General features: G+C 40.4%; 3 protein-coding genes and 1 pseudogene across 6 annotated transcripts; 2 read left to right on the plus strand and 2 right to left on the minus strand.

The window, feature by feature from the left end:
• Positions 1–732: 732 nt before the first annotated feature.
• Positions 733–118423, minus strand: STXBP4 (syntaxin binding protein 4). Of its 2 annotated transcripts, XM_081116050.1 has the most exons (15): positions 118309–118406; positions 102542–102752; positions 101476–101554; positions 97218–97312; positions 91233–91329; positions 89401–89492; positions 85740–85829; positions 82592–82657; positions 61308–61484; positions 58433–58549; positions 57888–57937; positions 55847–55980; positions 51171–51252; positions 20970–21027; positions 733–4890 (listed from the first exon to the last, which is right to left on the minus strand). In XM_081116050.1, the coding sequence occupies exons 3-15, from the start codon at positions 101492–101494 to the stop codon at positions 4669–4671; spliced, it is 1299 nt and encodes a 432-aa protein (XP_080972176.1). In that variant the 5' UTR covers positions 101495–101554; positions 102542–102752; positions 118309–118406; the 3' UTR covers positions 733–4668. The 2 variants fall into 2 exon arrangements, with proteins under 2 accessions (XP_080972176.1, XP_080972177.1); XM_081116051.1 differs by lacking the exon at positions 51171–51252 and having other exon boundaries at positions 118309–118423.
• Positions 118366–124650, plus strand: COX11 (cytochrome c oxidase copper chaperone COX11). Its single transcript, XM_081116054.1, has 4 exons — positions 118366–118834; positions 121791–121946; positions 123224–123349; positions 123752–124650. The coding sequence occupies exons 1-4, from the start codon at positions 118472–118474 to the stop codon at positions 123932–123934; spliced, it is 828 nt and encodes a 275-aa protein (XP_080972180.1). The 5' UTR covers positions 118366–118471; the 3' UTR covers positions 123935–124650.
• Positions 124577–163260, minus strand: TOM1L1 (target of myb1 like 1 membrane trafficking protein). Of its 2 annotated transcripts, XM_081116053.1 has the most exons (16): positions 163102–163260; positions 160843–160927; positions 158446–158524; positions 155599–155748; positions 154885–155007; positions 153293–153397; positions 152059–152175; positions 141687–141820; positions 137679–137736; positions 137166–137283; positions 135799–135895; positions 130920–130971; positions 128199–128304; positions 127675–127756; positions 126121–126183; positions 124577–125522 (listed from the first exon to the last, which is right to left on the minus strand). In XM_081116053.1, exons 1-15 carry the CDS (start codon positions 163157–163159, stop codon positions 126129–126131), a joined length of 1419 nt encoding a protein of 472 aa, XP_080972179.1. In that variant the 5' UTR covers positions 163160–163260; the 3' UTR covers positions 124577–125522; positions 126121–126128. The 2 variants fall into 2 exon arrangements, with proteins under 2 accessions (XP_080972179.1, XP_080972178.1); XM_081116052.1 differs by lacking the exon at positions 155599–155748 and having other exon boundaries at positions 163102–163240.
• A 41717-nt stretch (positions 163261–204977) lies between these two features.
• On the plus strand, positions 204978–215103 carry LOC308568787 (large ribosomal subunit protein uL23 pseudogene; annotated as a pseudogene). The gene is made up of 2 exons: positions 204978–205084; positions 214605–215103. The product of its transcript is annotated as a large ribosomal subunit protein uL23 pseudogene (transcript).
• Positions 215104–288358: the final 73255 nt, after the last annotated feature.

The following is a 288358-nucleotide window of genomic DNA, read 5'->3' on the forward strand; positions in this document are numbered from 1 at the left end:
TTTCTAGAGAGGGAGTAGGAAAGCCTTGCGCGTCTTCCTACGTGTGCTCTCGAATCTTTGATCCAAATCATGAAGCCTTTCCAGTACCCCAAGGAGCCTGGCGTTTAAAACTCAAAGAGCACATGTTCCTCTGATTGCTAAGGTCACACCTCTTTCTGGAGGCAATGAACATTAAAGGGCTGGGAAGTTCAAATACAGGAGAAGAAGGGATAGAAAGAAAATAAATGGAAAAGCTTTGGTTAATTTAAGTTGAATGCTCTTTCCCTAAAATACAAATCACACAGGGGCTAGGATCATATCCCTGGTACACAGCAAAGTGTCTGGCATCTGCAGCACTTCAGTAAGTGTTTAAGAAGGCAGGAGAGTTAAGCTGGGAACTAAGTCTTAGTTGTGCACAGTACATTCCACATTCAATTTGACGAGTACGCACCGAACACCTACTATGTGACAGGCACGTGATAGGTCCTGAGGATATAATGGGGAACAACACAGATGAATTCCCACCTTCATGGACCTTACTCCCATTATTGCTCCTATTACTAAGGGAGACAATAAACAGACAAGAAAATTTATAAGGTGATAAATCATGTAAAAAATAAACAGGGTGAAATGGTAAAAAAAATATCTGGTGACGGGGGAATGAGAATGGGGGATCCAAACTATTAATCTGATTGCACTTTCCCTCAGAACCCCAACCCAACCCAAGAGTAAAACTCAAACAAACAACAAAAAAACAGTTAACAAAAGTAGTATTATTGAAATATAAAAGTCATATGAAGAGAGCAGTTACAGAACCACATTTGGTATCTACACAATCATCATGCGGGCGACGACATTACACATGGACAGCTGTGGTTAAAATATCTTGGGCGTTTTATTTCCAAAGTGAAGCTCCACAGGCCTATTCTGTGTAAAGTTCTTTCCACCTTCTCAAAAGTTACACGTGACAGAGCAAGTCAGCTGTTTTCATGCAAGTTCAGTTCTTTCTGTTCTATACCTTGTAAAATTCAAAGTTGCCTTTCATGTAGCAGAGAAAATCCAATGCCCCCCTTCACCCTAGATAAAGAATAATATTTTCTAGTCTTGCAAGCAGTTTATGAAAGTGTCATTCGACCCTGTATTTTTACAGCTGCTCTGCATTCATTATCAGAGAGGCCCTTCATACAGTATGTTTCTTTCATTTCTACTCAAGGGGTGCTATTATTTTGGAATTATTCAAATTTAAGAGTGATAAAGGGCCTCTCTTCGGGGGTTCTTACTAAACAGACCCCTAGCGTCTTACTCCTTTAAGGAAAAAGGAAAGGTTTTGGAGAAAAAAGCAAAGAAAGGAAAAAGGTGTTAGGTTACGAGCCTCTTGATTTGGGAATCAGTACTGTCCACCATGGTGGCTTGGAGACGTTACACCTTGTCTGGCATTTAGCAGGTGCTCCGGAGGTGGCTGCTGAGTTGAATTGGTTTGGGAAGAAGCAGGGGATTACGATCCTCCTTATACAGATGGGGAAACTGAGGCTCAAAGAACTTATAGGTGTGTTTCTACTTTACCAAGGGCTCTCACCTAAGTGAGCTCACTTAAAAGCTAGTCCTCATAACCATTATGTGTAACGCAGGGAAGGGAAATATTTTCGGGTAAGAAGCTAAAAGTAATGACGTGCTCGACATCCAGTGAATGAGTCACTGCTGACTCCCCTCTACAAAGCTTATGGGTCTCTGCTGCTAAAGAACTAAACCTACTGATGGCAAAGTTCAGGCCCTCAGGCAACGATGAAAAGAAAGTTGCTCTTCTAAGCACAAAAACAATCAGAAAGTTATTGGCCTTCTTAGGAGCTGAAAAAGTCCAGCAATATAGAGAAAAGCGGCTCTACCGCCAATACACTATTGGTGGTAGTGTAAACTGATCCTATTTTATGCGGTAAAATTTATTAATACCTACCCAAATCAGAAGGAATCTATCTCTGACATAGCAACTTACTTCATCAGTATATTCCCACTACAGACTTACTGGCACACAGATATATATGTAGAGTACAGAGATATATGAGGAAAAGGAAATAATAAATGTAAGAATACGAATATAAGAATGTTCACTGTGACATTTGTTAGTAACAGAAAACTGAAGACGGCCTAAGTGCTCATCAATAGCTTGCTGGCTACACAAGTTTTCTGGGTGGTAACACTTTACGCAGACATTTGAAATATACCATTAACCTATGTATTGCCATGAAACAAACAAACCACGACATAGTAAGTCAACAGAAAGCTGCTTAACAGTATGATTTCCTTTGAGTAAAAACACTCATCAAATATTAGTGATGGCTCCCTCTGGAAAGTGAGATGGGCTATGCTGCTGTTTTTTGTTTGTTTTACTTTGTTCAATTCCATACTCCTTGATTTTTCATGGAAATATATTTTTAAAATTCTAAAATCTGAGAGAAGCTGTCCGATTCTGGCTGCCTGAGGAGCTTTTTACGCTTTGCCCACCAGTAAGCAGAGCCCAAGGCATGGCTGGCTGGCTGGCTAGGGCCCTCCTGCACCACAGGGGCCTCACGCAGGGCTTGCCTGGCTCACCGCTGGTGCTCAGGAAACATTTTGAGAATAAATAAGGATGGCTCACCCTGGTCACTCTTTTTTGTTGTTGTTAATCCTCACCTAAGGGTATTTTTCCCATTGATTTTCAGAGAGAGAGTGGAAGGGAGGAGGTGAGGAGACAGAAAGAAACATCGATGTGAGAGAGATACATCAACTGGTCAACCCTCCTGTGTGTGGGCTGACACTCTGACCACTGAGCCACACAGGCCAGGACTATCCTGGTCACTCTTTAGTGAAGTGAGATGGAAGGACATCAGAACACAGAGATGGCGTCACCCTAAAAAATCTGTCAGTGGGTTAATGGAGAATAGTTCATAATGACCACATGGATAGGGTTGACTTACATGGAAGAAAGACTGGCTATGTGTCAACTCACCAAAAAATAATTTGGGGGCTCTATTTGCAATGGATAAAGATTTTTAATGAGTTCTGACCATATGTTACTTTGAGCATCCCTGAGGGCATTTGTCTGTTGGTTTAGAGGTCAGAGCAGCATCAAGTGGGGGGAATCTTGGACAATGCTCAAGGATCCGGCCAATTCAGTCCCTGAACCTTCTCAGCATGTCCCTGTAGTAGGGAGTTTGGGCTACTTGTATTCCAGAGGTGGGGAGGCAGAGAGGCAGAGTGGGAGGAGGGAGGGGAGAGAAGAGCAGGAGAGGACTGGAAGCGGGGGGGGGGGGGGGGAGATGAAGAGAGAAGAGGCCAGTGATGAATAGTAGCTTCTCTGTATTATCAGGTGTGATTTGGGGACAAGTATTCTGATTAATGAATGATTCTCACTCACTTTCTAAGTATATTACCTAAAAACACAACACTAGGTAAGAATAAATGCCTTTTTCTTATTTAGTTGGTACCTAACATGGCCAGGACACTGAAAACGACTTCCTCCTCCCACCCCCCCGCCCCCATTTTCTAGCCCAGGGTTTAAATCATTAGACTGAGAGAAAATCTTTAGGTCTCCAAGTCAGTGGCTCACTCCGACCAGAAATTGTCTAGCATCCTTTACAATAAGATAAAATAAGATCAGAAGCATAATTAGTTGGTGGGTGACATCGGTAATAATGAGGTCAGTCTTGAACTTGGAGCAGGAGAGTTCAAGGATAGCTCTCCTAATAGCGGACGGGATTCTGGACGCCCCTCTTCTCATCAACGCCCCTCACATGCTCCCTGTGGCGAGGGCAGCCTAAGCAGAGCAAATCCTGGACAGGAGCCCGCCCCTTTACTTTGGAAAAATGCGAGCTGCTGCAAAAAGCCTGACAAAACCATGCTCCTACCTGGTGAGGGGGTGAGGGTGGAGATGGGGGAAGGATTATGTGGGAGCCATGCTTAACTGAAGAGGCGCCTCCTGAACCTCAGTGGCCACCCAAGTGCACAGTGTGGAGCTCAGCTGTATCAACACAACCACGGTGCCCTGTGTGCTGGGCTGTGGCCTCCCTCTGCTGGGACAGTAGGGGGCAGAGGAAAGGGCTGGACAGAGCATCAGAAGACTCAGGTGTGAGTCTTACTTAGCTCCAGGACAAGGTGCCTCATTTCTTTGAACTGCTGTTTCCATAACTGAAAAACAAGAATAAAAATTACCCACTGGATCTGCCTCACAGGCGTGCTGGAGGGTTTAAAGAAAACAGGGTCAGGAAAGCATTATGTAAATTGGAAATCCCCATAAAATGCAGGCTGTATTCAGTAGCCTGTGAGAGAGTTGTCTAACTGTGATCTTTAAAAAAACACACAACAACCCAAAAGCTTGCCTAAGTCGCATTCCTAAGATACAAATACAAAAGGTTAGTGAATTACCAAGTAAATGAAGTATTTCACTACGTTCATATCACTGTCTAACCTACGTCTTAATTCTATAACTCACGGTACCAGATACTCCATAAAGAGCAGTATGTGAGATTACAAAGGTCTCGTTAGATATAAAAAAGGATACATAATAGAAAAATCTAATTGTGTATGATTTTAAAAAAATCGGACTAGGTTATTCTTAAAAGAACTACCATAGTGGCAACTGACCTTGTAAATGTGTAGAGTTATAGCAAAGAGTTTAAAAAAATAGCCTGAGTCCAGATTCCCTATTTCACAACTTCAACACGCAGTGTGTGTGTTCACTCCTATTTTAGACGGCTGCGGCTCGGGCCGGCCCGGAGCCTGAGCTGGGGAGGCCACGGCGCTCGGCTTCCTGCAGAGGACGGTCAGCTCTTCGGGTCGGGGCCGTCCCTGGCGCAGTCCTCCGCGGTCTCCTCGGAGCAGGACAGGCTCAGCGCGCTCGCCACGGGATGCATCCAGGACGTGGTCTGTGTCACGTGACTTGAGAACAAGGAAGGCAGTTACAGTCAGGAGGCGGGCCCACCCCGCATGCAAGCGCTCGTCCTAGCCACACTGTCTGCCCTGCCCGGCTGTGGTCCCCTGGGACAGAAGCACTTGGAACCGGACCCAACCTTTTTAATAAGTCTTAGATGTGTTTTAAGGTTCAACAAAACTGTTTCTGCTTTTTTTCTTTGGTAACAAGAAATGCAGGGAGTGATTCATCTTGGATTCCTCGCCTTTCCTGACCTGACCTTCATTCAGCCAGCAGTTCTGCGACTGTCTTGCGCTAGCATCCCTGGACTCTCTTCCTTCCTCTCCTTTACAATGCTCTTGCCTAGGTCACTGCAACTGCTTGTCTCTCTGCCTCTGTCTTAGTTTGTTTTTAATTCATGCTCCATTCCAGCCAAGAGGTCTTTCTAATGACAAACGGACACTGACGCTAATGTGCTAAAAATCCAGTGCCAACCAATGCCTTTGGGCTCAGATACACACTCCAGAGTAAGAAAGTTTTGTTTTTTACCTTCTTCAACATTGCTGTCCTCTCTGCTACACTCTTCCTCGCCCACTGTGTTAACCTAGTTTACTGATTCCAAGCCTTCCTATGATTCCTCTGATCTGTGCCCATGGTCTTATCTCTTATTATGCTATATCATAAATGCTTATTTTTAGGCCTTCTTATGACATGTGAAGCTCCTTGAGGGCAGGAACTGATTCTTTTCTCTGAGTTTACGGTGCCTAACATGTGCTCAGAATAAATGAGTAAGCTTTTCAGGGAAGGTCACAAGCAGAGGCAGGGAAGGGCATACACAAGGCGTAGGGCATGTTCGGGTAGTGATGAAACAACAGAGCATGCCCCTACCTGGTAGACGGCATTTCTCAGCACTAGTATCAACACCCACCTGGAGCTGGATGGGTCTCCTAAATCCACTGCCATCCGCCCAGTGCCTAGTGCTGGACAGACAGCTTCTGGAATTAGGGTGATCTGTTTTTTTTCCTTGGATGTTCTTTCTGGCCCTAGTTTACTCCACTGCCCTCATCCATCTCAGCTTAGTTTCCCCCACCCCATCCTCTCCAAACTCAACCTCAGAAGCAGCATCAGATCTTAGAGCAAATCTTTCTGGGGGCTGGCACTCCTGAGGCTCAAATAAGATTGTGGATCTAAAAGTATCTCCTAAATTACAGGATAATTTCCAAAGTGTGTTCCAAGGATCTTTAATAAATGCTATGTAAAGAAGATAATTTTATGGTCAAATCAGTATGAGATACACTAGGTTAAACACAGTTAGGCAGGTTTCTTTACTCTTGGATTTCCCAGGACCTTAAATATATGACGGTGTTTTCTGACTCTCCAAGAGTACGCGACGTTTCTCACACTAGCGTGCCCCCATGAGCATACACACGGGACTCGTGTTCTATAGGACACAAGGTAGGAATTATCACAAAATGCACTAGCTTTACTGGCTGCTGCTGCTGCTAACTACGAATGCTGGACTTAGTACAAAGGGTTACGTTCACTGTTGTTACTGCATTTGGTTTGCTTTCAATCCTAAACTCTAAATTCTATCCATATCGCCCTACTCAAATCATTCGACCTGTCTGTTTAAACATTACAAGTGCATCTTTCCATGGAAGAAGATCTTGGATAGGTTCATGATTGATTGGGTAAAAGGGTTAAGTTGTTTAAGAGTCAAGGTGAGGGTGGTAGGGCCCAGACATCATCATAGTTTCACAACCTTGGAGTGTGGTTAAGTGGTACAAAGAATCGTTATTCTCTGGACAGTGAGTCACGTGGCTATTACCTCTAATGGTTTAATGGAATTTCTCATTACGGAGGCTGAACTTACTAATGCAGATGGTTCTGCACAGGTTAGCTTCATTGCAAGGCCTTTATAAAGCTGGAAAGCTGCCTAAATTGAAAGCGTTTTGAATAAATACTGAGTGTAACATAAGGGGACTGGAATGCCACTGCAAGGTGGAATGAGGGCACATCATCCTGTACAAAGTACGTGTTTAGAACTAAAAGGAGCTAAAGTATATACACTTTAATATTTACATTTACAATATGTTAGAAGAGACTTTCAATTACCTGAGGGGTAAGTCCAGGTGCATGCTTTCCTATTTGACTTTTTAAAAAATTATATTCTCATGCTTGAAATATTATAATTGCCCATATACAAACATTCCATTAAACTGATCATTTAAATTAATCAAAAGCAAAATGTCTAAGAAAAAATTGTAGCTGTAGACTCTGAACAATGAATATTAGAAGGTTCCACTAGAAAGTCACCCTTGCCAGTGACCTTCATTAAGCACTTTTTATCAATGAAGCAACACCTCATATTACTCCAAATACAAAAATAATGCCATAAAATATTTACTGATCAATCTTATGTTCATAATATGCTTTTCTGTACATTTAAAAAACACACATACTTAAACACCAAAAGTGCAATTATAACAGCTGCTCACTAGAAAACAATAAAACTTTAGCAGCAGAGAGAGAGTGTTCTAGGCTGCAAGCACTCATTTCACCCCTGGGTCGTTTGTGAAAACATCCAGAGCCAACGCTTCTGAAACTCAGGTGAGGCATGCACAGTGCCTGGCAATGAGTACACATTCAATGATGATAGTGGCCAGTTTTATGGATAACTAGGGCTTTCTGATTGTTGTAAGAAAAACTTGGGATTCTTCCTGTGAGGTTGGGCTGGGCATTTGTGTGTGTACTGTTCACTTTTATGTCCTGGTGACCACTGCAACTAAAGAGCTTTGACATAACCAGTATGATGAGATCATCCCAGACTGACCGGCTTGGAGAACATTCTAGCACTAGAACTATTTCCTCTGTAATTTATATGCTTGGTAATTCAACTGAGAAGAGAGAAAATACATCAGCCCTGTTGATGCTGTTTAATTAATAAAGACCCCATGGTTCACAGAGTGAGGTGCTGCTACTGAGCATGAGAAATGTAGTGGTCCGGAAAATGGATGGGGCTGATGTGAAACACAAGCACCTTCCATTGGAACATGCAGCACCTCTGGCAAATGTTCCTGCAGAGCATGTATCTGACCTGATTTGGGGGGTGATCCACAGCAGTTCAGCTATATATGAAAATCTAAAAAGCATAATGCCACTTGCCTCTGAATGATCGCCAGATCTGTTGTTGGAAAACGTTAATATTTGATTTGGGAAGATGACTGTGTTGAGTTTTTTTCTTTTATAATAATAGTAAACTGAAAGACATAATTTAGAGCTTATTAAAAAAACCAAACCTAATAGAACATGCTTTATTTTATTGGCAAAGAAATGTAAGTGAATTATTTAAATTTCATTATAATTACCCTCCATATGTTTCTTACCTCCTAGTATGCAAAATGCTTTCTTTCAAAATAAAAATTTAGGACAGCATGTTAAGAGAAAAGTGGTTTAAAGATAAAAAGTGCACTAGTTTTGTAGAAATTCATTCTTATTACCATCTGTGATGATGAAAGAGGCCGTTTTGTTAATCTCCCATTGAGGACGGCACTAGTTACATAACATTGTGAATTCAGCAAGATTGCAAATATTTAACCACATTTAAGATAAAGCTGCAGAATAACGCGCTGAAGTAATTAACTTCCAATGCTCTTTTATTGGGGGTGGGGCTATCCTCTTTTTAATCCTCAACACCCAAAGACAGGATTCTACTGATTTTAGAGAGGGAGGGAGTGAGGGAGGAAGAGAGAGAGAAATATCGATGAGAGACAGAAACGTCGATCGGTTGCCTCCTGAACGTGCCCTGGCCGGGGATCAAACTCGCAACCTAAGTATGTGCCTTGACTGGGAATCGAACCTGCAACCTTTTGGTGTAATGGGACGACGCTCCAAGCAACTGAGCCATCCAGCCAGCGTAGGGTGGTGGGCTATCTTAAGTATATAACATTCATATGAACTAGAAAACAAGCACAAATAAGTAAATATATGTTAATTCAACCTGTTTCTGCCACCAGTAACTCAGAAACACTAGAAAATTTTACAACTGGCCATAAACTGCAAGTACTAATTATAACAGAAGATTTATACTTAAAAAAAAAAAAAATCCAAATTTAAAACAAATTAGCTAATAAGAACAAAAAGTGAATCATGACAATAAAATTATAAAAAAATCAGCATGTAATCTTGTCAGATACTGGTTATGAGAATCACTATAGATTAGTGATAGGAAGTATCCATAACAAACATGTGAGAGAAAATTACAGGCGGTTTGGAGTTCCCACTGACATATTAAGACCTCTCTCTTACATAATTTCGGAAATATACAGCTAAAATCGAACTGGTATTTCTCGGAACACTTTGAGCATTCTGTAATTAGGAATTTGACAATCCAGTGAGGCTCTGATGAAGTATTAGCAGGATCCCATCCAAATCTTTACAGTTTTGAAAACAAATTTTATTTTTATTATATACGTATGGCACTTTCTATAAAAAATACATAAGATATCTTTTGAAATTTTAAAAATCCAATTACAGTCGTGCACTGCCTAACCACGGGGATATGTTCCGAGAAGCGCACCACTAGGCGATTTTGTTGATGTGGGAACTCATGGAGCGCACTAACACAAACCTAGGTGGTCCAGCCGACTACACACCCAGGCCGTACGGTCTCGCCCACTGCTCCCAGGCTACAAGCCTGCGCAGCATGTTACTGCACAAAACAACACGAAGACAAACCCAGCAATCAAGAGACATGGAAACGAGAGGCAGGAGGCTGCTACAGGAGTAACGCTGCTTTGTTTTACAGCAAACTTACTTTTTTGGAAGTACAAAGAGTAAACTCTAAAATAATGATAAAAAGTACCCTACAGTAAGTACACACCCCAGTGGCATTTTTCACACAGCACCATGGCAAACGCAGGAGCAGTGTGCTGAGCTGCGACACGACAACGGCTGCATCACTAGGCAACAGGAAGCCTCTGGCTCCATTATAATCTTACGGGACCACCGTCATGTATGTGGTTCATCACTGACCAAAATGTTGTTGTGCGGCACATGATCTTAATTTAAAAATCTTCAGATCTCAGATATTATAGTACAAGAATCTAAAGCTCCAGTAAAATATTACTTATGCATAATAAAAAGTGCTATCTCACTAGACTTGCAAAACTAGAAAAAGAAAATTCCTGAAAAAATTTAGAAGTATCAATTATATTTTTTCAAATAATATACAGAGAAGTAGATTGTTGGCAATTTTGTATAAAGTCAAAACATCCCAGGTCCAAAGCTGATGCAATTAATTTTTCAAAGAAAAAAAGTGTACTATAGTCACAGATGACAGTTCTGGGTAACTGTTAAGAATTGCTATTGTTTCCGATCATGATAGGGTAAAAAAATACAGAAGAACTGAAAGAACTCGTCCTACTAACACCGATACTGACACACCGGACTATTATATGCTAATACACAACTATGTAGAATTTTGTAGTTGGTATATTTGTTACACACTGTAGAGCGGAGGCAGCTGCCCCGGCAAAGACTACATTTCCCAGCTCCCACTACACCCTTATGTGAGCATATGACTAGTTTCCACCAGTGCAAGGCGAGAGAACTGATGTTTGTGTCTTTGGGCCAGCGGTTTTTAAGAAGTCGAGTCCACTACCTGAATGCAGAGGACACTGAGGAGCTGGGGAATGGCAGAGCCATGAGCTAGAAGGTGCTGAGATCTCAGAAGAACAATCCACAGCAAAAACAAGCCACCCGCCCACCAGGAATCCCTGCACAGCTGGTACGTGAGCTGTGAGGGGCTGAAAGGCGGCCATCTGTCACAGCGGGTAACGCCACTCAGGCCACTGAAAGCAAGAGTACTTCGAGACGAAGCCAAGGCTATTACTTTCCCAGTCAGGATACGTACAACTTCTACCAACCAGAGATCTGTCTAAAATACAGAAAACAGGCAATAAATGTATATTTTCATGCTACTTTAAATACATGTCAGTAATCAAAATGCTCTGCCAGAACATAGATTCATGAAACTGAATTTAATTAGAAACAAGTTTGGCAAGACCATTGCCCAAGTTTCCACATTAAATTTCCACTTACAAGTGGAAGTGCATGAAATACAGAAGTTACTTTAATTTTTAATGTTCTTATTAAAATAGTAAGAATTATAATACAAACCATAGGGCTTTTACTTAATTTATCCAATAAAATACATTAATAAACATCTGACTAATTAAATGACAGAATTAGAAATCTTAAAAAAACTTAAAATTATTTGAAACATAAAATTTCAACTAATTTTATACTTATTCTATCTTTTTCTACCAAAGTTAAATCAACTACCCTGAAAATATAAAAATATAAATATACATACTGTATTAGAGAAGAACTGTATGGCCTAAAAATCACAAAGCTGGAAGGGACCTTGAGGAGTTCCTTACGAGACCATCTCTAAAGTCTTGAGGTGTTTCCTCAGTATTATATACTCCATCACAGTTAAGTGCAAAAGCCACTTGATAGCGAGTGTTATAAATTAGTTAAAAATTATGGGATAAAAACCAAACGTGCCATCAAGTTTGACAGTTCTCTCATGAGCTTTAAGTGCTGACTGTCTCCAATGGTGCTACCCTGGACTTGTGGAGAGGTGGACTTAACTGTCTTCTGTAACCTTAGTGTATGTTAAAGCAACGAAAGCATGACGCTCACTATCTTCATTTTCTACATGAGGAAACTAATACTGAGAGAGATGAATGAACTTACTCCAGGCCACACAACTAGTAAGCATCAGAGCCGGGATCTGGATCCCAATCTGACTTCTGAAGATGTAACCGTTGTTACCCTCCTCTCCTAGGCTCTGTTGGTTTCAACCATGTGTGTGGAGGTTCTGGGATGGATTAAATCACCATGTGAAAAGGGGTCTTCAGCTTTACAAGATGAAATAGTTAAAAGATATACTGACTAATTCAATGATCATAGATTATATGTCTAAAGCATTTTAAAACACTTGCCAAGAAATTCATAAAAATTTGATTAAGCATGAATAAGAAGTACTTGTGTGAAGCCTGCTTCCTCAGCAGTCTTGTATTACTCACATCACGTGGCAATGAATTCTTAATGTCTTGCTCTGTCTACTAGGCTGTTAGCTTCTGGAGCCCAGGCCAGCCTATACATTTTTACAGCCCAGTGTCAGGCTCACAGAAAGTGGGGGTCAATAAATGTTTGATGCATGGATTCCTTAGATATTCCACTGATATAGTACCACTGTTACAATACTGAGTAAAAAATGCTCAAAACTGATAGACTTTATAATCTATAATAATTTACTTATTTACAACGAAGGCTCAGATAAAACAATCTTTAAATGTGATAACACAGTCGACTTGCCCTGAATGGCTTAAAAAATATGAGTATAGAAACTCAACTAGACCAGGAAAAATGCTTCATCTATTTAAATAGTCTAAATGTCACCAAATAGGCAGGATTACTAGCCCTCTCCCCACCAATATTTTCATATCCAAGTAACTTGAAAAGCTCTATTCATACATTTGATGGTAATAACTGAATCACTGATAACAAACAATTCAGACCAGAGTTTATTTGCTAAATAGCTGGAGATATATGTACACTTACTCAAATCCCAGGCTTTAAAACTATTTCCATCAAATAAATACTTGTGTTAGCTAAACAAAACTTTTGTTAACTACTGGAGCATAAAATGCTACCAAAGACAAATAACTCCATGGCAAGTGGTCTGGCTAAGTGCTCACCTTCCCCTAATTCCCTGTTACGGGGGTGATTTGACCATGCTGGAATTTTCAGCCTCTGAAATGACTGAGAATGCAGCCAGAGCCATGTTTATAAACACCTGCCGCCCAACAGAAGGATGGAGATTTTCAGAGAGGTATGTACCTGGTTAATGCTGAGGCTAAGTCACCAAGTCAGGTATGATCCAAGAAGATTTCCAGCCTCTCAAAACCCTAGATCATTCATTCATTTGATGTGGGTGTCCAGGGAGGTGGCAGCTGGAGAAGACTTTACAGCAGACACACATTTTGTACTTTAGAATGCCCTTTGATTCCGATATCCCTATTTGCTTTGTATACCGATCTCATGAACCTTATTTCTCTCCACAATTTCTCCAATTGAAGAAACAGGCTAAGAGAGTTCAGTGCCCTGTCCTCCCTCGGTAGCAGAGCCAGAGCTTGGATGCAGACTAGACCCTTGCTCTTTTGTACAGACTACGCAGACGTGGTCTGAAATTCCAGATGGCCCATGTACTCACTGACTTGCTTACCTGTGTGTCTCTGGGAAAGCTACTTGAACTCTGAGTCTCAGTTTCCTAATGTAGCAAATATATATCTGCCTCAACAGTGCGTGAAAAAACAACATGTATAAATCCCCTAGTTCCATACCTGACACATTCGCGGTCTGCCGTAACCATCACCCTCTCCCCTACACCTCTAACTCCCTGTGTTAGTTTTCTATTGGTGTAGTTACAAATTATCACAAACTTAGTGGGTTAAAACAACACAAATTTACTGGCTTACAGTTCTGCAGCTCAGAAGTCCGACATGAATCTTAACTGGGCTAAAATGAAGGTACTGGCCAGGAAACATTCTTATCTGGCGGGGAGGTGTTCATCATGTTTCCTTGCTCTTCCAGCTTTTCAAAGACACCCACATTCCACGGCTTGTGGCCCCATCTTCAAAGCCAGCAACGTAGCATATCTCTGACCCTGCCACATCTCTCACTATCACATCTCTTTCTCTGACTCTTCTTTTGCCTCCCTCTTCCACTCTTAAGGAAGCATGTGATTAGATTGGGTCCCTCTGGGTTATCTAGGAGAGGCTCCCTATTTTATTTAAAAATATATATATTATTGATTTCAGAGAGAAGGGAGAGGGAGAGAGAGAGAAACATCAATGTTGAGAGTCATTGATCGGCTGCCTCCTCCACATCCCCTGCTGGGGATTGAGTCCGAAACCCGGGTATGTGCCCTGACCAGGAATGGAACCTCGATCTCCTGGATCCTAGGTTGATGCTCAACAGCTGAGCAACACCAGCTGCGCAAAGCTCCCTATTTTAAAGTCAGCTGATTAGCAACCTTAATTCCACCTGCAACCTTTACACCCCTTTACCATGTAACAATGTATTCAAAGGTTGTAGGGATCAGCATGTGGATGTCATTTGGGAGCCATTATTCTGTTTACCACACTCTCCTTCTCTTCAGCTGTTTCTTCCACTAAAGACTAGGTCCTAAGGGAAAAGGTACTGGTTTGGATTCATTCTTGCAATCTGCTTAAACTTGATAAATGTATAGGAATAAAGAATATATGCTGCACTGTAATGGAGATCATTGGATGAAGAAAGGGAGGTGCTAAGGATCTTATGGAAAGTAACTGCGATGGACTGAATTGTGCCCCCACTCCCTTCAATTCATGTTGAAGCACTAACTTCTAATGTGGTTATATTTGGAAACAGGGCCTTTGCGTAAGTAATTAGGGTTACACGAGGTCGTGGAGGTGACCCTGGTACAATGGGGTAGTGTCCTTGTAAGAAGAGGAAGAGACAAGAGTCACTAGAGATATCTCTCTCCCTCTCCCTCTCTCTCTCCTTAAACTCCCAGAGAAGAGGCCATGTGAGGACACAGTGAGAAGGAGCTGTCTACATCCCAGGAAGAGATGCCTCAACAGAAGCCAATCCTGATGGCATCCTGATGTTGGAATTCTGGCCTCCAGAACGGTGAGAAAATAAACTTCTGTGGTGTAAGCTACCCAGTTTGGGGTACTTTGTTATAGCGGCCCTAACAGACTCATACAGCAACCACATTTTTAAGTGAAGGTGTTTGACAAAAAACTTACTATCTGTTCATAAATTTAAATAAAGGATCCTGAAGGCAGAGAGAATTTTGCATCTGGCTAAATAAAATGTATAACCCAGAAAGGTGATGAATTTCCAAAGTATTTTACCCAGCCCCAGAAGACTGGCTACAAATGTACTTCCTGCTTCAGTTACACCTCCCATCGGTGAGGGGGAGAGCTTGGTGCTGGCTGTCGGGGTTGGATGTTTTTTCATTTCATTGGGCTTTGCTGTTCCGAATAACCTCAGCCAGCTGGCCGGCCTTTCGTTTAAATGACAGTTGCTCACACAGCGCTTCATATTGCTACCCGCTTCCTCGGTATTTATAGAAAACCCAGAGCAAGCTGTCTCGGGCTCCTGAGCAATGCAACCTCTCTGCTCCTGTCACAGGGCTTTGGACTGGCTAAAAAGTGGCATAAGTGTAGGCTGTGGCTACTGGTTTCTACGAGTAGCTGCGCACAAGTTGTCACTTAAAACTCCTTCATTGGCAAATAGCCATAGTATAAAATAAGAAAGGGAGAGGAACTAACATCTGTTAATCACTCACCAGGAGCAGCGTATTTTGCCGCGGTTTTATACCCCTTGTTTTATTTAATTTTCAAAACAGTCCTGAGAGATATAAACCACTGTCGTGGCTTTTGGATGAGAAAGGAGGTACAGACAATTGAATTAATACCAGTTACACCAAGGTCACACTCAAAAGTGGTGGCGTAAACATTAGGATCTAGTCTGTCAGAGACTAAAGCCTGTAGTTTTTTCTCACCAATTGCTTCTTCAAATTGCCAAGGACAGCAGCCATTCATTAATGAATATTTATTCAGTCCCTACACATACCAGGCACTGTACAAGTTACTGGATAGTCTAGGCCAGTGGTCACATAGATGGTTCCATCCAAACTAGTGATTTCAATACCTTCCAATTTATTCATAGCTAAGAAGTATTTGGGGACAAAATATTAAAAAGGTCCAGATTTCTTCCTTCATTATAGTCTCGTTAACAAAATGTTCAGGATTCTTATACATGCAAAACATAGTGATGGGCCTACATGCCTTCTGCTCGTCTAGGCTCAGATTAGGTGACTACGGATCATCGAATGAGCCTGACTTAAGCAGTATGCCAGTGGGTATTTCTTAACTCCTCAAAAGTCAAAGCAGAGGAATTAATGAGATCTTCAGTAGGAGAGCTCCTGACAATGTCCACTAAAGTAGAGTTAAAGTAACCTGCCATGGATTTACAAGTCAAAACTAGTAGCTTTTTATTTCCAGTCTGGAAACTATCCCTTCTTCTCCTCCCTTCTCACATCTCCTTAATTTCTAATTACATTAGAATTACCTATAATAGGCTCTGCTTGCAAAATAAAGCTAGTGGGTAAGAAAATATAACCTCCAATTTTTCTCCTGTTTTTAATTTTTTAAAAATGTTTTTATTGACTTTAGAAAGAGAGGAGGGGAGAGGGAGAGAAACACCAGTGTGAGAATGATACATTGATCGGCTGCCTCCTGCATGCCCCCTGCTGGGGATCGAGCCCGAAACCCGGGCCTGTGCCCTGACTGGGAATTGAACCGGCAACCTCTTGGTGCATGGGATGATGCTCGACCAACTGAGCCACACTGGCCAGGCACATTTATTTTTTAAATGAGATAACACACTAACTTAGCCCTTAATTAATATAGCAGGCTGATGACGACAATTTTATTCATCCACATTCTTTCCTACCTGGGAACAACCCAAAGGGCTGTCCTACCCCAGTTCAGACCATCATTTAAGAGGCATTAATGGACTCTGACTGGAGAGAAATGAGAATAGCTCTGCCTACTGGAAACCAGTTATCCTCCAGGGTCATAAAAACAAAGCTTTAAATACCGAACATCTCCTAAGGACTATGGGGAGGGAGGATGCTGCCATTGTTTCTGTTACTCCAGCCTACTGTTTGCGTTATTACTGCCCACCCTGGCACAGTTCCTGTGTTAGTAATGTGCTCTAGAAGACCGACAACTGCAAAGCCATGGCACACATCCTATGTGCCTGTTCCCCGCCCCACTGCACAGCGGGCACCTCTGGTCAGTCAAGGCACATGTCAGCGAAGGTGAACAGGGCCTCGGAAACCTTAACAACTACACCTGAGAGAGTGAGCTGGGACCCGCTGGCCTTCCCCGCTCTAGACAGAAACTCATTTTATTGAGAAATCACAGATTCCCCACATTCTACTGACACGCATCTCTGATGTCGTAAGTACAACACTTCCTCTGTAACAGAGAACAGGATTTATAACGTGAGAGGCCATGTCTCAGATTTTAGGATCTGATATAAAGGCATGTAAACACAATGAGTGATGGAGGATTATAAACCAAGTTTAAGGAACTTTTAAAAACAAATGATTATATCTACTTGAAAAATCACCCAAGTATAATTTAATGTTTGAAGCATCTGATATTGAGAAATTTGTAATGTTTATATAGATGTGTAGATGATATATAAAAATAATATGTTGTATACCCATTACATTATGAAACAGCACAGTGGTGGGCATCCTCTAAGATAGTTCCCCGGGATCTCACTCATGCCCTGGGCAGTTGCAGCCTACACTGTCACTGTACCAGGGCTGGTCTATGTGACCCATGGCACATGGCAGAAGTGATGGATGTCACACTTCTGAGATTGGTTAAAGAAGGCACTGCAGCATTGGTCTTGATGTCTCTTGCTCTCCTTTTTTCTCTTGTCCTTCGCTTTGGGGGAAGCAAGTGTTGTGCTGTGAGCAGCCCAGTGGCCCCATGGAGAAAGGTCCACGTTGTGGCGAGGAAATGAAGCTTCCTGCCAATAGCCATGTGTGTGAGCTTGGCACACATGCTCCAGCCACACTAAGCCACTCTGCAACCCCCAGCCCTGGCTAACAGCTTGACTGCAACTTCAGAAGAAACCCAGAGAGAGCCACACTGACTCAGCAAAACCATACCTGGATTGTCCACCTTCTGAAACTGGGTGAGAAAATGAGTATTTACTGTTTTAAGCTGCAAAATTTGTGGGAATTTTATTATGCAGCAATAGAGAATCAATATAATCATGATCACTGATCATAGTAAATCTGAATCTTCCAATAAAAAGTAAAAGAGTACAATGAAACCAATGTAGCAGCTAATTTGTAATATTTAAAATCACTTTTACTATCAAACATAACTCACATAATGATTTTGTTAACTCATATACGTATAAAGGATATGAATTTGTAAAGTGGAATCACATAAATCCAGAACGGTCTACAACTTCAAAGGGAAGATGAGAACTTAAGCAGGAAAATGGTCAAGATGATCAGATAACTTCATTACAAAGCCATCAAGATAACTGACACTTGTCATCAAATTTAAGAATGTTGCAACTATCTCTCTAAGGATAAAATAAGAACATTTTCCCTTGAGTGCTCATATGTATCAAGTGAGCAAGCCCTGTCTATATGCATATTGGTTTACACACATCCATGTATACAGACATACATGATTTTAGTTCTATGAAACACTCCAGCAAGGCCAACTGTGTGGTATGTGAGAACACGGGCCCTTCCCAAGCTCCTTCTCTCCCTCCCACCCTGTGGGAACATGGTGAAGCCATCTGTAGGAGGACTGTGAGACCTTGGGAGCCTGGCCAGCTCCTTGGTCAAGGGAAAAACTGCTTCTAGATGTGGGCCTGGGCTATCTATAAACAACTGCAGAGAAACAGCTTGCATTTTGGTTTCACACATCCACCCCGTGCCCCATGCCCCGTGCTTTGTTTTCTGTACTCTATATAACCCTGTACTCAGAAAGGTTGGGTGGCGGAAACTTCACCAGCTGGCCTCCACCGGTGCGCACGTAAGTCCTAGTAAACCCACGTCTTTCACAGCCAGTTCTCCAGATTATTTCTTTGGAATCGATAAACAAAACACTGAAGTTTTCTCAGACCTCGGCTCTTTGCATAACACCAATACTTTGAATAAATTTGTTTACACTAGGTAAAATGTCTTCTCCTGTGTGAGAACTTATGTAGATGACTACAGGGTATTAATAGCTGTGTGATGGACACATGGATGGAGGGAATATTCAGTGGGGACTATATTTGTCTGGGCACTCTTGGGACAGCACTGACAGGTAATCCTTTGCCTGAGGCTCAGCTTCCCTCCTGTGTAACAATTCCATTTCTGGGAAATCCATGACAGGTGTCAATCTCGGGGAGAAGACTACATGTATACAGACCGTCTCCTCCGGTGCTCTAGAGGGATGAATTCAGTCACTGTTCTTTTTGCGTAAAGGTGAGTGAGGCAGTAACCTGAATTCATTGATTGTTATTTCTTGCCTCCGAAGTACATTTACCTGGTAAGTGAACCACCTCTAAAACTAACGCAGGCGATCAAGGGTCAGTTTTTGGTTGGTGTAGTGGGAGGGTGAAGATTAAAAAGCAAAACTAAAAAAAACAAAAAAAAACGAAGTTCCAGGAAAGACACAGAGTGGACATGTGCCCATGCAGACAATGCTTCTCTGGTGATATCACCTATCCGAACTCAGCTAAGAGCCAAGAAGAGTCCCCATCAAATGTTACGAGTGAGGGGAGGGAGGGAGGAGGGCTCACCTTTGCTAGAAGGGTCTATTTTGGGCCAGGTGCTATGATAGACTCTTTTCATACATGAGCTCATTCATTTGGAATAGGAACCCTAGCCTGGGAAGCACTAACATTCTTTCCACTCTACAAATGTGGAAATTAAAGCTTGGAGAGGTTGAGTCCACAAGTCCAAGATCATTCAACTGTTCTATGGAGACATCAGCATTTGAACCCAATTTCTCCAACTCCAGGGCCCATGTTTTTCTTTCCCCTCAACCATACGACCTTCCTGATCAGGCGCACCTGCACCAGAACTAACACACCTGACTACCCCTGCAGACACGCACTCAGGGGCTCTTCACAAGCAATTCAAATTAGTCTGATTGTCTGGTGTCCTGTCCTCTCAAATAAGAAACCCTGGGGAAGAGAGTGAAGTGTGTAGAGAATAAAGGACAGGGGTGAGGGGTGGACAGGCACGTTGAGAGCAGAGAGATGATAGCCCTGTCTGTATTTCAGCTTATACAGCTTAATATCCCCCTGCAGAACTCACTGTATTATGTGTAAGATGGATGCTCATAATAATTTGTTTTTGTTCAGTGGTCTCAGTGTAAGATGGCGGGGAAGTATGTAACACTTATTAAGACTTTTATCAAGGATAGTTAAGCTAAAATTAGGGCAGGTGCTTGAACAGGGTTAACTTCCAGCATCCTGCTCCTCTGTGAGGCTGGGTAAAGGACGCTCTGGTATAGTGTGGGATTTTCTTATCTTTACCATTTGACCTTTCTGATCTCCAGGAGATAACGGATTATTTTTAAAACTAAGTTTCTAATCTGCTGTTTTAAAATGGATAAAGTATAGAGCTCTTTCTCAATGAGGATCTGTTTAAAATGTTTTTTGTCTCGTGACCATATTAAAACGAGGAGCTGGAGCTGGTGCAGTGTGTGCGTTTGTGTGTGTGTGTGCACCCGTGTGGTAGGGGCGGCGGCTGGAGGCCCAGACAACTCTGGGTCTGTGTAATTCTACTACTATGTGGCCTCAGCAGGTTCAGCCTCTTTTCCACAACCTATCAAATGAAGAAAGTATGGGACACATACCTAAAAGGGTGTCCTGAGGATCCACCAGGATAAGGTTTGTTCACACACGGTCTCGTTTATCTCTTCAGTTACTTATTTCCTGTCCTTCCTCACGATTATGTAAATTTCATGACATCAGGGAACTAGTGGGTATGTTTCACTACGGAATCTGCGAGGCATGGGCACTGCCTGGCACACAGCAAATGTTCAAAAAGTATTTGCAGACATATGAACTGTGTACATTGTCAAGCATCAAGTATTATTAAGAATCTTTAAGTGGAGTTTTCACTAGATTAACTTTCATACATATTAATACCTTAAGCCAGAAGTGAATCCAGGAAGTCACTATTTAAGTTCCAGTGATGATCCTGTTGCAATTTTTGGATGGTCCCCTTGAAATTGTTACTAGGGTTGTTTTTTTCTTTCCCCAAATGATACTTGATATTAGCATTTAAATCATGTGAAGTGAAAATGGCGAGCCTTCACTTCTTGTTTCTAATTTTTGTAACCTCCAAGAGGGTGTCTTGGTTTTGCTGATGATTCTGCAACTTCCAGGTTCCCTCCAGATGTGAAAGAATTGCTTACTTGGTTGAGATGCTTGTACTTACTTGATGAAGTACTTGATTCCATCTGCTGTGTAAGCTTCCTCCCATCCGTAAGGTAGACCTGGAGTGAAAGAAAACCAAAAATACACTTAATAAGACGATAAAGATAACTTCATGTCCTAGACACAGACTTCCTACATCTCTACAAGGATTTGAGTCTCTCTCTCATACAAAGTAATTTTCTACGAAGGAGGAATTAAAACAATTTTGATGAGCTTTCCCACTTAGCATCTTTAGGGCTTCCTAAATAAGTCCTGAACAGATAAGCTGCGTTAGCCCCGTTAACTGGGTTATAACCTGTCATTTCCATGTGGTGAACATGTTTGTCGCTGGATTCAAGTACAAATTTTTGGTGCAGGGGACAGTTTTTGCCTGGAGGCAGCCTCTGCTCGTCTATTCCAGTTCAGTTTCTTTAACTGGCTCCCTTTTACATCCTTGCACTCAGCTCCACGGGGAATGGTGCCTGAGTGCCAGATCAGCGCGGGTTTGAAAGCAGCTTTTGGACATGTCACAGTTCCTTATGAAGTTTAAGAGTTTAGCAAAGTGATTTACAATGGAGTGTGGTATTATATTTTGGTAATTAAGAATTTTGTGCACATAACATAAACGGCCAAACAATGTGCTAAACTTAACTTCCGTTTCTGTAACGGGACTGAGAACAGTCAGTCAGCTATAAAGAGATGCAGATTGAAGAGGGCAAGCAATTTTCTGGCCCTGTTTTTGTCAATGAGTACGTTTTTGTCCCCATTACACCAGGAGAACAGGCCCATACTGAGGCAGCCACCTTCTCTGATACTGCAATTAGAACCTTCTAGAACACAATGGTTTCCACCCCTCCACTCCATCCCTGAGTACCGCTCAGGATTTTAATTGACCTTTTGGATTCCGTCCTTGATACTGACTTATCACGGCTCCTTTGACAGGCATAAGACAGATTAACGCACTAAAGAACGGACTCCGAGCTCAGGCAGCCTTCTTTAGAAAGTTACTTGGCTGTAACCACAAACCACTGACTTACATTTACCCAAGTCTCAGCAGGAGGCAGGGCAAAAATGCAGGAACTGTGACTATTTGAATGAAATAAAACCTTAGTCTATCACCACTGCTTTGTAGAGAATGGTCTTTGAGAACGGCTCTAAGGATGTTTTTATAATGAAGGAAAACAAAACAAGCTTTATTTTATATTCATCTCCAGTCTTTTAACACAAGTTGTATGAAATACAAGACCCTGGCCAAAAATTCATAACTATTTCCTTCCACCTAGGAGTTTCTCTTCTCTCTCAATGACCAAATGTTCCTATATTAAGTAGAAAAGGAGCACTTCTGGGAACTGAGCATAAGCAGTTGACTGGCTTCTTAAAAGCCCCAGAAGTGACACCACAGGGCTCCTCCAGGGTCCACGGCCAGCACGTGCTCAGCCAGCCAGACCGTGATACTGCTGCTGCTGCAGCCGTTCGAGCAGACTTATTGTCTTCACGTTGTCTGTGCCTTTGCTACAGATCACTTCATTCATCACTGACAAGCCCCTCATCGGCAGCGAAGGATCTGATGACTGTACATAAAAGCCCTGTTTTCACGGCAAAAATGCCCAGAAATACCAGGGCTTCTGATCAATAAGCCAAAGACAGCTAGACGTTCAGTCAAAAGCCATCCTAACGTGACTGACTTCTGTCTACATGATTTATTTGTCTGTCCAGCACAATTATATCCATACTTCTCATTTCTCAACTCACAGATTTTAATGAAAAGGAGAAAAAATGTATACTTTAAAGATAGCATTTTTTAATCCACAGGCTCATTTGAAAATCGAGATTGACATTGAGATACCACATTCCCTATGCCATCAGAATAGAATTCCTGCCCAGGTGATTTTCTTACAATTATTGAACAGGGTCTACAACTTCACAATAGACTTATTAAAGGTAACAATTCAGATCTATTTAAGTCAAATGGTTATTTGGTGACTATAGCCATCAAGATATTCCTGTGTACTAAGTAATATGTATAGCTTATTTTAGAACAAATTTTCTGTTCTGGAAAAAAAAAAAAAAAAAAAAAGCATTTCTTTTTGAAAGACTGAATGGGTTCTTCTTTTAAATGCAGTTAATATAATTTGTAAAAAACAGACCTGGAGACTAAATTGAAAGTAACTATCTGTTGGTGACATTTTGGTAATAGAAAACACAATAAATGTCCAATTTTAAACTGAAAAACAGAATATACTGATAAACCAAGTAGTCTACGTTATACAAAAAAAAGCACTTTTGATTTCCACAAGCTTATGTGATTATGATGAGCTCAGTTTTCCATTAATAAAGGTTTCTTTTCTTCACAATAAGTAATTGGGGCATAATTACGACATATTAGCTAATTACTTTTCAACAATCATTATTGTTCCAAGGCATTAAATTTTTTCTACATTCCCCATATCTTTATACTTGCACATAGGTAATGCTTCTATTTTCCTTTTATTTTCAGATTTGTTTTAAAGTTGTTGTAACAACTATAACCACTTGAAATTGTTTCTGATTGGAAGTGTTTGTGAACATTCTCTCCATCTGAGATCATCTGTTTCCAATCAAACACTTTAGGGTGATGAATCCAAAACCTTTGTGAGTCTCTTGCCAAGTAAGAGTATTGTACGTATTCAACTTAGAACACTGGCTGTTGCTTAAATGTCAAATATCCCAAAACAAACTCATCACATTTCCATACAAAATTGCTCCCTTCCAATTTCCAATTCTACTTATGGACTGAGATTCTCTTTGTCACTTTTGGTCCATTCATTAAATATTTATTGATCATTTATTATGTGTTCAGCTTTGTGTATTGGTGTTCAATATACAATGAGGAACAAAAAAACATGGGCCTTGATCTTATGGAGCTTTAAAAATAATAATAAATGAAGAAATAATTAAAAATAGGAATAAGTATTATGAAGAAAAAGTATCAAATACTATGAAAGACTAAATCAGCACAGATGAAGGCACATCTCCCTCATACATAAAGAACTCCTACATCAGCAAGAAAAAGGTCAGTGACCAACAGGAGTCTGTGAAACATGTGGAACAGTTAGGACTCAGGGTACAAATGCACTTAAACTAATATGAACATATGCTTAGCTTCACTCTTTTTTTTAAAAAAAAAGTGTTTATTGATTTCAGAGAGAGGAATTGAGAGGGAGGGGGAGAGAGATGGAAACATCAACGATGAGAGAGTCATTGATCGGCTGCCTCCTGCACACCCCCTACTGGGGATCGAGCCTGCAACCCTTGGGCATGTGCCCTGACCAGGAATCAAATCGTGACCTCCTGGTTCATCGGTCGACGCTCAACCACTGAGTCACGCCAGCTGGACTTAATTTTATTTTTAATAAGCGAAATACTAATTAAACTATTAGGAGAGTTCAGGTTCATCATGTTAGCAAAGATTAAAAAGTAGTTTAGTGAGACACTGTGCTGAGGGTATGAAGAGGCAGTCATTCTCATGCTGACAGAGGTTTAAACTGATAACACATTTACGGGCAGAAACTCTAAAATCTTAAATACTAATAATAACAATTGATGTTTATTGAGAGGTTATGTGCTAGGCACTGTTCTAAGCTCTATATGACAATACTAAGAGAGGTACTGGTATTATGTTCATTTTACAAGTATGGGGAAAGGTTAAATCACATGCTGGCAGAGGTACAGCCCGGACTCTTAACCACAACATTGAACTGTCTCTATGTACCGTTTAATCCAGAAATCCTCCAGGAATTTATCCTCTGGATATGCTTTATATAAAAGATTATTATTTATAAAAACAAAAGATGAAAATTAATCTAAATAACCATCAAGAGGACTGATTAAATTAAAACAATAGATCCAGATAATGGGCTCTTGTCCAGCTGTGGAAAAAAAATGAGGAGGTAATTTATGCACCAAGTTGGATAGGGGGTATAGTATCAAGGAAGGGTCTTTGGGGGAGCTGGAGTTATCCGGGTACAGACGGGAAGGACTCTGCAGGTGGAGCCAACTACACGTGCACAGGCTCTGGGCTGGGGAAGAGCCTGGCACACTGCGGATTTGTGATCATTGTTTGGGGAGCGCAGTGAGGGTGGGGGGAGAGCGATACGAGATTTGGATGGAGAGGCAGGCAAATCAGACTGCATGGTTTTGCAGGCCATGCCAAACTTGTTTGAAAGTTTCTGAAAAAGGAAGCAGTAGATCTGTTCCTGTTTCCGATGAAGAAAACTGCGAGAGAAAGTTGCTTCCAGCATAGGTGGGGAAAAGCTGCACTACTTAACGTTTTTTTGAGTTCCTCAGAGCCTGAGTTCCTCGCCTGAGCTGACCTCAGGTGAACGGAATTCCAAAGAGTGCCAAGCCCCTCTGAGGAAAGATGGGGCACATGAACTCAATAATTTCAGTGTCCTAAGGACTATGAGGTTCATCACATGGTGTCATTTTCATTTTATCTGCAGTCAGAAAATCTAATTCTATATGTCATGTTCCTCGATTACAAGTTGGACAGCCATGGGAAAGTAACCTCGGGGAGTCTCAACTTTCTCCTCTGCACAGTCGCCGCACCAGCAGTCATCTTGCCTCGCTCATAGGGCTCCCACGAGACTCTCCGGAGAGAGCACATCACTATACACTGATACACAAAAGGGGGCCATCATTCAGAGTCCCAAAAGAATGGCTACTTCTTTGCAGCCTGTGATTCTACAGACAGAGAGTAATCTGGATGCTCAATATAGGAAAACAGCCTCTATTTCACCCATGACAACACTCAGCAAAACAACAACAGAAACTAACAGGACACTCTGGCCCTGGCTGAGTGGCCCGATGGTTAATGTTTAACAACCAGCTCTTGGCAGGGGGAGCCCTAATGTGTATCATTTGCTGATTTCATGGTGTAAATACTCCTACCATGACCAATTTTAAGCTACTAATGTGACACCACTGGCTGCAGGGTTGGGAAGAAATGCACAGTCGTACACCATGATATAGTATTCCCAGATATAACAGATGTAAATAAGCTCAGGAGCGAAGATAACAGGAAAATAAATAGCAAGTGGTGAGTCTTGAGTATTTATTACTATTTATTTTAACATAATTTCACTTTCACCTTAAACATTTTAATTTTTAATAACGACTACGTTTGACAATCAGCTCACAAAAATCTTGCAAGCCAGTTCCAACGTAACCACTGTGGAGCCCGCCTTTAGCTTCTTGGTCCTAAGAGACAGAATGTTCCAAACATCAAAGGATAAGATTCTATTTTGTCCATTGGGTGATTACATGAAGCTGATAACCGCTCTCAATGATGTGGAGAATCACTGCCCTAACAATAACGTATGTATTTGTCAAATCTTTACATAGAGTTTTCTATGCACCTGACATTTTTCTAGGTATTTGATACATATTAACTCACTGCATTCTCTCAACAACTATTTGGAATACGTGCTATTAACCTCATTTTATAGAGAGGAAACTGAGGAGTAAAGAGGTTTATGAAACTTGCCCCCCCGGCCAGGTAGCTCAGTTGTTCAGAGGGTCGTCCTGCTACTCCAAGATTGCAGGTTCGATCCCTGGCCAGGGCACATATAAGAAGCAACCAATGAATGCACCAGTAAGTGGAACAAAAAGAAACTTGTCCATCATCACCCTGCTAAATCAATGGTGCCGTCACAGTCTGAACCGGAGCAACCTTGTGTACAGCGCATGCTTTTAGCCACTGTCACGCTGTTTCCATTTCCCTAGCTCCAGCTTGCGTTGCCAACAATCAGTATTTTAAAATGGTCAAATAATACTTTCGCCTAATTGTTTGAAGAACATCAAAAAAAGAAAACAAAACTCCCAACATCCCAATTTCTGCACTATTACCCAGGGAAACTCTCCTTTGAAAGGAACAGAAATGATTTTTAGCCGTGAACACAAAGCAGTCTATTTTTGAGACACTGTGTGTCAGATTTACAACTGTACAAGTTAATTTGTAGGTCTGAACTGTAGTGCTGATTTTAAAACTGGCTGTCACCTATAAATAACCAAATAATGCAGTATTTTAAATATGAAAAATAATTTCTAAGGAAATAATTTCTTTAAAAACTATACAGGTTTCCTGAACTGTGCTTTAAATACTCATTAAAATTAGACTTGTGTAAACACTGTATTAACAGACATAATTTTAGATCCCTGACTTGATTTTTTTACCACACGGTTACATACATCATGTGAACAAGCAAAAAAAAAAACAAAACCAAATGTAGGGAGATTTTTTTTTAATATTTATATGTCTCAAATTCAGAAGTTAAAATGTTAACATAATTAGATATCTTATTTCTAGTTAGAAGTCACTCACTGAGGAAGTTAAAAGCTGTAATATATTCAAGGAATGATCTGGTTAAAAATATTGCTAGAGATCATTTGGTGGTTCATAGTCTTCTTTATCTTGTCACTGTTTGGGGGCAAATAAATACTACACTGATACCCCCTCAAGCAGAGGCAAAAAGCTAACATTCCTTTTCTACAGTTCTCTTCCCAACAGATGTAAAACTCAGTGATTTTACAGTTGGAGTTCTTTTACTCCTAGTTAAAATCATGGGGTCATTTCCTTGAACTTTAACGTCCAGATATTCGAGATGCCAGCTTAAATGTTCTTTCTTACACACCACTTACTCTCATCTCGTGACCCAGACTGAAGACGAGAACGTAGGATTTCATTGGCAGTTGTCTCTGGGCACTTATGCAATGCTGGGGGGTGGGGTGGGGTGGTGATCTGTTGAGGTTTGTTTTGTTTAAAATCAATAACATACAATGGACTTCATTCCGTGCACTAATGTAACTGCATAAAACTGCTGGAGCTTTCCTCACCAGAGTGAGATTTCTCTCTGCAGGCTCAGCCTAAAGAGAGGATGGTGTGTGCATGCTTCCTAACTCCTTTTAGTGTACAAAGATAAACAGGATTTCTTTAAAGCGCTGCTGTTATTACAGTAACAAAGATATTAAAGGGTCAGTGGTTGCTGAACATGAATTAAAGGACCTATCAGAAGGGAAAAAAATGAACTGCACCTTCTCTCTTCTACTCCATTCAGAACTGATTCAGTGATCAGCGGTGGTAAAGTTGCTGCCAGGCAAGCTTGATTTCCACTGGTTAGACTTGGAGGAACAGCGATATGCTGGGTAGTCCAAAATGAACACCACTATTTGTCAGCAACTAACAGGTTGCCTGAGCATAATAGATCAGACTTAAATAGGTACAGCAGCTCGTTAACTAGGCCAAAATGCTTGATTCACACTGATAGAGAAATCAGTATGTCTTAAGGTGTCTTCATGAGTATCTCTACAGAATGTCATTAGCTCTCTCAGGCTTCCAATCTGACTTCTCTGTCTGATTTCTAGACTCAGATTTGAAGGTCTTATGTGGATAATCTCCATCTGAAGGTCAGTTAAATACATATGCAAAATCTCTTCACAGTAGCACCTCAATTGGTATCTGGTTGAATAACTGGCAATACGCAGGGGCCTGGAGCTTGGGGGGCCATCTTAGAATTCTGCCTTCCACAAGGCTCATATTATTTATCTCATGTATTGTCACAGGTGGGGCACTTTTTTTTTGTCCCTGGGAAGGGAAATGTCACTGATGAAAATACGTCAAAGGCCACATACAAATAAAAAGAACTTCATAACTAATTTCAGTGTTTTTAAAGGAGACATATAAAATATCAACATAATCTACAATTTAAATTAGTCGTAGAACTCTAAACTTTTCCCCCCAATAAAAAAACAGCTTTGTGTTTGATCCTGTGGTGAGGGAAAGTAATGAAGAGGAGGAAGGGGGACGGAAAAGAGAAGGGAGGAAGCAAGCGAATCAGAGGCTGGGAGGCAGGGAAAGATGATAAAGGGATTTAAAAATGCTTACTGCTCCTAACTAAACTGGCTATGAAATCTTACAGTTGTATGTATAATTATAAGCCTCATAAAAAAAAAACACTAGAGAGAGAGAATACATGAAAAGGATTATAGCAAATAAAATTCAGGCACCATGAAGTTGGGCAGGTAAAGTGGGGTTGGAGATAGTGGACTCCCATCTCCAGATCCCATCTCTCAATCTGATTTGGCATCTCATCCAAGCTATCCCTGATACAGCTGGTCAAAATCTCCCTCCCCCTTGCCCAGCATGGTGGGAGACCTTCTCATCAGTGCCTCTGGCTCCTTACCTGCCCAGACCCTGGGTGTCAGAAACTCTACTCTACACTTTCTCTGCTCACATTTGTTGACTGCCTACTGTCTAAGGCCTAGCAGAGTGGCCACCAGATCCAGAACAGTGCTTCACATACACATGTGCGCACTCAGGAAACACTCGTTGACTGACTGCAGAAATCTGCCTCCCTTGAAGGCCGATGGTTCAGTGAATCCGGCACATATTTGAAATTTTCTTGTTGTTTTAAGTTTTTTGTACTCATCAGGGGAACCTTCTTACAAATATTTGTACAACTGTTATTTGTGGATTTTGACAACAGGGTAGTGGAGGGGCAACAGACATGCAACTTCAGAAATGCCGTCACACAGACCAGATGAAATTAAATCAAGATCACTTATGTTTCCTACCCCGAGGGTAAATAATGCAGTTCTAAACATCGCTAGTTCCTGATCATGTACTATTTTGCTGTTAACAGTCTTGTCTTAATTTTTTTTTATTTTTTAAGAAAACTGTGGTAATCTGAAAGTCTGTTAAGGATCTCACATTATTTTCAGGTAAAATTTGAAAAATATCATAAAAATTAAACTTCTTTTGGATAGTTGTCTTTAAGATTTGTTCAAATTTTTATTAAATGCATTTCAAAAAAAATTAATAAAGGCAATAAAAACACCTTACAGAGCAGGCAAAATTTTCTAATAACAGCTTTCATGCAGATAAACTCAATACTGATTACATCAAGGAGTTACAAACACAAATACAAATGATTGGAACTTTGTTTTTTTCCCTCTGCATAGAATATTAGTTCTCACAGTATAGTTGATTACCATTTAAAAATTAAAAAAAAAATTCAGAGCGTGGTATTCAAGGCCCTTTCAAAATACACATCTACAGAAAGACACATACTTGGATGTTCACAGAAGCTCTGTTCATAATAACCTACTTATTGCCTAGTCGCCGAGCTATTTCCTGAACATACTCCTGACTTCTTTCCCTCTATCCTTTTTCAGGTGCTGTTCTTTCTACCTGTAATGCATATCACTATGGAATATGTTCACTTAATAACCACTTTCAAATGAATTTCAAAGACAGCAACCATGTGCCAGACTCTCTTTGTCCAACTGTAGGCAGGTCTCTTATTTAGAGATTTCTTCATTTGGAAGCCTATCCAGAATTTTTTCCTTTGATGTCAAATTTACATCACAAATCTTAAATGCACATTCACTGAATTCTGACAAATGTCTACATCTGTGTAACTTCAAACACTATCAAGATATAAAACATTACCATCCTCCCTTTCTAGTTTATTCCTACTACCATTCCCTCAGAGGCCATCACTATTCTAATTTTAAAAAATATTATAATTTATACTTTTAGAATTTCCATTTAGTTTTAAAAAATGATTTCTATTTCTCTGTTTAGATATTCTAGCTTTGCATTCACTGGGAATATATTTTCCTTTACTTCATTGTACACAGTTATAAAAAGCACTTTAAAGTCCTTGGTCCAACATCTGGGCCTTTGAGGAATGGTCTCTGCTCATTGCCTTTTCTTTTGAGAATGGTCATATTTTCCTTTTTACACTGAGTAATGTTGGTTTATATTCTGGAAATTATGTTTATTGTAGACATTCTGGATTCTCTTATATCACTCTGAAGAGTTGGAATTTTTCTTTTAGCAGGAAATTTATTTGGTTGGACTCAAGCTATAAGCTTCATCTCTTGGGCAGTGGTTCAAACCTCAGTTTGGCTCCCCGACACCCCACCCTTGACTGAGCTGTTACAATTTTCCCTGCACATGTGTAGTTTGGGGTCAGCAGGACACTTGGGTCAAGTTCAGACACAGAATTTGGGGGGACTCTGTATCCGGCTATTCTCCTCTCTGGGCTTTCCAGCAGTGAGTGGTTGCCTCAAACTTCATCTTCTAGTTCTACAGGTTACCAGTTTTTTACCACCCCATGGGTCCTAACAGGCCTTGGAGTGAGGTGAGTCAAATGAGGTGTCCACGGTGCAAAATTTTGAGGAGGCGCTAACCCTCAGGCTCATGCAAGTGCAGAGTCAGCACTAAAGAGTGAGTGCCTCCTTTAGAGTGAGGCACCTTGGGGGCCTTGTTTGCCTTACCCTAGCCCCAGCCCCAGCCCCAAATGCATATCCCATGTTAGTCCCTTTTTCCAAGGTTTGACTAATGTCCAAAACCTGTCTTATTTTATTCACTCTCCAGAGGCTTTAGGTTGTTGTTTTTATATTTTGCCCAGGGTTTATAATTGGACTTTTGCAGATGGTTAGTCTGTCAGCCATACTGGAATCACAGAATTTTTTAGCGGAAAGAGATTTTAGGAATCTATTCAATTGTCTGATGTTACATATTAGAGACTGACGCCATAAAAAGTTAAAAAGTTTCGTCACAGAGTTAATTATAGGGAAAGAGTAATGCCACTTGTAATCTAGTGATCACCCATAACGCTACTCTGCAAAAATGCTCAAAGAACAACTTCTGTGCAGACTGTAAAACGGGGTACTCAGACCTCTCTTTCAACTGTAGATAGTGTTTTAAATCTCAATTACTAATTACTGCCTGCTTAACAGTTTGCTAATTTTTATGGACTGAATGTTTGTATGCCCACAAAATTCATATGTTTAAGGCCTAACCCTCAGTGTGGCTGTATTTGGAGATGGGGACATCTAAGAAAGTAATTGAGGTTAAATCAGGTCATAAGGGTGGGGCCCTGATCTGACAGGATTACTGTCCTTATAAGAAGAGACACCAGAGAGCACCCCACTCTCCTCTCTCTCCCTTCCCATGCCTGCACAAAGAAGAGGTCCTGTGAGCGCACAGAGATGGTGGCTGGCTACAAGCCAAAAGGCCTCAGCATAAAACCTACCTTGCTGTTACTTTAATCTTGGACCTTTCAGCTTCCAGAATTGTGAGAAATAAATTTCTGCTGTTTAAGCCACCAAATCTGTGCTATTTTGTTGTGGCAGCCCAAGATGACTAATATAGCCATAAAAATGGACTCAAACGTGTACACTGGTATATCAGGTTACTTGATGGAATTCCTTTATCTTGACTACACAAAGATGAATTCATACTCTTTATAAAACATCTTAAACTCAGAAAATAAAATCTGCCAATCAGTACAATAAAAACATTTGTTTCGAGGGCTAAACTCAGCACATTGGGTAAATCTGTTGTGAGGTTGGTGGGCAAACAATGTTTCTAAAACAATTTTAGCCTATTGTTTTTATGTTATTTTAAAAATGTTCACACACACAGACACACACACAGACACACACACCCGGGAGCCTGTCTCTCACACACACACACACACACACACCCACCCACCCACCCACCCCCTTGGTAGCCTGTCCTATCATTTAGACTTCCATCTTACCCCCCAGGTTCCCCATATAATGCTTTTACTTTCTTCTCACTTCCCTTTTCACCCAAATACCCTTGATAAATACCCTTGATAATATCTGTACAAGGTGACCTGGCCTTGGATCTTGTTATTTGTTTAGATTGGTTTAGCTTGACCCAACCCAGCACAGTCTAGGCTTGGAGTAGTAACTAATCATTATCAAATAATAGGTATTTTACTTAACACAAATTAGGGAGCACTGAGTACAGTTAGGAGTATATAATCCACTAGAATTTTAAGTCATATTTCTCATTTTACCCTATTCTTCTCTCGCTCTCGTTTATTGCTGCCTGCTGTTGTGATCAGTTGGTCTGTTCTGGTAACAATAGGTCACAATATTTCATTTCTGCATACCAGCTCTCTTTTATCCCTTCTCTCCATCTGGCAGCACGTAGTAAAGATCACCTCTATCATTAAAAGCTAAGATGTATGAGAACTGTCATTTGACCAGTGATGATAATGATTTCTAATATTCAGGATGAAGCCTTTCATGCCATCATGAACAGTCATTTTTATTTCTATATATTGATTTGGTTTGATGGATATACACAGCCATTCCAAGTAAGGTAGGTGCCAATTCTGCCAGCTCTCCCTTTAACTGTATACTGTCGTCTTTAGCTCTAGGAAGGCCCCAGAGTGATTATTTTCCCTTTCATTTAATTATCTTAACAGGTTACTGAACAAAAAGAAAAGCTTCCAAAGTACTACGTTGGAAATTGGGGTCCCTGAGCAATGCAAGTTTTGGGGCTGGAGATGGAGCAAACTTTTCAAAATTGTGTCTCTGCTTTAACAACAACAACAAAGAGGGATAACAAATAAACACAAGAAATATAAACTCATAAACCTGAATAAAACAGTAGCACGAAGAAGAGAAATTGGTGAATTCTTGAGATTTTTGAATTTAAAAAATTTAGTTTCCTACTTTCAAGTACACTTTAAGATAATGATCATTAAGGATATATCTTAGCGATGGGATAAAATATCTGTAACTAAAAACTTTATTTATAGTGAAATAAATGCTTCATAGGTGCTTATAAGTTTATTTTACTTTAAGCATTCCCCTTCTAACTCTAATGTTTTAATTTGCTTAAGAAATCATACATAAATATACAATCGAAATAGTAAGTTTACAATCCAGAGATAAGCTTCTGATTGGCTCACGTTAATATTTTTATAAATTCAAACTGGATAGAATTTAAATGAACTACCTTCTATGAATTGTACAACTAGCTGTATGGAGTAAAACATATCTTAATTTTTAAAATATAGTCATACCTGAATAAAAAAAGAAAACTTAAAATGTTCCGACTACTCTCAAGCTTTTCCCCAACATAGACCATGCCCCTTGGCTCATCGCCGCGTTTCACAGGCTGCTCCCTCTGCCCAGAGTCCCTGTTCCCTTCTCTGCCGCATGGAACTCCTGCTCCAAACCCAGCGCCAGCTTAAACGGTGCTTCCTCTGTGCATCCTGCCCCAGCTTCCTTGGCAGAGTTCATCTTCCCCTGCCCTGTGGTGCTTCTGTGGTTTGTACCAGTTTCTATCACGGCACTTACACTCTTTCATGTAAAACATGAGTTCCTTGAGGGCGATGACTCTATCTCATTTATCTCTGTATCACTTTCCGGTACACAACACAGTCTTTGGTGCATAATAAATGTTCAGCAATGGTTTGTTAACTATTCATATCCCACGAAGTAAGACCCAGTTACAGATTTTTTTAAAAAGCAATATTGCCTGGACAAATTTAGAAAAAAATGAGGCATATTAGGACTGCTTCCAGGTGAAAGTGACAGACTACCCAGCTGGAGGGGGGTGGTGGTGGTGGCAAACAAACACTGGTTTATTTTCAAGGAGCCTGGAGCTTGCTCACCAGTAACATCAAGGCCCCAGGTTCTCTCTCTCTCTTTCTACTGCATCCTTAGTGTAACCTTGTATTTGCAGAAAGGCCTCCAGAGCTGCAGACATCTATCCATACTGAAGGCAAGCAGGAAGGAAAAAGAGCTGGTCCCAGCTCCATGCGTTCCTATCCATACTTAAAAGTTTGCTGAGAAGTTTCTAAGCAGACTTTCCTTCATATCTCATTGACCAGAAATGTGCTGTGTGTATACCCCCAGATGCAGGAGGTGCAAAAAAAGAAATGTCTGACTTCACAGTTTTGAATGTGACAACCTGGTAGGGCAAACACTGAGTCTGCCACAGATGACAAACGCAGTAAGACAGACAATAGGAGGGTGGATTAGGTTAATTAATATATTAAGGTACCAGGTTTGTCAGGATGAGTGTGTCTGAGATCTTGGGGACCCTTGGGCATCAGTGCAAATGGATAGAGAGTTAATAATTCATGTTGAGATATTTTCTCAAGACTGTGGCTGCTTATAGTCAGATAAATAATGAGATGTCTGTTTCAATCTTGCATCTCATAATTCTTTGAGTGCTTTTAAAATTATGACAGTCTACCTTTATCTCCCATGCAGCCCAACTTCCTTTTGGTTCCATCACTGCCATTCAAAATTTCTCAGAGCCAAATCCTAAGTGATTTATTCTCTATAAACGCTTTCCTGATTTTAAAACAATTTCCCTCTATTAGTATCATTCATAAAATATTTAACATCTTTGACTTCACTTTGTGAGAATTTGCACAGTTATTTTACTCTCTCTTCCCGAAGGCTGCTAACTCCTTGAGGGTGCTGCGTCTTCCTCAAAGTTGGTTTCCAATTTTCTGAATTGAATATTTAATTCGTGTCCTTTCATTTGCTCACTCAGAGTCCTAGTGTTGGAAGGAAGGAAACAGAAGGGAAGCCTAACATGTATGAAAACAGAGCCACTGCTTGCTGTGGTGGCGGCAAAAACTAGATAAAAAGTTTCCATTCTGGGATGAGAATGGCCTTCCCCCCGTGTGCAAGGGCTAGAAAACAGTGCCTCCTCTTAGCTGATGCAACCCTGAGGGCATGGAGCTTACAAGGCTAGTGGTCCTTACTCTAGGAAAAATGGTCCTGTACTTGATGTATGCTAGAACTGGATACAGAGATACTTGGCTATAGTAGAATATTAACCGTCAGGAAGGTAGCATATATATATATAGGGAGTATAAGATAGCGGATATATTTTTATTTCATATACTTGTATTTATCCATTTTACTTTAAGTCAAAACATAAATATATATTCATTTGTCAGTTTTTATTAGGCCAAAGTCTTTTCTTCGTTGATTAGTCCTCTGATTAGGAGTCTGTATTGTTCTTGCACAAACCACACACAGAATGCATCAGCTATCATTTCCAGTTTTGGTTTCTTTAAAGTAGACTGAGAATTAAGAACAGTTATGAAACAATCTAAGATCTGAATTCTTGTAGGCTTTTATAACTTCCCCAGAATCCTTTACACATGATTCCCTCCCATCGAGTTAGCAGCATTACTAGCTCACCTTTATGAAATCTCTCTAGAGCACTCAACTTAGTTTTTCTAAAAACACCTTCCCCCCCGACATTCATATTTCATCACATTACAAATTATACAATTAATTTATACTAACAAGTACATCTGGCATTAATCATTTTGCAAACAAAAACGACCGACTCTCTGGTAATACACTTTAACTGGTACCAGTTAAGTGCAGGGCAGCAGAGGAGGCCTGTGAGGGGCAGACACCACCCCTGCAGAGCAGCTTGCTTTAGAGAGAGGCTGGAGTGACTTAGTTAACATAATTAAGGTAGTTTCTACTTTTTGGAGAAAGTGGTTCTAAAAAATAAAGATACGGAGTCTTTCATAATTTACTGAGAATTATGTTTAATAATTTTACTATCTACTATGACAATCACTTAACTATTCAAAAGCATGCTTTCAAAACCATTCGGTTTTTCTTGGTTTCCACAATCCTACACTAGCCCTATTTCCCATGTATCTTTCTGGCCACTCCTTTTAGTCCACTTTCTTCTTTCTCTATGGACCTCTAAGTGTTCTCAGGGTACAGTCTTGGATCGCTTCATTTCTCTACTTACATTCGTATCCTAGGGGATGTCAGGACTCTCAGCGTTAGAAACCCTACATGTGCCAATGGCTCTCAAATCTGGCCAGCCCAGCCCTTTCTTCTGACTCCAGACTAGTCTAAGCAACTTCCCGGTAACAGCTCTTCTTAGATGTTTCACAGACAAATTATACTTAATTTTTCCAAAAGTAGGTCCGATTTCTCAAAAGCTGACCCTCCCTGAAATCTTCCCCTCTCACTAAACGCATCAATTCTGGCCCCTTTTTGTTTCTCGGAGCAGGCAGCCCTCTGCCTCAGCCTGCAGTGCACTCTCCCTGCTCCACGGGTGGCTGGCTGGCTCCCAGTCACCTTTCAAGTCTTGAAGGTGACCGTGCAGAGCAACAACCCTGACCCTTCCTCTGTTGCTACCGGAGCAACACGTGCACGACGGCCACAGAGAGCACATGCTAAGCTTGAAATTACATATCTAATTGTTTTCCTGTTTATTGTTTGTTTCCCCAACTAAACCATAAGCTCTCTGAGAATGGAACCAGGCTGTCTCGTCCATCCCTGTCTACTGTGAACCTAGCAAAATGCCTGACACACAGTAGACCCTCAAAACTGATGGCTGAATAAATAACACTTTATTCCTGTTCTTTAGAACACTCACTATAATTTGTAAGCATATAATTAAACTTTTTGAGAAGTCCAATTACTCCCCACCAAGTGTACCCGCCCCCCCCCCCGGAACGCCGCCTGTTCACTCCCCCACTCAATACACAGTGCCTGACACAGAGTCCGAACTAATCAGTACTTGCTGAAAAAAGGAAGGGAGGGGAGGGCGGAAGGGAAGTGACATGATTAAGAGGGAGAGTAGACCCTAAAGATGAATGCTTAGAGGTAATACTCTGAGACTATGGTAACAACTCCAATACATTCAATCAATCATTCAGTTGTTTTGCCCACAAAATGTAAACATCTGTACTTCTGGAAACAAACTGTTCAGTAGATGAGTCAGTATTTCACTTGTAAGACAGATGTCTGATGCTATTTAGATACAGCTGATAGGATCATTTTATTTTCTGACTATCAGTGCAGCCAATTTGGATAGACCTGTTTCTCTAAGATGCATAATTCTTAAATGAGGGCTGTGCTGTTTAGTCAAAGCCAGAGTGTTGGCTGGGAAGCCTTGACCACGTGCTGTAAGTTCAGTGAAGTAACCTGAGATCTGTCCAGTTTCCTGAGTCATGTTATAGCATAGTGGTCACCTTAAGACCTTTGGTCACCATCAAATATAAATGGGCTACAGAGGAAAAATTTCATAATTAGTCTTTTTCATAGTAAGGGTTGAGCCAAGAGAAAAGGCTATAGTATGGCTGAAATCTTCCATATCATTTATTATATGACAGAACTGGACAGCTGTTTGCTTTCCAGAGTGTAAATACTTATTTTTTTTTTAAAAAGTGAGATTATAATAGATGTACTCACAGAAATGATTCTTTGAAGAGAACAGATTAAAAATATTTGTTTAGTACAGTATCAAATTAGAGAGTCAAGGTTTCTGCCTACCAAGAGTTCTAACATTACATCAGGCATAGAAATAAATTTCTGTATGTATATAAAAAAGCATAGTAAAAAAAGCACACCTTAAGAGTGAATCTTTAAATATTTACCTCCTGAGAAATTTCCCTCTAGAAAGATTCATAATTATAGTTAGCTTATTAGCTCATCTGCGTTATAATAGCACTATGTACTTGTTTTTCATTAACAAAAGGTTTTGATTAAAAACTTTACACAGCGCCTCTATGTAGCTGACTCATATATGGTGATGAGCGGTAGGTGTGCAGAAAGGGAATACATTGGTTTTATACAGGAAACACTACGGGGACCTGAAATCTAGGTCACATAACACAGCACTGCTATAACCAGAGAGCACAAAGGCCCAATGTTTGTTTGCCTTCTACTCAAATAAGAAAATCATGCTTAAGAGAAAGTTAACAATTAACTGCTTCGTAACTACACTTGGTTAACGTACATTATAACCAGTTATAACCATAATCGTGCTTTTTGACCTCTCCCCAGTCTTAATATGTTACCTTCACATTCGAGGAAGTTTATACTCAGTGTGCACTAAGAGCAGCCACTAGACAGAAAGTCAGATAATGAAATTTGTGCTCGTGTGAAATCTTTTATCTGGAAATCTCAAAACTGCTTTAAATACCAATTAAGTTTCTGAAGCATCCTAGGCAGTGGAGTTGAGATGGGGAAATCTGACATGTCATGTGTAAGTCAACAACTAAACAGAAGAGAGAGCCTGCTTGCTGCTGGGCCTAGGCCAACAGATTTTCATGCCTTCATGCTTTGAATGTGTTTTATGGTAAACATATTATCTGTGTGCTGTGATCTAGGCACTGATGGACTTTGGAAATAACACAAACACCACGAAATGCTTTGCCAATAAAATATTTAAGCTGTGTTCTCAGATGCAATTATACTCCCCAGCAGTGTTTGGAGAACATTTATCAGTCTTTGGAAAATGGTAATATTTCCTTTGAGCATTTTAAAAATTGTGTTTACAAATGTGTATGTTTCATGAAACGTTTAGTCCTTGAGACATAAAGTAGCTCAGATGTTTTCATTTAAATATAAACAATTGAACAAGGCATTATTTCCTGGAATCTGTCTTTACTTCTATATTAAAGTACCCAGACTAAGGTAGGAGACCCAAACTAAAGTAAAACCTTCATTAACAATTCAGAATAGAATTGAAGAAGTCTTACTCTGTCATTTCTCACTGTGGTTAAACCTAGGACATAAATCATTTCTGATTAGTTCAGATTTGACTCCTGAGTTGTAAATTTAAAAAATAATCTTCAGTGCTGGAAGATGACATCTGTACATCCTAACAGATGTTCTCATTATGTAGGTCTGCTTCCCTCTGCAACTGCTTTAGAACTGAGCTCAAATTCACTTATTACTGGCAGAACCCTGCTGAGGAATTAACTATTTCAAACTGTGATCGATTGGGGGTATCACTTCCTAAGTTATATAAATGTCTAACCACAATGCTGTACATCTGAAACTAATAGAACACTGAATGTCAACTGTAATTGAAAAAAAGAAAAATTTAAAAATAAAATAAAGGTAATTAGATAAATATTTTTTAAAAACTATGACTGCAGTAGAGTCAACTAGTCTAGTGAACAGCTTATTTTAATATAATTGTGTCATTGCCTTTCATTAAATAGAAAACAAACAGTGGTTTCTACTCCCAAGAATAAAAAGAGTGTGTAGTTAAAAACTCAGAAAATACACAAACAACATTTTCGCTTCTACTTGTGAAGGAATACATAATTAGTCATTCTTCAAGATGAGGAGCTGGGTCAAGCTGCCGCACAAATGCAACCTTCCTCTAAGTCAACTCCTAACAAAGGAAAACACAGAGAACATGAAACTGGCAGCCAGTGGATGAAGAGCATCCCGGCTCTGTCGTGTAGATCTCTAGGAAGTCGTATTACATACTGACAACTGATATCTTTTCCTTATCTTTGGATTAGAAAAGAGAGCTAGATGATTTAAGAACTATGTTTAATGAGTTGCATTTATATTTTTAAAAAGAGCCAATGTGTTTCCTAGGGAAGTCTTTGAAGGTTGATTTACTGCAAGATACTTAGAAAACCCTGTGGCAGTCTGTTTCCTTACGTTAATGTCAATTCACCGTCCTCTCGAGCAATAAAACAACAGCATTTGGATGTTTATAAAAACTGTCCAACCCAAAGCATAGTGATGCACTTCACAGAACCTTGTCGGTAGGTACCTTATGGGTAAAGGCAGATCCACCTATACTGCAGCCCCAGGACAGAGCTAAGATGCTTTCAATAAAGGCTAAGGTTGACCAAAACCTTGCTCAGAAAGAAAGGATATTATAGATACTTCACCTATTTTTTTTCTGAGCCCCAAATAGACAGTGTAATTAAGAGGGTGCCAAAACACTCAAAATCAAGATTGGCTCTAGGAAATGAGAATTATGACTGCCATACCAAAGGGACCCAATGAGTTCAATGGGGAGAGCTCAGAGCTTACATTTGTTTTCAGTAATGGATCCAAGAGAGAGGGGCTACATCTTTTATGACCATGTTCTGTCTTGATGCTATTGGACCAATTATTTTCACCAAGAGGCTAACAAGGCTATCTTTCTTAATCTCCCTTTCTTTAAAGATACTGAAAATAAATGCTAATCGTTTTCCGAGGTAAACCAAAGGAGACTGTTTTCCCTTGGGTCCTCTATTACTTAAGCAGTTCCCATTTAGCCTAGTCTTAGAAATGTTTCTGTCCCAACAGTCTGCACACAGACACATGGTTGTAATGTGGCTACCCTAAGGGGCATGTTAGTGCTAACAGCCCACCCAGTGATTTGATTGTAGTTGCATGGTTAATGGCTTTTCAGGATAATAACGCTAATTCAGATGAGCAAATGCTTTAGTTAGTTTATTACCCTTTTTTGTTTCAGAACAGACCCAGGCCATATCTGACTTAAATGTGGGCGCGCGGTGCAATGCAACTTTAAGGCCACGATAGGTAAGTATAAGCCTTAACTGGGCTCCTCGGTTGCTCATATTAGCCCAGTCTCTGGGAGTAGAGGTGGCTCCCAACCTAGATGACCTCTGTAAACAGTCTCAGCGTATCAGACAAATGGAGAAAGCACAGAATATCAGGAAAAATGAGAGATAAAATAACACAGGAATGCAAAGTCTTCCAGGGAGGGGCCGGGGCAGGGGGGAAACAGAACAGGTAAGCTCGGAAAGGTGGAAAGAGTATGGGATAAACCCTGTTTTGTAGACCAGATGTTAGGACAAACAAGCTTATAAAAGAATTAGTGGCTCCTACATTTTACAGGTGAGGAGACTGAGGCATGGAGGTTACGAAACTTATCAAGTTCGTGTTGCTCACAAGAGGCAGAGGTGGGATTTGAATCCAGGCAAAATGATTCTTGAGCCCGTGCTGCGGGCCCTATACTCTTCCCATTATATAAAAAGTAACACAAAAGTTTTAAAAAACAGAAATAAAGGCTGAAAGTAAATAAGTCAAAATGCAGACAATGATTGTCTCAGTGGCGAAGTATAAGCAGTTTTTCCTGCTTATTTATTCCCTTTTCGGATCTTCTCACAATAACGAAAATAAAGTTTAGCACATTTTTATGCCGGCAGACAACAAAATAAACACATTGCCGGCCTAAGTGACATGCTCCCTTTTATCTCAGCACTTCTCAGTTCAGAAAGAACTGTGCACACGCTTAGATGACACTTTGCTGATAGTTATCAGAGCACACCGCGGCCCTCGCTAGCAGGTCACAGGACCCTGGGCACAGGCAGGGATTTGTTCAAGCTAAGTAACTTCTACATATGTTGTAGGATCAGTATAGACGCCGTTCAACTTCCTCCGACACCTTTCCCCTTAATCCTACACCTTTTAAACTAGAGTTAGGTAACTGATAATTACAAAATGACCAGAAGGGCCTAAGAGATGCTGAAATGCCTTACGAATCATGGGAGAAACATTAAGCTAGCATTCAAGACAGGGCTGGTGTAAATGTATTTCTGCCCTCACCCCTCTACGGGAGCACCTCTCTTGAAGGTCACAAATGCTTACGACCGCAGCCAGTGTTTCTCACATGCTGTGCTCTTGTTATCAGCACTTAGCCTGCTTACCACCCACTCCGTGAAATTCTCTTCTCCCTGGGCTTTTTTTTTTTTTTATCTCCCAATAATCTATCTTCATTTCTACTCCTAGCATACTGACCGCTCTCCACCTGGCACATCTTCCTCTGAGCTGTCCCCAAAGGGCTTCCTTCTTTCCCTGTCACATCTTCTCTCTGTAATATCTGGGCTTCGACTGCCAGAACAGCAGAAATCATCCCCTAAACACCTCCGGTCCCGGCCCTCTCCCAATCTCCCTCCAAATGTCTAAGAGCATAGCTTTAGAACTTGTCTGTCTTCTCTCCTAAATCTGTCTTTCTTTCTGAGTTACTTGTGACTTCTGAGGGTTCTACCACCGTTCAATTATCCAGGCTGGAAAATTCAGCATCATTTTTACTTCTTTGTCTCCTTTAACTGTTGTCCTCTGCAGTCTACCCCCGAGACCTCCCTCACTCAGTTACTCGGTGGACAGGTTCTGGGTAACTGCTGCAGTGGCACCCGGGGAGGCCGTGGTGGCCCAGGCAGGCGGGCACCTTGCCTTCCTGTATTTTACGTTCCAGTGGTGCAGACAGTCTCAGGGAGCAATCGGTACGATCAGGAAAAACAAATTAGAGTAGGGGAATCAGGAGTGATACCTACTGCTGATGGGGCTAGCGGCTTAGAGAGGCCGGAAAAGCCTCTCAAAAGATGCCATCAGAGCACAGGCCGAATGAAGTGAGAGGGTCTTAGGAAGGTCTGAAGGAGGACTGTTCCAGGGGGTGAGGGCACGTGCAAAGGCGGTGGGTGAGAATGAGCCTGGTGTGTCTGAGCAGCTACAGAAAGACCAAGGTGGCTGGTGTAGAGTCAGCAGGAAGAGTGGCAGACAATGAGGTCAGACGGCTGGTCAGGGCCTGAAGCGAAGGCCTCCCTGTGCGTGGTAAAGAGCCTGCCTCTTACTCTAAGTGTGACGGGGAGTGAATGGGGAGGTCTGACGTGGGGAGTGATCGGGTCTGGTCTATGTATTAAAGACCACAAGAGAATGGGCCATAGGGGAGGAAGAAGTAACATGGTACTTGTTAACTTTTCCAACATTAACCATGTTCTCAGGCAATGCACAGGGCCGTTGAGCATCCCTTCACTCTTTGCCCATTCCCTTTTTTAAGATGGAGGTTTCAATTCAACGGGTACTTAATTTCCTAACTCACAAGTAAGGACATCGGGAGCTAAAATACTTTCCCCTTTGCTTAGTTTAGATTAAAACAATACCATGTTTCTGAAATGAACAGTAAAAGCAACAGAGCATATATTTTCACCCATCTTCTACTTATATGTTATAAATGAAACCAAATCTTTTGGGCATTTTGCCATCAGTATGTCCAACAAGGCAATGAGGAATCAATGACCAAAAGCATTAATAGAGAATTCACAAATTGCTAGTAATGAACTACAATGTACCAGGCATTCAATGTACCAAACAGGAATGAATAACATTGAGACTGTTCCACTAGAAGTCTACCAAGAAGGAAGTTAAAAATTAAATGAATAAAAGATAAAGGCATTTCCATTACTATCGGGTTACAAAAGGTTTGTGCTTTTATGTGACATGAAGATAAAGAGTGGAGACATAATGGATGAGTCCCTTAGGTCAGTGTCATTCGGAATCAGACAATTAAGCTTTTAGCATTTGCCAACACTGAGTGTGTCTCATAAAACTAGAGTCCTGCAGATTAAGAAGAAAACAAGCCCGGCCGGGTGTGGCTCAGAGGTTGAGCGTTGACCTACGATCAAGGTGATCCGGGGTTCAATTCCTGGTCAGGGCACACGCCCCGGTTGCGGGCTTGATCCCCAGTCAGGGGCGTGCAGGAGGCAGCCGATCAATGATCCTCTCATCATTGATGTTTCTGTCTCTCTGTCTCCCTCTCCTTTCCTCTCTCTGAAATCAATAAAGATATATTTAAAAAACAAACAAAAAAACCCCAAGAGGAAAACAAGAGAATTATGAAATAATCAGTATTCATATTAGGTTAAGGTTTTTTTTATTTACAAGATATAACTCACTCATCTCTGTACTCTCAGGAGTCATTCGTTTGCTTTCCTGTACACCAGTAAGTGTCCTGTTCGTTTTATCATTCCCAAAAGTCTAAGAAGGAAAAGCACCCCAGAAGGGAAGGGTGGCTTTCCTTTCTTCTTCCTGAATTTGTGGGTGAGGCAGCTTAACAACAAACTCACTCATCAGTCGGTTGCTGAACATTAACTATGTGACAGGCACTGGGAATGTTAGGCTGAATGAGGCAAGGTCACGTGGTGAGGAGGGACAGCTGCTTCTCTCAGGAAGATTCGGGACAGTGTTTCCAACACAATCTTAATTTAGCTTGTAAAGGAATCTCCTTCAATTTCCCCCAAAACTTCCTCTGATTGGACAGAAAAGAGTCAGAGATGGGCGAGACAGAAGGGAGTCATCTCCTGCAGAGCCGATTCACAAAGCTCATCAAAGCTCTAAGAATGTAATTTGTAGCTCTTACTCTAACAGAAGGAAATTTTTTCCCCCCGGGAAAATTCTAGCCTTTTGCCACCCTGAACGTCAGTTTCTCAACTGGGAAGACAGCGGCAAATGGCAGTTTGTTTTCCACAAACATACTAGACACTCTCCTGCCTCAGGGCCTTTGCCCTTGCTGCTGGAGCTTTCTTCTACCGGGCATCTATATGACTTACTCCCTCCTCATTGGGCGGAATGCCTGTGAAAGTCTAGTTTAAAGGTTTGCGATGAACTGGTGGCTACTTGAACCCATTCCTGGGCAATTTCAGTATTTCTACCTTCTATACAAGTTCAGCAAGGCCTCCCTCTCCATATACAAGACTGAAACATGGAGAGCCCTTGAGGCTGCTGGTTAGACATAAGCTTCTTTATTATTATTTCAAGCTTTATGTCCATGAAATAAATTGGAGTTGAAGCTAGGTTTCCTTGCAAATTTTACTGCGACTTAAAGAGCGAAATGTTTCTTGGCAATTGTTTTTGAGGTTTTAGCACATGGTTTCCTATGAGTTTTGGGTGGAGTAATTTAATAATGATACAGTATATAAATCTACATTAGTAGAGCCTTTCACCACCTTCCAAGGTTTCTGGCTCTCCCTCTACTCCTCCAATAAAGAGGGGGGAGGGAGAAAATATCGGACTAGGTTGCAAGGACAAAATACTCCTTTTACGTAATGACAATGAACGACGAACATTGTAATGACGATACATAATGAGTGCCTACAAGATGCGAGTCACTTCATAAACATTATCTTTACTAAGCTGGCCCCTGCAGACACATCCTATTTAACTCCTGCAACAGCCCTGTGAGTTGGTGACTTCTCCATCTTCACAGGTGAAGAAAGGAGACTGGGCGAGCTTAGAGACCCCAACACAAAGCGATTAGGTGGCAGAGCGTCTTTGAACTGGTCTTGCACTGCGCCACTCTGCCTCCCTACGAGTAAAAAGTGAATCTGTCTTTTTGATAAGGATAGCATTTAGGCTACAAACAACTCATTTTTATCTGAAAACTGAAGATGATTTCTCAAATGTTCCTTCATTTTATCCTGTAATGTAATGAGCCACTATAATGCCCATTCTTTCCATTGTTATAAATGGAGCAAAAGTGAGGCTGAGAAATTAACTCAAGGTTTAAAAGATCTCGTGCAAGAGGCAGGTTCTCTCACTCCCAACGCTCTATCTATTTGACTTTAGCTTTCATTAGCGTTTGGGAGGAGAAACGAGAAACACCAACAGCATCGTGTAGTCCCCAGACTGAATCATCTTTAATCTGACTGGTAATGTTGGCTGGATAAGTTCATACATTTTTGAAAAATATTATTAAAGGTTCAGTTCTTGAGTCTATATCCTGGGTTTTAAGGCCTTTGACCTTGGCACATCTGTTGTTCCGTCTTTATGCACCTTTTTGTAAATGATTCCAGAGAGAGCTTTTATTTCTTACTGTGAAGTTTCCATGATGTTTATTATTATTATTATTATTTTACTTTCAAAAGATGGTTTAAATTTCAGAAGTAACAAATGCTCCTTCTAAAAGAAATATTCAAACAATACAGAGGTTTCTAATAAAAAACAAACAAACAGGTACTCTCCCAATCTGACTTCCTGGGAAACTAATGCACCAAAGCATTAGGTACCCTCTATAATTGATGGAAAACTGGGGGAACTTCGAGAACCAGCGCAAGCTGTTGCTTTATTCTGAAGATTTGTAAGTCATGAAAGTTAGTTAAGATGAGGTAAATTTTGGTCCATGATTCTAATTAAAACAAAAAATGAACTCTAAACATAATCTTCTATTTGCATAGTGCTTTATATTTTACAAAGCACTTTAATACTAGTTCCCTTTGTTCTTGAAACATGTCATGGAGATTGTATTCCCACATTAGAGACAGTAACGAAGACTGAGAGGTCACTGTATCAAATCTAAGATCCCACTGAGTATAGGACAGCCCTCCCCCCATTTTATATATTCCAAGGAGGAAAAAAATCCAATTCAGTTGTGACGTAATGACAGCTATACCCCTGAGGGACCCATAGGGCTCATCAGAAGATCTGAGTTAGGGTTCTGGCATTGTCCTCTCCAAGCCTGTGACTGAAGGTACACCACTCAAGTTCTCTGAGCCTTCATCTTTTTGTATCTTTTAAATTAGAAATAATGCCTACCTCACGGGATTGCTGTGCAGAGACATACTGATGTAAAATAGTCCTTTTAAGCTTTATGTAAAACTGATAAAATTTAAAACTGTTCTATCTCTATGGTATTATTATTTTAAAATACATTATCTGTCATAGTAATAGTCACAGTCTGTTGTTGAAGGCAGGAAGTTCTGGATTGAAACTGAACTAGTTTATCATATTAAATTATTACTCGAGCTGTTACTGGTAGCACACCACTGCTGCTGCTGTCTTTTCTGAGATGAGCTGTTGATACTTTGTCCCCATATGACCTCTGGAGAACACCCACCCCATTAACCCCCAAAATTCACTCCATTTGGACAAGGACAGTCTCAGGCCTGAAGGGGAAAATATTTCATTTCTGGCCTCATTTGCATTTTGCTTGTCCAGTTAGTTATAGGACTAAAGCATGAACTACACTGCAGACATCCTATTATCACAGTCAGCTCTTATTGTGGAAGGAATTGGAGTTCCATTTTTTGGGAGACAGGTAATTTACTATACTTTACCACCAATGCCCTTCTGTGGTTTTTGAAGCAGTCCTTGTATTTTTTTCTGCTTTTGTCTCAGAAATCATTTCATGTTACGATCTGTTCACCACGTTAGTCCTCAGGTGTATCGGCTTTTACTTGATTAAATCCTAGATATTGGACATCCTGCAATCCCCTTGACAACTATATCCCTGCCTCATGGGGGAAATTAAGGACTGCTCATCTAGCCCTGCCTTCATATATTATGGCTGCTGGCAGGATATGTGATTAAAGTCTATATCAGAAATACTTTCCTGGTAATGATCTTCTGTGAAAATGTATACCACTTGGTAGCTCTGGGATCGATTCACAGTAGAAATTTGTTTGTGTATATTAAGCACTGGAAGCGTGGTGGCTTTCTAATTTTATGACTGACAAACTGTATTATGCTTGCTTCTTATATACCAACAGAGAATGGTAGAAGGTTACTGCAGATTTGGTATTATTAAATAATTTCAGCACTTTAATTCTCAGGAATTTGTTTCATGAAAAAGGCACACACCCAACAGTTGATTAATGTGCTGAAGGAGCAATAGGGAAACATGAGGTAGTCTCAGATCTGCGATGATGACAGGTAACTGCTTTATGAATCTGGACTCATGGACCCAATATGCACGTGAATATCAAGTCTAAACATGAGCATTGAATTTCAGGTGTCCCATTACCCACCCTGATATACCACTAGTCTCTTTTATAAAAAATGAGTATTTGTTCCTTGCTACTCCAAACCGAGCCCAAGTATTACCATCTCCCACGCCAACCACTGCAGCAGCCAAGCAGCCTTCCAGCTTTCTTCCCTCTTGCTGCTCTTACAGTCCAGTTTCAGAGAAATGCCTGAATGATCTTTTAAAATGTAGATCAGGTCATATCACTGCTCCTGCTTAAGGCCATCAATGGCTCCTATGACACAAAACAAAGTCCAAACTCCCAAGGATGGTGTTCGAAGCCTATGATCTGGCTCCTTTCTACACCTCTACCCTACCGCATGTTACTCTCCTGCTTGCTCAGATGTATCAGCTACCCCGGGCTCTTTTCTGTCCCTCGAATATGTTAAGATTGCTCTTTTCTCAGAGGTTTTATACTTGGCCTGAAAATCTCCTCCCACAGATGTTCTCCAGCTTGGATCTTGGCTCAAATGTCACCTTTTTATTTATTTTTTTGTTTAAATATATCTTTATTGATCTCAGAGAGAGGAAGGGAGAGGGGGAGAGAGAGGGAGAAACATCAATGACGAAAGAGTCATTGATCGGCCGCCTGCTGCAGGTCCCCGACTGGGGATCCAGCCCTAAACCCGGGCATGTGCCCTGAACAGGAATCGAACCTTCATCTCCTGGATCCTAGGTCGATGCTCAACTGCTGAGCCACGCCCAGCGGGGCTCAAATGTCACACCTTTAAAGCGGAGTAACATCCCCAATTACATTCCCTCACACATCATCTGGTTTTATTATGTTTATAACAGTCATTGTTTTCTGGAATAGTAATTCACTTATTTGCTAACTTGCTTGTCCATCTCTGCCCTTAAGCAACTTGATGGCAAGAATTTTGTTTATGCTGTTATCTCAGTGCCTAGGTTAGGGTCTGGCCTACTGTAGACAGTAGTTCAGGGGAGAATAGTCATGAATCTAAATAATTACATTTTCTAAACTGACATATTTTTCTGGAAATAAAATTGTACCAGGAAAGAAATTACTTACTTTTCTTGAAGCTAATAATAATTTGCCCATTTAAAACAAAATTAAATAACCCAGCATTGTTTCTTTTCCAGAAATCACCCAAGATTGAATCTGATATATTTTCTTAATGGAACATTACAGCAGTGACCTACTTTTTATTTGCAACGGTACAATACATAAGCTTGCCATTTCCCTCAAACGGTAAGACACCACAAATACTTACAGTCATTACTACCTGGCTCTCAATAATTGAGCCACTAGAGAACAGGTCTGCCTTTAAACACAGGTGAACTTGTCTCTCTGAAGGCACCAGACTCACAAAAGCTATTCCTTTACCCTTGGAACATTCTCCCAGAGTCCAGGAGAAGACAGACAGAGCAATTGGCATGGATACTTTATGGAGAAGTGAGCTCCATAATGCCCATTCTAAACGGTACAGCTGACGCTCACCAAAGATATATGGCTCTTCCTTTGATAAATTCATGTTAATAAAAATATGCTCTGGAGGAAATAAGAAAAGCAATAATGATAGTTTGAGACCCAGAATAAGTACAACGTTGGAGGAGGTGCTATATCAAGTCTGAGTTTTGGATCTAAACGAAAAATTATGAAGGCCTTCGAATGCATTTCCCCCTCTTCTCATAAAACCTACCCTCCATCTGCCTAAATAACTTCAAATTAGCTATTACGGACAGTCCAATTTTAGAAGTTAAAACACTGCTAACTTCAGACGGGAACACCTGAACTGATGCCGGAAGCTGGCACAGACGGACGCATGTAATCAGATGGTCACTGCTGGGTAGGAGGAAAGCACATCCTCTTTCAAACGGTTGTGAAAGAATTACAGAATGATGCAACTAATTCCTAACAGCTGAACATCCACCTTTCTATTATAAGAAATGCTGTGATGAAAAGACTTACATATACATTTTTATGCACATCTCTCATTATTTTCCTTGCAAGAAATACCAACAAGTGGGATTATGAAGTTAAAATATATGATCATTACAATATTTTTTTTAACTGTCAAAGAAACTTTTCAAACAGATATTTTATTTTTTTTATATTTTTATTTATTTATTTAAATATTTATTTATTTATGTATGTATGTATGTATGTATGTATGTTTGTTTGTTCAAAATATTACAGGTGTCCCTTTTTCTCCCCAATGACCCCTTCCACCCCTTCCACCCCCTCCCCAGTCCCTCTCCCCACCACTGTCCGTGTCCTTGGGCTGTGCATATATGCATATAAGTTCTTTGGTCAATCTCTCCCCCTCCACCCACCCGCCCCCTCCATCCCTCTGACATTCTTCAGTCTGATCCATGCTTCCATGTCATCGAATCATTCCTGTTCATCAGTTTATTAAGTTCTTTACATTCCACGTATAAGTGAGATCATGTGATGTTTGTCTTTCTCTGCCTGGCTTATTTCACTCAGCATAATTTTCTCCAGGTCCTTCCATACTGTCGCTGATAAAGGGCTAATTTCTAAAGTGTACAAAGAACTCATACTACTCAGCAAGAGGAAGACAAACAACCCAATTAAGAAATGGGCAAAGGACCTAAATAGACACTTCTCCAAAGAGGACATTCAGATGGCCAAGAGACACATGAGAAAATGCTCAACATTGCTCATCATCAGAGAGATGCAAATTAAAACCACAATGAGGTATCACTTCGCACCTGTCAGAATGGCTCCATCAACAAATCAATGAGCCACAAGTGCTGGCGGGGGTGTGGAGAAAGGGGAACCCTAGTACACTGCTGGTGGGAATGCAGACTGGGCAGCCACTATGGAAAGCAGTATGGAGGTTCCTCAAAAAATTAAAAATGGAACTGCTGTTTGACCCAGTGATTCCACTCCTAGGAATGTATCCTAAGAATCCTGAAACATTCATCAGAAAGAATCTATGCACCCCTATGTTCATAGCAGCACAGTTTACAATAGCTAAGACTTGGAAACAGTCCAAGTGCCCATCAGCAGATGAGTGGATAAAAAGCTGTGGGACATTTATACCATGGAATACTACGCAGCTGTAAAGAAGAATAATCTCATACCATTCAAGCAGATATTTCAAAAGCTCCTGATGTGTACTGCAAAACTGACTCCCAAGGATGTTGTACCAAGTTCCAGTCCCACCTGCAGTGGACAAGAATATTTACTTTCAACTGTAATTAGGGGCCAGGCCCAGATGGCTCTAAATCGGAGGGATTTTTTTTTTTTTTTTTTAGTGTCCAATATATGAATAACTTAAGAAAAGACAAACTTGGGCCCTGTGGGTGTAGAAGCCTTTGCTCCAGCTGCTCATCTAAATTCCATGAACCTCTGAAGCTTAAGAGCACACTTATCACTACAGTTTTACCTCCTGCTTTGGTGAAGGAGACACTCCTTTCTTGGTTTTCATCTTTTAAACACACAATCACATTTTTAAAGGTCACTTCTAAGTATAAGAGCAGAATGAGGAGGTTTTGGCATGAGATCATCAGCATCATTCCCAAAGTCTATTCTGAATCCTGACAGCTATATTTTCTAGCTTTTATACTGAGACTTTTTCATAATCACATATTGGTGTATTCAGGTATACAAGGTAGGGCAAAAGTGGGTTTATGGCTGTTGGTTTGGAAAATAACTAATAAATAATAACACAAGAATAAACTCTGTTTCATGTATTCAAAACTGTAAACCTACTTTTGCCACACCCCATATATTTGTTTATAAGAGCTTGGGTGAAATGTGTGTGTGTATATATGTGTTATATTTCTCTTTATAAAAGCTTGACTGTAGAGAGCTCTCTACTAAGAACCGGTTTTTGACCTCCGGAAGGGGGTGTGGACCCCCTGGTTGTCCCGACATTCACCAAGCTGTTGGAGTCACCCCCTCAAAGCTCAGGCTGGGGGATGGACAATGTGAATTTGCGTTGCGTGTACAAGGACATGCAGCAGTCTGAGGGGCGTGAGAAGCAAGCCAGGAGCAGAGGTGGTGTGCAGAGCAATGTGACACTTGGTGCAGAAGCCACTGTGTGGGACTCCCTTTACAGGTAAAGCTTCCTGTATGCCCCAGTGCGTGTTAGATCTAAAGTGTGTCTAAGCTGCCCCAAGGACCAAGCTCCAGGGGGCCTTCTGCTTGACACAGAATCTGTGTGAACCTGAGAATTTAAAAAAATGCCACTGGCTCACCAAGATAAAAGAGTGAAAAGAGTTTATGCCCCAGGCAGTCTCTGACTTTATTTATTACCCCTTTGAATTCGAATGCAGTAAGGGCTGCCCTCCTGCCAGGTTCCTCATCATTGCAACAGTGGTTCAGAAGGGGGAGGAACGAGTTGGCTCTCTGTGTTTTCCTTCTGTGAGGGCCTACTTGCCCAGTACTGAAAAGTTTGGGGGGGGGGGGGTCTGCCTGTAACTGCTAGTGCTTTTGAAAATTTTACCCTATTTTTAATATTGCATTAATCATTTCCATGGGAATCTTGAAGGAAGGTAGAGGCCTGTGTTTGTGCTATCAATTAATCAGGAAGTCGGTAAGTTATACTTTTATTAAAGACCTCCTAAGGGACTCTAGCTAGATTCTTTTATGATGCATTTTTAAAACAGAGCTAACAGCCTCTTCCTACTTTTGATACAGGATTAGTTTGTCAATCTAGATGTCAATCAAAGGATTACAGTTCAAAAGTAGTTATTATAAATAAAGATTATACTAAAGGATTACAATACTGACCATGTACATATTGATGAAGAGCAATAAAAGTGCCTCCAAGGATTCCAAAAATGATTGAAAGTGCCGATTCTGTCTGTATACTGTTTCAGTGGAAGTAATGTAACAGGACAGACCAAAGTTTTCTTACAGTTAGCAATAAACAAATGAAAGACATGGACTCAGACATTTAGCCACAGTTTCCTGTGATGATAATCTTCTGACTCAAAATCCACAATAACATTAAATGTTATACATTAAGAAAAGCTCTCGTCTATTGTATTTTCAAAAGTATCCAAATTGAAAGAAACTTTAGACAATAATTATCTAGCACTTAGCACAGAGAAAAAGTGCATTTAAATTAATTACTTTAAGTAATGACAATGTGGTGCCAGCTTAGCAGCTGTGGTGATGTCCATTTATGGAACCTCTTACATTACCAAGTGTTCTGTTAGCTACTTTACATGAATCTCATTTATTTGTCTAGTCCTACCACTTCCAATACGATCTCCACCTTTTTATATGAAGGAACAGGCCCAGAGGTTAAGTAATTTGCCCAAGAAAGTTGGAGCATCTATCTCTAGGGAACATCAAAGGTTCTGAGGAGCATCTTTTACATGGATTTGCGCTGCTGCTCCGGGCTGCCTCTATGGTCTCCCCTGCTAACGGTATTCTGCTGAGGGCTGGATGGCCATGTTTGCAATGCACTCAGATTCCCTGATAGTTTACATCAGGGTTCTTACGTTGGGGTTCATAAACACCTGAAAACAAATGCAAAAACCACACAACTGCACAATTCTGAGAGGAGGACTTTCTCCAGATTTTAGTGTAGTCTATGGTCCAGAAAAGGTCCACAACTGTCTTGTGGATATTCCTCTGAGGCTTGTTTTTAAGCTCTAAGACCTAAGAAATCTTACTCTCATTCCCAAGGAAATCCCACAATAGAACATCTTACAGTGTCCTTATATTAAGAAGAAAGTGGAGGCAATTACCTAAGAGAAAATTTCAGATTGTACCTTGAAATAACCAGATGGCCACGGCCAAGGACATGAGGTGAAGGCTGCCACTGAATTATCTACCTCATGGCAGTAATTTTCTGTTTTTCATCAAACATGCAGAAAAACACTACTGCGTAAAGAGAAAGAAAAGCGTGCTGGGTCGATCCGATTATTAAACTTAAAAAGATATGTCATATAAAATTATAAAAGTACTGGGAAAAACATGCCAACATTGGCAACTACATTTCCAAATAAAAAGAAAACACAGAAGCTATTTGCCAGTTTTAAACAACAAAGTATTTATAACCTTGCAATGCATAAAAAGTGCAGAGGGAATTTCTCACTTTTCTTCCAAAGAAGTTCTGCTGAATTTTAAATATTTTCTTTGAATAATCACGTTTGACAAACAAAAAGGTTAATGCTAGCAAGGTAATTGAAATTAATGATGGCAGTGTCCACTGGGCTATGTCTGTGAAGCTGTTCCTCTCCCATTCCCACTCTAACTTAAAGATGTCTGACATGTAAAATTCTGCACTTACACATAATACAGTAGGTGTGGCTATTTTTCAATCCCCCTTAAAACCTACAGGTTTTTTTCCTGGTTTTTGGTTTTTTTTACAGGATCCTTACAGTGTTTTTGAAATGTAATTTGAGTTTTTAAAAAGGTACTAAGTTATACAAAACATAAAAAAGCCCCATTGCATAAATTAAGCAGCTACTATTAGAGGCATGGTTTCCAATCCTCTATAACTGAAGTACAAAGTTACCCCAAAGGATTTCTGAATATTACTCTACACCAAGTAAGCCATTTACTACCCAGGACTTGACTTGAAATTTAGTATTTTTATACTTATTCAACACAGAATTTCATCTATATCTCTATATATTTATATCTACACATAGTTGATATCAGGTCCCAAGCACAGAAAAATTAAGAATGCGAAACTAGAGAAACAGTGAAATGTTAGAGGCCAGCACAAAAACAATCAGCAGACCAACTGACATCAAGGGAAGAGACAGAAAAACAAATGAGAAGGGAGTCCAAGTCCACGAGGAGGCAGAAGAGCCTGGGACGGCGGGAGGAAAGGATGGAAATGTCGGGTCATTTAAGCTTCTCCCCAAGGACCTCCTGCCCACTGAGATGCAGGAAGTTGCTTAGGGCACTGCCCGCTTCTCCTAGCTCAGCGGTGACTGGGCGGCGGCAGATCACGCATTTCCTGAAGAGCGGTGTTCTCTTGGCCCAGCTTAGGAGCAAATGCCTGAGCGAGCAGCTCTGAAGAGCGAGGAACTGCCCCACTATTCCACAGCCCTTTAATTAACTACCATGCTCACTGCCCCAGGGCCTCTTCCTGGTTTTCCCTCCTGTGATCCTGGGGATTTTTCCACAGTTCTGCTGAACTCCCTGACTCAGCATCTTGTCTTTAACATTTATTGTGTTTTGAGGTCTTTTGCTCAGCTGGGCTGTACCTTCAACACTACTCCATCTGTTATGTACATATATTTTTTAATTGATTTTATTTTCAGAGAGAGAGAGAGAGGGAGGGGGAGGAGAGAGAAACATCGATCGGCTGCCTCCCAAAGGCACCCCGAATGGGGATAGAACCCGCAGCCCGGGCACATGCGGTGACCGGCGGTTGAACCTGCCACCTTCCGGTGTACGGGATGACGCTCCAACCAACCGAGCCACCCCGCCAGGGGTCCATCTGTTGTCTAACATTTAAAATTTCCTCTGTGTTGATTCCACCTTTCCAGGTTTCCTATGCTGCTGTGCACTTATTTTTACGTTTATTCTTCCATTTCAAAGAAACTTTGGACATAAGCAAAGGCATGTCTTAATCGGCCACCTTCTACTGGAAGCCATTCTGGGCACCTCAGATAGAACAGACAGTTCCCCCACAATGCGTGCACTAAGATTGTTTTTGCTTAGCCATCCGTTTTATGGCAGTCAAACCAACACTTCAACATGGTTAAGCTGTCAAATTTGAAATTTTCTTTGGTTCTGTTAAATCAATTATTTTTAGAAAGTGAAAAAAACTCCAAAAACTTACAGTCCATATCAAGTATGGCACGAACAGACTTAACAAGTTCCTTAGACTCCAGGGCCAAGGTCGCTGGGGTGTTCCGGCCGCTCCTCCCGGGCAGCGTGAGGGATGTCTGAGAGGCCAACAAAGCTCTTCTGTCACTATGAGGGCCGTAAAAACAAAGCCAGACTTACTACACAATAAATAGCACCTATCTTTGCTAAAACTGAATTCTTATTAGTTATGAATTTGTACAGAAATATTTCTATATCTGGGAACACTGTATTCTTATTGCCATAAGTAAAGTAAGTCACACAAAACATTATTTCTGTTTTCAGTTCTTGACTGTGTAATAAACAGGCATATTTAAAAACTTAGGTTGAGCTTATTTACTGAGTGCCTGTATTACGTTAACACAGGGTAGCCTTTTATTTCGTTTTGTGAAAATTCAAGTGAAGTTCAAAAACATAAATTTATTAAACACACATTAACTATGACTCCTGGTGATACTAAGTTTAACTTCATTATGTATATTTACTCATGAAATTATCTCTAAGCACTTCCATTTGTTTCCCCTAAACCTAACAGCCTAGAGCACTTATACTACTATTAAAAATGCAAATGTCCCCTGAAATAAATGCATTCAGATATAATAAAAAATGCAAGGTTTTCCTGCAAAAGGTCATTACACTAAAACTTTTACTTGAAAAGAGACCATTTTAAACTGATGACAAAACCATTGTTACTTGCTTGTCCATCTTCTTAAGCATGATGGGATTAATTAACAAGGAGAAATTAAAGAATCAGTTCTTCAATTCAAATACAGAGCCTTTATTCTGTGTTGAATGACCAAGACAAATATCCACCACAGAAGATACAGTGTACTAAAAAGACTGAACCAAATTTTGCTAGTGTTTAACTTTCCAAGACATGGTGAAAATTTGCTTAATGTCACTTCTTAAATTTGTCTTTTTTCCATGAACTAGTTTAAGGCAAGAGCAGACTCTGGCCTTTAAGTAGTCATTTTACCTTTCATTTTTAATACCAAAGCCTTTGAATTATTATTCAGGGTCACAATGAGACCTTGAAGTCAGGGGTAGGAGACACACCTAATTCATACGAGGCAAATCTGATTGCTGAGTATTTTAACATCTTTACTAAAAATAATCATCATGGAATTCACCAACTATCTTACATCATAAGCAGCATGGAAAACAATTAAAAATGCCAAATTCCTTCATTAGAGGAAATAAAACATTACATAAAATGAAGTTAAAAGTGTACTACTATAGGAACTCTTCTGAATTCAAAAAAATGCTGTATAAACCTAAAATATAATAAGAATACAATGAATCATCTTCACTTTTTAAACTGCTGTTTTCATAGCAAACGGTAGAATTTGCCTATATTTCTGCAAGCACACACTACTGGAAGTCAAATGCTAGTGTCAGCTATTGTAAGATAAGAAAAAACAATTGCTTTGAAAAATGTATAGAAAACCTTTCTTTTGTATCACGTATCAAAATGACCATACACTTGCAGTTTGAAATAAATAAATGTTATTACTATGATTGTAGCTCCTAATAAGAAAGTTTAAATTGGAAACAAACTGTGAATAATAACAAAATCAAGGTGTATTCTCCAAATATATTTTTTAACTGATGTCTACTGAATGCTGAAAATGCAAGAAATTGATGGCATGAGCATGTTTCATAAACTTCCGTTTGCCACAACAACTAATATGTTAGGTTGAGATTTACCTTTAGCAGTGAACCCAGGACTAGTACAGTAACTTTTACTCATGCACAGGATGCTTAGAGAACTTCAAGTGAATCTCTACAGAATTCAGTTTTAGAGTACTAGGTTACAATGATTTGCTAAACGTCTCCAGGAATTCCTTTCACAGAGATGGGGTAAAAACAACGTCCTTGTATCTACTTCCACAAGGCATTAAAGACTGGATAGGAGTTATGTAGCATCTTAAGAGATTTTATTATTTTAGTTCCAATTACTAGATGCAATTATAATCAGTGGCCAAAGTCTGTAGAAAGCACTCAAACATTCTTACCTTAAAGTTGATAAAGGAGTAGAATTATCAGAAAATACTTCTTGAATAGCCTAGAAACAAACAAAATAAATAGTGAAGGAGATTTGTAAGTTTGATAGTTTTTAAAAAAATGTCATTTCTTGCTTAATATTTATAACCTCCTCCTTCATGCTCCCTCAAATGATTAAAAAGGTATTTCTGTTATGTGGTGGGAGGGGGGATCAATTACGTTAACATGCAATTCTACTCAGAAATATAACTACAGAAACACTTCTTTACAACTGGTAAATATTTATCAAATAATATTTCTGGATTATGAAGAGCTTTATTAAGAGAGTGTTCACTAAAAAACATAGTATGTATCTGGGGTCATGTTACTTTGTCTCACTCAATCATTTCTTAACAATCTATATTGGTCTTTCATTACCTAGGTAATTTTAAATCTGACTCTTAGTACTGCTGTTTTGACCCCAGAGAATGTTTCACTAGCTACCAAACACGTTTATCTATATGTTAGTTGCCTATCCATTTCTTAAAAAGAGACATAATGTAACAGGAAAATTTACCTCTACAAAATGAAGAAGCTTCTCAGTGGATGCCTCGAAAGTCTTGCGAGCCATTTCTGATTTTCGCAGTTGGCAGTCAAGTACGGTGATTCTCTTTCTTAACTCCTGGATACTTTCCTGCACCGAGATAGCAGAAAAGATCGTCTTACACCCTTCTCCTATTTCATATGAGAGGCTCCTATTTTCAGTTTTTGTTAACTAGGATCCAACATTGCCATATCATTTATTTTCCCTTTGTTGCGTACATTTTAGGACTTGGGACAGCACTTACAAATAATGGTCCATTTAACAGTTAAACTGCACTGGGGAGCTGAAAATTTTATGAGATAAGCCTCATATGACTTTATTGGTTCCTATAATAAATTACATTTAAATTAGTTCACAGTGTTTGTTTTTTGCAACATAGCTTACCAGTTGCATACAGAAACCCCTACCAGTGTGACAAAACCAAAAATGCTGAAGATATACATCTTTATTTAATATGATGCAATGCAATGTGAAGCTGAGCTGGCGGGGAAGTAAGGGGTTCCATGAAGCCCAGCACAGCAATGTGGAGTGGACACTGGAGTCAGAGCGCACAACAGCGTAATTTACTCTGCGGGTACATGCTGGGATCCTGTGGCCTACAGTGTGGGGTTTCGTCAGGCACAGGTGGCAAATGAGAGAACTTTAACGAATGAACTAGGAAAAAACAAACTCACAAGGTGAATAGGGTTTGACTTTGGCTCTGGTGAGCAGATTTTAAACAGCATCCCCTGAAAAAGTGTTAACCAGGTTTAAGGTTTACAATCTTTAAATTTGTAAGATGAAAATTTAGCTTAAATTGGTCCCAGGCTGGCAGAAGAAAACACAAAACTTTTCTGGAGGAATACTTTCTACACTCAGATCTTAAGTAATTCTCACATATACTGTATTCAAAGAACATGACCTCAGGAAATAAGCTACCATAAGTGAAAGTCCACCGAAGGAAACAAATTACAGGGTCAGTCCTATAAAGATAGACAGTGATCAGATACAGAATATAAAGTAATAGTGGATATGTTTTAAAAATTAAGAAGGAATAGGAAGCATAATAAAGGGTTAAGAAACTATCAAAGTAGATCTGATGACATAAAAAAATCAATCTTAAAAATAAAAACGCAACCATAATTAAATTAGCAATCCAATTTATGGGCTTCCTATCCAGTTAGACACAGTTGAAAAGAGAATGGGTCAGCTGGAAGACAGAGATAAAGAAGCTCACCATAATGAAGCAGAAAGATAAAAACGGAAATATAAAAGGAAGAGAGGAGGTAAGGAGGAAAGAATTAGAAGATCATGTATACATCCAATCTGAATCACACAAGAAAGACCAAAAAGAATGACAGAAAAATACCTGAGGATAACAGCTTAGTTTAAAAATAAAAAATAAAAAAATTGGCAAAGTACATTTCTCCTCAGGAAAGGCGTGAAAAAGCTCAATTAATCTAAATAATTAAGTCAACATATGACTCTTTATAGTCAAACTGCTGAACACTGAGGATAAGGAGATCTTAAAATCATCTACAAAGAAGCAATGGAGTGCAAACAAATGACTGACTGATGACTACTGTAACCATGGAGTAACAATACTGAAAAAAATTAAATGCTAACTCAACAATTCTAAATGCAGCAAAAACATATTTCAAGGACATGAGTTTAATAAAGACGTCTTCAGACAGACAAAAAAGGAGCAAGTTTATGAGCCAGAGATCCTCACTGAACAAATTTCTAAAAGCTGTACTTCAGAAAGAAAGAAAATAATTCAGGTGAGAAGGTCTGAGAAACGAGAAAATGTTGAACACAGAGAAAGGTCAACATGGCCGTCTATCTAAACAAAGGTTGACTGCACAAAGTAAACTGTAACAGTGTCTAGGTTATGGTGTCAAAAGTCAAGAAAGAACTAAAATAGTGACAACATTAGAAATTAAGTAGAAAGAGATGATTGGATTTATGTTCTAAAGTGCTTTTAGAAGAGGGAAAGCTAGTGGTTAGTTTTATATAATGTAAGTTAAAATAGAATGTTAAAATCTCCTAGCTAATCATTTAAAATTAGAAAAAGAGTATATAACTTAGGAACCAGGAGAGGGACATATGGAATGGGACCCGGAGAACACAGGAGAAATGTGAACCAATTCAAAAGGAAGAAGGGGAGAAAGAACATGGAAAGTTCCTTTCCATGAACCATCTCGGGCCTTGGGCAGAATTATTTAAACTTTCACACTTCCTTGCCCAGCTGGGTGTGGCTCAGCGGTTGAGCATCCACCTACCATTCAGGAGATCCCTGTTGGATTCTGGTCAGGCACCTGCCCAGGCTCAATCCCCAGTAGGGGGCGTGCAGGAGGCAGCTGATCAATGACTCTCTCATCATCGACGTTTCTCTCTCTCCCTCTCCCTTCCTCTCTCTGAAATCAATAAATATTTATTAAAAAAATAAAAAATAAATAAACTTTCACAGTTCCTTGAGTGTTTTAGTCAAAAAGCAACCCATCCCTAGACTCTCTTCCTCCCATCCCCACAAGACAAATTAGTTAAGTTTAGAAACAAAGGAGAAAAAGACAACGTAACAGGCTAAATGCTAAATGACTCCAGGATTTAATGCCTGAGCTGTATGTACAATGTTGACCAAGGATCCAAGTCAATGTGGGGCTCATGCTTTTCCATCCCGAAGCTGTCTGAATAAAGGGAGGCTGACAACCTCCACGGGGCCCCCGATGGACGCATCGCCCGATGGCTGAGCAAGGAGCAGACAAACGCTGACCTAGTTTGCAAGCGCAGATGAGAGAGAAATGAGAACAGGATACAGGAGGACGGCAGGGAAACCATGGTAACTGGCAGAGGGGACTGTGCTGCTTACTTTATTTTGGTCAGAATAATCAGCAAGCTGAGCCTTCAGCTCGGTGATCTCGCCCTCCAGCAGACGGATCACTTCTTCGTAGTCCATCTCCATCCCATGGGCCTGCCTCTGTGCGGCTTCAGCAAGATGGATCCGACTTCGCAGGGCTCTGGTTTCTTCCATGACTGCTTTGGCTTCCTAAAGATTTCAAAATGGGTGTCACTGAGAAAAAACACATGCTCCTCACATGTCGATTTGAAAATGAACAGTCATGTCATTCTACTGTATACGGTGGCTGCCTGATCTGGCTTTCCCTTTGTTGATTTCTGAGATGACATTTGGTACAGAAGCTCCAACTTCACACACCTAGCATAACGTTTTGAAAATAAGGGGAATACAAGAGAGCGGAACATGGGAAACAGAAGAATAGGAATTGGTTCAAAAGACAAAAAGAGCAAGTGGACTTCCACAAAACTCACGGAGGTGGTAAGGCTCATGTTCTGGGAAGGCTCTTAAAGCTTTATCAGGTGCTGAGAGATTTATAGTGTGGTGGTGGCTCTTCCAGGGTCCATGCCCCAGGAGCCAGAGCTTACTCCTAGACATCGTCTAACTGCTACTTCTCTGCTTTCAATTTAAGCCAAAAGGTAGAATCCAGTAGCAAAATATATAGCTATTAGGATGCAATGCTCACAAGACCTTTATTAAACATATGTTACAACTCAGGTGATTCATGTGTCTTCTCTCAGTTAACTTTTTTAACAAACTGAGAGAAAGGACTTAAAAATCATTTTATACGCAATCAAACGGAGGCTCAGGGAGGTTACAAAATCCAAGGACACAGAATAATGCCATAATTTAAACCTGACTCCAACCTTAATGCTCGGTTCACCATTTTGCTCTGCCACTAGGTGATAAACACAAAAACCCGAAACAAACAACACTATATATTAGCTCCGTTCTCCAGCTTAGCGAGAGGATGGGGAGGCCAACCACTTGCCCTCTCAAAATGCGCTGGGTGCTGGGCCAGCAACAGTCCCCCTGGGACACCAATGTAATTTAACATGGCAGTTTTATACTGTAAAGCATTTCTTTTTCTATACTTGATGCAGAAATCTCTTGTCTGCAACAGAATTTTCTGCTCCAATTGCCATAGTTAATATTCAACTATGGCTATTTTAATATTCTTGGAGCTATTATATTATAGGATGTGTTATTTTGTGTGAGCCTAAATATGACTGATGTTAGGGGAGGGTTGGGAACATGGACATACTCCTAAGGACCAAATTTTCATTCATACACTCAAGAACTATTGATTAAGTACCTATTTTGTGTCAAGTTCTGTTTTAGGTACTGAGGATAGAACACTGAAAAGAGACAAAAAAAATCCTCCCTTCTGCACCCCCCCCAGAATTTACACTCGAGTTTGAGGAGATAGTAAATTAGAGATTATCAGTGAAGATTTCATTGAGAAGACATCTGACGAGAGAGCTGCAGAAAGGATGGAGCCATGAAGATTTCCCAAGGATATCTGGGCTTTCTGGGCAGAAGGAACAGTGTGTGCAAAGGCCCGGAGATAGCACTGTGTCCTGCATCTTCAGAGAACAGCAGGGAAGCCAGTGTCGCAGGAGTAGAGAGTAGCAGGGGACAGGAAGTGAGTAGCAGGACAAGAGGGCACAGTGGTAACAGGAGGGAGAGCAAGGATGGAGTTGGGGTGGAGGGGCCAATCTTAAGGGCCTTTGTAGGCCTTTGCATGGACTTTGGTTCTACTCCAGGTGAGATGGGAAGGGAGTGGAGGGTTTTGAGCAGAGAAGTGATAGGATCTGACTTAAATTTTAAGCGGATCTATTTTGCTGCTGTGTTGAGAGTAGATGGTAGGGGGTGGGAAAGGGTGGAGCAGGGAGAAGGGGAAAGGGACAGAGAAAAAGTAATTGTGGCTGGGACAAGGGTGACAGTGGCAGACATAGTTTTTAGTGGTTAGGTTACAAATGCAGTTTGAAAGTAGAGCTAACTGGAGAGTTCACCGTCAATAACAAACTTAACTTAGCAGATACTGTATCCAGACAATCATGTTTTATTTGGGTCCTTTCTTTTATTCTTCATGAGCCTAGTTAAAGGTTTGTCACTCTTATCTTTCCAAAGAACCAGCTATTGGTTTCATTAAATTTTTGTATTTTTTTTAAGACTCTCATTTATTTCTGCTCTGATTATTTCATTTTTTCTCCTCACTTGGGTTTTGTTTGTTGTTCATTTTCTAGTTCCTTTAAGTGTAAAATTAGATATTTCATATAATACTGGTTTGGTGGTAATGAACTCCTTTAGCTTTTTGTCTGGGAAGCTCTTTATTTCTCCTTCAATTTTAAATGATAGCCTTGCTGGGTATAGTAATCTTGGTTGTAGGTCTTTACTTTTCATCACTTTGAATACTTCATGCCATTCCCTTCTGGCCTGTAGTGTTTCTGTTGAGAAATCAGCTGACAGTCTCATGGGAGCTCCCTTGTAGATAAGTATCTGTCTTTCTCTTGCTGCTTTTAAGATTCTGTCTTTGTCTTCAACCTTTGGCATTTTAATTATGATGTGTCTTGGCATGGGCCTCTTTGGGTTCATCTTGTTTGGGACTCTGCACTTCCTGGAGTTGTGTGTCTTTTCCTTCACCACATGAGGGAAGTTTTCTGTCATTATTTCTTCAAACAGGTTCTCCATCCCTTGCTCTCTCTCTTCTCCTCTGGTACCCCTATGATGCACACAACTCAGTCACTGGCACCCCCTGAGTCTGCCCAGACAGCTATACCCCGGCCCAGGCAGCTGACTCCTAAGCAAGGTGCAAGTTCCATAGGGAGTCCAAAGGGTGGGGCTATTGCTTTCCACCAGGCTGATGCTGAGGAGAGGGGATTGCTCCACCCAAGAAAGATGGTGTGGGAGAGGAACTCAGCTCAGGGAACCTGGCGGCTGTCCCTTCAGCTCTCTCCCCAGAGTCACGAGCCCCCGTCTCTCCTCACACAACTCTAGCCCACTCCTTCCTCCCTCTGCAGGAGTCCAGGGTGAGTGTCATCAAATGAGATTTTGTGCATTGGCCCTTTAAGAGGGCGCCTGTGTCTCTAGTAGACACCCGCCTCTCCCTGACAGACAGAATCCCTGCTGATTTTCACAGTCAGATGTTTTGTGGGTGCCTCTTTCTGGCTCTGGTCCTCTGGGCTAGAGAGCTCAGCTTGGGGTTCAGACTCCACACTCCTTGGGGGGGAAACCTCTGCAGCTGAGATAGCCCTCTGGAATCTCAGCAACCATGAGTGAGAATGGGGCCAGCCCTTTTTGTGTCTCTACCCTTCCTACAAGTCTTGATGTGACTTCTATAAATCCTTGGTTATAAGACTTCTCTTCAGCTAGTCTTCAGTTATTCAGGCTGATTGCCTTATATTTTAGTTGTAATTCCAGTTTGGCCCTGGGAGGAGGTGAGTGTAACATCCACCTACTCTGCTGCCATCTTGGCTCTCTCCAAAAGAACTTCTATCTGGGGAAGTCTTGACGCCTTCTGAGCAGAAACTGAGATAAGAACACAGTGCTTTGGAAAGCTAAATCTGGCAGTAGGGTACAGGATGGAGAGATGTGGCCAACCAACCGCCTACTATACCCTTGATTCACAGAACTTTATTTTCCTATTTTGTAAAGTAATTCTCTTATAATAAAAGGGTACTTTAAAAAAGAAATATCTGGGGAAATAATAGGACATTTTTCTAGCCACGTCAGTCACATCTAGTTAGTTCAGCACAGGTGATCAGGAGTCACCAGTGTCACAGCTGAGTCAACTCGTTGCCGTGCATACAGGAAATAATAGCTAAGTGTGCTGGCCCAACTCTAAGGGTTTTCCATGGATCAACGCAGTTCATCTAAATACTGCATGTGAGGTATGCCAATTATTACCTTCATTTAATGGACAGGAAACTGAAGCACAGAAAGGTTAAGTAACTTGCTCAGAATCACAAATCTAATAAGTGGATGAGCTAGGATCTGAACCCAGGCAGTTTATTTACAAAGTTCATGCTCTTGGCTATTAGGCTATGCTACCTCTCCAACTATAGAAAGTGCTAAAAAATAAAATAAAATCACCTGTAGATGACAATATCATTGGTGCCCCACCCTACACGAGCTTAGGATGTGGTCATTACAATCTACTCAGAAACATCCGAGGCAGCTATATGGTTCCCCATTTTATATTCAGTCAAGCTAGAAAAAAATATGCTGTCACTAAGAGGAAGAGGAGGGGCAGAGCATCCTCCGTAGCTGCGGGGAAATGTACCTAATTTGATGATTTGTCTCCTTCACACTCACTTCATACAGCTTTTATTCCCCTAAAAAAACAGCACTTTTATTCTTGCTCAAAGGATGCTAGTTAATTAAATGAAGAATCTGGATGGAATTTATATAGCCATTATAGTGCGCTGATGGTAATACGGTGTGAAATGCAGTTGGGTGGTAAAAGATGCAGAGGTTCTAATGCTGAATAAATTCATGCTAGTTCTTTTGTGAAGGTATAACTGTCAGGTTGGTAGATGTGACCCCTTAGCAAAGTTCTAGCCCAGCTCCCACTGAATGGCTGTTGAAAAGATTAGTGCATTGAAATGATGAATCTCAGAGGGAGTGGTAAAGAAAAGATAGCAGCACTGTGCTGTATTGAGCAATACAGGGTCGCATAAATCCATTTTTTCTTTTCCTCCTGGGCCTTCTTTTAATAATTAACTAACTGTGAAGCCTTCTCTGTCAGTAACAACTGATCCAGAATTTTCCCAGTACCTCACCAAGGAGCCTGAAATCCCACCAAGGTAAACACTGCAGCCAGCTCACTGGTTCACTTTGTATTAGGTAAAGAGTCATTCAGTTTACAAAGTTAGAAAATAAGAGAGAAACTAAGATGTAACAGTAAAGCAGAAAATTAATCTAAGTAGTATTTTTTTAATATGATGCAGCATGAGCAAATATACTAAAAGGGACTTGAATTCTGAAGTCAAATCTCTGACTTAAATTTTTTTTTTTTTTTTTTTGGTGACACCGAGGAACTGCTTTCCACCTCTATAGTCCCATTGTAAAATGAGGATTTTTCTACCCCACAATTTCACAATGAGTCTTCAGGGAAGATCAGACCAACTTCTTCTTGGAAAATACAATTCACGAATGAAAATCTTTGTGGGCCACAAATGCTTTGACCTTAGCTATGTGATTGTGTTGAGACAAAGGGCATTATAAACTCACAGGAAGGGCAGTAGGGGCTCGGAAGGAAGACAATATGCTGTGTGTTTCCACATGCAGCTCTTCTTCCCCATAGGGTGACATGATATAGAATAAAAAACCATGGGCATTAGATGAGCTATGTTTAGGTCAGAACCTTACTTAGATCTGAGATATTTTTTTCACTTTCTGGCAGTGCAATTCTCTAAGACCCCGTCGGTTCATTTGTATCATGGGAAATAACATTACCTACTTTATAAGATCAAAACAACTCTCACAAGAGGGTTAAAGAAACTATTATGGTTCTTGTTAACAGTTTTTCTCCTGTTCCTCTTTACTGCTTTTGAAAAATATGCATAATCACCTATGCAATTAGAGAGCTGGACTAGATGATTTATTAAGGACCTTCCTGAGGCGTTCAATTAGTGGTATCAGTTACTGAAATTTAGAGAAGTTGTTTGCAAACATAACGCATACGTCGTCTTTAACGTTCGCAACAATCACGTGAAATCTTCTCTTCTCTAGGTACGGTCGAGATGGCTCCCAAAGGAAGCAGAAACAGCCCTAACAGCAGTTGCAGGTTTGTAATTAGGCTGGCACATCCGCATCGCTAACCTTAGAAGTTCTGTAATTTTTAAACTAATCAGTAAATCTTTCAAAATGTCAATGGCTGACAGGAGAAAAAAGAGACTTCAGAGAGATATATGTTTTAGTGGAATGTAAGTTACGCTACCAAGCCCAAAAGAATGGCTTCTCTTATCAGCTTCCTACATTCACGCGCTGGAAACCCCTGCTTGGTCTAGGTCCCATTACGGCTTGTGAAAAAGATTAGGGTTACTACAGGAAGAGGGCTGTAGAAGGGAAAGGGTTTAAAAGCAAGTTATATCTGGTTTCCTTGTGCATAGGATTTAGTAAAATACGTATTATAGTCTTCTCAATGGATGAAGCTCAAAGTAATTTGCAGATATGCATAAACGAATCTACAATTCATCCCTCAGGCATGGACACCCTTGGGGGAGGAAATTAATCCACAGAACTTTATATGTGCCTCTGCTATGAGCTCTCTTCATTCGCTTTCCTGACTCCATCTCCACGCATGCATCAGGCCCATGGCTCCACCTCCCGACCTAACCAGTTATCAAGAAGCACTGTGTGGTCTTCATTTATGGTGTGTCTGCAGCCCTTCCTTAATGTCCCTTCTCACCACCACACTACTGATTTCTGTCTTTATTAGCTCACACGGAGATACTGTGAAAATCACTTAAGTGATCACCCGGTCTACTGTCTTCTTCCGCACACACCCGAAGGGCCAGTTTTCCCAAAACACTGCTCAAGTGCACCTTAGGTAATAAGCCTAAGTACCAGGGGACAAGATAAAATACTTCTTCAATCTCCACACTTCAAGCTTCTCCACTACTTGTTCCAAACCGATCTTTCCAGCCTTAGCAATTCAACCCTCCGACATGGTTACCACACCCAAGTACATTAGTTTACAATCTTCCCAGATAAAACTCTCCTACCCCCGCAATGCTTTTGAGCACATTTCTCCTTCCACTAGCTATACACACTTTTCCCCTTTTTTCTTTATCCAGTTCTCACCTATCTTTCAAAATCGACTCCATTGTACCTTCTCTAATCTTTCCAGGCAACTTCAGCTTACGATTTTTCCCTGTTTGTCTTTTATAATATCTGTAGTCTGTAATTAACCACATACTATTTAATATCTCCTACTGCTATCTTGAACTGACATTAAAATATAAATACTTTGCTACCTAACTTTGCAAAGTGAAAGGGTCTTGACTGCCCAAATTAGAACGCAGGCTGTCTGAGATTAAAAACCCTACCTAATAATATGAACAGGTGCTCCACTTAGCATAACTATGAGCTATACCTGAGTTGACAACAATGAAAATGACCGTTTTGTTTTTCCTATACTATAATAACTGCCCTAGAGAACTTCGTTAGGTAAGAAGCTTTCATAGGACAGTTATTCATGAAAGGTTGCAACTTTATGGGAGTATTAGTATAACAGTATTTCATTTAAATAATTATAATAACAATCATAAAACATGCTATGAAAAAACCACATAATAAAAAGCAAATTATTTCTTTAAATCCTCTTAATATCTAAACAAAAATCCTCCTGAATTCATCAAGCAAATGAGATGATGTCAAAACCAAGCAAAATGAAGAAAACACCAAGGTTGAAAAAAGAAGTTACACTTTATTGTGTTTGACAGTTTTACTTTTTGGTTTTTTAAAAAAATTGAAAAGATTTAAAAATTATGCACACTAGTGTGTATTTCCCTAAAAGTTACATTTCCCATCGTAAGTTAATAGAGTACATCCTCTCGGAAGAATTCTATGATCTTGGAGGTCCTTTCCGACTCCACCCACGTCCCTGACTCAATGATTTATGTGGTGACACTTCTTTGTAAACTGTGTAAAAATAATAGATATTTGCAAATCCAAGAAACAAGGATCTTCTTTAGTTTGCATGAAAAAGCAAAGTGCTCACTTTGCAAAGGAAGATTTGGTTAAGCTTTCTGGAGTAAGAGGTCAATCAAATTATAATTAGCTCTAATTAACCCTGCCAAGAGCTGCCTCCTAATCAAAGGCAGACACACAAGTGCATCTATCTGGTAAATTCTGCCACATGAACTCATTCACAATATTAATATTAACTCGTTAAAACCCTGTTTTGACAGTATGTTTAACCCTGAACATGTATTTTCCGATTTACTGAAGGATGGCATAAAGAAAACCCTATTCTCCGACTTCTCTAATTCTGGTAACAAATGTACCAAAAGGGAACGTTTATGGTATTGGAAACTTCCTTTCATGATAAGAGTTTAAACCCTGCTCATCAGAACCTGGTACAGCACAAAGGTTTTTTTTTTGTTTTTCACCTATTAAACATTTAGAATTAATCTGGAGTTCGGGGTTTAAGGGAGATCTCATTTCAAGACAGAAATGTATTTTCTAAATTAATTTTTAAAGGTTTAATCCCATTGGAATCAAAATTTTATGACATTTTGTTTTTTTTGGAGGAACTTGACCAAGAGTTCTAAATTTGAATCTAGATATACTAAGACCTAAATAATAAATAAGACTCTTAAGTTGATTTGTAAGAAAAAAAATCAGTGAGAACTGGTAAAAAAAACTTTGAAAACCATCACCACCACCACCACCAAGAAAGAAAGGGGGAAGGTGGGACATGGCCCAAGGATTTAAATCATATATAAGCCTACAATAGCTGGTACTTGCCAAAGAAGAGTTAGATAAAACATCATTCACCCAGTAAATATCTATTGACAAAGCAACTGGAAAGACCAGATGCCCCAAGCAGACCCTAGATTATATAAGAATTTAATCTACGACAACGGAGATACCATAAAACAGTAAGTGGTTGCCACAATGAACTATTTGGGGGGGGAAAAAAGTGTTAGGTGTAGGCCTTCATCTCATACCAACACACTAGATGAAGTAGTTTCTCAGATGGGTAAAATACAGACAGACATGGAAGGATGATTAGCTAAATATGTATGTGCAATCTAGCTAAGTATGAACCTTAAAGAAATTTTTAAAAAGAAATCACAGAAAAAGGTAGATTTGATAACACAAAAACACCTCTGTTTAAAAACTTAATTGCATATAGACGAAAATACTTATGAAAGATTTGGTAGGAACAATGTTAATAACTACATTAAAGAGATCTTTTAAAATGATGTGGGGAAAACAGGAAAGCAGTTATTAGTTAATACAAGAGAAGGGGTGAAGGAAAAGCAGGAGAGGTAAGGGGATATAGGTAATGTAAGGGGCACGTGGGTGAGGTCGGAGAAGGTCATTAGCAATCGCACTGGGAAAGCGGCTGCCTTCGATAGTGAAGAATTGTGGAATTCGCAATTTAATGTGAAACCCGTGGTCATAATCTTGGGCAACTAATGTGGATGACAGCGAATCAAAGTGTCATGTTTTCAAACACGGTGACTTATTCATGTAGGGTGAGGTAGGATTGGAGAAGTCTTGTTTTTAATTCTAAAATACTTTGTGAATATAAATCATGGAACACGATGTCATGAGTCCCAAACTGAGGTAAGAATACCAAAAGTGTTTCTCACATAGTAAGCTGCCAAGATAAGAACTTTACAGTATCAACTGCCTTATCACTACTTCCTCCTCTGGGTAAAATTTACTAGTTTGTCAGCCAAATTAATATATATTGCTCTAACACAGAGATGTTTGAAATACGCCCTGAAAGGTGCTCTCTTGGCAACTGACGAATGGAATCGGAATCAGAGAGATTTGTGTTTGTTTGCCTTTAGTTACATAAGGAACATTAGAGGGAGCAATGCCTACTTAGGAATACAAGCGTGCCTAGGAAGACTCGCCAGCTCTAGGGCACCTCTTCTGAAAAGCTCTGTCGAAAGTGAAGGATTTGTTCTCATTTTTTCTTACTAGAGTGAGAGCTCCTTGGAGAAAGTATGTCTAGCTTTCAGTGCATCCATACAAAGCAAGCATTAAATATTTCTTTTTATTTTTATTTTTTATTGTTGAGAGTATTACAGATGTCCCCCTTTTCCTCCCCTTACCCCGCCCCCCCACCTCCCAGCCCTCCCCAGCCGCCCCCCACTGTCTGTCCATGGGCTGTTCCTATATGCTTGTAAGTTCTTTGGTTAATCTCTTCCTGCCCTCCTTCCCGCTTTCCCTCTGAGATTAAATTCTCTTGACAAGTCCCGCCCTTAAAAGTTACTACAGGCACGTGTGAAACAATTGATTCAAGAATGATGAGTGTGGTCCCTGAACGGCCAGAAGACAGTGGCTCGTGGTATGGAACCCAGAACCCTGACATCAGTTCTAACTAAGCCAACCAACTACAGAAAATACTGTAAATCAACGCACTGCACAGTTCCTACAGCGAATGAGACCACTTCCCTTCCAGATTCTCCCAAAACTGAAAATTCTGTGACTCTAATTAATCTAACACAATTAAAATGGGCTTCGTGGGATGAATGGGATAATAAAATTTCTCTCAGAATTCTTAAGATGGCAAAACATTTTCCTACATGAAAAAGAAAGAACCAGGTGGAAATAGGGGTTCTGAAGCAGACGTGTCTGCCAGGGCTCGCTCAGAACGCCACCTCCACGTGGCTCCACTGAGTCACCAGGTGTGGCCGGTGTCTGCGCAAACAGGAATGCCGCTGGCGGTCCTCGTGTTCCACTTCCCAGCGTGCTGTCTTTAACTTGGGCAGTTTCTTGGGCAAAGTCTAATGGTGGAGAACACACTGGTCATTCTTTGAGTCACATAAAGGGAATTAATATTGAAAAATAAATCCAACCAAGTTTGTTTAATGTTTCTCCACTCAGATTGCTGTCTATCATTATAAGAGCTTTATAATTACTTTTCTCAGAGAGTTTTTTCCCCTTTTCTAAAATCATTTTAAGATAATTGCAGATTAAACAGAGTTGTAAGAAATAATACAGAGGCTCCCTGTACTCCACTCAGTCCCCTGCAACGGTTGTATCTTGCACGACTAGAGTAGGATATCACAACCAGGAGACTTCATGGATACAGTCCACTGACCTTAATCAGATTTCACCACTTTATATGCACTAGGCAATAAAAAGAAAATGTACGGATATATGCGGCAGCCCGGATGGGTCCCAAGGGAATTATGTGCCAATTATGTAACCCAAAAGTTACATACTGTCTGAAAACATTTATAAAACATGCTTGCAAAGACAAAATTAGAGAGATAGAGAAAAGATTAGTGCTGCTGGTGTTAGGGAAGGGGGATAGAAGGAGGTGGCTGTGGCTATAAAATAGTAAGGGACCTTTGTAAAGAGGGTTTTTAATAGAACGTAAAAGTTGATATCCTGAGGTCACACATGACCATCTGAAATGGAAACATAGGGACATTTTAGTATAGTAACCTTTTAGAACAGAAAAGACTGACAAATCAAATATATGTATTTCTCTTCCTTTCCCCCTCTAAAGATGAGACTGGCATCCTAGAATATTCACTCTACTAAAAAATTATAAAAAGTTCAGCTTACTAAAGAAGAATAAAAAGGGTGTGGGGACTCACGTCTACTCTGAAAGTTAGAGACGTTACTGTTTCTTTAATAAATGCAAAAAGAAACACAATCTCTGAAAGTGTAAAAACATGAATACTTCTTTAGTAATTACATATTATTGGTCCTTTCAGAGACAGTGTATTTACTCTGTCCTTATAGTTTCCTTTGTTGCTTAATCCATAAACCAAGACAGCTCGCATGCCAGCTGTGCCAGCTGCAGCTAAGTTCATGTTCAACCTCGACTATCCAGAGAACCCTGTGTGGATTTGACCTCACATTTCTGCCTCAGGACTTCCCAACCTCTGCACAGGTGAGGCCAAATACAACTGGCCTCATTTGAATCTAGAGAAGTTGCCAAATGAACAATTTCCCGTGTTTCTTTAGGGCAAAGGCTGGTTCAGACAAGCTAACTATTTTGGCTTTAGACTGTTCACCAATTCATTGCCGCCTTAGGTCAGAACACTGAGCTGAAAGGAACTTTAAAAACAGCCTAAGTGTAAGAGCAGGATTGAGAGAGTTGTTCATCAAAGGAAGTTGCTAGAAGATGGCCTACGCCTGTTAAAAGCTGTTAAAACTTGAAGAAAAAATAACAGAAGTGTAATTTCATGGGAAACTGTGCTCATGGTTTTAAAACAGTCAAGTTGGGTTATGCTGTGAGGCATCAAAACCCGTCAAAAATACTAAGATTTTAGAGAACAGTGCAGCCAATTATTGACAAAACAGTCAGTGAAGTGTTCTGGTAGCCATGCCAGGTTGAAGACAGTAATGCACCTTGTACTTCCGGTGAAAAGGGATCCCTTCACAGTTTGTTCTTTCATTTTATATTTCTTTCTTCCCTTCGTCTCCCTTATTTCTTCTAATTCCCCCTTCCTCCCTCTCTTTCTGTTCTTCACTGCTTTCTTTTGGGTCACTACACTAAATAAAGGTAAATGAATTTCCATGACTTAAAATAGCTAATGTACCTTTAAAAGAGATTATTCTGTTCTTAGGATCAGGCCACTGTCTCAGAATTATTCAATTAAAAGTTTCCAAGTGAGTGAACAAAGGATATAAAATTGTGTTCTCTTCCCCATTTGAAAGTAACTGGTAACCACTGTTATAAAATAAGTTGACAATCAGTCTAGTAGTATTGTAATAATTATGCATTTAAAGGAGTTACATGTATATGGTATGATTATTAGTATTGTACTGATTTCATGTCAAGATCTTCAAAAGGATACCAAAAAAGGGGGAAGAAACTTTGCCAAATTTCATACAACTCAAGTTTCCGGTTTTAAAAGTTTTTAAGAGAAAAGGTATATACACACTCTACTTGTAATTTTTAAAGATTCTTTTGCTAATTGTGAAAAAAGATATTAATCCTTTAAAAAATGCGAAGGTAGTTACTCTAACACATAGGAGCTCTTTCATTATCTCTGAAATGATGGTACTTACATACATAAGAGGAGCTGACGGCCTGCATGGTAAGTATGTTTAAAATGGACAGTTTTAAGGTTGACTTCGGGCAGCATATTTTTTATTTCAAGTGTGGGTTTCTGAAATGAGTAGTTGTATTAATATATATGCATGTGGGTTTGTAAACAGACGAATACATATATTTTAATTACTTTTGCTAAAACTGGAAAGTAAGTATACATTAAATAATACTATTGACTAAAACTTCTTTACTCTCAATCTCATTTCTGCTATTTTGTTAATGGCATCCTTACAGCCTCTCAATCACTGAATTACAGGGCCTTCGCTGCTCTCTCTCTGTTACTGTAGATTCTGTTGCTGCTAAGTCTGGTCATCTTTACCCTGAGAGTATCTTTCATCAGACCCCTTTAATACATATAATTCCACTGCCACTACCCAGTCAAATCCTCCACTGCCTATTGTCTGGACAAGCGCTTCTCAAATTTTAAGGTCTATGTAAATCCCTGGAGCACTGGTCAAATGCAGATTCTGACTCAGTAGGTCTGGGGTCAGAACTGAGACTGCATTTCTAACTAAGTTCCAGGTGCTGCTGACACTGCCGGTCCTGAACCACAACTTGATGAGCAAGGAGGGAGAGCACAAATCTGTACTTTCCTAGGTTTCAGCCACACTGTACAGCTCACTGCACAGCTCTGTGTGGCTACTGAGTACTTGAAACAGTTGACTAAAGAATTGAATTTTTAATTTTAATTAGTTTGCATTTAAATGAAAAGACTAAAGAAGTATAAAATATTTTTCCATTACACAGAACTTTATTGTTTTGGTATAATTATATTTCATTTAATCACTGTATCATCTAAGATACAACTGTTGAACTGTAGTGTTTGGGTCAGGCACGCAAGTCATTGGAGTACACACAAACACATAACTGATCTGGCTACTGGTAATGAATTAATTTCAAAATTTTTATATACCAGTGTAACAGTGTGCTTATCTGAATATTTTATGCAGATAGCGGGCGGTACAGTAATACATAAGCCATAACTGGTAATTAAATTAGAATATCATTAAATATTTTGTATTTTAAAAAGTAGGCATGGAAAATTGTTTTTAATTTAAGGTGAAGGAATATTGCTGATGTTCCTGGACCTCTAATAATGATGATAAAAGGAATACAAATCAAAACTATCACTTTTAGGAACCTACTATATTCCTGTCTTAGGTCTATGAACAAATGACAAGACAGATACTATCACATTTTAGAAATGAAGATACAAACATATTAACAAATAATAGTAAAAGTTAGCAACAAAGAGAGCCTATTTTGACTCTGAGGATAAGACCTTTCCTTTCACAGCAGAATTTTCCTGCTGTGCCCTCTGCCTGGGATGCCCTTCCCTTTCTAGGTCTGGACCACTTCATTTGCTGCCATCTCAATAAAAAGTCTCCTTACCCCTCAGCCAGAATTAGGCTTTCTTCCTCTAAATACATGGTTAAAACAAATCACTTCCACCTCTTTCTCAGCACCTAGTATTTCTTTTTCTGTTATTCATAAAAATGACCATAATAGTTAATATTTGTTGAGTGCCTACTGGGTGCTATATACACTTATAATACGCGTATAACCTTCCTTTCTTAATACTTCTTACACTCTTGTGAGCAACCCTACTGTCAAACTCATTTTACAGATGAAAAGAGTGAGGCTTAGAAAGGTGAATTCGTCTGCCCAAGGTCAAAAGCAAGCAAAGTGCAGGGTCAGAGCACAAATTTACATGGTCTGACCCAAAGCTCATTATTTACTACCCTACTCCTTATGCCAATTCACCTTTCATCAAGTAAGGTTCTTTCTCCTGTTTATATTTTTATCTATGTCCCATCTTCTCCTACCGAATCTTATTAAATTCTGATATAGAATTTAGATTATTTATTTATGCAGACCTGGACTACCTTAATAACAGAAACTAATCCATTTAGAGAAATAAATACAGAAGGGCCTCATGTGGAAAAAGCAGGTGTTGCTGAAAAAAGATTTAAAAACTGCTATTTTTCTTTAGATTCATGTCTTAAATAGCCCATAATATAATTATTATTTTATGAAATATGCTTATGTCAAGTATATTTTAAAGCTTTTCGGTTCTGAGCATTAAGGAGAAAAAAATAAATTAATTTTTAATTAGAGGGTAGGAAAAAGCACCACCCTCTAATTTATTCTACATGTAAAAATTAACAAAGATTTGTAAGTGTCCACTTTCAGGAGGCAAAGAAACACTAAAATGTAAAAAGGCCTGGCCATAGAAACTGATGAAAGTATTGAGGATACAGAATTCAAAGAACTAAAAAGGCATATCAACCAAAGTACAAAAATACTTCATAAAATGGGGATTTGAAAACTGGCCAAAAAACAGAGGGCTTTTGAAAACGCGTTTTATTTGAAAAGAATTTCAAATGTCCAGAAGAGCTGCACAAATAGAAACAGTACAAAGAACACCCTTACACCCTTCGACCAGATCTATTAATTCACCAGGTTCACCCTTTGCCAACATGTTCATGAGTGAGAAATAAAGTATTCCCGTAAGCCATTGACACTTCGAGGCTGTTGTTGCTGAGATTTTGCATATTTTCAGTCTCTCTCATATATATATATATACATATATACGTATGTATATATTGTGTGTATATCTCTCTACACACAAGCACATGCATACATATGCATATATGTGTGTATTATATGTATAATGCACATAATTATACACACCTAATTTTTTTCTTAACCATGAGGGTAAGTTACATACATCATGGCTCTTTACCCCTAAACACTTTAGTACTTCCTAAGTGGAAGGATATTCTTTTACATGCCACGCTACAATGACCAAATTTAGGAAATTTAACATTGATTCAATAATCAACCATTTCATTCCAATTTTGTCTACTGACGTGGTTATATCCTTTATAGCTTTTTCCCCATTTCAGTGCAGGATACTGTGTAAGGTCAGGATTGTATTAAGTTTTCACAGCTGTTTATCACCTTTTAATTTGGAACTTTTTATCACTTCTATTTTTTTCACAGCAATGACATTTCTGAAGAATACAATTACACACACACACACCCCTCTTTTAAAAGAAAACTGTCCCTCCTTTTAGGTTTGTCTAACATTACCCATGGCCACACTCAGGTTATACATTCTCAGCCATAACACTACAAGGTGCTGTTTTGTCCTTTTGAAGGTATCACATTTGGAGTCACAAGGTCCATCTGATATCAATTCTTAGCACCAGTGGAGTTGTTTGATTTCACTACTGTGTAACTACTATTTTCCCCTTGCAATTAATAAGCGGTTTCAGGAGAACAACTTTAAAACCATGTCAATATGTAAATATTCTGCTCTTCATCAAAATTTTCCTCTAGATTTAGCATTTGATGATTCTAGTCTGATCTGGTCTTTACTAAAACAGATGCAAAATGCTGATTTCCCAAATCTGGCAGCCACTCTGCAGTTAGTCTCTCAGTTAAGCACTCAACCGACTCTAACAAGCTAAGAGCCCTCCTTTCTTCTGATTAAAAATGGTATAGACTCATGAATTACTTATTTTTCGATGGTTTGTAATTCATTACTGTATTTAATTATCTTGGCCTCAAGTACTTCCAGATCTGGCCAATGGGAGCCCCTTCAAGTTGGTTTCTTATGATGTGCTCCCTTCCTTTTGAACACTTCCTTATTTTCTGGTATAACATGTTCCAGGCTCATCTTGAACTTACCCTACTCCAGTCCTGAAATTAGTCATTTCTTAAAGGATCCTGGGTTCCTTTTAGTGGGGAGCAGTATATGGGCACTTAGATATGCTACTGGGGTGTCTGCTTCTTGGCTCTTTCAGTTGACAGAGCTATGGATACACACATGCAAACACACACACACACACAGCCTCACACAAATAATATCTACATACATACATATATACATGTGCACATATACCTTCATATACACATATACATATATTTTAGAAATGATGCATTCACAATACCTCCACCCCACAAAATCTTTCTTGGCTTCATTCTATTTTCTACGTCTCTGCTTTTTCATTGAGATTCTGAACCTCAACAACAGTCAACAACAATACATCTTAAAATTGTTTCAGAATTGTTTTGACTATACCCCTGAAACAATCAAACATCCTTTTAAAAGTTCAAGATTTGTTTGCAATTCTTTCCCAACCCAACTCCAACCTGCCAAACACTGAACACAAATAACTGTAGTCATAAGTTACTTGAATTGGTACTTTCTTTTCTTTTCCTTCAGCATGGATATATTCATGTGAACTACAAATACATTCATTTACTTCAGTTTGCTTGTAGTTTTAAGTTCTTTTTGCTTTCCCTATCTACTGATTTCTTTATATATTTTTTGAATGTGCAGACTATTAACATGCACCCAAAAGTAAAAATTACATTAAATGGTATGCTTAGAGCGCTGTCTGCCCCTCCCACCCTTTCCACCCAAATTTAGATAATGAAGTTCACTGATGTGTCCTTTATCTTTCCTTTGACTTCTGTAAAGATAAAGACATATATTTTAATTTCTCTTGTTTATACAGGACAGCATCCTATACATACTCCTGTGCACTCTGCTTTTTAAACACGATCCTATCTCCTAGAAATCACTCCACATTACCTAAGAGAGACATTTCTCATTCTTTCTGGCAGCAGCACAGTACGCCTTTGCATGTATGTACTGCAGTTTATTCAGTTGCCTGTGCTTAGAGATTAAGGTAGCTTCCAATACTTTCTAACTACAAGTAATACTACAATAAATACTGTGCATGTGCATTTTAATATTATTGGAGGTATATTTTATTGCCAGGTTCAAGAGTAAGTGCTTATGTAGAAATGCCAACTTTTTCCTCATATAGGTGTACCATTTTGCATAACCACCAGCAAATGTGTGAGAATGTGTTTTGAAACAGCAACAGTGTAATATCAAGCCTGAATTTTTGCTAATCTGGTGGGTGAAAAATTGTGTAGGCATAGTTGGTTTTATTTATTTATTTATTTTAAATAGCGTTGAGGTAGAATTTACATAGAGTAAAATGTACTTATCTTAGGTATATAGTTTGATAACTTTGCTTCACTCAAAGCCATAAAAGCTTCTTTTAGAATTTAACAGTTTTAGTTCTTATGTTTAGATCTATGATCCATTCAGAGTTAGCTTTTGAGTATGAGGTAGTTGAGATTTATTTTTATCTCACATAAATATTCCCCTGTAATATCATGTATTGTAACAAGCATCTTTCCCCACTGAAATGTCTGTGAACTTCTTTCAAATATCAAGTGACCCAAAGTGTGAGTCAATTTCCACCAATACAGATTGCTCTTAGCTCTAGGTTATTATACATGTAATTGAGTTTTGCATATTAATTTTATATCTTGCTAGTTTGTGAATTTTTCATTGAGTTAGTTTTATCATTGATTCTCTAAGGTTTTCTATTTCTTTTGTAATTCATATGGCCCTACTTGTTTTTCTAGTATAATTGCATTTGTGTGTGTGTGTGTACTATTTTTATCAGGTTTAGGCATAGCTTGCTTCATAAAAAGAATTTGGAAATTTCCTTTCATTATTATAGACGTACTTTGGGGATTGACTGCCAAAGGTTGGGTTAAATTCTCCTGTGAAACCATCTGGAATGCTCCTTTTCTTTAGGCTAGTTTCTTGATAACTTTATTTATTGTATGGATATAGGTCTGTTGAGCTTTCTATTTCTACTGAGGTGAGTTTTGGTAAACTATGTTTTCCTAAGAAAACTCTTTTCATTTAATAAGTGCATTAATCCCATTCATGTTAATTAGGACAATTATTATGTTTAGTCCCGACTCTGTGATATTGTTTTTTGTTGAAATTATTGAGTACTTACTGCATTTTATTCCATATGTCCTTGTTGCTTTAAAATATATTCTTTGGCCATTTAGGAGGGTTTGCATTTTCATTCTCTAGGTTACCTTTGTATTATTACTTTTTATAGTGCCTGAAATCCTCTCTATTTTTACCTTATCTTTTACTATTTGATGTCAGTTTTACACGGTACCCTATTACCCTTTACTTAAGAAGACAAGGATCATATTCTATTCCCCCCCTTTTTCCCTCCCTTATCCTCTTATTTTTTAAATAAATTGCATCTTTTTATTTTTGCCAGACATGTAATATTTTCACATTATCCTATTACCCATCAACTCTTATTTTAGTCTAAGCTATAACATATATAAAATGCTTACTGTTTGGAAATTCTTGACAAAGTTGCTGCAGTTATTTTTTAGTCGGGTGAAACCCTATGTCGCTGGACTCCTCAGGAATACTGCGTGTATGTGTACAGTACAAGCTGTTCTTCGATGGCCTGGACATCTGAATGTCAGCTTGGCCGTACACCGTATTTTTAGTTTACACTTTCTTGCCTTTAGTTTCTTGAAAACGTTGCTCTGCTACTGTCTTACTTTACATGTTCTGCTGAGAAGGCTGATGCTGGCCTGTGTAAGTTATTCGATCTTTCCACTTGGAGGCATGTGCACTTTTTTCTCTCTTTCTAAAGTCTAAGAGTTTTACTGGATATGTCCTAGAGTTGATCTCTTCAGGTCCACTCTTCCCAGTACCCAATAATAGATTCAGGTCTTCTTTCATTTCTGGAAAGTTTTCTTGGATTATAGTTCTAAATATTAGTGCTGTTCAGTTGCTTTCCTTACTTTAAGAAACTCCTTTATTTAATTCATTCTTATTTCTCTGGTTTTCAATGCCTTTTCATTTTAATACATTCTTCCTCAGGCAACTTGTAATCTAATATTTTTGTCTTTTCCTTTTCTTTCTTTCCTAAGTTTTATCAACTCTCATTTCATTTCTTCTAGGGTTTTGTGTGTGTGTTTTTGTCAAATTCTAGTCTTGGTATTTAAATTTCTGATTCTTAATGCCAAATGCTTTCTTGAGGATTATTTAATTGTTTGGGGTGCTATGGTTCAGTTTTTGTCAGCTTTGTGGTTGAAGTGTTTTGAAGAGGAACATACTTAATTCATATTGTCTGAGGAAAGCTTTATTTCATATTGTTTGATTTTTACAGTTGTTTTGTAATGATGGGGACAGATTGTTTTCCTATTCCTTTTTCTTTCGTAGAAAGAGTTCTCAGTTCAACAGCACCCTCTTCTGTGCAATTTCTCTTATGGATCATGTTGTTGATGGTTGTGGAGGGGGTAGATGGAGGAGGTCTGGTAAGTCTTGTTTCTCTTCATTTATGCCAGGTCCTTAATTTTCCCATCTTATGCCCTCCTTTCTCTCTCCTCTCTCTCTAAATTTTCATAAAAGTTTATGAGCCAAACTGATGACATTGCTGGGAAGAGATCTTAAATGCTCTGGAGAATCTCACACACACACACACGCACACACGCACGCACGCTCGCTCGCTCGCTCACTCACTCACTCACTCACTCACTCACTCACTCACATACACACACAAATATAAATGTTTTTTAAAGATTTCTTTACTTTCTATGTTTCAAGTCATTTTTTCTTTTTTCCGCTCTTGGTGCAACCGACCAGTCTTTCCGTTGAACGTGTTCACACAGGCCAGGGCTGGTGAGGGGTGTCCAATGTCCTCCTCTCTCTTCATTTCCTAGTCTCCCAGGGATATCACTCCTTCTGTTCTCCTGATTCTCCCCCACAAGCAACGTCTCTCCAGGTTGCCACTTCTGGTTGCACATACTTCCTCAGGTCCTGAGAACCACCAAGTCATCACATTGCTCAGTATATTGGCATCAATTGTTCCATTTTCTCTTTCTGGGGGTGACTTTATCTGTATTTCATCTGTTGCTCTGTTTTTCCCAGTTCTTTTTCAGCATTTTGAGACCTCACCTCCTCTGCTCTTTCTGTTCCAGGTTCCAGTGGCAGACAAGCTGTAGGACTTTGTTGGATTTTTAAAAAAACATTTTTATACATTTTTATATGTACTCTGAAGGCTGTGGTGATCTGTCACAGTCATATTGAAGGTATGGGTCCTGTGTGACTTTATTTCCACTATAGGTTTTATGTTTTCTGAGAGGAAAATGTTGGAAAGATTCATAACCAGGTGACTGCCACTGATCCCTAGGAATGTTCTCTTAACTTTCTACTCATCATTATTTTGTTTGTTATCTGTATATCTAGTTTATGATAACGTCATTGCAATTGTTTTGTAAGCTACCTAAAGTTCTTTGAAGGATGATGCAAATTGAAAATTTATTTTTACTTTTTATTATTAAAAAATAAAAGTAAAAAATGCTCTGCCTTGCAGGGTTATTTAATTTATTGTTTGTTTTGTTTTATGTTTAATAATATTAGGTATGAATAACAGAAGAAAAACGAAGAGAGAATGTAAAGAAGAGAAAAGAAATGAGAATGATTGTTTCCGTCTGTGGATTTGTAAGAGGAGTTCTACCATTTCTTAGAGCAGTGGAAGTGGTACTTCAGGACAGGTGCAGCCTCTGTTACATCCATACACTCTAGGATATTACACAGCATCTTTGCCTTGTAACTACACCTCCTATGTTTATGCACACACACAATACACATATATAATACATCACTTACTTGTTTCACATTCTGGAGTTCTTCTGTCAACTGTTTCCTTTTCCTTTCCGATTCAAATAATTTTTCCTATATTAAAAAACCACTGAATTAATAACTTATTATGAAGGTATCAATGAGTATCATTTTTAGGGCTCTGTTTCAAAGCTTATAAATTCCCCAGATATCCAACTGCTAAAATCTGAAATGTAGTTCCACCACATTTCTGGCTTTATCTATACCATTTTAAAGTAATTAGTGATTCACAGTAGAATTATGATGAAAATGTATTTTCTGTTCCTTTAATTAGCCATTTTTGTAAAGCTCCAAAATCTGTGGTCCAGAGTAAGTTAATCGGGTTCAAAATGTATGAATATTAACTAAATTTTGGGTAATAGCTATCATTGCCAGAGCTTCCAAATTGAGTATTATTACAACTTAGAAGTCTCTCATGCTATATTGAGTTGAATACTCAGTTGAAACAGTTGAATATCATTTTCCTAATTTAGCTTATTCTTGGAAGATCATCCATAAAAATGAAGACATTACTGGTGTAACCAAAATATGAAATGACAGTTCTTAAGACAGAACAATATTACGCATGCCAATCAAATATTATCATCTTTGAACTTAAAATTAAGTGAAGCATATACCCTAAAATGTTCACTTTTACCTATATCATAAATAAATCTACATGTTATTGATCAAATCAGAAACACTAAGAATAATTTAAGAGCCATTTTACTCTGAACTTGAACAGAAGAACTGCTTGAAAATTAAACTGAGTAGAAAATTCTCATGGCAACACAATAATGTTTGTAAGAAGCAATGTGCTTTCTGGTGTATTTCAGCTCATTCTTGTCTAAGAGAGAAAATGCAGGTATATGGAGATGAATATACTACAGCAATCTAATGAATCTGCCACAGACCAGGAACCAAGAAACTGCTGGCTGCCATGCTTTTATGCTCTGGCAAGTCACCTTCATTCTTTGTGTGCTAGTTTTTTGCATCTGTAAATGGAAAATACATCTATTTCCATTCATCTTTGCAAAGCGGTAGCAATGTGAAGGCCGTAGAAAGGCTTTAAGGTAAATAAAGCCCATGAAAATTTTAAAATATTTCTCACAAAATAAAATTAGACTATAGCATCAGATTACCTTGGTTTCATTTTTACTTGTTCCTTAAATCAGACATAAAGATATCACAGGGTAATGAGAAGCAGTGAGAGACCATTTACACACTCTATGAACTTCATTTAACAACTTCTATTTTTGTGTATGTGTATAAATCAAGTAGAAAAACTGAAAGTACAAACATTATCTCAAATAAAATATTTATTGCTTTGTATACTCTTTTATATAGCTAAACAAGAGGGTTCTCTGACAATAGATAGGTTTTGAGGTAAAGAAAATTTCAGATTATGTCACAGTGAAATATGTTCAGTTACATTTCATAGACTTTAAATATGAATTTTGATTTATTAAATAGCTCCTCAGGGGAGCTTGTTTAAATGTTACATGAATACAGTTTTAAATTACAATTTTAATAATCAATGCTGATATTCAAATAAACTGGAATATAGCACTAAATTCAGCAATGATAAACATTAAGGGAATGGAAAAGATCTGAGAGCCTCTGGAAATTCTGATGAACCATACAACTTAATGGTTTATGCAGAGACAAATATATAAAAATGCTGTCTTACTAAGGTCACCAGGAGTGGAGGTGTTTTCTAAGAGGATATGAGGAAACTATTGTCAATAGATGTTTAAAACTGACTTTATTTTTAAAACTAAATTTATAACTCTTAATTGTTACACCACAAAATGTGGATAGTGGTTTCAAAGTTGTAATAAGAAGTGTATAAAATACTCTTTTAGTAATGGAATGATGCTCATAAAAATTTGGAAGAAACATGAATTGGTAAAGCCTTTTGAAAGGGAATTTGTTATTAGTCTATATTTTTGAGAAAACAATTCCACTTTTAGAAATTTATTCAATTTGTATTTTTACAACCATGCACAGATACTACAAAACTATTTATGATGGAATTATTTTTAATAATGTAAAACTGAAAATAGCCTAACTGTTCATCATTAAAAAACTGGCTAACTAACTTAGAACAGAACCATGTGATGATAAGAGAGCCAAGAAAAAGGATTTGGCCTATTTGTATATATTAACTGGAAAAGTAGCCCAAGATATAATGCTGACAAGGAGAAAAAAGAAGGGAAGTTGTAAAAAAGTGTACAATGTATTAAATGACTTTGCAAAAGTTAAAAAATATATAGTTCATATATATTTACATTCATTTTAAAAAAATATAATTGGTTATGTATAAAAAGTCTACAAAAAGATAAAATACATTTAACAATGGCTTCCTCTAGAGGCTGGAATTTAAAACTAAGGTAGCATGGAAATTTCTTTTTATGGGTGCAATAATTTTGCTTTAATAAAAATTAAATAAATAATAGAATTTCACATTTAAGAAAATAATTAAAATATATTCCTATTTTGAATTAATGGTAAATCAAGTGGTTATGCTGCTTTTCTTGAAGATTTGAGAAATATAATGGCTTTCTATAAAAATTTGTATATAATTTAAATTTAATATTCTTCTAAACACTGAATGAAAACATGAAGAGAATCAAAATCTTAAAGTATATTTGGGATATATTGTGTGTTTTTTCTTCCCTCAGATCATATTGCCTTAATTCCAAATTATGTTAGCATAACAAGATGGCCCTGAAGATGCCCATGAACGCGGTAGAAAATGTATTTTCCAATGAACGTCTGAGGACCCAGACTGTCATGGCCTTGCTCTGTTGGCTTCTCACCCTTGCCACCAATGTGAGAAAGAAAAGGGGGTGAGCAGGAGCCAAACTAGAAGGTACGAGTAAAAACCACTGTTCACACTGAATCTTACAGGGATATTGTGAAATATAAATAAAAAGCATGTGAACTAAAACATTAACTCGCTAAAGATCAACTGAAGAAATACATATAAAATTCTTTGATGTTAATATCCCATATCAAATTAATATTAAGCTATTTGAAATTAATATTCTTTAAATAATAATAAAACTAAGTCCCAATACTTCAGAATTCAACACAAGATCATTTTCTTTTCTTTTTTCTAAAGAAAATGTAAGAAAGCTAAGTTGGACATTACCTTCAGTGCATTCACTTGTTCCAAGGCATCATTTCTTTCACGCTTAAGCCTTTCCACGTCAGCTGCTTCTAAGGACTCACAGGCAATAAGCTGTTGACATTAAAATAGAAGAGAAAATGATGCTAATTATGAGAATTATCACAGAGATGCTTTTACACAAGGCTTAGGAGCCATCTGATCAGGTGAAAGACAACGTTAAAATAACCTGGGGAAACTCCACTCACGCTCACTCACTCTTACACTGTTGTTACTTACAACAGAATTTAGATGATTATCAGGTATATATACTGTTGTCATCTTTGTGATTCTTAACAATATAATTTTCCTTAAAAGTCCAAATCCCAAGACTGTGTTTGTAATGTTAAGAAAACGTTATGAGCTATTAACATAAACTATTCCCTAAAGACATCCACTCCAAGCACATGGTTTCCAAGGCTAACAAAATGCTGGGCATTATAAACCGAGACTGTTTACGTAAACCCAGTGAAGTACATTAACTGACCATGTGTCTTGTTTTAATTAAACACAATGTAATATAACAGTCAAGTGGCTTAAAGAGATTCCTGCACAGAAACTGTGTCTTGAAAATAATATTATTAATTCATGCACAAGTGAGTAACAACAAGAAATAGCCAAGCTGACAATCTCTCTTACTTTTGACAGTTAACTGCAAGGTAGATAACAAGGACAATCTTATCAAAGACAAAAATCCAGGTCTAATTACAGCTATCTTCTATGCAGAAGTTATAACAGAACTAACATTAACATGTAGAAAATATGATTTAAAGGATTAAGTAGAGAGGGCAATTGAGTGCAGAGTAGAAAAAGATCATACAAGTAATATCAACCATGCACTGGGAAGTTACTATGTGCAGATACCTTGCTAAGGACTATATGTATTCAATATTAAATCCTTACTATAACCTTGTTTCCATTTATAGGTTAGGAAATGGGCTCAAAAGGTTAGTAACTTACCTAAGGTTTCACGGCCCTCCCAAGATTCTCACAGAGGTCTGATGTTAGTTTGTGATTTTTACTAACTACTCAACAAAAGGCATGGTGGATATTAATAAAACTCAGATTTGCTTTCCAAATCCTAGAACAGCAGAGGTAGGGACCATTCTTCATATATGGGGGGAGAAACAGTTTTCCTAAACATTAGTGGTTCCTTTTACCCTGACATGTTTGCTTTTGTGTATTTATACGGCTATTGTCCATAGTTGACACCATCTCACGTTCCTCACCTGTCTGTTAGTCTACTCTTTTGTAAGTACTCAAACACATGCTCATAGAATTCATAAGTGCTCTTATCACTTGATGCTCACCTCTTGAGCAGAAAAAATCCTATTTATAATTCAAAACTCACTCAAATGCCAACTCTGTCATAAATGTTTAAGCTCTTTTATTATCATGGCCTTATCACACAAAAGGCACTTTTAAACTGCGATTATTTGTGTACATAACTTTCCTTACACTAAACTCTAAATTCCTTGAGGGGCAGGCTGGAGTTTTACTTATCTTTTTCTTTCAATTACAGTGTGCATTCAAAATGATTTTGTATTAGTTTCATGTGTACAGTATATTGGTTAGAGTTTTATTTATCTTAGTAACATGTACTGAAGCACCTAACACAACGCTATGTACATGGTCGTTGCTCGATATATATTTAATATTCTACAGATGAGTATATAGTGAAGTGGCTGTAGATTATTTACCACTACACACAGTGAGAATATCATTTATTTCATGACCCCAGCATAAGTGAAACATTGCTCACTCTTATCACACACGGTTCACTTTGGTATTTTCCATTCTATTCTGTTTCACTTGTTGAAAGTGGTTGCGATCCACTAACTTGATTTAGCAAGAACCCAAGTCATGAAAAGTCTATGTTAGGGAATTTAGAGTGTTCTCTCTGTAATTTTAAGATAATCCATTTATGGATTAATGTGGTAAGCCCATCATATTAAGGTGAACTTGAGTCTGCTGTTCTAAGTTTACAATACTGCTAAATGTAGGTTCCAACCTTGCCTTTTCTGTGTGTAACCTTGGACCAGCAGCAGGTATAGCAATATGTAAATTTTTCACATACCAATGATGATTAGAATCACAGTAATATAATTTTATCTTTGGTTCTAAATGCCATATTATTCCAAAACCAAACTTTTTTTGTCAACTGAACAAAAGTAGGACTGACTTATAATGACTCAGCAATTCTCCCTTCCTTCCTAAAAGATGGTATCTCAAGAAATCTTATGAGTCAGACGAAATGATAAGCAAAAGAAGCTAGTTACAAAAGAGTACATATTGCGTGATTCTATTTATTATGAAGTTCAAGAATAGGCAAAACTAACCTACGCTGATAAAAATCAGTATAGTGGCCAACTAGAAAATTGGCACGAAGCCGCCTTTTAAGTGATTACACGAGACATTAACAGAAATTCATCAAGCTGTACATTTGAAATTTTTGTACTTTATGCATGTACTTTTACTTTATGCATGTACATTTTGTACTTTATGCATGTACTTTTTGTACTTTATGTGTGTTCATTATGCATTAAGTGAAAATATTAAAAAAAATAAATTATGGAAAAGACCACCCTAAAAATGGAAACATATGAGTAAAATAAGCATCCCTAACAGACGGATTGTAAAATCTGACTCTTGCTTATGACAAAATGGTTGAGGAGGTAACCATAGTGGAATTTCCCCACCTTCACAGACTGTCAGCATCCTCAACCACAGATCAATCGATAAACTTCAGATGAGGTATACTGTTTTTTAACTCAAAAAAACAATTGGGAATTATACTACAAAATAATAAAATATTTTTTGTTTCTGGTGACCTGCTTGACAAGCAATGATTTTTATAGTATTTTCCCAATTGTGGTGCATGACCCATTATTGAACTGTAGGATCAAATATTTACTGACATAGAATTGAATATTAAATAAGAATGCCATGATGTAGAAAAGGTAAGTGATGCTTTGAGACTTTTGCTCCAAGTCTACATGTGAGTGTGGTGAAGTAAAATGTATTCTTATTGTGGATTCCTGTGGGAATAAATAGGAAAGCCAACATTTTGTGGGGATATCTTCTGTGTGCTGAAAGGTACAATACAACAAAGGAAATCTTATAAATTAATACAATGACTGTTGCCCAACATTTTGATCTGAAGCTACAAACAGCAAATTACTGGCATGCAGAAGACCTTGCACAATTACCATCAGCACTTTGCTTTTGCTGTTAAAGTATCACAGACTGAACACAATCTTATCTGCCCTAAAATCATCTTGGTGAGAAGGAAGTAAATTGCTAATATGGAGCATGAGTATTTCTTTGCAGCTGCTATGAAAGCTTCGCATGCTCATACAAAATACTCTGAATGCCCTACTTCACTTGCATGCCTTCCCTGAGCAAGCGTGGGTACAGTAGCTTTGAGGACTGTGTGGCAGTAAGAAAGCAATGGAGGAGATCAAGGCAAAATTTTACTTTTGATTTTAAATTAATCTACATTTTATATATTTATCCAAGAAGCATGTTTTATTTGCATAATTTATAAAACCAGTGAAAAATGAAAAAAAGCACACATACATGACACATGACATTGCAGACTTATGATTTAAGTACAATCAAGACAATTCTGTAGGGTATACTCTACCTGTGAATCTAATATTTTGGAAATTTCACATGCACCAACGTTTACTTCATCCAACTGCAAGCAAAACAAATTTCGGGCAACCTGGACAAAATCTAAAATGAAACACATTTCAGTAAGAACATACTTCGCCTCATCTAAATAAATCTCATCTTTTTCTATATGAAGTTGAAACTGTACTAAAACTAATGCTTAAAATTTAACTTAATAAATTGCCTTAAGATAGTATTAAGTGAAGTGACAGAAAGATATAAGTTCAAATAAAAAGTAAGATATAAGTTCAAATAAAAGTAAGATTAACTTCACTTCACTTTGCTGAAGTTAATAAATCAGTTAAGAAAATCAGAAAGCAAATATACACCTATTCCTCCAACTCCTAAATTGTAAGTAGGACTTTTTCTGAAACATGACAATATTATGATTTACAGTTTTTCTAGCTGGAACTGAAGATTTAATAATAACAATAGCAGCAGCTAATGTTTATTGTAAAGCCTCCATGTAGCTGGATTGCCTGAGAGGGGGCAGGGAACAGCATATATAATTGCTCCTTCTACAGGTGTCCAACAATCCTGTTTTAAATGCCCTGTCTACCCCCAGCCTTCAGAAGTACCTGGTGATTTGGGTCCTTTTCAGGGAAAAATCAGCTGTTCCTCACTGGATTCCCCTATCTCTTCAGACTCTTGGGTTCTTCCACCTGCCTCTGCTCACTAATTCATTTACTTTCTGTCCTTATATATTGTGGGTTAGTATACATGCACTTCTGTTTCTTGGCTCTTATTATTTTGAAGTGATTTTCAAGAGGAGAGGGGAGCAAATGTATCTTTTTTTCCATCACTTCAAAACCAAGAACTGAATTTCTGTTTTTGGCAATGCAGATACTTTTTAAAATGATGCAATGCTGCATCTGCTGCATAAGAGAAAAAATTAAATATGAAATGCTGTCAAAGGTACAAAACACTGACATGTAAAAAAAATCTCTGGAGAACAACTACTGATACATATCCAAAGTTCAAACCACTTGTGGGCATTTACCCTAAGTAAAAAAACCAAATGCTACGATATTAAATATAGATTTATTTATAATGTCACCTCCTGAGAAACCATCAAAATTCCCAATAGTGGAAAGGCTTAATATTACAGTATGTCAACTAAGTATGTCAACATCATGCTACCTTTAGTCAGAATAATTACATAGCATCATAAAAACATTTACCGTATCACATTAGCAAAACAGGATTAAAATTTCACCGTAGTGGAATCAGCACTTCTATATTTTGTACTTTCTTGTTATTACTAACGCAATCTTTAGGCAATAAATAAAAAATGAAAAAGAATATGATAGAACGACAATATTTTAGAGCCAAAAGATTCTAAGAAAGTTCTTTCTGCTGACTAGCAGTAATTCTAGCAGAGCTTTTAGAGTACCGACCTGGGAATTTGAAACAGATGCGGTCTTTTTTCTCTCCTAAAGAGGAACTCTTTATGAAAATAAGTCACAATAACTCTTCAAATAAGTTTCTGTGAAGATATAACTCAGTGATTTTCAACCTTTTTCATCTCGTGGCACACAAACTAACTAAAATTCTGCGGCACACCAAAAAATATATTTTTTGCCAATCTGACAAAAAAATAGGTATAATTTTGATTCATTCACACTGGGGGCTATTGTTGTGCTGGCTGCTGCCATTTTCTACTTTGACAGTCTAAGGGAAAAGAGGCCAGTGCCCTGATTAAGCAGTCGGGTGCTGCGTGTTTTACAGATTCCTGTGGCGCACCAACATGCCAGAGAACACAGGCTGAAAATCGCTGAGATAACACACCATATCTAATGTTACCTCCAAAAGACACTGTCCCCTTCGGGTCTACTGGCACTTGCTGTCTCAGGGCTTGGTGTTGCTCCTTTGTGGGCTCAATACCGAGATAATTTAGAGCCTGGAAGGAAAAGGACTCACATGAAGCAATTTTTCAAATCTCCAAAGAACAAAACTTCTCATTAGTACTTTATTCTACAACCCAGTGAAAAGATCAATATTGGGAACAGTGACCAGAATTAGATGCCCAAAGAAAGTCTGCTGACTATTTATGGATTAATTTTCTATAAAATACTAACTTTCTGATTCTACCACCACCTCAGTTCCCCCCCAAGGCTAGCACTTCAGCTGATCCTAACTCTATAAGCACAGCCTTAGAACCAAAACTCAAATTCTTTCCTAGTTTAAAATACGTGGTATGGAAGAAGAAAACCAGCAAGTAAATCCTAATAAATCTAATTCAACATTAATTTCTAGAAGCAGCACTCGAAAGAATATTTTGTTAATATCTTGTACTTGAGACCCAAAATAAAGTGGATGAAAACTGAATTAAATACAAAATACTCTAATTTTTTGGCTCGTTTGTGAGCAGGCTCACAGAAACAGTGAACTAAAAGCTTTCTCTAGAAAGCTGCTCTCCACCGTCTCCATTTAGCAACCATAGCTGGTCAACAATTCAGGGGCTGCGAGCTGAATCCCAACGCCCACTCTCTCCTTGGTCTTGACTAGCAGAACGGCAGTACCCAGCTAGAAACACTGTCACCCAGCCAACAGGTGTTCACCCATTCCCCCTTTGCTACTCGACGAGGCCCTGTGACCGCGCACTGGCCAGGAAGATACAGGCAGAGTGCTGTCAGGGACGCCTGGGGAGTCTCCCAAAGGCAGTGGGGAGCACTTCCTGTCCCCTTTCCTCCTCCCTTTGGGCTTAATTAAAAGAAAAGGAAAGGAAGCCGAATGGGAGGAAGGGAGGGAGGGAGGGAGGGAGGTGGATGGACTGCTGGAATTCAAGTAGTCATCCTGGTTCATGAGTGACCTTAGTAACGATGGTGGAACAGAAAGAAGACAGTTGGAAAGAAATAAATTTATAGCAAAACCTAATCATAGCCAATGCACAGGGCCTGACTGGATGCCCTATTGCTGAATTCTGGCAAGAACATATTCTGTGTCAATCATATCAAGACTAAAACACAGGCAAAGTTTAACACTGGTAATTGTCCTTTATAAATTTCTTCCTCCTTTGGAATCTGTTCAGCCATTCATCATTTCACTTACCAAATATTTACTTAGTGCTTACTATTTATCAGGCAAAGGGACCCCCAAACAAGATACAGTTGCTGCTACTGTCTTCAGTGTGAGGATAACATGTAAATAAATGTAATTAGGGTAATATGCAATTTAACAGAAGTGTATACAGGATACACTATGGCCAAAACAGACTGGTTAATGTACAGGTGGCTGGGCACAGTGAGGGAAGGAGACCAGAGGAAGGGGGAACATCAGGAAAGATTCCTTCAAATGTGACTCCAGGGATTCACTTAGCATTATCTATCTTGTCTAAAGAGTCATAAATATTTGCCTTGAATAACAAGGAATAAATGATTCTTAACTTTTGGTGTTCTTTGCCTTCAGTCATAAAAATTTTCCAAATTTTCCAAAAAATAAAAATAAAGAGAATAATACAAAGAACACCATGTACTCGCTATCATTAAATACTCACTGATATTTGTTTGAAATTTACATGAATTTTAATTTATTTATTTTTAAATTATGTATGTGTATTGATTTCAGAGAGAGGAAGGAAGAGGAGGAGAGAGAGAGGAATATCAGTGATGAGAGAGTCACTGATTGGCTGCCTCCTGCACGCCCCCTACTGGGGATCAAGCCCGAAACCTGGGCATGTGCCCTGACCGGGAATCAGACCACCATCTCCTGGATCCTAGGTCGATGCTCAACCGCTGAGCCACGCCGGCAAAGCAAAATTTATATATATTTAAAATAAATTTATTGGGGGTGACACTGGTTAATAGGATCAAATAAGTTTCAAGTGTACATTTCTATGATATATATATTTTTAAGAATAAACATTAATAACTTAGTTGAAAGCTTTCTCCATTGTTCCTCAACAAGACAGAACGAAGGTTAGTGTATCCCTCCTGTCCATGCTTTGATTCGATTACATGTATCCCCTAATAATATGTGCTCTTGTGCAACTAAAATTGTACATGAGTAGTACTGTACAATAAGATGATCTTGCAAATTATTTTAATTTTTACCTCAATGTTATGATTTCACAATTGCTCAATACTGTTTGCAAAACTAGTTCAATTATTTTAACTTGAAATGGTATCCAACTGTCTAAAGAAATTATAATTTGTTACCCATTCCTTGATTGATGGGTTTTTACAATTACTCCAATTTGGGTTTTATTACAAGACATTATATATGTCTCCTTGTATATATGTGTGAAAATTTCTCTACAGTATATCCCTAGAAGAAGAAATGTGGAGTCACAGGGTTTATAAAGTCAACTTTATTAGCTATTGTGAAACACCTCCCCAGGCTAGTTGGACCGAGCAAGTTATACACAGCACTAGTGCACAATAAGCACTCCTATTTTCTACAGTCTTAACAGCATTTTATGCTTTCACACTTTAATTTTTGTCAATATGTTGTATATGAAACAGAATATTTTGTATTAATTTGAAGTCCCCTAATTACAAGTGAGATTCAATTTCTTGTCCATGTTGATCAGCAATATTTTTGACTCACAAAATTACTTAGCAATATTTTAAAAATTTTCATACACAGAGTTTTAACAAGTAATTTTTATTAGTGATTTCTAATTTTGTGAAAACCAAAAATATCTCCAGACATTGCCAAATATCCCCTGAGGCAAAACTCCACATCCCTGTCCTTGAGAACTACTGTTCCAGGGACAAACACTATTAACAGCTTTGTTTATGATTTTTCTGATATTTTTCCTATGAATATAGCACCTATATATAAAACAATATATAAATTATGGGTTTTTTTTTGAAAAATTAAATTATACTATACAGAGTGTTCTATGTTTTTAAAAACTATCAATATATCACAGCTTTCTATTCTGTAGATTTTAAATCTTTTGTATGCTTTAAAAATTTTTTATAATAGTATATTAAAGTTTAGCATTTAAGTATATTTATATCATATTTTGAATGTAATAAAACATTGCAAAAGGCCCTTCTGAACTTCTCCCAGAGGTAACAACTGTCATCTATTTGGTTTAATATTCCCAAACATTTTATTATATAACATTTGATGTATACTAAAACAAGCTGGAGAAGAAAAATAAAATACAAACTAACCAAATAAATATAATCAAACCAAAGAATACAATCAAGAGGGGAGAAAAGAAGTGATAAAAATAGCAAAAACATTTTAAATAAGATGATAAAAATACATCGAAATGCATTATAATGAGACTGTAAAATATGAGGAGCAACGGGCACTCTTACATAACAGTAGTGAGGATGAAATTGATAAAACTACTTCAGAAAACAATTTAGCAATCCAACAACTACTTTCTGAGCATATATTATGAGCCAACCATTTTTCTGGGACCGGGAGAAACAAGTAAAAATTTGGCAACACCTCAAATAAAGCTGCAGGTAAACAAACTCCTTGACTTCATAATATTTTCATAATTAAATTTGAAAAAGCATGTAAATGGTAAACTCAAGGTGTAGAATACAGTTACCTCTTAGGGAGAGGGAAGGTATATATGATCAAGAAGAAACACAGGCAATTTCAAAAGTTCTCATTCTTAGCTGGGTGGTAGGTACATGTATTTTTCACTCTTTAAACTGCACAAGTAAAATATAATCATTTTGTGTATAATTGGTAAAGATATAAAAACAATTTTATAAAAGTAATGCAAATAAAATACCTATCACAGAAGGTACTCAGTATGTGGTGATTCTTATTATATCAGGTAATAATAAAGTTGCAAAATGCAATTAACTACAGTGTAAATTGATCTAGTGCTAAACTTCGTAATAGGTGAAAGTTTTGTTGCATGTGAAATTTATTCTAGATGAATACAGCATGTCAGTGAGGCAAGCTTATGAATTTAAATCGGAAGTAATTTATTTTTGATCAAAAGGTAGATTCTAATAATTTATTGAATAATGTCATCTTTTAGCCTTAAAATGCAAATGTATTAATTGGACAATACCTGTCCTTAATTTTTTCTGGTGTCTGAATGATGAATTTAAAAAATGTCACTTGTATAATGTTAGTCACATACTTCCCAGCCTAATAACAAAGAATATCTCATTAACTATCATCAGACATTGAGTGTGCATTGCTCACTACAGCTTTCTTCAAATGTTACAGAAATGGTAAGAGGTAAAAGTAAATACCAGTGAAATGGCATCTGTATCCCAAAGCATCTTTCCCAGGTACAAAAATATAGATAGTATAGAGGTGTTGTCAAACCAACTAATACATTGTGTATCTATTTGCTATGTTTACCATACTTACTTCTAAGTTTAACTTTTTAGGATCAAATGAGACACATAGTACTTATAAAAATACTTTGAAAAAATACGTCACTAAATAACTATGGTGAAATTATTTTAAAATATCTGCATATAAAAACCATTCTCAGAGTATTCATGAGAGGCAATCATTTTTTCAGACAATGAGTTAAAAAATAACTAGTTCAGTGTTAGAAATCACTTTTCAAGAGATTCTGATATAAAACTGTCTAGGCAGACAAGAAAAACAAAAAGGATTTCATGAGGACAATGCCATTCATGTATACGCCTTGACAGGTACTGCCCTTCATCAAATTGTAACCTCTCTGCCTTTCTTCAAAATTGGACTGAGTAGGGCAATTAATTAATACCCACATAATCGGTCAATACCTTTTCCTTGTGAAATCTCATTACAGCATCAATTTTCTAGATACTATATGCAATATATTTATAGAAGATAAAGATATACTTTTACTACATTTTAACTTTTTTACATTTTAAATTTGTGATCACATTGTCCTTGTTTATTACTGGATAGGAAATATGTTAAAAGTATAATAGATGATAAAGTTGAATTTGTCTACAAAGCAGCAATTAAAATAGGACCCATTTTAAGTTAAAATGATTCAGATATTACTATAGCAATAGCTAACTATACAAAAAAGGAAGAGCAGCTTAGGAAATATTTGGGCTCAGTGGCTGAGCGTCGACCCATGAACCAGGAGATCATGGTTGGATTCCCCATCAGGGCACATACCCAGTTGCAGCCTAGATCCCCAGTATGGGCATGCAGGAGGCAGCCCATCAATGACTCTCTCTCATCATTGTTTCTCTCTCTCTTCCTCTCCCTCTCTCTGAAATCAATAAAAACATTAAAATAATAATAATAATAAGACATTGCATATTTTTGCTGTCAGCTCCCAAGTAACCTTACAAGAACCAGTTTTAAAATGCATCTTAAGTTTCTTTTACATACAAAAGCTCTCAATGTTTTACTCTCCCCAGGGCAAGTTTTTTGTGCCTTAGTACATTGCTACCATCTTCTTAGTAGTTAGTATCTCACTACTTTGTATTTTAAGGTTAGTTTCCCTTTACTTTTTAAAAAAAGTTGAACAAATGTAGTATTACTTGCACTCATTGCTCTTACACATGAAGTATAAGTGTAAACCTTGTCATAATTGATTCCATGCTTCCTTGGATTCTACATTGTAAAACATCACATTTGTCTTATTTGTCACAGGAGGAAACAGATTAATTTGAATGTCATTTTAGTGACAAAAGTTTTCATTTCTATTCTGTACTAGTGAACAATATGAACTGCCCAACTCAAACATGAGTAAGTTCATTTAAATCCAAACTGCCATTCATTTAATTGCATAAAAATAACTCTTCAAGAAACTAATGGCTCCAGTCCTTTACCCTCTCCAAAAACCAGACTCCTCCCTTGCTGTTGTTTCATGGAAGAAAAACAGACATGTGAAGTATTTACCATTTCCAGTTTCTCTGCCTTAAGGCGAACGGAGGGATTTAGGGAAATCTTCTTTCCTTGTGGTCCATAATTATCAGTCCAGACAGGGGCAGTTTCTAAGAGACAACAGGGTGCACATTAATTGGAAATTTAATTGGAATAGAAATTTTCATTTGACAGGATGTGTCCTGAACTCCTGCTGTTCAAAAATTACTCTGGTTAATCAGTTGGCAGTTTTCAGTTTTGTTTTCATGTTTTTTTCCTTTAAATCTAAAAGGTATCATACAAACCAGCTTCACCTGAGCCCTAAAATATATGCTATAAAAGAGTGGTCGATTATGCATTAAGTCCCAGGGAATACTAATTTAAAACACAAACATACATCCTACCACCACTACCCTGTCATCGCAATACCTTACTAATTGTAAAACAAAAAGTCTTTTTCCCCCTTCCCAAATAAGTAAAATCATATGAGAAATTCAAAAAGATCATGCTGTTTCTTTGGCTGGCAAAAGTGGTTTTGTTATGTGAGTTCTGGAAAGACTTCAGAAAAACAAAAAAATGAAAGTTGTTTCAAGTTTACACATAGACTATATTAGACTTGTAACTTCCTGAACTAAAACTCCTATTTCTTATTTTACAGAAGGGTTGTTTCAAGCAGCATAAATGGACTTTCAAGAGTTGAGTTTATATGCCATTCTTTGGCTCTCTCTCAATCGACCCTGATTATTTAGACAAGCCTTTGTCCTTGTACAAGAATAAGGTGCCAACCAGGACTAAAACTTGAAAACAATTATTTGTTTTAATATAAAACAAATTCCTGTAAAAACAATCCTTATATCTAAGTTGTCACTATTCTAAATACACTTTTAAATGATATTTTACAAGTTCTACATAGAGACAAGAGGAAGAGAAAAAACTTTTTAAAATGTCACATCTTTATGCAGTGTTTTAATTTTTTTTACTTTCTCAGAGCATCTGTCTCTTAAGTACAAAATGATTTGCATTCTCTTAAGAACATAAGCGCCTATGAAAATAAATAGTCTTCCTCCAAACCTTTAACACATCGTTCGTTAACATTCTATGTAAAATCTTGAATATAGCTTATATGTGTCAAGATCATAAAAAAAAAAGGCTACTGACTTTTAGCTGCAAATGGAATCAAATGTTGAGAAAGACTGATTTTAGTACAGAAGAATTTTTACAATTCTGATAAAAGCAACAAAGTTTCCTTTGTTGATGTGATACCTAACTGTTGGTCATGGGATAAAAAATACCATATGCATATTTTTTTCTCTTAATGTAACTGCAGAGCAGCTTCCCATTCTTGGCTTGATGCCCTGCCAATAAAATGGCTTTATTTTCTCCACTGCAAACCTTGATATTCAGTGCTCCGCTTTGCTGTGCATGGAGCGAGCAGATCCTTGTTCGATCTGGTTCAGTTCGGTTCGGTAACATTAAGAGAAATTCTCTGCCAAACCTAAAGTGGGGCATAAAAGAGGAGCGTGTGGTGGCGTGGTATGAAAGAACAAATAGCAGATAAGTCCAACTTTAGTTTTCATTTTTAAGGATTGGGCCTGTGAAGCTTGACAATGACTTTCAGCTTGGTACCTGACTTACCTACAATTAAGGTACACTAACACTAGGTGGGTGGACCCAAGATGTCCTAATTATGGTCTCAGACGAAGACAAATCCTGGGCATGCATAACTCAGTTCAAGTTTAAGTACATACTTGGAGAGGGGTTGAGAGAGAGGAGAATCAGGAAGAGAGAGGGAGGCACAGGAACACACGCACCATCCACACACACTAAGGCATGCATTCTCACTTGTTTCCCTATAGCTAAGCTTAAAAATTTGCTGTGTAACAGTGGAAATAACACAAGTTAGCTCTTATTTATGCGTATTTTTAGTTAAGCAGTACACTAAGCACTTTACACATATAAGCTCACTAATCTTTAAAATAACTAGAATATTTGTGCAAGCATTATTTTAAAGGGCCTTTGAGTGGTCCACTGACCATGGAAAACATCTTGTGACCAACCTAGATTAAGCGCCACCAGATGGCGATCGTGAGACAGCTGACCACCTCCTCATTCCCAAACCTACACCCATCCCAAGTCCCCTGTATGAGCCATCCACAAGAACCCCTTGGGGAATTCACTTCTCTTTTCTGGCTGACTCTCTTGTGCACAAGCTCTTTACAATAAACTCTCTCTGCTTGATCTTACACTGTGTTCAGTGCTCATTTCCATGACATCGAGACTCAAGGACCTGGCATTCAAGGTCGGCAACGTAAGTTTCCATTCAGAGCCTGGTGATTAACCACTGTGCCTTCCCCACACCACTCAAGCCACTTATTACTTTCTTTCCTTAGTCCACCTTGTGCATGGCTTTACACTATTTGTTCAAATGTGTGATTCATCCTCAAGACAGTATAGATACTCCTTAGAGTACTAAAACCACCCATACTCTGTTCCAGTTCGCATAGAATACTCAGATAGTAGTCATTCAGTAAAATAAACACACACACACAAAATTGCACACACACATTTCTTTTTCTAATCTGAATAATGGTTTTTAACCCCTTGTTTTATTTCATAATATATGATTAAATATCTCACAGAAACTATCCTAATTCCTTCATAATTCCTACTGGGCAATGTTTTCTACACATATGACATAGTACATGCTTACTGAATAAATGAAAGGCTAAAAGAGGCAGTGAGGAGTAGTTCAATTACTTTAAAAATCAAAAACATGTTACATAAATATATCCTCACCATTGTTTGTTTCTTTATCTTTCTCACATGAGGTCACAGTTTAAAATAAAAATAATATATCACGAGAATGAAAATTAATTATATAAAGGGAATAAGCTAATAAAATTTCTAATAGTCAACGAATCCCACTAAGGAAAAAGGTATATTACCTATGGCTAAAGATTGCTACTACCCTACCAGTAAATACTGCTCCAAGTCAGAGGAAACTACTGTGGGATCGACTATGAATTCCTGTTAAGCAGTAGCTATGTGTAATGGTCTGGATGTCTGAGCCCTTGCAGAACTCACAGGATGGAATTCTAACCCTCAAGGAAGATGGTACGAGGAGGTGGGGCCTTTGGGAGGTGCTTAGGCTATGAGGGTGGAGCCCTCATGAATGGGGTTTATGCTCTTATAAAGGAGCCCCACAGTGTTCCCTCGCCCTTCTGCCATGTGAGGACATGATGAAAAGCCTGCAGCTGGGAAAAGGCTCTCACCCAGACCATGATCCTGGACTGCAGCCTCGGGAACTGTGAGAAATAAATATGTTGTTTATAAGCTACCCAGTCTGTGGTATTTTGTTAGAGTAGCCCAAACAGACTAAGACACTATGCAATTTATACTCTTTCTTATTTTGTAATTCTGATCTAAATAATGCTATTAAAAACTGAAATCCATAGGTAACAATTTGCATTATAATTTAGATACATGTAATTAACTTTTCTGTAAGTACAGGGCTGGGGCAAAAGTAGGTTTACCATTGTTCATATGGAAAATAATACAATAATTAATATAATAATAATAATAGAATAAATTACGTTTCGAATACCCACAACGGTAAACCTACCTTTGCCCTATCCTGTATAGTTTTTTGACTGTTGTGCTTATTTAACTTTTGGAGATAACTTAAGGGGAGGAATTTTTCTTCATATCTGAACCAATATACACTTTACAGCTTGATAAAAATCCTTTTCATATGGGTAGCTTACATAATCTTTTATTATTTTAAACAGTCAGTAAATCATTTCATGGTAATTAAAAACCAATAACACTGAATTCACAATACTGATGTTCTTTCTAATTTATCTCTATATAATCTCTTCCCCCCCCAAACCAAAAATATATCTTTTCTTAAGCTATGCTCCCTTCTGTAATTTCTCGGAAGGTGCATTTAATATACCTCACTGGTATTTCACTAAAAGGGCAAGGCAACATAATCTTGATTTGTAAAGAGTTTTCATTACTTGGTTTCAATAGTTCATTGATTATTGTGGCTTCATGGACACTGTTATGATAACACATCTTTGAAAATTTCAACCCTTTGTTCAGGAAAATTTCCAATAAAAGTGATTCTCTAACAGGGACCACTGCACAATGCGTTTATTTTGCTGTTCTTCACTGAAGGGAAGAAGACTTAATGCACCGTTTGTTAAAGTCTACTAAGTCACACTATGAACTCCTCACTGAGAGAGAGTCATCGAGAACAGTAACAGGAGAGAGGAATTAAATGTGCACGTACCTGTATTAGGCATATCCATAGGGCTGTGGTCCAGAGAAGTAATTGAAGTCTGTTCTATTTTCTTGTATCCAGTTTGTAACTATCAAAGTGAAGAACATGAAATGTCATTTTCCAAGGAAGGTCAAAGCCCAGACTAGAAGCTCACGTTAACGTAAGAATGGTCAGAGGGATGAAAGCGATAGTCCAAAACCTATAAAACCTCTAAAACTTTGGCATATTCATCTTCAAACAAAGCAATTCGGAATCAAAGGCACCAAATGCTTTCAGCTCTGCCATCCGAGGACAACAAAATATGAGGCCATGCATCTTCTCTTTGAAAAGGTTAATTATAACCCCATATGCAAAAGTATAAGGGGCTGCCAGAAAATCTTATGCTCTGTTATCTTATTAGCATGTCCTTGAAACTGAAGTTACCTTTGACAAATTATATCCCACTGGCTGAAAGCCTACTTGAGTTTCCTATTTTACTTTATAGCTAACACACATTTAAAGACTATATACTGTATTTTATAACTTCAATTTATTAGGGTACTGTAGCAACTAGTTATTAATTGTGTTGATTTTGATGAAGAAACTCCCCTTTTGTGTGAGTTTGAGCGGGTGAATGATAGTCTAGTATACACACATGAAGAACATACCCACCTACACTGGGTGGTTAGGATTTGCCTCACTGTCCAGGAAAGAAGCTAAGGAACACAAAGGACACTGCCTGTCTTCAGTAAAGCAGAGAACAGAAATAATAACTCACTGAACCATATTAAAGTCTGTCTGAAAATACATATGACTTTCCTAACATAGTTCTGAGTGACATCTAGGCATGTCTAGGCATTCCTGATAATGGCTTTCTGGCCAAAAGACACACTGTATTGAAAACAATTATATTTATTGATAGCACAGCATAAAAATCCTAAAAGGACAAAAAAACACCACCTTTCAAGGAAATTCCAGTTTGCTAACAAACTGTATTACCAAAATTATAATCCTCTATGCATATAACAAATATAAAAACATACAGGGGATCTATGAACTGCATAAGTGAACAGAAATTTAAGAGTAGCTGGTTTACCTTAGAAGATGGTAAAACAGCCTCCGTAGCTGAGGGAGCGGGTGAGGTCTTGGGAATCAGTATTTTGGGGGGAGAAGGAAGAAGACCAGATGTTGAGGCGTGGGGTCCATATTCTCCTGAGCTCTGTAAACGGGACGCACACGACGGCTTTTCTGGACGACTGCCGTCTGATTTTTGTCTTATGAATGCTATCTCCCAAGCAGATTCTCACCTAGCATTAAAAAGAAATGCTTTATGAATAGATTATGGATATAGTGCCACTGAATTGTAAGATCATGTTTCACATATTATCTAAAAATATTTCTTTTAGGGTCTGAAGTACTGAAGACATCATAGATTACTACTTTAAGGGACATGCTAAATGATTCCTTTTATCCTGTGGACAGAAGAGTTACCGTAACTTGGCTTGGGTAACTATGCTATTTTCTTCTTCAGATGATACGCCCATCATAGATCCCTTGTTTATTGAGACAAGTTGATCTCCTGGCCTCAAACATCCACCCTAACAAAAGTAGTAACATTTGTAAAGAAACTAAAGAGGATGTTTTTTAAAATAGTTAACCGATGCAATTAAAGCAAAACAAAGTTTTGTTTAGTAAAGAAAGAGTATAAAGGAAATCGTAGACAAAGAATCTCAGTAACAAGGTTTTGATTAAGCCTGGTTTGCTAGTATGTGTGAATGAATAGGAATAGTTCATGTATACCTTGAATAAACTCTCACTAAGGAATCCTGAATGTCTGAAGGCATAACCCCGCACACAAGGAAAAGAGACCTGTTTTAAAAGCTTGGTACTATGAGACAGATATAGCTCTGTCTCTGCAATAAAATAGGCCAAATAATCCAAGACTATGTCAGAATACAAGTCCCATTCACTTTAGTTTCTGAGCATTCCTGCGTCTTTCATCCCATCAAACCACTGAGATTCATTCCACAGTAAGAATTTTTAAAAATTCAATCAAGGATCATAATTAGATTGATACTACCCATATTTCCGCTCATGATCAAACATCTTCTTTACTGGATCTACTATCCCTCCTGTGACCCAGGACTAACTGGTTGTACATATAGCTTTAGTCATGTCCAACTAACAATGACCAATTCTAACTGGTTGTCTGGCACTGTCTTTGTTAAGTCCTCTGCCTATAACTAGCCTAAAGGAGTAAAAGCATATCTGCTACAAGAGCAGATGTCGTTCTTAGGAAAAGCTCTCAGTGCCCATCTGTCTTCTCCGTTAATTTGAACGGGGAAAGGAGAATGAGCTCTCTTCATTTCCAGTCTCAAAGATGCTTCTCAATTTATCATTTGTACAGGGACAGAGAGCATTATTTAAATAACTAAGGAAGGCGCTTATACAGTTAGAAGGCTAAACAGTCACCCTGATGCCACAATTCAAGGAAATACCTTTTTTCAAAGCGTTATCGAAGATATATCCCTCAGATAACGGATCTTTGATCCGAACTGCATTATATATAATAATGGTGATTTATGGTTACTTTACTGCAAAATAACAAGTTATTTTAATTTTTTAAAAGACGTTTAGTGTTGCCTTGGCTCTGTTGGTTGGAGCGTCATCCTGTATACCGAAAGGCTGTGGGTTCAATTCCTGGTCAGGGCACATACTTAGATTCTGGGTTTGATTCCTACTTGTGGCGCATACGGGAGGCAACAGATAGATGTCTCTCTCTCCCCACCCTTCCTCTCTTTCTAAAATCAATAAAAACATTTTTTTTTTTTTTTTGAAATACATCTTTATTGACTTCAGAGAGAGGAAAGGAGAGGGAGAGAGAGAGCTAGAAACATCAATGATGAGAGAGCCATTGATCAGCTGCAGCCCGCAACCCGGGCATGTGCCCTGACCGGGAATCGAACCCTGATTGCCTGGATCCTAGGTTGACGCTTAACCGCTGAGCCATGCCCGGCCGGGCTAAAAACATATTTTTAAAAAGATATTTAGTGTTACTTCTTATACTGAATACTGAGTACACAGGAAAAGAATTAAATAAATATAAAATATTTATCAAAAAAATGTTGTGGAAATGTTATCTCAAATATGGTGTAAAAGATATAACCTGAACGCATAATTACTCTATGACTTTTCTGAATTATAAACATTATAAAAAATTAAACCAAAAAAGGCAATTTAATAATATATAAAATTTGAAAACTAACTTGGATTTTATAAATATATGATTAAATATAACTAGCAAAGTCATGGATCATAACACACAATTGCTATATTCACAAGTGACTTTTTTCTCCTTCCATTTGGTTAATGTATGGGGAGTGAAACACAATAGTAGTGCTGGAAAAGACTAAGCAAAATGGAGAAAGCATTTACCATATGGATTCTACATGTTCAGTAAAATGAAAGAACTAATTTTGTAAGATTTTATAAACACAGTTTCGTATAGCCTGGGCCCAAATCTTACGGTCGTAGAGAACATTTTATGAACTTGACCCCAAAGGCAAGGGGAGTAAAGGCAAAAATAAATGAATGGGACTATATCAAACTAAAAAGCTTCTGCACAGCAAAAGAAACTGACAACAAAATAAAGAGGCAGCCAACCTGATGGGAAATGATAATTGCACAGTAGCTCCAACAACGGTTTAATTTCCAAAATATATAAAGAACTCATAAAACTCAACACCAAACAAACAACCCAATCAAAAAGTGGGCAGAGGACCTGAGCAGACTACCTCTACCAAGAAGACATACCAACAGCCAATTGATATATGAGAAGGTGTTCAACCTCACTAGCACTTAGGGAAATGCAAATCAAAACTACAATGAGATACCACCTTACATCGGTTAGAGTGGCTATTTCAACAAGACAGGTAATAACAAGTGCTGGAGAGGCTGTGGAAAGAAGGGAACCCTCATTCACTGCTGGTGGGAATGTATAGCCACTATGGTACAGCCACTATGGAAAGCAGTCCGGCAATTCCTCAAAAAATTAAGAATAGAGCTACCATATGACCCAGCAATCCCTCTCCTGGGTATCTACCCGAAAAACTCCAAAACATGTATTCGAAAAGATATATGCACCCTATGTTCACTGTAGCATTATTCACGGGGGCCAGGACATGGAAATAACCAAAGTGTCGTGCAATAGAGCTCTGGATAAAGAAGATGGACATGCACACAATGTAATGCTAACTATTCAGCCATAAGAATGGATGAAACCCTGCCATGTGCTACAACATGGATGGACCTGGAGAATATTATGCTAAGTGAAATAAGTCAGGCAGAAAAAGCTAAGAACCATATGATTTCACTCATATATGGGATATAAAACTGAAACTCGTGGATACAAACAGCAATGTAATGGTTGCCAGAGGGAAGGGGGTGGGAGGATGAAGGGGGTCTTAATACATGATGACGGGAGAAGATACGACTTTGGGTGGTGGGCACACAGAGCAATATACAGACCTTGTAATGTAGAAACCCACACCTGAAGCCTGTATGGTCCTATTAACCACTGTCACTCTAATACACTTAATTTAAATAAATAAATAAATAAATAAATAAATAAATAAATAAATAAATAAATAAAGTTGACTATTCTTAGACACTATGTACATTAGTGTGCAACTTAATGGGCTTAATTTTAGTTTAAGGACAGCCATTCATTCCCTCAAGGTTAAGGTGAAATGGTTAACAAACTAGAAAAACAACCTTTTGGCCACAGGCAAAATAATAAGGCTAAGAGTTAGGGAAGAATAAACAACATTTCTGGGCGGGAGGGTGGAGAATGTGATGGGGAAAGCACACAGGAAGTCTCAATAGTACTTAAACTTTCTACTTAAGTGCTGAACTCTACGGGGATTCATAGGTATTCATTTATTATTATGCTTCATAAGTCAGCTATAGTTTCCAAATATCCTTTCGTGTATGTCAAATTTTGCACTATAAAGAAGAAAGTAAATTTTCCATCCCCCCCCAAAATAAAAAGAAAGCTCATGTCATTTGCCCAACAATATGCATAACTACCAAATCTGGCATTCAAAGTAAGGGTCAAATAGAGAATTTTTATTCTGATTTTAAAATCAATCAATTAATTAATAAAATTAAATGTCATTGTTAAATCTAGCTATATAGACCATTTGGAATCTGCAAAATAATTCCTCATTAGAATCAGTTTAATAAGATAGATTGTAACTGAAATTTATTGACTACATTACTACTGACTTGGATCCCAAAGCTTGGAAACAATTTAGGGGTGGGAGATGGAGAATGCCCTGCTTCATTGGAGCAGATCAGTTAATGGAGACTGACAAAGAAAGGTTCTTTTAGAAGTGGGGTGACAGAGAGTAAATATTAGGTTACTTTGTGTTAATCTAAACATTCTTGGTATTCACACTTCCTTCTATTAAACTTCACTGAAAAGAGGAAATTCTATAATGATGACAATAAGTCAGATGGCAACTCAACTGTCTTTTGTTTGGGCAGGAGCTTTCAAAGGTGTGGACTGGAGTGGAAAGAGCACAAGGTTTGGCAACCAGATAGACCCCAACTCAAATTTGAGCTCTAGGACTTGCTAGCTACACGTTCATAAACATTAACAGAGAGAGAAGGCAGGGGATGGGGAGGCGCACAACATCCTCCACAAGGAACACAGACCTAAATTCTAAAGTGTCCCAGGCAGCTCCTGTATCTCTGTATCTCATAGGCAGCTCCTGTATCTCTGTATCTCATAGAAACCATAGTTGGTTGTCAGAGTTGCCGAGAAAAAGGCTACAGAAAACAGATATAGGCAACAGGGTTGAGGCTGACCTACCATCTCCCACATCCTCCTCTAAGCTGTACAGAGGGAAAAGCTCTCGTAAAGGCAATTTATCATATCTTACATTAAAGTCCTCTGATGTATTAAAGTAGCATTTTTAAGCCGGACAAGAGTCAGAGAAGAAAGGAAAAACAATGCCTTCCAACTATGGCTTCTGGTGTTTATATATATTTTTTCTTTCTAAAAAATATTCACAGCAGTGGTTTTTTTTTTTTTTCTTTGCTTCCTAGAATAAAATCTTAGCTGATCATGTGAATTTCTGAACCTGTTTAAAAGTCAGAACTTGCAAACTAAAACAAAGCTATTTTTGTAACTGTCTGGCACTGGGAACCAGTGACTGCTGCCCCAGCTGGATTAATGTGCATGTGAAGATGCTAACTTCAGAGGCGACTTCCACACCGTCTAGATTCTGATTCAGCAGCTACTGAGCGACTATGCAGCACAACAGGCAAGGTGCCCAGCTTCAGAGTCTGAAATCTTTCAGGTTGACATTTATAAAGATGTTGAAATAATGATGCATCCCTGACCACTTAAATACTTCTGTGAGAAACTGCCAACACTGTTCATTTCAGATTATAAAGACTATTACATAGTTTTCTAAATAATACGTTACCTTGTCAGCAACCATCTACACTGTCTGACTCTGCCTTAACTAGCTCATTACTCCTAAATACTAAGGGATGCTCTTGTAAGCCTTTGGGTCCTCTCCCATTCTGCCATGAACTGTCCACTGGAGGTATCCTTCTTTTATCATGTTATTTATGTGACGCTAAGTGAGTTGTTTAACCTCCATGAGACTCCACTTTCTTAGTTGCAAAGTGGGGATAAATACCCACCACACAAGGTTGATGTCACAATTAAATAACATATATAAAACCCTAGTACACGGTGGGTGTTAAACACAGGTGAGTTGACTCAGAATCCCAAATCTGTGATGGGCCATTTTCACCCTGATAGCAAACTGGATCCTGCTGCTCCTATATTGAGAAGCCGTGATGGCTGCCCACTGGTAGACAAGCTGAAACTCCTTAACTTCCCAAACCAGGCAAAACAAACTTGCTGCAACCTACTATTCCTAGCCTCATCCTCCACCTTCCCTTCTTGGCATATGAATTCTTCATTCTGTTTTCAGAAAATGTTCTTCAAACCCTAATGCTTCTACACGTACTAATTTCTGTCTGGAGTGACACCACCCACCCTGCCACTTCCCTAGCTGATGAACTTTCACTTAGGCTTCACAGCCCAGACCAAACACGATCTCTGCTGCGAGTTTCCCCCGACTCCCTAGATTTACTTAATTGCTCCTTTCTCTTTGCTCCAAAAGCTCTTTTACTTACCTATATTACAGCAATTACTTTGGACTGCCCTTGTTTTTTACTATCCTTATACCCTTTTCCTCCCATGAGAGCACATTAATTCAGCAGCTCCCAAGCTAGCAGCACTGATTCTCTCAGTACGCCAGAACTGAGTCCTTGTCACGGTTGTTCCCCTGGCATAGTGTCACGTACATAATAAATCTGCAATAAATTAGTAAGGTCCAGGAAATTAAGGTGGCTTTAACAGAAATAATAATGGCAAAGAGGAAAGAGTGTGGTATTGCAAAGTGAGCCCTCCTGGCTGCTGCTCCTTTTGTTCCACCGATGGGAGTGGTTTCTTTACCCTTTGCTATCCTGAGGCCTTGGTCCTAACTATCTAGAAAGCCTTGGTCCCAGTTTCCATGACATGCCCAGCATATTCTGAAAACAGATTTCCTCTGAAAGTTAAAAATGCCCCACTTCAATCCTCTGTGAACAATGACTAACATTAGTACCTATATTTTTGTGATCTTTGTCTATATCTATGGGTTTGACAAAAAAAGTCCTGAACTTACCAAACCTAAGACGACTTTGGTTGTAAGATATGCCATTGTTGCATCACTGAGAGAAAAAAATGCTGCCAGTTACATTATGGCATTGATTATAAGAACCACATTAGTTTCAGAGACAGAGAGAAAATAATGTATCAGGTTTCAAGGAAAACATTTGATTCCTGCCTGCTTTCTTTACACTATTAGCAGAAAACAAAGAAACAAACTAAAAACATTTAAAAACGTCATTGTTATCCAGAATCTGACACAAAGAGCTAGGGAGTACATACCTTGGGGTTGAGCACAGATGGTGACAGTAAAGTGGTAAACAGGCAGATCAGTAAGTCTCCGAAATGTGACAGAGGGACTGAAGCATCACTTGTTCATTCATAATATTAACTGAGCAATCAGTATATGTCAGGCACCACACTGAGGGCTAAGAATTTTACTGTGAATAAAATCAGGTAGGACCTTTGCACTTAGGGCGTACTGTCTTGTGGTTCAGGCAGAGTTGATAAAACAATCACAGACATCAGTTTATGATCACAAACTGAGATAGGTGATATGAAAGAAAGGAACAGGATCTAGGAGATATATGGAAATAAAATACCTGGGGTGGGGCAGGGAACACATATGCATTTAAGAATATTAATGTTCTGTTCAACAACTTAAGGAAGATAGCCTTATAGCCTGTGCTTCCTATTCTGAATACACCTACTATGCAGAAACTTTGTAAGGTGTTTATTAACATTCTAATCCAGTATTTAGAACGCAGTAAATGCTATTATTATCAATTTAAATTTTTAAAAAATGAAATAGCATCCATTTTGTACTCGCAGAGCAAACATGCATGTAACTCTCCATCATGAGGAAGTACACAGAAAGGAACATAAGCACTGCAAACTTACTTATTCTTCGTTCTACACCTTCCTTTATTTTGGCTGTTCTCTTGGACAGGACCAGGTATAATCAAAGAACATTACCAACTCTGTGCTGCCCTCTAGTGGTTACTATACAAGACAGTCTATTACAGGGTTTTGCTTTTTTAAAAGCCTTTCGAACAACGGAATTCTAAGAAAACCAGTAAGAGAAAGTATATAACTCCTTAGTTTGCTATCACTGACAGTTGGTGAAGAGTTGCTCAGCACTGCTATCAATTTATTACTTTAATTACAAACATCTCTCATGCAATATAAAAGCACAAATCGATACTTGTCTTAAAAGCAAATTCTTATCACTTATTAGGTTCCATGATCTATTATTGCATTATATCAAGTGAAGTCTAAGAAATACCCTAGTTATACTGAACACACACCCACACATATCTCAGCTTCGAAACTAAAATAGTACTAAAGATTTCAATTCTCAAGAAAAATTTCATTTTTGTTTGAATTTGTTTAAATTTAGCATTTAAATATGTTCTGATTTGGTTAATAATTTAAATTTGAGGGCCAAAAATTTGTATCATTATAATATCACAAACACTGTATAATGCTTACAACTCATATATTGGGAAGATACCTTATTATCTCAACAAGCCTGAAACAAAATCATTTCTACTATTTTGGAAGTAATTAGTAAAACTGGGTTTTTTTCCTAACAAAGAAAAAAAAAATCCAGGAGAACAGATAAACTGTTTGCTAAACAAGTGTTTGGGGTGGGAATGGGGACAAGAGTAGGACTATTTATTCAACCAAAACAAGTGGACTAAGAAAACAACAATATGAACAAACCTAATGATAAGAGAATCCTTTCTCATACTGTACAGCTTAACATTAATAGAATATTTTATTAAATTATTATTTATTAAATAAAATATATATCCTATATATTTTCAAAAAGTACTGGAGGCAACTTTCAATGAAAGACATGTATAATCACATTAGTAAAACAAAAATAGAAAGTAAAATCCAAGAGAAATGAGAATGCAAATATAGTAGCCAGTTTGTTAACTAAGTTGCTGGTATTGTGCTTCAAATTTGGGTCTCAGCTTCCTAGCAACCAGAAGAAAAAGGAACTCCTGATTTACATGTTTCTTATATTGAAAGGGAGAGCAAGACTTTCTAATTCCTAAAAAAGTATATTTTCTGGTCTTAATTCTAAATATAATCTCTCATGTGGGCAACTAATTAGTGACATAATTTACAAACTCAACAAGAATTACTGTAAATTCAGAAATGAATGAATTTTATCTGCTGAGTGTTTTTGTTTATTTTGTTTTGCACTTAGGAGAGGCTAAATAAATATAGTTCAAGTTTAAGTGATCCACCTTAATCCAAACTCAGAGCAGTGGCGAGATAACATGTCTTCAAATATAATTTTGCTCCACTGAAAATAGGATAAGAGTTGAACAGTGTATAATTAAGAATATATAACCTTTAGTTAGAGCCTGAAGTCTGTTATTTTCACATTTATTTCATATTCATTTATTAGGTTAAAGCTCCTTGAGGGTAAAGGTCTATTTTCCAGTTCCTTTGTATCTTTTAATGAGGAATGGTCACAGTAGACTTTCAGCTGGTATTAAAAATATACTGATGGCCCGACTGGCCTGGCTCAGCGGTTGAGCATCAACCTATGACACAGGAGATTGTGGTTCAATTCCCAGTCAAGGCACATGCCCAAGTTGTGGGCTCGATCCCCAATGACTCTCCTTCATCATTGATGTTTCTATCTCTCTCTCTCTCTCCCTTCCTTGCTCTCTGAAAATCAACTAAAAAAAAAAAAAATACACACACACACACACATTGATGAAACAGAAAAACAAACCTTGTCGCTACTGGTTTTGTTCTTTTGGTGAAGGTTTTTTTTTTTTTCTTTTTTCATTTTTACCTTGTAACAGTCTCCACCAGGAATGATTTCCTGAATGTAAACAAAGGAGCCTTCATTCTAGTAATTCCTCCCAGGATCTTTAGACCAAGAGCAGTGGTCTCAAAGTTAAGATACCCCTGTTTGAATTCCATTTCCACTGCCCCGAAGCCACATGACTTTGAGGAGCCACTCAACTCCTCTGTTGCCCAGTAGAAGGACAAGATCATTCATAAAATGACCTGTAATGGTTATTTTTGGCTCTAAAAATAAAAAAAAAAGTTCTATTGTGGGTTTATTAAACTACAAGTCCCCCAGTTTTTTTGGTTTTTTTTTGAGGGGAGGATTTTCTTTTTTAATTTCTTTTTAAAACCTCTAAGACCAGTCTGGTCCATGAATGGAATGGGGTAGCCTATAGTCAGGTCATTTGGGAGGAATTTGAGGGGAGAAAAAAGAGTACTCCTTTAGTGCAATTTTACAATAAGATCATCTCAAGAGAGGAGGAGGGCAGGATGGTGCTGGTACCCAATAAATAATCTGTGTGGATTCGGTGATTGACAAACTAGAAATACCTACTATTTATAGGTTCACTGGAACAGATATTACAGATGTAAATATTGCTTGTTGTAAAGTTAGACCTATAGATTCAGAATTATATTTGAGACAAAAAGTAACAGTGTTTAGAAACTGTTAATTTGAACACTTTATCACATTAGAGATTCTTCAGGAGAGCATTAACTATTTATATAATCCTACCATTGTTTAAGAACACTGGCAAAAAGCAGAAATAAATCTCTTCCCTGGGCTAGACTTTACTTAATTGATCTTTTTTAAATGACATTAAAGTTTCAGGAAATCAAGATATAAAAGATCAAAGGGTCCTTTTACTATCTCCTTTATTGTGTACCCAAAGGCAATTCTCCAGCTACTAGTGCATTTTTTCCTTTCAGGAATCTAAACAGTTCAGGAATGCTGCTCATTTGTTTTGGGGGTGGACCAATAGCATCTGTGTGTAACACACAGCCCAATCCTGTGGGAAATACCAGAGTGCTTCAAAGGAGTCCTAGATGTCTTGAAACATGAGCTCTTCATCACTGTTCTCAGAAGTTTCCCTAGACTATCTGACTCCCTTCTGCCTGCTACATTCATGCACTCATCCACCAGACATTTTACTCGGTGCAGTCATAGGCGGGCACTATGCTAAATGCTTGTGCTATTATGCTAAACAATCCAAGATCCCTGCTTTTACAGTATTTACTTTCTAGTGTTGGGAGAAAAACAATAAAAAAGGAAACAGCAAAATGAACTAACTTTCAGATACCAAAAGATAATATAATCCAATCTGACTGGACAGAGGAGTGCTAATTTAGATTGGGTAGTAGTGTCTCAGCCAAGATCCACATAATAGGCCAGCCAGGAGAAAAACTGAGAGACCAAGTGCTCCAGGCAGAGAAAAGGCCTCAAGGCAGCAAAATAAGTGTGGGGTGTTTACAGCACAGAAAGAAGTGTGGCTGGAGCACAGTGAATGCAGACAGATCGGAGATAAAGTTGGAGAAGTAGGCAGGGTCTACATTAACCGGTCTCATGGGTAGTGGAAAGGAGTTTGGATTTTTGCTTGACCTCATCTCATACAACCTGACTCTTCTCAGGGAACCTGAATTGCCTTTTGCCTTATCTCTTACCTTTAACCTTTGCTAATTCCAAACAGGGTGATTGTGCTTTAGCCTTGCATTATGTCAGAATGCCAGTCAGTTCATTTGGGATATAACATGTATATTGGGGTCAGCACAACATGAAAATGCAAGCCCCTGTTAAAAAAAAAAAAGAATTCAAGATCGCAACAGCAGAGTATTAAACCAAGTACAGGGCCCAACTAAGCTCAGGGCCCTTTTAAAAGTAGGGCCTTGAGCAACTACACAGGTCACAGACCCAGGAACCTCACCCGGATCTTGATAAATGTTACTTGGAAAAAAAATAAATGCCTTTTACTGATGAATGACTTCTGTTTTCATTTTATCTTATCTATCAATCATATAAACTTATCTAAAACCTTCTCAACGGAGTAGCCCCTGAAGCATGTGGCTTAAAGGAGGGTGCCAGGGATAAGAAGCTAGGACACCCAGACTGGCCGAGGCAACCTCACGTCATTAGTATGAACTAATCTAACTGGAAAACAGCGATTATTCAGCCTAGTCTCAAGCAAACTAGAATTCACTGTTCTTACCATTCATTCAAATGCATTACTCTTCCTCTTTCAGGTACAAGGAAAATCTTGTAATATATAGCTACCAAATAAGCAGCTGCTTGTAATGCTAGATTAACTGTTAGGTATTTCACATTGCCAAATGGACCCAGCAACTTTATTAGACAGACAGACAGTTACGAAATAAGCTCAGTGACTAACATACTAAGATTTAAGTTGCAATTTCCTTAATTTATATTATCCATTAAAAATGCCAAAAAATTAGAGACCAAAATTTAAACATAACACATCTTTATAATCCTTCAAGTCTTCATAAAGTCTGAACACCAATAATCAGATAAGAAAATACTGTGTGACTATCAAAATTTTTTTCCTTTTCCAACTTCACTAATTCTCTCACTTCCATCCCCAAAATGATTTGTATAAAAAATAAACTATTTTACCTACTATGTAAAGTTAGGCACGATCATAGCTAACTAGAAAGGGTTTACAAGGACTAATTATTTATGGCCGAAGAATGACATTACGAATTAAAGGTGCCAAGTCTGAAATCTCAGTCCAGCCCCTGATATTTTAAGTTCGTAATCAACATCTCTACCTGCACAAGGTTGTACTAGCCTTGCCCTGAGCTGCTCCCATTCCATTCAAGGCAGAATCCATTATTTAGCATTGGTTATCATAATGATTTATGCATTATCAAGAGCAGACTCAGATCAAAAGAATTGCAGCCAACATCACTTTATTGCTGTCAAGATTATAGTACCTTGGAAAGGAACAGTTTCATGTGCAATTACGAAACAAAATAAAATGGAATCCAAGATAAAGACACTATGACTGACATTTATATGTACTGCTACCTGTTGCTACACGAAAAGGTTGCCTAGAGAGAATGTTGGAGGGAATGTACTCTTGCTTTCAGTGACATTAACATTTGCACAGGGTTTGAGTCTATGCTGTAAGAAATTTAAAATACGACATCTTGTCCTGAAAGAGCTGACAATCCCTAAATAACTAAGGGAGATAGAGATGAAAAAGCTTTTCAAACATTCTCATGAAACAATACAAATAAGTTTGTAGAATCATAGAATCTTGAGATTTTTGTGCCAGAGCAGACAAGAGTCAGAAGGTGCTTGGATTTTATTGGCTTTACAATTTTCTGGCCTTGTCACCACAAGTTAATCAATCACTCACTCAAGGTGACCATCAACACTCACCTGGACTACTGCAATTGCCTACTTCCATTTCTGCCCTTCTCCCTTTAATCCATTCTCTATAGCATAAACAATAAAAATGTGAATCAGATCCTATCACTTGTATACTTCCTAATAATTTTAGACTAAAATCCAAACCCTTGGACATGGCTTAAAGGCTCTGTATTATTTGGCCCCTGTATGCCTGCTTGGCCCTCGCTTCCTAACCCTTTCCTTCCTGCTCTCCATGCTGGGAACACGTACTTGCTCTTCAATGGTAGGTAGCTCTTTCTTACCTCTGGGCCTTTGCATGGCTTGGAATTGTCATTGTACAGAGAGCGCTCATCATCATAAACTGGGACCAGGCTCAAACGTCAGCTTTTCAGTAAGACTTAACTCTTCCTCCTCATCATATAAAATCACACTGTTATCTAGGAATGGCGGCGGGAGAGCTCCAGCTACCTCGGCCACGAGACCCAACCTGGCCTGTGGCCGCCTGTGGCTTGAGATCGCCATCGGCCTCCCCGAGAGTGACCGGGGCCGCCGCGACCACCAGCCGTGCTAACCGCAGACTAACTGCCATCAAGGTGCCCAAGGAGGCAGCATGAGCGAGGCGGGCGAGGCCCCCACCGCCCCCACCACCTCCAGCGGAGGCGGCCGCCGTGATCCCCTGGGACCCCGAGCCCAGGAGCCCGGTGGGCCGTGGTGCGCCCCAGGCCGAGGCCCCGGCGACCGCAGCCCTCCCCGCAGGAAACCCCTGTGGCCCCGCGGGCCCTGCCTCTTCAGCCCAGCAGGCACTGAAGACGCGGAGAAGAAACTTCTCGCCACCAAAATCCTTGGCATGGTCAAGTGGTTCAACGTCAGAAATGGGTATGGATTTATCCATCGACATGATACCAAAGAGGATGTATTTATACATCGCACGGCCATCCAGCGGGATAAGCCCTGGGGAGGGGCGCGCAGCGTGGGTTGCGGACACGCGGGGCTCGAGGCGGTGGAGGGAGGGGAGGGTGCAGAAGCGCCCGCGTGGCCGGCGCAGGCGGGTATGGGCGCGGGGGCACCGCCACGCCGCAGCCCGGCGCCAGCCCCGGTGTGGCTACTACGGCAGACGCCCGGACCTTCCCCAGGGCTGCCGACGCTGCAACGATGAAGAACGGAATCCCAGAGGGCGCACGGCCTCAGGGGCCGGCCCATCCAAATCCAGCTTGTCTGAGCGGTCCCGTCGGGACCTTCCCGCCCACGACCGGCCCAGCTGCGGGGCAGGCTTTAGAGAACCCACAAGGGGCCTGTGGTCCAAACCGGCCATCCGTCCGCCGTGGACACCAGCGCCCCCACAGTACCGGCAACAGAGTGCGAGACGAATAACCAAGAGGCAGACACTGGGATGTTTACGATGATTCTTTATAAAACAAATTAACGTAAAAAGAGAATGTCAGCCAGTCTTTCCAGCAATTTTCCCAGGAATGCCTGCATAGAAGAGAGCAACGTGCCCAGTTTCAGCAACCACTGTGTGTGTGTGTGTGTGTGTGTGTATATTTTTTTTTTCTTCTGGTTTTTACTGTTTTGGTAATATGAATTGAATGAAGAAATATTAATACCACATGGGGAGAACCCCAACCAAAGAAATCTGAAATACATAGTAAATGTCGTATCCTCCCCCCTTTTCTGTTCATTTTGGATGCTGGCGCTAAACTTCCAAGTGTTGTGATTTAAGAAGAAATTGTATGCCCTTCTCATTTATTTCTAGGATGAGGAGAGGGTAACATTTTTGCTTTCTTATGTGGCTCTCTCTTTGAAAGCGTGCAGCATGAAGTTCCGCAAAAATAAGTTTTTTGCCCTTGAAAGAAACAAAAGAAAATAAAACCACACTATCATCTTATTCCATTGCCTTCCCTGCCCAGGTGGTTGTGTGAAATTCCCTTATTTATGTACCTGTTACTGGATGATCTACGGAGCGGTCAGAAGAAAACACTCTCCCTAACAGAAGTGACCTTGTTTGACTTTCTGTTGTAGCCCCAGGAGGCCGAACGGGGTCTGGCCCAGTAAGCGTGGGATAAATAAACGTCGAATGACTGAAAACCATGCCGCTTCTCAGGCAGCTCCGGCCATTAGAAAGCCTAACATTTACTAACTTTCACTACGCCTTTAGCGGGCACTGCGAAAACCACTTCACGGGCATCATCTCATTACTACGATTCCCATTTGACAAACGAGGCCGCGGGAGTCTTAGGGCCAACACCTGGCCGACGGACACAAGGCCACAGTGAAGAGCCGAGTGCGAATCCAGCCCTGACCTGAGTCTGAGCTCTTACCCGCTGCTTTGCAGTTCCTAGAAAGCCGCCTCCTTCCCTTTCGGTGACATGGGCTACGCCGCCTGTCCCCCCCCAGATCCTAGTCTGCCCTGTGGCGTGAGGGAAGGAAGCTCCGACATCCCCGACACGTCTCCTATCTCAGAGCAACATCCCCGGGTCCTCCGGCCCTCCCTTAACCGATCCCGGTCACTCTCCTCTACACAGACTTCAGCCGGGCGGCGCCTGCCCCGCTCCACAAGTGGTGACTTCACGGGGCCGGTCGTCACGGGCCACCCGGGCAGTGGGCCGAGAAAACGCGCGCGAGTGTTCGAGGGCGCTGGGCTTCGTGGTCACCGGAAGGCTTCCTAGGACGCGGGGTTCGTGAGCCCAGGTGCGGGGAGGCGAGCACAGGCGGGAGGCCCGGAGTCCTCCGGGTAGAAGGACCGCGCGGGACAGCGGGCGCGGAGGGCCGCTCGGCCGAGACAAAGGCTGATGGAGTTTAGGACCGTCAGGGACACAACCCCGAGGGCTGACGGGGCGCACGCGGAGAGGAATGGAGGCGCTTTCCTCAAAGTTAGTTAGGCAGGTTAGGTGCGGGAGGAAAGCAACGTGGGAGGCGAGAGAAATAAAACAAAACGCGAACTTACCCGTAACCTGGCAACCCGGCCGCCGTAGCTCGACTACAGGCCGAGAATCCTGAAGAGCCCGGTGGCCAGGGCGGCGACGGGCTCACCTCGGCTATCGCGAGACCGAGCAAGCCTCGCGAGATCTCATCTCGTGCGTGAGAGGCGTGCGTGCTTTCGGGGCGCTATGGGAGGGCTCTGGCGTCCGGGATGGAGGTGCGCCGCTTTTTGTGGCTGGCGCTGGAGTCCCCTTGCGCCGCCGACCAGCGTTGTGGAGAGGGTCGGGCTGTGTCTCGGGCCAGGGAGGAGCGGGACTGGAGGTGCTGAGAAGGGGCTGAGGCGGCTCGGAACATGGAGGCGCCCGAGCCTGGCCCGAGACCTCGCGTTGCAGCCGCCGCGGCGGCGGAAGAGCACGAATCCTTACGTGCGCGCGCAGCAGGAGGAATGGCGGCGGCGGAACAAGACCGTCCTCACGTACGTGGCCGCGGCCGCCGTGGGCATGCTGGGGGCGTCCTACGCCGCCGTGCCTCTGTATCGGCTCTACTGCCAGGTAGGGGCCGGCGCTGCCCCGGGAAGGGTCTTCCGAGATTCTTGTCCAGAGAGGAAACGGGCTCGGAAAGGTGACTCGTCCAGGGTCACCGGGGAACCTAGCGGCAAAGCTGCAGGCAGAACCCAGCCCGCTCTGGAGACCGTGCTCGTGCCAGCCACACTGCAGAGTGAAATTCCTTGATCGCTCAGCTCACCCGAAAGGTCCGCAGCCTACACTCCGGAACCGGCAGTCTGCCTTACCCTCCAGCGGCTCACACACGTGCCCGCTTTTAAAATGTAGTTTATATATTAATACATTAGTTCTGTGAGCCACATGGTTTATGTGCGAACGTTAACCCTGGAAATGGGAGTATGCGTGTAATTGGTGCTTACGCTGGGAGTAGCTTTTTATCCATAAAAAGAGGCAAGAATTATGCCTTTGAGGACCCCCCAGCCCCCATTAGTATCTAACTTTAGTGTGCTTGCCCTGGGCTCCCTTTTAGGTCAGACACTGGGTCGTTCTCAAAAGCGCGGTCCTAGGGACCAGCAGCATCCACAGCACCTGGGAACTTGAGTGCAAATTCTTAAAGCTCTTGGAACGACTGAATCAGGAACTCCAGGGGCAGGGCCCCACAATCTGTGTTTTTAATAAACCCAGTGGCTGATTTTGATGCAAACTAATGTTTTGAGAACCACTGGCAAAGGCAGACTTCACCTATTTCATATGTATTCTCCTTAGTTCTTAAGTAGTAATTTGCTGCTTTGGCTGGGCATTAGGATGACCACTGGAGCTTCTTGAGTAAACATGCCAGGGCTCTCCTATCCCCAGGGATTCTGATTAGGAGGTCTGGGAAGGGGCCAGGGATTTGTTTTAAAAACGTGCCACCAGTGAGAGCTATATATTGGGTTCATCAGTATGTGAGAGTGGTTCCCAAACTTCTTTGTACGGGGGATTCACCTGGTGAGTTTTTTTAAAATCCTGACATCCAGGTCACATCCCCAAACAGTTAAATTGGAATGTCTTGGAGTGGGAGGCAGGCATTAGTAATATTTTAAGGATTCCACTGTTAATGCCTGGCTTACCTCCCCAGAGTGTACAGAGATTACCTTGCCTTTAATTTTTATGATGACTGAAGCACAAATCAGAAGGACTTTTCAGTCTCCTAATACCAGCATTTATGTGGGAAAGTGCATTTGCTTGATTTGTGGGGGATGAGTGTAGAATGTGAGTTCTCATCAGAGGCCAGCCTGGAGGAAGCATGAATCCCAACACTATGAGTTGGTGAAATCAGTGGAACTGAATCCAAAACAGCACGTATGAGTCTCCACAAACCATATGGGGAGGGCAGAGTTTGATCGTATTCCTCAGGGAATATTAGCAATGTCCAAAGACAGTTCTGGTTGTCACAACCTGGCAAGAGGGTGCTACAGGTATCTGGTGGGTAGAGGTTAGGGATGCTGTTAAATATCTAACAATGAACAGGACAGATACACCTCACCATCACTACCACCACCACCAAAACAAAAAATTATCCAATCCAAAAAGTCATTCATCCCAAGGTTGAGAAATCCTGCCCCAAACTGAAGTGAATGACAATATTTTGTGCACGTGTGTGCAAGCACAGGTCAGAAAAGTAAAGAAGTAATTTGTGATCCTAAATTTAAATCACAGTTGAATGTTAAATGACATTTCCAAAAGAGTCTCACTTTTGGAATCAAAACTTTAGAGGCAAAAATAAGGGATTATGTAAACCACTTAATACGGTGACCTCATTTTATGAGTCTGCAAAGTATGCCCAAAGAAAGTAAGATTTAGTTAGTTCTTGGAGCCAGTTAGTTGCAGAACTAGACTAGATACCAGGACAGTTTCTTTTCAGTGCCCTTTTTAATTTCTCTAATCATCAAGCTTACAGATTTAAAGAATCTGTATTCAACGACTGCTTGTCAGAAAGAGTTCATTAAGGAATCTATATTCAAGTGACTCAGATTCTTCAGGAAAAGGAGTTATAGCTTAAAACTTAAGTATTATAGCCTTCTTGGGTAGAAGAATATACTTATCTATTACACAAGGATAAGGGCTTGCCTTCTGATGCATCTTTTAGGGTTATAGTGTAATTGAAGGATGTCTCATGGCGGTGAAGTGAAGCTGGCTGACCTGTGTAAAAAGTGGAAGCTAGTAATACTACGTTTTGCTGGGAGTCTTCCCCTAACCTCAGATTTGCTATTTTTTCCTAGTATAGCAACAGATTAATTACCCAGATGCCAGAATTCTGGCAACCTCAAGTATCAGAAGGATGACGACCCCGGAAAAAAGAATATTGTTTTAAGCATCTCTGATGATAAAGGAAATAATGGCGATGAAGACAGGGAAGAAGTATCATACACAGATTATTCCGATGCTTTATGATTAGTTGATTCAGTAGCCGAAGGGGTCAAGTTCTCTGATGGATATCTGTAAAAGCTGTACTGTACCAAAGTTATAGGAAATTACAAAAACACCAATGTGGAAAAATACTTAAGATGCTTGAGAAAAGCAGACTACAGAAGAGAAGCTAAAATTAATCTGTGCTATAAAACTTATAATATGAAAAAGGACCAGACAGAAATGTGGAAAATGGATTGAAGTAGTTTTACTAAAATGACAGGATTGTGTGTAAATTTTATTTCTATTAATAATAGTTGATAGGGAATACTACCAATAAAGGAAAGTATGTTTAATGCAAAGCTATTCTGAGCTGTATTATCAGTGGAGAGTCTGCTCTCATCCAAATGACATAACTAAGTGATTACTGAAAAAATATGACTTTAACCTTGAAACACCCAAAGTGGTTAAACCATTGACACATTCATAAGAAACAGTGAGAGTATAGACTTGGTTCCTATTGAATTATTAATTTTTTTAAAACTATGATTTTATCCAATGAATAGGTCATCCAGCATCTAAAAGTAATATGTAACATTGTGCTTTATTTTTCTAGACTACTGGACTTGGAGGATCAGTAGCAGCAGGTCATGGATCAGACCAGGTTGAAAACATGGTGCCCGTGAAGGACCGCATCATTAAAGTCACCTTCAATGCAGATGTGCATGCAAGTCTCCAGTGGAACTTCAGACCTCAGCAAACAGAAATATATGTAAGTGATTAAAGCGCTTATTAAAAGATTGCTTTTTTTTCAGTGTAAAAATTCCTTTTTTCACTTAAAATTGTTTCACAACCTAGGAAATACTCATTTAAATTTAATTTCAAAATGTTGACTGATTCCATTACTGTAATTCTTTCATTTCCACAAATTACGTTTTGACAATGCTCTATAGAATATACTTTAACTTTTAAGTTACATGGTACTACAGTAAAAGTCAGTTTGGAACAATGGGAAGTGATGTGTTTTTATTAGAATCATGTTAAGAGTTCACTAAGAAGTTCTCTGGTCTATACTAATCTTGAGAATAGGAGCTGTCCTGTAATATAGTTGACTTTTCCTCAAGTGTAAACGATTGGATAAGAAAAATGTTGAAAATCATCCCTTAAAGTGAAAAGTAGAATTTACTAATTTACATCAAAAGTATCCCTGTTCCTTAAAAAATAAATTTTGAGGATCTTTGAAGTAGCCATACTAGTCATGTTCTGCTTCAGAAAGACTGTACCTTGAAGGTTTCCTAAAATCTTGACTAAGTGGAATCCAGGAGGACTTACTGAAATTCTCTCTTGAATTGATGAATAGCCAGAAAAGCTTGATTATAACTCTTACTGGAAAAACCCTTATTAGTGCTCTCCCAGGTTGTAAACATGACTGAATCGCTTTAATGATTGAGGGTTTTGTAGGTGATAATTTTGAACATTAGTTCCAGTCACGTAGTAGTATATAAGGTATCAGTGGCTAAATTGTTACATGTGACAGAAATTGATTTTTTTTTAAGCCTTGCAACTTATCTGTTCTCTCAAATTATTAGTGCTTTTTGGTTAAATAAAAGTTGTATTCAGTCAGTTTTACTCTGGTTATGAGTTAAATTTACTCTGTGAGCCAAGGGTAAGGTTGGTAACCTTTTAAAAAGAATTTTTAGTAAATCATGATGATATTTAGGAATAAGTGAAGAAGTTAGGCTTGAGCTGTAATGTCCTTGAACACATTTTAAATTAATTTGCAGATTATTGCTTGGTGACTTCAGATATGTGAGAGGACAATCCATAACTAAGTATGCAATAGAGCATTGGTTCTTCTCTGTTATATAAGTAAAATTTGAAAATCAGATGTTCATGGGTAGTATTCACTGTTTTGCTAACTTTTAGCATTAGTTTAGATTAGGTATGATGGTCTGGTGGATAGGAAAAATATGACTGATTTAGTAGGAAAAGAAGGAGCTGTGTGAGATTTAAGGTATTGATCATGTATATATTTCTTTAAAAAAACAGGTAGTGCCTGGAGAGACTGCACTGGCATTTTATAAAGCTAAGAATCCTACTGACAAACCAGTAATCGGAATTTCTACATACAATGTCGTACCATTTGAAGCTGGACAGTATTTCAATAAAATACAGGTACAACTAAATGCAAACTATAGAATACAATAAAAGTACAAAAAACTGTTTAGTACTAAATTTACTGCAGTGTTTTAGTAGGTACTGATTTCTGAAAACTCATTTCTTCTAAACTTCAAACTGTTTTTCTTTTTCATTGCTTATAACAGCTTTGTGGAGGTTTAGAGCCAAACCAAATGGAAATCTGCTTTTAAGATTAGAATTTGTTGATTCTCAATCCTTAAAGCAGAACTCAATCTGAGATGAAAAGATGCTGTTACCCTATCACAGAATTTAAAGATTATGTTTAGAACTTAAAGATTATGTTTAACAGTGTGCTTATTAAAGCCAAGAAGTGCACCATTAGTATCTATGTAATACAATAGAAATATTAATAAGTAAATGCCTTTTTATAACTTCTAGTGCTTCTGTTTTGAAGAACAAAGGCTTAATCCACAAGAGGAAGTAGATATGCCAGTGTTTTTCTACATTGATCCTGAATTTGCTGAAGATCCAAGAATGGCGAATGTTGATCTCATCACTCTTTCTTATACTTTTTTTGAAGCAAAGGAGGGGCACAAGTTGCCAATTCCAGGCTATAATTGAAGTCAGCAACTAAGTCCTGCTTCGAATTTGTGATTTTTGAAAAATCATGTATCTTGTCTTCTCAGAAGAGACACATTCTACAATAATGTATTCTATTCTGTTTTATGCCTTTTATTTTAAATATGTACTGATGTCCCCCCCCCCTCCAACTAATTTACCCTACTTAAAATTGAGAGAACAGGTTCAGCTTTTTAGCATTAGGAATCCACGTGCCTGTTTAGAATGTATGACTGTTCAAAACCAAACTTTGCTAAGTATTATAAGAAACTGCTTTGTTTCTTAAACATGTAGGCATGGCCCCCTTCCAAATATTAGCACTACATACTTGTAGCAATAATTTTTTTTAAATGCCGTGTTGTCTTAGGTTCTAGGTCAGAACTTCTGGCTGTATTTCTAAAACAGTTGGTTACTACTTTTTTCATTGTGTATAGTCACTGTTTTAAAAGCTCAAGATGGAAGAGGAATCACTAAGCCCTGTTTGAAATTACTTTGAAATTTTGGTATCTTGAAATGAAATGCAAGTATCTACCAGGCTGCTAGTATTTCTTGTGATAGTTCCAAGTCCCTGAAATGTTAAAATGTAAGTGTGGGAAATGTGCAGATTACTGACATTAGAAGTTCTGTAATGAGCAACTCTATAAAAAAGATGTATTAAATTGTTTTAATAGTAATTTAATTGTCATTGTTATTTATGACATAAATGAATGCATAATTTATTTTTACTGTTTTCCAGTAGTCTTTGTTCCAAATGAAAGTATTAAATTGCATCAAAAAGAAAATAAAGAGAACATTTAGTATTATAAAGAATCATATTTAAAGGCAACTCGATGTAGTGTCCTGTGACCTCTTCAGGGTACCTGAAATATAAACTACAATATTAAGGTTTTTACAGCTCATAATTCTAAACATTATTATTTTAAATATGTTTTTATTGATTTTAGAAAGAGGGAGAGGGATAGAGAGAAACATCGATGTGAGAAACATCGATTGGTTGCCTCCTGCACACCCCCTACTGGGGATTGAGCCTGCAACCTAGGCATGTGCCCTGACCCATTGAGAATCCAATGGGTAACCTCTTGGTTCCTGGGTCAGTGCTCAACCACTGAGCAACACCAGCCGGGCAAGACTATTATTTATAAAGAAGTGCAAATTAACTTTTATATTCGGCTTTAGTTAAATGAAGGCACTCGCTATTTTTCCTGAATAATATAGTTTCTCACATTTCGTGCTTAACATCTATTCAGAATGATTTTGTAATAAAATAATACTTATCTACGCTCATCACAGCTGTGATGATTTCTAAATGTAGGAAAGCCTGTGAAACATAAGATGCTCCAATTAACCAGTTGGCTTCAGTACAATGAATTTTTCTTCTGTTGAAGATTTAAGTGAACATATGTTAAAACCAAGTTTTTTTGAGATAAAGCTTGCACTGTTACTCTTCTGTACTATTGCAGAGGAGAAATGTTCCACCATGGTTTTGATGTGCTGGTAGGTCTTGTCTTCTGGGCCTCAAAGCTGGACAGGGTCTACCTTTTAGAGAGTAGTTACCCCTAATGCAGCTAGTGAGCTGGTCCTTCACTCTCACCTAGAATAAACAGAAGAGAGTCAACCGTCCCCATCCTTCCCTTCCCCCATTCCTATATAACTCGAGAGCCACATACTAGTAGAGGAAAGGCGGGAATGTACTATTTCCATTGGGGGTGGGTTAGGCGAGGGGAACAGGTTAATAGGTTGTTAGTGGCCATGCATTCATTCATAAATAACGGGGTGACTAGTACAGCAAAAAAATAATCAGGACCTATCTGGACTAACAATAAATGGCTTCTAATAGTCCGTTAACAGGTATTAATTGCACATAAAAGGCAAATGTCTGATTCCAGTGCTAAAAAGTTTTTATTGGTCATCTGTTTTTGTTAGCATTGATATTTCTGTACATAAACCAATTCCTGCTTCCCAAGATTTACTGTTTTTAGTTAACAAGGTCACAAAGAATGTATTTCATTAGTGAACAAACAGTTCACTAGACTCGAGTGATTTGGAGGAAACTATATAATAATATTTCACTCAAAGTGTCAGAGACTCAGCTAGCTCTTAAAAACTGTAAATACTAACTAGGGAAAGTGATAACTACACTGAAATCATGCAGAATGGAGAATGAAGGTTGGATAAGTCAAAGTCTTTACCTCAAGAGTCACTGACTTTGAGTGCCCTTGCGGTGATGAACATCAATTTCTTCATAAATAGCTCTGAAACAAACAAGCCATCGTGGCAAAAGGGTTATACATCACTTTCAAAGTACTATTTTGGCTTTTATCCTTAACTAAAACTCGGGTGCCCTTAGCTGTTCCGTATAAGAGAATAAAACCAAAATCTCTGCCTTGAATCTTACATTGTAGCTTTCGCAGATCCCAGTGGTGGAATGCCTATGCATCTTAAAAATGTGTATATTATATAATCAATTCATTTTAATTGTGACTTAATGAAAAATATGGCTAAAATCTGGAAAGTTTGCTTTCACTTAAAAAAAAATAGTTCAGCTTTTCCTGATTTTAAGACATTTAAAAAATTTATTGACTTCAGCTTATTTAACCTGTTATTACAGTCCAAACTCATGAGCCACCTTTAGCTTCAATGTCAGCATACCTAGTTTAACCAATCTCTAATTCCTTAAACCACTAATACATTCAGTGACATTTTATAAAACAATCACCTAGGGAAATTTCAAATCCTATTAGGGGAAAATACTTAATGAGCACCTAAACCTATCAAGATTTATCCATTAATTATTCCAAAATAGATCACTACATTGAGGGTTTAAACTAGGGGTCAAAACCTCAGATGCCTCCACATTGCCAGGCAGAGCAAATGAATGGATGCAGGGGGCCAGGTGCAGGGCCTGCCTAATTTAAAGGAGCAGCCACTCCTCAGCCCCAGCCTATGGCTAACGTAAAAATGCAGGCCTAGCATCTAAAAGAATCCAGAGGTCCAGATATTTTTTTGAAATGTCCCAGTGTTGAACTGTTGGCAATTAATTTTTAAATGCATATTTTAAATTCTGCATGGGTCCAACAAAACATAGCTATAGGCAGAGATAGAGCTTGGAGGCTGCCAGTTTCTAAACAATGATTTCCATAAATTTGCTTTCATCATTTTTAACAATCTGGGGTAACCTTCAGTCAGTTGAAGTCTATGAAAGCTCTAATGAGCCTAACATCCCATAAACATGTATATACACTTGACCAGCAGGGTATCATAAAATAATGGTGCTTTAAGGATTTCAAATTAAACAATTTTTACACTGTTTTATTAATCCATTTTAAACAGACCTGTCATGTGTAGTGAAGACTAGAAACAAGTTCTTACAAGTTTTTTGGGGGATTACGAGTGAAAAAACAGCTAAAATATCCCATCAACATGTATGTCATTAATCAGTGACTAGTGGGTGCCCTTCTCAAGCTGGAGAGCCTGACTTTCTGCCAAGGCACGAGGAATCCATTAATGCACCTGATGGTTCCAGTTACTCTTAACATGCAACCCCAGCACTTTTTTTGTCATAAGACCGAGAACGGTAAGACCATTAAGAGCAACAGCTCCCATAAAACCTCATAAGTCATTTTTAATAAGGTCATCAATTTGTGCCAAGATCTAAGCAAAGTGAAATGGATAAGCAAGCCCTGTTAGCTCTGCTATCAAAGGGAACCAAGACAAATAAATTAATCATTTTGTAAATGACTTACTCTGTCGTGACAGCAGGAGCTAAGGGATCAAACTCCATTACCTCGTAGTAATTGGGTGGCTGGAGATCATTTTTTGTCATTGCTTTAGGTAAAAAAAAAAAAATAACAGTAAACACACATCGTGCTTTTTGAGGGAATATGCATGATTAGTATTCTCTCTGTGATTTACACTTCAAACATAAGATCCTAGCAAACACTAAAAACCGGAAACAAATACACTGGTGTTCTAATATTATTCCCATGTGCAACAAATCTATATAACAAAAAGATTTCCAACTTCAAATAAAGGTTCATTTACGCTCTGTGTTCAAAATACAATATTCAGCACAACCCAAGCATTTTTACAATTTCCTAATGTCAGTCATAATGGTATTTGCCCTGAATTTACTTCATGGAACTTAAAAATGCCAAGTAAACTCTAATTTTTCCTCTATATGTTTATTTTCAATGACCAACAAATCTCTGGCAGACTTATATAGTCACAGTTTTCCCTTATTTGAGGCGAATAATAGGGTCCCGAGTACCTGGGTGGTTGCCGGGCAAGGCTGGCAGGCTCTGGGTTGACGGTGTGGCTGGCATAGTGTGTAGACTCACGGGCTGTAGTAATACTGAAGTGGAATAGTCCGAAAACTGAAGAAAGCAGAGTGCATATTCAAATAAACATTTTATAATAAGTTTTCCTTTTTTCATTACTTAGATTCCTAGGCTTCCAAGGGGCACTATTCTAAGAAGAGTATACTCTCAACTGGACAAGAATTAGTAATTGTGAACTATTACTTTAGTTTTTTAGGTAATAACCACTTGTAAAATGTACTGCTTCTCTGTCTGGCTTCACGCCCATTGCACCTCGTTTCCCATGTAAAAGTAAATAAAACAAACGTGTTGCTTAAAAAAAATAAAAGCAGGAATATATAGCTCAATCTGGATTCTGTTGTTTCACACTAAATATGAAATCTCAGCCTCAAACAGGAAAAGAAATATCTTGACCCTACAGAAAGGCATAAAGTGATGGCATTTAAAAAGGACCAATAGAGATTTAAAGTCTTAACTGGAAATATCTTTCTTGTAATTTTCCTTATTTGTTGCACAAATAGGTCCTGGGCACCTAGATGCCAGGCACTACAAATAAAGCAATAAATAAAACAGGCCAAATCCCTGCCCTCATGGATGGAGGGTGACAAGTGCTCTAAGAGAAAAGCAGGGTAGCAGGGACAAGAAAGGCTGGGGTAGATGAAGTGGGATATTGCTGTGATCACAGTGGCCACTGCAGACGGTAAGTGGAGCCCCGACTCTGAAGTGGGCCTTGTGATAATGTGAGGGGACACACAAGGTCATGTGCTCTGAAGTGGGGAGGCCAGTGTGGTTGGAGTAGAGTACGCCAAGGGAAACAGGGTGAGAGGTGAGGCTGGAGAAGTAATGGAAGGGGTCGGATCAGCATTTCGGGCTTTTACTGAGTAAAATGGAGTGAAGACAAAAATTATGGGTGGGTTTAGAGCAGATAAGTGACATCATATATTAAAAAAAAAAAAGATTGATCTGGTTTCTGTGCTGAGACTAGATCGTATGGAAGGGGTGGGAGTGGAGTGGTGAGTGAAGGCTGAAGCAGGTCTCCCTTAAGAGACTGCTGTAGAATCTAGCTGGTGGCTTGGACTGGGATGTGGAAGTGGAGGTAGTGAGAGTGGCTGGACAATGGACATATTTTGATGGTAAAAGGTAAAAAGGTAGAGGGTCAAGCACTATTTTCCAAGGTTTTTGACCTGAGCAACTGAAATAGTGGCATGGTTATTAACTGAGGAGGAAAAGACTGCAGGAAGGGCAGGTAGGAAGCCAGAGCTGGGAAGAAAGCAAAGATGTTATGTGGAAGGTGGATGCATGAGTTCTGGGCTTAGGGGAGGGGTATGGGCTGCAGATACCAATGGTAAGTTGTCAGAATTTGAATGGTATGTCAAGATATGAGACCAAAAGTCCACAGAAGAAAGAATGTAGGAGTCTGAAGCCTGAGCCCTGGGGTCTCCAACATTGAAAGGCTGGTATAGGAGGAGGGGCCTGCAAAGGAGAAGAAGAAGTGAGATGAGAGAAGAACCAAAAATGAGTGGTGCTGGAAAGCCACGTGCAAAAAGGAGGAAGTGACTGGTTTTGTCTTGCTGATAAATCGGGTAAGAGGAGGACTGCAAACTGCAGTCCCAGATTGGGTAATACGGAGGTCACTGCTGACCTGGCAAAGAGGGTGGCGTGGTAAGGGTGAGAGCTTGTGAAGTCTGTCAAAGAGGATGGGAGGAAAGAAGTAGGGACAGCTGATGTGAACAACACTAAAAGAATTCTGGTCCTTAGTCGTCTTTCTAACAGAAGGGAGACTCAACTCATTTATCTGAAAAGATTTTCTCTGTCTGACTTATTTCACTTAGCATAATACCTCTAGGGTCATCTGCATGTTTTTGCAAATGCAAAATTTCACTTTTCTTTTTTTTTTAGATTTTGAGAGAGAGAGAAAGGGAGAGGGATAGAGAGATAGAAATATCAATGAGAGAGAAACATCATCGATTGGCTACCTCCTGCACACCCCCTACTAGGGATCAAGCCCGCAAGTGGGGCATGTGCCCTGACAGGGAATCGAACCATAACCTCTTGGTTCCTGGGTTGACAATCACTGTGACACGCTGGCTGGGCAAAAATTTCATTCTTTTTTATGGCTGAGTAATATTCCATTGTATACATGTAAGTCAGACAGAAAAAGATAAATACCATATGATTTCATTTATCTATGGAATCTAACAGACATACAAAACAGAAACACACAGATACAGAGAACATTGTGATGGTTGCCAGATGGAAGGGAGCTTGGGGAGATGGGTGAAAAAGGAGAAGGGATTAAGAAATACAAATTGCCAGCTATATAAACAGTCATGGGATGTAAAGTACAGCATAGGGACTATAGTCAATAATATTGTAATAACTATGTATGGTGTCAGATGAATACTGGACTTAGGGTGATGAGCTTGTAAGTTAAATAAATGTCTTATCACTATGTTGTACACCTGAAACTAATATAATATTGTATGTCACCTGTAATTTAAAAAATTAAAGATTAAAAAGACAATAAGGAAAAGTCCTAACAAGGGCTATATCGATACATTATAGATACAAAGAGACATTGAAAAGAACATCAGAATTAATGACCAGGAGTTCCTTTTAGGCCATGATAATCTGACTAGGTGCACTGCCGGGGAAGGGTTTTCATTACTTACACTCTCATATGTGTGACTTGAGGCGAGGTTGTGACTGGTCCTTTGGGCAAACCTAGGATAGTGTGATAACACAGCATGATTACCCTACAGTGAGAACACAAATGCAAAAAGTAAGATGACTTTCCTGGTCTAAAAACAAAACACAAAATGTACCTTCAGACTGTACAAAAGTCTTAATTTTACAAAACAATTCCAATTGGTTTCAGTGCCCAAAAGATCATGATGCCCAAACACCAAACAGAGTGACAAGAGCACTGTCCCTTGGCAGTGGCAGCCCTGAGACGCTGGAGTTTGCACAGTACACTAGTAAAAACACAGCCTTCGGTCTTTCCATCAGAGTAGCTACCACGCCATCATTTCCTGAAGGGATGAGAAGTGATGCAGAGTAGAGAGGAAGGGAGAGGGGAGGGTTCTGGTTCTGGTTCTGGGTAAGATGGAGTAAACACACTTGGCCTTGTCTCTCCCATTAAATGCAACCAGAAAACCTGGGCAGAATGAATGTATGGGGCAAGTGTTTGAAGACTGAAAAGTAAATAGCTACAGGCTGACTTGGACAGAAGACAAGAATTAAATATCACTGACTCGCTGGGGAACTGACCATTTTTGTCCTCTGGTATTTATTCCCCAACCCGAATGCAATGCAGCCTAAAACCCAACAGTGGGCAGGAAGGACACGCAGAGCTCTAGGAGAAGCCCTCTCATTCTCACTCGAGGAGCAGTGTGCTCAGAGTTGGAAATCCCTCACCCATTTTTCCCCCTCTTCTCTCTGTTCTCACACGCCTAACCCCAGACATTCCCAAGGTAGCTGCAGTGACATCAGGGATTACAGGGAACTGTAGGGGTTTAAAACTCTGAGTGAAGGGAACCTTCCTCTCTAACAGGTAGAACTGTGATCCCGAGAGGATAGGACAAACTTCCTTTGTTTTTTTCCTCTCTGTCCTGCCCTTTGGTCCCATGAGCACAGTGAGGAAAATGCATGGCATAGTAAACCTCCAGTTTCTGACTGGAGAACCAAAAAGGGAGGCAAAGTACCAGGGAAACCACAAAGAGGGACATATTTGAGAGTACAAACTCATAAAGTTGTGAAATCTCTGATCTGTAATTGTGGATCTGTTCCCAGACAGGGTGCCAAAGACAGTGAGACCTAGACACACAGCCTGCTGGACAGACCTTAGACTGACCACTGAATGAAGCATATGTGAGACAGATGTGAATAGCACTGTAAAGGCTTTGAAAACAGCTGCATGGGAACTGCAGCATATAAAAGGCAGATTAAAACTGTGGTATGAACCTACCAAGGTTGTTTGCCTTCTAATATCAAAATACAGACATTCTCAATAGGACTAAAATAAGAGCAAGTATCTCATAACATTAAAAAATATCCAGTAGACAATCCAAACTTACTAGACATTTGAAGAACTGGGAACATTGCAAATTGTGAGGGAAAAGACAAATAGACAGATGCTGATACCATGAGGATACAGATGCTGAAATTATCTGAGGTTTTAAAGCAGCTCTTATACAAATGCTTCACCAAGCAACTGCAAACACTCTTGAAAAAATGGAAATGCAGAAGCCTTAGCGAAGAAACACAAGACATTGTCAAATGGTAATTTTAGAATTGCAAAATACAATAACTGAAATTTAAAAATTACAGAATGAGCTCAACAGCAAAAGGGGATGACAGAGGAAATACTCAGTGAACTTGAACATAGATCAGTAGAAATTATTCAATCTAAAAAACAGAAAGAAAAAAAGAGTGAGGTAATGAACAGAACCCTAGGGATCTATGAGACAATGACAACAGATCTAACATTTATGTCAACGAGAGTCCCAGAAGGACAGCAGAAAGTGTGTAGTGCTGGGAAAATATCTGAAGAAGTAAAGGCTAAAAACTTCACAAATTTGTTGAAAGACATATATGCACAGATTCAGGAAGTCCAGTGGAGTCGGCTGAATGATGGCTCCCAAAAAACACATGTCCTTATTCTAATTCCTGGAACCTGAGAATATTACCGTATTTGGAAAAAAGCGTCTTTATAGATGTATTGAAGCTAAGGATTTTGTGATGACAATATCATCCTGTATTATTCAATTGGGCCTTAAATCCAATGACAAGTGGCTTGAAAGAGAAAAGCAGTGGGAATTTTAGACAGAGGAGAAAGCAATGGAAAGGTGGAGGCAGAAAATGGAGTGATGTGGCAACATGCCAAAGAATGCAGGCCTGAAGGGTGTGTGGCCCTGCTGAATCTGAGACTTCCAGCCTCCAGAACAATGAGAAAAATAAGTTCCTGTGGTTTTAAACCACCCAGTTTGCGGTGTTGTTGTTTTTTAATGGTAGCCACAGGAAACTAATACATTCAGCAAACCCAAAACAAAATAAAGTAAAATCCATGCCCAAAGACATCATAATCAAACTGTTCAAAATTAGAAAAAAAATTCTTGAAGGCACAGTCAGAGAAAACAACATACTATCTACAAAGAACAACAATTTGAATGAATGTAGGTTTCTCATTAGAAACCATTTAGGCCAGAAGGGAGTGGACCAGTGTTTAAAAACTGCTGAAAAAAATGAACTGTTAACCCGGACTTCTATATCCAGTGAAAATATCCTTCAGGAACAAATATGAAATAAAGATATACTCGAATGAAGTAATGCTAAGAGATTTTCGCTGCTGATAGCCCTGCTCGAAAACAATGGCTAAAGGAAATTCTTTAGAGAGAAGGGAAATTATACCAAAGGAAAATAAAAGAGCAAAAGAAATGGTAAGTATTGCGTAAATATAATAGACTATTTGTCTCTTCTTGAGTTCTCTGAAATATATTTGTGGGTTGCAAGCAAAATTTATAATATTGTGTGGTGATAGTTTTTTCCCCAATGTATACAGATGTAATATATATGATAACTATAATTTAAATGGGGGATCTATATGGTGATAAGGTTTCTACATTTCACTTTAAGTGGTCAAATACTGGTTCTAAGTAGACTTAAAAGTTATGTATATTGCAATCCCTAGAGCAACCAGTCCTTGCCCCATATATAAACTATACAAAGTTACAGTACTGACCTATGGAATACTGAAAACATTCAAATAATCCAAAGTATGCAGAAAACAGGAATCAGAGGGGAAAAAGGAACATGCAGAAAACATTACACAATGATAGATAGATCTTACTCTAAACATATAATTACATTAAATGGAAATGGTCTAAGCATACCAATTAAAGACAGAAATTACAAGAATACATAAAAATGCATGACACAACTATATGCTATCTGCAAGAAACTCACTTCAAATGTTTTAATATAGTTAAAAGTACAAAGATGGAACAAGATGTACCACATAAACACCAATCAAAAGAAAGCTAGAGTGGCCATGTTAATATTAAAGTAGACGTCAGGGCAAAGAAAATTACAAGGGACAAAGGGGGGCATCACATGATGATAACAGGGTCAGTTCACCAAGGAGAGAAAACGATCCTAAACGCAGAAGCCCTTAATAACAAAGCTTCAAAACACGTGAAGCAAACACCCATTTTACACAGCCTTTTCAAGAACTACTCCATACTGTGTGATTCTATTTAGAAACCATTCTCAGAAAGACAAGACTATAGTGATAGAGAAGAGATTGATGGTTTGGGAGTAAGAGGTTATGACTATAAAGTAACACCACGAGGGAGTTTTTTGGGGTGATGGAACTATTCTGCGTCCTGACTGTAGTGATGGTCACATGAATCTATACATATGTTAAAATTCATAGAACTGTGTATCTCAAAAAAAAGAGGGGTAGGTGTCAATTTTATAAGGAAAATTAAAAAATAAAATTAAAGGGCAGAAAAAAAAAGAGCAGGCATTCAAATCAGACCGCCTGGAATTTGAACCTTGTTTATGCACTGGTTGGGTAGCCTTGGGTTCATTTGAAAAATGAGAATCATGGAGTGCCTACCTCAGGCCTACTGGGAGCACTAGCAAGAAATTAATGGGCATTTCTTAGCCTGTTGCCTGATAGTAAGTGGGCTCTAAGTATGACCTATGACTTTATCCCGTCATCACTGTTTCCAAAGATCCTTTCTGTTATGACTAATCTCATCACTCATTTGTTTTTTGATGTGATGAACAAATTAAACTGCAAATACGGAGTGGAAAAATCTCAAGCTCAGAAGACATCAGGATGGTTGACTTTGCCTCTACTGCGGAATCAGAATTTCTGGGAGCCAGCAATTGTACTTTTCCATAGCCACCCAAGTGATCTTCATGCACAAGATATATGAGAGTAAAAGCAGCAGCTATTAGCAAGAACAGCTACTTAACAGCTATATGAACTTGGGCAAGTTTTATTCCCTAAGTTTCAACCTTTCAGCCTATAAAATGAGAATAATGGTAACAGCACTGACCCAAGAACTTCTGCAGAGATTAAGTGAAATTAAGAAACAGCAGCAGCTTTGCAAAGCACCTGGCACATAGCAAGTACTCGGTCAATGGTGTGGCCATTACCCTTCAGGATTCTGAACCTCATTTCTCTTACCCTTCCTTTGTCATTGTATTTCCTCTACTTCCTGTTACCACTTTAAAAATAACAGAAAGAGTCAATTTATTGAAGGTTTATTATCTATCTACCAAGGGCTATATTAGGAGGTGCATACAGCATCTCTGAGGATCTTTGTAAGACTCCTAGGAAGTGTGCTTAGAAGAAAATGAAGGCACACACTAGATAAGTATCTTCTCTAAGGTCACAGAGCTAGTGCAGAGAAGCAGGCTGAGATCCTAACTCAGGTCTGAGTCCTGTGTCTCTAGTTCCCCTGCTGTGTCATGCTCTCTGAAGTATGAGGAATCAGAAAGAGGTGGTATTAAGTTCTGGAGTAAAACTGACATACTTACGGGGCTGTGTCTGTATTTTCCAAGCCCAGCAGATCCACCTGTGGATGAACACTGGGCTGCAAGTTGTCCGTGACAACAGGACTTGGAGAGCTGACACCTAGAACACAAAATGGACTTGTTGCTTGGCTTTAACACATTCCGCCAGTAACTTGTTCTGTCGGCTTTTCCACAGGAAAAAGAGAGAGAGATTTCCGTCACCATATAATTAATTATGGAATTTTCCTCAAACAGAAATTAAAAAGCCTTATTTAGGGTAATTGGAAAAAGAGAAATTCCCTGCCATGAAGAGAGGTTGTTGAAAAGGTAACAAATGTTATCGTGCTGGGTTTTCTAAAATCCCAAGCTGATCAGGAATGAAAGGGATTTTATGTGTCTTGCTCTACCAACCTCAAAAGTGAAAATCTATTGTATATACATCTACTCTGACCTTCCTAAACTCTTAACTTCCCATCTTAAGTGAGACACCCCAAAGAGCATAATTATGTCCCGCCCCCTCTGAAAATGCCTGGTAAAAACTAAAGAAAACTCTTGAACGTAACGGACTCCACACATCCCACTGGTCTACATAAGCAAGCAGCCAACACTTCAGAAATGAAGAAAACTATAAGAAAACCACAAATTTGGTGATACCAAGTATTTTCACTCCGAAAAAACCTCCTAACATAGAAAAACAAACTGATTTTAGTTTGGGCAGAACTTCTGGACTTCAGCATTTTTCAACATCCGTATTGTGTCATTTAGCCAACCTTCTTGATAGGATAGTAGGAGATAACAAATAGATAGGTAACCCCAAGCCAAGACTGAATTTTATAAACATCCATTTACATTCAACAAAACCCATGAAAGTAACCACTGCTCTTACTTTATAAGGTAGGAAAGTCTCAGAGGTTAGGTGGCGGAACTGAGATTTCAACTTGGACTCCTCTGATTCAAAAGCCTGTGATTTCTCCTCTACATTTCACCACCATGTGGATAAGGCCTCATAATTCCTGCATTTCTCTACATCAAATATCTCCTTATCTGATGCTGTAATATGGTGAAGAAACCCAAAGACAAGAGTGTGTGGGTTCAGAGTGGGCTTAAGTACTGGCCATGGAATTGAACAACTTCTATGAAGCAGGCCCTGTGACTTCCAGGAGATTCTAAGCCAGTGGCATGAGTTTCAAGGACCTCCTCCCCCAGTCGCATCTCATTCCTGTACCGGGTATGACCCAACCGTTAGCCAAGAAATAATTACATCTCCTGATACAGTTCTGATATTCGAACTGACTTCAGCCCTTCTCTGGTTGCATTTAATCATGAACCCAAGGAGAACTGTTTCGCATTCGACTCTTCTGCTGGTCTGAAAGGCCTGTGCGCTTGCTTACTTAAGTCTGAAAGCTGAGCATTCACGGCGTTGACCTCTTCGGGAGTGGCCCTATGGTTCGGAGTGCTGGGACTTAGGTCAAGAAGATCACAGGATGGCGCAGAAGGTTCACTGGTAATCTGAAAACAAAGCAAACACGAACATAATTTGGAAAAGCTGTGTCAGGCAGTTTATCACTTAGGCTTTCTCCCCAGAAGCTTTCCTTTGGAAAAAGGAAGATCCTATTTGGATGCATCTCAAGGGAGAAGTCTCCATTCCACAGGTGGCATGAGTACCAATCACATCTCACCTTCTACATGGATTCCTGCTTCATTAGAGCATCTTCTTATGACCTCTTATTAACAACTTGATAACATCAAGTTATTGAGGCAAGTACTCTACACCACCAAAACCGCCCCAATCACTAAGGAATGTCTCATCTTTTTCAAGACTTATTTTAACATAAACCTTGCCCCATACTGTACAATTTGTAAACTGTTCAATTGTGTATTTGTTAACATTTCTATTCACTTACATTGGCATCTCCCCTCTGATTATTTTGCTCCAAAATCCTTTGTTGGTTTCGAGTAAACCTGTTTGAATTAGCAAATGTAAAAATTGAAAAGAAAATGGATATTAAAATGCTACAATATTTAACAAATTATTAATATGCAAATATTTAGGAACAAAGACAATCAGCTTCATCACTGCTCAATTCCCAATAAAGTACTTTAATAACTTTTTTCCAGTTTATAGAGGTGATAATGCCTTTAGAGAAAACAGCAAGAAAATGGAAAAGTATTAAAAATAATAATTCCGTCCCCTAGAAATGGTCCTTAACATTATGATGTATTTCCTTCCAATATATTTTTCTGTAAGTTTATCTATTTTAAACTTAGTTGAAATTATACTTTACATAATTCAGTATCCTAATTCAATTATTTTGCAAGCATTTTCCTAGTTATTCAGAAAGACAATTTTTAGTGGCTGCATATTTTACCTTATGAATGTATCACGTATTTAACTATTCTTTTTTTGTTGTTAATCCTCACTGGAGGATATTTTTTCCATTGATTTTGAGAGAGAGTGGAAAGAAGGGAGGGAGGGCAAGGAGAAGGGAGGGGAGAGAGAAACATTGATGTGAGAGTCACACTGATTGGCTGCCTCCCAAACCTGCAACCCAGGTGTATCGTGCCCTTAACCAAAAATCAAACCCACAACAGGGGCTGATGCTCTGACCAATGAGCAACACCAGCCAGGACGGCACTGGCTTCTTGATGCTAGTTAGTTATGTGCTGGGTATGAACACCTTGCACAGGTCAAGCTTTGAGTAACAAATTTCCTTATCCTTATTTGTACAAATATTCCCTGGATGTAATGAGTACAGACTTCTGGAGATGTTGGAATAGTGAATGTATTTTGCACGTGGGATGAATGTGAATCTTTGGAAACCAGAGGACAGACCGTGATAGGCAGAATGATGCCCCCCAAAGATAACCACATCCTAGTTAACAGAACAGTGAATATGTTAGGTGAGATGGCAAGTGGAACGAAGGTTGCTAGAGAGCTGACTTTAATATGGATATTATCCTGGAGATTATACAGATGAGCCCAATGTAATCACAAAGGTCCTTAAATGTGGAAGAGAGAGGGAGAAGAGAAAGCAGAATGATACCATGTGGGAAGGCTCAACATGTTGGCCTCCAAGATGGAAGAAAGGGGTCATGAAGCAAGGAAAGTGGGAAAGTTAAGAAAACAAAGGAGACTCTAGAGTCTCCAAAAAGAAACGTAGCCCCGCCTACACCCTGATGACAGCCCAGTGAGACCCATTTCGGACTCTTACAAAACTGTAAGATAGTAAGTCTATGTTGTTTGAAAGTAAGTGTGTGATCATTTGTTACAGCAGCTATAAGAAACTAATACACCAGATGTAACTTTTCTAGGAATTTCTCTCTGAATCTCAAGACTTAGTGTTTCTGTCTCACCATTGACTGCAGTTGCTTTTGGCACATGCACAGTTCAAAGAGGAAACAGAATGAGCCATTACAGCAAGTAATCCAACCTCCTGATATCTACACCAAATAAACACACATCCTCTTCAGAAGTTGTGTTTTTTTTTTAAATATATCTTTATTGACTTCAGAGAGAGGAAAGGAGAGGGGGAGAGAGAGAGAGAAACATCAATGATGACAGAATCATTGATCGAGCCCACAACCCAGGCATGTGCCCTGACCGGGAATTAAACCCTGATCGCCTAGATCCTAGGTCGACACTCAACTGCTGAGCCACGCCTGGCCGGGCCAGAGGGAGTTTTTAATCATTGGTCTTATGGTTTGTAACAGAATTCTCCAAAATAAAAACCAGAAGGCAGCACTGTACTGGAAACCATGTGGGTTTCCTTAGATATTTTTCCACATACAAAGGTTTATGCCACAGAAAACAAAGGGCAAAGGATTGTGAGTTTGTTCAGAACTAAGAGAACACCGATCACGGGGCTCACAGCCTCAGTCGATGCCTTGTCATCTCTTCCTATAAACGGCTGCTGTCTCTGACAGGCAGTAAATATAGGGTAGTGAAGCAAAGAGCTTAGGTGATAGCTCTTGGTTTTACTCCACTGATTCTCTTGGTTCATTCATGATCCATGGGAAAAAAACCCAGTCCATAAATTAAAAGGCTCAGTGGGGTGTTCACGGGGAGAAGACAAGAAATTAATATTTAATGAGTGTCAATGTGCTAGCACTCTACTAGGTGCTTTTACTTATATACATTATCTCATTTAATTCCCAAAAGAAAACCCTCCAAAGAGGTAGTATTATCCTTTTTAATAAACAGGGGGAAAAACCCTAAGTCTTAGAAAAGTTAAGCAATTTGTCTGAAATCATCAAGATTTGATCTAGGACTGTGCTGCCCCTGCTCCCATTATTTATCAGCTGGTTGGAAATACAGCCAGTGTACAATCACGTGTTCCCAGGAACTCTCAACAGAAACGATGCTGCTAAGGGTGTCTCCAAATGCCACTTGAGGAGGAACATGCAGGCATTTGGTGAGTCAGGACAGAGAACACTGTCCCACCCAAAATGCCAACAGCGCTTGTACTACGAAACAGGCATCTATAAAGGTTGGGGACCTCAGAGGTGCGGAATGTGTATGGTAGGAAGGCCTGGGGATGGGTTTGGAAAGAGATGGGGAGACCTGTCTGGAGCTACGTGTTCAGATGAGGAAAACGCCACAGGTCAATCAGAGCATGATGTAGTTTCCTGGGGCTGGGCCCTGGGTGTGAAAGCCCCCCCAGGTCTGTGGTGCCTCCCCACAGCTTCGCGAACTGTACCTGCTCTTGCTCTGCTCCCTGCTCATCAACGCCCACTCGTCCCGAGGTTCTCAGCTTAAATGGGGCTTCCTCATAGAAGCTTCCTTCCCCCAGCCTGGATTGCGGCCCACTGTGACTCTCACCAAATAGGCCCCCTGTGCTTTTGTTTAACGGCACTTATTTCAGTGTCTCAGTGTGCACATTTATGACTAAAGGTGTTTTCCTGCTCTAAGATTATAGGATTACTATTTTGATGAATGAATAAATGAGGTAGAAACAACATAAATGCCTAATAAGTGAACTGAGAGAGAGACACGGGCCATTTGTTATACAGCTACTAAAAATCGTTTCCCAAAAGCGTTTAAAAACACAGGATGCGCAGTCTTGCTATGCAGTGAATAAAATCAAGGGAGAAACAAAAGCATACTTTCTCTATATGAACATAACTAGAAACAATGTAGAACTAAAATATTAGTGACAAAATTATGAGTATTTAAAATTTTTCCCTTTGTACTTTTCTGAATGAAAATTAAAAAAAAAAAAAGTCTGACTGGCCAGGCGTGGCTCAGCAGTTGAGGGTCGACCTAGGATCTAGGAGATTGCGGTTTGATTCCCGGTCAGGGCACATGCTCGGGTTGTGGGCTCGATCCCCAGTCAGGGGGGGAGGGGGGGAGGGGGCAGCGTGCAGGAGGCAGCCGATCAATGACTTTCTCATCATTGATGTTTCTATCTCTCTCTCTCCCTCTCCTTTCCTCTCTCTGAAATCAATAAAGATATATTTTTTTAAAAAGATCTATGTTCATATAAAAAATTTCCTCTGGCTGCTCTAGTTTCTCCACATAAAATATTTCCCCCTCCTGTCTTCTCCATCTCAAAGTTAAGGTCAACCTCGCTTTTACTGAGGCTCTTTGGTTATGGCATTCATCTATCTGAGAGCCTAGATGTGCACAGCACAGCCAACAGGAGGTGGCTGAAGTCCAGGTCCGGCTCACAGGTTAGGGGTTTACGCAGCCCGAGTGCCCAGCGGTGCTCCTAGCACTGCTCATTCTTGCAAGCCGTGCCACAGGCTCCCGCAAGGCCAGGGCCAAGATCTCTATCTTGGGAGGAAGGCGACCTCGTTCTGAACTTGTTCTTGACCTTCCTGAATGTTCACCTCATAGGCACTCGAATCAGAATGCTAACTGGTGGTGCAACCAGGAGTGGAGGAGGGTTGAAGAGGGTGCCGCGTCTGCTCACCTCTCACATCCAAGGATGGCATTATTCAAATCCTCATTCACTTGAATGAGCTCAATAGTTACGTCTTCATTTTCCACCACCACGAGCAGGTCCATGATCCGCTCCTGCATCTCCCGACACGTCTTATAAAGTTTCTATCAAAGAAAGGAGAGAGATTTCTTCTTCCATGCTCAGGAACGTTCTATAAAGACAACTGGTTCCGCAGTCTGAATACACCTATGATCGTCTCCCTCCACCTTGAGTCACCTACAGGAGATTACCAAGTATTTAACTATGGACAGCTCATCCTTCCTATCAGAAGGCAGTGAGTTATAAATGATTCTATTTTCCTCTAAAAATCAAAACAGGTGTCATAAGGACAAATTAGTGCACTGCGTGTAACCCAGGACTAGAAATTAGAAGCAGAATATGGGAATTCTAGGCAGAGTGCTTATTAGGTGTACTGTTGGGGGGGCAGATCACTGGTTTTCTAAATCTCAATTTTCTCTTATTTTGTTAATCTTCACCTGAGGGTATTTTTTCCACTGATTTTTTTTTTTTTTTTTAGAGAGTAAAATGGAGGAAGGGGGAGGGAGGGAGGAAGAGAGAGAGAAGGGGGAGAGAGAGAGACATAGATGTGAGAGAGACACATCAGTTGATTGCCTCTTGCAACCCAGGTATGCGCTTTTGACCGGGAATCAAACTCGTGACCTTTCAGTCCACAGGCCAACACACTCTAGCCACTGAACCACACTGGCCAGGGCTCAATTTTCTCATTTGATAAATGCAAACTATACTACTTGCCGCATCTGTCTCAAGGGTTGACATGAAAATAAAATGAGGAGGGTGGGGGGGAGTGGAGGAGGGTACAGGGGGATAAACGGTGATGGACGGAGACTTGACTTGGGGTGCCGAACACACAATACAGATGATGTGTTGTGGAATTATGCACCTGGAACCTGTATAATCTTATTGACCAGTATCCCCCCCAATACATTCAATAAAAAGGAAAAAAATAAAAAAATAAAACGAGATGCGCATAACGAAGAACTCTATAGCCATAAAGTACAACATACAATACGAAATGTTATCGTGATTATCAGAGGTAGGGGAACAAAGAAGTTGTTCAAATACATTTATAGCAATGTGATTTTCCTATTAGGTTTTACTTAAATAAACATTTAAAATCTACAGCTCCAGCATCACATTCCAAGATAAACGGATCCAGAATTTTAAAGAGTCATGGATAATACCTTTATTTGGATGACCCAGAATCACGGCCATGAGCCACGACTCCACTCCCCAAACCAGCTGTTGCCTGTAAGCCTCAGAATCACCTACAGCAGACTTACTGATTCATCATCTCTGGGGCTGTGGGTCTGAGAAACTACGTGTTTTTTAAAGGAGCATCCCAAGTGTTTCTTAAATACACTGACATCTGAAAACTGCTGCCTTACAACTTACGTCCTCCTGGGCAAACCCTCACGTAAGCCTTCGGAGCGTAACGCTGATAGTGATATTTCTTCAAACCCACCTTGGCTGGAGTGTGTCCGTGTAAGTCTAGTAACATCGGGCAAAAACACCGGGATGCCTCCCCTTTCAAAACAAAAGCAGCAGAACTTGCTAAGTCACCGTACTGCTACAATATCTGATATTTTTTCCCCTCAAGAAGGACTCGCTGAAAAAAAGACGCTTCACACCACCATTTAGAGTCTCGAACAGTCTATTACTAGGCTCTGACAGGAAATCTCTAAATAAATAAATCAAACCATTACCAGCTGGCATTTAGACTCAGAGGTAAAAGCCACTACTCTCCACAAAATCATAACAAAAATATGTGCAAGATAAAGGGAAGTGAAAAGCGGGGAAGAAAGCAAGACAGACGGATCGATGCTAGACTCTGGGTTTTAAACCTGCAACGTGCAGCTAGAAAATGGTCCTATTTGCTAAATAAATATTTGGCCACCATCAGCTGTGTTAACCGATTTTTTTCTTAAAGGTCCAGGTCTTAAAATATTTTCTGCTTGGTGGGCCCTATGTTCTCTGTCTGCCTTATGACATGAAAGCAGCCATAGACTAAACGTAAACAAATGGTTGTGGTCATATCCTAATAAAACAAAGACAGGTGGCAAGCTGAATTTGGCTCACTCATGGCTCCTGGTATAGAGTGAGAAGAGACTTAGACTCAGTCGGCCTCTCACATAGACATACCTGTGGGATTCAGTTATATTTTAGCTTCAGGGTTTTTGTTTTGGTTTTTTTCATCTTTAAAACAAAGATAACTCCTGGCCAGGCGTGGCTCAGCCGTTGAGCATTGACCTAGGATCCAGGAGACCTTGGCTCGATTCCTAGTCAGGGCACATGCCCGGGTTGTGGGCTCGATCCCCAGTCGGGGGCATGCAGGAGGCAGCCGATCAATGACTCTCTCATCATTGATGTTTCTATCTCTCTCTCTCCCTCTTCCTTCCTCTCTCTGAAATCAATAAAGATATATATATTTTAAAATTTAATTAAAAAAACACACACACACAAAAAGTAACACCAACTATGGAAATGGTGTAGTTGGAATCCCCGGCAGTGTTCAGCATACAGTGGGTAGTCAATAAATGTATTATGATTGTATAAGAAGATATTAATAGAAGCTTAACTAGATAACTAATACCCTCCTGTAATATTCATGCCACTACCCAGGACCCAATATTATACAAAGGAAAGAACTCAGAATAGCTTTTAATACAATTCCATGACGAACGAGAACTTTTCCTTTGTTCTTGCATTCGTGAGCGTACAGAAATTATTCTTGCTCACCTGCAGCCTTGCTAGAGCAATGTCAAGATCAAGGAAACACAATGGCAGTTAGAGGCCTGTGACCCCCCCCCAAATTGTAGAAATTAATTTGAAATGAATTTGCAACCAACATCAATAGCTCCGGTCACATGAAAACCCTCCCTTTGCCCTCTGGAGAGACAGATGGAACAAAAACATGAAAGGAACACCGCATCTCTCGGCAGGGTTGCGGAGCAGAGTTGGAAAAACCTCTTCAAAAGCCAGCCCACTCTGATCTTTGCAATTGATGTCTGTCTCAGAGGAGGGCCGAGCCACCTGGAAAGAGCACAGATCAAGCACCAGGGACCAAAAGGATGGGTCAGACGTTCCCACAGCAGGCACCTGCAGGGCTGAGGATGTGGGAAGCCAGGGGAAGTGAGCAAAAAAACACAGAGTAACAGCTGCCGATGCATATGTCCAGCACGGAGCCCCTGGAATTGCCCCCCTTTACACCATATCAAAGCGGAGGCAGGCTTCTAAGTTAAAGTGAATTGAACGTTCCATTCAAAAGTCTTTGGAGCAAAACAAGGAGCTCATTAAGGGCTTCCTCTTCTGGCATCCAGATGGCTCCTACTCCATACAGTGCTCAGGAATTAAGGAAAGAGGTCCCTCTGCACTTTCAGCTCCAACTCCAACTGTCCCTCATTCACCAACACAGGACAACTCAACACAAAGGAAGGGAAAGGTGCCTGCACATCTCCCTTGAAAAAGTAAATACAGGAACAAACGTGTTTACTTGAAAGCCTTCTCTAGAAATAATATCTGCTCGGCAATACTCCTATTATCAGCCCAAACCATATTTCCTCTCTCCCAGGGTGCTGCCCCCAGGCTGCAAGAGACCCAGAGAATGTCTCTATCTGCTCAAAATAGAAACTAACCCCCACCCTGAAACTAAATACTTCTCAGCCTAACTGTCTCTTCTGCCTTACACAGGCCTCAGCTGAGTGAAGGACAAGTTAATTGTCAAGACGATCCCCGAGAAGGTCAACTCATTAGAACCCTTCCAACCTTGTCCCAACTATAAATATTATCAACGTCTGGCTTACCGAAGGCCTTTGTCTTCAGTAACTCCTTAGCCTTTCTTTTGTCCTAAATCATTAGTTAACAAAGAGCATCAATCTATTCAAGGGACATTTAAGGAACTCATTCATTGTACAAAGCATATACTCTAAATATGGAGAGTTGTGTGGATTTAGAAATACAGGACTTGGTAACTGCCTTCAAGTTCCTTCCAACCTAGCTAGAGAGCTAACACATACTCACAAAAAAGACAATTGGTTACCCATCTATACTAGAAGGTTAACCCTGGGTTCACTATGAGAAACCGGGTAGAATGGACAGAACACAGGCTCAGGAGGAAATTCTCACTCCAGCTGCATCCCCTGCCAGTGTGAGCAAACTGATCCGTTTCTGAATATGCAGCCTTATCTCTAAAGGAAGGGAGATGGTCTCAATGACACTGGAAAAGTCCCTTCCACTCTTAATACCTTACAAGCTTCCGAATGTAAAGACAGTCAGAGTGATCAGGGGAGGATGACTTTTTATTTCCTTCTTAAGTTTTTCCCCTCAGCTGCTTACAAATTACCCTCACAGGATCAAATTTTACATTCACATGATTTTAAACTTCCCTAGCAAGTTAGAGGGAGGCTTTCTCTGAACATACTTTGAAAACCAGAGCTCACTTTATTCTGCAGAAGAAAACATACTGTTCTTTCATTGTCCTACTGAGGCTAGGCGAAAACGAGAAAGACTAAAATGGGAGGTACCAGGGAAAGTCAGCTATTCAAGGTCAGAGTAAGGTGGCCCAGAGCCAAGTGCACAAGGCCAAGAAAGCAAATGCAAGAACTCGTGTGGCAGCATTTCATTCCTGTGACCAGAGCAGACATTTAACTCATCACAACACTCATTAGATGGGATGCAGCCTCGGGATCTTTGCACTCCACTCTGCAAAACGAAAAAAAATCCAGTCTCACCCTCCCCACAATGAAGTTCATAGTCCACAAGCAACACAGTGGTGGAGAAAAGTGTTTACTATGAAAAACAGTTTTACTGCCTAAGAGTCTAACAAAGAGCGAGAGCTCCGTTAATTAGCAGAGCTTCAGGATGGAACCGTCCCACGTGGATTTGAGAACAGATCTGGGATTCCCAGTAAGTACACTGGATCTCGGAAGGAAACAGGATGGAATGGGTTCCAAATAAACAGAACAGCTGCTAGAAGTCAGCGCCAATAGACAAAATAGGAAGCAATTCCAAGTTTAGAGGTTAGCTGTAATGTTAACAAACTGCATTAAGACCTTCCTGATAAAAAAAATGCCTAAAAATGTAGGATATGATATAAAAATGTTTTAACATGCACTCAAAACTTTCGAGAAAGTATGAGAAACCCTCAAAGGCTGAAAAACAAATAGGATCCAAAGATCTGAGAGTCAATAAAGGCATAAGGGCTCGAGAGGCTCCCATCTCTAATAATCAAGGTCAATCTCTAATAACCTTGAAAAGCAGGAGACAAAGCCCGAACGAGAAGGGGAGATAAATCAAAGACCCCCATATGCAGCCTGGACACCTAAATGGCCCTTCCCCATATGTGAAACAAGAAATACACACACACACACACACACACACGTGTGTGTGTGTGTGTGTATATATATATATATATATATAGGTTTCTGTCTCCAGTTCCTGAAACAGAGCTCCTAATTCCCCAGGCGACAGGAGCCTCTTTTGTTCTAATGAGGCAACTCTTGGTAGGCTCCCGGATAGCTTCAGGATGGGGGCTGGTCACCAGAAAGACCAAACTGTGATTAGAAGCCTGGAACTTTCAGTCCCACACTCCATCCTCTGGGAAGGGGACAGAGGCTGGCGATTAGGTTAATAATTGATCATGCATACACGATGAAGCCTGTGGGGAAGAAACTTTGCTTTCCTAAGGTTCTCTCAGCTGTCTAACAATTAAACCTGCACGAGACAGATGAACAAGAGAAAATAACCACATTTAATTACATACATATGCATAAGAATGCCACATACATGAGGGAGTCAGGGACAGAAAGTTAAAATGAGGTATATATGATATATATATATATATATGTATGGGCTTTAGCACAAGTGATGCCATTTTGGACTAATAATTAGATCAACATGAGACAGATTAACAAGAAAAAAAAGCAAATTTAATTACACGTGTATGTCTGGGAACCCCACATACATGGAGAGTCAGAGACCCCATGTACATGAAAGGTTCAGAGACAGAAAGTTAAAATGAGGTCTATATGGCTTTCAGTGCTAAGGATGAGGTAAGGCACCTTGGGGCTTCAGAGAGGGGGTCATTACCAGGAGAACAGGAAGAGAAGAAACTCAGTAATTAGATGTTTGCCCTGCTCTCTACATAGGTCATAAAACATTATCTCCAGTAATGACTTATTATGGGCAAGGCCCCTAATTTAAATTGTTTTTAAGGAAGAGGTAAAAGTTCCTTGTGAGCCTACAGGGTCCTGATTTGCCTTCAGTTCAAAATAATTCATATGCCAAGTGGCACATTTGGGGGAGGCCTGTTCTGAACCCTACACCTCCATAAAATGCATATAAACTATGGGGTTCAGAGAGCCTCTGGGTTGGTGAGTGCATCCATGTGCTAGGAGGGTGGTGTACCCCCAACTCCACAGGGACAGTAGCTCCTGTCCTCAGAACCCCTCTGGACCTCTTCATCTGACTATTCATTCGTATCCTTTGTAATATCCTTTATAATAAGCTGGTAAATAGAAGTGTTCCTAAAGTTCTGTGAGTCATTCTAGGAAATTATCCAACCCCAGGAGGAGGTCTTGGGAACCCCTGGTTTATGTAACAGCTGGTTGGAAAATGGTTTCAGCCTATGGGCTAGCTCTGGTCAGTGATGTTCAGTGGTTAGAGTATCAGCCCACACACCGAAGGGTCCTGGGTTTGATTTCTGGTCAAGGGCATGCAGTCTAGACATTCTTTGGTCAACAAGAGCCACACAAGAAGTTCCCTGCTCCTAAAGTTAGCAGCTGTTTTCATCTCCATGTGTGTATCCAAGGCCCATCCAATTTTACTCCGACTTGAGGTCTGTATAGGCTTTCTCTGGGGAAAGTCACTTGGGAAGGGTCTCTTTTTGCCTGGATGAGGCTGTCGGTTCCTCGCTTAGTCTATTGGACACTGAAACTTCTCACTGGTTTGGTCTCCTGATGGTCTGTCTAGGCTTTCCTGTCATCCAGGGGAGTTTATTCTTATTTTCATACTTCTTCTGTCATTTCAGTGGGATTTGAGCAATAAAGAGGCTCTAAGTTTATTATTTTAGTAAGCTTTCAAAAATTGTGGTTATTAGTGGGTTTTGGAAAAATAGATGTCTATTTTGCAACTTGCAACCAACTTCAGATACTATTACCACTTCTTCACAGTTGCACTCCTACCCTCAGAGTATGCCCTTGGGATGCTTAATGCCAGTGAGCCCTCATGGCTTCCCACCCTGATGTTCCAGCCAGGCTCATGCCAACGCCTCCAAAAGCCCCTGGGGTTACACAGGGGAGGCCAGGCAGGGAGCTAGCATTAGGTGGGGGTTCTAACTCCATTGATCTGAGTGGTTCAGGCAAGTGTGAGAGAGCCCCTGAAACACGCTAAAGAATTATTTTATTTCTCCAGTCTGATTTCAATTTTAAGATCCTTGTATCAGATAGGCTCCTTGTCCTCTATCTCCATAGCAGATTTCACCAATTCATTTAGACTGGCCATAGTGAGATATGATATTGTGATAAAACAAGAAATATAGATTTGATCTTCAATCCCAGTTCCTAGCATAGAAATTCTAAAACCCTTGGAATTTCCTGTGTGGTGGGGTGAGGAACATCTTTTGTTATTCATAACAAGCTCCTTTCAACCACACCAGAGTTTATGCTAATGAGGTGACTTGGAAGAGAGGGGCCTGCTGCCAGAGACCAATCCTGTGATAAGTGGGTTGGAACACTCACTATATCCCTGACCTCCAGGGAGGGGAGAGGGGCTGAGGATTGCTTTAACCATCAATGGCCAAAGATGAAGTCAACCATCCTATACAATGGAATCTCAGCAAAAACTCCAAATAAAGAGGTTTTGAGAGCTTCTGGGTGAGTAAACACATCCAGGTGCCGGGAGGTTGGTGCACCCCAATTCCACAGGGATAGAAGCTCCTGGCCCTTCCAGACCTAGCCCTCTGTACCTCTTCATCTGGCTGTTCATTGGTATCCTTTATAATAAACCAGTAATAGGAGGTAAAGTCTTTCTTTGAATACTGTGAGCCATTCTAGCAAATTGTTGAGCCTGAGAGGGGATGGTGGGAGCCCCTGACTTGAAGCCAAATCAGATAGAGATTTTGGTAACCTGGGGGCCATGACTTGTGATCACTGTCTGAAGTGGGGTGGCTGGGGGTAAGTCTCATGGGCCTGAGCCCTCTATCTGTGAGGTCTGTACTAACTCCGGATAGTGAGTGTCAGAATTGGTTAAGTGAGGGAAAAAGCCTCACACACAAGGAGTCAGAAGTGTGTGCATAGAGAAATAATTTTCTTTGAGGTTATTTAGGTTACAAGGAAAAAACTCAAATATTTGTCAAAAGAATTCAAGAACAGCACTCCCCACACCAGATTTCTATGCTTTTAACAAAAAGCATAGAAAGAAAAAAATCAAGCTACGTATTCAACAGACTCCATAAACAGGTTGATCCGATGCCAGAACCCATTCAACTTGAATTGGCCTTGAGTAGTGTTCTCAAGTTGATTTATAACCCAAGTCTCTTTACTATTCAAGGCAACACACAGCCCCAAGCTCAGGCATCAAAACAGCAACCAACAAATTAGCATTATCCTTGCAAAACTCAATCAAACATCTGCACCCAAAGACTGACACAAAAAGGCACCACAGTGCACTCCAGGACGGCACAAAATATAGAACTGGATTCATATATTTCAATGGGATGTGGCCATTTTTGAAAAGTATTTGCCACATGCCTTTTTGCTTTGATATTTAATTTTCTATTTTAGTTTAACACACTTGCTAAACATCACCAGTCACAAAGGTTTTATCTGTAAAAGCCTTCAATTGTGGATTTTTTAAAAAAAGGATACTACATCACAATTCTAATAATTTTAACCTTCTATAGAAATAGGATATTATTTTTGTTTACCGAGTATCATCTTAACTCTTCATTTTACACATAAACTAAGTCCAGTGACAGTAAATGACTTGCCCAAGGCCCAGAATCCCAAGAATCCTAAGCAACATGACATACTGTTCCCAAGTAAAATATTCTAAAAGTAATCCACTTAATGCTGTTGATGTGAAATACTGACTTGTTTCTCTCAAGGTACAGTACTCTGGTGTTCTGTAGGCTATTAACAGATACTCAGCAAAAGGGTATTCTTGGGTCACATCAGTTTGCAAACCAGCCGCCAGGGAATCTAAAGCAAAAATGAGCTCACGATCAGCAATCCAGCCAGACAGTTGAGGAATGCACGTCAAAGAGGTAATAAACAAAAAAATCTGCACCCAAAAAAGGAGACTCCATAGAGAAAATGGAGGAGCAACTTTAAAAATAATTCCTATCCTTGGAAAGATAAAAGGGGGAAGTACATACATGAAAAAACAAGAAGCGCCGTTGAGCAAAGAAATCTTTATAATTTGTTTCCCAAAGAAGCAATGATCGAGAACAAGGTTATTGACTAACAATCTGAGAAATTAAAGGCGAGACAACAAAGAGAAATTGAATTGAAATCTGAGAAAAGTAGAGACAGAATAAGGTTCTTAACTTACTGGGGAAAGAAAGATTTAGAAACTGATTTTATTTTTTTAAGTGCTTCTCAAATTAATACGTTAAAATGTGTGTTAAAATTCAGAATTGATAGAACAAACCATTAAAGGGAAAAAGTAAAGGGCATGGATTTATAGACATAGAAAACGGTCTGGGAGGGCCACTGGTCCAGTAACAACGAACTGCTCATGGTTTGTTTCCTCACCTGTTTCCACACAGGTCCAAATGTACCGTCCACTTGTTCCTCTAGCCTTAGCACCAGCTTCATCTGATCCTTTCCAAAGACCTCACCTTTCTCCTTGCTCCCAACCCTCATTCCACTGCATGATGAATTTCTATCCTAGCATCTGTAACACTTTATTACGCTGTTGTTTACAAAACCATCATGTTCACCGGACGGAAGTTCCTCGAGGGCTAGCACAGCCTCTTCATTTCTGAGTCTCTTACCACACTGTAGCTGCTCAGTGTTTGTGGAATGGCTGAAAACAGAGGCAATTTTTGCACATTTAAAACTCTTAGAGACTAGTAAGAGACTGTACATGAGCAAGGCCATTGATGATTAAATAATGGTCAATTTAGGGGGCAAGGAGCATGTCTAAGTTACTCCTGCATTTCTATAAAAATCACCCTGGCATCTTTTTTTGCTAAGTTCAGAAATCAGTGGACGACACAGGATGGACTAGACAGTGTTAAGGTGCCTTCCGTCTCCAAGGCTCGAAGTTTCGAGAATAATTTTGAGAGACACTTGCACCGCCTGACCTTGAAATCATATCCCACCTGCAGAAGCTCTATGTCTTCACGGTTTTCAGATCCAGGAGAGTTCTCCATCAGTATGGCGGACATCACTTTCACATTCATCTTCACCATATCCAACTCACTGTGCAATTTTCCAATCTGTAGAGAGCAACACAGTCATCAGTGTCACAGTCAGTACGTGTGACGCATAAAGAATGGCTACCTAGTTCCCTTCTCTCAGGGGACACTTGCTGGGAGAGAAAATGCTTCTGTAAAATTAAATGTTGTCAAATTTATACTTAAATTAATATAAATATATATATACACATTTTACAAATGTGTAATCTGTCACCTAAAAGGACTTAAAGGTTGCTCATAATAAATCCAAAATATGCTCTAGGAACGTTAAAAATGAAGGAGGGAAATCAGATGAGGAGCGATATGGAGAACGGGAAGGTGACTATACCAGAGACCGGACGAAACAGAAAATGTTAGTTTGGGTTTCTTGGTGACCGATGGGAAAAAAGAAAAAAATAATAAAGGTGTTACAGTTCTCATGGTATTAGGGAAGAAAGAATCAAGAGAGAAACATTTTTTTTCCCTTCCTGGATTAAATTCTAAGAGAAATTAACTGCATGGATCTTTACATAATGCTGAATACCACTACTACAAAGTCTTCAATGATAGTTCCCTTAAAGCAGGGCAGGAAAGAGCTTCAAACAGGGTGGGGCAAAAGTAGGTTTGCAGTTGTGAGTACATGAAATGCAGAATTTATTGTGTTATTATTGATTAATTATTGCATTATTTTCCATATGAACCACTTTTCCCCCACCCTGTATAATAACTGCTCATCTGGACCTTTGATAAACAGATATAGACAAACAAATAAATGTAATTCAGTTAGCACAATAAATACTCATAATAAGGCTACCATGTACTGAGGTTTCTGAAATGGTGTTTGGACAGTCCTACCCAAAACAATAAAAGTCAGCTAGTTGACAAAGGATCCATTTCAACACCCAGCCTCCAAAAAGGCACGAAAGCCACTAGGCAAGCAGAACTGTTCAGAGCTCGGGCTCTAGGGTCAGACAGGATCCATGGGATTAAGTCCACTTAGAACTAAACCATGACAAGTCACATAGTCTCTTCCTCTGCAAAATGAGAGCAATAATGTACCCCTACCTCATAACATTGTTAAAAAGAACAAACAAACTGTATAAAAACTGCTTAGAACTTAGGAAAAGTCCTCAATAAATTCAGCTCTTGCTATCGTTACCTGTTCTGGGACCAACGTAATAGTCAAGTTCTTGGATACAATTACGGAAGAAAGAGCCGGTGCAGTAGGGACAGATGCTGGTGGAGTTGATGAGATCTGAGCAGTCTATCAAGATGAAATATGGAAAGATTATTATTTAACATTTATTGATGTAAACACCCCAAGGCCAGCTTTTTTCCCACTCAGATGACTTAATCACTCTCTCAACCAAAGTCCAGGTTAAAGGGTGTTAGCTCAGAGTAAATCACCAAGTGTCCAACCCTGCCCAGCGTTTGGAGAACAGTGCTAAGCAAATGCTGTGCCCAAAACAGAGTAAGTAGTCAATAAAAGGTGGCTATTATGATTATTAACTGAATTGAAATTTAATAAAATGCACTTAGTTGTTGTTTTGTTTTTAACCAAGGGTCTACAGGACAAACTGCCATGTGAGATTACTGCTGCCCTCTTTTTGGGTTGTTAAAGACAAGTGGCAAATCAATTCGTGTCAAGTCTTTCTAAGCTACAGCTGGCGAGGCAGCTCCTTGGCCACCAACAAGCACCTCCCGGAATCAATGCTGCATTTCCAACCTCGGGTGGAGAGCCCAAGCACAGGGCTCGAGGCCAGAGCTTCTCAAGGTGAATGTATAGAAAAATCACCTGGAAATCTTGCAAAAATGAGATTCTGATTTAGTCTAGGCTAAAGATTACACCCGAAATCACACTTTGGGTAAGTAAGTAGCAAGGTTCTAGGCCACTACTACACTGTGCCTTGGAAGAAAGACAAAAAGGGGTATGGTAAGCAGGCTCGTGGGCAGGTGAGAGAATGGGGCAGAAGGCGAATAGCCACACAAATAGGAGAGCTGGCCCTCAGGACAAAGCCTCCTCGAAGATAAGACTTCTGGTATTGCTTATTCCAAAATAGGACTCACCAAACAGGAAAGAACTCCTGTTTTTGCATTATAGAAACTACAGAAAGTGAGGAGGTGAATTATAACTAGCCACTCAAAGTGTTCTAGTTCAAAACCTTGAAAATTATTTGCAAACTTAAGAATATATGTGAATATCTAGAAAATCTCTCAAGGACACAGTATCAATCATAAACAAGTATATTATAAGACTACCCAAGGCAACGACCCTTGTCTAGCAGCAATCCTTTCTTTTGAAAGCTGCCTTCTCCTCTTCTATAGCCAAATGATTTCTAATTGGAAATAGAAAACTGACCCAGGTTGGTTCAGGGGGTCTCTTCCTCCCAGGTTTTTTGACTTGGAATCTGTAAAAGCTAAAGCTACCACATGAAAATTTGGGAGCTATGTTATCTGCTACATGGAAGGAGTTGGCCCTCAATGAGAAAAAAGAATGAAGCCGGTGATCAGACGACCATATAGAAGGAGACATGTAACAAGGGGCATTTGAGTGGTTCATGGTTGTTCAAAGATCCAGCCAACACCAACCTTCTGGTGGCTTACTGATTCTAGGAGATACTGCAATATCCTTCTAATAAATTCGTCTTTTTTTGGTTAAGTTGAACGGAGCTAGGATTGTCTCTTTCAATGAGAAAAGGCCCATGTCATACACCAACTCCCTCTACCCAAGTCAAAGAAAAGGCCTCCTACCTCTTCTGCTGTTTCGGACTCTGGGTCCGAGGGAGGAAAGTGAACCCCCTTCTTAAGCAGGTCAAGGTACACTTCTTTCACTTCATTTACATCCACGCCTCCGGGGAAACCCTGGGACCAAGTCTGAAAACAACAGCAAAACCAAAATACAGTTCTTAAGCTGGGGGCTGAAAAAGAGATTGACAATTAGAGACCTTACTCAGAAACACAAAGCTCCTTCTGAGTGCCAAGGACAAACTGAACATTTTCAGAGACTAGACTAACAACATAAAATCTGTTTTATCATCACACTCCCCTGCCTCAACATTTTAATGAAACCTGGGAACCGTTACTACGGATTGTTTTTTGCTGTACTAAAGCCAGAATTAATAGACATGTTCTAAAACAGCATCAGTAGCTCTTTTGCCCAGTAACTTTGAAAGTAGTCAGTTATCTACTCCGGACATAGTTTTCATAGCTGTAAAATGAATGTACACATTACTCTCTTTCCCATCTGACATAAATGGAGAGAAAGCAGGAAAGTGACTATAAATTCTTTAGGGGGAAAAAAAGGCATCATCCAATGCCCCAAAATTATCATTACACAGAAAATCAAACAGTAAAATGCGTTCTGGCTCAATCCGAGGTTTCTAAAGGACCATGACACTGACTGGTATGTAATTAAATCTTGTATCGTAGAAGTTTTCCATCCCATCAGGCATACAAGATTCTTACCTTAATGAAGTTCAAGATTCTATTCTGAATGTTTAATGGCAGCGTGTATCTGGGATTCAGCAGCTTAACTAGACTATCTTTAACGAACTCCTTCTTTACAATCAGAGATTGGAAACTTGGACCACAGTTCTGCATGCACATGTCAATAAGCTAAATTAGAGGAAAAAAATTAAACGGTAAATTTCTTCGGTAAACCCACTTTCCTAAATATAAGGTGAAAATTGCTAAGTAACGATTTCTAGCAGCATTCTAATTAACGGAATTTAGTGTCTATTAAAACATCTGGCAAAATGCAAGGTTCTGGGAATGTGAGGAAATGTAAGGCATAATGTAACTGCTGAGGATGGACTTCTTGGGGAGTCAGGACACAATTATAAGAGCATTAATAATACATAATATAAGGCAGTAAATGCGAAGTAGGAAGAAAACATGTGGGCTACAGACAGGGTGACAGTTGTCTCAATTTTCAGGAAAGTCCTGGTATATCCCTGTTGTCCTTGCTTATTAATGATGATACACCCTTTCCCTGTCAAAAGTGTCCTGGTCTGGATGATAAACTACATAGTCACCATATGTTATAGACCTTTATAGACAGATGTGATAACTTAGGGCCAGGTGGTTAAAACTTTTGGAAAAGGCTGGTCCTGAACTGGGCTCTGAAAAATAGCTAAGAAAAGTGCCAATGATTGTAGAGCTATATTCTAGACAGGTAAATATTTAAAAAATATAGCCCTGGTCAGTGGGGCTCAGTTGGTTGGGCGTCGTCCTGTGCACCAAAAAGTTGCCAGTTTGATTCCTGGTCAGGGCACATGCCCAGCTTGTGGGCTCTTCTGCCCCCCAACCTGTGACTCTCCCCCTTATTTTGGCACAGGCTTTAGATTCCTTAGTTCTCGGGTACTGGTGCGGAAATCATGAGGTGGTGGAAGTACAGGTACCCGAGGTGGAACAGGTAATGGGAACAGGCAGCCAGCTGGTAGTGAGGCTTGAGAGATCAGACGACCTAAAGGGGAGGGAGAGTGGGAACCCGAAGCGCCAAGGAGTCAGTATGTCAGAAGAAGGGCCACTGGAATGACCCAGCTTCCCCAGGGAAGGGTCCCGGTTCATCCTCAGAAGGAACCACCATGGAGAAAGGGAGGAAATAGAGATAAGAAACCACCAGAGAAATGTCAAGTAGGCTGGGTACAACAGAGAAGAGAAGCTCATTACAGAGAGGAAACTTCTGTGGGGTGAAACGATAACCACCTGCTAAAACATAGAAAGTGGCATAAATTCAGCTTCTGCCCTTATCTTCCTCACTCAAGTTTCCCAATCTTTGGCAGCCTGGAGACACTCTAGATAGACTTCATTCCAAAGCTACATGTGTTTCTACCCAGATTCTATAGCACCTTCCGTTAGCCCTTGAGTGTCCTTAAATACCAGGAGAGGTGGTGCTGGGGGTGGGGCAATACACCATTATGCCAACATCTGATGCGTGACAGATGGGCCCTGCAGCGTGCAAGAAGGACTTGAAGGCATGAATGAAAGAAAATAGTCACGGGGATGGCCAGTACAGCACAGGAAATACAGTCAATAATATTGTAATAACTATGTATAGACCCAGCTGGGTGCTGGAAATATAGAGGGGAACACGGTAAAGTATGTGATTGTCTAACTACTCAGCTGTACACCTGAAACCAATACAAAATATTGAAAAAAAAAAATCTGAGGAAATAAAAAGACAAAAAATACAGTAGCCATTCTTTCAAGGGGAATGATTTGTTCTGAGAAACAAGAGGGTATGGGGCAAGGGCATGGGGTTTAGACTCTGAGGACAATGCCACTTCAATCTTGGGGGGGAAATCACTTAATCTCACTAGTCTCAGTTTCTTCATTTATGAAATGGAGTTAATAATACAGCTACTTCACAGGGTTGTTGAGAGCATCAATCTGGTATCAGGAAAGGCTTATTTCCATCATTAGTCTACTGTACAGATATTCCTACCGAAGTGCCTGGCCCTTCTCCAGAGTTCCCTCCATTCTGTGAGTTTTCTTTCCCGTGACACTAGGAAACGGAAACGGGAGCTGTGCTCACCTCTGCCCCCATGGCCCACTTGATAAACACTGCCAAAGCCCCTAAGAGCAGCGTGATGCTGGCTGATTAGTGCCACAACCATGCGTGGCTGGGGCTGGGCTGATGAGGTCCAAAGGCATGCAGAAGAAATCAGAAAGCCACACAGCTCACTCTCAGGCAGCAGGCAAAGCTTGCAAAACGTACCAAACAAAAGGGCAACTCACCAAAGGGACTGAAGAGGTCATATGGCCAGGGATGGGGGGAAAACGGTAACAGGTCAAGTAAGTGTCCATACCCAATTCGCAGACAATACGGCACATGGGGGAATTTCTTACATCCACAAAGAACTTCCTCCCCGTGATAACAAGCAGCAGAACTTGGTTGCAACTCAATGAGCTGCCAGCACCTCGGAATTCCGTAAAGGTGCTCAAGTGCAATACAAAGCTAATGGGGGAGCATTTTTCAAGACGTCAATTCCTACCCTGCGTAACACATACACACACTTTTTGATCAGCTCAGTACCTATAAGTTTAACCACCACTTCCCATCTCCTGACCAGGAAAATTGAATTTCCAGGAACACTCTTTCCACAAAATTAAATGCTATTACAATCAACTACACTCTCTTGATTCTGCAATTCTCAATAGGCAGTTTTAGTTCAATTGTAAATAATTTTTTGCTAACCTATTAATGATCTCAGAGTATTTATGTAGATATTTATTTATTTTACCCAGAATCAAAATGTGACTATAGCTTGAGAAATCCTAGAGTCTTAAGTATAACATAAAAGTACTTACTGACAAGGTAAGCTCGATTTCTTTATGATTGTAGTTTTTGGAAATCCTTTTCTTCAAAGCTTTTACTGCATCTTTTGGCCTAAGCAGTAAATACAATGCAATCATCAATTTAGGCAGCGCTGAAAACAAGGAGTCTGCAAAGCAACGGGCACTGTGAAAGGAGGGGTGGCTAAGGAGAAGACCGCGGCCTTGGTTCTGCTGTGTGAGCCTGGGCAACACTTCTCACACTTGTTTCCTCAGACATCGAGGCAGACAATACCACCTACCTCCTTGTGAGAATCAAATATTTACTCTAGCACTGTTTACAATAAAAACTGGAAACTTAAATATCCAATAGTGTGGAGTGAATAGGTAACTTGTGGTAATTCCTATTAAGAAATACTCTGTGGCTTTCCAAAATGTCTTATTAAATGGAATAGTAATTAAGATACAGAAAACAGATTCATCAATAGTTAACAGCAAAAGAAGTGGGTTATGAATCAATATTCCAAAATGTTAACTATAGTTTTCATTGGGGTGGTGGAGTCATTTGCGGCTTTTATTTTATGTTTATCTGCATTTTGTAATTTTTTTCTGAAATTCACACATCACTCATGTGACTGTATTGCTGAAAAATGTTTCAAATTAAATTTTAACCAGACACACACACACACACACACACACACACACACACTTACATGAGAGTATGACTTAGAAAGCACTCCATGTGAAATGTACTCATACCCATATCCCTCGATCAATGTACCGAACAATTATACAGAAAATGTAATTTCCAAAACAATGAAGATTGCCCATTTTCATTAAGACTATTAGTACTTCCCGAGCATCCTAGAGGCAGGGGATGAAGGAGGCGTGACAACTAACCAGGTCAGCTTCTGATAAGCTACAATTTTGTTGCAAAAGGAAGAACTGTGTAGTATTAAGAGGAGGGTCAAAATTTACTTCGAGATGGCCAAACGGTATAAACTTCCAGTGATAAGACAGATAAGTCATGGGGCTGTCATCTGCAACAGGATGACTATAACTACAGTTAGCAGGGCTGTATGGTATATTTGGAAGTTGCTGAGAGTAGACCAAAAGTTCTCATCACAAGGAAAAAAAATTTATAACTATGTGAGGTGAGGGATGCCAACTAAACTGCCTGTGGTAATCACTTTGCAATATATGTATGTCAAGCCATTACGCCGTACACTTTACACAGTGCTGTGTGTTAATTATATCTCAATAAAACGGAAAAACAAAAGAAAACTCCAGCACAACAAATCCTTTTTACGTATTATCTTCCAACTCTGTTATGTTTGCATGGGTAGGCTACTATTTTATGATGGTAATGATATAATATTACATATGCTTACATGACATTGTCACTGTTATAAAATACATTATTATATGTTTTCTATATTTCTAAAAAAAAATCCTATATAAAATTTAGAATTAAAGTCCTGGAGAAATTGAAAAGAATAAAGATACTGTTTTAAACGAAAAAAATTTTAACTTTGAGATTGCCTTTTTGTATTGTCAATGAAGAAATCAGTATTATCAATGAAGGAAAGGTTCACAGGGGAACCAAATATGGGAAACAAGATTACAACAAAAGCACCATAAATACTTTAGAGTACTAACCATAAGCACTTTCCATTGATATAGCTGATCATTAAGTGTAATGTTTTCTTCAACATAAACTACACCAAATCTCTCTCGCTGTCACCATCACTTCAATATACACAGTAAAATAAACAGAATTGAATCTCCCATAACAATCTGTGATTCAGACAAAAATCACAAAATAGTTGGCCTTCTTAACAATTTTTTTTTTTTTAAAAACTTCAATTCTCTAACATTTCAAAGCAGAACAAAAGATTACGTGTCATTTAAGAGCACAGCATAAACATGGGAAAATTGGCCTTTGGAGGGAAAAAATCTGTCTTGTGACAGGGAGGGGAAAACAAGACTGCTAGATTATTTCCTGCTTACGATAGTGACAACTGCCCAGGGACAGCTTACCCCAGGAGTCTACTAGCTTCCTGATACTATTTTTTCAGTTATAGTAATACAAAGTATTGGCAATCAGAGCAGGGGGAATTCCTAAAAAAGAAAACGATCTCTCTCAAAAAAATTTGTTTTTCTTAAAGAACAAGGAATTTGAGCCAAGATTCGAAATTATTAAGGAAATGGCAAAGAGGAGAAAAAATTATAATGGATTCTCAGACATTGCACATGCTGAAACAAGCAGCTCTCCTAATACTTCAACCTGGCATGTCTTCAAAAGGCAGTGGGCACCTAAGAGGGGATGAAAACACTCTTTCAACAAAACCCAAACAGTCTGCAAGAGAAAACGCACTGTAGCTCTGATGCTTCTTGTCAGAGGCAAATGAAAGGACCACACTCTGTACTCACCCATCGCTGGCCGTGTTGATTATGTCACAGATGTGCATGAACTGGCCCCAGTCTTCAGTCTGAACTCCAGCAAATGTAGCCTTTTCTGCAAAGAACAAGCTGTTGTGTTGACTCTGAGCTACCACAGAATGAAAAATGTCTGGTCTTCCTGAAATAATCTGCCCGGGGTTTGCTAGCAAGTACCATTAACTTTATATTACCACAGGGCAAAGACTTTATTTATTTTTTTATTTTTTTACCTGAGCAATTCTCAGTAATTCAGGAATCAATCAGAATTCAAGTTCAGAGTGCTGTTGTAGCAACAGTAATGAGTGACCTATTAATAAAGGCTGCGGGCACAACACCTGGCTGCAAGGCTAGGCCAGGGTGGCTAAATCTCCATCTGCCTGCCTGTTTTTCAGAGGACAGGCACCTATGGAGAAGCCACCTACAAGGGGAAGACCACAGTGCCAAGTATTTTAGCTTATGTGATTTCATTCAACCCACTGTTAGAGATGATGAAACAGAAGTTCAGAGAAGTACGCAAGGCTACGCAGCCAGTACAGGTACAGCTAGCATTTTTGTTTCTTAAATTCATTTATTCACCTGGAGGAGGCACTGTTAAGAAAAAGAGATCAGAACTACTAAAATTGTCTGTGTCCTTTAGCCGACTTAAACATTCAGATATCTCTCTCTCTCCAGACACCCTCTTTAAGAATACAAAATGCTGTCTGGGAAGGGTACTGGAACACTCAACCTGAATGAGCTTAACATCTTTCCTACAAGAAAGGAGAAGATCCCTGAGCATGAAAATACCAGGTCAGGGGGGAATGAAGAGAAAACTGAAATAGATAACAAAGAACCTGGATGGGTTCCTCCATCTAAGAAAAGAACTCGTTGATGTAGGCATTCAATGGACAAACCTGACCAATCCTGTGTGGTTCAGACACATACTATCATCGTTCCGTTAGCCAGAGTCCTTGCCCCTCATTCCACGCTCTTTCTCTCATCTTCCTAGAAAACTCCTATTCACCCTTCAAAACCCACAGGAGAGTTCATGTCTCCCTCTTCCTAAGTTTTGGGTGTTTCACCATTTTCTTATACTGGAAAGGTGCCACATTACAGTTACTACAAAACTGTGTCGGTCTTCTCTACAAAATTGTGCGTTCCCTGAGGGTTGAGACCAGGTCTTACCTTTGCCAGACAGGCCCAAGCAGTCAGTAAACATTTGCATCACTAAAGAATCAATCAATTTGCATCACTAATCAATCAATCAATCTATGAAGATGCAATCTGAATCCATTTCTGCTCTGAAGCCATTTCTGCCCTGAGTTTAATTACTATCCAACAGGGATATAGCCAACAATAGTTTAGAAATCATTTCCTCCTCACGGATAGCTATTCTCGCCATTTTATAAAGACGAGGGGACTGACGTTCAGGTGAAGTGGTGTGTTCCAGGTCACACAGCAGCTCATTAAGCTGCACCCCAAATCTGAGCCGCCTCGCCTCGCCTCGCTGAGTGCCTAACATTACCTGGCTTTGCTTGGTACCACATGCACCGATGCCACACCTGGTTCCCCCAGGGGGCCAGGGAGGAGAGGGAGAAGGGAGCTGGTGCAGCTGGAACAGCCAGTCTCTGGCTTCTGCCGACAGTCTTCAGATACAGCCGGAGGGGAAATGAGGTGGGCAGATACCTGCGTGGTCCCTGGTGTCTGTGAGAGGCCTCTGGCGACTCCAGATGGCTCCTCTGCTCCCCACTTCTACACACACCAGGTATGAGCATTTTCAATCTCTTTGTTTACCCAGAAAAGTAACTCGGCTCCAGGGAGAACAGGTTTGAAGGGGCCTGCCCCGCACGGCGCGGTTGCATCACCGCCCCTCCCGCCCCTCCAGCCTTCCTGTGTCACGGGCCGTGACATCGGCGTGCCTTCGAGGGAACGCACGCGCGGGCTGGCCCTGGCCGAGGAGCGTCAGCGCTCTCCGTGGACGCCCGGGCCCTCCGCACCTGAACCCCACGCGCGCTCACCTGTTCGGTTCCACTCCCCAGGAGGCGTAAACGGGGACGCAGATTTTTGAGGAGGGGGCTCTAGAAGGAGTTGGCCAGAAAGAGCTGCCTCCAAGGGGCCGGGCGGGATGCGGGGGCCCTGGGAAAATCGCAGGGGGGAGGGGAAGGGTTTCCTCAAACTTGGACCAGCCCTGCCCTCCGACGGCCTAGAAGGGGGAGTCAAACGGGGAGGGTCCCCGAGCCTGCCCGGGCGTCCTCCCCCGCGCCTCTTTACCTATGAGGTGGCCCACGGAGGTGGCAAACGGATCACGGTGACTCTTTGCAAACGCCATGGTGGCCCGTGAGAGCCGGGCCCAGGAAAAGCGCCCGCACGGTTCCCGGGCGCCAGGCCCCGCCCGCTCCGCGCCCCTGGCTCCTCCTCTCCGCCCGACCGCCGCCCGGGCTCCGGGCGGGGGCTGGGCTCCTGCCCCGCCGCTGCGGGGCGCCCGACTGGGGGCGGGGCTCCGGGCTCCCGCGCACCTGCAGCGCCCCGCGGGCCGGGCGAGGGGGCGCTGCGCGCGCCGCAGGTGGGACCCGGGGCGGCGGCCGCGCCCAGGAGCCGGCGGGAGGCGTCCCGGGCGCCCTCTCCCGGCCCGGGCGGGCTCGCCGCGCGGTGGAGCCGGGCTCGGAGCCCAGCCTGGGAATTAGCGCTCCCAGCCCCGACCCCGCCGCCTGCCTTTGCTCCGCGCCTCTAGCTCCCCTTCGTAGCGAAGGACATACGGGGTTAATAACGCACATCCCAGGATGATTATGAGAACTGGGGGCGTAAACCGCCTGGGTCAGTGTCTGGCCCCCACAAAACACATACTTAACCACTAAATGACTGGAGTAACTACAAATATTTACAGCCACCCCACCCCAGCCCCAGAGATCCGGGAGGGAGGCGTGTCCCTTGCCCTCTGCGGCTGCCGGTGGCGGATTGATTGGCTTTGAATTTAGGGGCCTTCCAGGAGCCCGCGGCCGGGGTCTCGCTCTGCCCTCCGAGGGAGCACAGGGCGCGCCCCGCAGGCTCTGGGTTCCTGACCCCCCTCCTGGGAGCGGAGCTCTCCCGCGCGGCGGAGCGGAGCGGAGGGGAGGGGAGGGGAGGGGAGGGGAGGGGAGGGGAGGGGAGGGGAGGGAGGGGAGGGGAGGGAGAGGGGGGAGGGGGAGGGGGGAGGGGAGGGGAGGGAGGAGGGGAGGGGAGGGGAGGGAGGGGGGAGGGGAGGGGAGGGGAGGGGGGGAGGGGGGAGGGGAGGGAGGGGAGGGGGGGAGGGGGGAGGGGGGAGGGGAGGAGGGGAGGGGAGGAGGGGAGGGGGCTTTCCCCGGGCTCGGGCTGGGAGGCTGCGGGGCCTCGGGAACGCTTTGGAATGTGAATCCTGGCTTAAGCAGCCCCACTCTTTTCCAGCTACCCTTTCAGAAGCGGAATTTATTTCCTTTTCATGTGCATTCAGTTAACTTCTGATTGCCGATGTTAATCTCCAGGGGTGCCAGAGCCTGCTGTGGGGGGGGGGGTGGTGTCGCCAGGTGATGGCAGTTAGCCATAGGATGGGAGCCCCCTGCCTCTAGATCTTGCTTCCTGCGGCCTGTCAACTTGGGCCCAGTTCTACAAGCCCTTCTTTGGCCCTGGAAATGGGTGACAGGAGAGATGAAAGTGGGCTTGGTCCCTCCGTGCTGTCTCCTGGAGAGTATTATGCTAAGTGAAGTAAGTTGTCAGAGAGACAAGTGTCGCATGACCTCACTTTTATGTGGAGTCTAATGATCAAAATAAAGTGATGGACAAAAAAAGATCCAAAGATGTTGAAGCCTGCAACAGAGGGAGGTATGTCAGAGGGAAGGGGGGGGGATTAACCAATGAACTTATACGCATATAGGCATAGCCCCTGGACAGACAATAATGCAGGGAAGACCTGGGGAGGGGGTGGAGTGGGGTCAATTGGGGGGGGGGGAGATGACCCACACACACACCTGTAATACTTTCAGCAATAAAGATAAATTAAAAAAACACACAAAGTGAGCTTGGTCTAACTTGTGCCCTTAGTCTTACATATTTTAAGACAGAAGTCAAAACTAATTGCAATAGGCACCAAGGGGCTAGCTTTTTTTCCTTCCCTCTAATTCTGTTATTTCTAATTTTTCTTGCTCGAAGTGAGCTAATACCTGGCATTCTAAAATCTAGATGGTATTTCTCATAATAGGATTGGTCCTACCTGTAACTAATATTCTCTCCACCTGCTTATCCGGGGGTGCATAGCTTTTACAGGTTAGAAAAGTAAACGATTATTTACACAGTCAACCTTGCTCGGGAAGGAGTGTCAGATTCCAGAAGGTGTGGCTCTGACCTTTATACTGTGCACCTCTCATGGGTAGAGCCCTAGAAAGCAGGTGGTACCCTTCACTAGTTCACACTTTGCTGAGGCATGTGCCAGAGAATGAGGTGACTGACCATGGCAAGCACATGTCTGGAAGACAAAGTTGACCCATCGCCAGGCTTTAGGCAGCTAAGAGTCATTTTTATCCCTTCATTCAATTCTGTTCCTACCACTACATTTCTTAGATTGTCAGATCTGGACATGACTTAGAAATCAAAGTTTCTATCCCCATCATCTTATACATTAAAAAAAAAAAAAGCCAGGGAAGGGAAGTTACAAAGCCATCCATCCATCCATCCATCCATCCATCCATCCATCCATCCATCCAGCTCTGGGTTAGCCAAATGCAACACAATAGTTTACCCCCTAGTCCCAAACTCTTCCCACTACAGGCCCCTCCTCTCATTTTAATATTTAAATGTGCTCCTCCTGCCTTCCCCATAGGATTTTCTCTGCCCTTCTCTTTACTCTCCTTTTTTCTTAATAACTGCTTAGGAATGAAATTGGACTAAAGCTTGGGTTCTCCCAAACATAAGCAAGACCTTGTGCATCTAAAGACGTATTTATCTTTAAAATCGACCCTCTTTTATGCAATAATTTTACTCTATATTTTTCAAAACCATTATGTACAGAGATATATGTTGACTTTATTTCCAGTTATTTTTTAATGTAGTAAATCTTGGCTACCCCTGATTCTGGAAATTTGAAGCTCAGCCTTCCCTCTCTATCTGCTCCTGGAAGCACCTCTAACACCTTCACCTGAGAGCCCCTCTCTCCCCTACCCCCGCCCCCAGGACTGTTGCTGAATTTCTGTGTGCTTTCACTAAACTCAGAGAACCAAGATGAGGGAAGGACGAGGCGCAGTAGGCATTATGCAAAGTGCTGGCCTCATTCCAAAGCTTCGGCCCTTTTCCAATTTCATCTTACTGCACCCAGCACAAGGATCATGTCGTTGATCTCAGGGGTGGGGTGGGGTGGGGGAATAAAGTGCCTGCAGTATCTGACCCGGCACATTCCCCACCCAGCAGTGCCAAATAAGAATTTGTTGATCTGTAGAAACCGCTGAACTCTGAGTCTGACCTGTGGAAAAAGACACACCCCTGGATGGAGCTGGAAAAATGCTAATGAAACATGCCTCGCAGGGCAGAGTAGGTGGCTCGCCTGTGGTTTTGCAAACCAGTGCCAGCCGGCTGCCTGCTGGGAAACCTGAAGGACCCAGGAACCTGCCCTGGGCTTACCTGAGTCAGGTGCCAGCCCACCAAAGGCGGAGCAGGAAGGCTGGGACCATATAAACCAGACCTTAGCAGTAATTTGGGGAACCATGCAACTTTCTGTCCAGTGTGAGTTCCTTTGGTGCCCCGAGCCTTTTTCACTTACAATTTTACTTACTTGTTTAATCTTAGAAGTTGACTGCTGTGTACTTTAAATTATCTGCTTTGAAAAAGATATAAGCGTTGCTCATATTTTCAATAGAGTACCCTGGATTTCTTGTGTGTGAAGAGAAAGCATTTTATTTTATACAGGTAATATTTTTTTAACCATCAGAGGGCAGCCTTGATTAACTTATCAAATTCTCCCAGAGGCCTAGCTGGGCAGCCACAGTCTGGCAGAGTGATTGACTGGACTGGGAGGAAGGCTCCAGAAACCCCAGTCAACTGTGTTTTTCGGGGAGTTTTACTGCTCAGGGCTAGTTGCTCTGCAGGGAAGCATGCTGATTCTGCTCACTCGTCCTTCCTGGGGTCTCATCTTGGCAGTAAAACCCAGGATTTTTTATTCAGCAGGCAGATGGGGGGGCCTAGGGGACGTGGTTGTTTAAAAGAATAGGTGACATCAGGAATTAGGTGGCTGCGGGCGGAGATGGGTCCATAAAAGTCTCATCTTTGGATTTGAACCTCTGGGTGACAAATATATACTTGCAGTTGTGCAAACTTTGAAATATAGTTAGAGGCTGCCTGGGGAGGCTCCTTCATGAAGAGTGGGATGAGGCTGAGAGTGGGTCATGATGAAGGAGCAAAGGAAGTGTGCCATGATTAATGGGCGTAGGTGGTCAACGAAAGAAAGGATCAGGCCTTATAGTTTATATCTTTATTAGATCATTGGCTCATTCGTTCCTTCACGTATCACACATTATTGAATTTGATCAGACAGAGGCACAATGTGACCCCCTCAGTGAGTGAGAGAAACTGTCTAGTAAATGACGTTTCAATTCAGCCTAAGAGGCGAATAAATGAGCATGGCGTGGACACTCACTGCATGCAGGACGGGTGCCCGCCCAGATCAAAGGTCTGGACAGCACTGGGTTAGAGCCAGGTCCCTTAGCAAAGGCCTGAGCACAGACAAACCTATGGGCAGGAGCGGAAGGGAGCTCTAGTAAGTCTGGGTCTCCCGAACTCTGCACCTGACTCCTAAATAGGGAGAACTTTGACTTTAAGTGCATTTCCATCTCTGTAGGGTGATGGCAGATAGGAAGGTGTACCCAATTTCCTTCACAGTTGGAGGTCCTCTGTGTCTGCTTTGAGAACTGAGCACATGGCAACCTTCACTTGTTCATTTTACAAACAGGTAATGGGGCCCCCACCAGGCCAGTCACTATGCTCGGAGTCCGTGGTGTGTAAGGGCAGAAAATCTGTTAGTGTGTCCAGGTGATGAGAAGACTTGAAAGAGACCTCGTATGAGACCTTTGTATCAATCAGTGTTTCTAGGTAGATAGCTAGATAGACTAGACTAGATAGATAGATAGATAGGTATAGATAGATGATAGGTAGATAGATAGATAGATAGATAGATAGATAGATAGATAGATAGATAGATAGATAGATATAGATAGATGATAGATAGATATATGATAAGCAGATAACAGCTTAGCCTGAATTGCAATTATCATTTACCGGACGGTTTCTCTCACTAGCTGGGTTTACACTGTGCCTCTGTCTGATAAAATTCAATGTGTGGTAAGTGAAGGGATGAATAATGATAGGATCAATTATAGCAGGAACCAAGAGTAGTCAAAAAGGTACTAGTAAACTAAAGCCAAAAGATATAAAAACAGCATCCAAATAGAGGGTGGGGTAGTTGCCTAATGAGATCAACAGTAGAGAACCTGAGATTATCATTGGTGGGGGTTGCCAAACTTTTGGAATTTCTAACCCCATAATGGGTCTTGGGAATTGAGTGTCCTGAAAAAATCTTATAGTTTTTAAACTATATTCCAGCTTTAGTCTAGCTATTCCTGAGTTTGGGGGGATTTCTATTGTTGCCATTTCCATGTGTAGCCTGACAATGGATTTCCTGTTGTTAGAAGTAACCTCCGTGAATCTCTATTTTCGATTACTTCAGAGAACCTAGAGATCACTCTCCTACGTCTATAAGTTGGGTACCAGAGTTGTACATCAAAAATTTATCACTACGTATTGGACATGTTAGATTTCTCTACTAATCATTCGTTTCATACTTTTTGTCTAGTCTTTGCATGGATTGAGCAAGCCTAAGTAAAACTTCTCGTGGAAATGCACAGACACTTTCTCTGGGGGGCCTTTGACAAGAAGCAAGCATGAAAGTGTATCCCCTGTTGGCCCCACGATGCTGCTCAGTGAGGCGTTAGGGCTCCATATGGTGGAAGCTGTTCCATGACAGGTCTGGTTTATTCCAGTTGTTGCTCCTGATGGGGATCTTGGGCAAACCTTTTCATATTTCCCACCCGAGTGCAGCTGAGGATTGGGGCTACCTGGGAGCAGGTTTAGAGGAAGGTGACATTATTAATCAATACGCTTTTATGTCCAGTTATCCCTGGCCGGAGATGAGTCCTTTGCATCGCTCTCAACAGTCCCTGGGATTTAATTCAACCTTTGTCATCTCTGACAGTGTTCTATAGTCCCCTTCTCTGGCTGCCAATCTTAAAACAACAGATTTCGGAAGAAACTTTTGTCTTTTCCCCATAGTATGGGAAAGGAGGTGCCATTCTGCAGCCATTCAGAGAAGAGAAATATTTTATTTTTGAAGAGGTGAATTCTTGGACTTGTTAATATACCTCCTTTCACAGCTATGCTGACAAATATTTTATATCTATGATTCATTCTTTTATACAATGAAAAGATTAAGCTAATCGCATAACATTGCATCAAATATGTCACCCTGCTTTGGGGAATGCTTCTTATAGACCTGAAAGTATATTGAAGATATTAATATGAATCCCTTAGCTGTCCTTGCTTGAGAACAGGAAAAACAGACATCATCATTATTATTCCATTAGGGATCAAACCACATGAGTAACATACCTAAGATTTGCAAACTTGCCATGTCTAGATGCCGAGGCACAGGGTATCGATAATTTACCCAAGGACTCGCAGTAAGTAGCACATACATTTCATTCCAGAGCCTGGAACCACTGCGCCTTCCTGCTTCCCCAGCATCATGCCCGTGAGCTCAGGCTCCAGAAAACTTCAAAGAACACCTGATGTACAGAGCGTGAAGAGCTGAAGCAGAAAAGCCAGGTGTGAGCAATGAGGTATTTGCTCATTGCTCCTCTAAATTCCCTCCCCCCCCCACTTTGTTTTTAAATCCTGTGAGCAGAAGAAATAGGATCCCTGGATTATATTTTAAGTAAGAAGTCAAACAGTCAACAATGTATAGGTACCCACTATGTGGCAGCCTTTTCTGTTTGTTTTGTGAATCCTCACTGGAGGAAATTTTTTTAAGAGAGAATTGAAGGGAGGGAGGGAGGAGGAACACAGAGAGAGAGAGAAAAATCGATGTGAGAGAGAAATATCAATTGGTTGCCTCCTGCATGTGCCCTGACTGGGGCCGGGGATCGAACCTGCAACTCAGGTACGTGCCCTTGATGGGGAACTGAACTTGGGACCCTTCGGTGCATGGACCGACACTCTAACCATTTGGCCACACTGCCAGGGCTATGGCAGCCTTCTCATAGACACTTTCACAATGAGCTTACGGATCAGGAAAAGGCAGGTCAGGGACCAGCTGGGGCCGAGATGGACAGAGGCCTGTGGGTCACCCTTGGTTTACACGAAGCGGGCCTTTTCTTCAGAGCAAGCTATGCTCCATGCTGCTTACATGGCTGTTTCCTGTACTAATTAATTTGTGAGCTCTCTGTTGGATTTTAATTACAGACCTATTAATTCATGAGAAGAATTGACAGATGTTGTAGGTTGGTCGTAGCAAATTAATAGGCAGGTGCTGGGGAGAAAGTCCTGAAGACTGTTCAGCAATTGACTCAGACCAGTTGCTACTTGGAAGCAGGAAGCGCAACCTGGAACATCTTTAGTTACTCAGACTTAGTTACACAGCGTTTTTAGAAGGAAAGAAACTGAGATTCTAGCTTGGACTTGTGCTTTCTATTCCAGTGAGGAAGGTGAGTTGGGGGTGCTCTAAAGAGAAGGAATGGCAATGATACTGGACTGGGTCACCTGGAGAGACTTGGATAAAGTCCCTTGGGATGATATAAACACGATGGAGGCCCAGGAGTGTAAACACATTATTTTTATTAGGATTTGTCCTTATATCTCAATAGAAAACTCTAGAAAAAGCAAAACTATAGAGAGTTCCCTTTTTGGCTTAGTTAGTAGCCTAGAACTGAAGCTGAAAAAATGGCCAAACTTTTTCCCTTAAGTTCACTTTCAATTTTGGAATTTTGTCCCATTGTTGGGAGAAAAAGCCAGGCCAAGAGAGTTACAGAGGAAAAAAAAAAAAATTTCTTTGGCCTGACACAAAGATGTCTTTCACTGATGTCCCTGGCTTTGTCTTGATCTAGCTCTCAGCGAAGGGAACATCAGAAAAGACAGCTGGTCAACCTTCCATTTAAAAGCAGCCCTGACTGTACTTGGTGACTGAGCCAAATCTACACAAAGGGGAGAAAGGCTGTGCTAAGGAGGTGACATTTTAATACTTTTTGAAACTGCTCCTAGAAGCACAGCCTGCAGTCTGTCACCTCGTTTGGATCAGCACTCCTGCTCCTTGAAGCCTACTCCGCCTTCCCTCTCACCCTGGCTCCTGGAGGAGTAAAATGAGGATGGGGGACAGAGAAGGAGTCTCGAGTTACCTGTCAACACCTCCCTCTACAGGGAAATCAAACTAGCAAAGTGCTATGTCTCTAAGCAGGATTTCTGTCAGCAAAGCCATCCCCTTGGGAGTAAACTGGAATTACATGGAAAGGGAGGTAGAGCATTCAAGAAGAACTTTCTAATTAGTAGAGTGGTGAGACTGTAGAATAAACAAAGATAACGGAGTAACACCTAAAAGGTAAAGATAAACAAATGCAGTAGTGGTTTTTAAAAAACATGCCCCCTACCTTTGCAGCATGCGGCTTAACCAATCTTTGAAGACCTCCTCTGCAGAATTAGGTGCCCCTTACGCTCACTTCTAGCATCCACTTGCATATTTGCATATTTATTATGATACCTATTCACAGGCAGAGATTCTAGTCTATTCTGCTAGTAAATATTGGTTGCATTACTTAAAGAAATATGGTGTTATTCTTTAAAAGTTTTACCAAAACAACTGTTTAAACGGAACAAAATGGATTATTTTTCCTGACAATGTTCCATAATGAGGGTGTTTCTATAGGCAAAGCATGTAATTATAAACCTCAAATAAGCAGATCCAGCATTTGATTTTCTCAAGTGAAATGGCTTCTGTCTCTTTAACCACCAGCATCCTCATTAGCAGAGCATCTCTTATATTCCTCCCTTTCTGACTTGTTATATCCATTGTTATTGCAAAATAGAGCTCAGCGTCTCTCAAACATAGTAGCTGCAATAGGTCAGCAAAAGCTTTTTTTTTTCTTACTATCCCATGTGGGCGACAGAGGTTTTCCTCCCTCCTGGCATTGTGAGTTCCTGGCCATTTTTCTATGGACATTTGTCCTTGCAATCCAAGTAGTGTTCCCTAATCTTTCACTCTTATTATAGGCAAATCATGTTGTGGAAACATAAATTGTAAGAGAACTGTCTGTATCTGAGCTGTGCTTTCCACAACCGGCTGCACATCAAAATCACCTGGGGATCTTTTACCCACCGCAGCTTCTTACCTGCACATCTGATCAACAGAATCAGCATCCTTGGGGGTAGGGTCTGGGAAGCTACATTTTCAAAAAGCTTCCCCCAGGATTCAGATGTACAGGTGGATTTGAAAACCACAGCACAAAAGAACTTCTTGTAGTCTCAGTGTTTAGAAATCCTTTGAATGAAAAATATATTCTTTTTATTCCCCCCAGTTGAGATTCTTGCAAATAATAGTTGTCCAATTAACAACTATGGAAGGAATATAATCTTTTATGTATTTATTTATTTGGAGAGGAAATAGAATCACTGAGAGACACATTTGGAAGAAACTCTATGTGATTTTCTCTAATCATACAGGGAATAAATCTTTCCCAATTAGCACTGTAATAAAGGTGGCCAAGCAAGATTGGCCAAGGATTTGATGGGATAATGGATGTTAAAGTATCCCAACAAAGGTTGGCGTGGGATAGGTTAATAGGTGCTCAATGATTGCATTTCTTCCTGTTAGGTTTCCATTTCTTTCCTATTTCCCTCTCTCTCTCTGTGGATATTCAACACTTCTATTTTCCATAAACACGGAGAACAAAAATATAATGATACTTAAAAGATCAGAAATTACATAATATCAGTTATTATTCCTTGGAATGTAATTGAAGCTAAATAAAATATTTTCACTTTTATAGCTTCACCCACCAATCTCTTAATTAGTCTCTAGCAAACTAGCCCCTCTGTATTAGATGCTAATTCTTTTCTGTACTTCAGTGAAACAGTCCCAATCCTCTGTTTTTCCTAAAGATTAGCAACAGTTCAGACAAAAATCAATTCCTCTTTTCTCTTTGATCCCAAAGCACTTTGTACCTCTGCTGTAGAGTTATCACACACTGGCTTTTATTTTAATTACCTAGCTGTGCATTCATGTTTTCATGTTGATTAGTCTTTGTGTATCTCCACAGTACCTTACCCATCATAGGTGCTCAGTAAATATTATTCTGTTCTATGCATTTATCACAATGGTGACTGGTTAGATTTGGGGATATTATTTTCTTCTGGCCTGACTTCTCTGCTGTATGGTAAAGCTGTCTGAGGCAGGCACTGTTTCTTCTTGCCTGGGATTTGCAAACCTGTTTCAATCCCACATGGCCTTCCAATCCCTTCCCATTTCTCTGTCCTTCACATAATGAGTTGTTATGTTTGCATGGCCCACTTCCTTACCTCACATTATCTTCTAAAACCATTCTAAGATGTTTCTTGCCTATCACTGCATGGACACATCTCTCCTCAAGGTCACCAGTGATCTAGGATGGTCCCCTGGTCACTTCTTTGTCTTGTCTTAATTGATCCCTGGGCAACATTCAAAATAGCTAATGATCTCTTGTATTGAAACATTCTGTTCACTTGATTCTATGACCCCATAAAGTAATTTCTCAGTTTCCTACTATGTCATGGATTTTTTTGATGACCCTGCCCCTCTCTGAGAACTGTAAATGTTAGAGGCCCAGGGCTCTGTTCTGAACCCTCTCCAGGTGAACTCATCTAATTCTATACTCCAAAAACATACCGTTGGTATTTTCTCTTGGAAATCCAGACTCTTCCATCAAACTGCCTAATGGACACATCTGTATAAATGCCTGTTAGCCATCTCAAACAAAACATCACCAAAAGAGGACTCTTGATTTCCACCCCCAAATATTCCCATCCAATCTCTTTTACCTCAACCAATGGCATCACAATCTACCCTGTTGATTGGGACCCAAACCTGGGCATTATCCTTCATTTCTTACTTTCTTTCACCTGCCATATTAGTAAGCCCTGCAGATCTTCAAAACATATCCTAAATCTGTTCTCCATCTCCACCCCATCAACCCTATTCTAAGATATCTTCATTTAAGCCTTAAGAAACCTCCTAATTCATTGCTCCACTTAAACTCTTGCATCTCTAGGTTTCACACTCTGCAAAGCCTAAGAGAACAATCTTTTAAAAACACAAATATAATATCTTTACAGTTTAAAAGCATTAATAACTTTGACCCCATACTTTAGATTAAAATGACCTATAAAACTCTATGCCAATATGTTTCAAGTTTGAGCATGCATCATGATCTCCTGGGGGGATCTATTAACCCCCAGAATGTTGAGTTTCTGATTCAGTAGACCTGGAGTGCAGGTGGAGAGGAGAATTCATTTCTAAGTTCCCAGGTGATGTTGACACTGCTTGCGTGAGGACCAATTAATAGCAAAATTGGATTCTTGTCCCTAGATGCTTATTTTTAGAATAGTTTGAGATAAGAATGTGGGAGAAGAAAGTTGTGGCCAAGGAGTGAAGAGAAGTTGGTCCTAATACTGACCTAGCCATCAATCCGATATATAACTTGAGTCATTGAAGTCACTGGTTTTCCCCAAACCTTGATAGTCCCACCTGTCCAGTGACGAGTTTGACCTATACCCTTCTCTAAAATGCCTTACGGCTCAATAAGTTGATACTCCTAATTGAGTAGACAGGGTGTGCACACATGAACAGACATAAGAATGCTTACAAAGCAATTTATCAGCAAGTATACACAAGTGCAGGCAGTATATGTTAAGGATTTAGGTGGATCAAAGAAGAGAGTGACCCCACGTGGACGGGTCTAGTTAAGAAAGATATTGACATTTTGACTAATGAGCCCTATGCCAGTGAACTGTTTACAATAAACAGTTTAAAAAGAAATGTTCATCACATGAGGCTAAGCTGCATACATGAAAGTCTCCACCATAGATGAACATATCAAGCAAAATTCTACTTGATGTCTGCTAATGCCAGGTGCTTTCACATCCATTGTTTCACTTAAGTCCAGAGAAGTTCAGTAACTTGCCAAAGGTCACCCTGCTAGCAAGTGACAGAATGGAGAGTGAAATGCAAATCTTTTGATCCTGAGTCCAGCATCCTTGCTGCTATACCACTAGTACCTACCTTCCACTTCACCTCATCCATTCCACGCTAACAGGTTTGACTCTAGATGTGAAAGAAGCTAGTGAACCAACTATTATCTGTCTCCCCCCTACCTTTGGCTTGTATAATGTGTTTGCATTTTTAAAAACTAAGTAACATTTCTTGCAGTTGCAGCTCTGTTGTGTTTTCTGTTGTTGACATTCTAAGAGCTGGCAGTTTCTTCTGATTTCCTGCTGTTTCTACTGATTCCCTGTGCATCAGTGAGGACCAAAAAAAAAAACTCTCAACACACATCTGGCTTCCTTGAGCAGCTTCTTGTCCTTCAATTCCCACCATACCCTGCCAATTCTTCCAACAGCTATTACTTTACTGTGAAGCATTCTTCTTAATTTGAAGATAGATAATTTTTTTTGTGGGTGGGGGAGAAAACATTATCACTAAGTTTCTTTATAATGCTACTCTCTCGTCCATCTTGTTAGTCTTTACTCCATACCCACTCTGCTTTGGCCACTGGAGTATTTCCTTGGGTTGCTACTAATAGATTAATGCACAGTGCTTTATCAAGATGTATGGATGTGTCACCCCAGTGCCATGCTAAGCATCAGCTGCTCTGGAGGGCAGCATTCCTTCCCTTGATATGAGTTCCTCCTTGAGCTCTCCGCAAGAAAATTAAATGATCAGGCCATTCCACCAGTGCCCGAAGCATTTTCCCCTGAATTTCCTGCATTTCACCCTTCTGAGTCCTTTATGGGAAATATTCCATACAATGAGATGAAAATAAACTGAGAGAGAAGTTTATCTATCATGTGCCAGGCCAGACATGCTGTTTCAGAAAGCTCAGAAACAATAATGTGGAGTTATAGTCTTTGTCAGTCAGAGGCAATTGCTGAGTTTCAGATTGCATACAGCGAGCTGGAATCATCTCGCGGATGTCAGCTTTCATGAGCATGCATTTGAGGCACTTATTCAGTAGGTTCACCCTTGAAAGTGTAATTCTTCTTTCAATCCTGCTTGTTAGAGAGTGTGTCACAGACCAGAGTAGCATGTCATGCACACATATGGAAATAATCCTTAAGATTAAATTTACCTAAAGGGCGCGCCTACTAATTACTATATTTTGTTCATTGTGAGAAAACAGAAATGTAGGCAGTGGAGTCCACTTCAGATATGAGTCTGGTTTAGATATCTGCGTTTTCACAGTCTTTAGAAGATGTGTTTAGGGGCTATTTAAATTAAGTGTAGGTATTTGGGGATTTTTAAATATGACAAAAGATTAGCTAAGAATGATTAACTCCAAAGTGTGTAATGGAAAAACCCACATTCAGTTGAATTTACATTCTTTCACAGGGGAAGAATTTTTAAGGTTCAGTAGCTCATGGTTGATTATTAAAAAAAACCCACAAAAACATTTATTAGTAAATTCAGGTAGTAATTTTGTTTTTACTGTTGAATAAATGATAGTTGATGATTTCCTACATGTGACAATTCAACTATACAGATGACGGCTCCCCAAGAGAAAAGCTCACACAGTGGGGACCTATCTTTTCTGTATTCTGCTCACGAATATAGGACTCTCATCTGGTTTCTGCCCCATTCAGAGGGAGGTGAACTCACCACCAAATACTGGAAGGTGGTCATAATCATTTAAAATGTTTATAAAAATGTTCTTATCATGTGCCAGGCCAGACACGCTGTTTCAGAAAGCTCAGAATATTTTAAAGTTATTATCTGCCTACACCCATATGCAATAGGATGCTTTTAGCAAAACACATATAATACCTTTCATTCGTTCGCACACGCATCTACTTTTTCATTTAAACATTTAAAAAATATATATGTTTTTACTGATTTTAGAGAGAGAAGAAGAGAGAGGGAGAAACATCAGTTGGCTGCCTCCTGCACACCGGGCATGTGCCCTGACTGGGAATCGAACCAACGACCTTTTGGTACATGGCATGTTGCTCAAACAACTGAGCCACACCAGCCAGGGCTCATTTAAACCTGCTTAAAGTACCTACTACATGCTAGCCACTGAGCTCAGTCCTAGGAATTCTTAGTGGTATACAAAATTTTTTCTTAGAAGTATCTTTTAAGTCATAAAGTCCTGGATTAAGTTCACCTAGAAAATCTTTATTTTCTGAAAAATAATAACATCAGTAGCATTTTTACATGTAAATAACTGAAAGGACACAGTGTCTGTTTTAAAAGTCTTAAACATCAATCTCTGGAGAGAGATGGGTTTAAAGTAGCTTCCCAAGCACTCAGTAGTTACCTTTCAGGCAGCCTTCAGCAGTAACCCCGCTGACCCCTTCCGATTTCACATCCTCTAACCCCCGTGGATGTTAAGACTTGTGTCTGCGCCATCAATTTTCAGACTTTTGTGGACTAAAGATTTCCAGCCTGGCAGAGGCCTTCTTGCCTAGAACACCCTTTACTTATAATGTTTTCAGTATATGTTCCTGATGATCCTCGGTTTGGCTCAATAGAGCTAAATACGTATCTTATTGCATCTGATCACTTAAGGCAAGAAAATCAAGATTCCTGGAATCTGGGTGTCGTTCTACATGGATCTTTCTTGTTACAATGTCCTCTCCACAGAACAGCCAGCTTATTTTGGCCTCGAGTAATGACATTTTGCCCCCTATTTTCCTTCCTCTTTTCTCTCTTCACCCCTTTTCCCTGCCTCCCTCCTCTTTTGAATGTTCCCCACACGCTTATACAGCACACCTGGGTCTTCAGTTCTCCAATTTCCCTGAAGTCTCAGGCTAATGTTGCCATTCGTTTGGCTTTGTTTCCTTGAAGCAGGGTCATTGATCTGCCTGTATCCAGATCTATACATTATGTATCAGTAGATGAGAAATCACACCCAAACGGCAGGACGTGGCAGGAGGCATCAACACAGATTAGCTCTAGCTGATCAAATCATAACCAGCAGCCAGCCCTGCTCTCTGCTCAAGTGGTCTCGAGAGAGAAATCATGGGAATCTTTTCTATTTTTCAGAATGGCTTTCCGTCTCTTGTACTCTTAATAAAAACATTTGTAACCTGGGCATCCCAGGGTAACATTTAGTCCTAATCAGTAACAGTCATCACGGCATTAAACTTTAAAGCAGAGAAATGTGATGAGGCTGTAGGAGTTCAGGGCATAAAGGAGGGAAAACTAAGATGGTATTAAAGCCCCAATTAAGCACTTCCTGAGCAAAATGTGGAATCTGGGGGAACCCAGGCAGAGCCAGGTAGCTGATCGGTCGGTCCTGAGAAGAAGGTGTTGACACACCCACGCAATCAACAGGAACCCGAGAAGGAGGGTTGCCTGCGGTATTTGACAGGGCTGATTTGTGGCCTCTTTTGAGACCAAAGAGAAAGGACTGAGGGGTTTTTGGGCTCACCGTCATTAGAATGTCGTCCGATGTTTAAGAACACCGTGACCTCCTGCTTGGGTCTTAATCCCATCCCAAAGGCTCAGTGGTAGGGATGGAAGGCAGCAGGTGAAAGGAAATCAGAGAGTCAGGGGCTGATCTGTATGCTAAAGTTTCCAACGAGGGCTGGAGGAATGGATGTATCTTATAGGAACTGCCAGCTACACTGGGACTAAGAGACCTTGGAGGGTAGAGAGAAACATTCCAGAGAAGAGAGTTTAGAAAGGTCCCTGGACCAGCCAAGGGAGACTGAAATTTATCCTAAATCCAGGGATTGCAGATCAAGCTACAGAGAACATGAAGAGAATGTACAAGTAAATGCACTGACAAAACAGGACAAATTGTGAAATCCCACCTTTTAACCTTCTGCCGCTGCATGGCATATTTCAAGGTCAACTGGTAGATGAATTAATTCTACTCTTGGCTTTGGCCTGTGTGACCCCCTCTGTGTCTCTAATTCCCCTGTCTCTGACCTCCTGGGGGTCTGAGATGCTTGCTGGTAAGTATTTAGGCTTAGGCGCTATACAAATGGAGTTCAAATCTCTGCCTCTTGACAAGCTGTGGCACCTCAGATAAGTTCATTCAACCCTGGAGAAAATAATTCCTACCTTGCAGAAGTATTATGAAATAGTATGAGGTATGTATAAACCAGATTACAAGGTCTTCCATGGTGAATATATGATGTTACAGTCATTAACCTGGCTCCTTACCAAGTAAAATGTTTCTTTGAGTTCTGTGAGCTGCTCTGGCAAATTAATAGGAGGGGGTCCTTGGAACCTCCAATCGATAGCCAGTTGGTGACAAGTGCAGGTGATAACCTGGAGTTACGATAGACTTCTAAAGTGGCAAGAAAGGGGGGCAGTCTGTAGGACTGAGCCCTCAGCCTGTGGGATCTTCAGGTAGATAGTGTCAGAATTGAGTTAAATGGTGGGACACCCAGCTAGTGTCAGAGCACTGCTCAAACCCCCAGTGGAAATGGGCACGAAACCTTAGTCCCTTGGCCTTTTGTTATTCTTATTAAAAGATCTAAACGCCCTTTAAGATACCACCTAAGCAGATTCCTAGTATGTCTTCTCTACTATCTAATAATTCCTCTACCTTCAGGGACTATTTTAGGCATTATTTACTTCATGCTGGATGACCAAGAGTTAACTCAAGAGCTAGTGAAAAAATTCTGACATGACCTATTTGTCAGCTACAGCTGTTAAGGTCCAGCATAATTTTTCTGGGCATAAAGCATTTGGCTAAGTGTTTGAACATCAGCTGAGAGGTAGGATAATGCACTTTGAATTAAGTACAAACAGCACATTTAAACAGCCAAGCCCCATTTAATATTCCCAAACATGGGTCACAGGAAATGATGTTTCTGCTTATTTCCCCCTCCTTTCGTAGTCTCTCTACACAAGTGAGACCAGGATATGTAAACACAAACACTAAGGAACTCACTTTAAAACAAATAGGTGGTTGCAACAACCCTGATCTTGGATGAGTAACTGACCTTTACTAGCCCACAGTTTGCTTTGCCCGAGGAGATTTGAGTTTTCAGTGTGATCATGTTCTTGAGTAAATCTCCTTTTTTGAAAGCTTCTGCCCCACCCCAACCCCATGGAGCTGTCAACTCCTGCCTCCCTCCTCCCACCCTTGTTTCTCACAAATTGAAATTACCCTACTCTGAGCACTTCATATTTGTTGTCACTCCTGTTCAGTCTGGTGGAGGCCAGACATGCCCTGAGAATGACCCAAGGCCAAGCTCGAGGCCACCCTTTAACAAAGGACTCCCCTGGCTGGCTTCCAGATCTTCCTGGTCAGAGATCAATGTCAGCATCGCCATGTCGTCATCACCATTATGACTCTAAACTTTCCAATTTGTAGAATGGGAGAAGCTATACTTGTTCCAATATCATGATCATTTTGAAATGAGATGGATAAAGGTGAGAGAGAATTAAAGATGAGATAGGAAACATCAAAGATTCGGTGATGTAAAACTGTAAGGACGTTATGTAAGGTGGATGCCTTTTTAATTGTTTCTTTCAAGAATTCCTTCTTACTTACACACCGAGGCAGTATTGCTATGATATGAGTATAGTCAGCACATTGGAGGGATGTGAGCTAGAGAGAAAGATCTTTTGCTAAAGCAGTTTTGTGGGTCTAGAATGTTAGCAGCAGATAATGGCCAATGGTTCCATTAGGTTGGGCCCCTGTGAAGACACCGTGGCTATTGGGTGACAGACACTGCTTTGTTTGAAGAGAGGTAAGGGTACCAGATGCTTTCTCAGGATTCCTTCTACTCTATAACTCTGATTCTGTTTTTTTTGACTTGAGAAGTTGGTTGTAGATATTTGCATTTAATCATCTTTCCGCATGAGAAAATAGGCCTGCTCCCTTATGAAAATACTTGGATGGGAGCAAGTATGGAAGTTGTGTAGATAAAGTCATTCTTTACTGACTGGAGTGGGATAAAGGAGCAAACTGGTGACTGTGCGAGGTGCTTTCCATTCATTATCTCATTTGCTACTCAAGCAAACATGGAAAACATTTAGGCATTTTATCAATGAGAAAACAGAAGCTCAGAGAGGTCAACTGACTTCACTAAGATCCCTTTGTGAGTGATTGGTGGGGATAAGATTTAAACCATGTCAGTCTCACTCTAGAACACACGCTCCCTCCACTGAAATCCACTACATGTGGCAGATGTTGGCATGTAGGAAGAAACAAAGTGAGATGGATGGTGGGACCTGGAGATGTGCATGCAGATGTGGGCAACTGGGGGAACTCTTGGAAAAAAGATAATTATAGTAAAGCCTTTGAGGATGAGCAGGACTCTGAAACAAAGAGATGAGGGCGAGGGAGGAGCAGGAGAGGGGTGGGTTGTAGGCAGCAAAATGAGTGAATAAACAAAAGGGAGGAAAATAGGTTGTTTGAAAATGGCAGTAAATTCAGTGTGACTGAAATGTAGGCTGTGGGGGATCCACAAGAGTGTGCAATGCATGATAAGACCGAAAAGGAGGGTGGAAGGCTATAATACCGCAGTGCTGTGTGTGATTCAGTTCCAAGTGGCTCACACTGGAAGGGGTGTGAGTTCAGAGGACGGAAAAGGCAGTGTGAGCATCTGCTTCTTGAGCCATTTTTGTAGTGGAAATTCTATGCAGACAGTGCCTTTCCCTGGCTCTGCCTCCCCCAGTGCTCTTTGAAAACATAGACCCCAGATCTGTGTGTAGCAGAGAGCTTAGCAAGCCGGGGAGTGGATCAAGGAAAATTCTGTTATTCCTCAAACTCAGGGTTATCTGCTCCCTCAGCCAGCACAGCTGCCAGAGACCCTGGAGGAGTCTGAAAGGGCTTACCCATTCGTGGGCTTATCAGGCTGAGCAGCTCAGAGGCTGTTTGTGAGAAAGACGAGATAGCAGGACTCTAAAGGAAAGGAGGGAAATGACGGAGCAAAGGAAAAAATATGTATACGTGTGTGAGTGTGTGTATGTATATATTTGTGTACATGTAGATATGTGTATATGCATGTGTGTACATATATGTTATCTACATCTATCTATCTATAGCTATCTACCATCTATTATCTATCTATCTATCTATCTATCTATCTATCTATCTATCTATCTATCTATCTATCTATCATCTATCTATCTATTATCTATCTATCTATCTATCTATCTATCTATCTATCTATCTATCTATCATCTATCTATCTATTATCTATCTATCTATCTATCTATCTATCTATCTATCTATCTATCTATCATCTATCTACCTATCTATCATCTATCTATCTATCTATCTATCTATCTATCTATCTATCTATCTATCTATCATCTATCTATCTATCATCTATCTCTATCTATCTATCTATCTATCTATCTATCTATCTATCTATCTATCTATCTATATCTATCTATCTATCTATCTATCTATCTATCTATCTATCTATCTATCTATCTATCTATCATCTATCTATCTATCTATCATCATCATCATCATCATCATCATCTTCTATCTATATACATCTTCTTGCCTGCATCTTTTCACTTAGCTAGGTATCTTTATTAAGAGTCTTCACTAAAAGAAAATTAACCTCAGGATTCAGGTGGGGAATTTCCTCACTCAACCCGGGCTGTTTGCAAAGAACAGGATATAGAGTCTCAAATGAATCTGCAGGGTTAAAGTCTGAGCACAGGGGCAGATGTCTGCATCAGGGGGCTTCAAGCAAGGCCAAGCAAGCAGGCAACTAGTTTGGCAGACAGCTATCTGACTCCTGTTCCAGAAAGAGCACACAGCACACACAGACAGGTTATTCTTACAATACCTGGTAAGAATTTTTGTAGGCTCTAATTTGAGCTATCTGTGTGTCTATGTGGCAGTGGGGTAGAGCAGAAAGTAGACATATCTGGGTTAAATGAATCCATTTATTTAGCACATATTTAATAAGCACTTATTATGTGCTAAGCCCTGTGTTAGAAGCTAAAGATAGAAAACAAGAGAGAAAATATCTCTCCTGCATGGAGCTTGCATTCTTGTTTGCTCTATAGATTCCATGTCATGTACTCAACACCATTCACAGAAATCCTTTCCCCAAGAATGATTTATTGCAGAAGTTGGCATAGCATAACCTACATCCCAATCTGGCCTGACAACCATTTTTGTATGTGGCTCGAGAGTTAAGAATGGGTTTTATATTTGTAAATCATTGGGGCAATAATCAAAAGAAGAATATTTTGTGACATGTGAAAATGACATAAAATTCAAATTTCATTGTCCATAAATGACATTTTATTGGAACACATCAATGCCCATTTGCTTGTAGATTATCTGTGGCTGCTTTCACCCTACAGTGACAGAGTTGAGTAGTTGCAACAGAGACTGTAAGGTCTGTAGATTCTAAAATATTTACTCTCTGGCCCTCTTACCCTGTTTAAAGTCTCTTCACTCCTTGTAACACATTCTCTTTTCATTTCACTCCAATCAGCCTCTGACTCCATCTTTCCACTATGACTACTCTTGTCAAGCAAAACAATATTTTCCATGTTAGCAGACCCACGGATTTCCTGTTACTTGATCTTTCAACAGCATTACACACAGTTGGCATCTCTGTTCTTCTAACACATTTTCCTCCGGGCTTCCATAACCCTATATTCTCATTTCTTCTTACCTTATTGCCTACTGCGTTCCCCCCAACCACCTTCTCAGTAAGGCTGAAGGTTTAGAAAGGCCCACTGTACTCAAACAGCCTGTACTTGCCTCACACAAGACATCCTAATGCTATAACCCCCTCATGGAGTGATGCCTCTATGTACCCACATCCACCTTCAAGCTTCTTCCCCGAAAACCCTGACATCCCCTTGCTATCAGGGAAATCGTGGTGCATTTTAGTACCCACCGGGGCATTCTCCCACCCTCCTGAGCTGCCGAGTTCAATCCCGAGGTTCCAATTACTATTATCCACAGTGCTCGGGTTACCCAGTTAATATGTCTTGAGGGGTTTGCTTTAATCCCACATTTTGCATAAACCTTGCTATTTTTAAGCTAAATTTTGTAAAGCTCGAAGTTGTTCAGGAATGTGTGTGTCATGTTATATCACAGTAATTCCTGTATTGTGCTCAGCTAAGGGCATGTTCTACTGATGGCATAAAACCAGAGTTTTAGATCGTGGGGTGTGAGTGAAGCTGTTTGGGCACCCCTATGAGACCCCCAGTACAAGCTGGTGTGTCCATTAAGTAACACATTGATTTGCTAATCTCCCTCAAAATGATTAGGCGGTTCTAGAGCCTCTGAGCCTGACAACAGTAGTCCCCCCTTATCCACAGTTTTTCTCCCTCTGTGGTTTCAGTTACCAGTGATCAACCATGGTCTGAAAATATTAAATGGGAAATTCTAGAAATAAACAATTCATACGTTTTAAATTGAGTGCCATTGTGAGTAGTGTGATGAAATCTCATGCCCAGGACGTGACTCACTCCTTTGTCCAGCATCTCCACGCTGGATACCATACTTGCCCATGAGTCACTTAGTAGCCTGGTTATCACAGAGAAAGAGAGATCATCTTCACATAACTTTTATTACAGTATATTGTTGTAATTGTTCTATTTTATTGGTTATTTTTAATCTCTTACTGTGTGTAATTTATAAATTAAACCTTATCATAGGTATGTATATATAGGAGAAAACATAGTAACCTAAGTTTCGGTACTATACTTGGTTTCAGGCATCCACTGGGGGTCTTGCAACGTATTCCCGTGGCTAAGGGAGGGTTGATAAACATAAGTGCTCTTACTGGCAGGGTGCAGATAGAGACCCTAGATCCCTGAGGCCCATCGTAGCCCTTTGAGGCCCTGGGAGGAAGAGCCAACTTCAAACACCTGGCACCCTGGGGTTCCTCCAGCGAGGGGCCGCCTCTCTGCTCGCCTGTGGGATTGTCTCTGATCATGTTCTCAAGCCAGAGCCCTAGAGATTAGCCTGGGCCTTTGTCCTTGATTCTTTGCTTCTCTGGGGAACAACCAGGTCATAGTGTTTTCCTGTTTGCTTTGGGAACTTGCTTTAAGAGGATTTCCCAGAGTTAATGCCTCTCTCCTCTCCTGCCGTCACTCCTGGAGTGGGTCTCCCTTCTCACTGCTCGGAGCCCTTGCAAGACAGCTGCTGGCACGGGCTGCCCAGCTACAGCAAGCAGGTTAGCTAGAGCCTCCTTGAGTCTGGCACACGTTCTTTATTTCTTATTCCATCGGGCAGGGAAGTAAAAGTTCTCTGTGAAATCATGTCACTGAAAACACAGCCTGTGAATTTCTGCGCATGTGGAAGCCAGGGGCGCAGAGCGGGGAGGACTGATAATCTGCAGGGCTGGAGGGAGAGAGGCGAGGAGGCCGTGCCATCGTCTCAGAGCCCAGAAACAGATCTCAAGTAACGGTATCACGTGAGCAGCTTAGCCAAGAGGCTTATTCTAGAGGAAGCCTTAAAGGATCATGGGAAAATTGTAACACCTTTAACAGTTTACGTTGAGCTCTCCGCAAAGAGCTGTTTCATTAATTGCTGGTGTTACGACAGAAATATAATCCTTTTCTCAGATTACAGAGCATGCTTCAACCAAAGTCTCTTACTTGTATAGCCTCATATGAAAGAATAATTTTAAAAAATACCCTGAACTATCTGCAAAGATGCTGTTGATAGAATTCTCTTCTTCAGCTCCCATGGGGCTTCCAAATGAGATCTGTTTATAACAGTATCACTCGTTTCCCAAAGCTTTTGCTTAATCTTTTTATAAATAGTCAAATATTAATTAACAACTTCTCATACTGGAGGGACATGAGTGTTCCAAAAGGGGCTACGTGAAATGGGAAACGACAAATGTGCTGATGCTATGGGATCGTCAAAAGGCAGGGATTTGTTCCAATTAGGAAGAAACGCAGACATCGTGCTGTGTTATCAGCAGTGTTCTCCTGTTGGGGATACAGTACTGAGCATGTGGTCCCTTGGTTCCACCTTCCCCTTCCTCCCAATAAATTTCTTGACACTTTCAAGGACCCCCCAAATCTGTCACCTGCTCCCTACTATACCTCAAGAACGGCTCAATCTTCTTAGTATGTTATGCAAGACGCCGGGCGCTCCCTGACCTGCCTCCCCCTCTTCCTCTCCTCCAGCTCCCACCGCATCCTCACGTGCGTGATATGCTCAAGCCACGCAGAATTCTCATGACTCAGCAAATAAGCCATGCTGTTTTGATGTCTGTAGTTTTGGACATAGCTCTTGCTTTTTTCTGGAATGACCTTGAACCCCTTACCTGTCTGGAGAATTCCTTCTCAGTCCCCAAGCTTCAGTTCAATGGTCACCTTCTCAGTGAAGCCTTTTCCAACCCTCCCTCTCCATTCTCTGCCTCCTGCCATGAAGCCATCATTTCCTTCTTTGCATCACCCCAAGGTCTTGTAAACCTGACATTGCAGTAATTAGTCAGCAGTTTTGCAGGTATTTATGTACTTGCCTTTCTTCTTTACTGAGCTATTTGTTTCTTGAGGGCAGAGGCTGTATTTAATTCATTTTTGTTTTCTTAGTGCCTAGGATAATATCCAGCATATAGCAGGCACTCCAAAAATAGAAAATATATGCTGATTGAGGAATTTAAATAATTTTATCAAGTGACACATATTTATTGCACAGCTCTTCCCCCCGCCCCGTGCTGGTACTATGGGGAATACAAAAGAAGCAATTGTTTCTCTTACTCTTGGGCACTTTATGGTTTAACCTGAAAGACAAGGCTGACACGTTCAAAACAATTAGACGTTGTTTGCTAAAGAGTGTGCTGCAGAACACTAACGGTGTGAGAGCTCTGTGGTCAATTAAATGTGAGATGTTGTGTATTGTGTTCCTCAGAGATTTCAATGTATTTACCCACACTAAGTGCTCCGAGAAGTCTTGTGATAAAGAGGCCTGTATAAATTCCAAATCTCATGTGACCAGAAGGCCTTTTCTGTGTGGGTAACACCTATTTACATCGGTGGTTCTTAGGAATACAGTAGTCTCCTCTTATCCCCCAGGGGATACGTACCAAGACCCCTAGTGGATGCCTGAAACCACAGATAGTACCAAAACCTGTACTTTTTTTTTCCTACATATACATACATTTTATGGCTTTTTTTTGACATGTCTGAATTGCCAGCATCACTACTCTTGTACTTTGGAGCCATTACTAAGTAAAATAAGGGTGACTTGCATACACAAGCATGTCAATATTGTGACAGCCTATCTGATAACGGAGACAGCTACTGAGTGGCTAATGCCAATAGTGTATACAGTGTAGATACACTGGGCAAAGGGATGATTTATGTCCTGGGCAGGACAGAGAGAGAGAGGATTAAGATTTCATCATGCTATGCAGAGCGGTGTACGATTTAAAACTTTTGATTTTTTTAATTTCTGGAATTTCTCATTTAATATTTTCCAACTGAGGCTGACTGAAACCAAGGAAAACAAAACCACAGATCAGAGAGGACAACTATACACTGATTTAGAGAATAGAAATGTGTTAAACTACGTAGAAAGAGACAGCTTGTGGGTTTAAGTAGGTAGGGAAATGTCCTAGAGTGCCCTCTATAATGTGGGTGGGTCTTGTCTAATCAGTTGAAGTCCTAAAAAGAACAAAAGACTGACCTCCCCTGAGCAATAGGAAGTTTTGCCAGCAGATAGTCTCTAGACTTGAACTGCAGCATTGGCTCTTCCAGGGTCTTCACCTTGCCAGTCCACCCTGCAGATTTTGGACTTGCTCACTTCCATAATTGCATGTCCATTCCTTAAATTAAATCACACACACACTATTGGTTCTGTTTATCTGGAGAACCCTAATACAGTGAGGAAAGGGAAACTATATAAATGCTCTCTGGGGTTTCAGGCCTGTCTCTGTTGGAGATACTAGCCCTGAGGAGACACTGTTTCCTTAAGTGGGCATGTCTGTAGCAAATGAAGCTCTACAGGCCATGATTTGCCATCCTACCCACTGGGCCATCCTGTGGCAATCAGCAGCCAGGCCATAGCCCTGCACAGAGCAGGTCTCCACGTCTAGAACTTCAGATGGAGTCGTCGACCTTCCTTGAAATTCTGCTTTCTTTTAGGAGAGGAATATTTCCACCAAAATTTTTTAAAAAAATATATCTCTATTGATTTCAGAGAGAGGAAGGGAGAGGGAGAGAGAGAGAAACATCAATGATGAGAGAGTCATTGATCAGCTGCCTCCTGCACACCCCCAACTGGGAACTGAGCCTGCAACCCGGGCATGTGCCCTGACCGGGAATTGAACCTCGATCTCCTGGATCCTAGGTCAATGCTGAAACTGCTGAGCCACGCCCGGCCCGGCATCCACCGAATTTCTTGATTCACTTGTGGTGAAGGTTGAGAACGTCAGCAACATCAAGCATCGCTGGTACATCGAACCTAAGCTTGACGGTCAGTGTGGGTTCTAATTTTGGCCCTGCCACTTCCCACCATGAGACTGTGGGTAAGTTTGGACACCTTATCTCTTGGTTTCCTCATCTGTGAGTATAATAAGTGAGTATAATAACAGGATTTACCCCACAGGGTCCTGTGAAGATTAACTGAAACAGTACATAAAAGGACCCCTAAAACTGGCACAAATGCTAGTGATTGTAATAATTATTATAGCTTATCAAGAATTGTTTTTCCAGCCATGCTAGGTAGTCTCTAGAAAGTTCTCTGATTTATTGACCCCCTACCCTCATTAAAATAAATTTCTATTCAAATTTGACTCTACAGCAATCTGCATATCTTTAACAACATTCAGTATTTCAGTTGCTGGGCATATGCAGGGATCTAATATGATCCCTGCTTGAGGCTTGGAATCTTTATTAAACCAGTAAGAACCAACTGCTGAGACCCCTTAGTTTCCAAGGAGTTTAGTTCTTAGTTTCTAAGTCTCCTAAGCTCTCTTACCTTCATAAAGATTTACATTACTGCTCCAGCCCAAAGTTGAGGAATTTACCTCGATTCCTCCCTTTTCTTTACCCCTCACGTCTAGTCCACTAGCACAATCTTACTAGTCTCCTCTTATCTACATGTTCTCAGTCTGTCTCTGCTGCTAACACCTGTGAAATTTAAACAGTGATAAAAATTATATGCTTCCTTTTAACCAAATTGATTGTAAAGGGAACACCTGAAATGAAGACTCCTGTACCACAGTAAAAATGCTGGGGAAATTTTGTTTATGTGGATGAGGTGCTGTTCCCGAAAGGCTTTCCTTTGATCTGATAAGAAACAAACTAAACAGAAGTTTTGATTGTCCAGTGAATCAAGCTGAAGGTGGGTCCCAATAAGACTAAATTAAACTGTGTTTTTCTCTCTGTCCCAAGTGGTAGGTTTCCTCTTCGGAGATTTTCTTTCATCTTCTCTCTCTAAAGACAGGTTTTATTATCAAATTCTTTTTATCTGAGTTTGCCTTTAAGCACTTGCATTGTAACCTTTGATCTTGTCTCTTCTTGAAAAAAGTGTGTGGACTCAGGAACCTGTGAAAAGGTGTTGATTGCTAAAATGCACCGTGTTTTTCTTTGTTAATTTGCAAATGACATCATCAATGTGCTTTCCCTCCAATTTTTGTTTCCTTTTTGTTTTTCTCCGCGAATATATATATTATCTCTAAAATATTCTGAGTGGAAAGAAAGTAGCTCTATCTGTTCCTTCCAGCATCCATTAAGTTTAGAATGAAGAATTGGTTATGTTTCCGATTCAAAACCAATGTGATTCATTTTTCCCGATACTCAAGTCTATCTCCCCACCTTTACTCATCTGAATTACACTATTGCCACCTAAACAGTGTCTTTGCCTCACTCGTGTTTCACAATTACCCAATTTTCACCCAATTTGATATAAAAAATGAGTGATATTTTTAAAACTTAGATGGAGCCAACTCTAGCTAAAAACTCTAAGTCTTCACACCAGTTTCAATGGGTTCTGGCCTCTCTTATCACTCTGACTCAGTCACTAGACTAACCATATTGGCCTCTCAGTTCTTGGGCTATCCTAAGATATAAAACAATCCCTAGTTTGTTTTATATCTGTCTCCTTCTCACCATTTGTCTCATATGTCATCTCTTTTGGGATGCCTTCCCTGGCTGGCCACTCACCCAAAGTGTGTCCACCCCAGTGCTTGCTGCCATCACTTCACCCTGTTTTGATTCCGTCATGGCATCTACCTCAATCTAAAATCAGTGAGTTTATTTGTTTTTATAGTATATCCTTTCTGGCTACTCGGTAAGATTATAAACTTTTGAGGGCAGTGAGTGACTCTGTTTGTCTAGTTTACCACTATATGATGAGCACCTGAAATAGTCCTTAAAACATAGTAGTTACTCAATGACTATTTGTTGAATGAATAATTAGTTACCTAGGTATATTTTGTAATTATATTCCTGTCATAAACATGTGTAGTTCTTGATTGGGGGGTGGGTTAGACCTAATCATTATAGGTATATCAAAACAAATAATGCTCAATGCTCATATTTTCATGGAGTGAGTTGAATTAATCTTAAGCCTGGGCTGTATATAAAGCTGTATATTCGTGACTAAATCTGGCGGCATCATTTCTTGGACACCATGGGAAATGCAGGAATGATGGCAGGGCCCAGCAAGGATGCCATCGACTGAAGCCCATAAATATGTAGGCATCTGAAAATCAGGGAAGGATCATTACTTTCCGAACCTCCTCTTTTATCCATCACATCCAAAGTCTTCCTTAAATATTCTTCAGTACAATCCATCCATCAGGGTATAGACCTTTCCAGCCCAAGAGAACAAAGTCAACAAGTGACAGATTCTGTCTAGTGGCTCTCCCCAGTATATCTGGAATTTTAATTTCAATAAAGCAGATGACTTCTTATGGAGCAGTGAGCTGAGCTATTAATTCAAGGGAAGGAAAAGAGAAGGTTAAATGAGGGGCTGTCAATCTGAGCAATACCCTTGAAAGACAGATGATACCATCTTCTCTTTTCAGTAGCCTTCCTGGCATCTAATTTGCCTGAGTTGTGAGATAACACTCGCTGGCTCTGTCTCATTTGCAAATCTGGAACCATAAGGGACAAACACTGAGACCTCCAACAGTAAATCCAGAAAGTGTAGCAAGGTTAATTCTTCTCATTTAGAGACAAAAATGATGTGCTTGTCATCATCTGAAAAAGAAGGACCTGTGAAATTTTAGGGATATCTACTGAAGTACATATTGATATAGCCCTTGAAATAAAAGTTAGATAAAGGATTTACTGTCCCAAAATTGAGTGTATCTGCAGAAGACCTCCTGCCCCTTGATAAATGAATACAATTCTCATTAACCGAAGAGCAATTAGCAGGGTTAATAGTCATGGGTTGATAGTCACAGTTTCATGATATTTTTGCAATAGTTACTAAAAGGGTTTTTTGGGGATATTTTCTGTTCCTATTTGAACTGCTAGAACTATGGCATTCATTGCCTTAAGTTCTGGCGAATGAAAAAGAAAGCTAAGAAAACTTCTGAATTTTTTCAAAAGAACAGCCTTAACTTCTAGAGTACTCAGAGGCTGAACAATAGAGTTAGAAGAATACGAAATGAGTCAGGGCTGGGAATCAGGCCAGGAGACTAGACAAGGATTCCATAGGTTGAGAGGTGGAAATGAATCTGAGGAGAAACAATGTAAAGTGAGCTTAGATATTATAAGTCCCTGTAAAAACAGATGTTGGAGGTACTGGCACCTTGACCGTCTCCCTTGGGCTAATTTGGGTAGGGGAGTGCAATAAAAAATGACAGGTCTGTCTGAAGATTCTGTGTACTGCTTCCAGAATAGAATATCAGAGAGTTGGCAAGATCCCAGAGAGGAAATGGCAGTGAGCTTGGGCTGATGGGTCCTCAGAGAGTTCACAGAGTTTCTACCACCTAGTCTATCACTGGAGCTGTGCTGGAGAATTAGTGCCACTCCCAGCCCCAGCAGCCACCCCCTAGCCAGTAGATTAATGGGAGCTGGCATACAAATACTTAAGCTCTCTTCTGTTCTGGTGGGTTAACTCAAAGGAATGTGTTCTACATGGACCCTCAGAATTCCCCAGCAGGAAGAAGCTCATAGCAGCTAGAGATTCTCTCTGAAACAAGAAAGTGGTACATCTATGAGAGACACTCAGTTTAGGTCAGGGCATTCCCATCCTGACTTAGACTTACAGGCTTAATTTTCTGGTTAGACAAATAAGAATTCAATTACCTGCTGGCAATGCACCTTGAATAGCTGTAGCCTGTGGAAAATGTGCTGTGGACCGCCTGGCTACCTTTGCTTGGACTAAGCTTCTCTTCATATGGCCATAATGACCAGGTCTTTGGTTGATCTTGCCTCGCTTCCTTCACTGTTGATCCCCACGTTTTGGCCTGATCATTGCTGGCAATTAATTTATTATGATATACACAAAGCTCTAACTTTTCAAAAAGTCTCACCTCTTTTCTTCAGATAACATTTATTTTAGTCTCTGCCTTCACTGAAAAAAAAAAAAATCCCAGCTTTAGCTGCACATAAGGAGAAAGCCTACCTTAGGGAAAAATCGCTTTCCTAAGCATTGATCTCTGAGGAGAGGTAGTTCTGAGTGGGAGCCAAAGGAAAAGGGTGAGGCAAGAGCTAGTTGCTTAGCTTTGGGCTATAAAGACCATACTGGCAACTCAACAACAATAACAACAACAAACAAAAACACACAAAGAACTTGATTAATAAATGGACAAAAATCTTGAATAGATATTTCTCCAAGGAAGATACACAAATGGCCTACAAGCATGTGAAAAGATGCTCAACATCACTAGTTATTAGGGAAATACAAGTCAAAACTGCAGTGAGACACCTCCTCATACTCCTTATGATGGCTACTATAAAACAAACAAATACACAAACAGAAAATAACAAGTGTTAGTGGGGACATGGAGAAACTGGAACACGTGTGCACTGGTGGTGGGTATGTGAAGTGATGTGGCCTCTGTGGAAAACAGTTTGGCAGTTTCTCAAAAAAACTAAAAGTAGTATGACATGATATGCCAACTCCACCTCTGGGAATTGACCCCAAAGAAGTGAGAGCACAGTCTTGAAGAGATACTTGTACAGCTATGTTCAGAGCAGCATTTTTCATAATAGCCAAAATGTGGAAGCAGCCTGTGTGCCTTGACGGATGAATGCACAAATAAAAGGTGGTATATACATACAATGGCTATTACTCGGCCTTGAAAAGGAAAGACATTCTGACACATGCTACAACATGAATGAACTTTGAGGACATTGTGCTAAATGAAATAAGTCGCTCACAAAAAAACAAACACTGTATGATTTCACTTAAATGAGTACCTAGTGTTGTCAAATGTATAGGGCAGAATGTGGGATGGTGGTTGCCAGGGGCTGGAAGTAGGGTGCAATTGAGAGTTATTATTTAATGAGAACAGAGTTTTAGTTTTGTGAGATGAAAGGGTTCAAGAGATGTATGGTGGTGATAGTTGCACAACAATGTGAATGTATTTTACACTACTGAACTGTATACTTAAAAATGGTTAAGATGGGAAATTTCATGTTATGTGTACTTTACCACAACTTAAAAAAAGATTATGTAAAAAGGAGACCATAGAATTTTGCACATTTTTTAGTCTAGTTCATTGGGATAATAGAGCAGAAAGGTATTTGAGTTTGTAATCCAAGTGAAGACTAAAAGGTGGAAATTTTATGAAGGGTTCTGTCAATCACATATATCACAGAGACTAGTCAGGAGAGAAGAGGTTATATGGTAAAAAATCTAAGCCTGTAATCCCAGTTACTCATTCCAAAAAAAGTTTACCAATTAATTTATTTACCAATTACCAACTACCCATTGATACCAATTAATTACCAATTGGTGCCAATTAATGTTTAAATTAATTACAAACATGACCAATTAATGAATTTACCAGTTCTACCAGATGTTCGCATGGGAGTGTAGAGGGCCTCTACTCCACATAGTCACTCAGGGACCCAGTCCGATGAAGGCTGCACCCTCTTATGATGTTGCTTTCTCATCATGGCTTCTAGGTTCGCTGACACGGGAAGAGAGGGCAAGAAGAGAACATGAAATGTTTCAAGTGTCATGCTTAGAGTGACATACATTTGTTCTACCTATAATTTCATTGGCCAGGATCCGCAGATATAGTGCCAACCGAACAGGTTGGGCAAGAAGTGTATTCTTCCTGGATGTCCAGGAAGAGGAAAATGAAATGGAAACCGGTAAATGCATAGCATTGTTTTTGCCACAGGGAACTTCCCTAAATACAAGAAATTAATAGATGAAGTTAAACATGAGTTGTATGTGCATAAAAAAATCAAACCAATAGTGAAGCTATAATTATTGCTCCACTTTTAGTATTCTGACATTTACTGCCAATATCTATTAATCTATATACTTCCTCTTTTCAAAAACGATTTGAGAGGGCCTTCAATAAAAAAAGAGTAGAGGAATACAAAATTAATAATGGAGAAAGTACAAAAATGCTAGTTTTGAGTTTCCTGGGCATCTTGGTGAAAAACCTCAATTCCATTATTTTCTAATAAAGTTTCTGTTTATCAGGGGATATAATACTTTTCTTCCACTGATTTTGTTTTTGATATGTTTTATATAGTAGGCATTACACAATATGCTAGATAGTTTTTTTCAATAGCACTTTTGCAAGAGATGACAAATTTTTGATTCTCTCAATAAGAAGACAGACATAATGTTAATAAACTGGTCTGTAAAGGCATTTCTTTAGGGAACTAAGATAATAATTCTTGAGCACAGCTTTTCTGGCTACTTGACTTGATTCAGAGATAGAGCGTGGAAGATTGTGGGAAATTAATATATAGCAATTTCTTAGCCTATGTCTCTAAAATATCAGTTGGCTCAGTGAGAGTTTGGAGGTTAGATGGGTAGGTGATAATGTGAAGGGACAATCAATGTCTCTTTTCTTAAGTACAAATATTTAGTATTATTGATTGGAGATCCACATACTTTAGAGGGAGATGCACAAGTGGAAGAGTGAACACTGTGATAGGAAAATTAAGGAACCTGACTTGCATTTTACCCCAAGTATAAATTTTAAAGTGGAGGGCTTAGAACACAGCCTTTTAAAAATTTTAAAGCATTGGCTAGGTTCTGAATTGATGGTGCCAAGAGCCCATTCCTGTGTGATCTATTTTTCACAGAGGCGATTTGACAAATGCTTAGAAGAATCATTTAAGAGTCCGTGACCTATTTTGAGATGACTGACCCACACACAGTTTCCATCTGTGTGATCAAAAGCTTCTGCAGCCTACTTCTGATTTGTTAAACCAGCTGGTTATGTCCTTCCTGCCCGCACAAGTGCAAAAGCACGCCACAGACACCTGAATGGTCCTTTCAGTTAGCACTTTGGATCTTCCCTGCTTGCTCCTGACGTCATCTTTGTCTGAGCTAACCCCCTTCTGACCTCAACATTTTTATTCCTTCCCTTAAACCTCAGTGGATTTTCCTTTTTAAAAAATCTCTTTTTTCTGCATCTTGCTTTCAGCTATTTTCAATAGATTTTGGCTATTGTGTGTGTTTCAGCTTCTTTTCATATTGCCTTAGATAGCTTGTCACCTCTAGTTCAAGGTTTTTGGATCCCCAGCACTGAATCTTTGCTTCTCAGATGGGCCAGCCCTACCTCCTAAGGAGGGTGCTTGAACAAAATTGAAGATAGATCAATTCTTACTTCTAAAAACTCATGAATTCTTATTAACATTCTCTATCAGGTGAATTTGAGGGTACAAGTATTCAGTGGTGTACCAGTTGGACCTACAACCTTCCAATTCTCCAGGAAGAAAATGAGTAGAGGGCCGCTCGTATAAAAAACACGATTCATTCTACTTTGAAACCATTTCAAAGGGATACATACCTGAACCATTAATTCCATTAAACTGTTTTGCAAGCACTTGAAAATACTTTCTTTAGAAATATCCTTCAATTTAACGTGGTTAATCAGATACAGGCACACCTCAAAGAAACCGCAGGTTTGGTTTCAGACCATGGTAATAAAGTGGGTATCACAATAAATTGAGTTGTAATCTTTTTGCTGGCAAAGGGCCTTCCCTTCAATTTTTAAAAATGCCACACCTGTGAAGTACAGTAAAAGGACGCTTAAAAAAACAAGGTATGCCTGTGCTCAATAATAGGTAGCTTTAACATTTCTCCATTAGGTAGAGGTTGAATTCTACACACATGTGGTAGAGGTCAATGGATTATAAAGTTAGCACATTTAGAGTCTAAAATATCTGTGAGTATATTGAACTAGAAAAATCACTAGGAGCTCTATGCTCGTGTGCTTCTAAGCAGGTTCTGCAACATCTGGCATTTTGGTCCGTGTGGGCAGACTATATTAACGCGTACCTTAACTTGGGTCATCAGATTGGTCCGGTAACTTGTAGGCATCTGCATCGCTTTGGCATCTCTCTGTAGCTTTCGCTGCCCGGGCCTGGCTGAGATAGTTCTGGGCGGCTGGAAGGAAGGAACCATTCTACCCACTGGGCTGAACCCTCTGCTTCCGTCACTGTATCGGACTCTTTTCTTTCGGCTGTTGTGGGAAAAGCTCTGGAGTTATTACCTGGTGGGAAAAGTGGTTGAAGAGAAATGGAGAACCAGAACCCTGTTCTTCAGAGCAAGATGCTCCCGGGTGGTCAGTCCCCAGTGCTCCCGAGCAGTTGTGTCCCAGATTAGCTTCCGCAGCTGAAACTTCCAGAGCCTGCACCGCTGTGGCTCTTCCACAGCAAGGCTGGGCGCCTGGGACTGTTGCCTCTTGCTGTGCCCTGGCGGTGGCAGCTAATTAAGGACTCTCTCCATCGGTTACAGCCCTGGGGGACCCACCGGTGGAAGCCCCGCTGGCCCCCAGGGCCGGGAGGGCTTAGGAGGGCCCCCCTGGCGGCAGCGGGGAAAATGGGGCTGCAGGGGCCCGTGTAAGTTGCCGCTGGAGGGCAGAAGGTGGGCCACCAGCAGCGCCACCCAGGGGGCTTTCCAGAGGCGTGTGTGGAGTCCGATGCCAACCCTCAGGCCAACAGCTTCAAGATGCGTGAATGCGGTTCCTGTCGCAGAAAGTCTGGGCGCTTTTCTACCTGTTGCCTCTGCGCTGGGTCCTGGGGCAGGTGAGTCCAAGCTGCGGGCATTTTAGGGGCTTTTTCCCCAGGTCACTTACAGCCTGTGGGCCTGGTGCAAGCAAGTGCCTTTGGCTTCCAAAGCTAGGTGGGGGTGGGGGGGTGGGGAGAGATTAACCAAAGAATTTATATGCCCATATGCATAACCCTGGGACACAGACAATAGTGTGGGGAAGGCCTGGGGAAGGGGAAGGGTGGGGTGGGGTGGAGCATGGGGGGTGTTGGGGGGGGGTGAGGGGTAGAAGGGGTCAATAGGGAAAAAAGGGGACTCCTTTGATACTTTCAACGAGAAAGATTTAAAAAGTCAATTAAAAAAAAGCTAGATGTTTTGGGGGCTTGTCTCGCAGGTACAGATCTTAAAAGTTGGGGTGCCTGGCGTGGGGTTCAAACCCTTTGCTCCTTAGGGAGAAGCTATGGGGTCTGGGTTCCCTGGAACTGTGAGTGGCCTCGCTTCGCTGCGGGGAGGTTTATGTCGAGATTGTGTCTCAGCCTCTCTTACCCACTTGGGTGTGCGTGTGTTTCATTCTGTTTTCCATTTGCCCAATATGTGGTTGTTGCTCAGCTAGTTTTTTATTTATTTATTTTAAATATATTTTATTGAGTTCAGAGAGAGGAAGGGAGAGGGAGAGAAAGAGAGAAACATCAATGATGAGAATCATTGATCAGCTGCCTCCAGCAGGCCGCCTGCTGAGGATCGAGCCCTCAATCCCAGGCATGTGCCCTGATGGGAATCGAACCACGATTTCCAGGATCATATAGGTCGGTGCTCAACCGCTGAGCCACGCCGGCTGGGCTGTTGGTTTGTGTGTTTTTTTTAATTTAGAAGAAATTGTTCCATGTGTAGCTATAGATTCCATGTGTCCTTGGGGGAGGGTGAGTTCAAGATAATCCTGCATGGCCACCTTGAACCCGAACCAATGTAGTTCTTTACCTGAGGCGAGAAACGTGTCCTGAATACTCTATGGTTCTAGATAACCCGCGTAAAGCTGACATTAGCATAGCCCCTCAAAGTTCACAAGGATGACTATGCCGCTGAATTATTCAAAAGAACCGACAATTCTTGATCTTACCCATATGCATTCACTGCTTTGGGGCCCTGGTGATGAGAAGAGATTTTAGAGATAAGGTTAATCAGAATGGCCCTGGGAATTAAAAATCAGCTCAGGGCTAGATAAAAATATGTACTGTGTGGGACAGGAATTGACCTCACAAATATACTTTCACTTGGTTGATCTTTTAGAATAATTTTGAACTGCTGCTCCTTCAGGAGGGCCACTCCTTTTCAATGGCATTAGTCACCAGGGATGGAGAGGTAGGACCAGAAAGAGCTGAACATGACCCAAAATCTGCTGGACAAACACACCATGTGACTGGGCTGGCTCTGTCATTCCGAGTTCTAGAATGCCACCAGCCTTGCTTTGCTTACCCCCTCCCTTCTTGCTCAGACGTTGGGTTAAGCTGAAGCTGTCCTGGATTCTTTTCTCTTCTGAAATGGATGCTCATGAACCCTTGGAGTTGTGTGCAAATGAAGATGTGTTTTTCTTCACCTCTCAGGAGTGGCCCATCTAGGCAAAGCCTAGCTGATTTATTATTTCAATATCCTGGTCTTAGAGCTACCTTACATCATTCAGGATCTAATGTTGATCCTGAAACCTTGGTGGGTTGTAAACACCTGAGATGGTGGGAGGGGAAAATCAACGTGCTTCCCTTCTGGGGATAATTCAGGTTAGGCTTTGCTTCTGGACTCACAGAGGATGGCTGTAAAAAAAATGGGTGAGTGAATTTAATGCTGGGCAAAGGCTTGCGAATCCTGGCTGCGGAGAGAGGCTGTGGGGCATCTTCAACGGGCCTGTTGATGAGTCGAGCTTTTGATTTGCCATATGCTGCTCCTTAGCTGCAAGGCCTGTTGGGAGCAGAGCTGGGCTGTTTTCAAAAACACTATGAGTCTGTAGAGGGAGGCAAGAGCCCTCCTGAGATACTCAGACCCGCAATGCTCCTGGGCGCTGAGGACTGACAGCTGAGTACCATGAAGAGAGGCATTCCAGGTAGAAGGAAGGGAGCCTCCTTAGAACCACAGGCATGAAAGCATTTGTGTGCATTTGTTTTCCAGGGAAAGGGAGGGAGGGCATATAAAAAGGCCGGGAAAGTAAGCAGGATTCAGATTACAGTGAGCCTGTAGGTCATATTAAATGAGGAATTTGAATTTTGTTCTCTGGATGTGTTTCAAAAAGAAGGGCAACCTGGTTGGATTTGGGATACCTCTGATGGCAGCCTTTAGAGCCCTTGCCACTCCTTTAATCACCATGCTTGACACTTTTAATTTTGGTCCCTATACTATACAGGGTGTCCCCCAAAATGTATAACACTTGAACAGCTGATAGCTCAATTTTGAAAATGAAATGTATTTTAATAAACACTGCCTTTATAATTATTCAAAGTGTGTGTATACATTTTTGGGGGACACCCTATATATAAACCCATGTAACTTCCACCTAGATCAAGGCTTAGAACATGTTCAGGGTCCCAGAAGGACCCCCCACCCCCCAGGGGTATTCCTCCCATTAAAGCTAAGTCTAATTTTAACTTCTATCATCATAGACATTTTTTTTTACCTGTGTTTAAATGTCAACTAAATGGATTCATAAAACATTTAATCTCTAGCGTCTGACTTCTTCCATTTAACATTTTATCTGTGCGATTCATCCATATGGTTTTGTGTATCAGTAGCTTGTTCTTTTTTTATTGCTGTTTAGTAGTTCACCATATGACCATTGCATGCTTATTTATTCATTGTACTGTGTGTAGACATGTGGGTCATTTCCAGTGTTTGGCTGTTATGAATGAAACTGCTATCAACATTCTTGTACCAGCCTTTTTGATGGACATAGCACTCATCTCTGTTGACTACCTACCCAGAGGAAGGCCTGGCAACAGGAACGTGTGTGCCAGGCCTACCTCTGCTTCCGCAGCCCAGAAAAATTCCAATTTCACTAGATTATTGTGTATGTTTTTGTTTAGAACACACATTTCTATGTTTACCACAGATGTCTGCTTGGGGGAATGACACAAAGAGCTAAAAGATAAACATTACTCATATCCAGCAAGTTCAGGGGCATTTCCTAGAAACAGATAATTTTTGGTTTGGTGGAAATTTTATTCGTATACTAAAACAGGTGATAAATTATGGAGCAGCACACACATTTTTGCATGGATTTTGAAGGTAATAATGTCTTAGGGAAATTTTGTACCTGTGCCCTCGCTCCTCTGGGTGCATATTAACTTTTTCCATTGGAGAGATAAGAAGAGGCTGGACAATTAATATTATCTGTGAAGTCTTCTCACAGGCTCTTAGATTGCCTGCCATTCTCCATCTATGGCTTTATTCCCTGTGACCCGGCAAAATGGCATCTTCTTTCTTCTCCTTGGTGCAGACAAAGCTGGGGCTGGGCAGGGGGCTGACGGGTAGTGTTGTGGTAGGGGGCAGGGGGCGGGCTTGTTATCTCTCTTGCTTGTTTTCAGGAAAGATCACCCCGACATCTAAGTCAATCTACAAAACTAGAAGTAATTATAAAACCCTCCAACAGAATCCACACAGTCTTCAAAGCAAAGTCACAGGAAATGAGTGGAGCTAGATTCATATATTTTAAGGTTATTAAGGCCATTTCTTTCTCTCTGCCTATTGCCTAGACAGATATTTGAAACTCCACATTCTAGTCTAAAACCATCTACAATCATTGTAAGAGTTTAAATTCTGTGTCCCACAAGAGAGGAAACCAGATTTCACACTTGTAAAATGTGGGGCTTGGTCTGATTCTGTGATACCTGTAATTTCTTTTATTTCTCAGATTCCAGGATTCCGCTTCGAGTTTCTCTCAGATTAAGGGTTTAGTGTGACAAGGGGAAATTGAGTTTAACATAAAGTTAGCTTGCTCCGAAGACTCGCGTAATTAAGAAATCTTCATTATCTTGGCAAGACCTTTTTAGCGAGCTATATTTTGCCTTAATTATGGTAATAATAACAAAGTCAATGAACTTACCACCTTTCCATTAAGTGCCTCCAAATGTTTTATTCAGAAGCACAACGATTTTAAGAGGGTTACATGTAATGTGCTCTCTGCACGATGAGCCTTAGCGTTTGATTAGATCCCATAATTTTTGAGTTAAAGGTGAAAGCTAGGTATGGAGACATTGACTGTTAATCCAATCTATGCCATTATGAAAGCCTTTACAAAATATAGTTGCTAGCTTTCCCGTAATGATCTAAGTATATGGTGTTTTGGCATGTTTCCTAATTACTCTTGCTTGAAGTCAAGTGTCAATGGTCTGTCTTTCACTTTTCCATGTGTTCAAGGTGTATGTAAGGTGTGTTTTTGTTGTTTGTTTTTTTAAATTATACGCAGGTTAAGTCATGTACCCAAAACCATAGTCATGATACAGAACAGTTCCATTACCCCCAAATTCTCTTGTACTTCTTTGTAGTCAACTCCTCCCAGCTCCAAACTCTGGCAACCACGAATCTGTTTTCTGTGACTATGCTATTGCCTGATCAGAGTGTCAGATAATGAAATCATACAATATGTAGTCTTTTGGGAGGTGTTTTTTTTTGTTTTGTTTTTTGTTTTCCTTAGTAAGATGCATTTGAGATTAACCGATGTTTTCGTATGAATCAATAGTTCATTTTTTCACATTACTGAGTAATAGTCCATTGTGTGGTTGCATCACAATTTGTTTATCCATTCACAAGTTGAAGGACACCTCAGTTAGTTTTGGTGATTATGAATTAAGCTGCTGTAAACATTTATACACAAATTTCTGTGTGACCATAGTTTTCATATTTCTTGTTTCGTCAGCATTTTATATTTTAGCCAGGCAAATAGGTGTATAGTGGCATCTCGTAGTATTTTTAATGATGTTTACATGTTTATTTGTCATAGGTACTTCTTGTTTGGTGAAGTGTCTGTTCAAATCTTATGCTCGCTTTTAAATTGCGATGTTGGTTTCCTTATTGTTGAATTTTGAGCTTTTTAATGGATTCTGTTTACAAGTTCTTTGTCAGATAGGTGACTTGCAAATATTTTCTCCCAATCTATGACTTGTATATTTATTCTTTTAACAGTATCTTTCATGGGGCAAAAATTTTGTATTTTGATGTACAATTTATCAAAATTTTCCTTTTGTGGCTCGTGCTTTTGGTGTCATATCTAAGAACTCTGCACAATCTAAGGTCACACAAATCTATGTTTCCCTCTGAATTTTTAACAGTTTTACATTTTTATATTTAGATCTATTTTCAGTTAATCTTTTATATAAAAAGTAAAATATAGGTTGTGATTAATTTTTTGCATATGGACATGTCTCATTGTTCCAGCATCTTTACTGAAGAGATGATCCTTTCTCCGTTAAATTGTCTTGCAATTTTGTGAAAAACCAGTTGTTCATGTATGAGTAGGCCACTTGTGAACCCCTTATTCTGTTCTATTGATCTGTGTGGCTATTTTTATTTTTTTAATTTTTTTTTATTACCAGTGCTATACTGCCTTAATTACTATAGCTTTAGATTAAGGCTTGAAAATAGGTAATATGAGTCTTCTGACTTAGTCCTTCCCAGAATTTATTTGGTTAGTTTAGTACCTTTGCCTTCTCATACAAAAGCTAGGATCTGCTTATAAATACCTTCGAAAGGGTTGTGGGGTTCTGATTGGGATTGTATTGACTCTATAGATCAGATTGGAGAGAACCGCACCGACTCTTCCAGTCCATGGATATAGTATATTTCTTCATTTCTTTAGAGCTCTTTGCATTTCCTTCTTCACTATTTTGTACTTTTCATCACAGTGTCCAGCACACATTTTGTTAGATTTATACCTGTGTATTTACATTTTTTGGTGTTGTTATTATAAGTGGTGCTGTTCCTAATTTTGATTTCCAATTGTTCATTTCTAATATATAGAAATACTATTGATTTTTGTATATTGACCTTGAATCTTGGCACCATGGTAAACTCATTCAATATTTCTAGGAGTTCATTTATGGGCTCCTTTAGATTTTCTCTACAGACAATCATATTATCAGCAAACAGAGGAAGTTTTATTTCTACTTTTTAATGTATATGCCCCCCCCCCTTTTTTCTCATCACCTCAATGTACTGGTTAGGTTTTTCAGCACAGTATTGAGTAGGAGTGGTGAGGGTGTACATGCTTGCCTTGTTTCCAATTTTAGGAGGAAAGTATTTAGTCTTTCACCATTAAGCATGAAGTTACCTGTAGTGTTTTTTTGTAGATGATTTTTACCAGGTTAAGATCGTTCTCATACGTTTATAGTTGCTGAGAATTTTTAAAAAATCATTAATGGACATACATTTTCTCAATTGCCTTTTCTGCACCTATTGAAATGATCATGTGGCTTCTCTTCTTTAGTCTGTTAAGATAATGAATTATACTGGTTGACTTTTGAATGTTGAAACAACCTACATTTCTGGGATAAACCCAAATTGATCACGATCCATTTTATATATTGCTGGATTTGATTTAATAATAGTTTAACTCAATTTTCATGGATTTTTGAACTTATACTTATGCACAGAATTTTAATTTTTTTGGTAATGTCTTTAGGTTTGGTATCAAGGTAATGCTGGCTACATAAAAGGATTTTGTACATATTATCTATTTTTTAGAAGCAGTTGTATAGGATTCATATAATTGCTTCTATAAGTCTTTTGTAGAATTGGCCAATGAACCACTAGAACTGAAATTTTTTTGTTAGAAGATTTTAATCCAGTAGTTCAATTTCTTTAGTAACTATAGGGCCTTTCCTGTTATCTAATATCCTTGAATGGGTTTTGGTAGTTGTGTTTTTCAAGGATTTGGGCCAGTTCATTTACGTTTTAGATTTATGGACTCAATGTCTGTAGTATCATTATCATTTAAACATCTGTGCTGCCTGTGGTGATGTACTGCTTTCATTCCTGATATTGGAAAACTGTGTTGTCACCTTTTTCCCCCTTGGTCAGTCAGTCTTAATGATTATACATTTTATTACTCTTCCCAAAGAAGTAGCTTTTGGTCTGACTGCATTTTCTTTATTATTTTTCTATTTTAGTTTTATTTATTTGTGCTCTTAAGAAAACTTAAGAGGGAAAAAGAGTCTATTATGTTTACCTAGATATATACCATTGCTATGGCTTTTGCAGACAGAGAGACAGAGACAGAGAGAGAGACAGAGACAGACAGTGAGAGAGAAACAGAGAGAGAGACAGAGAGGGACAGAGAGAGACAGAGAGGGACAGAGACACACACACACACACAGAGACAGAGAGAAAGACACACACAAAGAGAGACACAGACACACACACACAGAGGGACAGAGAGAGAGGGGCAAACAGAGAGACAGACAGAGAGACACACACAGAGAGAGAAAACCCTGCGGATTTCCTCGCATACCTTCTGGCTCAGAAGAGCCCCTTTTCTTGGTCCTATAGCCAAAAACTGAGTGCTGCTTTCACATTTTTGCTGCCCTAGCCCCCTGCGCGTTTCCACTCCTCACCGCCCTGGGTTCACAGAAGGAGACAAAGGAGGGAGAAGACCGGGGACTCAACACTGCACCGGCGCTTTACCTTTTCTGATCTGTTTCTTTTTCAGAATTCCCAGGTACTTGTGTTTTGCGCCCTGTGCAGGGTTTTTAGTTCGTTGTAACCGTGGAGGAGGCTGCGTAATGAGCTTGCTCTCTCGTGGCTCGCGTCGGTACTCCTAAGGCGATGTTGAAGGTGGAAAATCACGTCATAAAGACGGATGAACTCCTGGTGGGCCGTGGAAGTGGTGGCCGTATTTTCGGAATCATGATCAGGGTAAATAGACTGGCCCTGTAAAGTATATCTCTGGAGGCAAATTGTTTGAAATTGGGTTTGCTCTGGAAAATCTAGGGGGTGCGCTTATCAAGTATTTTTGTTCTTAAGACGGGATTAGTGTCTCCTCTCTGCATTTTCACAGCTCTGGGGCTTCCTTCCTGGGGCTTCCTTCCTAGTTCTCGCCACACTGAGTTGAACTCGCTGGTTTCCTTACTCTCTCGCATTATTGAGAAAGCGCTGGCTCACCCTCCTGATGTCAGCATCTAGCAATGATGCCTGGCAATTGATAGGCACTGAGTATTTGCTGAGTAAATCGATGAACCAAACTATGGAAGGCTCGTACACATCTTTCCTATACGTAGGTGTGTTATTTACCCAGAGGTTGGGAAGTCAGCCTGTCCTTGAGATTTCAATTCTGAGCTAAATCTGATATTTTCCACACACTTTTACAGGTTCTCAGGGATTATGTTCTCATGGTCACCTTTTCACATTGATAATTCAATCTGGTTACAGCCTGTCTCCTCTGATTCTCCTTTCTGCTGCATATAGTAAATCAAACATGAAATTGAACTTTTTTGTGTTCACTCCCAAACTCCTTTATGCAGGGTGTGTGTGTGCGCACATGTGTGCATGTGTCCGTGTGCATCTGCCAGTGTATTATGGGTGTGCAGCCTTTGAGAAGGTCCAGGGCGATGGAGGGGTTACTGCCTTGAAGACAGAAAACTTAAACATGGAGGTTGTATGCTTCTGAGAATCTGCCCATTGGTGCACAGTCTCTTTGCTCTCCTCTAGATTCCATTTGCCTCATATTATTGTACAGGATAAATTATCTTCCCACCCTTCTAGTGAGTTTGGGTCTACTTTTGCATATCCAAAGACCCATTAGTGGTGCTGCTGAAATGAAGAGTAATCGAAAATAAAATAAGGAGTCACCTAAACCCTTTAGGACAGAAGAGCAGGCAGAGGCTTTCAAGCTTCAGTTTCCTTTCTCCCTTATCTTAATGAGCATATAGAGATTTAATTTTCATCTGGTATGGTGGAAGCCACACTCTCTACCCTTCGTCCTGACTTCCTCCATGAAACACAGACACAGCTCAAGTCAGCTATGGCTTTCAAATGACAATTCGTCTGTCCAGCTACACATCCCGGCCCATATAGATGTTCATTTCCCTAAGATCAGAAAACAACACACCTCCCTAAGAAGAATATCACCCCGTTTGCAAAGGAGCATGAGGTTTGAGTTAGAAGGGCTTTGCTCGAATCCTGGCTATAACTTTCTGCCTGCATTATGTTGAGATAAGTCAAAACTCGGACATCTTTTCCACATAAAGATACTAACATATCAGGCCCATAGTTTGGTTCACCTACTGTCCCTTTGAGCCTCAGTTTTGCCATCTGTAAAATGAGAGCAATCATATTCTTGGGATGTAAAATAGCTGTAGGAATTAAGTGAAATATATGCAAAGGCGTTTTGTAAAGTGTTATTTGTGCTACAAATCCTAGCTATTGTCATTATGTTAACAGTGATTATTTTACGAGGAGTTATTTTCATACTTTCCAACTTTGAAGCCAAAGGCTGCCCCACTCCCAATCAATTCTGAAGCAGCTACGATATAAAGTATAGCCCTGGCCGGTTATGTTCAGTGGTTAGAGCATCGGCCCACGGACTGAAGGGTCCCGGGTTCCATTGCGGCCAAGGGCACGTACTTTGGTTGCAGGTTCGATCCCGGCCCCAGTGGGGCGTGTGCGGGAGCCAACCCATCGATGTGTCTCTCACATCACTGTTTCTTTCCCTCTCCCTCCCTCCCCCTCTCTCCCTCCCCGTCTCTCTCCCTCCCTCTCCCCCTTCCACTCTCTCTGAAAAGCAATGGAAAAAACATCCCCGGGTGGGGATTACTAACAAAAGCTAAAGCATATACTTGGCTATATATGGAAGTACCTCGAAGTGAAATGGTGGCCAAGGGGAGCTTCTCCACACACAGGGGTCCCTGTCCGGTAAGGGCACTTCTCTCTATCTTAGCGCCATACCTCGGTTCCTTTCCTTCCTGTGCCCCACATAGGGGTCGGGGGCTTCCCTGTGGTGATCAGAGGATGAGGGGCGAGGGGAAGACAACAATATAAGTAAAGAGGGCCCCCGAGTTACTGGCCTCCATTCTAGTCAAGAAACTTGACCTGTGCTGGTAAAGATTCTGCCATCCTCATGAACAAGTAAGTTCAGAGCGAATGAATATGTTTGGTAGCTCCTCTCATGGAAATTCTTGGTTGTTTTCAACTGCAGCTAAATTTGATCATATAATCTGGATATTAAAATTTAAAATTTACCTCCAGAAATGTTTGGAGTGCAGGCAAATTGTGAGAGAGACTCTCGCTGAAGAACTACAGCTATACCCTATGAATCACAGAACTTACATTATCCATGTCAAATCTCTTATGAGAGCAGCACTGGGTCTCTTGGTATTTCTTTGGTTAGTACATGAATTTGATTGATTAAATGAAAAGGGAAAAAAAAACGTTCTGGAAAATTACTTATAGTGATGAGCTACTAAAAAGCATATAAGTGTGGCCAAATGCTTTGCCATTATAGTTAAATAAATCCATTGGAGTTTAATGGTCATCTTTCAAATCCATTCGCTGTGATAAATGTCCACACTAAAGTCCCTGGGTTTGGAAGGCTAGCCTGCACCATCTCTCACTCATGAAAACAATTTCTTTAAAAATAATTTAAAGGCATTTTTTCCCCCACAACAAAATAAAGGAAGTTTAAACAACAGAATATAAATCACTTACTATGCCATTATTCTAATCCAATAATTGATTTCCTAGTTTTCAGATGTTCTTTCACCTCCACGTGCATATATTTTTTTGTAGTTGTTCTTAGTGGCCTGATTTATAATCTGCTTTCACTTAACATTATGTCATTATCGCTTCCCATGATGATACATAGTGACCATCATTATCTCTCTTACAAGCTGCTTAATAACACTTGGGCAGTGTAATATCGCATTATTATTCCATTAACTTAATGTGGCACCATTTACATAGACATTTAAATTGTTTACAAGTCTTTGCTGTTACAGATATTCGTGCACTATCTTCATGGATATAGCTTTTTGTGGTTATTTTGTTCTGTTCTTTCTTTAGGATACATTTCCTAGTAGATTCAAAAAATTATTGTACAACCATACAGTGCCACCAGTACATGGGAGTGTCCCAAGGTCAACACGACAGTGCCACTTTTTGTGTGAATATTTAAAGCTTTTGAATAACTCTAATAATTTAACAGAAATAAATTGTCATCTCAAGGTTGACTTTGCATTTTATTAATATTGAGTCAAACATTTTCCATATATTTGTTTATTACAGCTTCTTTTTGTGGGAGTAAACTGCCCCTCAGTTCTCTTTATGATTTCTTAGATGGCTTCAGATAATGGAAATAACCATGTCTGTAAAGATTTAAAAAACAATATTTGACTTCTTAAATTTTCCAAAAGACTAAGACATTGTAATTCAACTCTTAATCCTTGAGTTTATTTGGAAGAGTTGGGCCCATTTGTATACTTCAAGTTGGCAGCTTTAAGAAAATAATATGCTTTCAGGTTTCTGTGTGTCAACATGGAGAAAGAAAAAGCTGATGAGCAGCCCGGCTCATCAACTTTTTGTTGATGTGCCTGGGTGTGGCTCAGCGGTGTTGTGCATTGACCTAGGATCCAGGCGATCTCGGTTCGATTCCTGGTCAGAGCACATGCCCAGGCTTCGTGCTCGATCCCCAGAGGGGGCGTGCAGGAGGCAGCCGGTCAATGACTCTCTCATCATTGATGTTTCTATCTCTCCCTCTCCCTCTCCTTTCCTCTCTCTGAGATCAATAAAGATCAAACAAAAAACTTTCACAGCTTCTTTTAAAAAAAAAAAGAAAAAGTTGAGCAAATATGAGGTCAGATAAAAATTTCCAAGGGTGGAGAGATTTTGCAAACTGACTAATGAATGTGTAACTACTTCTTATTTCTTCCCACGATGACATTGAGAAACTGATGAGCATTTGAAGGAATTATATCCTGTAAAAGTGTTTCCTATTTTTCTGTATGCTGGAAGATTTTGTGTGATTTTGAAATGATATGTTTCTCGGAAGTTTGGTGGAAATCTACTGCAATATTGCCTGAGTGTGGATTTGTGTGTGAAGATTTCCAAAGGGTTATGGCACTATCCTATTCCTTCCCAACTCTGTTTTGTTGTTGTTGTTGTGTTTTTTTTTCTGGTAGCATGTTTTCATTTCATCTAAGTTTTCAAAATGTTTGGCATACAGTTGTTCGTAGCGCTCTCTTAGAATTCAAAAAATCTCTAATGTAACTATAGTTATGCTTCCTTTTTAATCACATTTTAATTTGTCTCTTCCCTCTGTCTCTTTTTCTGGATTAATCTTCCAGAGAATTATTAAGCTTATCTTTTTAACTAGTTGAATTTGTCTTTGGTGATGTTCTCTAATGACTTTGTTTCCTATTTCATTTATTTTCTGCTTTTAAGTTGATTACTTTTCTGTAATTTTATTATGCTTCACTCGTTAATTTTAGACTTTTGCTTTTCTAATATAAGCTTATTTTAAAGCTAAAATTTTCCTCTGAATACCATTTTAGCTATATTCCACAGGTTTTGATATGTAATATTTTCTTCTGAGTAGTTTAACATTTTCATTATTATTTCCTTTTCAACTCTATTTATTTAAAAGAGGTATTTCAAATTTCCAAATGTATAGAAATTCTCAAATTTTTCTTTTTATTATTGACTTCTATAATTGCATTTTAAGAAAACATAGTCTGTATATCTATTCTTTGAAATCTTTTGAGACTTAATTAATGGTCAGTATTTGTAAATACTGATTTGTGTAAGTTGTCCTAGTGTGCATGGAAGAATGTATATTTTAAAAGTGACAGGTGTTGATTTATATATGTTCATTAATCAATCATGCTATTTATATTTTTCAAATCTTTAGTATACTTATTTGTTTTATGTTCTTGGCTTATTGGTAATGTGGGATGTGTATTGAAATATTTCACTGTGAGAATGGTTTTTAAATTTTTTTCCCTGTAATTTTATTTATTTATTTAGCTGGTATATTTTGAGGCATTTTAAAAAATTAGGATACAACTTTAGAACTGTTATATTTTTCTAGATGAATTGACATTTTTTCAATATTAGTGTCAATCACTGATATAAGTTTTCTCTTAAAGTTTGTTTTGCCTGATATTAACATCTTTATGCAAACAATAATTTTAAAAGTGTTTTTTTGGTATATATGTTTTTGGCCTTCAATTGTATTTTTATGTCCCTTTTGAAACAAAAAATAAATTCCCTTGACAATCTGTCTTTTAACTGACAAATTTAGTCCATTTAATTCATTGTAATTATTGCTCTATCAGGACTTCTTTGTTTCTTCTGCACTTATTATGTTTCCCATTTTCCTATACTCCCTTTTTCTTACTGGGCAAAATAGATAATTTCAAGATTCCTTTTGCTCTAACATTCTATGATATTGTAAAGTAGATAATTAAATAAAAACTAGTGTTATTATAAGCTAACAGCAACCAGTGTGAGTGAGAAAAGTCAGGAATGGCTTTGTTTGAAGGATAGATTCTGTATGAGTTGGCAGAGAGATGAAGTGTGAAAGGAGTTTATGAATTTGGGAGCAGAAAATTACCTGGAGGTCAGAGAAGAAAGATGTTAGGTCATGGCTACCAGGAGAAGACTTAGCCTAGAAGGAAGGGGGAAGAGGAGAGGAGGAAGGGACTGAAAGATGATTTCTGTGTAACACTGAGCATGATTAGCACTACAAACATACCTTGCAGATGTTTACGCCAGGAGTTAGAGAAGCAGCTTTAGATCTTGCAGTGGGCTCTCCACCGACTCAGAGTGGTGATGCCAACCACTCTGACATTTTGTGTCCTTTTGATATGGGAGAAGCAGGTGGGAAGTGGATTGTTCCTGCTGGCCTTGGGTGGGGGGAAAAGCACAGGTGAAAGTGATTTGACCACTGAAATCCTGTTTCCACAGGATGGTGACCCATATCGGTGCAGGTGACATTCAAGCTATCACAGCATGCCGGGGGCCCCACATGTTGTCTATCTGTCGACTTCTGTGGGAGAGATGATTCTTTTTGGAAATGTTTATTAGAAAGCTCAGAAAACAAATTTGACTTCCTAACACCATTTATATTTTTTTGTAAGTAAAAGTGCAAAGGCTATCTTACACAGTGCTTTAGAAAATGTTCATAATTTTGGGAAAAAAGGGAGTAGAAAACACTGGTCAAAAAACCCTGTTATAAGAGAGCAAGATTGGTGTCCCCTCATTTACACTCCAGCCTGGGAAATGGTCGTTCATTAGGTGATAAGAGAAAAGCAGAAGCATGTTCATGACCCTCCTATTAAAGCCAAATTTAAGGCTGAAAAAGAAATAATGACTGAAAGTTTACAAGAATGGAGTGGCATGTTGCAGCTTTTGCTCTTGTCACCGTTAATAAATCTGTGCCGCCCTATGCCCACTCTATCCCAGGGAGCTGCCTGCGTGATGATAAAATCTCTCTCCTACATTAGCGATCTGAATGGAGTAATGAAATGTCACTTTGTCGAAGATTAGATGTTGGCAGGGGGTCAAAAAGCAAATGGGCTAGATTGGGCCTTCGTGCTGACCGATGACTTCAAGTACAAGATACTGATTGGACAAGATTCACTAGTGGGCAGAGTCACCGTGCACCAGATGGCTTAATTTGGTCACCACTTCTCCAGACCTTGAACCTAGTAAATTAACAATGAGAAGCGTGAATTAATAGTGTTGGCCATCTTCCTTTCCTTTTTCCACCTGAATATTGGTCATTGGTCTGAGCCAGGGGATGGTAAAAACGAGATCCAGGCTTATGTTTAAGAAGCAGGTGACCCTGCACAAGGCCTTGAAACTAAGCTCTGTGTTATAACCCAGTATTATTAACACTTTTCTTTAAGGAGTGTTGGGCGAGGCTCAGCTAAAAACAGAGAGGGCTTTTATTAAGCATATGCTATAATTTCCTCTGTGTTGAACTCTTTGGAAAACCTTGCTTGGTAAGAGGGCCATAGAGCACAGTTTGGGATTTCTTATGTCCTCTAGTTAGATGCCATCAGAAGTTCACCCTGTTCTTTTCATGAAAGCAACACATTTCCTGCAGGCACTGTTACCATGACATTTCAGCACAACGGGCTGTATTTTCTTCCCTGGCTAAAACGAAAAAATGTCACTCGAGTGTCTATCTGTACGTGACTCTCATTGAGAGGACAGCATTTAGAGATGGCAGCAGGCCAGATGGACTAATCTGATTGCGAGTGGAGCGGGGGGCTTCTGGCCTGTCCCATGGAATCTTCTGTGAGAAAACGCTGATGAAAAATAGATTAGGTTTTTACCAAGTGGAGCTTCGGGTGTCAAATGCCTGAGTTGTACCAGTTCCCATCCTCGTTACAATTACTGTCATAAAAAATTGGTTCACATTATGCTTTTATTTTATTTTGGTCCTCATTGCAATTTTATCAGAAAGAAATAAGATCCGGGAGTGCATTATTTGCGTGGTCCCTGGGAACCAGTGGTCCCTGTCGCTGTGAGGTTTATTGTCTTGCTCAGGTGGTCTGTGGAGGTGTTTCATGAAAATTCAAGTTCTTAGCTGGAAAAAGTGCCTCATGGGATGAAGAAGACTGAGAACATGTTCAAAGGAGCAGAAAGAAGAGACAGGAGCAGAAACTGGAGGCATAAATTTGTACCCACAACATGATACAGGCTCTGTGCTGGAGAAGCATTTTAAAAGGAAATGAAGATAACGAATAATAACTGAGAGAGCAAAAGGCAAAATGGGGAGAGTATTCTGCAGTGAGCAGCTGCTCACTACACCCCTCTCTAGGATGGCGTTTTTTTTCACATGTAGGCATATTAAAGACCCTGGGAAGGCTCACACGAAAGAGCCTGTTTAACTTTATTTAACCCAGAGTGTCTGGAAAAGATTCTGCCCTGGAGCCCTTTTTTGATGTGTGTTAACAAGATGCCACATGATTTGGAAAACTGACTTGGATAGGGTTGTTCACATACTCTTGCCCCATTAATAGGAGCTTGGCCATGTTAAGGGTGCTAGTTGTGGCCCTGATTAAAACTTGCTGCTCTAAAAAGAAGAGCAAAGTAACAATATTTACTGAGATTCCATCAGTTTGTTCTCTTTCTGAATGTTTCTGTTCTGTTTATTTTGTTCTTTAGATTCCACATATAAGTGAAATCATAAGGCATTGTCTTTCCCTGTCTGACTTATTTCACTCAGCACAATACCCTCTAGGTCCATCCATGTTGTCACAAATGGTAAGATTTCATTCTTTTTTATGGCTGAGTAATATTCCATTGTATATAGGTGCCACACTTTTTTTTATCCAATTGTCCATTGATGGGCACTTAGGTTGTTTCTATATCTTGACTTGCAATGCCCTTTATTTTATAACCGGATATTATTTTCCCCACTTTAAAAGAAATTTGAGGTTCTGAGTGACAAAGTGGTTTTTCCAAGGTATAAAATAATTTGGTTGTGCAAAGAGATAACCATGCCAGGTTATTTTTCTGCTAGCACCAGGCTTTTTCAACTAGACCACAGAAGGCAAGCAGGTCATCATTTCCTAGTAGTAGGAGTAACATCCTGGTTTGCCTGGGATCCTGGAATATGGGGCTTTCAGTGATAAAACTGAGAAACTCTCAGGCAAAGTGGAATGAGCTGGTCACCTTACATTCCTCCCTCAAATCCCCGTAACAAATGTAGATGGACCATCCTGACACTCTTTTCTGTTGAGCCCGCATATGGTCTTAGAATCTTTCTGGATGCTGTACTCCATGCAGCCGCTACCAATCACTGGGAATATGGTGTGTGTGGGGTTTGAGGAAGTTTGGCGGGGAGGTTGAGGGGAGGTTATTTTTCATCTCTACCCTGTAATATGCTGGCTCATATAAAACCCATTTCATACCAAATTAGCCAGAGTGCTAGGGGAGGGCTCTTAGAGACCCTGTCTCTGCTTTTCAGACTCTAGGCTATATCATGCAGTGAGCTGACATTTAGTGATTTTTCTTCCCTTTAGTCTAATACCTTTCATTTGTGACCCAAATCCATTCTTCCCAATTCCCAAACCCATTAAATCTGGACTAGTCTTCTTCGTGTATCTTATTTTAGCCTCAGCTTTCGGTCTTCAGGACATGCCTTAAACAAGTGATTTACTCATTTAATATAGAAAAAGGTGCTTCTACCAATTTGAAAACAGAATCAATTTATTGAAGCTTCTTTGTAGAACAGAAATATGTTTCTTCTCTCCCTTTTCAACATGAAATTTTAATTATGTCATAGATCAAAATCAATATTAAAATGTGTAGGAGTTAAACGAAACAATGAAATCCTTCAAATCTCAGGTTATATGTCACCTTAGAGAACATTTTCTGATATCCTGTGCTAAAAGTCAGTTCTAGTCCTCAACTCCTATACAATTTGTCATTAAGCTTCTAAAATAGAGTATACATAAGGAAAAGAAAACAGCCGTTTCACAAGGTGGTGCCGAAATCAAAGAAGGAAACCCCTGCCCCTCACAAAGCCAAAGCCAAAGCCAAAGCCAAGTCTTTGAAGGCAAAGAGTAGAGCGGAAAGGTGTCCACAAGCCACAAAAAAAGAAGCCCCAACTTCCAAGGGCTAAAGATACTGTGGTTCGGAAGGCAGCCTAAATATCCTTGGAAGAACGCCCCCAAGAGAGACAAGCTTGACCACTGTGCCGCCAGCAGGTTCCCCCTGACTACTGAGTCAGCCATGAAGAAAATGGAAGTCCACCATACGCTTGTGTTCACTGTGGATGTCAAGCCAACAAGCACCAGAGCAAACAGGCAGTGAAGAAGCTCCATGACATTGATATGGCCAAGGTCAACACCTGATCAGGCCTGATGGAGAGAAGAAAGCATATGTTCAACTGGCTCCTGACTATGATGCTCTGGATATTGCCAACAAAATTGGGATAATCTGAACTGAGTCCCACTGGCTAATTTTAAATATAAAAATGTTTTATTGTAAATAAAAAAGAACACAAATCATACATTTTCTTCTTGATACATTTCACAAAGTGATCACACTCTTGTAATCACTACCCAGACTAAGAAATAGAATATTATCAGTACCCTGGAAGGCCTCTTCATGCTATGTCTCAGCCACTACCCTCCTAAAATCAACCACTCTCCTGACCTTATCACTGTGGAATAGGTGTACCTATTTTTGAGCTTTATATAAATGGAATCTTTTGTGTCTAGCTTTTTTCATTTATCGTTGTGCCTATCACAGGCCTTTAGGTTTCTGCACATAGCAATTGTTCATTTTTCTCTCTCATTACTATAATTATAATTATGCCACAATGCATTTATGTACTCTACTGTTGATAGACATTTGTTTAAGTTCTAGTTTTTGGCAAGTATAAACAGTGTTGCAATGAAAATTCTTGTACATACCTTTTTGTACTTAGGCATGGAATCGCTGAGTTATGACAGTGCATCCATATGTTCAGCTTTAATAGGTAATATCCAACAGTTTTCTGAAAACAATTATATTAATTTACACTCCTATGAGCAGCTATATGAGAGTCCCATCACTCCACAGCCTCCACTCACCTAGGTTATCTTCCTGGCCCATCTCTATACCAGATATTTCCACTCAAATATTCTTCAAATCCTTTAAACTGAACAAATCTAACATTGAAATCATCATCTGCTCAATTCTACTCCTACACTGTCAAACTAGCTCCACTTTTGTATTCTTTCATTTTTAATAACCACCATTCTCCTATGGCTATCAGGTGTAGCAATACTTAGTCATCTGACTATCTCCCCTCCTCTTCCCTCAGTATATAATCAGCAACCAAGTTCTGTAAGTTCTTTCATTCCCCGGCCTCTTGGTTAAAGCCCCTCCTTCCCACTGACACTATCCTAGTTCATACCTCATTTTTGCTTAAGCAAAACAGTGCAATAGCCCTGCCTTGTCTCTAAGCTTATTTTATTTATTTTTACTAATACAATCCATTTTTTAAGCTGCTGTTTGTGAAATAATTCTTCATAAATAATACTTTGGTTATATCATTCTCCTGCTGGGACATTATCATTTTTTCCTAGTCTCTGGTGGTTAAAATCTAAACTCACTTAATATCTTGTCAATCAAGACCTTGTATGTTCTGGCTTCAACCTTCCTTTCTGGACTGATTTCCTGCTCCCTCTAATATACTTTCTGACTTCCTGCCTTTGTGCTTTGCTCAAGTTGTTGCCTTATTTTGGGTTATTCCCCACATCTACATTCATCTCAATATGGAAATATTATTCATTCCTCAAAACCAGGTGAGCAGACAGGACTTTCCCAACCGTGTACTCAACATTCCGTGTGTAAATTGTCTCACAAGTTAAACTACAAAGACCTGATTGGCTGTCTCCCAAATTTGACTAAGAATAAGAATTCTCTGAGCTTTGTAAAGATATACAGATTCTTAGGTATATGGCAAACCTATGAAATCCTAATCTCTGTGCAATATCAGGTAGGTGTATGAAACACCATCAAAACACACTAATGTTCTTTTCACACATCGCTTTATGGTGCCTTAATGATTTTTGTGTATAATATATTTTCTACCAAGTTACAAGCTCGTTAAAGGTTATGCCTCCGTATGCCTGTATTTCTCAGCACAGTTATTTGCACACACCAGGTGTTTTCTGCATATAGATTGAATTAATAAATAACATAGTTCCCCAGGGAATTACAATTATTATTTTTAAAAATTAATCAATGCATTCTAGCCAACGCCTATCTGTTCTTCACCTTACCCTCTTTGTCTAAAATGTCTTTTATTACACTCCAATCTCTCCTTTTGGTCGACAGGACCTATATTTTCAGGATTGGTCTCCAGTCCCAGCATCTAACAGGAAACTGAGAAAGCAATTAATCCTGTGTCACTATCTCTTACTTCTGGGAAAACCTCTGCCTGAATCAATGTAGATACACTATTTTTGATAGGAGATGGAGAATACCATTCTAACTAACAGAATTACAGAGCCAGGCCATGATATGAAAATCATGACTATAAGATGATCTTCCCCCCATGTGTGAAGATAGAAAGATAACACATCACCCTGGGTGATTTGTTCTTACAATTGCTCATGGTGATTTATTCAACTTCAAGCCTCTTCTAAGTTTTTCCAGCAGGTAGTTGGGCCTTGCCTTCCAGCAGGATGACTTAAGAGAACACTTCAGGGCCGTTTTCTGCTTTGGTGATATTATAGTGTACTCACCACTTAACAATGGTGAGCTGATTGTCATTTATGAGACCCATCCTAACTGCACAATGGTTTCTGATTAGGATAAGACTGAAATTGTTGCTGATTAAAGTGACACACTGTGGTTGGCTGTTAGTGCCCCATATCTCCTTAGAAAAAGGTGGCACCTGTAAAAATCAATAATGCATGAGTCGAGAAAGCTCTGAGATAATATTTCTGTGAAGTCCAGAAGGACCGACAGAATCAAACTTTCTCAGTCTCCAAGTTTCTCGTTTTAGTCCTGTGCAAGAGTTTATATGGAGCCACTGGTATTGTATTTTCACTCTGCCAGCTGTTGTGGGTCAGACAAGAGAAGTACAAGTCATTGTTTCTACCCTCAAGTAGTTTATAATTTCATTGGTTGAGAAAAGACATTTAAACAAATGCAATTAAAAGGCAATGCAAGGCAGTAGGTGGGCAGCTTTGCAAAGTATGCTCTCTAAATAGAGAATGGGATCAGAGGAGAGAGAAGGAAATGTGCCATCTTTAAGGAAGATTGGCGTGAAGACTGGTCCTGATTTTATGTGACAGTAAAATAAATTAAGTAAATAAGGAGTAAGACCCCTCACTGAAAGAGCTGATAGTTTATATCTTTCCACTTTTAAGCAAAGGTTGAGGGCTTAGTAGGAAATCTAAGGACTTTTAAATGGACATCTTGAGTAATTCTTAATGTATATTGTATTCATTACCCCTGAAGGTACCGGGCCATAAACAGCCTCTTTCTGATGGTGATATCTCATTTGGCATTCATAAAGCGATTTTATTGACAACTGGGCTCTTAATTATCTTCATCGGTGACAGCCTTGGAGCCTTTTCATTTGCAGTCTCTGCATCCGGTATTTTCCCGCTGTCTCTCTCTGTGAGTGCACTTCTCTCTCGGCAGTGATCTATGGTGCTCAGGAAAGGATTTTAAAATTGACAGGCTGAAAGATACCAGCACCCGGGAGAGTTTATTAAACCTGCAGCCAATGAACTTGGTTCAGCCGATGCCTTTAAAAGAATGAGTGTCTGAAGAGCTGCAGGGCATGGTATTGAGTTAGCAACTGAAAAATGAGACAGGGATCCTGAACGGTGTGAAATGGACATTCTGTTCTGTAGTCGAAAGTGTGTGTGAGAGAGGGAGAGACTCGGCCAGCAGAAGAATGAAATATGAATGGGGACACGTTGATGTAAGTGGCAGTTTTCCAGGGACTCTTGGGGCCTGTTCTCTGAAGGGTCAGGGCAAGGGAGCAGGATTCTCCTGGATGGAAACCGGAAGTTCTTTTCCTGTTTTAAGGAAAGACAAAAACAAAACTTTAAATAAAACAGGGAATCCCCTGGATTATTTAGACACTCACTCATCTGCAGACTCAGGGGGCTGAATTACTATAGGGAAAATGGTACGTGTGGAGCCTGCCGGAGCTGAGTCATTTAAACTCAGATCTGACAATACATCAGGAAAACACAAGGTGGCGATTCCAGCTCAGTGTCCTTCATGGGAATCATGAAGAGATCTTAAGGAGAATCTACTGCAACTACATCTTTTCTTCCCGTTGTGGAAATGATGCTAAAATAAATGAAAGGCTTTGGCCAAGGTTGTGCCACAAGGACCAAACTCAGGTCTTTCAGCTTAGAGCTCTTGGCATGGCACTGTCCTTCCTTCGTGGTACTGTGTCAATTTTGGAGTCCAGGTGCTTTCTGGTTCTCTCTTTTTTCTTTAATCCTAACTTGAAGACATGCTCATTGATTTTAGAGAGAGAAGGGAGAGATAGAGAAAGAGAGAGAGAGAGAAAGAGAGAGAGAGAGATGATAGATGATAGATAGATAGATATGAGATCGACCCCACAACTGTTTTAGTGTACTGGGAGAGGCTCCAACCAACTGAGCCACACCGCCAGGGCCTTTTGATTTCCTTCATAGTCCAATGCAGAATTTGTTAATGCTGTTTTGAGAGCTTTGCTTTTGGTTCACGTCGTTCAATTTAAGGTTTCATCCTAATAGGAAAATGGATTTTAATGTACTCTTTCAGCATGATAATCTTGAAGAAATCGTTTAGATGAAAACATTTAGCTCTCCATGGATCTATTGACATAAATTTATGTAGCTTATGAATTAAGTACATATATGTGGAGTAGAATTTAGAGAACCTGGCTTCTGTTCCTCCTCTCCCTACCATCTGGTTGTGAGAGTATCAATGTTTTGCTTAATGTTTCAGAATCTTAATTTACTTTCTGAAAAATGGGAATACATCAGATTGCCATGTGGTTGTTGTTTTTTGGTGTTTTTTTTTTAAAGTTTGTATTGATTTTAGAAAAAGAAGGAGGGAGAAGGAGAGAGAGAGAAACATCAGTGAGAGAGAGAAACATTGATGAGAGAAACATCAATTGGTTGCCTCCTGCACCCCCCCTACTGGGGATTAAGCCAAAACCCCGGCATGTGCCCTGACCGGGAATTGAACCGGCGACCTCTCGGTGCATGGGATCATGCTCAACCAACTGAGCCATGTTGGCTAGGGCTGCCATGTGATTTAAAATAATTGGGAACTGTGAAAGTACATGTTGTATGTAACATATTATGCAAAGACATTAATATTATTACTTGACTGCATGCTCCAGAGCTCTGCAGCTTTACTGCCTCATATAGGTGATTGAATCACATCACATATAATTCCAGCATTGCCTGGTAGCTCCATAGAAAGTATCAAGGGTCCTCCTTAAAACTTCTTAATTCTGATCATAGAACACCCTCCTTGTTTAAATTATAATCACACATGAATCCTAATCTTTAAAAGCTTTGACTCTGGAAATCATTATGGAGGGGGAAAGTCACTTATATTTTAAAAAAATCACCAATTTGGAGAGGTCACAAGGAAACAGAGGCACATTAAACAGTGTAAGGCTTGGTATTTAGAACGTTAAAATAAACCACAATTTATTTTGAATGTTCATTTTGAAACAGAATTTTCGTGACTACCCCCCATGCTCCATGTCCATACTAATGTTAGCAGATGTCCCACCTTCCAAAATGGAGACACAGTCTTGGCAGCTCTTCTCAGTTCATAAATTTCATTGTGGCTGCAAATGTGATAATGGAGCAACCTTTCCAAGTTTTAATTGGATCTGCACTTGGCACACACACAACCTCCGTTTTCCGCCATATGGGTAATGGCAGTGCAAGGTGCTGTCTCGTGCCCTTCCTATAATTTAGTCAAGTCCTGATTATCTGCAGAGCAACCAGCTGCATAGTGGGTCAGTCATGGCTCTTACCACCCCAGCCAGCGATTCCTGTACCTAGTACGTAGCTAGGCTGCCTCCCCACATTGTCACTTGGTTTAGTCTTGAGAACTGTAAACTTATTTTAATATTTACTTGGCAGAGCACCAACTATTAATCTGATGCCAATTGACCACTTCTTGCCATTAGAGGATCCATTCTAAATGTAATATTCACATGATCTTAGAGGTAACTCTTGTTTTATGATCTGCAGAATATAGAGCAACTCGTACGATCCAGACACCAGTCCTATGGCTAGAAAGGTATTGCAGGTAAAGAAAGTGAGCTTCAGAAAGGTTGAGTGACTCATCTAGGGCCATCTTATAAGTAAGGAGTGTGACGTTAGCCTTATGCCTCTGAAGTTAGGGCTCTAACTTCTGTAGGACACTTTCCCCAAAAGGACACATATGCTATAGTTTCCCTTTATTGGTACAAGTACTGTAGAGTTTGAGCTTGACTAAGTGGGGTATATACATAAAGAAGTAGGCGATCTGGATACCACATCCACTAGCTCCTTCTGAACATTTCTCTCTGTCACCCTTAGAACTGTCATCCTCTTGTGGTTCCGGCCATAGCTGTGTGGCAGGGCTGTGGTAGTTCACGGAGTAAAGAGCAGGTGGATGTGAGGTATAAATGGAGAGGAAATAAGATCTTGTAGTACAACTTGTGCCCGAGGGCATTACAATGGTTGTCATGGACATATAACATTTCAATCCAACAATATATATATATTGAGTACCTATTAGGTACTTGCCAGACACTTGGTTAGACTTTGGGGCTAAAAAAATGTCTAAAATACATTGTTTTTAAGGCACTTACTGGCTAGGGGAAGAGAAACACATAGACAATGATGACACTTAGTAAATATAAAGTTAAAGGTAAGTTTGAGGTGTTGGGGGAACCTAGAGAGGGAGAAATTAATTCAGGATGGCGGTAAATCTCAGCCCTTCCTGGTTTATTTTGGGCACATGTGGGAGAGCCAAGGTCTCTAATAATCAAGGACTAAAAGGAGTTCTCTGGAGTCCAATGAAGACGTAATTCCAAAGTAAAGCACAGTGTATAGAAATCCTTACTCTTGTAAGATCCTCACTAAATCCTTTATTATCAACCGTTTGGGGCCACATTTGGAAGGAGTCCTTTTGCTCTCAGTGTACGTAGTCAGCACAAAAGCACGCTGCTGAGTAAAGCAGAGGGAGAGCGCTCAGCAGCAAAGTAGCACAGACCATTGGGGGTGCGAATGAAAATAACTGACGGCCTCTATTTAAAAATCTGCTCTGGCTGCAGCCGCCGTTCTGGATGCTTCCAAGGCACGTTGGCTGAACTAGCCACTCTCCGGGCGCCGGATGGTTCCAGGGAGGGCTCTGAACAACATGGGCTGGGCTGGGCTGGGCTGGGCTGAGGGGAGGGCGGGAAGGTGAAGCCACTTTGCGAAATGCCACGTGCTGCCCTAGGTGTAGCGCAGGGAGGTGGCCTCTTCAATTTGTGAAAAACTCATTTGCAGGCTGCAAGGTCTCCGAGCAGCAGAAGGGTTTCTGGAACCTGCCCTGCCTTTTCCTTTTCGTGCCAAAATAGGAGTATTTGCCCAGATGCAAAAGATGAAAAATCATGACATTAAAAAAGATTGGAGTGCTTAAAAAATATGGATTTAATTAAGCATGCCTACCTTTGGGGGATGGAGGGATTCAGACTTGGAGAGGCACATGTAAGACGTAATGTCTGTCTTTTCACTGCCTCCGTCGTCATGGTCTTAGCGTGGCTCACTCCTTGGCCTTTCTCCTCGCCAAGGGGAAAGATAACATGGAAATGATCCTTTATTTTTATTTTTAAAATTATATTAAATTCATTGGGGTGATATTGGTTAATGAGCCTTTGTTTTTTTTAAGCTTTAATATAATTAATTTATTAATTATATGCACATTTTAAAAATTTTAGTTTTATTTTTGATTGAATTCACTGGGGTGATGTTGGTTAATAAAATTATATAGATTTCAGGTGTACAGTTTTATAATCCATCATCTGTATATTGTATTGTGTGTTCACCATTTATGTTTTTGTTTTTACTAAATGTTACCTCACTAACCACACACTTCCTCTGGTACACAAAACGAAGGTCTATGTGTGTGGGAGCATGTGTGTGCTGCAGAACTTAGCCAAATTACTGGACATTGTGGTAATTTAGAGGGATACAAAGGTCTCCAGTTCCATTTTTTTCCTGCTCTTTCTTTCCCCATAAGTAGCTATTATGTTGGTAGAGGCCATGCTATGATGTAAGCTGGAAGTGTGATAGTCTGGAAATGGAATGGTTCTGAGACAGAGAGGAGTGAATCGAATCCCACTCTCATTGCCTACTAGGTAGTGAGAATGCTTACTTCTGCTGAGGGTTGTCTCCCCTGTACATGCAGACCATTAATTTCCATTTTACAGAATCAAAATCCCTTTCAAAACTTCCCCTGGTTCCCCCTAAGAATCCTCAGGGTTTGGGCATATGCACACATGTGCTCAGGAACAAGTATGCGCGGGTTCTGCTCTGCATTATTATTTTTTTTAATCCTCACCTGAGCATATGTTTCTTGTTGATTTTTGAGAGAGAGAGAAAGGGAGAAAGAGAGAGAGAGAGAAACATTGATGCGAGAGAGAAACATCAATTGGTTGCCTCACGTATGTGCCCTGACAAGGAACCAAACCTGCAACCTTTTGGTGTATGAGTTGATGCTCCAAGCAACTGATCCCCCAGCCAGTGCCTTCGCTCTGCATTCTGATCATGGCTCCTGACTGTGGCTCTGTAGCTGTCCCCTCATCACAAAGCATGGCTCCACTGGGTTAGCTGTCATCTGTGGTGGCAGGGAACCCAAAGCACTCCAGATTTGTGGCAGAGAACATGGGTTTGGGATGGGCTTGGTGTGATGAGAATGGCACTCCAATTCTGTCTTGCTGCATAACATGTCCTGTAGAAGCACAGTTTCTACAGAATCTCACATGTCCTTCGTCAGACTTTACCTTGTAGCTTCTGGATTTATTTTCTGTCTTTATAGTATTTTGAAATCTGTCCCTCTGGCCAGCAGGAAGACAGATGCCAGGCAATTCCCTCTCAAATCTCATTCTCCTCTATGTCTTTGACTCAAGTCTGCCTGCACTAAAATCTCCCCCAACTTTAACTCTATACCATAAAATTGTATGAATAGATAGATACGCGTCACTGGCCTGCCGGTTTCACAAACAACTCACCTTTGAATCTCACTTTTTAATCTCTGCAACCCAAAGAAGCAGCCAAGAAAGCTGCCAAGCTCTCTGGGTAACTGGAAGATTTCGCAAGTTAGTATGCCACAGTAATAATTCAGAAAGTAGTGATTGTGATACTTAACAGGTCCATTCGAATGATGAATGAATGTAATGTCCTTGGTCAGTGCAATCTGGGCTTTGATAAGTATATACAGGGTTCATCTGAGTTATAAGAACAGAACAACAGAATTACCATTTTGTAAATAATAATACTTGGGCTTATATAGTGCCTTTTAAAACTTCTAAAGCCATCTCGCTTTTTAAAACTATTTTAAAAATATTCATTTGAATATGCCTACGTAGGCATATTACTTACCATATCTTCTTTGTGTTTTATAAGGAACAGTAACAATAACTAACAATAATGAGCATAATAGATAATATTTATTAGAACATTTACTGAGATCAAGCAGAGTTCTAAGCATTTTATGTGTGTTAACACATATAATCCTTGTTACAACCCTCTGAGGCGAATGCTGTTACTATGAAAGTTTTACAGAAGAGGAAACTGAAGGTCAGAGAGGGTAAGTAGTTTGAGTATTTATTTCTGATTCAGAATTATTTTGATTACAAGAAATAGAAAGCAAATTATGGCTACTAAGGCCACAGATAGAAAACCAAACCTACAGATAATTATTGGAAGGACCCTGGGGTATTATCGCACAGGATCAAAGGAAGAGTTAAGCATGTCTGTGGAAGAGCAAGGGAAAAAACAGTCCCTAGTATCTCAGAAGCAGGAGTCTATGGTCTTTTCTCCAGAGCAGTGATATCAATGTCACTCCAAAGACTTTCAGTCTTTGTCTTTCAATTAAAAATTTCCAAATTCTCAGAAGAGAGCATTTGATTAGCCCATCCTGAATTAAATCTATACCTGTGACTCTTTCAGCTATTGCTGGGAGACTGAACCATGTAATACAACATGAAAAATAAATATCTCTACTTCTTTCTAAAAGTGAGGAAAGGAGTTCATGAAAATGAACTTTTCCCATATTGTATAGCTAATAATAGCACAGCTAGAATTTTCATCCAATTCTGATTAAATAGTTTTAAAAAATATTCTGTGTCTAGCACCATGCCTCGTACTCACTGTAATAGGATTCTTAGCCTACAGTTTTTAAGCCTGATGATTTTGTTTTTACGTTTGTATGTCTCCGTTTGTGTACTGCTAATTACTTAATTTTAATCCAGTTGTGTTTAAAAATTCCAGTGTGTCCCAACAAGGGCAATGTCCTTGCGGAATGCACGTGATTGACCTCAGGATTAAAAGTGGGACGTGCTCATCGAAGAGGCAAAACTCTCTTGGAAATTGTTCTTACTCTTCCTGAGAGCTCTTCTCTTCTCACTTGTAGGATTTTGAGTTTAGTTTAAGAAACGATTCTCTTATCACACACCCCATGAACTCGTCCATAATTAGAAAATTCCAAACTCTAAGTTTCTGCTCACAATACAGAGAAGGAAAAGTCAGAAGAACATTTCACAGTCAGCATAAAATGTGGCAACATTAGAAAAATCCCCGGTGATGGCACAAGTCCGTCAGGATTGATAGGGCTGTTTCCTTCACCCATTTTGGTCACCAGACTTTTGACAATCAGTTGCTTTTGACTCAGGTCAGTTAATTTTCTAAAATACTTTTGAAAATTAAAAAAAATATATCAGGCGTCCCAAAAAATGTATACACACACTTCGAACGATTATAAAAGCAGCGTTTGTTAAAATACATTTCATTGTCAAAATTGAGCTATCAGCTGTTCAAGTGTGTATACATTTTGGGGGGAAACCCTGTATATCTATAGGCAGCAGGAAAATTTAGCTGGCAATAACTATACATTTTAGGAGCAGTACTGTTTCTATATAAAACAAATTAAATTCCATCCAGTAGGGTTTTATGTGTTTATTATATATATATTTTTTTAATAGTATAATTCTAAGGCTAACTTCTAACTCTCGTCACTAAGGGAAGGTTGAACTGCTCCCGGTGTCCCTGTCTGGCTCGTCTTCTTTCACTGCTCTTTGTCACGGGTGGGTTTCTCCTCTCAGACGGCTTTCATCCCGCGCAGTACGTGCTGGGAAGTCCCTCTTACTGTTAGAGAACATTAGAATATGTAAGATTCATAGTCTCTCAGCTGGCAGTCGTTCGGATTTCACTACTGATGTACAGATCCCCCCACTTGTCTACACGGGTGGGCCCTTCCTGTTGCCATCAGCTTCGGCAGGGCATTCCCCATGCAGTGCTCGAGCTTCCTGCTTCATCTCTTTGATCTGTAGGACTGAGTACAACCGTTTCTAAGTGTGGGCTAGCTTGAGAAAAGCACGCCTTCTGCAGAAATAATTTGATTCTGGCACAGCATCATCTAATACTCTCTTTGTCCTTTATCCCCTGGTCCCCTTCTTTCCCCCCACCTCCTCCCTCGGCTGGCTATTTAGCTAAGTGAGGCGTTGCTGCTCTAAGCATTTCAGGCCAACATCAGTGTAGACATCGTCTCAGACAGTGCTATGGGAGGCAAGAAACTCACCAGAAGATGTTGAGGGTGATGAGCCTCTCTGATGTCTGACCCTCTCCAAGGCAATCTGGCTCAGAGAGGAGAAGGGTTTTATGTTCATGAGATAACTCTCCCAGTACAGCAAAGGAAAGTTATCAGGTCAGCAATAACAGATGAGCTGTTTACAATCCACAGAGCATTTCTACGTGCTTTATCTCCTTATATCCTCACAACTCTGAGGTAGATGGATGTTATGATTCCCCTTTTCAGAGGGGGCTCAGAATCAAATGTTCACAGCCAGAATTGTGTCTGAATCAAGACCTTCTAGCTCTGAATCCCACCCCTTTCCCTGTGGCCTCATAGCTGCGGCAGAAAGGGGTGTAGTTTTTGTGTCTTAACCCAGAAGCGCACCCTGTATTGCCTTTTGCGTGAGTGTGGTGGGGTACAGGTCTTTGAAATGATCCCCTTAAAGAGGCACCAGACGGGCAAGAAGGGGATCTACCTATAAGGCAAATACAAGGAAATTGACTGTAATCAAAGGATCAAGAATAAGCTGGAGATGAAATAATCAGAAATGGGGCAAAGAAACGTTATTTTCCCCTGTCATCTGGGAACCCACCCAAGTCATATCTTTTCTAACAAAGAGAGAAAATCAAACTGCGTTATTTCGCATGAGAATATTCTGTTCGTTGAAAAATTTAAAAATCTATATTTAAAAAATATTTAAATATTATATCTCTAGAAAAAACCTTGAAGTTCTTTAGAATAAATCAGCTAGCAGAGGTTATGACTGGCAAAGGCAAAACAGAAAAGGGGAGGGTTTTTCTTGCTAAGAGAAACTACGGCAGCAGTCAGAGAAGTTCCTTTATAGTGTTGAAAAGAAGCCCCATAGGTACAAGGGGCCATATTTTAGGTGATAAAGGAGGTGACTCGCTGGGGCCTTTTCTCCTTCTAAGAGTTTGGACTCTGTGAGTTTACTTTAAGAGAAGCCTAAAATCTGAGAAGCAGCCAAGACTTTTCTCCCTGTGACAGCGTGGCTGACACACAGCTGGAGACTGATTTATCCTCATATTTAAGGAAAGCCTTTAACAAATGACAACACATATGGACATTAGGCAGTTCCTTTCCCCTGCATAAAACAAAGTGATAAATGATGTGTGAATTTTAAAGGCATATTCCTTCAATAAAAACTCTAAAACATGTGAGTAAAACATCTGAGAATTGTTAGTGACCCCCCCATTTCAGATTTACAAAGTGATTCTTGGGGAGAGGATTGAGAAAAGGTAGTTGATGTCTGTTAGTCTCTTATTCCAGTGACAGTCTTCCAGCCCCATTTCCATGCTCACAGTTATGAAGTGCATTGTGATTTTCCGTTAGAAGACTGAGGTGGGTTGGATTTATCACTAGTGCACCATCTTCTGTATTTCCAGTATCCAGCTTTTCTTGTTGACAATTAAACTAGGGTGCTTTAAAGTAGACCAGGTCCTGTAAAGTAGACCAGATGCCTTAAATAAAGACCCTTAACCCATAAATCCTTGAGTTTTATGGGAGAAAGTCAAGAAGGTCAAGTCAAGAGAAAGTCAAGGAATTTTCCAAAGTTCTTCATGGCATCTGTCAATTAGGCATCTATGGTAACCCAATTATCTCCATTTCACACACTTCTTTTTCTTTGGAGATTTCAAGTTGAAAGTGATCCCTTAGGATTCCATGTAGCTAGCCTGGTATCAAGGTCTAGACTAGGGACTGATTGGTAAACTATGGCCAATCAGCAGGCTAACTATAGCTCACTGCCTGCTTTTATAAATGAAGTTTTATTGGCATGCAACCATGCTCATTTGCTTATGTGCTATATGGTTGCTTTTCACACCACAATGGCAGAATCGAGTAGTTGTGACAGTTTGAGGCCTCAAAACCCTAAAATATTTACTATCTGGCCCTGTGCACCAGTAGTTTGCTGATCCCTGGCCTAGCCCCATTCAGGCTAGTGTTGTAGGGCCACAAAAAGATTTTTTTCCTCATTTTTTATTTACAGAAAGTTTAGTTTTTTTCAATTAAATATCTATTATTTGAAAGTTGATCAGATCTAGTTATAGCCCAGATTCCTTTTTTTCTTTTTAATGTTCAAAAGACATTTAGATCTAACAGACATTTCTCAGTCTGTGGGTTCTCTATTTTTTCATTTTAAAATATTTTCAACAGAAAGGTAAAAAGCCATGTCTTGGCTATTTGGTTAGTCTCAGGAATCTCTCTGCTCCTGCCAACACCAGCAGAAATCTCCAAATGACTTTTTCAGTGACTTTAAACTACTGAGCTTCTACTGCTCATCTCCTAGTCCCCCAGCCCCATTCAAACCACATTTCCAACGGTCATAATGTATGGTTCTGACAGAAATATGCAAAGGACACAAAGGGCCCTTTTAGGTGAAGCAGCTCTAATTTCCACAGTAGTTTTCCTTGTTGCAGAAATTGAGATTCCAGCAAGGAAATAACACTCTCTTTAGTGGGTTTGAGTTGAGATCCTGAAACCATAAAGTTTCCTCTGAACAGTCTGCTCATAAATCCTTTTAAGCATGCAGCCCTTAGCACAAGTTCCCATTAAATTAAATATCACACAGAGCTAGGAGAGGACTGGTAGGTATATTGGATTATTTTATAAGGTTGGGAGAGAGAGTGGCACAGAAGTTTGGAACTTTAATTGCTCTTCTCCCCAGTTGCTCCTCTGGTCTCCTGAAGAGTTGTTAAAAAGGTCCAAGCTCATGCTCTCCTGGCCATGCGTGTTCAGTCTTGTCTTCAGTTCTTTTTTCTTTTTAAAAAAATATATCTCTACTGATTTCAGAGAAAGGAAAGGAGAAGGGAAGAGAGAGAGAGAGATAGAAACATCAGTCATCAGTCATTGATCAGCTGCTTCCTGCACACCCCCTACTGGGGATCGAGGCCGAAACCTGGGCATGTGCCCTGACCAGGAATCAAACTATGATCTCCTGGATCATAGGTTGATGCTCAGCCACTGAGCCACACTGGCGGGACTTTCCTCAGTTCTGATACCAAACAGCAACTCTCCTTACCCAGAGAGCATGGGGAATTCAGTGTAGTTTCCTTTGAATGGTTGAGATTCTTCCTTTTAAAAAGAAATGTCTATTTTCAGGGCACTTGGCCACAACATTTACAGCAATAAAACAATTCAGCAGTGACTCAGCAACTTGTAAGCTTCTGTCCCATATATCTCAGGTCTCAATAATTCTGCAAGTCAGAAGTTAAATTCTCCAAATATCCCCTCCTCCTTAATAATGAAGAGGAAAGTGATAGTCATCATGTTATCAAAGGAGAACTGGAAGCAGGAGTACATTCCACAACAGAAGGCACATAAGTTATTTGGACAATGTACAATCATTGAATTCTAACCCTTGGTCTGCCTTTATCTAGTTTTATGACTTAAGGGAGTAGTTTCACATTGCTGGGTTTGTTAAATGTAAAAAAGGAGAGAGATTAGATTTTTAAAGTCCTCTGGCATTTATGTTCAGATTGTATTCAAATTCTGAACTGTGAGGGCTGTCAATCTCTGGAACAGGTTTTGAGAGAGATGGTCTTGGAAAATTTATTGTCCTATGTCATCCTCCCACTGGCCCTAAATAAACCTATTTAGGACTTGCAGCAGGAAAGTACACATCCTTGAATGCCCTTGATAAGAGAAATGGTCCTTCTATTTGGAAGGTTGTGCTTCTTGACCACATGAGCATTTTTGGCAGGAGCCCAGGTAGAATGGTGAGACAAAGGAAGAAGTAGCTGCCTTTTCTGCCAAAGCAGCTAGAACAACTCTGGCCCTCAAAGGAGATGTGTTATAGACAGATACCCTTCACATGCCTAAGGAACCACAGCATTTTCACCTTACGTGTTGTTTCATCTGGAGCCAAGAGAAAAGGGAAGAAGCTATGGAACTTTCTTCCTGAGCCTATCATTTTATAATTTTATAGGTAATGAAGCTCTGATTTTCTTAAGTCTACAATGGAAACTTTGATAAGCCCATGTTTTTATAGAGATGAATCTTGCCTTAACAGCTGCAGGTGGGACCTGGGTCACTAGGGACCTCTACAGGGAGAGACATGCAATTCTCCTCAGTTTTTATAGGAGGAAAAAAAATCTCAACAGTGACACCGTAATATTTCACCTTAATAACTGCACCTGGAGTCATTTGCCAAGAATACGAAGGGCAATTTTGCCAAGAGATCTACCTCTGCACATGAACAGTAAAGGATTCTGAAATCACATGCATCTGTACCTCATAGGAGGTTCTAAAGCAGCTCAGTTAGCCTTGATGAATTAGTTCTTCCTCTGAAACAAGGGATAGCATAACTCATTATTACCACATTTTATGAAATGGTATTAATCCAAATTTTTAGTAATTTAAGATGCATATTTAAAAAATACAGGATTCAGTGGAATGGATGAGATGAAGAGTACATTTGCTCCCACCTCTTGTCATGAAATACAGTGCACGAAATGTTATAACGCATGAGCGGAAGGCTTGGCAATGCAGCAAGCTTGGGAATTTATACCAATGGATGTCTTTTTACTCTGGCATTTCATTCAGGGGCTCTGTGTGGAAGTAGACTGCTGCCTGCCCGTGGAGACAAGTGATCCTTCTGTGCTCTTTCTAAGTCTACGAGCACTAAGAATGCTTCATCCTTGAGACCATTCCGAAAAGAGATGTCTGTGGAGAAACATGAAGAAAAAGAGAAAAGTGACATTGCTCACTCCCTAGAAAAAATGAGCAAACACCTTTCTTTTTATACCTTGAGCCCCAATATATGAGTAAGAGTTTTAATGTCAGTCTCATAGGAGGTCAAGCAAGACTTTTAACCCAACTGTCTTACCTACAAGAAAGTCATCCATCCTCACTGCTCTGCCCTAGTTCAAGACCATTAGCATTCTCACCTGGAAAATGAAGTGCAGTAGTGCTGGAACCAATTTCTTTGCCACCAGTTTTCCCCTAGCTCACCTGCTTTCCACGTTGTTAACTGATCTTGCTGAAATAGAAATGAGATCCAATCACTCCCATGCTTAAACATCTTTCTGTATCTATAACCCTTAACCATCATGGGGAAATTCAATACAAAATATTTAAGATCTGTCCAGTGGCATGGTGTCTGAAGCCTGTGTAACTGACCACTCTCTGGGCTTACAAATTCAAATAAGTTCACCAATGAAGCAAATATATCTACTTCATTATGCAATGACAGGCTTTGTATATTGAGTTTGCAATGTAGTAGAAACAAGACATTATTTCCTAATCATTAAGAGACCAACTCTGGTGCTAGACTGTTGCCTTAAATTCCTGTTTGCTTGCTGTGTAACACAGCATCTTCACCTGAAAAACAGGTGACAATAATAAGTGGAAATTTATAATAATAAAACCTACCTTCTGGGGTTGTTGGACTCTGGCTTCTGATCTCTCATTTGTTAGGGTGTCCCTACCAGTGTTGCAGTGTTGAGTAAGCCAGACTCTCCATGCCTACTTGGTTTAGTGCATCTGCTCTCTGCTTCTGTCTGACTCCAATATATCACTCCTCATTCCAGGCTCTGCTGCAGGATGGAGGCATGTGGTCGTGAATCCAAAAAATCCTTTTGCTAATGCGCTTCATTCCCCAAGAAGTGATGGAAGGTTCTCTCTTCAGCCCTGACAGTCATGTGGTTTATGTATACACCCCGCTATATAAATTGCAGTCAATTACTTGAGGTTAGCTATTGAGATTCCCAGTAGTAGTGAGGAAGCTAGCCATTTGTAAGTCATTTGTGGTAATCTTTAGTAACCTATAATTAGACACTAATTAGCTCATTTGCTTAGTGGTGTTCTTACTTAGTAAGACATTTAATGAGTTAATTACAAGAAAAAGAATTGAATAGTAATTAAATGCCAATTAAAGGGTTTTATATGTAAGCAAAGTACAGTGGTTAAGTAATAATGTTTAGAACTAAAACAATGAACTAAATGATTTAAGGTAATGCGGTAAGAATTGTTCTGTCCCTTACATACCAATTTTCATGGTGCATTAGTCTTGCTTGGTGTGCGAAAGACTCATCCAGTGTCAGGTTATCAGTTTCTCAGCCTCAGTTCTATTGACAAGTTGAACCTGAAAATTCTTAGTTGTTGGGGCCATCCTACGTGTTGCAGGATGTTTAGCATCCTAATCTACTGACTTGATACTAGGAGGACTCTCCTATTTGTGACAACAAAAATGAATACAGTCATTGCCAAATGTTCCTTGGGGGGCAAAATTGCCCCAGTTTCTTATTTTGTTGTTTTCCTTTTTCTCAAAATTATTTTATTTTCACTAATTACCCGAATCATATCTTTTAAAGCTCACTGTAACATCTCTGGACTCCACCAACTAAATATACTGCTAAAAATCAACTATTACAGGCAAGAGCCCTGGATTTGGTAGCCGAAGACTTGGATGCATAGTCAGTGTTCCACTTACACAGTGCATGACCTTGACCGAACAACGTAGCACCTTTGAATATCAGCTTCCTCACCTATATAACAAGGATAAGACAGTCATTTCTAGTTTTGGAATAGGGCTCTAGGTCATTGAAGGCAAAAAACCGCTCTGCAATATGATGTTTAACCTTTGGTGACAAAGATCATCTAGAACCTTCCCTGATCCATTACATGTATATATATATATATTTTTTTTTTTCTTTCACTCAAATATATTTATGGAGTGCTTTCTGTATGCCAGGCCCTTTTTAAGGCACTGGGTGTACAGCAAAGGGAAAAGAAGACAAACGTATGTTGTGTTAAAATGGCAGATCTTACAAAGACAAATACTCCGAGAGAGGGGATGGAGAATTCAGCTTTCAGTAGGGCGGGCTAGGAGTTCCCACTTAGAAGGAGCAAAGGCTTTGAAGAGCAGGGAAAGTGAGCCATGTGGGTATCGGAGGGAAGGGTAGCCAAGACAGAGGGAACTTAAACACCGTCATCATTGATCTCATTGCTTATCAAATGAATACTGGGCATTTTGTTACAAACATCTTACAATTTTTCTCTTAAAAATGTTAATATATGTTTCTAGGATATTTAAAAGTATGCATAATTGCACCTTTTATTATAATATTGGGAAAATTTGAAGAAATAGAGAATATCTTTGTATACACCTCTCCTCTCAAAAGGGGGGATGTAAATAAATTTAGAAAAAAGACATGTGACCTGCCACCTCCTCCCTCCTCACAGTCAGCGTCCACGAAGGTGGCAGTTAACGGAGCCATAATCTTTCCCAGCGTTGCCCATTTTAGTGCCCTCTACATAAAACTTCCTATCTGGGAAATCTATCAAAGGAAATTTTAGACTTCATAACATGAAGAAGCGCAGGGTTTCTGCCCTCGACCCAGTTTCCTAGAGATATAGCCCTCATTGTCAACAGTGCCTCTCCAGCCTTTAGAAACTTGAGGACTATTGGGAATGTGGGGGGGGGGCGAAGTGGGAAGAAAAGTGAGGCGAAGAAAAATGGGGGGTGTGTGTGCCAGTGCTGGATTCTTGAGTCACATCACCTTTCCTGAGAGCAACACAGGGAAAAGTTCCTTCATGTTGAATTTTGCTCAATACTTTAGTTCTTAACAGCTGGAAACAGCTGGCGTAACAGAATAACTCCCGTGGAGAACTGGGTGGGGGAACAACACTGGAGAAAATGGGCAGCAAATGTGGCATCTGGGTCTTCCCTTCAGCCTGCCCTTGAGCTCTTGGCCTGCACATTCTCCTTCCAAGGCAGGTGGGTTATCTGGGCCTTCCCTTCGGAAGCCTGCCCTGCCGAGTCGGGGTCTCCTAAGCCTGGGCCGCGCTGCACGGCCAGCTGGTTCTGACTTCACCTTACGTTGAAGGTGTTAAGGAAGATTAGACTTGAATTACGCTCAGGAAAATAATCTCTACTATTACAAAGCAACTAAATCCTTAATGGTATTAAAAAGGGCACTTTAAGCTTTCTTTCTGCCTTTTCCCCCCTCACCAAGTCTTACTCTCTAAACAACATATTGCTGAGTTAAGTGTAAACAAATCTGTAGCATATGGCTTAATCTTTTCTCAAATCCCCTTTGGGCCTGAGGAATTAATTGACAAACTTAGTGGCAAAGCTTCCTTGTAGGATTAGGAACCCCAAACTTAGGCAGCGTGACTGGACTCATTTAAGGACTGCAATTTCACTTAATACCTACTTCTCCATCAAAAAGTCTCAGCGGGCTAATGGGAATGCAACCTTCACAGCTGACTACCTCCAGCTCCCGTGTCACAGTTTCCCCTCTACCTTTATTTCTCTACGATTTTAGCAGGAAATGAGCACCAGTTAAGTTCAAACCAAAGGGTGGTTGCCTCCTGTGAAGTGAGACCGTCATGCATGGGCAAATGCAGAGATTGGGAACACCGAGGGGGGCCGTTTCTTTCCTCACCAACATTGCAGAAGTTCCATAAATTCTAAGCATCCCATAGAGAACTCAGAAGGAGATAAAAGGGAGCAGGTTTATAATTAATCCCCAAAGATTATTTCTTAAAGTTTCTCACTACAGGCAAACGTTAAGATTCTTTTGTATTTGTCAATGTCTAAGGAGGAAAAATCAGTTGGTATGCAGGGAAGACTACGGGCATTCGAGTGTTGAAAGACTGGAGCGCACATCACATCTCTGCCTCTCACTCGATGTGGCTGGTTCCAGGAGCTGAGCTGAGATGGCAGGTGCCTGGCGGGAGCTGTTTGGAACCCCAGTGAGCTCTTGCCTGAGGCCTGGCTGGGGGTGAGCTCTAGGGCTGGGAGATTTCAGGCTACAAGTCAACATCAATCAAGGCAACACCCTCTGTTTAGATTCAGGCCAATGCTGTAGTTGCTTCAGACGTGTTGAATGTGTATGGTAATTAATAACAATAGAAATGACACTATCCGCCAAAGGCAATCGGCTTCCCACCTTTTGGTAACTTCACTCCCACTTAACACACAAATAACTGCGCTCTTGCTTTCAGCATAATTTATTTTGCTCTTACTGAACCCTGTACACTTTTCCCGTTAGCAGGAGAAAGGAGAGAAGTTATTATCTGTGCTGTGCAGGTAGAGACTCAGAGACCTTAGATTTTACAGCCATGCCATTTTGATGATGGGTTTTCATCTCATGGATATCCATTTCTTTACCTGTAACATGGGTGTGAAAACATGTACCTCGTATTACCAATTTGCAGTATTGCAGTGAGAATTAACTAAAACAATTCAGGGCAATAGATGCCGGATCATAAGGGCTCATTGCTTGATCTCTCACAATTTGCTATCCCCTGGTGTATGAAGTGTTACACATCAATAATAAGGATTGTTGTATCCTGGAGGTGATAAGACAGGGTAATTGTGAAGTTCAGGTGGTACTGCTTGTGTGTAATTATTTTTTAAAAAAGTTTTTTTTATTGATTTTTAGAGAGAGATGAAGGAAGAAGGAGATAGAATGAGAAACATCAGTGGGCTGACTCCTGCACGCCCCCTACTGGGGATAGAGCCCACATTCCTAGGCATGTGCCCTGACCAGGAATCAAACCCACAACCCTTCGGTGCACTGGCCGATGCTCTAACTACTTAGCCACACCAGTCAGGGCTGAATTACATTTTATCATATGATTGTACCAAGAAATTGTTTTTCCCTGATGGATGCACATGTTGAGTATTTCCAACCTTTTTGCTATTTATTTCCCCCCAAAATGGTTTGATCGTTTGATAACATAAATTTATAAAACATGCAGGATAAATAAAGCATGTTTTGTGATATGCAGCACACCCTGAAAGAAATAATCACTTTTAAGATAGAATTCTGCAAGAAGTGGTTTTGCGCAGTTAAAGCACCAAAATCTTGACTGTAGTGAAATTGGCTTAGTATAAGCTCATTTCATATCCACGGTTCTCAAATTTTTGTTTGTATCAGAATCACCCAGTCCATATATTTTAACAAGCCCTCTCATTTTTCCTTGCTTCGTGTTTCAGGAAACACTATTATAAGGTCTGGGACTGAAATTGAGTGTGCATTTGCATAAAGCGATTTCGAAGAGGTTACTGTTCTTCAGAAACCTGTGGTGATGAGAGGTTATTTGCCAAGAAATCTTTCTCCTTGGAGAATCATGGACACATCCACAGCCTCTCCTGTGCACCAGCCCAGTGCTAGGCACTTCCACAGACATCATTTTATTTAATCCTCAGTGATCCTCGAAGGTTCATTTTATGAATGAAGACAAGACTGTATAGCTACTGAGCAGTAGTCTGAGAGTTGAACCTGCCTCCATTTGATTCTAAAATCCTATTGTCTCTATCCCACATGCTGTCGCAGCCCAGTGAGGATGTAGCACACTGTCAGTATTAGCATCTGTAGCTTATGCACAAGGTCTTAGAGTCACTTCTCATACATTTATTTGAGCTTCCACCATGCTGTCTATTTTGTGCAATTGCCATAAGGGTTTAAAAAGAAATATTCACTGCCCATGAGGAGCTTCTCATGTGTGGGGGAAGAAAAGATAAAGACAGGAACAGTAGATAGTACTTTGAACTGAATTTGTGCAGAGTTGGGAGGGAGCAGCATGGGTTAGAGAAGCAAAGCTGACTTGGAGGTGAGTATGGGGCCACGCTGAGAAGAGGAATCATACCTCAACAATTAGAGGACTCATATCCTCTCCAAGCACTCCTGGAACACTTGAAAAGGTATTTAATTGTTAGAAACACAGTGTACAGAGCAACCAAGGGAAATCGTTTCACAGTGCTTGAGACTGGTCAGATGACGCTCAAAAATTTATGTTTACTATACATTTGAAGAAATTCGCGATGGCTTGGACTGTAGCCAGAAGGCTGTGATGAGAATGGAAATGTGTATAGCATGGGGGTTGATAATTGCCTTCAGGAGTTTATTCCCCATGTAGCAGTCAGAGTGATTCTTTTAAATCAGAAATCAAATCATATCAGGAACTTTCTTAAGACTCTCCCATGGTTTTTCATCATACAGGAATGAAATCTAAATTCCACACAAAAGCCTACAAAGTCCTGGTGATGTGAGCCTTCTGATTTTCTCTCCCAACATCCCATCCCATTCTCTCTAAGTTTCACTCATGCCGACCTTCTCGCGCTTCAGAAATATTAGACTCACTTCTACCTTGGCGCTGACACCTCGATGGTCTTTCTCTGTATCTGTCCAAGGCCAGCGTTTGAAAAAATCATTCATATTGTTGTTTAAATGCTACCTCTTCAGAGAAGCCATCTTTAACTGTTCTGTGACAATAGCCAATCACCACCCTATATTATGTTCTTCAGAACACTCACCACTATTTTTTCTCTGATCATATTTTGTATTTTCTTGTTTACTTATTTGTCAGCATCTCCCCCAGTGTGTAAGCTCCATGAGGGAAAGGACTGTATTTGTCTTGCTTGCCATAACACGCCCAGTCTCTAGAACAATATCTGGCATAGTGTAGACTTGCAATAAATACTCACTTTATGAGTGAAGAAATGTAGAAGAGTAGACTTTTATATGTTCTCCAGATACTATCCCTTTAATAACACCAGATGTAGAAAAGAAAATGATCATTATATATATAATTTTTAATCCCCACCCAAGGATATTTTTTCCTTTGCTTTTCAGAGAGAGTGGAAGGGAGAGAGAGAGAAACATCGATGTGAGAAAGACACATCAATTGATTGCCTTCTGCATTCGCCCTGACCAGGGCTGGGGATTGAACCTGCAACTGAGATATGTGCCCTTGGCTGGAATCAAACCCGGCACCCTTCAGTTTGCAGGCCAATGCTCTAACCACTGAGCCAAACTGGCCAGGGCAAGAATGATCATTACTGAGCACCTGTTACGCACAAGTCACTTTACATATATCCCCTCATTGAATTGGGACAAAAGGAAATCATCTGATAGATATCAGATAAGGTTCGGAAGGGTTGTGTTCCTTTGTCTAGTTAGTAGAGGAGCAGGGATGTATATCTCAGTCTGATTTTATCCAAATGCCATAATCTTCCTATCATATTCCAATAAAGACCTCCAGCCTGGTCCATAGAACACGAGTTAGTTCATTAATTTCATTCAAAGGCATCAGTCACGTTGGTCGCATGGTGTACTGTGTTGTTGCTGATGTTTTTGTTTTGTGGTGGTTGTCTCAGCGCAGGTGAAATAACGGTGCCCCAGGTGGGTGAACCGCAGGTATACCCTCCCTCCTTGTCCTTGCCCTTCCTCTGTCTCTTTTTTCATCCCATCTGCTCTCAAGAAAGATTTAAAATGCTGTCTTGAATTTCAAGAGACAGCCTAGGGAGAAGCTGGTGTAGCTAGTGGGAGGTTATTTGTAGTTGAGGTCAAAGACCTTTTCTTTCCTGGAGGGCTCTCTAGTGAGGTAGACAAGCCTTCTGAGAAGAATGACTCTTCAAACTCTTCAGCTACAACATTTGTAAAAATCGACGAGCACCGAATTGATTACCAGGGACAGCAGTAACCCAGTGGGTGTCCTTCAGGGTCATGGCCCGTCAGGGCAAAACAAGTAACGCAGCTCCATTAGCAGGTCCTGGGTTGGCTACTCAGCTGCAAGCGCGCCATGGGTTGGCTTTGGAGGCAGGGTGGCACCTCCTGGTGGGCCGAGCGAGCACCACAGGGGCATGGGAGCAGAAAAACAATGAGGGAGAAAGTTAAATAAATATATTGGGCTAGGTAGTAGGTAGTTGGTGCTCATTTAGCAATTCAGCATCCATTATCCAGCCCGCACCCCCGTGGTGGAGTTTTTTTTTTGTTTTTTTTTTGTAGTGGCATTTAGTTAAGTTTTGAATAACAACTTCTCTGGTTGTGTGTCATTCGGGTAGCACTGAAAATCAATGTGGAGGTGTTTCCCCATCCAAGGAGTGGGCGTATGTTCTGATGTTGACGAGGACATAGGAGGCTGGTGGTGCTATGACAACATGGGGACATTCTCAGAGCCCATTTCTTTATTGATTATTTCGGCTACCTGAGATCTTTTTCAATAATAATGTCCTCTTTAAGTTTGTCAGCATTCATTTCTGTTGCTTGTAATCGAAGAAACTATCTGCAGTCTATGAATATGTTTGGGATGCCCGAAGGCATTTTCCTAATGGTGACACCGAAATTATGAACCAGAGATGAACGGAACAGGGAAATAAGTTATTGTGGCATAGCAAGGACTTTTTAAAAATGATAGTAGACCCTGAGCTCATGGCTCTGGGGTCTTTAAGCTTTATGTGTTCCTAGATCACAGAGCTTTGGGGTCTCCCTGAGGACAAAGAAAGCATTGTTAAGCTGTCCCCACCTCCTTGCATTTTAATTTCGTGTATACTTTTGCACTGATTGTTTGCTAATTTGGTGGCAAGCCGAAGTGGTAGCTACCTTGAACCAGATCCAAGTTATTATTCTTACAGTCTTCGGAACTGAACTGGCCCTTTGCCTTATGCCCTGGCTCAGCATGTTTTCTCCTTGGCAATCAGCTTGCTTAAGACACACCCTTGAGAACAGTGGAGCTTCCTGACTGAGAATGCAGTTCACGGTATTTCTTCTTCAGCAAGGACATGGGGGTGTAAGTCTTACCTCAAGTTCCAGGGACTTTATAGACTTTCAGCAATACTTCCTTTAAGAAATCACGTGGGGACCTTCACAGTTCCAGCATGCCAGGAGAAATCTGAAAGCTCAATACGCCGGGTTGTTCCTCATGGAGTTTGGTCTTGGCGTTCCGTCCATTGCAAGAATTCAACACAGAAAGCTAGATCTTCTGTGAGCCTAGCTTAAATGTGGAATGCCTGTTGCCAGAAACTAGATTTATATTTCAATGTAAAATGCCTCTCGAAGGCAATGGAGTCTAGGAGACACAAATCAGAAACGAAGGGTCACGAATCATAATTGCAACGCTGGAACACCTTGGTATAGCGGGTGGGATCCGGATGCAAAGACCTGGGAAGAATGGGGCGAAAGATGGGTAGGGCAAGGATGAAGGCCGGGCGGTGGGCTTGGATATGGACACCAGATCTGGGCACGAGATGGGACTGTCCTTTGATAGTCCTTTTAGGAGAGGGGTGGAAAGGACGGCAGCTAGGCACCCAAGCAGAGGTTATTTACGTGAGTATTCGATGAGACTTAATTTATTTCGATTATTTGGTTCCACAAAGTACCTGATCAGCATGTATCCTGCATGCACCCCTCTCTCCATTTTTCTATTTCCAAAGGCATGCTCCCACCTTCGACATCACTGCAGCCAGTCACTCATTCATTTTTATTGTTTGCACTGTTACAGATGTCCCACCCCTCCCCCATTTTGCACACCTCCACGCAGCCCCTGCCCCAGCCCTGTCCCTCCTGCCAGCACCACACTGCTGGCGTCTGGGGGTTATGCGCGTATGTTCTGTGGCTAATCCCTTCCCCTTTCCATCACCTTTCATGGCCTATCTGATGCCCAGAAGGGCCCTCTTCTCTTCGCTGTTTCTAACTTAGTTGGGCTTTACTTGTACTTGGTATTGTTACCTTGACCAGTTATTTATAGAGTTTCCTCCGACTTTCAAGTGGCTGGTTTGAAGGAGAAGTCTGAACTTGCTAGCACCTTAGAAAATGAATTTCCTGTGACGGTGCCCGAGGCAGATGGCATCCCCTGATCCTTCTGCTGCACTCGGGAAGGGCGAAGGTGGTTTGCATTTGTTTCTTTCTTGATGATACTATTTCTTGTGAATGAAGCACATGAAAATAGAACTCGCTGCCTACTCCACTTCTGCTTAGAAAACTGTCCTTCAGCTTGGTTCCTCTGGATCCATCCTTTAAACCCTTACAGAGCCCACGTTTCTTCCTCCCATGGGCAGCCACACGCCCTCCTTCCATCGGATGGCACACCTCCCACACGCCTTATGTAATACTGGAAAGGGAGCAGCCTTGTGCATCATCAAGCCTAATTAAAAAAAATATATTGATTTCAGAGAGAGGAAGGGGGAGGGAGAGAGAGATAGAAACATCAATGATGAGAGAGTCATTGACTGGCTGCCTCCTGCACGTCTCCTGCTGGGGATCGTGCCCAAAACCCGGGCATGTGCCCTGACTGGAAGTCAAACCACGATCTCCTGGTTCATATGTTGATGCTCAACCACTGAGCCATGCTGGCCGGGCAAGCCTAATTTTTAAATGATTATTTTTTAGATTGAATTGGCTCACTTTTCCTTAGCCATAAGGAAAAAGGGAATTAGAGGTTCATAGGCCAGCATCAAACCAAGCATGTATCTCTAAATATCATCTGTTTATTAAATATATCTTTATTGATTTCAGAGAGAGGAGAGGAAAGGAAAGGGAGAGAGAGAGACAGAAACATCAGTGATGAGAGAGCCATTGATCGAGCCCACAACCCGGGCATGTGCCCTGACCAGGAATCGAACCCCGATCGCCTGGATCCTAGGTCGACGCTCAACCGCTGAGCCACACCCGGCCGGGCATATATCATCTGTTTAAATAAAAATAATAGTGTTTTCTCTCAATGTCCAATTTTACCCTCTTTAATGCATTCACTGTTAAAAATGTAATGCTTAGCATTCTATATATTTTTATTTGCTTATGCCAGATTATACCAATTATATACATATATACGGGGTGTCCCCAAAATGTATGCACACCATAAAGACAGTGTTTATTAAAATATATTTTATTTTCAAAATGTGATAGAATCTACAGCTATGAGCTGTTAAAGTGTGTATACATTTGTTTGGAACACCCTATATTTTTATTTTAGAAACAGGATCACAATATGTGATATTTGAAAAATTTCTTCACTCCATCTTATGTATAGACTTTCAAGTCAACACAAAAATATAACCTAATTTTAAAAATGAGTGTGTTATAATCCATGTTGAGAATGTACCATAATTTAGTCAACCATTCTCACAGTGAAGGATGTTACGAATATTCCGTTTTCCTGCTAATAAAATAATGCTTTCATAAATGTTCATATGTTTATATCTATCTTTTATTTTTATTTAAAAAATAAATCCTCAGTGGTAGGATTACTTGGTCAAAGGATATCTGCATTATATATTTTAATCCATACTGCCAGAAGGCTATTCAAAAACTGTTGAAAGTTATACCTTTCAAAATGTATGAATAGGCTTATTTTCCTCCTGGCAATATGAGATGTTAAATATTTTAAGTTGGAGGAAAAAAATATTACCTTTAAAACAATTTATATTTATTTTGTATTTTATCAACTATTCTGTTTGAGTATATTTTCATGTATTTATTAGCCTTTTGCATTTCATTTTCTGTGATTGCCTCTTAAAAAGCTCTGCCCATTTTTACTGGTTCATTTATATTTTCTAATCAGTTTTAAGGAGCACTTTGTAAATTAATGATAATTATTCTTTGTCTTTTATAAGAATTGCAAATAGTTTGCATTTTTCCAAATCTACCTTTTATGTTTTGATCCTCTATAGAGTATCTTTTGCCGTGAAAGTGTTTCTAAGTTTTATGGAATTAAATCATTTTTACAAATGCTTCTAGCTTTCCTGCATTCCCTAAGAAAACTTTGACAAGGAGCGAATATTTTAAATAGTAGATTTTACATACAAATGCTTACATTTTTCTCATTTAAAAGAACCCATTCAGACTAAAAAAAAAAGCCTTAGACTCTATTTTCATTGTACACAATGAATTTTCTCATAGTATATTCTCATGTTTTTGGGGGAGGAGACTGTGTCTTCATGAATCACACCTTTAAATTGTCCGCACCAGTCCTTAATGTATTAGCCTGAAACTGACCCCCTTCACTGCGCTTTGTGATAATAGAACTGGCCCATTTATTCTTCTTTCCAGGTGGCACAGCTTTAGTCTTTGACAATCAAGTGTGCTGGAGTAAGTCTGCCAGGCCAGAGCAGGAACAAGGGGTTTTTTCCCTTCTTGGTGCTGTGGCAGCCAGCACACAGGGGTGTGTGTGTGTGTGTGTGTGTGTGTAGTAGTAGTAGCAGAAGTGGTGGCAGGGGATTTGCTCTCTCCCGCGGCCTTCACGGTTTAGCTGCGGCCTTCCTCCCTCCGCAGGCTTCCCCTCCAGCCAGCCGCAGGCCACCCCTGTGGTCCGGCTACAGTGGCCGCCCCGGGCAAGCTCCTTTTCCACGAAGGCGCTTCGTGTCCCTTTAGCAGCCACCCCTTCCTTCCCTCAGAGCCCAGATCTCAGCGCTCGCTGCGATGGCTGCTTCAGTTCCACCACGCCTGAGAAACCCTCTTTAGCTCCTTCAGTCCTTACCCACTCGGGACCCCACCGTAATTCTTTCTGTGAAATTTCCCCTGTTAAGTTGCTGGTGTGGTTCGTCTCCTGACTTGGCCCTGATGTGTAAGCAGAGTTGCGAGGTTTCTGGGAGAAATATAGCGGATAATCCTGTCCGCAGTGCAGCAGTGGGGACTAGTATATAGATTTCCCTTAAAAGGCAAAGTCACAGATACTGACCACAGTGACAAATGAAGGCACCGTGACAGGTAGACGAAGCTCCCAACTACAGAACCTATCGTGGTTTTTCAACCCGGAGTGCCTTGTGTGTTGCCTTATGTTTGTCATACTGTGGGTTACCTCTAATTTTATTTCATTAATATTTTTCTTTCAAGCACACCATTTTTAATTAGTAGTCTTTATTTTCAGTACCGTTTTAGATTTACAGAAAAATCACGCAGGTAGTATAGATCAACCTATTGAGCTTGTTTAAAAATTAACTTTATAGAATAGGACATAATAATATACATTTGTCATGAATAGAATGAACTGATAAAAATAAGTATTTAATTATTAAAATGAAGTGTTCATATGTCAACTGAAATCATATCTTGTAACATATTACATGTGTTATACTTTCTGAAAGACTAGACCAGAATATCTCAGAGGCAAGTCTCTTCTTTCTCTCAGATTCTGGACTGTGGGCATACTATGTTCATACACTGTTTGTTTGTTTGTTTGTTTGTTTGCAGAGAACGTGAAGATCAATTGTTCAAAATACTGTCTTCTGTAAACAACAGATACCTATTCACACACACACACACACACACACACACACGTATTTACATTTGTGTATATATCTACAAATCTCTCTAAATCCATGTCTGTAATATCTTAGTTTATATACCTTCATTTCCTTCTTGGGAATTGGTTCATTGAATTGATTTATTGGCCTAAATCAGGCCCATCACTATCCCTCAGCGGGTCTTGACATTCCTATTTAAATCATAACCTTGGGAAGACAAAAGCAAATTGCTTTCTCCATGCTCTGTGACCCTATAGCAATCACACAGTGCTACTTGTGATTCATCAGAGCTCGGGAAAGGCTTTCAATGAAGATGATGAGGAGGGGATTTCAAAGAGTTTCTATTGTTTGTTGAGTTCCAGCAAAACACGTGGGGCTGCCGTTGCCACAGTAACAGATCCGTCCGCATTAGTCCATTGCTTTGTCTTCAATGATAGGAAGCCAGGTTCTGTGAGTGTGGGGACACGTGCGTGCATGTGTGTGCACTTCTCCACATGACATTTGAGTGGTGACATTCATTGTAATGGCATAGGCATGGCTAGATCCACTTAAGGAATAGAACATATTTTTAAAAGATTCCTTTTAAGGAATAGATTGTTCTACTTTTCACTAATACCACTAGTTTTACAATGAATATGCATTTACATATCTCCTTGAACATGTAAATTAGTGGAATTGCTGGGTTGAGGTTATGCTAATTTTCATCTTTATTGGATGGAGCAAAATTAAATTGTACGAGTGTACAAGCAATGTGTGTTTCTATTTTCTCCCATTATTACTCTATTTTGGAAATGATGCAGGAAAACAGAAACATATGTCGCTTGTACAATGCTCTTGGTTCTGATTGGCCAAGGATATCAGGGTTTCCTGAAGACAAACACTGGAAAAGTATGAGGATTCGATGTAATTTTTGGTACAAAAATATGAAACAATATTACAATTTTTTTTTTGGAAAAATGAAAATATTGTTTAAAGTCCCATCACTCTCTCAGCATCTCCACTTCTCAGGACTCTGTTTTCCACATCTCTCTCTATTTTCCATGGTGGTAAGTATCCTGTACGTATCCCTTTGTACGCATGACTTCCTGTCCAGTGCACATTCCACCTCCTACCTTCTAGGTCACACAGCTCCCTTCACTGCACCTCTCCAAGGATGCTCTTTCCTAACACTGTACGACTTTCTTGTGTACAGTGATGACATGCTCATCCCTTTCTCCATGGGATGGTAACTTGGAGTCACGCCCAGCTACTCCATCCAGAGGCAATACCTTGGTCTCCTTACATACTAAAAACAGTGGATTCTAGTTAAAGAGTGGGCGCCCTGTCCCAAGCCCAGCAAGGCTGGATGTCCCCTCAGTAATATTGTAAGTTTACTGATTAATCATAATATTTTATTTTTTTCTGCTTAGGGAAATCAGGTGTAAATGTGTACCTCCACTTGTGAAAATGCATTAGATGTTATAATATAAATTTTGTATCACTCATATCTTTGACTTATTTTTTTGCCTCATTGCCCTTTTATACCCATGATCTTGCATTTTAAGGTTTTAATATTATTCAATTGTTTACTTTTTTGTAAGCTGCCTCAGATTTCTCCCCCTGTTAAAAATGAAGCAGATAAGCATCTATAAGCAAATGAATATATAACTAAACAAAAAAATTTAATATTCAATAGCTGGTTTAATTAGTTTAAGATACTTTTATTAGAATAAAATTGAATTTAAAACAGATTATAAAAACACTTTTGCTGTTTTTTTTAAACTCCTAGAAAGCATTAAAATTATATTGTTTATATTCTGTTAATTCAAACATATATGTTTTTCTACCATTTAATTGCTTCTGAATTAATTTTTTTCAAGCCATGATATTATAAAATTATTTTAACTTTTTGATCATTGAATTATCATTGCATTTTCTAATTACTTGGGGAGATCCATTTTAGAAATATGTATGTGAGAATTTGTTTCTTGTTCAGGGTTTTAATTTTTATATTTAGTAATTTGCACATTTATATCATCTGTCTCTTGAGGTTGAAACCTCGTCAAGGTCAGGACCCATAATGACACTATTCTTTATCATTACTCAGTAATAAGGTGCCTTCCCTACTCGGTAGCTCTGTGACCTTGAGCAAATGGCATCTCCGCTCTGGGCATCAGTTTCCTCATTGGTAAAATATGGATAATTACAGTATCTATTTCATAAGGTTGTTGTGGTTGATTTAAAGATTAATCACATTGGGCATTTATAACTAGTGCTTTGGATGTATTAATAATGGTGGCAGGAGCTGCTTTAACTGAAAACCCCCCAAATCTCAATTGTTTTATAACAGAGAAGCTTATTTTTCACTCCAAAAGAAAGAGGGTGGGCTCTGCTCCACACAGTAATTCATGACCCCAGGCTGATGCTGATGGAGGCTCTGCCATCATCTACAGGTAACTTTTAGTTTCTCCTTGGTGACTGATCTATCTATCTATCTATCTATCTATCTATCTATCTATCTATCTATCTATCTATCTATCTATCTATCATCTATCTATCTATCATCTATCTATCTATCATCTATCTATCATCTATCTATCTATCTATCTATCTATCTATCTATCTATCTATCTATCTATCTATCTATCTATCTATCATCATCTACCTATCATCTCAAGTGGCAGTTGTGAGATATATGCTTGGGAGAGAAGGGGAAGGGATAATGGAGAATATCAGAAAGGACTTTATAGCCCAGGCCTGGAAGTGGCGTATGTCACTTCTGCTCACATCCCATGGACTAGATCACATGGTCCTACTTATGGGCTGGGAGATGCAGTACCTGCAAGGGCAGCTTCTTCCCAGTAATTACTCTAGCATAGAGATGAGGAGCATGTCTCTTTCATAGATAATTGGATGTCGCTACCTAACAGATTCATAGGAAGTATTCAGAAAATGTTGGGAATTGTTTATATATCTTTATATACCACTCAACACAATGTATCATACTTCCAATGTACTTGTTAGACTCTCTAGTTAGGCTGGGAGTCCTTTGACGTCACAGAGGGACAGTATCCTGCACAGAGTTCCCAGTTGTTGGCAGAAGTAAAAAACAATGTAAATTCTCAACAAATGCTTGAGTGGACATTTGTGGATGGCATGCAGTTAAGGAATAAATAGATATCTGGTCTATATTGGATATGCAATCCTAATCAGCATTAGTAGTAACTGAAAATTACCAACAGGTAACCTTCAGTTGGAAGTTGAAAGTTTCCAGGAAATGACCTCGTCTTCTTGTTTAGCTTCACTGAATATCAACCATCTGAAGAAAAAAAGAAGCCATCTGGTGTGGATGGATTTGTAGAGTAATAGATGTTGCCACGGCAGTTAATGACAGTGTGGTTGGCCCCTTCGAAATATTGTATAATGGTTGTCACTGACTTCCCATTTCTCCAGACCCTTTGGAAACACTCAATAAAGCTTAGATGTGTGGGGCAACTGATCAATGATTTTGTAATCTAAAATCAATATCTAAGGATCTGCTTAGATTGCCTGAGCCTTCCTCCACCGCTCCACTGTGGAAAACCTGTGTTTCCAATTAGATTACATTTAATTTAATGGAAAGCGATGATGAGCGCAGTGTTGTGTTTCCATTTGTTTTTCAGTACTTCTACTAAAACACAGATGAGGTCTCCAGTAAAGGACAAACAACTTGTAATCTACCTTCTGCCTGCTCAGAGCTTTGTATCTGCATCTCTCATGACATGCAGTACTTACTCTTATGAGGATTAAGTATTTTAGGCCAAGGCTGTAAAGGGAAAAAGTGCGCTGACCCAGGGATTGAACCTGCAACCTTGGCATATTGGGACGATGCTCTAACCAACTGAGCTACCTGGCCAGGGCCTTTCATGCCTGTTCATTTGTGTCCTCAAACTCCTGGAGAAACACAGCAGACTCTTCAAATCTCTCTCCTTAGCTTTACTCTGGCCCCATAAAAGCATGGGGCCTTGAATTTTTCTTGCTCAAAGAGCGCTAAAACCAGTATTAACCTCACTTCTTTTCTGGAATCATCCCAATCTTTACGCTCTCTTTCTCTTAGCGAGATAGAGGGGAGGTACCACCCTTCCAAATGAACGGTTGCTTATTTCTACCAGGTGGCTGTTTTGGAGGTCATCTTACCCAGCTTCACCCTTAGGATATGAGATAGTTTTGAGTCTCCCTCACCCATCAACACACACACACACACTCACGCACACTCACACCACACTCACATCTCACTTCTCTGCTCTCTTAATAGACTTTAAAAACTACCTTTTAAATCCTGGTAAGGTTACTCCAATGAGGTAGTGAATGCCCTTCAGCTAGAGAAAGCTTCACCTTATACCAGATATGGGGCTAAGCTGCTTAAGACTTAGCCTGGGGGTAGAAGTGGGCACATTTTTTTGAAAACTAAGATTATTTTTATAATAAAGGTGATGGAATAAGGGACGAGCAATGAATAAAATCTGGCCAAGCTGCCCATCTAGGAGGGAACTCAAATTAAGTATAATTGGCTTCTGACTTCCCAACGACAAGAATGACTCCAAAATCAATGGCCACTGATGGACTTCCCCCCCCCCGCCCCCGCAACCCAAATCAGCATTTCTGCTGGCTTGGTTTGTTTCTCACTCGCTCTGACCCCCTCCTTTATTTATTGCCACAGGACTGAGGCTTGAATATTATCTCAGCCCTGCTTTCCCCATTGCCCTATTTTTGGCTTCATGCTTTGTGGACTTGATCTGCCTTGGGCTGTTAGGTTCCATCAAAATGTTTTCAGCGTTCAATAATAACTTTTAGTTCTTTGTGCCAGGTGCCCTGGGGCCTTTGTATCCTCAGCCAAATCACAAAAATGAATAAAAACAATTTTTCCACCTTTACTAATAGGGGAACAAACTTCTCATCACACTTTCTGCAGCCTTGGCCTTTCATCAAAGTCTTTTGTTTGGGGTGATTGGGTCTGAGATTTAATCAAAGGATATTTGGCTCACACAGAAAGGTGTGGAATTATTATTAGCACTTAACTACAGGCCTGCTTTTAGTATTCAGGAAATTAATAATAATAATATCAACAGCAACAATATTACTTTGTGCTAGGCAATGCGTTGGATTCTTTACATTGAACCATCATAATAGCCTTGTGATATATGGTCTGTTTTCATCTCTCCTTTATCTATGAAGATATGAGGTTTAGAAAGGTTAAGTGACTTGCTTGAAGTCACAGAAGAGGCAAATTGCAGAACAGATATTCATGAATGTTCTCCTAATGCCAAAGACTGTTAAAAAAACTCTGCAGTGCTGCCTCCCATAGAAGGAGTAGTAACTAGGAGCCATGATGTGTAACTTTTCCTTTTTCTGGAAGAGAAAGGGCCCAACCCTTTTGAGTCCTCTCCTAACCAGATTCATGTCCTGGAAGAAGTAGCAGCAGAGCAGTTTCAATGCGCCTTTGGTGCCCAGGTTGAGACAATAAACCAGGCTCCCAAATGACCTTAATGTTCCCTACATGATAGGAGCTTAGAGAAGCTACTAACTCATTTATGTCATCGAACAAACCATGAAATAAGGATGTTTTCTATCCTAGCAGATTTTTTATTTTTATAAATAATAGAGCCAGAAGCCTTTTGAGGAAGTGGCCACATTCGAGTAGCATTCTCTGGAGTTGTCCTGTTCCAAGAGATTCACTCATTTATTGAAAGTGGCCTTGACTCAAATGCTAATGTTTCAATTAGATTTTTAGTATATCAACTTTACCGTTTTTCAAAAAAGGACTATAATTCTACCTCTGGGCCTTTTTAGCTACATTCACAGGGCCGAAACCTATATAAATAACTTTTGATTGTGTGGAAATGAAAGTACTTCATGAATCAGACTGACAAAAACAAGGAAACCCAAACTCATTTAAACCTACAATTGGATCATTCCTACTTTTGGCAGTGCCTTATATAATTCCCAGTCAATTAACATGATTACACTTGAGAGCCAGATAGCATCAATTTTCACTTTAAATTAGAGAGAAGGAACTTTGATAGATCTTTTCTCTGACCAGCAAGCGGTCTCTAGAGACTCTGGGAACTCATTAATATATTGAGCTTTGAAGTTTTTGATTTGGCAGAATATCTATGTGGAGTCAGTACTAAGTGGCCTAGTGTTGAAATTTCCTCTCAGCTAGCTGGTTTCACGGGTTAGAAAATGCTGCTAACAAAGTCAGTTAGTCTCTGTAGAGTAGAGAAAGTTGCTGTTCCAAACTATTGGTTGGACCCTTAACCCCAACTTATAAATGTTTGCAGTGTTTCAGAAGGCAGGAGCCAGGGACAGTTGAACAGTGGCATTCATAGTTCCCGCAGTCCTTCACTAACCTTGATCTTATCACCAAAAGAAAGCAAATAATGTCCCTTCTCTTCTACTCCCAAGAATCTCATCTTGCTTAGTAGAATCCATGCCACCTTATTCCTTTCTCTTTTTTTTTTTTCTCACAAAGTTTTATTCTCAATTGTATTTTATATTGGTTTCAGTACAGCTTAGTGGTTAGGCAATCCTATAGTTTACATAGGGTTCCCCTCGATAAGCTGTGGTACATTTACACAATGGAATACCATTCTGCAGTAAAAAGGAAGAAAAGGCCCCATCTCTTTGCAACAGCATGGATGGACCTGGAGAGCATTGTGCTAAGTGAAATAAGCCAGTCAGGGAAAGACAAGAACCACATGATTTCACTCATATGAGGAGTTAGTGAACAAACTGAACTACCAAGCAAAATAGAGACAGACTCAGAGAGAGCAGGCAGATAGCTCTCTAGGTAATAGGAGGGTGTTGGGGGTGGTAGTGGAGGGGTTGAGCAAAAAATAAAAAAAAGAGAGGGAATCCATGGACATGGACTACAGTATGGGATGGCAGGCAGTGGAGGTGGAAGATGGCATAGAGTGGATAAGTGATGATGGAAAAAATTAAATAAAAGAGTGCTAATCCCATCATGAGGGCCACACCCTCATGACCTAATTACCTTCCAAAGGTCTCATCTCCTAATACCCTCATGTTATGGATTAAGGTTTCAATAGATGAGTTTTAGGGGGATGCAAATATTTAGCCCATAGCAAGCACCTTCTGTTTGCACAATTTTTTAAATTTTTTTTTAACATTGAGCTTTTTCACATATATTGCTTCAGGGAAGCCTCACAAGAGCTCCCTAAGCAGCTCGAGTCAGGACCCTCAGACTCCTAGAATTTGTGGGCTCTCGAAATCACTCATGTGGAGCAAGGAATTTGAGAATGGTAGCTTCTTCGCTTCTTGATCTCCAGCCATAGGCTATTCCCATCATCATAGCTTTGTCATTGAAATAAGATTCCTTTTGAAACTCGTGCTGTTCTTCTCAAATGTAAAAGTATTTCAGCTTTGTTTCATCACCATAGTCCTCCCACACCCCCTCCTCCAAACCCAAGTTATATGGACAAAAACTCAGAAGATTCTGTCTGCCCTGTTCCCTGCACACACATCTAGTTGTACTTATTTGAGTAGGTGCAGTAGTAGGCTGTATATACAGGGTGTCCCCAAAAAATGAATGTTTATAAGGTCAGTGTTTATTAACATACAGTTAATTTTCAAAATTTATAAAAATCTAGAGAAATGAATAACTTTTTTGTCAGTGCCTGTTTTCAAACTGATGACCACTCTGGTCCAGGCCCTGCTGATAATGCGAAGCAATGGAATCGCAAACATCAAGAATCATTTCGTTCAGTATTTGTGTGTCCCCAGTTCATTGACTGTTGCTGGTTTTGTGCTGTAAATTTTATCCACATAAAAAAAAGTCTAGGGGCACTTTAGGATAAATGTTCTTTGTTCAAAGCTTAGTGTGGCTTCCCCCATTATTTCAAGTCAGTTAAACCTGAAAAGGAGTGAAAATTAAGTGGCTTATCAGCTGTTAAAATGTATATACATTTTCTGGGACACCCTGTATATATTTTTTGTCCATTCCCTCACTGTTGGTCCAGGGCAATGAGAAACGAAGGGGTATAATCCGCATAGGAAAAGCACCTCATGAAAAGCAGAGGGCGCAGTAAGCTGTGGTAGGAGTGAAGATCTCGACTTACACGCGGGGCCCCAGCCAGCCTCGGTCAGAGAAAATGACTGCCGTAAAACTCTTTTTTCACTTCCACTTTGCCGCATGACAAGTTTGAATGCCAAGCACCTAGGCCCTGGCATTAAGAATGTCCTTCCAATTTGCTGTGGGGATTTGTGGGAAACCGGCTTGTCGATATGGGGCGAGAAAAACCGTGATGCCCGATACCCTATGACCAGGAAGGCTGCCCAACAGAATGAATCACGATGGGTCCCTGTCCTTTGTTTACATGTCATTTCTTCAAAGAGACAGCAATCATATCACCTCGCTTCTTAGTTTTCTGGACACCTGTCTAGATAAACCTAATCAGAAGACAAGTATATTGCTATTTCTCAAGTATTTCTCAAGGACTATTTCTTAGGATGATTTCTCTCCCCCTCTTTCTTGCTTCCTTCCTTTTTCAGCCACAGGAAATGCTAATTTCCTTGGTTTTTGTAACCACAGCGGAGAGGTCCTTCATAATTCATGGATCATGGCTCTCATCCAGCCTCCTTAATTTTCTGTGTCACATAAGTCTTGGGACCCATTAATCTCAGGATTATTGACGCTAGAATGCAGTAGCTTTTTGAGATATGGATGCACTTTGGGCCTCCGTGTACTAATTTGGATTTGGTAAATGTACACAGGACCGGGAAAGACGATTAAAGGAGCATTGTGAGCAGGAGGCGGTGTTCGCCTGGAGCAACGCCGGTGACACGGTCACCTGAACATGAACAGGTAAAAGGCGGGAGCCAGAAGGGTTTGAAGAGTGGCACGAAGGGGAAGGATCGTGTTGGAAGCAGCAGGGGAGTGATTTTCTGTGTCTCAGCTCTGCCAACAAGGCAGCCAGGGAAGAGAAGGGCTGACTACACACAAAATTTTGGTTGCTACACAAATAGGATCAAAGGAAAGGAAAGAATAATCAGAGGTAATGATGGTAATTTGTTTTTTAGTTCAGAGATAATTGACCCGCACTGAAGACATAATTATGATGCATTAAGGAGATTAAAAGAAAGACAAAGGCAAAGACTTGGAGGGACGACAAACATGATTTAAGATCCTCTAATTACAATATTTTTATAACGACAAATTTTGATATTAGACTTTCAATCCAAAAATGCAGGGAGAGCAGAAAACCAAGCGGATGCCATTTAAGTAATTCGATATGTGCTTTCTTTTTTTACTTTGTTTCTTCTCCTTTTGGGTTTCTTATAACAGCTGCCAATACTTGAATAATATTTGCTAGTAATAAGGATATGGCGAAGCAGAGAGAAATGACGGTCTGTGTAATGAGGAGAGGGAGCCTGCGATGAGAATTCTGCTCTCCTGCCTTTTCATCCGGCTCGAGCTCGGCTATTTCAGGCTCAGTCTAAAATTCTAGCAGCTCTCAGCTGGTGTCCTTTCAGTCATGTGTTTCCCAAAGCGACTCAGGAGGCACGTATGATGACTATAGGTTGTGTGTGGATTATTATATTATTGCATCAGTTATGGATTTGCATGAGCATTAAAAATGTTATTTATGCCTTAAATCTGTTATCATGGTTATCTGCTTAGGATGAGGCCAAGTAAACACAGTGAGTCAATTTAAAGAATAATGCTGTATATAAACACACACACACAGTTATTCCCATGGTGCATCCTTTGGTGCCAATCGTGATAGAGGCTAGGAAAGTCCTGGCATTTGTGAAACTGTCTTAGTCCCTCCTTTTGTTTCATCCCACAGAACTGTCCCATCGCTGCTCCATGAAAGTATCCTTGGAGAGAGGTGGGGTGGCAGTTCTAAAACACCATCAGAACATGGATATTTGGGTGTGGAAATCTACCACACTGGTATTAATCCAGCAAACTGTAACTTCCAGAAATCTGGGCTTGAATTATTTAACAAGTTAACTACTGGCTGCTGGCAGGTCAGCTATTAATCCAGAGAGTGTGTGAAGAGAAAGCCAGAGACACCCCTGAGGCTATGTGGGAGAGTAGGGATACATGTGTTTTCTGTGTGGTGCGTGTGTGTGTGTGTGTGTGTGTGTGGTGCGAGGCTGACTGACTGCAGATAAAGATCATGCCTCAATACAGAATGAGATGAATGCTTTCCAGAACGATGTAGCCTCTCCCATCAAGGTGGGATCTGTCAAGAAACACATACAGAGCCCATTACAAGAAGTTCAGTTTTTCCCCGACTCGTTTCTCACCTTACCTAGCCCCTTCTATTACACACATGAAAACACACACCTTTCCTTTGATCCAGGGCTCAATCTATCATTTTGAGAGGTGTAGTTCACTGCTCGCTTAGGTGTTCAGGAGGCTAGTGTTCACCGCTCACTGTGCTTCCTAACTAAACTCCCGAAAATCTTTCCATTCACATGAAGACTAGAGCTGACATCTAAACTCCTGCTCAGAATGAAGCGATGCAGTTTTTCTAAGTCCACAGTGAGAGAGAAGTGGGTTGCACCGTCTAGAACAAAACCAGTTTCCAGGTTGAAAAAAGAAAGAATAAAATATGTAAGGAAAATTGGTTACAAACCATTCTTAGATGGAAATATCTTGCCAGATAGACCTCAGAAATGCTATTTAAGTGTGTTTTTTTGTGTGCAAATTATTTACACGATCCTCACATCCCTTTTTCTCTATGGTAAAGGAAGTTCTATCTACGGCTTGCTCTCATTTGGAGCATCCCCCAGTGCAATGGTGCTCAGCTCACCAAGTTATCAACTACAGTGGACATGACCCCAAACAGAGTTGCAACAGTCCTGTGCCAAACGCAGAAGTGCAGTTGACACCAACACCTGGCACCGGTGTTGACATTTTCAACCTAGCCCTCCCTGGCCAGCCTGCATTGTAATACTCTACTTTTCATCTAGAAATGGCCTTGACTTCTTCTTAACACAGTTCTTGACACAATCAAGGGAAGATACTTTTCAAAGGGAAACTTCTTTGCATCCTTGGAATTAAACCATGGAAAGAAACCCTCTGTACAATTACATGGGCATTTGTAGAAGGAAATAATTGATCATGTAATAATTTCACTTGCCCCCATACCTCAGAGGGCATTTTTAGTAGCTTAAGAAGTATTATTTTTCAAGCACCTGATAACCCAAGAGAAGTACGACTGCCTAGATCTATTGGCCTGTTTGAGATCCTCAGGGAAAGATTCAGTATTAAACCTTCTAAGCTCCACAGCTCCACGTCAGACATGTCCCATTTATCACACTTCAGTCTTAAGGGGCCTGGGTCAGGATGAAGGCTGAGTTCTGCTCCTTTGACACCTTCTGAGCATCCATCGTCAGCTTTGACAAGCGGTGTATTGACTTCATTCAATAAACCTTATCTGCCAAGATGCATTCCAGCCATTTAAACAAAGCTGTACCTTTAAACTGGCAAAGGGAATGACTGGTCGAATGCTTATGGTGTCGAACTGGAGCACGTAGTGTGACTCATTGCCTATGTATGTGTTGGGAAAATACAACACACAACTTTTTAGTCTCCAGGAACTTTGCAAGGAAAAGGAGTAAAGACTCCAATAACTTTTTTTTAAAAAAATTTATCTTTATTGTTGAAAGTATTACATACCTTTTAATCAGGTTTTTTTTCCCCAAAAGAAGCTGCAACCCAAACCATCTGTCTATATTTATATATATTTATATATGTATATGTACATATGTATATGAATATATGTATATGTATATATGTGTGTACGTGTGTGTGTGTGTGTGTGTGTATATATATAAATGTATTTCTGCTATCAGTTTTATTTCTGCATCTCCTCTTACATTTAATTCATTTTTTTTTTAGTCCTAAGTTATTCATGAGATTGCTGCTCTTTAATGTCATGTGTTCCCAGTGTCACCTGCTAACCACCCTTGGATCCCCTACACGCAGCCCCTTCGGTAGTAATCTTGGCCCTCCCCCTGGGCACCAGAAAATCACACAAGCCTCTACTTCCCCTTCCCTTTGTTCAAAATACTACGCAAGCTTTCATGGGTGTAACCAACTTTACTGAAAGGGCGGACTAACTAACGGAAATTGCAGTCTTAGAGGAACAGAGGTCGATGTGAAATGCTATTGCCACAGTGGAGAGCGCCCAGGAAATCCAGCTGTTGGGGAAGGGTTCGTTGTGATGGGGAATTTCCTCGGATTCTCTCCGTTCCTAACTCCATGTCTCTGCTCTCGCGTCTCTTTCTGGGCCCCGCCTTTCTTCTACCAGCTGCTGTGCTCAGAGGGCCCATGCTGGTCCCTACCCACAGGGAGCATCTGCACCAGTGTTGAAATTATTGGCTTAAAATGATCTTTGGAATAATGGCCCTGGGGTCCCCAGCAGCGTAGAGCCCATGACCCTTGTCCCTTTGCTCCTTCCGAATCATGCGGTAAAGAGTAACGGGGCATGGCTGATTCTATTACTCAAACCCCACAACCACGAACGATGGTGTGCGGCGAGTCCCTTTGAGTATTTTCCACCAGTGAAGGTTGCAGATTCATCTCTTCATTATTTTGGTTGTCCAGCAGCTAACTATAAACTCAGAGAGAAATACTTAACCTTTCAGAAAGAAACACCTCTCAGGAAGAGGGTAGTCTAAACCAGAGGTAACAAACTTAACTGTTCCTATAATGTCAGGTAATGAAATGGATCGATTAGGTTAGGTCAGGATTGTGGCAAACCAAAGACCATTTTTCCTAAAGGTGTCGTTCATAGATATCAGATAAAATTCCATTCCCAGCCCAGTGGTGCTCTTTGAGACTATAAGAAAACATGGCCCTGTACATTTTTTCTGATTTTGGGTATGTGGACATTCAAGCTCAGAGTTGTCTGATCTCCCTTCCTTCCTGTCTTTCTCCTTAACAGAAACCACAATTCTGTATGAACTCTCCCAGTTTAATTTTTTGCAAGTAATTCAAATTAAGAACAACTCGTAGTAAGCCAACAAAATGCCCGGAGGCCAAATTTATTCCATAAGCAGAGACACTGCATTCCACCTGAATATTAAGGCATAAGAGAAACATTGGGGCCCTAATACACTGAGAGGTTATTTTTCTTACAGTAGGGATAGCACTTCACATTATAATTAGAATGACTGTACGCCACGTTTTGCCTGAGGCAGCCCTTAGTTCATGGCTATAATCGTGGTATCCAGTTTCATTTAGCATTTGTCCTAGATTTCTCATTTTTCAAGCCGAGGGTTATTACTGATGGCTGCATTAATGTCGCCAGTGTGCATCTGGTTGATTTCATTACTGCTGCCAGCCTCTGCCACGTCAAGTGTGAGATGTATGTGCAGTGAACAGTGTTCTTACTTTAACACGTAGTTAAATATGAAAAATGGACCAGCGATGATCTATTTCTCTTTTCTGGCCCTTTCCAAACTAGCACCCGAACTCCTTCCTTTGAATGATAGCATTAAGAGTGCTTGTTGGTGAAGGAAAGTGCATTGTTTTGGGAGAAGCTAGGGACAGCTAACACCTACTTTCCGATGCACAATTGTTTCGCTCGTTCAATATCGCGTTCCTATTAGGGCCTGCAGACCGAGCACGCTTAAGATTCAGAGCTATTTTCAGGGAACCATTAGTCACATGGAAGCTTTGTGCTAATTAGAAAAATGCATCCTTTCTCTTGGAGGACACATTTCTGTGTCAGGTTGTATAACGTGAGCAGAGCACGGGCGATTTCAGACCTCTGCTCTCTCCTGGAGCTGGGCACCTTTGAACAGGATGGGACAGTCCTGGAGATGAAAGGCATCGCCTCTGCCCTCAAGGAGGTTCTTTGCTATTGGAAATTTCCTGAGGAGATGGACTCTTTCATCTGCTCTGTTCCCTCTATACGTGGAGGAAGAGCCTAAACATAGTAAGTTCTTAACAAATACTTAAAGGAACTAAATATCCAACTTGATAGAAATAATGGGATAGTATAATCTAGAAATGAGCATATGTGTTTTCACAACTTTTTATCTGGTTGTTAAAAAACTTTTCGCTTAGACTAAAGGGGGAATATAAAGAAAATTAAGAGAGAAATGAACTAGTATAGTTACTAGATGAATTAAATTGCAAATGAGTTTGCATTGTCAGTATTAAAACCATATAATTTCATGTGCAAAACTCAGGACCTTTTCGATTGCTTCTGGAGATATAAATCCCCGTACGTATCATAAGGAAATAGCTTTCTTTGAAATACGGATGATGCTAAAAGTTCTTATGTTTCAGACACCTATTCAGCCTCTTTTTAGCTCTCTCTGTGGAGCAGCAGTTGTTCCCATTAGCAGAGATGTCAGAGGCTCCATCTGAATTTTACTGATACCTTTTTAACACTCTGCTCAGCCAACCCTGGGCAGATCTTTGTCTATCAATTACACACAAAGATGTGCCATTTGAAGTAAAAGCAATATCTCAGAACACAGACAAATCACTTCCAGTCCCTGACACTTTCTCTCCTTTAGTGGGATCAAGAACAGGTTTCTGAGTAGCTCGATCACTTGTTCACCATCTTTATATTTACAGTGGAAACACACTGATGTGCCAGAAGGTCAGTGGCCTCCTGGTGAACATAGCACCTGTTCAAACCAGCTTTTCTCTTGTGGGCTTGTGGCAGTCATGAGAATGCTCCTTGCAGGCCTCCAGTTGTGGAAGGTGTCATTGAACAAGAGGACCAGCTGCTGGGATCTGAAATCAGTCGCCACCTCTGTACCGAGGTCATGTTCTCAGGGCTGCTTCTGGCCAATGGCTGAGCTTGGCAGGGATACTAAGGCCGACCCATTCCTGAGAGACGTGGGACTTCTCTGATGAGCAGCTTTGGCTCAAGGACTCTCTGAAGACCTTGTCAAGCCTTCCTTGGAGAACGCAATGGTCTAGGACGCTTGCTTCCACTGAATCTTCTTTTCTCTGTCCATCCCTTGGGGTGTGACTCGCATCATTGTCTGATGGCTCTTCAAGCCTTCCCTCTCACACAGGTATTTCTCTGATAACTTGTATATTTAATCGCATCTTGGCGTCTGCTTCTTGGACAAGCTGGACTCACACAGGACTTAACTCTTAACAGCACATCCATAAATCCACAAATAACCAAGTGCTGGTGATGATGTGGAGAAAAAGGGACCTTCATGCACTATTAGTAGAATTGTAAATTGGTGCAGCCACTACAGAAAAAAATGTGGAGGTTCTTAAAAATGTTTTAAATAGAACCTCCACACGATCCAGCAATCCCACTTCTAGATATGCATCCAGAGGAAATGAAATCACTGTCTCACAGAGATATCTGCACTCCCATGTTCATCGCAGTGCTATTTACAGTACCCAAGATGTGGACCCAACCTAAGTGTCTGTATATATTTCAAACTCATAGAAATAGCAGAAAGTGGTTGGCAGGAACCAGGGGTTGGGGGAAATAGGAAGAGATTGGTAAAAGATGAGGGAGGTCTGAGGATCTCTGCATAGCCTGCTGACTGTAGTTGATATTATATAAGTGACATTTGCTAAGAGAGTTGAAATGAAATGTCCTCACATATAATGATGGATTGTTAATGAGATGGGAGGAATCCTTTCATAATGTTGTGTATATCGAATCATCATGATGTACACTTTAAATATCTTACAATTTTATTCATCATGATGTACACTTTAAATATCTTACAATTTTATTAATTATACTTAATAAAGCTGAACCATAAACCCCAAATGGAACGTATTTGAAATCCTGCACTAGTTCAATACAATCTTTTCATTTATTAAGCTTCTATCACGTATAACTATCTCTCCAGATAACACACAGACGTACCTTTAACATCACTGGTTATTTTTTTCTTAGAGAATCTGCCCTCCTCAGACTCCTGACATACATGACACGGGGTACTTTGCAGTGTAAAGGATTCTTCTTTTTTTTTGTTTTTCTTTCCCACCTCAGGTGTCCCTGTCCTGGCGACCTGGGCTGGGTAATATTCAGGGCTCCCTTGCCGCTGTTCCACAGGTACTTTTCCGACTCAGCCTCCTCTCCAGCCCCTCTTTATCGTTCACTCTTCCCCCCCTTTCCTTCTCCCGTCTCTCTCTGTCTGAGGCATAATCAGCACGTCTTGCATTTAGAAGTGAAATCCTGCAGGGTGCACCCTCATACTGAGAATGGGGACTGCACCCCCGTTGCAGGGAAAGTGCCGTTCGGAAAAGCTTCATGCTCTGCGCATCTGAGAGCCACTGGTAAACTCTATTTTGGGTTGGGGTGAGGGACCCACGGAGCTGCAGCCCCCGAGGATGGAACAGTGAAGCCAGACTTGAGGAGTGAGCATCTGGGCTGAGCTGATCACAGCAATAGAAGGAGGTGAATTCTATGGGCACTTTGCAGAGGATACTGAGACGTCTTGGCAACAGGTTCAATGTGGGAAATGAAGGAGAAGGCCGATTCGGTGATTCCTTAAAAGGCTTTGAAACTGGCAGAATTTGATGTCACTGAGTCATTCAAACACGTGTGGAGGGGAGATCCAGGTTGAAGGAGGGAAAGATGTTGACATGTGGAAGTTGAGTGATGGTGAGGAAAACATGTGCGTTCTTTAAGCTGCTGACAATTCGAGATGTCAGGAATATTGGCATCACTGGAGATAAAAATGTGGGTATCACCAGCCCTGTGATAAAAGAGCGAGACAGAAAAAAGTGGCCTCATAGGAACGTGTGTAGGAAAGAAAAGAGGAGACAGTGAGCAAAAGAGAAACGTAAGTGGAAATAGTAGGAGTCATGCTGCTGTTACGTAGAATTCCTATAACCAAGGGCAAACATTTTGGAAAGAGGAGTTTTGCAGGTTCAAAAACAAATATTAAAATAAATAAAACAGGGGAAATGGAGTTAGAGAAAAGCCATTGGATTTACTACTAGTGAAATCACAAGGTAATTCCCTATCAAACCAAGTTGAGTGACATTAAGTACAGGAGGGAATGTGAAATCTGTGATTTTAACCAATGGAATCTAAATTAAGAGAAATGAGTGCTACTTACTGATTGACCAATTCTATTCAATAAATGTGTTGCTATGGAAAATACTGAATTTTGAAAGTATCATTCACGTTGCCATAAAGTGTTTATATGTAGTATGAAACATGATGGTGTTTCAGTTGCTTTGATGGATATTTTGGTGGCTTTGTAGGTCACTAGTCACTTTGGATGAATGTCAGTGGGAAGTTGCTGGCATGTGCCAAAAGCCCAAGTGCAGGCAGAATTCTAAGCGTCATCTGTTGCATCCTAAAACTGCTTCAAACATGCATTATTTATTTTCTTTGATATGACAATTTTTTGGCTATACTTTAGAAGTGCACTTTAAATGTTTTTGAAGATGTTTTCTGTGGGCATTTACACTCTTGGCAGATAAAATTAGGACCAGAAAGATTAGATGTTTTGGCTAGGATTAAATAGCATTTGGGCTCAGATTCCCAGACCTTTTAACTGGCCTAAAAATGTTTCTTCTATTTTTGGTAATATATAAAGAAATATATGATCTTCAAAGACCCCCAAAGCTATAGTAACTCAAACACAGTAAAGGTTAATTTTTTTCCTCGTGAGACAGACAAAGGTGGCTATGTTTGCTCAGTAGTGGTCTGACATTCTCCCTGTGGTCAGGGACCCAGGCTCCTTCCAAACTGTGACCTGCCCATTCTGCAGGTCCTATGGCCGTGTTATCGTCTGCATTCAGCTGGTGGAAGGCAGTAGAGTGGTAAGAAGACACACCCGTTTCCAAAAAACCTTCTCTAAAACGTGATATAAAGCACTTCTTGCCATGTTCCTTTGATGAGTATCACTCATAGGGCCACACATGACACAAGGCAGTCTGTGTGAGAGAATTAATTTTATGACCAGAGAGCAGTCTCTCCTATACTTTGCCTAAGAGATTTTTAAATGATTTTTTTTATCATCACCCGAGGGAATGTTTACTGATTTTAGAGAGAGGAAAGAAGAGAGAAAGAGAAATATCGATGTGAGAGAGAAACATCTATTGGTTGCTTCTCATATGAGGCCCAGCCTGGGACTGAACCCGAAACCTGGGTGTGTGCCCTGACCGGGAACCAAAGCCACGGCCTTTGGGTGTATGGGACGGCGCTCCAACCAACTGAGCCACACGGTCCAGGGCTCTGAGATTTTTAAAGTCAATACTAGAATTCAATATTTTAATAGTAATTCTGAGCTGACACTTCTAGAAGTTGCTAAGGGAGAGCACTGCTTGATCACTGGGCCTATCTGATGGTTTGGTTTCATTTTGCAAATATATTGTGTGTGTTTTTTAGTGGTACTTCTGACTAGCATCTAATTTGTTGATATGCAGTTTCTCACTGTCTGTCTGAATACATTGTACAAACACAGTGACATAAATTCTGCAAGGGACACATCACTACTGCAATTATTGGTAACATTCTCCCCTCTCCACTGGCCTGTCAGTGCTTTATCATGCAAGGGAGATATTCTTGTTAAAGAAACTTTATTTAAGCAATTTCATTAGCAATAGTAGGATACATCTCTCTCCAGGCTTGTTTTGGCTAGAGGAGAACCAGCATATTTCTACAGCTGGTAAAATACAGATCCAAAGGAAGGGTGGGTGGCAGAGACCACAGCTCAGGCTACTGAACTAGCAGCTGCATGTGTGATGTCATTGGCCCCGGGCGCTTGGCTCTGCAGTTCCGCCTTGGGACACGGTAGATGCCAATTTTAATAAATAAAAAGGGAGACAAGTAGTGCTAATATGCAAATGTCTGGAGCATTCTAGTGGAGCTGAGCTGATTAAATTGCTTATTATGCTGAAGACTCAAACAGAAGTGAGAAAGAAGCAAGAATGTGTTCCTCAGAGCAGCTCTGATCATAGACTTACACCCTCCAGGTAAAATATATACCCTGAGCGCTTTCTCCACGCTGGGGGAGAAACTGCAGTGCTCCCCCCCGCCCAACACGTCAGTGACCGCAGAGTGAGGGTGAACGGGCTCTCGGTGCCTCTCCATGGGTCGAAAATTCATTACTTCCCCCCTTTCTCTTGCATCCATGCTGATGTATTTAATTTAGCAGAGTGAAATGAGATGAAAGGGAAATAGAAATTGTGATAAAAATAATTTGGTATTTCATGAGAGCTTTATTTTCCCAGAATTGCAGCCTCTCAGGAGCCCTGAGCTTCATGGCTTCCCTGTCTCAGAGCATGTGAATTTGAAGGCTGAGAAAGGAAATATGTTGTGCACAGACTTTGACACACTGGATTCCTTGTCCATAAAGTGAAAACACTAGTGTTGAAAGGCTCACGAGGGAGGATTAGCATAGAGAAGATGAGCTGTGTGAATTCCCAGTTGTAAGGTAGGTAGCATCTGGGGCCAACGGTACTATGAGTTCTGTTATTTTCCCCAAAGTTTTTTTTTATTGCTCCTTAACATTCTGCATTTCATTGTGCTTTAGAGTGTATGCCAGTCATCAGCTTATTGCCTGTCAATTCCGATCCACCTTTCTTTGTCCTTAGTAGTCAGCCAGCTGGGACTTGAGTATCTTTTCCTTGGCCAGCAGGAACGTTGCTAGCCCTTGTCAGTAGGGGGCGCTGGGGGACACTGCAGGAGGCCCAGGTCGCTCCTGATTCTGGAGTCTTCTTCCTGCTCCTGTGGCATGCCATCACTCCTGCCGTGGTGCGCAGCTTCCTGGGGCTCTTACCACCACCGCCACCACCACAGCAGGTTCCCAGGGAGCCTTGTTGGTATTCTAGTGGGCATTTCTTACTTGCTGACGCTGTCTGGCACTTCAGCAAACATCTTCCCAGTCCAAGGAGCCAGAGCCACAGCCTCTCCAAGGAGACCCGCATCTCAGCCTTGAGGGAGGAAGGATCTCTCCAAGTTTTTTCCTTTCTCCGGTGCCCTCTCTCAGCCCTCGAGGTAGTGGCTGTCCCCTGCATTTGCTATTCATGCATATTTTAGAGCTCTCTTTACCCCTCTAAATACTTAATCACCTTTCACTAGATTAAAGTTCTTCATATTAATTTTGGTTCCTGTGCAAATTTCTCATATCGTTTCTGTCTCCTTAAGGACCCTGACAGATACTGAGGGCTTGTAGAATTTTCTTTTGTGACTAGGGTCACCTGAGCAGGGACTTTAGGATGCACTTAGGATACTGGGAAAAGCACATAGAATTGGCTCTAAATCATATCCTTGTCACCAACATGCCAGGAGTACCTGGGTACAGTAGTAGTATATTTGATGCTAATGAATGAGTGTCTTGTATCATTGGATATTAAGAACCTATCATGAGGAGGGCTTTTTTGATTGTTTGTTTGTTTTTTAAAGCACTGGTTAAGGTGCCAGGGGAAATGTTTATTTCTAGGTTTGTACTTGTCAGCTCTCTTGGCAGAAGTCCCTGCTGCTCTATGTGGAATGAGTGGAAGAAAGTGAGCTGGGGATTGAGAAAGATGTCATGAATACGCTTTGTTCATTCCTTTTGAGTTGAACCTATGCATCCCATCACCTGCTCCCAGTAATAACAATACAGAGTGGACACTCCTCAGAATAACAATACAGAGTGTTCTCTGTCTGCACTGTTTATCCTGATCACAGCTAGGCGACCCAAGTCATGTACCTTGTCCTTAAAATTGAGCATTACAACAAATACATATAGTGTAGTACCCAAAAGGTATAGAGGAGTGAGTTATGTAAATGACATGACACAGTTACATTCTATCTTCTCAGGATATTGCAAACAAAAAAATCACATATCAGAGAATGAATTTACTAAGCTAAGTAGATGACATTTTTGAGAAAACTATAAAACTAAAGTACTGTATTAGTTATCTGTTTCTGTATAAAAAATGACCACAAATCTTAGTAACTTTAATCTGTCATAATTATTAATTATCTTACAGTTTCTGAGGGTCAGGAATTTGGGGGAAGCTCAGCTGGATACTTCTGGCTTGAAGTTTCTCACAAGGTTGCAGTTAAGATGTTGGTTAGGGTTATAGTTATCTGAAGGCTCGACTGGGGCTAATGCGTCTGATTTCAAGATGGCTTGCTCACATGCCTGGCAAGTGGTGTTGGCCTTGGACAGAAGCGCACAGTCCCTCATTAGCTGGACTTCTCCATGGGGCTGTTGGTGTGTTCTCCCAACACGGTGACTGGCTTCCCTCAGAATGAGTAACCCAAGAAAGAGCAAGGACAAGGTCTTAGAAGTTATACACGGTCACTTCTACTATATTCTGGGGTGACTCAGAAAAACTGACAGAATGCGGGAGAAGACAGCATTCATATCAGGAGGTGCAGATCCCTGGAGACCATCTCAGAGGGTGGCTACTGCGAGTATTTAGGGAAGAGATGAATGAGTTAAGAAAAGTACAATGTGTCTAGATGAGAAGACCATACTCTTAAAAATGGCAGTTCTTCTCATATTTATATGTACACTTAATGCCATACCCATTGAATTAATTATCTACTTTTTGGTCAAGGATTTTGACAAAATGGCTGTAGTAGTTCACCTGGAAAAATAAATGCATTAAAGCATATAAGGCAGTTTTTGAATTTTGAGAAGAGGGTAATTAAATGGGATTTGCTCTGTTAAGCTGTTAAGTTTTTTTTTTAAAGTTATAGTAATTAAAACAATGTGGTGGTGATGGGTCAGGAATGGTTTAATCACCTATTGAAAATTAATAGTTGTAATAAGAAATGTGATTTCATGTTTGATGTTACTGTTGACAGGGTGCAGCCCTTACCACTCTTACAAAGGCAATCACGTTAAAATAAGGTTATCGAGTGGGCCCGTATCCAATATGACGGGTCTCCTTCTAAGAAGGAGGGGCTATTTGGAAATAGATATGCAGAGAGGATGCCCTGTGAACATGAAGACAGCCAGTTACAAGCCAAGGAGAGAGGCCGGAGACGCATTCTTTCCTCAAAGCCAACTCTGCCAATATCTTGGTCGCAGATTTCTGGCCTCTAGAACTGTGAGATGATAAATCTCCAGTTTAATGCACCCGGTTTGTTGTGCTTTGTTACAGTAGGCTCAGCAAACTGATATAGACTCAAAACCAGATTCTTTCCCTGTCCTCTCAAGCCATTCTTGGAGCTGCTTTGGAGCCTCATGTGCTCTGTACAGAAAGCTTTAATATGTAAATAAATATTTTCTATTGTCTTGAAAGGTGTGTGTGTTATCACCAGTCTCAACTTCTGAATTAGATGTGTGTGTGTGTGTGTGTGTGTGTGTGTGTGTGGTGGCCCATCACACCTCTGAAGTGAGTACAATAGGAGTCCAGTTAGAGACCCACAGGTGTGGAGAAGCAGCGTGATATAGTGGTTAAGAACTTGTCCTGGAGCCTGGTGCCTAGGTTCAAATCCAGCTCTACCATTTACTAATTCAATGACTTTGGGTAATTCATTAACCTTTATAGTTTGTAGTTTCCTGGTCTTTATAATAGGAATAACAATAGTAATACTTTATAGGGCTGTTTGAGAATAAAGTAGCTTAACTTTTTAAAGTGTTAGTAAAAGCATGTTACATATAGTTAGCATTCAATTTGTTAAAGGTATAAAAATTTAATAAACAATGAATGAAACATCAAATCAGTGAATAAAGTTAAGGAATATTTAATAAATAACTGTTAAATTTTTTCAAACAAATTTAAAAAGATTTAAGTATGTATTTTACATTGTACCTACTTCCATATACAAAAACAATTTCCAGAATTTCCAGATAGATTCACTATGTAATATTAAACACAGAACCATAAAAGTGATAGAGAAGAGCAAGTATTTTTATTCATATAGTTCCATTCTTTCATAAATAATATATGTGTATGAAATATTTATAAAACCAAGTGTGGGAAAGTAAAACATAGGCATGTACATGTATAGTCAAGGGGTGTGATGGAGACTGGCTAGATGCCCACCACTCCTGCTTCCTTTCCTTGGAAATGGAGGGAGACTCAATTTCTCAGGTCCCTTTGTTTCTGGGTGGGACCTGGGAAAAAGAATGAAATCTAGTTGAAAGCTTGGCCATAGAATTCTTATGAGGTGTTCCCAACTGTCATTCTCTGGGACATCTGCCTACAAAGGACTCGAGAAGGCAAAGCTACACGATGAGTAATGGTTTCAGTAGAGCCATCGCTGCTGTTGGCCTGTAGGAAGCACAAACATGTAGTAATTAAAATGGAATGTTTATGACCTAATGCCATAAACCCTGAATGTCTGAGGTCATCATTGGCAGGATGGTTTGGGGACAGCCGTGCAACATAGGGAATCCCAGCTTGGGTGAAAATTAAGCAAAAGTCAAGGGCTCTCTATAACTTTAGTTAGGGAAGACCCCCAAATCAGAAACCATTAACAAATAGATTATAAGATTTTACTATATAATTTCTTTAAAGACTGCATGGCAAAAGCATCGTAGCAAGGTTAAAAAAATTGACAAACTGAGAAAAATAATTGAATAATATATAACTAAGGTTACTATCCTTAGTAGAGAAAACTGCTTGTAAATCACTAAGGAAAAGATCAATACCTTAATAGGAAAATTGGTAAGAAAAAACAAAAACAAATATTTCATACCCACCCACACACAAAGATGCTATTGACCAACAAGCATGGGATGAAATGCTTACTCTCATTTATGACCAAAGAAATACAACGATGATGAAATGTTGTGTTCTAAAACTAAAGGTGAAACTGAATGATGCTCGGTGTTGACACGGATATTAGGAAGTCAGCACTCCATTCATACATTATTTGGGGCTGGTTGTAACTACTCAATGTTTTGGGGGGACAATTTTTTTATATCCTTTCATCTGTCAATTTTACCTCTTTCAGTTACACATTTGTCTTAAGGAACCAAGTGATTCTGGGTAGGGTTGTTTACAGTAGTGAAAACAGCCTAGATGCCCCCAGTTGGTTGATTAAATAAGTTGTGGTGGATTCTTACAATTAACTATTAGTAACATGTCAAACAAAATGAGGTAGATATTTATGACTTAAAGTAGAAATATTCCCATAATGTATTATTTATAGGTTGAGGAAGGGCACACGCAGGCTATACAACACTTTAGGAATATACATATATAAATATGTAAATAATAATATAGTTATTACAATATATATCAATAATATCTACTCCAAGCTTCCTCCTCTCTTTCTTTCTGGAGTCACTTTCTACTAATGTTTTGGGGCAGAGATTTTTGTCTTATATTCACTCCCAAGGTATCCATCCTGTTTCCCCAGTTACCTGGCCCGCGCCTTCGTTCCAATGTATTTCGAGGCACTGTCCCCATTTGGGGACCGCAGCATTTCTCCAATATGATGTGGTTGCCGTCACACGCTGGCCTCGGCGGAGGGGCAATGCCGGGAGAGAACTGCCTGCGCCACACCAAGAGCAATGCTGTTCAGCTCGGAGAGGAAAGCGACCCTTTGGTCAAGGCCGAGAGAGGGTTAGTGCGTGCTTGTCATTTCACGCGTTGAACAGAACGAGGAAAGGGGGGGCATTTGCTTGCTGGGCCCCTGGCCTGGAATGTGCTTCCTGGGGGGGGAGTAGGAGACACACGTGGAACATGCAGCGCCGTCTGGGGAAGGACTCGGCCTGCACCTGAGGCCTCTCTGCTCCCCTGGCTCGTTTGGTTCCAGCGGCTCCTCCCTTCTGCCCAACCTGCTTTGACTCTTGGCAGGAATGTCATTGGCGGACGGGAGACAAAACTGGCACATCTGAGAGTTAACGGTGCCAATAAAACAGCTGTCAGAGCAAACCCGGCCGAATTCAGGGCGCTGTGAAATAAGGAGGGTCAGCGGTTCCAAACCTTACGATCCTGAGAGCGTGTGCACTGGGAAGGCGGCAGGGGCTGCTGGCTCCTGTTCCTTGTAACTAAGTCCGTCTCTTCGCCTAATTCCAACTCACGGCCACGAGAAAGGGGCTGACTTTCCATTGAAATGGGCAGAAGGCTGTTCTTTGGTGGGGAAAATAATAATAATAAAATATCTTTTCTTTTTCCTTCGTTTTTCCCATGGCTGACCACACCGATCTGTCCAGAGAACACCACGCTGCTGATGTAAAAATTGGGCCAACTCGCACCCTTGGCCTTGGGGTTGGACTAGCTGTGACCCGAGGGTAGGGATGTGCAGCCACCCTGGGCGCACTGAGGGAAAGGGAGCTCACGGGGCAGAGTGCTGCTGGGTGCTGCTTTTAAATCACTGGAGAGGCTGCTTTATGGTAAATACTGTATTCAGCAGTGTGTGTTGGGCGTGCTTTTCACAAAACGTCTGCAAACGAATGTCTAACGAGCACAGATGACAGGAAATGCTTAATGCAGGCGGGCGCCAGCTTGCAGGCCCGGAATGGGCGCAGGCGGCTCGCTTCCAGGCGGGCGGCCAGGGTTTCCCACGGGGCGGGCGAGAGTAGCCTGCGGTGCCAGGAGCATTTGCATTTATCCGAGGACCTCAGCACGCTCCCTGGAGTCTGTCCTGTTCTTCAGGGTTAAAATTATTCAGAGGAAGCAGAGAGAGGTTAAGGGATTTTTCTTCTTTTCCAGAAAATCGAAGGTAGGTGAGAGTCTGACATTATATGCATGTCACTCCCCAGCAGGCTAATGGCAAAGTTCTTGCCCCCACCCCACGTCCAGGGAGTTGCAGGGGTGCTGAAGTGCTGACTGTAAAAGTCACGAGGCCCTGGCTGGCGTGGCTCAGGATCTCTTGCCACTCAAGCCCAGTTCCTATTCAATTCTCCTTTTTGCCCTTAAGTGATGCTGTGTCCCTAGAGCTATGTTATTTTGATGAGTCCCCCAAATTGATTTTTTATGTTGACTGTTGTCATTTTTCTTTTCTTTTCTTTTTTCCCCATCACCATTTATCCCCCCGGACCCTCTGTCACCTCCACCCACCTGGTCTTTTAATTATACCATACTGAATAACATTTGGGAAGTCAAGTAATGACTCCATTAATATCCCTGGGTGACAGTGTTAAGAACTTTTTTCTTTTATTTTGGGGAAGATACTTGGTTATTTACCAGTACTAAACAGAATTTCTGGTTTTCTCAGAATTCTGTCTGAACACTAATTTTGCTCATGCCCATCTGTAATTGCCAGACTAACAATAATGCATATATTTATATATATTTCAAAATTTCCCTTATATGGAGAGTCCTGGTTTGGAAGAAGTTTCTATCCAGACGCCAGAAAGCTGATCGTGATTCCATCTGAGTAACTGCTCATCAGTTTGAGGCTGTATCATATGACTTCATATGCAAAAGAGTTAGTCCAGACTTTCTGGTTCCACAGGGCAGCAGCAGACCGCAGATGCACATGTAAGCATATAGCTCACCTGCTGCTCTGTTGTAGAAAGTCTATGTAGTGACACAGGAAAGCTTGAGGGGACACGGGTACTGATTTTTTCAATGCTAACCTCAGTGGTCTCTGATGAATTCCAGGCTGCTCTGCAAAACAAAAGAACAACTTTAGAGCAGCTGAAACTGAATCCAAAATAGAGTTGAAGGCGAATCGTTTATGTGTTTTTTCATAAGGCCCTCTCCTTCTGAATCGAGCCTGTGTGGATTCATATGTCACAGGTGAGAACCGGACACCCCTTTGTTTTATGGCTAGTCACCCACCCGTCCTTCAGTTCTCCCCACACATTGGATTTCTCTTGAGTACCCAGCAGAGAAACACTGAGATTCCTTGAAGAAAGACACAGAGGTGTGTAAGTGCAGAGTTTTATGGCATTAACAGTACCTTCTGACTGCTTGCAAGGAGCCAGCATTATGCAGGTCAAAATATTATACAGTATGTTCAGAATTAAAATTTGGCATTAAATTTAATAAATGAATCAATGTTTTAAAGACTGTTTAAAAGGCCTAGAATGAGACTATATAAAAGTGCCTATTATTGCAAGATGTATAATTGGGTAATAATGCATGTCCTGAAATGTCTTAGTTACATCAGTGCTCTATAAACTTTGCATTTTTACCCCAAAAGACCCACTGAAAAGAATAAAAGTTTGTCTTGATTGACTCTGTTAGGACTATTTAATTCAGAGTAAAATTTAAGTGGAACATTCTATTCTGGTGAATCTAAATGCCACATGGAAAACAATAAAAATCTGTGGGGCATATTTTCCTTACTTAAACTATGCTTAGTCTTATCTAACATGGACTCACTTTAACAGTTCATATTTGGGTTTGGTTAAATTTGATGAAATTCAGTTCAATTCATTAAACTTTCTAGAGCCTCATATATCTTTGTCTATGAAATGAGTAAGGTGAGAACACGGAAACTTATTGAGACCCATACCATTCCAGGTATAATATGCTCATACTTTAAAGACATATTTGTGTAAAACGTACTAAACATAATGCACTGTAATTGTTGCTGGTGGGGATGTGGTGTTGTGGAATATAGACATGAATTATCCCAGCCCTTGCCTTCAAGGATCTCACACTTTGGATGCAGAAACAAAAATTTTATTCCTATAATATGGAATTAAGCAAACATTTTGGAGAAGTACAAGACTTCTAATGTGGGAAGAATAGGAGAGAGGGATCATGTCCAGTTTCATGGATCAGGCTGTATGTCAAGGTGATGGTGGCATTTGAGATGAGTACTAAGGGATGGATGAGATTCTGATAGGTCAAGAGAGCAATGAGAAAAAAAGAATTTGGAGAGTAAGGAAATAGTTAGAATAGAGACAAATGGAAGGAACCTGACTAGCAGTACCATTTATTTATTAAAAAGATTTACTGAGAATCCACTAAGTGCTAGACACTGTTATAGAGAGTGCCTATTTCTTGTTGGATATCATAGAGACAAAATGTATTCATTAATTTAAAAAAAAATCCATTTAACTATTATAGGGATAATAGAAGATGCCTTTAGCATGCACTTTTTGAGGATACACCTTATTTCAGTATTTGCAATAGAGAGAAGAAAAGGGATAGACTCTGAGTGAGCATCAATAAAACTTGAGATAAAATCCATCTAAATCAAGAAGGAATGTTGTACAAAGGATTCTTAGTGGCTGATAATTCCAATATCTTGATGGGATAAGAATATTTTTGTTACTTGTCCTGGGTGCATACCTCAGCCTATAGGGAATATAAAACAATCTCTTAGTTATGACTTTAACCAGATTTCTTTAAATGTGGTCTGTGGTGTAGACAATCTCCTGGCAGGTTTCTCAAAGTAAGGTTCATGGATTTATGAACCAGCATCTCTGGAAATAGTGGACTTCTACTTCCATTTGCAAAAGACTTTTGTTCCCAGGTAACGAGAAATAAAACCAGGTAATGTAAACATCATGCTTTTCTACCAGGCTGTGAAGTAAACAATGAAGCCTTGATGAACTGAATTCTTGGGAGAGAGAAGTTCCTTACAGATGAACAGAGAGATTCATACCCGAGGGTTTCAATATGTGCATGGTTTCAGTATGTCCAAGTGGAGTCACTGGTCTGACATTACATGAGATTTTGCAGGGATGAAGCTGAATCTTTTCATGACCCAGTGGTGGAATAAAATGGAATCTGTACATAATCAGACTCAGTCTGAAAATAACATTCCTTTGCTATACCCTCTTTCCACCAAAAATTTTGTCAAGAATGTATAGAGGAGAGGCCAGAAAGTGGATATATATATATATATTTTGCACAGGCTTTCCCATTTTCACATTATTTAGATTATGACTCTTCTGCATTTGAACTATATGATGACCCAAAACTATCTGAAAATGTGGCCTAATATCACTCCTATTTTAACTACTGTCAAGATCAAAGGGGTGGATTTCTGATGGCTGCTGCAGGAAGTTGGAGGTTGGGCTAGTGGTGTGAAAGCTGTCTAATTAAAACTGCAGCTCAGCCCAAACTTAACTGAACTCTTGGAGTAGTACTGTGAATGCTTAACCTTCCACTATAACCTTCAGACATAGGAAAAGACTTTCATTTTCTGAAAACAAAACAATATTATACTAAAGTCTTCACTGTCCTTTTTATACACAGTGTCCAGAACATAATAAAAAATTACAAGATATCTAAAGAAGTAAGCCTGGGCCTCGACCTCACCAAATCCTATTCTGTGGAACTACTAGTGGGGACAGAATGCTAAAAGGAGGAGGCTGCATGTGACAGAAAAGAAGGAACATAATAGAGTTAAAGGACCAAGACTGTTTTCTGTTATATGCTGGGGAGGTGAAGTGATTTAAGGAAGGAAGTGAGAAGCATTGCATATCGCATAAGAGAAGAAGCAGGGTATAAACAAGGGAAAAATCATGCTGATTTTTTTATTCCTTGGAAAATAGTCTCCTCTTTTGTGAACCATGGAAGTTCTAATTTGCTCTTGCAAGTTTGCAAGAATAACTTGCTATGTCAAATGTTGCTTTTCTTGAAGAGCCTTCCTTCTAAACTGGGTTAGGCCATCTCTGAAGACCTTGTTAACTGCCCCTATGCTTGCAAGATTAGTCATTTCTAATAAAAAAAAGTGGAGAAGCCACAAATTGTTCTTTGTGGCTAATTGTACTTTATCAAGCTATTAATTTTAATCAGAAAGCTAATGTGGTAGGCTGCAAGGAATGGAGAATTAGGCGGATGATCACTGATAAGCTGGAAGAAAAAATTCTGTTTGGAAAAGCAATGGATAGTTCCTTTATTATTGTATTTAAACAGATGTTCTGCCTCCTCTGCATTCACGTTACTTAGTGCCTTATCTCTGACCTTTGTTTTGAAGGTATTCATGGAAGAGAATGTCAGTATTTACCTACCTGCTGTGCTTCCATCTGTCTCGGCAGCGCATGGATACACACAAATTACATTTCCTTTGTATGACTTTGAATGACAGACGCAGAACCAAGACTTCATAGGCATAGAATAATCAGATATTATCTCTTTGGTCCCAGAATAAACTATAAGAGCATCTTACATCTGGATAGTTTATTCTAGGAACAGGTGCTTTCAAACTGGAAATCAGGATTTCTAAACAGCTTTTTGTTGGCCTGCACATTTGGCCACTTTGTTATGAATCTCCTCTGCCCGGACAGGTGGGCTGTGGTAGAAGGAGCGACAGTAATTATTTGTGATGTTGGTTGGTTGTTTTAACTGTCCGGTCAAATGTTTACAGTCTCAGGTGTCCCTTAATGACTGGGGGTTAAAAGCTCAGTCTGAAAAGAGCTTCTGCTATGTGGCATTTGTTTCATTGTTCAGATAGCTTGATGATTTTCCAAGTGGATAGGGACCTGATAACATGTATTCCCATATCTCTTAATAAAAATGTGTTGCTCCCCCATAGAAGGCTTTAGACACCAGTTTCTTAGTTGATATAAGGAGGAGACATTGCAGCTACAGGTTGTTTAAACCAGGGACATTAAAAAGTCAAGGAACCACCCCTGAATTATAGGTGATATCTAGCAACTCTGGCCAATTAACATTTTGGGAATATTTCCAAGATGGCCTAATGATATCATTCATTGCTTAAGTGAATTTAAGTTCTGAACTCATACCTTATCTCAGACAGGTATGCTGGGTATATGGACTTCCTCCAACAGAAAAGGGCAAAAAAAATCCTTGGCTAGTGTTAATTGATATTATTTTTACATAATTTGGGCATAATCTTTCTGAAGACTGATTTGTTTGATAAAAGTGGTACAATGAAATAAATCCCTGATGTCTTCCTAATATATCTGTCTCTGTAAAATCTAGCATAGACAGCATAAAGGCTATATTTATTATCCATCGATGCATGAAAAGTTATACTATGACTCAGTGGCTTAAAACAGTGGACATATTGTCTCACGGATTTGGAGCCAGGAATGGCTCAGATGAGTGGTTATAGCTCATGGTCTCTCTTAAGCTTCACTCAGGATGTTTATGTCAATGATATCTCTTTATTCCTGCTATCATTCTGGCTCTGATCCTGTGTCCCAAATCTGAAAACTTCTGTCTTTTTTCCTGTGTCCAAGTCTTGACTTTGTGACCTTACTTTATTCTTTGTAAGAGGCTAACCCTGCCTTTTTTAGCTCCATTTCTAGCCCCTGATGTTTTGTATCTAAATCCTGGTCTGGTGTTTGAGTCCTTGCTACCACCATAGAAGCCCTCATGATCTAACAGTTAGTTGTAGTAGGTTTCAAGGCAGTTTCTATTCATATCGTACCTGTGGCTTTCCTGCCAGCTTCTCTGCAGGTACCCTTTCTTAGCTTTCATTGTCCCCAACACCAATTGCTATTCTCTATTTCCACCTGTTGTCTGTTTCCATGTGGGCCTTTTCTTGACATATCCACTTGTTAGATTTCTTCCCAGATCTCACTGGGCCATAGGATTTATGAATAGAGAATATTAGACGTGGAAGGAATCTCAAGAGTATGAGTATATAAACCTTTCCTTTTATAGAGAAGGAGACTGAAGCTCAGATAAGTTAAGTATATGTGTGAGTGATATTTTCAGATATTAGTATAACCGGGATAATATTTTTAAAACCCTCTAGAGATATTTTCCTTTATGGGGATCTGCTTTCTGGTCAAGGAGGTGCCTAGATGAGTGGACCTAAAGGTCGATTCCCAGAGTTCTGTACTCTCCAGCAAGGTATAAAGAGAGCAGCCAGAGTGCCCAAGCCCCAAAGGGGTTGTAGCCATTTCCAGAGAACTGGTGGTTTGGCAGAGGCTTGGAGTTGGCACAGAAAGGTGACATTTGGGGACTTGAATGCTGGAGGCTTTGTCAGGGGTCATGAATGAGCAGCTGGTGCCAGCAGATGCTCAAATGACCAGGTGGGAACAGCCACACCAGAGCGGACACCAGCACTGGATGCCCAGGGACCAGGCAGGATTCAAACATCTCCAAGAAGGCCAGCAAGGACCCAGGGAACAGCACGTGGGAGTGAGTCCCCTCCCTACCCAATGCCAGGCTGTAGATAAGCCTCTCACTGCCAACTTGAGAAGAAAGAGGGGACAGACAGAGGAAGGTCCTTGAGAAAATGAAAACGACCCTATTAGGAAATTTGAACTTCGAGTGAACTAGCATTTTATAGTCAGTAGGCACAGAGTGAATAAAACTGAATTACTATTGTGTTTAATATATTTTTCTTTTTAAACCGAAATGGAAATTCAAAAGCAAGAGGTGAGCAATTCTCAGAAATTAAATTTGCAATTTGTTGCATGTCAACTTTGAAGAACATTTCCGCAGGCTGAGGAGACGGTGCTTGAAACCTTGAGGCCCCGAGGAGAACCTGCAGCCCTGGGAAGACAGCAGAGAAGGGAGATCACACACAACTTCGCAGAAAAAAACAAAAGCCAAAACAACCAAAAACGCTTTGTCTCAAAAGTAGGTCAGACAGAACAAGAGACTTTCAAAACGGAATGGCCGACGTGGACAGGGGCAGTTTCTCAAACAGGGTTAGCCCGTGTGGACGACTGAGTAATAACACATTTCTTGGAACTGCCATTCTGGATCCAGGAACTGCCGAGCTCAGGGTACCCCCAAATTGTCTGAGATTGCATCACAGCAGTTCTGCGAGAGAGGGCATTAAGGTCAATATTAAGGTGCTGTAGGGAAAACTTAAAGATGGGATTTAATGTGTCCTTGGTTGAAGGTTACCTAGACATTTTTTTTATTGATTGATTTTAGGGAGAGAGCGGAAAGGAGAGAGGGAGAGAGAAAGAGAGAGAGACATGGATTTGTTGTTCCACTTATTTATGCGTTCATTGGTTGATTTTTGTATGTGCCTGACTGGGGATCGAACCCACAACCTTGGCCTATCGGATGATACTCTAACCAACTGAGCTACCCGGCCAGGGCCAAGGTTACCTAGACTTCATGACAAAACTCTCCGGCAGAACCAGAACATATCTCTTGCCCCAGGCACTTTAAACCAAGTTTGGGACCATGTAGTCTAACTTGCGGGCTAGTATTTTCATATTATACCGCAGTATATCTAGTTCAGCGTCGGATTACTCCTACCATTTTTTTCTTTTAATCAAGATTTTTGTACAAGTGGATAACAAATAGGAAGATAAAGGCAGCTTGTAGTAGAACTTTTTATTCAGTCTTCACTAACGGTGGCTTTTGCAGGTGGCATCATTGTCAGAGGTACTCACCTTTGGATACATAACCTGTGCTGTCCGCAGACCCACCCAAGCTAACAATTTTCTACCGAGTTTCCATTGCAGTGATTCTGAACTGGAGCCGCTGCCTAGCTCAGGGCCCCGCACAGTCGCCACCTTCCTGCATAATTTGATGACGATTTATTAAAACAAAGGGCTTGAATTATCATGGAGCTGCACCATATGCTATCCCATATTTGAAATTTCCTTCTTCTGGTCTTTTATTTATACACGCTTTTGCTGAAATAAATGAGATTTTATAGACTTCAATATACCCCCAACTCTGAGCTTTTAAATAAAAAGACAAAATAAAAATGCTCGTGTATCTCCACTTTGGCTTTACTTAAGTTTGAATCAACAAATTGCCATTCAAAGACTGAAGCTTTCTATTTAGACCCCAAACCTGTGGGAGCCTAACCAGACAAATGTGGAAAATGGAAATGTAGTCCCTGAATAAATAGAGCAGTGCAGAGAAATGAAGTCAGGCAGAAGTCCATCTGGCTGCCCCCAAACGTGCCTGGGATTCCTCTCAGGTGTCGGAATGCACCTGAGTGGAAATGTGAACACTAATTGCTTGTTTCCTGCCAGTCTTCTTGATTCCTCTGGGCCTTGGAAGAAAATAAGCATTGGACATGCCTCTCAGGAGTAGAATCCATCTGGTTGGAGGCAAATGACGTTCTCTTCTCAGCAGACCTGGACGATTTGAAACTACAGCTGCTGGAAAACGTGGGCAGGATACTCCTAACCAGACCCCGAAGGAAAGGGGCATGGCCTGCAAGTCAAGCTTTTATCATCATTTCTTGTTGAGCCTGAGCTGAGTGCCTCGAGGCTTGTGGTGACCACATGTGCTGATGTCAGGGACCTCACCCTGCATTGGGTAATGAATAGCTTACTGCACACTGGATGGTCTCCAGGCTAAATCATTATTCAGTCCCATGAAGAAAAACCCAACAGTTGTGTTTGCACTGGTTGTAAAGAGTGTCACATCTTGCCCTGGCTGGCGTGGCTCAGTGGGCTGGGTGTCGTCCTGTGCACCGAAAGGTTGTCGGTTCGATTCCCTGTCAGGGCACATGCCAAGGTTGTGGGCTGGATCCCCAGTAGGGGGCGTGCAGGAGGCAGCCGTCCATGTGTTGCTCTCACATCAATGTTTCTCTCTCTCCCTCTCCCTTTCTCTCTCTCTAAAAACCAATAAAAATATTTTTAAAAGAGTGTCAGATCTTCAAAGAAATGGATCAGCATTTATCAGAATCAGTTGGGGAGCTTCCTTAACATATGAATGGCCCACCCCAATCTGCTGGGTTAGAATCCCTGGAGGTATGGGGTGAAGGTCCTCCTTGGGCAAAGGACAGCAGAAACACACAAGGCCCATTGTCCCCGCCTCACTCTCAGGCTCTATCATGTCCGTCTGATGTTTTATAGTTTCCTCAGACACCCACGTCTCCAGTCTCATTTAATCCTTTCAACAAGCAGGGAGCATGGACTCTCCAGCATTGCATTCTTCTTTTTTTCTGGTCCACTTAAACTCGGTTTCACCCTTCTCGGCTATCCGCCACACTTCAGTAAGAGAAATCTTTCTAACGTGTACCATTTCATCGACTCCGTTCCTGTTCAATTATTTTTGTAAATGGCTCCCCATTACCTCGAACATAAATGGCACCTTCTTCCTAGGACACCAAATGTCAGTGGTAATCTGGTCTCTGGGAACTTGCCCGGCCGTATCTCCCATGCCCCCCTCATCAGAGATGAAGCTTCAGCCACACCGACTGCTCATTTGCCCTGCGCTCGCCACGATCCATCTCACAAACTCAGCCTGCACGTCCCTGAGGCCTGCGCGCCGGGTTAATTCTTACTCATCTAGTTATGCCTCCTCTTAATGAATACCTTGATTCCAGCAGGCAGGCTTAGGAGTTTCTTTTATTTGTATGTATTTCCCATTTTAGCACTTGACACACTTGAACATTAGCTTTTAAACGTTAAGTTTCTGTACTATAATGCAATTGCTTGTAGCGTAGCAATGTTGCCTTTTAATCTTTGTGTTTCCCAGGCTGAGAACAGAGCCTGGAAGATGGCTGGGTGGCTGGATGGATGAGTCATGGAATTTTTTTCCAGCTACCAACTAGCCACCGTCACCTGCTCTACATGGGCTTTACTCAGCTCCTGCTGAGGTGATCAGCCTTTCCAGTTTGATCCAACCTTTCCAGTCTCGTTAGGTCTCTTCGAATTCGGTTCCCATCTTGGCAGTTCCTTGGGGACCCCCTTGTTCCTGCTGAATGTTGAGATGCAGTGGGACCTGCTCCCACCACACGCGTGTAAACCAGGGGTGTGGGGAAGCTCATACGCATGGAGCATGTGTGGACCAGTGGGGGAGGGGAGCAAATGGGTAAAGGCTGAGCAATGCCAATGCTTTGAGTTCTTGGCTCACATTTGGAAGAGCAAGGACTTAGTGCAGAGGTTTAAAAACCAAATCAGACCAAGCAGCAACAACAAACTCTAGAGTCAAGAACCGCTGAGGCGCACCTGGGTAAAATTTAGGAATCAGATGGATCTCTTTGGCCCGCGAGAGTTTGTGTTGTTTTCTTGGTGGGGACATCCGTTTTCATATTAAAGAACAGTTGAATTAATTTGGATACCTGATGGTAGGGAAGCTCAGGCCGCAAAGAATGCAAAGTGACTTCTTAGCTGCCCCCTTTAGTCCACCTGTAAAGGAAATTCTTTATTCTTGCTTTGAATAGGCAGATGTTTTCATTTGCCCCCAGGTGGAGCTCCCCTGAGGCTGTGCAGCCTCTCTTTCAAGGAGAGGCACAATGAAGACTAGAAAGGGTAGAGTCAAGCAAAAAGGAAAGGTTAATAGAGGTCACCGCTATAATTGACGAAGATGAGATTGAAGCGGTCTCATGGTTCCATTATGCCAAAAGGATAGAAAAAGCTCAGCTCTTATTTCATTTCCTGCTGTGATCTGAAAATATAAAGGTTAAAGGTGACCTTAACTAAATGAGGATAGTTTTGTTTTGCCTCTGTGAATGCCAAAAAAAAAATTAAAAAAAAATCAACATGTTTTGATGTCATGTTGTTTGAGATGTGCCAGGCAAAGACGGTGAGGCAAACCACACAGTCTGAGATTCCTGTAAACTGGATCACAGGACAACCGCGGCCACTGTCCACAGCGCAGAGAGCCCGAGGTGGGCCTGCTGCTTTCCCGCGAGATCTCTGTTTTACGGGATGTCATCGCTCGGAATGGTCTGTGCTTGAACTCCCGGGCCTTTCCATTCGCCCAGTGATTTGCTATTGGCTCATTCTCAGGAGTGACCAGTTCATGGTGATCCAACCACAGTTGAGGTGTGATCCCCGGGACACAGGGTTAGCCCCTCTTTACTTCTGCAGGCGGCATCCACTGACCCATTTCATGACTGGTAGGTAGGTTTCGTGAATTGCAACATTAGCATTCTTCTCGCTTTGGTATAAATTACACCCTGTTGAAACTTTCCAATTTTCAGATACATAGATAGGTTCTCTTGTTTTAGTTCCCAGTGGGCCTGACCAGTTACATTGATTATTTCATCTGGAATTTTGAAAGTGGACAAACCAAAACTGTGAGTTTTGAGCCCCTATTTCAGGTAAGAAAGAACCTAGTTTATAAAATACTGCATATGTTTTTATGCCTCATTTTATACATTTTCTGACCAAGAAAAATCACTTGAATGAAGATTTATATGGAATAAGAAAGGGCCCTATTGTATCAGGTCAAGTTAACACTATTTTCGAAACTCTTTCTAAATTTTTCAGCAAAAGCATTAGTTATAAGGGAAAAATTTTACCTATATTTCTCACTAAGCTAAGTGTTTTCTCTCTCTCTTTCCCTCCCTCCCTGCCCCTTCCTCTCTGCCCTGTCTCCTCTCTCGATCCCCTCTCCCTCCATCCTTCCCTTTCTCTACTCTTCAACATAATTGTTTACAAAAACTAAGCCACTTCATTGTCTTGAGGTTTTCCTAAATCTCACTTATGCGTCATTTAAGCAGCAGTTATGCAGGTTCTATGGTTATGTGTTGCCAATATAGAGCTTGGTTTGATTCAGATGGTTCCACGTCTGATTTTCTGAAATTCTTTTTCCCACATGCCACGGGCACTGGTTCTATAGTCTCTCTACCTGGCACTTTTTGAACAGCGTGCCTATATTTGGGGAATTTACTGCCACATTCAACCTTTCCAGTTTCATTAGGTTCCTTGTGTTCAGTTCCCAGGCATGTGTCCTGGGCTTCAGGTGCTAGATACCTGCCTGCTATCGACTGCATTGTGTTCTCCCCAAATCCATATGTCCAAGGCCCAATCCCCAGTGATACTGTATTTGGAGATAAGATATTTAGGAGGTAATTAAGGTTTAGTAAGGTCATAGGGCTGGGTCCTAATCCGATAGAACTGGTGGCTTTCTAAGAGGAAGAGATTTTCGCTCTCCCTCTCGCTCTCTGCAAGCACCTAGAGGGAAGGCCATGTGAACAGAGTGAAAATAAGCCACATGCAAGAAGCCAGAGAGAATCTTGATCTTTCCGGCCTCCAGGACTACGGGAAGCTAAGTTTCTGTTGTTTAAACCACAGAGTCTGGCGCTTTGCTGTAGCAGACCTACTCTTCCATTTGGAAATGAGCACCTTGACGTCCACATGGAATCGGTTCAGTTGGACTGGGGAGAGGGACACAGCTATCAGAGGGGCAGTGGATTTAAGGTCAAGTTCTTGGCACCCCCGTAGCACTGATGCTGTCTGCTGTTGTGTTTGCAGTAAACTCTGGCTCCTACCAGCAACGCTAACAGTAGCAGCTGGATTTTGGTGGCGGCAATGCCAGTGGCGTGCATTCCGAAACAAGGTTTCAGCCACCATTCTTGGCCGCTGAGCTGGGAACTGAATTCTCCAGCCCTTCCAACAAACCCCTGAGCCACCCCCATCCTTCCAACAACCCCTTCGATGCCTCATCAGCCATAGTCAGTTCCATTCCCTGTGATCCACAGGATGCACTGGAGGAATATAAAAGAGCAGACCTATGCTACTGAGCGTGCAGGACTTAAGGTTTTGATTGATAAGTGATTCCACCAAGCTATTGATACAGGATGCTCAACAGAGAAGGCCTGTACTGTGTAATTATTATGCACTGACAAATCATCAAAGCAAACTATGTAAACATTATTTTAGTAATAATTCTAACATATAGGACACATTCTGACTTGTTTGAAATTTCTTAGTACTTTAAATGCACTGTATTTTCCAATCTTCAAAATAGTTCTGAAAGAAAAAATATATACCCATTGTAAAACTAATGAAAGGGTCAATGAAAGGTTGGAGATGTTAAGCAATACATTTGGAAAACGATAGGATTTTAGTTGTATGGGAAACAGAACCCAGGCATCCTGAAGGCATTGTGTTATATGTTCACAGATTTCCTCTCTTTACCATCATTTGGTTTTACTTTTAAGGGTTAATGGAGCCTTCTAGGGATCACCATTAATTTCTATATTCATAGAGACACTACTTCCTCTCTTCCATTTCTGCCATTTTATACTGTTCGCTGTTCCTGAAAATGGGATCAGGTCACATTCTTCTAAAGGCTTCCCAGTTTAAGTCTCATCTCTGTTTGTGGCTAACCTGATCACCCTTTCTAAAAAAAAAAATTATCTTTATTGTTGAAAGTATTACAGATGCAGATGTCCTCTTTTCCCCACACCGACCCCTTCTCTACCCCGCACACGCCCCCACCCAGGCCTTCACCACACTATTGTCTGTGTCCATGGGTTATGCGTACATGCATGTAACCTGGTCTTCCTTTCCATTTATTAATATGTTTGCGTTTAGTATCATGCCATCTTTTGCAAGCGCTGTTAATAGCTCCGGTAGAACAGTAACTTTTGGAATGCTGAATTGATTTCCATGCTTTAATGCTCCAGCTAGGTGGGCTCATATTCATATTGGTAATCTCTCAATAACACTTTTATAACCTTTGGGGGGACCTTGTGTTTATTAGCTCTTTGCCTATCATCTTTGATCACTGATTGCTTTGCTAGTATATGAGACTCTGATACTTGAAATTGGAAACATTGTATGTGTGTAAAGATGTATAATTTGATCACTATATCAAATAGTTTGGGAATTTTATGAGTGTGGGCCCATTTCTTTGTGAAAGTGAAGACAAAGCAGCACCGAGATGAGCTCCACACAAAGCCATTACTAAATCTTTTTGTCTCGATATGCTACCTAAGTTTATATCAGTTGTAGTCCTAGCAGGAAACAGAGAACACACTCAGATCAGAATAATTCAGGGGAATGTTTAATAAAGGGACTTTTTTTGTTTTGTTACAAAGCTATGGGCAGGTTGTTTGGTGTCCACGAGAGTACAGCAGTGCCCTGGGGTAAAAACCAAACCCCAGGACTACTGCAGGGAAGCCTTCCAGACATCTGATCTGTATTTCCGACTTCTCCTGTGAGGGTAGATAGGCTGAAAGTGCCCCTGAAATTCATGTGTTGAAGCCCTAACCCCTTCATTACGTTTCCACCTGCTGAGGCCCGACCCTAGAATTATAGGACTTTAGAGATTCACCGTTTGAAAGCCAAAGCTATAATCAGGAAAGGATTTTCTACCAGGTGGGCATGATAGCTTAGTCTCCTAGAACTCTCAGACCTCCCAAATATTAAAATGCTTATACTTTAAAAATAAAGGTCGTTTTTATTATTTAATGACTTCACATAGCATTTTTAGCCGAGATGGGCACTGGAGGTTGGCAATATTATTTTACATGGACATTCTCAGTTCACTCTCCTAGGATTCTGGGAGGCTTGGAAACTAGTGAAGAGCATTAAGCCTTTAAATTAAGTCCACAGACATGGCCTATGACAAAAATTTTATATACCCCACCATCTATTTTTAAAAATGAATATCTAATTCTATTCTATTCTGTTTATATCCAAAATAGAGAAAGCTTTAGGGGAAAGTGTCAAACCACAGTATAAAGCCAGCTCAAGTGGTTGCAAAGAAAAGGGTTTTTCAGCATGTGTTGGAAGTTATTTTTGACATTTCAATAGATAAGCTCGTCTCACATTTCTGTGCACTTCCTTCACTTAATAAGAATTTTAAAAGTCCATCTGCAGAGTTTGCTCTTTTATGCATTCTCTAAATTTCAGTTCATTTCTTTTTTACTTTTAGATAAAAACAAGGTGGAAATGTTGCTATTGATTTTCTACACACATTAAAATAGTTTAAAGGGTAACTGTTTCTTTGAAAAAGCAATTTGTCACTAAGGTGTCTATTTGAAAATGTTTGACTAATTGCATACAGCTGCCAAAGATCAACTGTAAAAGGTGCAAATCTCTTATAAGACGATCCAAATCATGTAAAGCAGAACACGTGCAAGTTTGAAATTACTAGACAATGTGACAGAGTTACACGTTCCAGTGTTAATGGAGGGGAGAGGACCTCATCTCCCTTGGTTGTTCGTGGGGATGGATTTCTTGCAATATCCCAAGGAAAAGAATTTCCTGAGACTCACATGGGAGGAGTGATTTTTAATTGCATGGAATTAAATCCCTGAGTTTCCAAAATCCCATTTCCCTTTGTCCCACCATAGAAATGTAGCTGAGGCTTTCGTAGAGCTAAAATTACAGCCAGTGTCCAGAATTTCCTTTCCGTGCTGGAGCTGGGTCCAGTCCAGCATCAGGCTAGCTTAATTTGTGTTTCCCTGCCGCAGTCCATCAGTCCATTGCATGTGGGGTCCACAAGTCCGCATGCCTACGGGGGAAACGTGGGCGAATGCAAGGAAAAGAGAAATAATACAGCAAAAAATAAATAAATGAAACACGTGCATCACCTAGCCAATCATCTCAGTTATTTCACTTTGTTCTCCTGTAGTTGATAAGTATTTATTAAGACTTACTGCCTCCCAGGAAGTGTGACAGGTGCTGGGAACATAGGAATGTCCAGGACAGGACTTCTCCCTGCCTTCGTGGACCTTACAGGGTGAGAAAGACACCAATGAACAGTTACAGGTATGCGAGTGCCATCCGGGAGGTGTGGGCCCCAGGATCTAATTTGGCCAATGAAGACTTCCTTGAAAATTAAATTTTACTGAAGCTTCAAGGAATGAAGGACAGAAGACTGTGGAGAGAAGAAAAGAACAGTCCAGCATTTTCCCTGAGGCAGGAGAGAACTTCCCTTATTCCAGATACGGAAAAGTTCAGCGTCACATTGGGGCTGGGGCATATCCTCTTGGCTTACACTGAGCATTCTTAGCTCCTGATTGAGAAATACTCCAGTTTCCCAGGGTCTGTAAGAAAACTTCTTGTCTATAGTTAGTGAGGTGGATGATTATTAAACATCTGTGGCTCTATTCTTACTACCTGCCCTTCCCCACTAGCAGTTTGACTTTATGTGGTGCTGACATGAAAAACCAGTTGTTTAAAGAATATTCAAGCTGCATACCTATTGGCAGCTGGCTGCTTCTAAATATGTATGAGAAAATATAGATTTGTTTAAAAGTAACCTTAAATTTTGATGTAGCTAGAAAAAGGTTTGTTTACATAGCGAACTTTCTTGGCACATAATTAGATTTATGAAACTTCAGTTTGCAAGGACTCTTTTAGCAGCAAATTTAGGACCCAGAGCAATGCCAATTATTATCTGAAGATGCCATATCTTGAAGTTTAGTTTAAAAATCAAACTTGTGTCCATCATCATAATCCCCCCAAAAGTATTGTTGCTTTCCAATTCTGCAAAACATTATAATATTAAAGGATTTTTAAATATTTGCCTAAATAAAAGAGAAATCTGGATGGTGAACCTCAAAATATACATTTTAAAAAACTCATTAATGAACACTTCACTAAATCACTCTTTTGGAAATTTTGAAAACAGGTGGGGTGAAATCAATATTTGGCAATGTGTGAAAATGACTTGGCAGGAAAGGCCCTTGCGTTTACAATGTCTGCACACAGTTATTTAATTTCATTGGCAATTTCGTGGCGTTTTCTTGGTTGCATTGCCAGTCTTCTTAAACAAGAGGCACATTTGTTTTTTCTGCATTAACTTCTTTACCAATTTCCCTCTGAATCTCCTGAAAAGTAGTTTCTGTTCCCATAATCTTATTGAAACTCTACCCAAGAAGACCATTTGCTAGAATTCTTATTTACACTTTTATTAACCTTTTCCAATTCTTATTTTCCTGGGCTTCTCTCCTGGGTCCTTGACGTTTTTTGCCGCCTTAACCTCCTTCAACCAACAGGTTCTGTTACTGTTTTATCATCTCAGTATCTCCTTCTGTTGACTCTGTTCTTTCTCCTTCAGCCTGCTGGGTACCCTCCAAGGGCCTGTCTTTGGCTGCTGGCCTTGATTCTCTTGTACTCTTGTCCTTGGAAATACCAAAGACTTCAAACTCTCTGCACTGACAATATTATTCTCTTGCTTAGACGATACTCCTTTATATCAGCTTCCCCCAAATTACCATCATCGTTGTTATACAGGACGGTTTTGTTAATCGAGTTCCTCCACTGGGTCTGATGCCAGTCCAATGACATTTCCCCCCTCTTTCTTTATGGGAACGGTGGATATTGAAATTATGTGCACTGTTCCTAAACAAGATAGTAAAAGCATTGATATAGCCCTTTTACTGCATGATGTTTCCATGTTTGCAATGCAGGAGGTGAAAATAACTCATGCATTTCGTGGTTGAAATTATTTGTTTAGAGACTTTGCTGTTTATATATTGGTTTCTATAGGGTCTAATGGGACCAGGCTTTATCTAAAGATTCTTTGATGTGGGTTTTTTGTTTGTTTGTTTACTTGGCCCCTGAAAAGGTTAAAGATTTAGAGAGGGTTATAACAATCTTTGGAGTTGACAGCCTGGAATTTTCTGCAGAGCCTCAGATGCAGGCAGCGGGAGTCTCCCTTTGTTAATCTGCTTTCTAGACTCTGGTGGCCCAAGACTATAGCTGTTCTCAGCTTCAGTCAGGAGGTCAAAGTGATGCGAAACACAGTTTCGCATTGTGTTTAGTAGGGAATGATATAATTTATTATTTTGCATTGCATTTAACAGGGAATAAAAAAGCATGTTAACTTAAAAGATTAAAATCTGAATTTCCCCCCCCTCCATGCGCCTAAAAGGATTTGAGTTTTGTCTAGCACCCTAGGAGATACTCCCCGGCTCTAACACCACCATTCTTTGTTCAAACAAAGCAGTGACTAATATCTAGGACAATGAGCTCTTCATGAATGCATGCCCTTTTCCAGGCACTGTTGCTAAGTGCTTTGTTTCTTTCTTTATTTTTATTGTTGACGCTATTTCAGATGTCCCCATTTTTCTAAGCAGTTAATTCTCACCATAACCCTTTGAAGTAGACTTTATTTTTATCCTGACTTTACAAATGACATTTAAGCTGAAGTGCTATGCCCCAAATAAAATGAGTATTAAATGATGGAGCTGAAATAGAACCCAGCCAGTCTTAACTCCAGGCACATGCTAGCTGCTAACCGTCCTCTCACATGAACTCTCAAAACCAGGAGTCGCCTTGGAAGACCACTTAGCAGCTCAGAAAGGCCACTTGGGTCCTGTCTAGCTCAACTGGTGTCAAGATCGATCTCCATCATTTCCATGCTGTGTAACCTCAAGCAAGCTAGCTCACCTACCTAAACTTCAGGTTCCTTACCTATTACCTGCGAATAATTATTCTAACTTTATGACTACCTTTAAAATCAGAATTAAATCAGGTAATATTTTTTTAAAGTACTTGAAACAAAAGGCTCTTGGAATATAGTCATTTAGCCAATGTTAATTCCTTTCATACC

Source organism: Miniopterus schreibersii (assembly GCF_964146895.1).
Source record: "Miniopterus schreibersii genome assembly, chromosome: 16".
In the NCBI taxonomy this organism is placed as follows: Eukaryota; Metazoa; Chordata; class Mammalia; order Chiroptera; family Miniopteridae; genus Miniopterus; species Miniopterus schreibersii.

What these genes read in the sequence shown, in the direction of transcription:
- STXBP4 (XM_081116050.1), bottom strand. An exon ending in AACTCCAGAATGTGAAACAA is followed by an intron (nt 61,485 to 82,591) that starts GTAAGTGATGTA and finishes TGAAATCTTTAG; the next exon opens with GAAGCCAAAGCAGTCATGGA. An exon ending in GGAATCAAGTACTTCATCAA is followed by an intron (nt 4,891 to 20,969) that starts GTAAGTACAAGC and finishes CTTGTTCTCAAG; the next exon opens with TCACGTGACACAGACCACGT.
- COX11 (XM_081116054.1), top strand. Translation starts at nt 118,472, where the DNA reads ATGGGAGGGCTCTGGCGTCCGGGATGGAGGTGCGCCGCTTTTTGTGGC. An exon ending in TGTATCGGCTCTACTGCCAG is followed by an intron (nt 118,835 to 121,790) that starts GTAGGGGCCGGC and finishes TTATTTTTCTAG; the next exon opens with ACTACTGGACTTGGAGGATC. An exon ending in CTCAGCAAACAGAAATATAT is followed by an intron (nt 121,947 to 123,223) that starts GTAAGTGATTAA and finishes TTAAAAAAACAG; the next exon opens with GTAGTGCCTGGAGAGACTGC.
- TOM1L1 (XM_081116053.1), bottom strand. Translation starts at nt 163,159, where the DNA reads ATGGCGTTTGCAAAGAGTCACCGTGATCCGTTTGCCACCTCCGTGGGC. An exon ending in CTCCGTGGGCCACCTCATAG is followed by an intron (nt 160,928 to 163,101) that starts GTAAAGAGGCGC and finishes TGTTCTTTGCAG; the next exon opens with AAAAGGCTACATTTGCTGGA. An exon ending in AGTCCGAAACAGCAGAAGAG is followed by an intron (nt 153,398 to 154,884) that starts GTAGGAGGCCTT and finishes TCATCTTGATAG; the next exon opens with ACTGCTCAGATCTCATCAAC.